The following is a 254,282-nucleotide window of genomic DNA, read 5'->3' as shown; positions in this document are numbered from 1 at the left end:
TCCATGAGACAGAAACACTGACTCCCAGATTCAAACTGAGCCTGGATTGGTCATTTGACATGACCGCATACAAGTTGCATGACTGAAGTAACGATACCCCTACACCCAAAGACACTGCTAAGGATCATACTTGGTGGCTATCGCAGAATCTTTACAACCTTTACTTTTGGAAAGTAAAGCCCTCCGACCTCATATACCTCTGTCTCCAGGTTGAGCACATCAGGCTTTTTTTAAGTGGACTGTCAGTGCGGCCTAAACTCGGGATGTTGCATTTCTTGAGGGTTAGATGTACAAAAAAGGGAGGGATATTATCTGTGGAAGGAGGGAGACCCCCCCCCCTCCCAGCACCTTTACAGGAGGCGTGGCTGTGCCATGCCCCTCTCTGGTGTTGGGGCCATCTGTTTTAAGTTCCTAAACAGGAAGTGGAATGGGTGAAAGGGGTGTGGACTGTCACTGTGGAAAGAGGGTGATGATTTACAGCTAAGCTGGCACATTATTTTGGGATGATTTGGGCTCTTTCCGCTGGCAGGGAGGGGCTTCTCACCCACTCAATCACTCCTTGACAATGGATGTTTATCTCTCAATGTGTGTGTGTGTGTGTGTGTACATTTTTGTGCTTAAGTGGGTACACTTGTCTTTGTACATGTACATCTTGTATGTTTCTGTGAATGTGTATGTACATATGTAGGAGCGCTGTGCCCTGTGAAAAGGAATCCCTTCTTGATCAACTGCGTGTGTCAAATGAAACACACACCATTAGCTGTGCCAAGTGTGTGTGTGTTTAAGTGTGTCCGTGTGTGTTTGCGTGTGTGCACCTGTCCTGTGTGTCAGAGAGCAAGAAAGCAGGTGAACGTTATAAAAACTGTGGATCTAATATTTTTATTCTCTGCTGAGAAGTATCTTTAACCTTTTATGTTTATAGCCTGCCCTGTATAATCACTAACAGTTGTACAGAAGCAGAAGCCCTTTTTATTTACAGCTGACTCAGACATCCTACTCCAAAAACACACTCCGCCATGTTGCACATCTTTATCATCGTATAGTCCGTCCTACCATTACACAAAGCCGTTTTCACTTTTTTTTTTTACAAGTATATAAATAATTTATAGATCATTAAAATTAACTCTGCAAGATATTTGTTTAACATGTGTAGATATATCCACTATGATTACACAACCTGTGTTTTTAAATGCTGCTTAAAAAGCATTGATTGACTGATTTTTGTATCTAGACAATTAAACTATTGTAGATTGTAATAGTTACGTTTGTAATATGCATTCAAAAAATACATCCACAATTATATTAAAATTCAATATTAGTATTTTTGTATTGTCTAATTTTTTGTACAAAAGAAATAGTAGCAAAGCTGTTTTTCTGCTAGATGTACTTAGCTCTAATACATGTGCTTTTAAATAAAAAGCTCATTTTGAACACAAGATGGTTTGTCCTGACTGTTATTTTTACATCATGACTTTGAAGGTTTTGATAATGTTCTTGTGCTGGTTGATTAAGGTAAGTTTTATGCACAACAAAATCTAAAAAAGTGTACAGTAAATAGAAAGCCAGCGGCGGATACTCCTGACTTCTTATAGACTGAATTCTGCAATTCAGATGAAGCAGCTACTGCAAGACAAAATAACTTCCAACTCTTAGTGCATTGTTACAATTCATGCAATTCACACAATGCTAAATCATCTGTGCAAATGGTGCTAAAATTTTGTTTCTCTCGTCATTGCGTTCAGATGATTAACAAAAATCTGACATCTGTATCTGGAGTGTCTTGTGTGTACCACAGTTTGTAACATAAGTGGATTTGAATTAAGAACCATGCAGACCCCCATATGAGGAAACGCATCTACAAAATAAGAAAATGTCTTTATTTCTGGAATATGTGTAGACGCCTATGTAGATATGTGAAGGGAAAGGCTGAACTGTTCTGAGAACTTTATTAATAAGTGAACTGCATCAAAGCAAGAGGGGGAACTATCTTCATATAAAAGGTGAGGCAGTTAAGAATCAGTCACATAAAGTATGAGTGAGTATGACTCACACTTAGCACAATACTCATAAGAGTGTGTGATTTCACACTCTGGCAGACGCCAGACCAGATGAGCTGGCGACGCTGTGTGTGCCAAAAAGCTGCCATCAGGCTTTTCAATTCTGAGCTAATCATTTAACATTTTGTGTCATTTTCTCCACCACAACATGTGACACAGAAAAAGCCTGACAGACACTCATCTTTCACTGCAGCGTTTAATCCAAAGGGATGGCAATCACACTGCAGCATGGCCACATAATAATGTGTAAAACATATCTATAAAAATCTGTGAGCAGATCTGTGACATGGCTAACAAAGACTGGATGTCTGTTTACAAAAACAAAAAAAAGAAAGGAAAGAAAAAAAAAAAAAAAAAAACTCCTTCCAGCATTGTGTACCATGCGTACATGCGAGGTGATCCTAATTCAGTGAAAATCCAATCAGTTGACTGATGGTATCATTTTAGTGGCCAGCATTTCTCCTGTCTGTGTCCTATAAAGTACAGACTTTTATTAACAATGGCAGCACAGCTGGTCTGAGGTCAGTCGAAACCAAAGTGAGATTTACTGTGCCTGCGAACAGCTGGTAGGCCTGGGGTCAGCCATGCGTGGCTGTAATCGTAGAGGGCCTGCTGCTGAGGCAGAGAGAGGCCCGTGTTGTGGTCTTGTTTGGCAGCAGCAGCAGAAAAGAGCTGGCATTGGGCAGTCACCGGGAGGCCAAAGTATTCTGTACTATTGGACTTCTCTGTCAGCATGCTGGGTGTGTGTTCTTCATCATCACACCGTGTACTCTGCATCCCTGTTTATTCTCATTTACTACCACACACTGGCTTGATCTTAGGGTTCAGACTTGTACTGTAGTTCAAATGGGGTGTTGAGAATAAAATTGTGTATGGATGATGTTGACATGTTAACACAAATTGGCCAGATTATATCCTCCTGTGACCAGAGAAATTCCTCCATCCTCACTCACTTAAATCTAATTTAAACCCTGTTGGATAAACTTAAACATGCACAACAGTCATGTTAAACAATATTCTTTTCTTGGTATTTGAGTTGTTTATGCTTTGTTGAACTACACCACACAAGGAATTAGACAAATATGACCATTGAAAATAAAACATAATTGAGCAAATGAAGGTAATTAGACTAATTAGACTAGATTTTGATGCACTGTAATGTGGAAAAAAAATGTTGTTTGACAGCTGGAACATGTCAGCAGCAACTTAACTTTATTCTGCTCCACTGGAGTTTGTTTCAGATTCCAGTGTAATTGCTATGGAAACTTTTCCTTTCTGAGAAGAGAGCTTAACAGATTGACAAGTTGCAAGAGTTGATGCTTCACAGAAAGAAAATGCCTTTCTGTGTCTGCATGGTTTCTCCCATCTGAGTTCTGCTACAGTTCAAATACGCGTATGTTAGGTTATTTATCGACTCTAATCTGTCTGCAGGCATGAGTGTGTTTGTGAGTGTTTGTCTTGATGTGTCAGCCCTGCAATGAACTGTCCAAACCTGTCCAAAGCATACCCCATCTTTGCATAATGCCAGCTGGGATTGGCGCCAACAAACCTGCACAGATAAATGATAAATATAATAGACTTGGGCAAATATCACACTGAAAAAAACAAAAGAGATTTGCTGCATGTATGCCCCTTGCATGAATCAAAATGGAAATACCACAAAAGTCATGTATGAAAGTGTGGAAAAGGGGATTATGCTTGTAAGGGTTAACTCTACACAGAAGGTCTGAATCAGCATGTGTAACAGTGGTTAGAGTAGTTGGCAATACAAAACAAGACTGACTAACAGACTCCCTCTCTTGCCATGTAGTGGGTATAGTCTAAAGGCCCTGCAAGAAATGGCCCACTGGCACACATGATATAAAAAGCAACGCTGCAAAACAAGAGTGCTACTGTAGATAGCTCTCGGGTGGCTTGCAAGTGTGTGTGTGTTTGTGTGTGTGTGTGTGTGTGTGTGTGTGTGTGTGTGTGTGTGTGTGTGGGGGGGGAGTATGGAGCTGGTCTGTGGTGTAGCTGGCACCTCCAGGAGAGCTGTCTGGAGTCTCTGAGAGACTTTTCTCTGTAGCGCAGTGAAGAAAGCAGAGTTTCAGGGAAGCATGGCCAGAGGAGAGCAGCTTTGGCCGAGCTGTGCAGTTTCTTTAAGGAGACGGAAGCAGAGACACCCAGCAGTCAACTGTTAGCAGTATGTCCGATTTGCAGTTTTTAGCAAACATGTACTGGGTAGACACAATATCACCCACCCACAGGAAGAGAAGGGAAACCTGGGAGGGAGAGATAAAAAAGAATTAAGGAAACATTGGTTTGTTTGTTTGTTTGTTTCTCGTTTTTTGCTTTTATTATTATTCGAAATATGGAAATATATGGATGAAATTAGTGTTCAAGAATAGCAGCAGCTTTTTCTCTCATGCTGCTCATACTGTGAAATTGGAGCAGCCTTGAAGTAAATGAAAGCTGCTTTAGTTATGCATCCTCCCAGTTTTTCATTAATCCACTTGATTTTATGGGTATTGGGGATTAACAGTGAGATGTTGGATGAGTAGACATGTGTAGGTGGCAGCAGGATTAATAAGAAGGGTTAGGGTTAGAATACTAGGTCTTTGCTGCACAGAGGGGATATTTTGATGCCTTTTGATATGAATTGAACCTAAATCCAGTGATTCTAAAATTTAGATATGGTTTTTCATTCTGGACTGTGACAGGCAGGAAGAATGGATTTCAGTTCAAATTGTTATATTTCTGTGTGGATTATGCAGTGGATGTAATGAAGGCAAGTACTAAAAATATGTTATATTTGGCAGACATTTAGTTATGGCTCAATATTTAAGGACTTATTTTATGCAACGAAGTGAAAATTTCTATATCCATTCATAGTTCCAAGAGGATGAATCAACCACAACAATTTACAAGCTAGCAAAAAAACAAGTAGCTGCATGAGCTAACGGTTCTGATCCATCTGCTAGTCTCTGGTTTTGGTCACAACTAGCTACATTTGAGTCTTAGTCTGTCAAACGTGGCTGAGTCTCTCTGGTGTTTCCTTGTCTAACCGTCTTGGCAGCTTCTGCTCTTTCACATTCAACAATGAGCAAGGATGTGGTGGTGGGATGATCTAGATTTCTCAATGACGATAGGACACTTGTGTTAACCAAAGTATGTCTGAAGAGACCATCTGGACTATCCAGTCCAGCCCAGCATCCATCCAAAGCAGCTGAAAACAGCAGCATGTGATAATGTATCTTTAAATTTGAAAGCATAAGAACTACTGAGCTGAGCAATCTAAAACAGATCTTTGGGATATGTAGTTTGAGAGTCATGAAATATAACTGCTTCATGAATATAAAAATGCCCACTTCACACATAAGTACAATATCACAGACATGGTGTCTGTGCATGATTGGCAGACTTGATGGAAAAAAACAAAGGGTAGAGTAAAAACTGAATGCATTTTGCAGATGTTGGTTATACATGGGGGCAACAGGTGATTATGTCATCTTTGCATAAATGGCTCTTGTGTCCACCAACGAATTTTCTCTCATCCCCAGTTTCCCCACACAAATGATTTATTTCCTCTGTGGCTTCATTCTGGAATAGGAGGAGCATTGTTTCAAACTTGTGGATAATGTTGATAATGACAAAAATGTACATGTTGTATTTCGGTACTGCTATGTACACAAGGTGCAGTAAAAGTTCATCGGGAAAAGTCAATTCCCAGTAAACTTTGCCTATTGTTGAAATCAGAACCTCTACATTTTTGCTCAAGACTAAATCCTCTTCCAGTTGTACTGATATAAAGCCCTCTTACATTACATTTCATGACTCGCTGAATGGAAAAGACATCTCCCCTCACCTTTTCTTACCCCATATGAAGCAACTGACAGGTCAGAGTGGGAGAACAGAAATTTGGCAACTCCAAATTTTTTCTACTGCACGACAGCTGCAAAAGAATCTTATTGGTTCCTCAACGTCTGCACTCACGCAGGCAAAGAGAGCACAGAGTTAGGAGTTTTCCTGGGAATCAAATGGAAATGGGATTAGATGACTGAGACTCAGGCCTCTGTAATTCTCTGGACATACTAAAACCAGTTTTGTCTCTTTATGGGCAATTGAGGAAATTCAGCTGAAGTAGTTTCAACTCTCAAAGCCCACCTGGTTGAACAACAAACACAAATTGTTCCCACATATAACAACTCACACCAATTCTCAAACAAAACTGAGTCACAGGGTGATTATTTGGAGTCAGAACTCAGCTCACTTAGATTGCCAGTGGTCCACAGCCTGCTGCCTGATTTACTAGTCAGCCCAGTGAGTGTGCATCTATGCCATTATATGAATCAGTGGGGTCATCTTGCAGGGAGCCAGCTCTGAGCTCAACACTCAGAGGCTGTGCATCGGCCTCACTGACAAGCCAAAGACCTGGTCCAGGCATTTGAAGAACATTCATTGCCCTCATTAAACAGTGATGTTTACTCCAAGGAATAGTAAGAAATAGTACAATCTCGACATTTTTGAGTTCAAATGCTGTAACTAATAATTAAACATACACAGTAAAGCAGAGGTTGTAGAACGTGAAGCACATGCTTCAGCTCTGGTAATTTGCTTCCTGCAAGCTAAGTTGTGGTTTTTATAATGAATTTTGTCACACTTTTGTGTGTCTATCTAGCTATAACAGAATAGTTTTAATAAGATTTGCAGCATGATAGACATGATAGATAAATAGATAGATATTAGGGGTGTGCCAAAAAAAGAAAATGAAAATCAATTCATATAGGAATCGCGATTCTCATTTACTATGATTCAGAATCAATTTGAAATATCCCAAAATTGATGAAAAAAAAAAAATAAAAAATCCGCAGGCTGTCTGCCTCCATTTTGTGCACGGGTCCTCCTGACGTCACCACAGAGCCGGTTCTGGAAGATACACATGCGCGGTAAGCACCAAAACAAGAAGGAAAGAAAGATTCAACTGGCCCCGTCCGCGATTATAGGATTCGTACGTTGAACGCAAAGATTTGGACAGTTTGGTTTTTACTTATTTTACTTGTTTTTTATTTACTTATTGACATAACTTATTTTATACCTAGCTCCTTAGAGTAGCAGTTGTGGTCCACCTTCATTGGAAATGGCACCTTCCTGAGAATTTAAAAGGCAGCATGTTTAACTGCACTTTTTTTTTTTTTTTTTATAAAGAGACACGTTTATTTTTGTTACTTAAGCAATATGTGATATTGCTTTAATGCAACAGTTGCAATAATTTCATCTAAGCATGGATAAATGCTTAAAACTTAATAAATGTGAAAAAGTTTAATGTCTCCATTTGTCATTCTGTCAAAGCAGACTGGAATAGATCATGAGAGCCCTTTGCACACCTATAGACTGAAGTAGAAATCATTATGAATCAAATTGTTTTGAATAAAAAAAAAAAAAAAAAAAATCAATTTGTATCGATTCATAGCCCCAATAATTGGAATCGAATCGAATCATGAAATAAACGATATACGACAGATAAAGGATTCCCACCCGTAGTAGGTAGATAGATAGATGTCTATGACGTATGTATATTTTTTGCCGGCTATGACCCAGTAACAAAAATATCTAACCACAACCGTATCATCTCTGAGTCTTTACAGGAACACTTCAGCTGCCCCTCACACACACTGTGAAAGGAAACGAGAAACCCCCCACTGAAGACTTTCACAGTCTTTTAAAGCCAAAGTGCATTCAGTACCATGAACTGTGTTTGTTGTCATTCTGAGGCCTGGAAACCAACAAGATAATGTCTCCTCAGGGAATAATAACTGTCAATGAGTGTTTTATGGCTTCTCTGAGAGATAATGGCAATAATGTCTTTACTGCTCCTGCATGCTGAAGAGTTCCATACCTGAATGAGACGTGCTTCCTAAATGATCTGTAAAGTTTAACCCCCAATGTTCAAGATGAAACTCTTTCTTCTCGTCACAAATAGAATGTTATTAATTTTTCTGTTTAAAACAGCAGACATTCATATCATCTGCCTAAGCAAGCTGCTAATCATTTGACCTGACCTGCCTGTGAAGATACTCTCTGGGTTCTCTTTAGGGACCCAGCAGCCACAAAGGGATGTTTTTCATACACATTAAAATGGTGTTCATCTTAAGTCTGACAATAAGCTTCAAAGAATGTCACCACACATTTAAAAATGAGAAAAACGCTTAGCGCTAGAAGGTCAAGGGAACTTAATCCTCTGGAGACTACTAGAACAGCATCATCAAACTTCCATCTTCAAACTGTAATACTTGTACTCATATCCCATAATGTCACGCATGATCATATTTTATGCCTTATTTCCTTGTAGGAAGGCTGACTCATCACCTTAAATTTTTCCATTCCAATGCAAACCTACTGAAATGGAAACAGAGGGGAAGGAATTCTGGACAAGAATGAGTGTTTTGTGTTACTGGATGTATCATAAGAGAGTGATAAGTTTTGAAGAACATGAAAATGAATTGTGAAATCAAACAGCACTCATACTCTCTAGTCTGGTCTGGTCTAGTCTCTCTGGGGGGGTCCAGTCTAGTCTCACCAATTAACCTATGAATGTTTTGCCACACCAGGAATCGAACCGCAACCTTCTTATTGTGCAGCAACAGCGCAAACCACCACACCACCATGCTGCTCAAGTCACCACATACATTTACATCAAGACACCAGTTCACCTAGGGAATCGAACCTGCAACCTTCTTATTTGGGGGTGGGGGGTGACACACATAACATTTTTTCATATATGGAATAAAAATATACAGCTACAGTAAGAATGAGCGATGACTCTGAAACCTTTGAATGCTATGTGAAAATAACAGTAAAACTTACTCTCCCCACACAGTTTATTTATTACATGAATAGCATATATATTTTTACTTGAATAATTCCAGTTCTCACTGATACTTACAATTAGAAAGTAAATATTGTGACAGTTAATCTAATAAATATTACTATAAATAAACAATACAATAAAATAAATAACTACTAATTGATGGGAAATGATAAAAGTGCTGCAGATGAAAGTGGGGGTGAGGGCTGTAACATGAGCAACTGGGCAAGTTGTGACCTGTACCTATTATTACGAATGATGTCCACTGATTTAAGTAGATATTCACAAAGTTTGTGTTGAATGACACGTTGCTTCATCATGCAAAACAGATTTGAGACTTAAAATTCAATGAAGCTGCTGTATTTTAGGGGGTTTAGCGAAGGCAGGTCATTTTTGACCCTGAGGACAGACTGAATGAGAGCAGGACTGATGAACAAAGGCAGACTATTATATCTTTATTCATGAACTTGGAAGAAACAATACTTCATTTAAATTAACTGCTCAGAGATAACCAGCAGCTCCGGGCAACTTTGAATGTGAAATGTTTCCCTGTGTGTTAATCAACTTAAGATTTGACAACAAAGATGTTTTTTTTTTTGTGGGGCAATCTCAGTGGTAGCGTCACCTTGAGACCAAATGAATTTCTTGAGAACAACTCAGACCACAACATTTGGTTGTATTGCCTGTCTTGAATTAAACACACTGCAGTGATGAGCTGATTATGGAAAACGGAACTGTTTCATTTCTTCACTTCTAGAGAATAGGTTATTAGTTATGGTGTGGCTCTGGAGTTATTTTGGCAAAGCAGGCTGTGGGGGAAAAAATTAAAGCGACAAAAAAAGGAAATGATTAAATAAAAAGGAAGAAGAGCTGATATACTGTAAAGGAAAGGAAAAAATATTTGAATATATATACATGTATATATCAAATGGGAAGGCAAGTTGTGAACTGTGTAGGTGTGCCCTTTTGTTTATGGAAATTAAATGTTAATGTACAGTTGGAAAATATGCAAATTTATGAAGTGTGGCATATCTCGCCCCTTAAACGTCCCTCATCTCTCTCTATCTCTCTTTAGGAAGAGATGCTTATAGTATTCAGGTCTTAAAGCAGGGCACTCAGAGGTTACATACTGTGAAATCACTCCTACCCCTAATCTACCTTCAACACAGCTCCTTAACTTGCCTACGTCTTGCTGCCTCCCACTTCTCGTCATCCCAACATCTGGTTTCAATCTTGACTGAGATTACAGATGTAAGCACAGCATCAATAACAATCCCCTCTCCTACCCTTCCCATCTGCTTGTTACGTTACGATGCTCATTTCCAGGCAATCCTGAATGACTGAATTTGTTTGGCAAGAAGGGAAAGAAACTGACTTATAATTTCTCAGAGGCATGACTTTGAACATTGAGGAAAAGTTAAAGGAACAGAACAAAGATATACTGGATGAAAGACAGCAGGATACTGACCATGACCGTCCAGAGGTCAGAGGTCAGGAAGCAGGAGGTTATGGGTTAGAGGTGAAGGGTTAACAGGTAGCACAAGAGCCTGAGGATGAAAGGTAAAAGGTTGTTTATAGCTGCTGCCACCGTAGCAGAGGAGGACACAGAAAGGACAGGGGTAATATGTCTGTCTCAGCTTCCTGCTGTGGCCCAGCTCCTCCTCTCCGGTCTCTGTCCATTGTCTGCTGTTTATCACTTTGCTTGTGTTTGTTTGTGTGTGTCTTTCTCTTTGTGCCCTCAACATGGATGGAGGGGAGCAGATGTATTTTATTGCTGGTAATCCATGTGTGTGTCTCAGATACATTTTCAGCAGCGAAAATATCATTTAGACCGAAGCAGTGGCATCTTTTAGTATATAGAATAAATACTCTCCAAATGCTGGGTTTTTTTTTTTTTTTTTTTGCTTTCAAAAGCTCCTGCATCGTTGCCAAAAACTTTGTACATCTGATCTTCCTGGTAGAGTAATTCCCCTTGTGACAAGTAAACTGATTTGCATATGTAAAATCAATGGTATAAACAGACAGCTAATTTTAGTGGATGTTGTAGCTGCGCTATTGTGGCAACTGTAATCTCCTGACAACAAATAAAGACAGTTCCACTCTGGGAATACCCACTTAATACACAGGTTTTATTAAACAGAAAAAAGAGCAGAAGTCAAGGTTCCAGTGTCAAACAAGTTACTTCTTAACTGTAACTAACAACGGACATGAAAGTAAATATTAATTTTGGTGAAAGAGAATATGATTCCTCCCTGGTAACTGATGCAACTCTGACTCATTTTAGCTACCTAGAAATAAAATGGGAAAATATATATCCTGAAAAATAGGGGGAAAAAAAAACATTTCAAAAAATGTAGATTACACAAAATTATAATTTAAGATGTCAAAATGATTGAAGTGAGACATAGAGAGTAATTTGTCCATTCTGAGTGGACTGAAAAAGATGCAGCCCTGTCACTCTAACTATGGCAGCAGGGTAGCTGTTGACATGAACTGCAAGTTACATATCCAGACTGTTTAGGTGTGTGTGTGTGTGTGTCTGTGTGAATGTTTCGGTGTAACCAGTTCCAGGACTCCAAGAGTTAAATGTTGATATTGACAAGGAAGAGGTTCAGAGTCCATGTCTAGGTTAGGGCTCAGGTCCAGCTGGGTAACATCCTGTTTCTCTCCCCACTGGCAGCAGCTGTGGTCACAAACCCACAATCCTTCATTCACACACATGCATTCAGTTTCATTATGCATAACTCAGCCAGAACTTCCATCCTTCACCTAAAATGTGAGTGGGCAGAAACAGGGGGACAGATGGAGAGACGGAGACCGGCCCACGGACCTGAGAAACATACCGCTAACACAGAGAGGCCTTGCACTCAAGTAGAATCTAGACCGAGATCCCAGAGGAATGCCTGTTTAATTTTTATATATGTAACACTGACAGTAGCACCATTTACACAGCATGACTGTGGATGAGAAATATGAATGTGATCTGTAAGCCTGTTGAGTGTTGTGACTCAGAATGATTTGTACTCTTCTCTGTGCCATGGCTTTTTTGTTATAGTTACCATAAAACAAGATGAATAGACTGAGTCTCTCAGGAATGATTGCACTGAGTGTGATGAATCTAGGTGAGTGTTAGTGAGACATGGTATAATGGAATTTGAGTACAACATGTATTGTATGGGTAGCATGGTGGCGTAGTGGTTAGCGCTGTCGCCCCCACAACAAGAAGGTTGTCGGCCTGGAGCCTTTCTATGTGGAGTTTGCATGTTCTCCCCATGCCTATGTGGGTTTCCTCCGGGTACTCCAGTTTCCTCCCACCGTCCAAAGACATCATGTTTGGGTTAACTGGTGACTCTAATTTGTGTGAGTGGTTGTATATGTCTGTGTGTTGGCCCTCTGATGGACTGGCAACCTGTCCAGGGTGACCCCGCCCTCACCCAGGGTGAGCTGGGATTGACTCCAGCACCCCCCATAACCTGTAAACTGATGAGCAGTTGAAGATGAATGAATGAATTGTTTGTTGGGACACCTGAGATTTTGCTGGAATACAGATATATATAAGTGCATATCTGCATAAACCATTGTGATTATTGGACTTCTTTTGTTATATCTATCCATCTACAATCTCATTATGTTGTTGGTATCTTTTTGTATGTGGACTTCTGAACCTGGTAGCGGTTAAAATAAACATGATCGTGAAATTTTACACATCTTGAAATGAGCAAATATTTATTATTTAGACATGTTTTTGCTCTGTCCTGGCACTGTGCAACTATTTAGTCATGAAAGACAACATAAATTAACAAGAATGCAGACCCTTTTTTAAGACTGTGGCTTGTCAACCTTGAATACTGTGCTGATCTGTGCAATCAAATCTCCAAAGCCTGACGCTATGAACCAGAGCAAAAGCTCAGCAATCAAAACATAACAATATAATAATAGAATTTTAAAAAACTATTAGCTGAATCTTGTACACTTCTGTAGTGTTTTTTGCACAGTAGATAGTGTTTTGAAAACTAAATCTTAATCTGCGTGCTATCTATAACTGACACATCAAACCACTTGGTTGTAAATGTTTCCTGTTTAAATGTTGGCTTGCAGCAGAGCAGCCAGAGAATGTGTGGACAGAAACTGAGGTTTGCTCTTAATTGGGCCTGGTAATCTCTCTGTTTATGGCCTCATTACATTACCAGGAACCGTCAGTGCACATTCCTCAAAACCGTGTGAGACTGTGTGGAGGACTGAGACTTTTTAAATCCAGTCTCGGGTGTTGTAATTAGTCCATTAAGAGGTTACTTGATGGGTTTTCGTCTATGTGAGTCCAACAAAACAAACAGAAGATGTTCTTATCTTTCACTCAGCAGGACATCACATCTCTCTGGCTTCAGATAAAACTAGCAGCCCTCTGCCCAGACCCGATCTGCCATCCCAGAGACCGCAGGTGTGCCCTCCACTCTTCTGCACAGAATATTTATGTGATTTTTCTGAGTTAAAACCCATTTGCTCTACTCTCTGTGGTTCATATTGCTCTGTCAGTGTCTGCAGGCATTTGTTTTGGTGTGTGCATGCCTGTGTGTATGACAGAGACTAGAACTTTGTTTCCTGTGGGACCAGGGGCCTGGGAAAGCTGTGTTGATGCTCATCCCATTGCGCTTTTCTGATTACACTTACTCTTTTCGTGTTATGTGAGGTTTTCACAGTAATGTCTGCACACTGCTCTCTCTCTGAGCATGCTGAAGTCTCTCTGTCAGTAAATTAGACTTGGGGCAAACATGCACTTCAAAAACTGAAACTTAGCTTAATTGACCTTTCACATAGTCAAAGAGGTAGAAGCACAATAGATGAGATGTAAAGCGGAGCGGTAAAGAGAAAGATGTGGCTCCGTAGTTTCGGAGAAATGTCTGTTGTTATTAATGATGAAACGAAAATGGGTTCCTATGAGAGCTGATGGAGGAGAAAAGGCATGGAGGGGTCATACAGATGCCAGCTATTCCCAGTTTACTGAAAGCCACCCTGGATTTGTCTTGATCACAGAAATGTAATGAGCTGTACAGGCCAAAATGACTGCATCCTAAATGAAGACCAGGCAAAAAAAGGAAAACCCAGAGATAAATTCAGAGCTGCAACAACTGCAGCTCTATTCTGGGTCTCCTTTCAATACAAGGTAATCATTGGGATGTAAAGCAAGGCCAGTAAACTGAGAGATATTTTATACAGCTTTCTGAAATAACTTTCTGGGGTTGTAAAATGTGCCCACAAAAACATAAATCCACACAAGGCCAGCTTTAGTAATTTTCTGGGCTGGGAGTTTTCCTGTCTGAAGATATCCAAAAAACCTGACGTGCTTCAACTTCTGCTCGTACACACTGTGTTTCCAGCAAATGTCATCATGCTGACATATTTTTCCCTGTAGTGTGTAAGAGCAGTTTGTCGTCACTGTGAGCTGCTTCATGCAATAAATGAGGCAGATGCAAAGAGAAGCATGCCAGACAATGAATAATTTTTTATTATTATTTATTTAATTTTTTTTTTTTTTTTTTTTTTTTTTGCTAGAGCAGAATTCCAGCTGCATGACTGGGGAATTTCAGGAGAGTCGTCACTTGTAGAGTAACGCTGCTGATGTTTTCTTCTTTACACAGTCTGAAACCACATTGTATCTGCACACTAACCAGACCACTGTTTCTTGTCTCCCACACATTCACACACAGACACACGCGCAGGAATGTCATTGACACTGCATGTTTTTTCATAGAAGGGAAACGTATAATTTAAAAGTCCTGGATGGCTGAAAATTCACACATCACTGTCCCGTGGTGTTCATCCAGGAGGAGACACATTAATGGAGTTGGAAAATAACATTGGAAAGTACATTTTCTCAAGAACTGAACTTCCCAAACTGTATAAAGTGAGACATGTCTTTTTATATATATAAATCAGTCCTACATGAAGACTCTCCAAGTATCAAAGTGCTCAATTCCACAAAGCAGCCATGTCCCACGTCCAGACCATCTGGATCCAGCATCCAGCCCTGCAATACTGTATGTTTTCCTTCACTTTATTAGTCTAAGAGCCACACATACGCGCATGAGTCACCCAATATATATTTGATTTGAAGACGTGAAAAAGATTGGATGAAATAGTCACCACATTTTTGCATTGTCAACAGTTCATCACACCCATCCGTGTACAAGTGCGATGGATGTACGTGAATGTTAAATGGGTCCAGTGGCAAGTGCTCTGTGCGGTCTATGAGCAAGATTATACATGCAAATGTTTTTCATATATTCTTACAAAACTGGAAAGTAGGATTTTAAAACATCCATGTGGATAAAAATGTCCTCATTATATGTCTTTAGTTTTGACAGTAAAGCATTATAAAGTAGTTAACAAAGGAACAATGTCTTCTACACTGTGTCCCGGTAAGTGCATGCTGACATCTACAAATGGTTTACATGTATCTTTCAGTTCCTTTTCATTTCAGTTTTGAGCTGGGTTGAGGGTATTTATGTCTCTGGCTCCTATCTCCTGCAGATCTCAGAGTCCAACTGTGCACCTGTTTCCTTTTTTCTTAGATAATCTTGTTTCCCCATGTGTGATGGTTGTGTCCACAAAATTCAAACAGATACATGGCGATACTCATCTAGTTTCATGCTGCTAACAATTACATTTTGAAAGAACACTCCATTCACAGAACAATTCTTTGCAGTCATCTTAAGATGAAAGTCACAGTCACGCAGTTAAAGGTTTGTTAGTTTGAATATCATTCGAAAGCTGTTTGATATCAAACATTTGATTGACATTGTCCTTTCAACCTCTATTAATCTGATAAAGGAAATCAATTAATTTGATTTTTAGTTAACATGTCAGTCCTCCTGCATGGTTTGGTGTCTGCTTATTTACAGATGCAAAAGAAAAACTACACATCAGGGTGCATCAGCATGGGAGAAGGTTGTTTCTTTGTGTAATATGTTAGTCCGTGCCTGCCCGCCCGTCCACATTTGTAAGCCGGATTGTCTTTGGCCCTTTGCCCTTTAAATTTCCTCCAGTATACTTGTCCTTTAGGTCCTCCCTCCTCCCCACTTGTGCTGCTAAAACCATCCCTGGCAAAGAGGCATGTAAACAAGATTTCTGGACCCCAGTCCAGAGTCCCTCTTAACTTCTGTATCATGACATTGAATAAGCCTCCCGGGTGCTTCATGTTGTCTTGACAGACTCAGGGGCCCTCTCCAGCCCTTGACTTGGTGAAAAGTATGAAAGTACCAGGAAGACTCTATGGAATTGTTCAGAGCCAAAATTTGCTGAACTGCTACATAGTGTTGTGCTAAAGTCATCTACGAGTAGCACGCAGGTATCATTTTATGGCTAACTTTTTAAAAGCAGGCTGTTTACTGATTTACATCTGGTAAGGCCTTTAAAACTCCTGGCACCCTGCTGCCACTGAGGGACAGGATGGTTTGGTGACGCTGTCCTGGATGTTTCCAGATTTGTGGAGATGTTGAAATGTATTGAAAGGATTCTGTGTTTGAGCTTTAGACTAAACCCAAGAGACATGAGTGATGCCGTCCAATTCATTTTGTGGTTTATGGTCAGCGATACTGTGAAGGGGGCACTGGGGTCGGGGGGATAAGATAACTGTTTAAGGAAAGTTGTGGTCAGCTTACTGTCAAGGCTTGTTTGTTTGTCCAGTCATTCATTATATTTTGTCCCTTTATCTGCATGACCAATCACCTCATTTCGGTCAAAGATCACAGCCAAAGGGTTACAGGAAATCACATAAGCATCATCAGTCCTCTTGTAACTTGTTTATTTTTAGACCCTCCACAGAATTGAGGTGTGCCAATAGAGATTGATGTCAATATCGCAGTGTGTGTCTGTTTTTCATCAGGACGTGTGAGAGTGAAAAGAAGAGTTAGAGTTACCTCTAAAAACTAAATTTGTCTGCATATTACAAGGAGAAATTCTAAACGTGCTCTCTAATTCCTGCTGGGACTTCATGTGCACAAACACACACTTCTCAAGCACCTGCACGCATCATTTCACTGCTCCATGTACAGGTTAAATATGTGAGGTGTGTTTTAGAGGTGAATGGTCATTTATCAGAAACACATGCTGAGCTACTCTGCTGCTCATATTTCAGTTTCATTAATTCTTTTGTCCCCTCTTTTTTATCTGCACCGCTGCCAAACTCAGCAGTCATTTTTCTTTCCTCCTCGGTCAACCCCACTCCTTTATTTTCCCGTTCTCAGTTTGGGACTGCAGGGCCTGCACAGCAAGTCATCTTCTTGCCAGTTCATCTGCTAAAACCTAAAAAGATCTACTAACTTACTGTTGTGTTTTTACCATCAGTGAAGCATTACCAGATTATTACACAATACTTGAATGCCCCTCATTAACATTCTCCTCTTGCTTATCTCACATTAAATCTCTCTTTTCCTTAAGCCCTGTCATTGTTTATCTGCCTATAAATCAAAAAACATAATTTCTCAATTTTAATTTCATTCTGGGAAGAAATGCATTTAGTAGAAAAGATTCCCAGAGGATCGCTTGGTTTCTCTTGTGTGAAAAAAAAAAAAAAAAATGTGGCTGAGAATTTGATGGCATGGGGGTGAAGGGCCATAAAAGTAGATTGTGGGTGTGATAGCTGTTGGATCAGGGAGCAAGGTCATGAGTGGAGGTGGCAGCAGAGTTGTTTTTCGCCACCTTTGGCTTCCCCGGCCTTCTCTCTGGAGCTCAGAAGGATTACACACCCTTTAGTCTGAGACACATCTCACACATTCCTGTTTGTGGGGAGGATTTGATACAGGCAGGTGGGCATCAGTGACAGGGGAGGAATGGGGGCCGGCATGCTGTACATAACACACACACACAAACACAAAGCTACAAAGCAAGCAGAATAAATTGTATATATCCATATTTAGAGCTGTATGTGTAATATGTGGGCATGTGTGTAATTTGTGAGCTGTGTCATTGTTATTGTTATTGTTACTTTAGCTGGTTAAGTTCCTTGTTGGTTCACCAATTCAAGGAAATCAGGCACAAATTAGGTCACAGATACAGGTACAAGATAAAACATCACACATATATTTAAGCACAGAATAATTGCATTTGGGAAAATCCACCTAAAACCAAAATGGGTCATTAGCTTCCTGCTGATAGATACGGGCTTTTTTGCTTCTTTGTTTTTGGTTTTTTTTGGCATAGCCGCATTGTTTCCAGCCGTTTTTTGCTAAACTAAACTGACACTTTCAGCACACTTTCAATTAACAGTAAAGTTGGTGTGAGGCCAACAAACTCAAAATCAAAATCTCCTGAAATTATGAAAGCTTTTTATGCTATCAGCACCCCCCCCCCCCTTTTTTTTAAATCTTTTTTAAATTAGCCGCAAAAGTTCAGCATGAGATGTCAAAGTTCAGCACCCTCCTTCTGTTTCATACCCATGACCATGGAGTGGGATGGAAAATTCCACTGCAGTTATTATTATTTATGAAGAAATTGCTTTTCTGTCAGAGAGGAAAATTGCCTTTGGTGCATATATACCTCCTGGAAATTAGAGCAATAATCTAGAGAAGGACGGGAGGCAAAATGAGGTGAGATGAATGATGAAGACAGGATATGAAACGGAGAAAGATATATTCTGAAGAGAAAGGTTCAGTGGTAATATCAACCTTCCTGAACAGGATGTCCAGCTGAGATCAAAAGAGTATCAGTGGGAGAGATAGTGAGAGTGCAGCTGGTCTTCAGTCATTCAGAAACTCCACTGTAGACTTCGGAGGGTGACATTATCAGAGACAAAAGAGAAAGAAGACACAGACAGACGGGAGGATACATGACATAGATGGGTCTGACCCGTCAGCTCTCCTCTCGCCCCACGCATGCATCAGACCTCACATGAAGACTCATCCCATCTTTGGAGCTTATCCTGCCGCTGCATTTCATGATCCCACTTCCACAGAAACAGAGGAGGTCAAAGCAAAAAGTTGTGGTTTTGTTCACATTTAGGGATATTTGAGGAGAAGAAATTGGAAATACTGGAAGAAAAGGAGAATTTCAGTTTTGGTAAAAGAGGAAATGAATGGGATTTAAGCAGATTATAGCAGTTTAACTCTCTGTACAGGGGTGTCAGTGTCATGGTACTGATGATCATGAGGATGTGTGGGTGGAGGTGGGAAAATGAATTGATTGCTTAAAACCAGCGATCTCATCCTGAGGGTTGGGATGCACACCATTTCCTGCACACAGCATTTCCTGATTGCTTTATTTTTTATTTTAAGACACTGGGACCTCTGTCTTCAGCAACAAACAAGGTGCTGTATTTGAATTTGGTTTGAGGAATTAGATTTTTGGGATCCAAAGCAGAATGCTCTCATTTTGTTTACAACTTCCTGTTTCTGCTGTTCTAGGAAATCAAATGAAAAAGCTGGATAGATTTATTTATTAGACACCATCTATTAGAAATGAGGTCAGAGTAGAGCTTTTCATGATAATAATACATAATGCTTCAGGCTAATAGCTGGAAAAAGCTTCACCTTTCATTCATGAACTGGCATCAGACAGGATATGAGTCCGCCATTGACTCACTGACTCACTTGACTGAAGTAACAGTCTCTGAATGCCTCCTGACTCCCAACATTTTTATAACAAAGAACAACACTTTTTAATATCGCACACCTATACTGTTGAATTCATCACACACTATCTTAAACATGCTTCAGACCTTTGGGACTTTCCTTCACTCTGAAATATGACATGCAGGAATATTAATAATAGGCTCTTAATACACACAGTTTCACTCCATTCAGTTTGAACTTTGATAAACCGGTCTCACGTGCACATAAGTAGATGCGTCCAGTAACATTTCATCTTTCCAACCAGCGATGGAAGGATATGGGAGGCGTGTTGGGCAAAATAGGAAATGAAATGATCACATATATGAAATGCAAACAGTACAATAACCACAATGGTTGTTTTGATCTGCTCCATACACATCTCATTTCCACTGTGCACTTCTTTGTACCACCAGTGAAGGTTCAATATTCCACACAAAGAGAGCGTGTCTGCCACACCGTTATTTTTTTGACAGCATTTCCTTTTTAACTGATAAAAGAAGAAGAGTCTTTCTGCTGGAGGAGCCATAAAAAGGTAAGGATGAAGACTGGTGGCCTTCACTCAATGAAAAATATGTTTATTTGTTTTCTTCATTCCTCATCCAAAGTGGCCAAAAAAAAAAAAAAAAAGTGTTGATGTAAGCTCAGGCTGAGTTAAGTTCTTTCTTGACACTTGCCTCAACTTGTTTGATTTAAATGCAACTGTTCTCATGACATCACTGTGCACCATGTTTTATGGGCCCAAAGTGAAGGAGGAGATTGATGAGGACTTCTGAGGGATGGATTCAGATTAAAGTCATCTGAAGAACACTATGTTGGAGATTAGTTTGGCTCTTCAGATTGGTCTTGGTGCCAATGGGTTCATTAGAAAAACCACTTACTGATGGAGAAAATGGGAACCGCTCTACTGCCACAAACAGAACACGGAACATACAGGCGGACACTGTGTTTCATGAATACACGTGCACACATCAGCATGCCATAGACACCCATAAAGTCCACACACATACATGCTGAGATTGACACAAGCATTCTTCGGTGTCCTTTGACAGTGGAACGTCTCTTGGTTTTTGGCAGCGTTTGGGTTCCCACAAACGCCACAGCCCGAAGCCAGCTTTGTTCCAGCCCCCATTCACATACCGGGAAAAGTCAAGAAGAGACAGACTGAAGTGCTTAAGAGTGTTTAAGATCCCTAACTCTGACCCCTAACCAGGACCTCCTGTCCAAGAAAACACAAATAACAACACCACTGGATATGAACAAATCAGAGCTGGCTTATGAGACAGGGTTCAGTTACAGTTCTCTGAGACAGACACAGAAAGACAGAGTGGGAGGGATGGGTGGGTTAGCGGAATTATAATAAATGTGGCAGTAATTTAGATTCATCATAATGTTGTCAGACGCACCACAAAACACTTCCAGCTTCAGAGAAAACGCTCTTAACATCAGTCAGACATCCTCAGTCTCAGGCGGGTCTCACAGTATCTCTCATTAATATTTATTTGTCCCATTACTTCTATTGTTTCCTCTTTTTCTGTAAAACTGAGCCTGCATCAAATACTTTGTTTGCAACTATGGCTTTCTCATACAACTTACTGGGCACAGGGCACCGAGACTGCAAGGCCACAATACCCCATCTAGTGGATACTATTATAATTACACCAAACAACAAGTGCTCCTGAGACATTGGCACTGCATGGATAAAGAAAACTAATGAGCACGAGGGCAGAGTCAGTGTTTAAGATCTAGGAAACAGCCTTAGGTTCTTCCGGTCAACTTTCTCCAAAGAACTGTGAACAAACTTAATGAAAGGCTTTTTCCTCCAGGCCGCCCATTAAGACAAATGGGAACACACAGCCTGCACTCTTCATTGAGAATCGGATAATTGAGGATTGTGTACAATATATACGTGCATTTGCGAGGGCAGAAAGAGTAATCGCTGTAGGGAGACATGTGTTGTTCCTGTAAGAGCTTTGTGTTTTGACATGCCTTAAACAGTACGCTGTAACATAATCCACGTGACCCACGCCTGGAAGCATCCTGTCGAGGATCCTCTGTTCCACACCGCTCAAATCCTCCACATTACAAACTCCACTTGGACACACTTCCGTATTCCAGCCATGGGGCAGACACCCTGTCTCTCCCAGTGCACAAATACATGGCCAGTCAATGGGGTGAAAGTGTGGCCTTCCTTTCTTGGTTGACAGGGTGGGAAACAATAGACTCATTGAGATGTTATTTATAGGGAAGGAGGATATGATGATGAGATGACCAGTAAGGCTTTCACATAGTGCCACGCACTGTGATCAGGGTTTTGGTGGCTGTGCCAGGTCTCCGGTAGCGTCCTCTTCCTCTCCTCTTTCCTGTTAATGGCACAAAACTTCCTTCACTCATCTCCTCGAGTGTTTCCCACCAAAGTGTTTTGTGAACCATATTTGTTGTTTGGCTTGGCTACATCTGTAGCTGCCACATAAAAACACTTTGGTGTCTGTGATACATTTCTTTGTCTTGATGCCAAGAATGTGTGAAGTTTTGCAGCGCACATCCTGTAATTATTTGGTATTTATATGTCTAACTAACTTAACTTAAGTGAAAGATAAAAAAAATAATAATAATACATTTTTAAATTAAATTTAAATAAAAAATTTTTTTTAAATATTTATCTTACTGGCAAAATCGATAACAAAAGCTCTTCATCAATTTTGTTTGGACCAAAAAATCCCTTAAAATATCAGTATAATGCAGTAGTATAGTGTGTACCAATTTTAATTAAAAGTCTTCAGTCTTTGCATTCACAGGAAGACAAAAAACTACATTGTACCTCCACCAGCAGCAAGCATTGTGGGTAATTTTCTCCACAATGTTTTTCTTTCTCCACTTCATGATGGTACATATTTTGGCAGAAAGGTGAAAACATCACCTGACAGGAAAGGGAGGGGGAAAGGAGTGTGGGATTAAAAAAAAAAAAAAAAAACAGAACAGGTGAGTTAACAAATGAGTGACACCTGTGAGTCGGGGGAGGGGAAGCTACTGACACAAACAGCAAGGAGGAGAACAGAGAGGAACAAAGAAAAGAGATCCGGGTTAACGCAAATCTGCCTGCTAATCAAAGAAAAAGAGTGAAAGAAATGTAAAAAAAAAAAAAAAAAAAGGAGAATGAGAGCAGCAACAAGAGGAAAAGAACCAGCTGGATTCACTGGAGGACTCTGGAAACCCATGGCCTGAGGAGCGGTGTGGCCCCCATACCTGCCTGGGCTGGAGAAAACCCCCCAACAGAGCTAAGTACTGACCATCACTCTCCAGCCGCCACCTGTGTCCCCTCAACCATTTCCCACACTGATCCACCATACACTCTAATCACTATTTTTTCCTGACTAACCTTACGCGCAAGCATTATCTTGAGAGATTTTGATTTGCAGTGTGTGTTTGGGTTACACATTACAGGTTGCTTTTTTGAAGTAACATCAATCTGATTTATGTATTAAAAACCCCTTTGGTTTATACTTAGACTTTATACTTTCTCCACATAACAGCTACCCGGGGAATTTCTACTCTTTACTCGCACGCTGAAATAATTAAATCAAATTTGACAGGATTTATATATATTTGGTAAAATTTGGGTTTTTTTAAGTTCATATAGTGGCTTATTAATGTTCTGATCAGAGAAAACTGATTGCAGGCCTTTATTCATATTCCCCCTCCCGTAACGCTGTGCCAATATGCCATGTGACACAATGCGAAGTGAGAGTGCAAACCTTTTTATCAGATTCAAAATAGCGAATCTGTGACCGGGAAAGTGAGATTTATCACCACCGAGTCAGGTGTCTTTATGGCCTGCCAGCACTGAGGCCAGACAGTTTCCATTTCTCACAGACAGACAGGGAGAAGGGAAGAGTTTTATCATCCCTGTCTGAAGGCCTAAAGGAGACTGTGTACTGGGTTACACTGTGGTCACCTGCTGTCTTTCACTCAGCGCTTACATTCTGGCAGTCTGATATATACAGTAGTATGTGTACGAGAGGCACAGAGGTCTGAGCACCAACTGCTCTGTGCCCTGACAGAGGACACTGTGTAGGTCCCCTTTGTTTATCACCAGCTCTACTTTGGATGCTTTGAATACAACCCCATCCACAGTGACTCAGATTACCCAAACCTTATTCCAGCTGGTTTCCTGTTGCTTGAAATCTGTGTGTCAGTTTATATATACACGATATTTATGCAAATATCTGTGTGTGGGTGTGTGTATACTATGGAAGTGCATTATGTACTTATCGTAATGTTGTTGACTTTGCTATTGTTCTGCAAGAATCCTCTGCAGCCACAAATCACTCGCATCACTCCTCTCTTTCATTTCTTTGTTGTAATTTTCTTTGCAGATGTCCCAAATCATTCTCTAGTTGCTTTCTGTGCTGTGGATTGTTCCTAGTGCAGATGCTGATTTGTTTTCTCTGCTGCTTTGGCTTTGCTGGGGTCTGAATCTGGGAGGCCTGGAGGCTCCTTTGAGAGTTTGGGTAATATTTCTGCTCCCCAGAGCAGGGACCATTTGGCCTATACCTGATAGAGCCATATCAGTCTTCAAGTGTTACACAAGTCTGTAGATTATAATAAATCACTGGTCAATGCTGACACGATGCAGCTTGGAGGAATTTTAGAGTCTGCTTTGGTTTAACGCTAAAATAATTTTAGAATAAAAAGGCTCTCTTTGAATCTATCAGTAATACTGACCCCTGCCTCAGACCATGAAAAAAGTTTGTTCAGCCAAAACATCCTGGATCCTCAGGGAGGATTGGCATGCTGGAACACGTGTGTTGGTTATCTGTGTGTGTGTGTGTGTGTGTGTGTGTGTGTGTGTGTATACGGGCTGCCCTGCGTTCTGTTTGTGTGGTGTCTGCTTCTGCTGGGTCCAGAGGGTTTTTACCTAGAAGTGCGGACCTCCCCAAAGGAGTCAAAGATCAAGTCCTGGGAGAGAAGAATAGAGGTGAAAGAGGTACAGAGAGGAGTTTCGAAAGGAGGACTGAGATTAAATAAACAGTGCTGGTGATGGCTGGCTGTCATAACCACCGATCTAATCTCTGAGGTATATGGAGGCAACATTGTGGTGACGTGCAGTTGATAGTGGAGCAAATTGTTGTTCCTATAGTACTATAACAATTGTACTTGAATTATGTTGTTTTTGCATTTATACTTCACCACCAGACCTTTGGATCATAATTTCATCCTCATTTCAAACATGCTGACCGGCAATAAAAATCACTTGAATCTTGTGCAGGAGGGTGGATGGGCCTGAAGTGATGGCGTGTGAGCGAAGGGGAAGGTTGAGGGAGGAGTGAAGTGCCTTGTAGCTGATTAAAGTTAATGATGCACAACATGATCACTAATGACATGCAGTTCAACAAAATGACCGTGGACATGCATGCTACATGACTTGCCTCTGAGAGACACCTTACCCGATAAACATCTTGCCTAGATTATTCACACAGTGTCAGGCGTGGATTATGAATGAGTTACAGACAAGAACGCTGCATACCTCCATTTGTGGCATGCCCTGTAAATCTGTGGAGCAAATGTGATTAGTCGGTGTGGCCTTCCTGCAGAAATTCTACAGGGAAAAGAGGAAGGGAGCATTAATAATTTCATTGTAGATAGCCATAAACTCTTGAACGGGCTGTCAACTAATATAAATTTTCCTATAAACTGTAAAAACCAAACCAAACTAACAAAAAAGAAAAAAAAGAAAAAAACGGCAAACAAAAAGAGAAACATTCATCTTCATCATCATCCAGAGTGACTGTCATGTGGAAATTCAGTGCTACTTGAGGCACAAACAGCTGGGACTGCTGCAGTTACACTGCAGTGATTCAGTGTTGCCTAAATGCTATTTTTTTTTTTTTTGATGAAACAACCAGTGATAGAAAGAGAAGAAACTTCAGTGTATATCTGTTTTGAATATTATCATTTTTCTACCGCTCTTGGTTCTGCTGTAGCTTGCTGGCTGCTCATTTCATTAACAATTTCAGGAGATGTTATATAATGCCGGTAAAACTTAAGAGTGGATTGTTTTTCCCCAGTGACCCAAGTTTAATAGAAGATTAATAGTTTTGTTCAGATGGCAGCCTGCTATTGTCTCTGTGAGAGACACACACTTCAATTCTGACACCAGGATGCAAACCTACCTGCTAACAACAATGCTGAAATGTCATCATTGTTGTTACCAACATTTTAAATGTCTTTGTTTAGATTGCTACAGTGAAGGCTCTGGTTTCAATTACCAGGATGCATGTTTGCATGTTTCCTTGTGCTCGCATGAGTTCTCTTGTGGTACTCCTGTTTCCTCCCACAGACCGAAGACATGTACATTAAGTTAACTGGTGACTAAATTGTCAATGGGCCTGAGTTTGAGGATGTTTGTCTCTAAACAGTATACTGTACCAGTCAAAAGTTTGGACACACTCTTTACTATTCATTTGAACAGGAAAGTGTGTGTGTGTACGTGTGTGTGTGTGTGTGTGTGTGTGTGTGTGTGTCCTCATTGTGTCGTGCTATGCATGTTATGATCAATTACTCTGCTTTGCATGTGCCCTTACAGTGCATACAACGAAACCAAATACTTTATGTTATTGTATTATTGGAGCACTTGGTACACATTCATACCAGTTTCACAACATTACCATTTGACAAAAAATGTGTCGTTAGAAGTGGGAAAACAGAAGAAGTAGTCGATTCCATGAGCGGTAAAATGTTAGATTGAATCTGCTGTTAAGTGGTGCCATCCACTTTCTGTCTTTGTTCTCTGGGCAACACTAACAAGAGGTAACTGTAATCAGCTGTAAAATGTAAAACTAATGTTCCACGGCTGTGTGTGTGTGTGTGTGTTTAGAAAGACATGTTACACACTTTTGGCTAGGAGCTATACATTTTTTTCAATTGTGTCGGGAAGTCTTTAATTCAAACCAGGAACTAAAACAAGCTAAAGGCACGCATGCATACACACACACATTTGGAAAGTTACAAATAACTGCATAGCAGTAGCACAACACTCTCTCATTTATCACTGACTCATCCTGTGTGATTCACAGTTCACCATTTATTTGTCACATGACTGCATCTGCTGTTGTTTAATGGACATGGAATTATTCAGATCCTGGGGAGCAGCTGAAACTAAGAGATCACTGATGCTGAAAAAGTAAAATCCTCCGATCTGCATGGGTTAAGGAGGAAGAGCACATTATCTTAAACATTACATGATCAATTGTGCATCTGGTTTTGATGTCTGTTTCTTATCTTTGAGGTAATGCTTTTGGCTTTGGTACCCACATGTTTATTTCTTTAGCTTGCATTGAAGTAATGAAAAAGCAGAGAAAAACATCCAAATAAGATCTTATTGCGCACAAAACTCCATGATGCGGTGATGCGGTTTGTGAAAGGGAACAGGATGCAAGGAGATCCAAGAGGACCCCACTGCTGACAAAAAGATGTACAAAAGCCAGACTGGAGTTTGCCAAGATTTACCTGAAACGGCCGAAATCCTTCTCACAAAATGTCTAGTGGACAAATAAGACTTAAACAGAGCTTTCTGGTGAAGAACATGATGGCATTGTTTACAGAAAACGGAACCAGACGTAAGCTAAGTCACGGTGGAGATGTGTTTGAGTCGCTTGCTGCTTCCTACACTGCATGCCTAGACCATGGTTGATGAAGTCTGATGACTGTGAGTTTGGGGCTGGGTCTCTATCTCATGTCATTGCTCTTCCAGCAGGTCAATGTCCCAAAGCATACCGAAAAAATCCTCAGAAATGGTAAAAGACGAAGCGCTGGAGAGTCCAGACCTGAATCTCCTAGAACACCTGTGAGAGACTTCGAAACAGCAGTTAGAAGAAGGCACCCTTCAAATCTGAAAGACCTGGAGTAGTTTGCAAAAGAAAAGTGGTTAATGAATCCAGTGGAGAGATTTGAGAAACTCATCCTTGGTTACAGAAAGGGATTCATCCCAGTCATGTCGCTGCATTGTGCTCTCTCTGTATTAAATTATATGGTGACTTTTGAAAATCTAACTACTTTGTTTTAGTTTTGAAAATTGTAGTCATAGTTTTCCCACACTAATTCTAAGAAAAAATGAAATGTTTGAATACATGCGCAGGCATCACGATTTCATGGATTGTGGTTTCTTACATGAGTCCTGTTAACTGGACAATGGGCTACATGGGATGCAGGGTTCCCTGTTTTAACTAAAGAATTAATAAGGATTAATCTAAATTGATCTTGAAATACAAATTCATGGGTTTATCTGCCTCTGGCTTGTGATTTCAAATTACATAATATGTAACTGACATTTTCATCGCTGAATAGAAACTAGATAAGTTGGGAAGAAAGCCAATCAGAACACTTTTTCATTTTTGTAAATAGTCAGTTATTGCTTCCCTGCGAACACTGTGGGAAGTCAACGGCAGCCATTCTCCTCAAAAATATCTTTGTGGCCATTAATTGCAAAAAATTGGTCGGAAAACAGGAGCAGGCATCTCAGGTTAAAAATAATTTTTTGTACTTGGTTTAAAGATTTGCCTAAATAAAGACTTGTTCCGAGTCATGACACCTAAACTCGTGTCTGTGGCAGTGGTGGCGTTGTGGATAAAGTGGACGCCCCATAAAAAGGAGACTGCACGGTCCACCTCAGTGACGCTGGTTCGATTGCATCTATTGTCATTTGCCGCATGCCGTATTCCAAAAGGTTAATAGGCATTTCCAATGAGCAGAGAGCCAACAATGTCTGAAATAACGTATCGCAAAAAAGCCTTTTGACTTAATCTGCCATAGATTTTATTTCATCGACTAAAACTGCACAAAAATGAAAGCATTTCAGATGACTGACGAAAACTAAATGGAATTTTCATCTAAAGGCTTAAAAACAAAAATAAATGAAAATTGCCTGTAAAAATGAGCACTGCTTGGGTCAGGAAAAGGTTCTGGATGGTGGAGAATAGAGGGGGGTGTATAAATGAGGTGAGGACACAGAGAGCAGCGTACCCCAGGCGATGTAGGCCTGCTGCCATATTGATGTAAAAGTAAAGCACAGACTGGTGGGAGTTATCAAGGTTACTGAGCCCAGTGAGGCCCAGTATATATCACAGCCAGAGGTACTGGAGCCAGACATGTTGTAGGATCCTTGTGCTAAACATATGGTGGCAATCTATACAGAAAAGGGAAGAAGGGGAGAGAATGGAAGGAAAGGAGTTGGAGTAGATGCAGAAAGAGGTTCAGGGGGGTAAAAGTATACTGGGGCTGGGGTGGAGGGGAAAACGGGTAAAAGGGCGTAAAAAGATAATTCACTTCCAAGAAAAAATCTGTTTTCCATCAAAATAGATGTTGTTTTGACTTCAACAGCAACTTTAAGATGAGCTCTATAAAACATTTTTGTGGCATAAATCATGCAAACTGAAAATCCCCCATCTGACCATCACGTCGCCTGCTCTTTATTGGGTTAGGGTAATCATGCTTTTTACCTTATTCTCAAATTAAAGTACACACTTCACCAAATCTGTGTGAATGTGGATAACAAACCTGATGCTGTCAATGACACTGTACACGTTGAATATTTGCCGTGAGGGTCTCTTGATCCTGGATTTGGATTCATGTTTAAGGGCCAGGCGACACTACCTGCCACACCAAGCAATGCTGCGTGGCTCTTATACATGAGATCAGTCATTCATTTGACAAATACTGCCACATACTGCATAGCTTAGCCCGCATTAAATAGGTGATGTAATGTACAGCTTCAGAACCTCAAGCCTAGAACCATTAAGCTCCACTTAAACCATTCAGACGGCATAACTTGATGTAATTCATCTTTCTCTATCAGGCTGTGTGAGAAAACGTCATACGGTTCCTCCAGGAGGGTTAAGTGGAAAAAGAAGCAACATGTGTGAGTTAATTGCTGAGTCACCTCTCCAGTGGCGCCTCCAGAAATTTCTCATAAGGGTGGCCAGATGGTGCCCCTGTACGTCTCGGGGCGGCACACCAAAACCAAAAGCCATAATTTCAGGAATTCAATTTTTCTGTTGTAGCATACAGGCAAATAAAAAACAATGGGAAAGATTTAAAGAATCATAATGCAGTAGAGACGTTACTATCTAGCCTGGCGTTCCATTAGATTATTTCGCACCAGCTGACGTTAGCTATGTAAACAAATTTGGTGCTTTAAAAGCAGTGTTCACACCAGCCACACATTTCCCCCCTTTGTTTTTACTTAAGTCTTCTTTCCTAACTGGCAATTGGTCGGTGATCGGTCATGCACTAAGTGTCGGGGGGCGGGGTCTAACTGTGAATGATGGGAGGTCAAGACCGGCCTGCTGTTTATGCAACGGTATAACTGGTGATAGATGCATATCACGTATATGTGACTGATGGCTCCATTTTACTTCTCCAGTTTTATCGACGAAATGGAATAAAAATCTGAGCACTGGTTTTATGTGTAAAAGCAGGTCAATCTGATTCAGCACCGTTGGACATGGAGTCGTTATGTGTTCTCACTTCTTTGGAATTTTGTGCGTAGAGAGCAGTGAAATACTCATACTGATGCACATTATACAGAGCTGCAGACTGACGCTGTGAGCTCTCTCAGGATTGTAAAAACATCAAGCAGAGTGTAGCTCTGGGTTGTGTCTTAGTCTATTTTCCTCATGAGCCGCGACAACATGGAGATCAAAGACCAACACTCCTGGGAGGATGATATGCTGCTGTTTTGTGGTTATGCTGTTCGGTTTTAATGTTGGAGGGGAAACAGGTAGTCAAAGTGTGTGTGTGTGTGTGTGTGTGTGTGTGTGTGTGTGTGGTAGAGGTGAAAAATGTAATCAAGCAAATTTAAGATGACCGGAGTTCAGAAGTTCACTTGATGCTGAAAAATCATTTTTGACTTTGCAACTATACTGTACATAAGATAATATTAAAGAATGTGGGCGCAGTCAGAAACTTTAGAACAGTTTTGGATGACCTTTAGAAATACTGATTCAAAAAGTATTTTGTATGTTATTAGCCACAGGTGAAATAGAGGAGCGTATCATCTAGGACCCCCCTCCCCCTTTCTGCTGGAAGACATAAAAAGCCCCACCACCGCACATTTGCTGCAAATTTGCCAGAGGCACTTCCATGATGGGAATCTCCTTTTCCACCACATCCCATTTTTATGTAGCGGAAAAGGAATATTGCACTGATATCTGGTAACCGCGGCGGTCTTCTCAGCACGGTTGCATTCAGCTATGAGATAAAATGAGATTTGTGGCACGGTGACATTTGAATGAGGAGACAGAGCGAAGATAATAAAATGAGGAATACTGCTCTTTTATAGGATTTAATTAAATTCTGCTTAATTCTTGGGTTTCCCCTGTTTCCCACTGCAGTAAGGTAGACAGTGAGCCAAGCTGATCTCTATGCAGCGCCAGCTTAAAACAGATACAAAAATATTGCATAGTGGTTAATACTGTTGCCCCACAACAAGAAAGTTGTCCCCAGGCCCAGGAACCAAACTCCTTTTCTCCCTATTCTCGTGTGGGTTTCCTCCCACCGTCCACAGACATCATGTTTGGGTTAATTGGTGACTGTAAATTGTCTGCATGTGAGCGGTTGTTGGTCTCTGTCTGTCTCTGTGTGTTGGCCCTGCGATGGACTGGTGGCCTGTCCAGAGTGTACCCCGCCCTCCCCCAGCGTGAGCTGGGACTGACTCTGGCACCCCCCCACGACCTGGAAGCTGATAAATGGTAGAAAATTAATGAATGAATGAAAGAAATTCTCTCTTATGTGCTGTAAGATCACAAATATCACTTTACACAAGTTGTTTGTAATGCTACAGTATTTTGTTTCAGAAAACTATATTTTGATAATTTGGGGAACTTTTTATCATGAACGTTATTTAATTCATTAAACTTTCAGCTGCAGCTGGTAGCTCTGAATACCAATCAAACACCAACTGAATACATCACCCATTTTTTACAGTTGAAGTTCTTCAAATGTATAATATTGGCTTTACCACATTGAGACATCAAAATACCACCACGAGCTGTTTTTTGAGTTGCTCTCTTAGACTATCTCAAATCTAAATTTCGAAGTCTTTGTCACATCACCATTTTTTAGCTGATACATTTTAACGAGACAAAGATTAGCCACATCTGTTATTATGCCTGTTATCATAGATACAAACTGAGCAAACAAACGTTTCCCAGAAACGATTCACCTTTTCCGACTCCTTAATACCCAATTTGAAAGGATCAAATTAATAAGGTATAAGAATAAAGTCTTTATTCACTTATCTACTAGTAGAGCCAAGCATAAGAGAACTGCTTCCTCTGAGCATGGATGTCATTTTTCACGATTAGCTACAAATGCATGTGTACATGTAAAAGGTGACCTTGACATCTCAGTCCTGCACAACAAGCTGAATCTTTTATTATGAACGTATGTGGAGTCCAGCGTAGCAGGTAGCCACATATAGCAGAGATCTAGCTCCTCTATCCACCTCAAGCTCCTGTGTAATCAAGCTTTCTGGACAGGAGGACGACTGGGGGTCCTCAGCGGGGGCACTCACCTCAACATGTCTGAGGCAAACAAGGCTGGCCCTGATTTATAAGGAGATTTCTGTGAAGGAAATTGCCTTCAGGATACAGAAAAGTTGGGGGGTGGGGGGGTTAAACTGCTACACTGGACTCTGCACACTTTTTGCTTCAGTGCAGTGCGTTCCTCTGAAAGCAAAAGTCGCTCAGCTCCTCTCTCCTTTCCCCTCACAGCCCTGACACACTCAGCAGTCCAAGCAGCAGGGTGTCCTCCCAAACACTGACTCCATCCAGGAGGAATGTGAGAGCTGGATGCTCTTACACACACACACACACACACACAGACAAAAGCACACAGAAGTGTAAATGCACACAGGCAAATTGAATAGATAAGGTCAAACACACGCACGCACATTGGCACAGCTGTCTCTGGAGGTACGATATCTGGCAGCAGCAGGTGGTTTCAGCACACTTACTGGAAGCTCAGTTGTTCCCACATTCGCAGCACTGACAAACTCAGGTCACTAATATTTGTGAATATTAGATCACCATATAAAGTTCAAATGTAACCTCTGGAGCCTTGATTCGCACGAACACTTTCAGACATTACGCTTTCAGTTCCCTGAACCTGAATTCTGGAGGAAATCAAAGCATCTGGAGGAAAGCCATGCAGATTTGTGGAGGACATACAATCTCAGCAATGAGCTATACTGGTATTCACCCGGTACTGTACCCTGTGGACCAGAGCTGTCATCTAATTCATGCCAGGATTGGCTCCAGTGCCGACCCTGAATGGGAAAAGTGGGTATTAGTGGATGGGTGGAATTGTGATGCCTGAACTGAAATCCATCCACATGATGGATTCAGATGTGGACCATTCCATGCCAGAGGAATTCAGGCAGGACTTTGCTTGGCTCTTGCGAAATTGTTGGCTTCTTTTTCCTTTCCCCTCCTGATTGAGGAAAATTGGGTCATGGACTCCTCACCTTTGAAAAGGTGAGGAGTCCATGAGGAAGGAATTAAGATAAAAATGAGCCATATCGTATGATTCGATCCAGAGATCCAAATGTTGCTATTTCTGATACGGATAAATAACCTTCATGGTGTCTGGGGGTTTAAAACATTTTGGATGCTGCAAAATCATTTTGAGCAATCTGGGTATTATATTTATGTGAATGAGTATTTTTACCTTAGAAATCCAGTTAATACAGTTTTTGTTTTTGTTTTTTTTTTTTTAAGTGGTTGCAACATCCAGATATTAATCGGTCATGTAACCTAAGAAAGCAGTACCAGGCATTTGCAGGGTTGTGGGGAGAAAAAAAATAACTCAAAACTCATAACAAACCTTCTGAGTCCAAAAAGTAGGTTCTTGCATGAATTCAGCCCCAGTCAGTGGAACAACTAGTACAAGCTAATAAACAACATAACCCAATAACTACATTTACCAGTCTGACTCAGGTTTGGACGTGCGGTTGATTCACTCAAATGTTTCCTCCTCTAACCATCTTGAACAGCAGCCAGATTCATCAATGAGGAATGTGTAGCTGTGTTTCCAGCCACACACTTAGATTTATATTTCCACTTTTATTTGGGTCATGTTGAAAAAAATATTCATCCTTCCAGAGTGAAACATTTCAGGGAAGAAACTTCACTGTCTTTATATGTCTGTCTATTATTTGTCTGATATTGACTTTTTTTTTTTTTCATTTATTGATTGATTAATTGATTGTCTCTTTTTCTTGAGTAGTCTTAAAGACATGGTTCCATGGTAGAGGTAATCTATTTTTGTGTCAGTTTTGGAGAATATTCAACAAAAAAGTGGAACTTCTATACATATACTATACTCCACCCCAGCACTAAGCATATATATATAAACACAAAATACATTGAGACATCGAGGCAAAGGACCTGCAGGCCTGCTCTCCTACATAAAGTATCTCTGACTGTGAAAATCTAAGCCTCTAAGTTTACATCTGCACCCGCTCCCCTCTGTAAAAATAGATCCTACCAAGTTTGGCCCTTTAGTGGTTACCACACTGCAACAGGCATTATCCTCTTTCAGTCAATGAGCAGAGAGACAGGTGTGTAATGACTCTGTACTGTAGCTGCTGCTTGTACCTACTAACCGTGCCGGTTGGCCGGACTCGAAGAACTCGTCGCCGTCATTTATAGCGACTCTGCTTGAGCATCAAAGCATTGCCTGCGTTATTGAACCAGGGCCCGGCAGTAACAGGAGAAGGTGTGCATGCCTGGCAGGCATAGCCATGCTATCCTGGAGCTGTAATGTATCTACTGTCAGAATCAATCCACCTGGATACAATATCACACCAACCACACTGGATTTCACCTCAGCCTATGAATACCAGCCACTGAACCGCGGATGTGCTTGTGACATGTGCAGCACAAATGTTTATAATGCATTAGGAGAAAACAGACACCGTCTGATCATTTCTTTTTTTTTCATGGGATGACTCAGAGCAATGAAGACAGTTCTGTTCATGAAGGACTGACCCTTAAGGCCCTCACCCCTCCTCTCATTCAGGCACACATTGTTGCCTTCACACTCATGACACACAGGGAGCAAATGAGGGAAATGGGTGTGTCTGACACTCTTAACTATGCATGCATGGAGCCTGGATACTCCTTACTGACAGGGGGCGGATTTGTGGTTATTGATGACCCACTATCACCCGGGTCAGAGTTGGGGTTTGGTGGTTGAGCTGAATAACAACCAAGTGGAGAGTGATCCAAGAATGACTTGCAGTAGAATGCCTTCTCAGAAACTATTTGCCTGCAAACCGCATGGACCGATGCTTCTTCTTTAGGCTTGGAGTGCAACAGCTGAGCTTGTGTGTGCATGTGTGTGTGCGTGCATGCATGTAAGCGTGTGTGTGTCTGCACCTGTCAGCGAGTCCAGGAAGCAGCATTGGGGAAATGCTGGCGAGTGCGAGTCAGTAGAGTGGCATCTGGTTTGCCTTGTGTCCTCATTCAAACTTTATAAATATGTACTAAAGAGTTATTCAGCAGATTAGTCTTGGTTATAAACATCAATGAGGCCTTTAGATTTGAAAAGAAATGAATTTGTATTGATGCCACCCATGCGCATGAATACATCATGAATCAGAAACATGAATGCATGAATGAGTCAACTACTTTTGCGTATTAGTGATGAGTGCTTTGGATACCATAATGATCTGTGACTCATTTTGCCCGCAGAAAGATTTAATCACTTTACTTAATAGTATAAACATATAGTGGTTATGGTAACATATTTTAGGTCTCTAAATCAACAAGAAAGACAAAATGACATAAATGGGAGCAATTTACAGGCACATCTGAATCTTTTTTTTGAGGTGGTGTAGAGATATTTTGTGTATATTTCTCTGACATTTGTGAGTGATCATATAAAGTAAAGGACATCTGTTATGTTGGGGAAAAACTGGCAGAGGAAAGCAATGCATCCCAACATCCACATATTCTTGGTTTTGGTCACAATAACTATGCTCAGAATTTTTCCCAGTTTCGCAATATCTCTGCTCTCTGAAGACAGTTGTGGAGCATTGTGCTGCAACACAAGCCATTGGTCAGGAAATCCATCAGTGTTGTTGCAAAACATCTCAGGTCAGTTGGCAACAGCAGCGCAGTGCAAAGAGAATGTGTAAATAAAAACCTAAGCTGGCGTGTCTCATTTGCATCCTAAGACTTTCTTGTTGAGGTTTTCTTTTATCCTATTTTTCCCGTGACTCACACAAACAAACAAAAAAAATGACAAACATTCCCTTCGATTTCCCAACACGGGCACAAAAACACTGAATATATTAACAAATGAAAGCAAGGGATGTCAAATGCTGTCTTACTACATGCCCAGTTGGTATGAGTTCTGCTCAATAGCTGCAGTTTGGTCAGCTATGTACAAGCTGTAGTTTTTGCAGAGCTGTGCATGTGCTGTTGATTAAAACAAGGGCCAAGACTGCTCATGTTAATACAATTTGCAATATGCTTTTAGATATTTAGCATGCCCAGCCACTGATTCTGACCCCTGCATTCCTTAAAATCAAATGCGTCACCATTTTCAACTGTCATATCACAAGTATTTAGGTCTGACATTGACATGCACAGTCAGAAATCATGACTGTGCTCAGCAGCTGCAGCTACTCTGAGTCAACAGCTTGGCAGCTTTTCACTTGAGGGTGTTATGGCCGGCTCACATATCGAACATAATCATGGACACAAATACCCAAAGGAAAGTTCTACAAGTTTTATTGATAGCAAATAGATGAAACTAAAAACAAGAAACAATTTACAATACCTTGCGCCACAATTGCTGCTGCAGCAGGAGAGAGATTGCCCTGAACAAGGTGGCTGGCCTACGTAAACTCAGCTCACTACTCAGACCAGGTGAGTTAGCAAAGTGAGCAGCCTGGAAGGATCAGGAACAATGTCAACAGGTAACACCAGGAAACAAAACGTGAACTGTGCACCATGTAACAGGGGGAAGCGAATGCTGTCAAAGGAGAGGCTCATGGTGCTCAAATGTGTGAACCCTCAAATACATCCCCAATCAGTTTTTCCTTGAGATCCAGCCAGAAAAATACAGTTAAACAACACTTGTAGACGTAAATAGAGCACCAGAGTCTGCTCATGCAGGAATGTCCCATCAGCTCTGGAAAGCTTCATTCTCCATCTGTTTCTCAAGGATCCAGTTGAGGACTGCAGGTGCTTTCCTGTTGAAACGCAGAGCTAAATCTGGCCTAAAACTCTTGAGTCACTTTCAACCAAATCCCCACAGACTATCCATTGAAGGTCTTGGTCTGTGGAAAACCACAACAGTCATTCATAACTAAGTCCTGCACATGAATTTGGGATTTATTGGCAGTGAGATTGAGGGTCTATGACAGTGACAAACAACAGGTTGAGTCCAGCTTAATGTGCTGTAGAAAATCAATTTTCAGAGGAAAGGGTGGGCCAAAGAGGAGCCAGGAAACAGAGAAATGTCCCACCTCTTCAATCGCTCACAAGCCAACAGGAAACAGCTCAGCCTGTGGGCGCTACAGTTCCCATGGCAACCACCCCTATCTCAAAGGTTGTGACCTCATCAACTTTGACTCCTGACCTACACGCCCTTCCATCCGTCAGATCATTGGGATTTTGATTGAATAAGAGTAGCATATGTCAACAAGCACGTGGCACCACTAAACGCGTTCAAACTGTCACATGAGTTAAATAATTTGTACATCATCAAAGATTCGATTATAGAAATGTGAGACAGTTTGCTGCCTGTCAACACTTTGGAACTTGGCAAATTTTCATACGTGCCAGGAAAAAGAGTCGTGTCTGTAACAGAGGCCCAGGAAAGTCAACCAGGCTTTTGGATGGCAGGACGGCACTGCTTCAGTACGCTTCCAGGCAATTTTTGAAAGGATGACAACAAAGATGCTGAATTGATTTTTAATTGAACACAGCTTTCGTTTAATTTCACAAAGCCTCCACTGTGCTATTGCTATCCACGCTCTCATTCTTGGAGCTCTCTTCTGGCCTATCACAGGTCCAGGCCGCCCACAAAGCCAGAGGTCAGTGGCTAATGGCTCAGTAATGTGTGGATTGTTGTTGGGGTGTGGGGCCCGAGCCAGTGGGAATGCCGTGATCACTCCCTGAGAATCTTAGAGAGCAAAATGGAGAGAGAAGGAGAAAATAATTCAGAAGACTATGCCTTTGATATTTTTATGTGCCCATGTCCTGCTCCATTGCTCCAGTTCAGCAGTGGACTGAAGATCCTGCAGAAACAGGGTTACTGAGAGCAGTTACGCAAGAAAGAGTCTGTTTTCTTACTCTGTGAGCTGAGGATTATCATCTTTCCCACTGCACAGACCTGTGAATCGGGGTGTGTCTGTATATAATCCAGACATAATAACCAGTGTAGGTCAGTCCATCTCTAATGCTCCTTCCTCCACATCAGAGGGCCATGACAAGAGTGCAGGGCTGCAGTTGGGAAGGCTGCTGAGTAAGTGGTTTCCTTTACACCCTGAAGCCATATCTCCCCTTCTGTGTTTATCCTCCAACTGCTCTCTCTTGCGTTCTTACTTTCTCTCAAACACACACATACACTCACAGACACACACATGCACAGCCAGCTGACCAACCAAAACTCTGACTTTATCCTCCAGTAGAGTAAGAATCAGCAGTGTTTAATTGTTTTTAACAGGCATCCAAGAGCAACAGGTGTCAGCAATTCTAACCTGCCGGCTGCAAGAACGCTTTGTTGTCCAAATTACTGTAATGTGTCTTTTCATAACAGGCTGCGGAGGAGTGAGGTCATTACATACTGCTGGTGCTCATCTTGTGAAGTCAGGCCATGAGAGGAATTGTTAGCACCTCTGTCTCTCTCACACGCAGACACACGCACATGCATGTACACATACACTCAACAGACAAACCAGAGTCCTGAGTGCATGAAAACGTGGGTCCTCCTCTGAAAATATTTTGCCGGGCGGTAACTCTGGTTGTAAATGCTGAAAGCCAAACAGAGCAATGGGAGGGGTAAGAGGAGGGGGTAGGGGGAACAAGGTGGATTTCCCCTAACTCCCCCTGAAAAGCAATGACACTCTGCTTCATGTGATTTTTCTACTTATAACCACGTTTGACTCACTGTAGAGAACATTCATAGCGCATTTTGGCATGCCCCATGATACACATTAACCACTAACTCTAAATCACATTTCCTAAGGTATGACTGAGCGTGGATATAACTGTTCCTCTGTGACTGTGTGACCCGGGTGGTCATGAGTTATGATTTCACTGAGCTCTGTCTTCTTCAGTGGTGGACATTATCAACACTGGTCTCAAAACAGAGCCAGTATTCTTGTCTAAATTGTTTGGAATGACAAGTGGATGACTATATAGCTATTTATCCTTAGAGACGCCGGGTTGTTTAATGCTCATGTGTGCAAGTGTGTTACTTGACTCGATGTTAGTTATATAGTTAAACTTGGCTAATTAAGGGTTAGAGTTAAAGTAATGACTAAGGCACTGAATTCAGCAAATTAACAGTTCCAGAAAATACTGGTCAAAACACGACTTATTTCAGACCTCAGAAATCAAGAAACTGTAAATTCAAGCCAAGAATGTTATTTACTCTCTCAGCACTGACACTAAGTCCAAACACATTTCCTCCAAACTTGGAGAACACAGGGAACTGAGGGGAAAACAGAGGGTGCCATGTATTGGTTCAATCTGTTGGGATAATGTAATAATCCTGTGTTAACCTGCTATGAAATAATTATTGAGGGTGTAAATGTGAAAGATGTGATTTCAAGTGCACAGAGAGACACGAGAAAGCAGATGACAATGGAAATGCATTTTATTACATTTTATATTTGGCGTGCGGACAACTGGGAGCGTTGCTGGTTATGAATTCTGACCACTAAAGGTAGGAAGAACCTGCTATAGTGTTCCTGAACGCATTTTGGGCAGAGCATCCTCTCAAGTGCTGTTGGAGTGTCGAACAGGGGGTGAGAGCCGTTCATCAATATACCACCACTTCAACTGAGTCAAGGGGGCATCCCGGGTCAGAGCAGCGGGCTCTTGATGAGTTTATTAAGTTTCTTCCTGTCCCGACCGAGATGCTGCTGCCCCAGAAATGGTCAATGCTACCACAGTGTCATAGAAGGTCTTCAGAAGTGCTCCATGCACTCCAAAAGACTTCTAAATTAATAAATGAATAAATTCTGCGCTGACTTTTCCTGTAGAGTGCAGATGTGATGTGACCAGTACAGTTGACTATTAAAGTGAATTCCCAGGTGTACGCATTGGCATGTCAGTATCTTTGGATATTCACCAGCATTGGGATTGTGCCCAACTCCAAAAATCCACCACCATCTCCTTTGGCGGTTCCCAGTCCCTGTCAGTTTTCTGTACTCTTCTGCCGTCCCCATCTGTGATGATGCCAACGATGGCAGAGTCATCAGAAAGCTTCCACAGGTGGCAGGTGGGTGAGTTACGGGAGACGTTTGCACTTTATAGGCTGAACAGGAGCAGAGCCAGGACCATTCCCTGCAGGGCCCCTGTGCTGAAGATGACTGATGACAAGAGTTAGACAGTGAGAAGAAAAAGCTTCACTGCTGTATTATAGTATCAAATAATTCAGTGTGGTCTAGTCATGTTCAGTCAAACACAGCCAAGTTTAACCAGTAGCTTTTGGCTTCCTCGTTGGGAGAACATTGTGAGAATTACAAAACTGCTATATCAGTACCTCTTCCACATTGCTCTCAGATTGAGCAAGACAGCAGCACTTGCCAGAGTAATTATGGGCATCTGAAGAATTTGCAGCTACAGTGTGCATACTGTACAGCCGGCATGGAGTCAGGGACTGTGGTGATATGGAGTCAAATGTTTGCCATTGGTTATTTCTAAGTAGGTCACATGGCTTTTTTCAGGCCATCCAGGAGACAGAGCTGGATCAGTCTAGAGTTGGAGTGGAAAATACCTGCATTCTCCACAACAAAAAGAAGCCAGTGCTCAATTTTAGACTGGCTTGAAAGTGTGTGTACACGTGTGTGTGTGTGTGTTTGTGGAGGTGAGAGAGCACCTTATATCAAGAAATACAAACACAAATGCATTAGCATTTTAAAAAACTCATGATGGATTTACCATGACCCCGTAAGCTGCGCCAGACTTTTCCCCCCAACATAAATTTCTCTGACGTGTGTCAGCATGTGTATTTCTGAATAACCACATAAGATGATGATGGAAAGAATGTGGCAAATTTTGGCCTAAATAACAATCAATGCACGTATATAGAAAAGGCAGACTTTGGTCCCAGAGCCAGAGCCCTGTCTGGGAGTGTGCGCGTGGAAGTGGAACATGGATCCCAGCACAGTCCGCCAGATCAAAGTATAATGTACGAGGCTGTGAGCTCCCCTGACAGCCAGGATGACTGGGGAAGAGGAGAGTCTGAGGCTGGTGGAACAAATGGTGATACAGCAGCTGCAGCAGGCCAGGAGGGATGAAATCCAGGAAAGAGAAGACGTCTCTCAAACTGGGAAGTTCCTCACAGTGACGTGTGCGTGTCTGTCTGTGATGCCAGTGTAATATTACTTGATAAACTGCTCTCACGTCAGAGGAGTCTGTCTTTAAGTCATTGTACCACCTGATGCTCTCACATGATGCTCAGGGGTTGCCGTGGTAACCTCTGATTACAACAACGGCGGCCTGAGACAGAGGCAGAGAGTCGAAAATGGCTCGGCAGAGCCCTCAGACCCGTGCTACTTTAGATGACCAGACAGTCATCACCACAACAAGCTCCTTTTGCTGTTTATAGAGCCTGAAACACGAACAAGACAGAGAGAAAAAACAGACGCAATTCTTCTCTTCTCCGGAGAGACTGTATTGGAGCGAAAGGGAGATATAGATGGCGAGCATGTCACCTTGAGGCTCATTGATTAAAAATTCCCTCTGTCTTTGTGTTAAAGTAGACACATTGTCTGAAACAGGACAAAAAATAGCTACTATTTTTTCCTCATCGCTGTCACCAAGTGCAAATAAATTTGACTTCATTGTGATTTCAGTGTGCTCCCCAAGTCTCTCACTCAAGTCACTTAAACAAAATACATTCCACACCAGTTAAGACATTTGGATGATTTGATAATGTTGGCCCCTTTTACCTTCTGTGGTTGGATAACAGCCTCGGAGAAGTCCCAGCTGAGTCTAAACTAGTCCCTCACGACAAGACCCGCCAAGTCCAAAGTCTATGTCTTGCAGGATTGGACAGAAAAAACGAAGACCAGATTTTGCTAAACACAGACCAGATTTATATTATTCTCTATACAGCAGCTTTCGACACTCCCTGCAGGTAAATCCGTTCAATTCAATCCAGCTCAATTATATTTGTATGTCACCAAATCATAATAGGCCCTTTAAAAGGTTGTATAAACAAATTTGTGCTTAGAAAATTGGCACGTTGAAAGTTTCACAGAACATCACACACCTGATATTTTGGCAGTACTCCTCATTAGCTGGCCATGTCCGGTCTGTGTGTCTTATTTCACACTATGTTTTGTCCAGGCAAGAATCTGACAACCGTTTTGGTCTTTTTTTCTTTTGTAATTCAGTTTCATTATTATGTATGTGCGCAGATTTTAATCTATTCTGCCATGATGTTGATTCATATTTATATAATGACCCCTTTTTTACACTTTGCTATTGAGATTTTAATTTAATTTCATGTCTCAGCATTTTCCAGTCTTCAAATTACGATACACTAAATGTAAGGCCTTGATTAATTGTGTTATGAAAGAGAAATGGTGCTGATGGGCATCTGTGCCGCTCGGTGTTGGACTGATCCTGCAATGCTCTGTGCCACTGTTGGCTCTGGGCTCGAGCTGCTCTGTGAGTGTGCAGCCCACAGGAAGTTCCCACTGCTCTGGCTATCAGGGCGGAAAATGAGTGTTTGTCACCCACTTTAGTCACAACTCTCTCTCACAAACACATACGTTAGCAGACATACACACTGACATAGCTAAACACAGACCGCGGTTCATTGCCTCACATCCCTTTTCCCACATAGCAGCAGTGGAAGACTGTAAGTGGATTTAACTGTTCAACTGAGCTTGAGGTGGCGGATTAGTGTGGTTATAGGTTTAGGAAGTGGGCTCAGATATGCAAATAACCTTGTGAGAAAGTTTTTCTTGGAGTTAGTTTGACATTGCGGTCATTTGGCTGTTGACTTTTATCTTAATGGGACTTAAATATAAAAGTGAGATTCCAAATAAATGAACCATAATGCTGTACAAATGCGGTTGCCTTGTTTGATGCACCTGCTTGTTGATGTAGCTGCAGATGAGATACGCGTTTTTCGCCGAGAGCGTAAAATTATAAAATTACATGCATTGCTCATCATTTGATTCAGAAGTGGTTGTATTTGATAGTAAATTATTGCCAAATGCAGGTAAGAGCTGATGATTGAGCTATGACTGTCTACAGTGCTGAAGAGGATCCTGCGGTTGTCCTATTTAACTTCTATTAATGTTGAATAATAGGAGCTTCTGGTATTGCAAAGAGTTTTTTGTTTAGTTTTTTTCTTTAGATGTTTTTAAGCTTTCTTTCCAAGCTAGAAAAAATTCTTCAATGTTGCTGGAAGGCTATTCCCTACCCAATTTCGGTTAAGTCTGATTCAAGGCATGAGCTGGAGAGTTACAGCACGGAAGCAGCCTCCTCTGTATCATGACTTACTAACAATATCGACTTTTGAAGGCAGCGACGCCTTAGTGCTATTCACAAGGTCATAAACCTTTGTAGCGGAGAAGTCCTGAATTGAATTTAAAAAATATCACTGAGGCAAATGATGCCTGAAGGTTCTCCTTCGATGTAGCCACAGTGTTTTCAGATATACATCTGCTGCAGCCGAATTTATTCCCAGATGCCATGTGGTCAGTTATTGTGAACTTAAAGGTTGTTAAGTACAGTAATGGGCACACAGAAGAATTTTGAGGAAATTTGACCTGCCCTGTCTGCTGTGATCTCAAAAGCACACGCACAAGGCACAGCAGGTGATTCGTTCACCACTTGACATAATTTCACATACACACACATTTTAGAAAAGAAAATAAATTTAATTCAAAGCTATACTTAAAAGTAGTTCATAAAAACGTAGTGGAGTTAAAAGTACAATATTTGCCTTTTGAATGTAGTGGAGTAAAAGTCACAAATTTTCAAAAAAAAAAAGATGTTCTTAATTCAGTACTCAAATAAATCTACTTAGACTCAATCTATCACTGGTCTTAACTTCAGTAAAAAATTTATTCCACACACTGGGCAAGCTAATGTTTAAGTTAAGCGAACATGTTTTTATAGTGTATTCAGTTTTCACAATAAATTTTGTGCGAAACCTCAAAAACTATCTGTGGTAAGACAGCTGCTCCAGTCTGTCTGCTTTCTTATTCTTATTCCTCCAGTGGATGGTGGAAAGACGCTTTAAATCACACAGAGATTAGAAATATTTCTTCTGCTGATGGTCCCCTGTGAATGTGAGAACGGTGGGAAAGACAAAAAAAACAAAAAAAAAAAAAACAGTCAAGTCACAGCTCTTGATATCTGTTCTCGTGAATCACCTTGACCAAGAGCATTGGAGACGAAGCAGAACTGGGTCTGCTGGATGCTGGATGCTTGGCAGGGCCGATCAGAACAGGAAACGGCGATCTGCGTCAGCTCATGCAGAAATGAGCTGTGTCACAGTGTGTGTGGGCACTTTGTTAGTGCTCACATTATCTGTTACACGTTTATGACGTTTTAGCTTTCAACATCTCCGTTGTTGTTTTCTTTCAAGTGAAGCATGCTTTATGTAAATTGGATTACCATACTGTCTTAAAAAACAAAGCCAATCACTTGCATGGCATTTTGAAATTGTGGCCTCATCACTGCAGGCTGCACATGGCATTTACTGCAGTTAAAAAAGACTTTTTTAAAAACATAAAATATGTAATGTCTCTTCCTTTTTGGCATTTTTGTCTTTGGTCTCTCCAGTGTTTACACAAGCGCGATTGTTTTTCCGCCGCAGGCTCATGTCATTCATGGGAGATTGACAATGGGACTTTTTCCAGAGTTATCACTGTGGGTTGGACTTTGATCAGATAAGAGTCACACAGTCTGAAGCTACAAATACTGTTAACATGACTCAGCCAGCGAAGAGGAAACACAAACCCCCACACGCGCCACAGCAACAATATATCACAAAACAGTAAACACTGTGAAACATGTACGATCATGCGAATGTGATCTCTCTAAAAAAGTTACAACTGACTTTCAGGTGATAAAACATCTGAACAGTTGTTTTAATATTACTTTTAAATCTGAAAAGCTTCATTACTCCCTGGATACTCCTTTTATGTCTTCCCTGACATTCTTTCAACGTTTGCTTTCAAGTCATGCTTGAGAAAAACTAAAGGTTTCAGTGGCCTACAGCTGCAGTGTTTGATTGCCTTAATATATTAAGGCATAATAATAATATGTTACCTCCTAGCTGAATAATTCTTTATCACTGGGGTGAGATTGTTGTGAACCTGAAGACCCTCAGTTCAGATGCATTGTTTCACCTGAAACACACTGGTACAAAACATCTGTGTTCTTGAAGGACTGGGCATGAGTGATCCGTCAAAGATAACTTCAGTTTGTTACCAGTGTTGGAGAAGCTACTTCACCTTCCTGCCAAACGGCCTACTTCGAAGTGCAGGAAGGGGAATTGCACCAAGTTACATCCGGGAGAACTCGGTTTCGTTTACTGAAGCTACAGTACGTAGAAAATCATTCAAGCTACTTTGCGAGAAATTCTCCATCCTGTAAAATCAAAAATTACCAAAAATGAACTGTACTTTGCAGTTTTACGCTGTTGGAAACAGTCCAAGCTTTGGGAAAGATTGTCACGAGCACCTTCTGAGTGAATAATGGCCAAAGGTGTTTTTCCAGAACATCATGATGTTAAAGAGAAACAGATTAATTTATGGCTAAGTCAGAGTTCGTGTATCAATTTATGCCCAAAACATCTTTTGTGAAGACGTTGACTTTAACTTTTGGCCATCAAATTCCAATGAGTACTTAGGTCAGATGTAAAGAAGTTCCCTTTGGACTTTATTTGGAGGTCACTTAACCTTGAACTTCGACCCGAGACGACCAAAATAAAATTTGTCAATTTCTGAGGTGTAAAAGGTCGCATGCCAACAAAAATAGCACTCATTTGAGTTTATTGCAAATAGCACCTCATCATTCACAGGTCACACATAAGAAAAAAGTAATAAATGAAATGCTCCACTATTCATAGGAAAGTATGGAAGTAGCCATGGTGATTTTTCCTCAGGCTGAAATTCTGATCGTTAATCCATGATGACTTTGTCACTGTGTGTGGTTTTTATAGGATGCACTACACAAACATCAAGTGTGTGGTGCTGCTGCCATCAGAACACACACAGGCAGCCAGCAGGGGCTTTGGTTATCGTCAAGAGAAGCTGTGGTGAAATAAAAAATACATTAACATTAATTTGTAGATTTAGTAGTAAATGGTGTGTAATCCAAATGCACATATAAATATACAGCATACATATAAGTATCAGGAACTACACCAAAATTTAGCTAAACCGCTAATTTAATTGCATTTCTTACTTTTCCCGACACCGTTCGTCCATAAAACAATCTAGACTGCTATATAGTCCAAGGATCTGTCAATTATGTTATTCTGTTTTGAGGCGACAGAAAGGAAATTAACGCTCCAAATCTAGTTTTCCCAACACGAAATACACTGCGCCCCACCCAAACAAATCCCTTCATCCAGACCCCAGCAAAGGCACTAAATTTCCTTTAACCTTGAACATTTCCCAAATTGACAGATTAGGAGTTCATGCACACTGCTCAAGTTTCTTACCCAACCTGAGGGGCAAAATGTGGTCCTCATTTTTTGGTTCCCTGTGGACTTGAGTTCTCTTGTTGATGTATTTTATTAGGTTTTCCTTTTTAGTAGGCGTTCCAGGGAGGATTTCTTTTTTAAACCACAATGTTTATCCCCCCAACACACACACACACACACACACACACACACACACACACACACACAGCATATACCTGTGATATTAATGGAACAGTGTTTTGGTTTGGTCAGCATTGAGTTCACCTGCTTTCTCTTTCACTACGTCTGCCTTATAACTTGAGCCTCGAGCCAGGAAAGCTACAGCGTATTGGTAAAATAGCACTTGACAATAATTTGATTTGGCCTTACAAACGGGTGGAATATGCAGCAAATAACAAAATCACAAGTTGTACTACATTCAAAGATCCACTGGAATGCATTAAGTTTCCAGTTAAATATATGTTACCGTGAGTGACCATTGGCACACGACTAAACCAGCCCTGGAACAATAAACGCCACAGATTTACACAGGTTAAAAAAAAGGCCCATTAGGGATTTGGACCGCATTTCTAGTAAGCAGTTTGGTCATGTCCAAAACGTGCAACACAATGCAGTCACACAGAGACCAGGCTTAGAGCACCACAGTAGCATTTTTTTTTTTTTTAATTGCACACACATATGCACAAAAGAAAGTAAAGCCGAGAGGTGCGAAGAGCAACAGGAGCGTACTGTCCTGTCACTGTTCAGATCGCCTCCCCCTGGTCAACACTGCACAGACATAGACAGCATCGCAAAAGTGATGAATGGAAAACCAAACAGAAAGGAATGGACAGATATATAATACGTGCAGAGACCTTGAATGAAAACTGAGCAATGACATGAAGCAACTAACAGCACTTATTCATATTCATGCTATCCAAAGATTCAGAACATCATTTTGAAATCAATTAGAACGATATTGAAGTGAAGAAGACGGCTCCTTTACACCTGATTGGATCAGTTATGATTTTGCATGCAGTGTTCGGATGTGTTTGTGGGAACAAACCTGCATATTAAGGAAAGGTGATACTTAATTCATCTTTTTGCAAGATCTGCTCGACGTTGGAGAAGCTTTAGAGTGAATATTGTCACAGGAATGGAGCTGTTGCTTTCAGGAATTGTGTTGGTGCTGTGTGTGTGTGTGTGTAGTGAGAGCAGTGGTGCTATGCTTGCCAATCTGTAAAAGTCATTGTATGCCACAGCACTCAGCAGTACTTGGAGCACCATCTGCCTTGAGAAGGAAAGGGGAACAAAAGGAGAGAGACATTTGACATATTGAAAGTACATGATACAAAGAACTCCAGCCAGTAAAAACATTATAGAAAACATGGTAGGAATATTAAAATTATGCTTTTAAATGAATATATGATCTACTCTTTTTCCACCCCACCATTCATTTGCCTTGAATTTTATAGATTCACTTCAGCCAAGCATATTAAACTTTTCAAACTATGCGCTTGCCTTTCCACACCATGCTTTTTTTTTTTCTTTTGCAAATTTTGAAAAATAGGTGACCTACAATGGACAGTGTGTTTTGGTTTAGACACAAATCATATTCAAATTATTTAGTTATGTTTAAAAACAGGTTTTGCACCTCACATCTATTATGCATGTGGTGAATTTTACCTCTACCCGGATGTCCAATGGTGCTTCAAAGGTTTAGATGTGTTGTGCTTATCTTTGTGTAGCCAAAGCCTATTGAACACCACTTGACTTGAAAGAGGGGAATGGAGGATTATGAAGTCAAACAAACAAACAAAACAAAAAAAAAAAACAGGCAAGAAGGGTATTATTAAGTGTGAGATGCGGACCCCAGGTTTTTTTCAAAAATAATGTTCGCATCGTGCCTCGGGCTTGCTGTTCAGTAACATTACAGCACCACTGGAAGGAGTAAATACAAACATTTACTTAAGGGTGAGTTATGAAATGGGCACATTTCCATATTAGCAAAGAAGCAATTTTTAATCAAGCTCATAAACATTCATATGTGAAAATTAATACTAACAATGTTTTGTTTTTAAGAAATTAGAACTGTTTCAAGATGTTGCCTAATTAAATATAAATGCCCTACTTAAAATGTAAACATATTAGGGTTCAGAACAAGGGCAGCCATTAGCTGAGAATTGTCATTATGTTCAATGAAGGGAGTGGAATATTTGGATTAATGTAATTGTGTATATCGAGAAATAGATGACACTTTCTTAGCTGTGAAATAAGAGAGGGGTCATTGTCAAGATTTTACTGTCTGATTCTCTGTGGTTGTTTGTCTGTGGGTGTGTGTGTGTGTTTTATAAATGTTACATGTTATATGTTATTCCACTGTACTTTGATATGTTGCTCAGCATTGTAATGGAAGCCACAGAATGGAAAACATTATTGGAAGATATTTGTGAGAGAAATGAGATCCATGTGGAATCTGGATTCAATCAGAATTGATTTCGAGTTTGTCTGTGTCCTAAAAGAGAACGAATCAAACCTCCACCTGACTGATTCTTAATAGACTAAGTCATCTGTTCAAACAAAGAGTGTGTGTGTGTGTGTGTGTGTGTGTTTGGTCCATGTTTATGTCAGTGCTATCTTTGTCGGGAAAAAGATTTCACAAACATAAACAAATACTCGTGTGGGGGGGACGACCACCCAGACCACTATTATTGCCAGAGCTGCGCTCTCATCCCTCTCTCTTCTTTTTTTCTTCGTTTCTTCCATCTCACTCACTTTTTCACTCACTGGCTTGCTCTCTTTCTGACTCTGGATTCAGTAATAAACGCTCACCTAATTTAAGACAGATTGAGAAATGTGACATACTTTGGATGTTCTTATTTCTTTCTTCTTTTTTTTTTTTACACTTCACTTTGTGTGTGTGTGTGTGTAAGTGTGTGTATGTTTGTATGTTTCATGGGCACCCGGGGGCTGTTTGTCTGACTTAACTCAATCATGACTCTGACCCAACATGTAATTTAATTCAAAACATTCAATCATGTCAGGACACAAATATGGCTCCAATGAAACCTAATTCTCTGGTCCCTAAGGTAACGGTACAGCTGAGCGAACTTTCAGTGCACACACACAAAAACATGGATGAAGGAGATTACGGTTGCCAGAGATTTTTCTGCTCATCATGTAGCTGTCAAAATATATCAGTCCCCACAGACTTTAATGTCAAACTTCACAGTTATGGATCCCACTGGATTTGTGGGCAGCGTTGTGAGTGCACTGCAGAGGTTAGCATCTCTGTTGCTGTGCAAATGAATCCTACTGGTTGGATTGAAAGCTTGTACAGAATGATCCAGAGGGCATATTTTGACTTCGCATTAATTTAATGGGCTCATCGTGACGCCACTCTTTCCTGGACGAGAATCAGTCAAATGTGACACAAATGTGCAGGGCAAAACTGTCCGGAAAAAAAAAAAACCCATCAGAGCCACAACGTTCATTTGATGATCATTTTCATTTCACTGACAGTCTCGCATTCAGCTACTGTATAATGTCCAAATAGAGAATTTACCCCAATCTGAGGAATGCTTAATAAGCTTAGCGTTAGTGATTATCATTATCAGTCACACATCAGTCAGCAGCCTGTGCTGTAGATCTTCTTCATGTCAGTGACAGTTATCCAAGGAATCACTTCCACTTCCAAAAAAAAAAAAAAAAAAGTGTTGTGGTTTTCTGTTGTCTTTTTAAAGCTATATTTTACTTCAAGCTATTTAAGTAAAACATCTGCTATTTTATGCACAATAGCAGACAGGAAGTCTCAGAGGTTTGGCTGCTGGCAGATATACATTTGGAGTTACCATTGGCATCCCACACTAAGGGCACTCATTACCATTATAGCACTCATTTTTTCAAGCCAGAGTCGGTGGATGAGTTGGTGAACTTCTACTGTGTGTCTTCTACTTGGCTCTCCTCACTCATAATAAAACAAAAACATTTCATTACAAGCCATGTGGCCACATTTCACTCTCCTCATTGATTGGACTTGTCAAGACATCAAACACAGGAGAAAGATCATGAAGAGGCGTACATCTATTTTTGGTCTTTATATGCTTCCTCCAATATTATCAGGAAGTGCCACAAAAGTTTTTGTTGTTACGCAGATGACACCCAGCTGTATTTATCTATGAAGCCAAATGAAAGCTAGTTGGACTTCATGTCTTGCAAACATAAAGGTCTACGTGACCAGGAACTCCTGAATTTCAAACTGAAGTCATTGCACTTGGCCCAAAGCACCTTGGACAAACTTTATCTGATCAGCTGATTCCTCTGGATGACATTACCTTTACAATTAAGCTCAAAAACCTCCCTCTATGACTAAATTTATATTGAGGGCTGGCTAAGGGACCCTGAACCCTCCTTTAGCAGGCCTGTGTTCCTGCTTAAAACCTGTATCTGCAAAAATGATTAGTTATGATTTTTACCCTCACTATTGACACTACTATTAATGCACTGTTGATATTTCCTAATGTGCTTTTAGTGCTATCAGCCATCTGGACGTTCTGCTTGTTTTTAATTGTGCTCTTTCCAATTGCTCTCATTCACTCTCTTTGTCTTTCTCAACTAAGCTGGTCAAGGCAGATGGACAAGTTTTTCCTTGCCACTGTTGCCAATTCCTTGCACACAGTGGGATTTGCTGGGTCTTTATATATCTATAAAACGTTTTGGTCTATGCATGCTCAATACGTAACGTGCTTTGAAGTAACTTTGTTATGATTTGGCACTATATAAATAAAATCTGATTTGATTTGATTCGATTAATATCAAACAACCTCCATCGATCAGTACTAAGCTAGGACAGGCTTCAAGAAAGTCTCTACTAGCAACAGTTGATATCACTCATCTGTGTCCATTTTGCAAAGCACATAAGGAGCTGTCTAGCTCAAACTTTCAAAGCAAACCTTGGAACTCAATCAGACTGATGCTCGGCCTGACCACAGATATTTCTGACCACTTCCTAAATGGCTTTGCTGTGGTTTTTCAGTCCAGATTCAAGTAGTGGTAAGCATTTGATTAAATTCAAGTTCACATTGCTGGTGTGAAAACAGGGACTATAAGAACATCTAGGGTTCCAGTTGCTCAGGCAGTAAAGTGGGTTATCCACAAACTGGCTCCTTCAGTTCAGCCCAAGTGTCCCTACGCAATATACTCTACCTGAAAACTGTGTGGGTATTCAAGCAAATAATGAGTAAAAGTTCATTTTTAATTAATGATAATAATGCGTTGTTGGTCATGCTGATACCAAATCTTCCGTCCAAGCTGCTGGACAATTGAATTTGCTGAGACCTTTCTCTCAGATCCTCAAATATGAGCTTTGTCGGAGGAAAATAGCCAAGGCTCTGGAATTCATCCTTTGAGCTATGTTTCTGTCAATCAGTATAACATTTTATCAAAACCCTTTGCATTTGAGATATTTCAGTTTGAACCGAAATAGAGGCTAGACCAACTAGATAACTGACAAATCAGGGCTTGTAAGCCATTGCCTAGAAACTAAAACAAAATAAGAGGAGTGAAAATGTTGGACAACAGTACAACAATAGTGCTGCAGTGACAGAGAAATTTCCATTGTGATGACCCACCCACTGTCTTGGAGACTGTCCTGGGCTATTTCAGAGAGATTGATGCAGTTCACCAGGGCCTTCTTGACTGTAAAAGCTGTCCCAAGTGCTCACTTGTTTCTTAGACCGCCGTTTGTTTTGGTATAATCTTTTGCTTTTGCACAAATAAAACCCCCAAAACACGCGTGCGACACATTCATGCAGTACTTTTATGGATGAACTTGTGTGTTCCCACAATCCATTGGTTGTTTCTATCAGTCTTTATTTATAAAGACTCAGTCTTTATTTATAAAGACTGATAGAAACAACTGGGAACACAGAAGTTCATCCATAACTAAATTTCCTTGGTAATTTTGTATGAATTACTTTCCTCTTACATTTGCTCACCCTCTTAGCGACAGGTGACCTTTCACCCCCTAAAGTGTGATAATGGAAATTAATTTTGCCTTTGAAATTACATTTTTTGTTCAGTTTCATGTATATGCTGTGTGCTGTGGGAGTGGGGGGGGGGGGGGCACTTTGGTAAAGCCTGTGTGAAGATGGACCACAGACACACCACAAAGTGAGAGGAAGTTCACTGCGGCCTGCATGGTGAAACAGGAGAGGTTTGAGCTGACCAGGCACCCAGCAGGCCACAAGCCCTGTGGCAGAAGATCTGTGGAGCAAGATGGATAGCGTGGGCAGTGCATATTCACATACACACTCACCCATGCAAGCAGGCACAAATCCTCAGTTCTCATCTGGCTGGCATATGTCATTTTGTTTACACACAATCAAACACAGCAACCTGTGATGATAGAAAAGTTTCTATTCCACTAAAAGGATGCAAAGTCCTTGTATGCCGGTTTGTTGGGTTTTTTTTTTTTAGTTTTTTTTTTTTTTTTTAAATTCTGTTTCTCACTAGCCCCCATGCAGATACATCCAGGATTGAGATGTTACATTGGCCAATAAGCACCTCCAAATACAGTGAAGCAAAGAGGCCCATCATTCAGGGTTTACGCAACTTTCTCTGCTCTATTAACCTCTGTCAGTGAAACATGATGTATATCTATGTGTCCTTTATTACTACACCAGCCTCAATTATCAGAGGCTTTCAGGGGAAAATGGAGGATAACAGAAAAAATAATAGAGAGCGATCATAAGGTGAGGGATAAGAGGGAAAGCAAGGAAATTAAGACACAGGCAACAGTGGCCTGTGGAGAGAAAGAGGAGGATGATGGAGAAAGGGGATTGAGAATCTGTGGGGGGTTGGGGGGGGGGGGCGCTAAATCAAAACCATATGCAGGCTGAATCTCCAGTATTGTTCCCAACTCAAACCAGCTGGCCGCTCTTGGCTTATCCATCAAAATAAACATTCTCTTGATGGCCACAAGCTACACAGGCCTGTTAGTCATTAAAAGAGCCTCTTTACACACTGCAGCCTCACTGACTCGTCCACAGCTCCCAGAAACAAATTTAGAGGTGTACAGATACGACAAATGCACACATACAATGCACACGTATAAGGTGGATTGAAGCAGTTTTGTTGTTGGGATCATATCTGTATGATGTACAGTGTGTATGTTGCACACTTGTTTGTTTGCCCTGCAAAGACTGTGGCTCTTTTATAGCTTTTCAACCTGAGTTTATTGGCTGAAGGACAAAGCATTCTGAAACAATTACTTTAGAGCCCTTCAAGATGAATCACACATTTGTTTTTCTCTATGTTGGCTTCATCTCTGCCATTAAAGTTTTCATCATTTGCAAACCACAGTGAGCACTTCAAAGGCTTCCTTCAGCTTGATATGTCTGTTTTCAGGATCCGCACTCAGTCTGGATGCCAAGTAACCTGCTAATCTCAGTACTCACTCAGGTAGCATGATCTCGGCCAAGAAATAAAGGGAGGAAAGCTAGCTATGAATTGTTGAAGTTGCTCACATGTCCTGTTGCATTAGTTTTATTCAACTCACTGAACACTTGTTAACATGTGCTGTTTGACAGCAAAGGGAAGAAGTTAAAGCTCAAAATAACTGCATATGTGCTAGTTTCAGTTTAAGGCCAAAAATAAAATTCAGTCCATGTCATAGTCACCCATCTAATGGCCGTGCATCAAATTCACATAGACGTATATAGTGTGCTATGTTGCTGCTTTGTTGAACAAAACAATATTAGACGCTATGGAGCGCCAGTTAGATAGAAGAGATGTGGTTCCTTCGATGTGTGTGGAGTAACATTGTTGAAGATCTAAAGCCAGATGAGTTATATTACTGTGTGTAATAGTATACAGTATCGAATGATCAGTTTGAGAAAATAAATACACATTGTATACAGCAGCCATATGTCTGAGTGTCTTGCTCACTGTTGAAATTTATAGTTTTGCTTGTATCCGTTGCTGCATTGATGAGTACCGGCCAAAGTAATATCCTCAGGACTCATCAGGCCCCCACGCCACCATTCTATCTACAGGCTGACAAATACAGATTGTGCAAACTAATCGATTTTGCTAATTCAGAGAAACGAATATTTCACAACGGCAATACTTCAAAGGCAGAAATAATGTCTGGATAATCAGAGAGTGCATACACAAATGTCTCTGTCAACACTTTTCATTGCCAGTACTTAAAAAGAAACTTCATATGAGAACTGTGGGATGTGAAATAAACTGTGGTTTGTCATTAGTGACTGGGATGCTTTTTCTTTCCAGTGAAGTGTTAATTATTTTGAGCAGCATAATTGAACTGGGCATATTTGTGCAGCAGCTGCTTCAGAAGGGGGATAGTAAAAGAATAGCAAGCCAAAAAAAAAAAAGAAAAAGACTGAGATCATTAAACTGAAACCAGGCAAATTACTCTGATAGAAAAATGAACACACAGCATTATACCTCCGCGTATATTGAAACCAAACAGCACCCTCAGGCCCAGGGGTGTCTTCATGTTATGTGTATACATAGTAGCGGGTCCAAATCCAAATCCAAAGAGGATTTGGATTCGTAGTACTGCTGAAATAGAAAGGATTGCAACAAATTGCCTGAGTCAGAAAGCAGAGTTTAACTGCTGTAGCATTCACCCGCACTCGCACTACAGCCCAAACACATAAACATGTGCATAAATACCATGCATATCTGAAGGCATTAATATACACACACATTCAGTGGTGGAAGTCGATGGGAAGGCAGAACGTCCCGTGAGACTCTCGCCGCTGATAGACTTCTGGCATCCACAGTTAAACTCGCAAACTAAGTTGTAGGGGCAAAGCAGAGCATGAGACAGACTGGCTGTCAAAGGAAAGAAAGTTGGAGGTTTAAAGCAAAAGATGAAACAGGCGGTTCGTGAAAGGAAGATGTGTCGCATATATAATATGTTGACGTATCAGTGAATGAATGTTGAGACAAAAAGTAGTAGCAGAAGAGTTATGGGCCAGTAATGGTAATACAGTGTGGTGGGTACTTATGGGGGCTATATGGGAGTGTCCCTCCTTTTTCCCCAAGCAAGCAGAAAGAGAGGGTTTTGTTGGCCTCTGGCCATTGTCCTAATGTCCATATGTTTCCTACCATTAAGCAGTTATCTATCAGGCAGAGCCGAGGTAAAGGGACCAGGATTAACCTCTGCCAACACACAAGGGCATACAGTCCACACAGCCTGGGTAGCCTTGTGGAGTCGCTGCGCAGTATCCTTCCGTTTCATTCTCAACAAGCACATGAGATGCTGTGTCCGATTCTATTTCAACATTTCAGAAATGAAGATGGGTTCGAAAACTCTCCTGCATGTATGTGTATGTGTGTTTGCATGTTTTGGTACCAAGGATAGGACTCTGTTTGACCACTGAGCTGCAGCATATCCCCCAGCAGGCTTTGCTGTGTTGAGTGCCAGGAAAAACAACACAGACTTTAGACCTGGAGAGGCCATATCCTGCTGCCTCAGAAGCCTGTGTGTGTGTGTGTGTGTGTGTTTGTGTGCGTCTGTCTGTTAAGGGCAGATGAGTAGATCAACATTTAATTCCATGCTTACACCTTTGTGTACATGTGTTTGTAATTAAAAGAGGCATAAATAATAGTGAGTCTGCATGTGCGCAATGGTGTCAGGGTGAAAACATTTGTGTGCACGTATCTAATGAAAGAAGTCGGCCTTCAGGCTATTTGTGAGTTTGAAAGAGTACAGTACATTCCCAGGTTCAGGCCAGGTCAACCCCAACCAGTGCAGCAGTAATGACCTCGTGATACACCACAACATCTGACAGGGTGGCCAGACCGACTGCAACATGACTAAGTAAGAAGTGAATAGTGTCGAAGTCAGTGGGATTTTCACACATATCACACATCACAGCATAGTAGACGCAACATACATGTGCACAAGCGGACTGTATGCAAACATCCGGCAGTATGAATGCGCCTCTCTGGGCGTGAAAGTCGACCCCGGTGTAACCCCCAAAAGGACTAACACAGCAGCCACTGTTTGGACCAAAGCGTACATGGAGCTCCTCATTACGTAACTGTCAACAGAGAGTTGTGTTGGGTAGGAGAGGCAAAACTCCACAGCACATGTTCTTATGGGATGCAACGATTACTATATCAGATTTGGATGAGACGCAGATTGTCTCATACAATTTAAGGAATGCAGCGTGTTGTAACGTATCATCTGTCGATACGTTAGTGTTAGTAACAGCTGTGGATGTTATTTTGATTGAACAGCTGTTTTGTGACTGAGATTATAACATTCATATTATTAGGAGATAGCTAAATTTTTGCCGCATGACAGATTAATCTCATTTACTCATTGCCCCCTTGTCTCTCTCTCTCTCTCTCTCTCTTTACCGCCTTTCTCTTTAATAGCTTGACTTAGTATAAAGTCTGAGAGCAAGTGGAAACAGGTAGCCTCTCTGGATTTTTCCTCACACAGGTAATGAAAAATCCAGCCACATGCTGCTCTACAGCTCGCTAATCATAATTATTTACCGTTTGCTTAATCAGCAAAAAAGCCAGAAAGAGAAATCCAAATGTTTTAGAGGGGCTGAACTCCAGCCAGCCATATGTAAACAACCCGGAGCGCATAAGACTAAATGAGGATAATTTCATTTATCAGTCTGTAGTCTTGTCCCGATTTAGGAAAGCACACACACACATACTCATTTTCGACAGCTTATCCATTTCCGGGTTGCAGGGGGTGCTGGAGCCAATCCCAGCCCACATTGGGTGAGGGCGGGGTACACACAGAGACAGACTGAGACGAACCCCTCACACTCACCCTATACAGTACATGCAACCAAAATAAAAATATATATATCTATATATTCATAAGCTACACGAGAATTTCACAGTTTTTGGGTGATTTAGGTTGAAAACATTATAATTGTAAATGGCAATTGATCAAAGTGCTATAGTGTCATCACCCACTACTCCAGTGTTCAGCAGTTGTGGACTTTCTCACTAAGAGGCCCCAGTGGAGGTGTCAGCTAGTCACAGGTTAGCACTGTGAGCGATGTGGGGCCTTAAGTGTGTTAATCCCACAGAAACACTGCCTTGTAATGTAAACACACCTGTGTCCGGTGATGATACCAGCTTTAGCCCTCCATATCCTCATCCCCACTAAGCACGTGCCTCCTCCTATCCTCATCTGTTTTCCCTTTTCTTTTCCCTTTCTAACATTCCTACTTTCTCCCTCTCTTCTATGATTCACTCCACTTTTGGCATAAGGAGCTTCTCTGTTTCCTTCATCTATCTCCTCGCTTTGATTGTTCTGATATATGTCCTGCACTCAGGACTAACACATGCTTACTTTGCACATTAAACACATTCTCAAGTAGTGGCAAGAGTGTGAATCATGACATGCAAAGCTCACATCTGCTGTTCATTTACTTTACACTCATCTCCCATGTATTCATCCCTCCACTGGGTGCACACATGCACATAGATCCTTGTTTTACTAAATTCATGGGTACTTAACCCTCAAAAAGCCATTCAAACTTGGCTCCCTCAAAAAGCCATGGTGTGGTGGCCAACTGATTTTCGGGCCCTAGAAATACAGCAAAACATTTCCATATAAGCACACATGTACATATGGACTCTGTAGTTCCTCCATCTCAGTAACATAACACTGTCATGTAATAATGCCTGCAGGTGACTGATAAAAGTAAAATAAAGAGAACTTAAGCATGAGATATGACCTGTCACCATAGGGAGGCCTAAGAGTAGAGTGAGGGCAGCGTGGAAACTGCTGGATGAGGTTGTGATTAGGTCAAAACAACTTGGGCCAGACACTGGCTCCAGCTGAAGGTCAAAGGTTAGTAGGTTAGTGTGTCAGGATGGTTATGTTTCTGCCTGTTTTCATATATGATGTTTCTTCTTTGTTGCACTCACACAGTATTAGTTTTTTTTTGTTTGTTTGTTTGTTTTGTTTTCGTTTTTTTGTTTGTTTTTTTTTTTTGGGGGGGGGGGCAGTCAATTACTTAAATAATTAAGTTTATCACTTAACAAATTACCCAACAGCAAAAGTAATTAGTTGCACATGTTCTGCCCACACAGGATATAGGTTGCAGTTTTCTCTGTGGAACAGCACCCACATGTTACATTTCCTATCTTCAATACACATTCAAGACATTTAGAAAGAAGAAAAGAAGGCATCTAAGAAGCAAATAAGCATACTGGAGAACAAGAAGTTCAAAGTAACTACAACAAGCAAAGGCTTGTTTTTTTTCCAAAAACTTGGTGTGTGTGGCATGTTGCCTGAAGACAAGTCAAGAGAGGGAAGATGTGATATCATCAAAATATGGGGATAACGATGCACATTTGAAGGCTGCTTGTAATGGAAGACATTTACTCATATGTGCACATGACAAGTTGCCACATATACTTGTGCCAAGAATGGAAAAGAGGGCTTGAGAAAAAATTCTGAAATGTAGCTGATTTCTCAACTCCTCATATTTAGCCAAGACAATGTTGGATCGTCGGCTTAGTTGCACTGACAGAATTAACTCTTCAAGCAATTTCACATGAAGCGATTATTTACACTCCGAATTGCTGAAAAAGGGGGGAATTCCAACCACCTAATGTGTAAATGGAACAAGAGAGCTTCAGTTTAAACTCACACTCAACAGTTTTTAAAATTTACTCTTTAGATGAGTTCTATGAAACTTGACATGATTTTCATCTATAACAGTTAACATGTAACTATACATGTAATTGAAATGCTCACACATCTGGCTATCTGTTTACATGTAGTTTGGCCTTATCTGATGTCACAGTTTCAAGGGTTAGGTTTGAACTTGGCTTACGCACACATACGGCTGTGGAAGCATATGTGGGGCCCCACGTGATTCAACACAAACAGACCCTTCATTAGAATTATAGTATCTTGAAAAATCTCTGTGCCCCAATGACCTTCTGAGCAAACCAAGTCAGTGATTGAGTTCCAGCAGAGCTGAATCATTGAAGAGACCTGAGGATTGATCCCAAAATCCTACTAAGTTGAGTTACATAAAAATTGTAATAATACACAGTAAAATAGAACGAGTGGGAGTAGGTCTAAAACAATAGCAGTTGCATAACCGAATTCAGAGATGAATGTGAAACAGTGTTTTCTTTATGAGGTCACACTGACAAGAACTGATTGACTCAGCCTAAGATGTGAAACCTGAAACACTAGGGAATGAACATGGCCCAGTCAGGCTGCAGTCAGTTTCAGCCAACAAAACAGCACTTACTGCAAATGAATGTAACAAACGAAAACCAAAAAACAAAGGCATTATCAAATAGCTATAATTAATCTGAGATATTTTAAGATTTCTGCCTGTGTGAATTCACATGTTGTCACATGTTAATTTGACTGCCAAATGCGAACCCTGATACACCTCTCAAACAGGACGTGATCAAAGCCGACATTTTAGTCACCAGTGAGGAAACACAAGGATACACAATGTACCGCAATATTTCTACGAACAAGTTCTTCTAACCCTCCCCTCAGCAGGAGATCTCTTATCAGCTGATGATAGGAAAGCGTAAGGACTAAACACATGCCAAGACTTTGCCAAATGAGGAATGTCAATCAAAAGGGCTGCGTTAGAATAACTGCTATGAGGTCGGGTGCGGGTGTTTTCTTTTAGGTATCAGCCATCCACTATCTGCGCCTGCCTCATGTATGACCTATGAAATGATCTATCTGTGACTCACCTCTGACTCCACAAATCAAAACCAGGTGTGTGTGGTGTAAGCACAGGAGGGGGGAGACGGGACTGTTTTTGCGTGCATGGAGGACCCCTGCCTATGCTGAGTGACAGCTCTGAACAGCTCCTGGTACCATGGGGGTTGGTGTTTGGATGCATAGCCAGATAGAGGGGAGTCTTTCTCTCAGCCTTCAGTTCCGTCTCACATGTCTGACCATGTGTTGCTCCTGCTGACTTCAGTGTGGATTACACTGAGAGTTACAGGAAGAAAATACATAGAAGCATAGAGGCAGTATTTGAAGTAATGTATCATCCATCAGCAACGGTGCAAGAACAAACAGGTGGTCACTGGCAGAGTGATCAATGCCAGGGGTCATCTATCTCACCCACCCCGAACACCAAACACACAGGCCACCAGGCAAACAAGCTGCTGATGGGAAATCCTGTCTGTCAACCACCAACAAGACTGTGACGTCAGACTCCTGACCCCAGAGTCAGCAACAACCCCCCTTTTCACCACACCCATCCAGTCCATCACAAAGAATGACGTTCACATTCACAAGCGCACGTGTCCTTTTACGTCTTAACCATTCATCAATTTGAAATAAACTTTTGAAGTTGATACCATAAAAAAACAGGCTAAGAATTTACAAAAAATGATTTTATCAGCCAATTAAAATCAAATCAAAAAGATGACATTTCAAATGATCAAAATGAATGTCTGTTTCATGGTAGCACTATAAAGAACCAAAAGTCCCAAGGAATGTCAGAATTTGCTTTGGCTAATCTTGTGCCAATCCACTATTGGGATGTTATCATATTTTAAACAATAAACTGAACACTGGCCTGCTGCTGCGAGAGTCAGAAATTCATCAAAAATAAATATGTCTAGATTCTTTTGCAAGTGGGAAAACCAGAGGACAGAAAATGTCTTGCTGAAGAGGTCTGTTCGTGTGCTTCTTCTTTAAACAACACATGATGACTTGCAGATCCTGGCAAGTAATATAAAAAAGTGAAAAAAGTTGTTAACGCATGTTTCTGTTGTTAAGTCATTAGTCTGTCTTTGTTGGCCAAGAATGATCAAAGCTCAGGGGCCCTGTGCATTTATGGGAGTTGGGGGTATAGTAGCCAGTTGCTTTATATATTTGTGTGTGTGTGTGTGTGTGCACACACATGGTTGTGTTTGTTATGTACAAATATGTCTTGTGACTTTTTTTTCGATGTATAGTTGGGTTCAGGCTCAGTGTTAACTCATCGCTGTTGATGGATGGACTTGACTCAAAGCTCCCACAGGATGCAGCTTTTTCCAAAGACTTGTGTTAGTGCAGCAGCACTGGTGGCCTATGATCCACAGCCAGGCACACAAACATTCACTGTGTGTGTCAATAGTGTGATGGTGCATGTGCATATCAGTATGTGAGTGCAAGGTCCTGCTTTTGAAATGTATTTAGTTTGGACCAGGGGGCGTAAAACAGCACATTTCCAAGGAATAAAACAGCTCTATCTGGCTAGAAGAGGCCAGGTGGGGGGTATCAAGTAACTGATCTGAGTTCAGTGGGTGGTAGCATATGGTTTCATAAAGAAGTCAGTTTTCTGGTTGGGGCTTCTCTGGGCTCTAACTATGAAGTTTAAATGCCAAGTGCAGTTCAACCTCAGTGATGGGTTTGATTGTCTTTATAAACACATCTTCAAACAACAAACACACAATGAAAAAGACTGTTTCCCTCACTGACACATCCCCTTCATCTGCGCTCCAAACCCTTAAGGATTCTCTTCAAAGCAGGTTGGAGTGTTATCCCTATCCACCTCACAAAGACTCCACACAGAAAAATCTTGCCCCTTCAGCTCTCCTCTCACTTCCCCTCATTTTCAGCTTCCTCCTCCTCTTCCTCTCCTACTGTCTCAGTCCCACCTCCTTCCTCTCATCCTCTATTTCTGAGCATATGGAAATTTCCCTCTCTGCAAGAGTCATCTGTGGGACCTTCTCTCAGCGTTGAGGTGGACATCCGTGTGAGAGCGCAGTCTGGTGCCTCCCTGGCTGCTGGCAGTCTCTTTGACAAAGCTATTTCAGAGCTGCGATACCGGAAAACATACTCACATGCCTGTAAATAGAGTAACGGCCTGTGATGCCCTTTAAGAAGCTGCTCCTGGGGGTTAGAGTTTCCAGATGAGATCCAAGACAGGATCCCTGTTGAGTGTACGGAAAGGACTGGCTGAAGAGGTAGAGGAAGGGTGAGAGAGGACAGGAGATGACAAAAACCATCATTCACAATATACTGAGAAGTACCACTGAATTAGCAATTCAATCATCTTTTACCACGCATGCATTTCTGGGTCGCAGGAGGTGTCGGAGCCAATCCCAGCTCACACTGGGCGAGGTCACCAGTCCATCACTGGGCCAGCACACAGAGACAGAGACCAACAACCACTCAGACCTACGGGCAAATCAAACCTGATGTCTTTGGACGGTGGGGGGGAAACCCGCAACAGCACTAACCACTATGCCACCATGCTGCCCTAAAAGTCAGCCCTAAAATTTTCTAAAAGGCAGAAAATGGTCACACATTCATGTGAAATGTAAAAAATGTGGGGGAAAAAAAAATTCCATTCCATTTTCCCTGACCAATGACCGTGACAGGATTTTTGATGGATTTTTGATGGATTACAGTAAAACCATTTGTGGGTCGATGCCTTGCTTTATGGCTATTTGGTGATGAGAAAGCCAAAACAAAACAACGAGCTGGAAGTGACTGTAAATAGAATTAAAGGCGATACAAACTCCAGCAGAAGTTCTCTGTGGGTTTGACACTACCTTTGCCTTTTTTGTCATTTAATCAACTGCTGATATAAAGATATTGATTGGTGCGGCTTGAACAATGCACATGGCAGATGAAGACTAACTCGATAAATTAGTTCAGTGTTGGGATGTATTGCACAGATTCACACAAGAGAACCTCCTCCTTTCCATCAATCAAATGGCAATGATGCGACATTGCCATTTCAAAAATGACCTAAATTCTCTACACACAATAAAGTGTTGGGAAATAGTTTGAAGAAGACAACCATAGACAGAGACTACTTTTAAAATATAAGACACATTGCGAAGGATTTCATCCGGTTGTCATTTACCTGCAGATGTTTCGATAGATGGGTCGCTTGCTTCATCGTGTGTGGTTTCAAATTCTTTACTGATGTCGCTGTTAATTCAGAGCCAAGTGTGACACTTTTTATTTGCAATCTGCACTAATTTGTCCACTGAGTAAACTAAGAGCCATCAGAAACTGTGTAGTTGTATTGGCATCACACTCAGCCCATGCTGAGTGGTGTAAAGCTTTGCATGTCACCATCAAGCACAGTTTTGTTTTGTTTTTTGTTTTTGCTTCTGGTGTTATTTGACAGTTGGCAAGCGGCTTCTCTCTTCAGTACCTCCACCTCGTCTTAGTTGCAAATCAGATTTGCTTCAGTCCATCATACATCAAAAAGATCTACTTCAGTGAACAGCACTCATCTTCATACACAACACTGATTGTTCAGGAGTTATAGATATACATACTGCTGCATACAACATAGATGAAGTCTCTTTTTTGATCCATCACTGTCGTCTTTCCTTTTAGTGCAGTCACACTTCTGGGCAGAGTCCTGTGTGTGCTGGTACTTGTCGTTTGAGGTCGTCTTATCAGCTCTTCCACCAGGGACATCCCATACCTTGGCCTCTGAATAGCCACTACAGATTCGTATTGTTGTTCAGCTACATTGGGGAAAGCTTGGAAAGTGCTGGATGTGACTAATTTACCTGGACAAAAGCCACTTTTGATTTGAAAGAAGTGCACGTGTGTTTATATGGACTTAGAGGATCTAGATATGTGAGGCCAGCTTCGAAAGCGTCAGTTCCACAGTGTTGAACAATGTTATTCCATTGTATTCTCAGTATTAAAGTATTACACAGTGTGCTGCAGCACCTCAAAATAGTCGTGGTGACCTACCAAGAGTATTGCATCATGGCTTATAATACAATTGGCAGGTCCTAAGCTGCCTCAGGACACAGCGTTTGCCCCAACACTTTTACGGTCAGGACCAGAGGTCACTCTGTACAGAGATGAATCCTGCAGCCAGGGAGGTACGTTATGTTTCAGACTTTGTATGACACTTGGAATAAAGTGTGTGCTGACATGCAGGTCCCCACCATCTGTACCTCACCACATCTAGAGTGTGTTATGAAACAGGATCCTTGACTGTATATAGGTACAGACTGGAGAGGAAAATACACACCCTTCAGCATCCTCATTTGCAGCTCAACAGTTCCTGTTTTTGGGACCAACCATATATCAGTATCACTAATGTACAAACATATGCGGATGCTCACATATACACAAAGAACACAGGGATGTTGAGAACCTTTAAACAAAAAGACATTTTTAGAAATATCCTCTTGAGCTTGAGCAAGGAAACAAAGGGGGGAAGTAACATGACGTTGCACAGGAGGGAGTCTGAGGGTCACTGGTGGCATGACGGACACGCCTATGCAGCAGTCTCACACATACACCTTCTCATTTTCACACACACACATAAGCCACGAAATAAACACAGTCAAGGTCTGTCACATTGCTCTCAGAATAGCCATTTCCTCGTCTCCGTATACTGATATTAGAATCACAAGGATGTTATGTATCCTCGTTTTTTTCCTTCTGAGGGATATCTTGATTACTCGCCCCGATACAACCAAAAGCCAGCCATAAGTTTTGTAACATTATGTAAATTCCCTCTGGGTACGCACAGTCAAATAATGTGCTGGTGTTGCAGTTTTCTCACTGGCAAATATTAACCTGGAAATTATTATAATGTCATTGGTTTGAGTCTGGTTTCTCACATGAGCCACAGATTAATTAGAGCATGATTTGATCCAAATGGAACACAGCTGTATTTTCAGGAATTGTTTACTAAACAACCAACCCTTTTCCTTAGCATTTAAACACAGCAGTGGGTAGCAATGATAGCCATAAATAGAATAGAATACAATATAAGTTATGGTAAAATCAAAATTATGAAATTTCTGCAGTATTTACAAACATAAAGCAAGCATGGTGAAGCAATGCAACAGGGCAGAATAGCTGATCAGACTCTGTCAGCTTCTTGTTTTATGTTTAATCTGGATACATTGTGCAAAGTTTAAGTCTTGCTCTTGGCAGGGATGGAAATTTGAATCTTTTACAGAGATAATGTCTCAAGTTTGCGAACCAAACTTGAGTTCTGTAGGGTTTGAGATAGGCTACCAAGCTATTGCAAAGCGAGCTGTCCAAGTTTTAGTATCTTCTTTCATGCAAAACAATTTTTTCAGAGTACGAGTGGATACCCAACTACTTTAAAACAGGCGTGAAAATCTTCTTGGGTTTGTGACACACTTGATGTGAGGCGATGATCATAGCAGCTCGTCTCTCCCTTTCTCTCATATGTGCATGCATACAGTACATACATACACACACCTCACACATCTGGTGTTGGTTAGGTCAGTTACAGAGTTTATGAATCTCAGAACCAGAGGGGGTAAAGCCATCCATCATGCCTCCCCCACTCAACATTTAGTCGCCCCTCACAGCGTTTGGGGCGACTAGGAAAACAATTTGGATGGACTGTTACAGTAAGGGCAATGCTGATGCTTTTCTTTCCTGTTCAAACTCCACATAGAACAAATAGGGACTCTGCATGCTGGTTAGCTATACACAAAAGTCTAAATCACAATAAGGCACTGTCATCGACAGCAAAATAACTTAAGTTAGTCAGGCTAAGCTGGGCCCAAGTCTGAAGAGTAAATAAGGAGATTCAGTTACATACAATTTGCAAAAGTGCTTCTGGCGACACACACACACACACACACACACAATACCAAGGACAGAGTCAATAACATTTTCTCATTGATCCAATTGTATGGCCATACTCTTTCTAACTGTTGAAAGTTCCTCTATGTAGTGGGAGACTCAGCCTTGATGGGATAATCAGGATTTGGGGGGAACAGAGGGATGATGTAAAGTGTAATAAACAGCTACACACTGCAGGAGAGAGAAAAAAATTTGTCTATCGCTGATGGACATAAGAGCATGTCCTCACATTTTGCTGATTACAAATCCATTTCTTTAACTTGTCTATCCACTGCTTGCTCACAACAGTGCTTTGGAGAGGCCTAAGGAGAGGCCTTGTGGTTGTGGGATATGTTTATCTTCTATTTTTGGACATTTAAACTTTTATTAGAAGTGGGAAAACTCTATGTGTACGCAATACACATTAACATTTTTCAGGTTGTCACTGAAGAGACCGTTGCACAAAGTGACAGACCTGAACCAGTCATTTTTTCTTTCGACTAAACAACAATCAATTTGTTCATCAGTGCCAAAACAGGTACTCACAGAAAGTTTAAGATTTTTAAGTAGCACACACTTACTTAAACACTATCCATCCTTCCATTATTTAAACAGTTCATCAGTCAAGTTTGAACACACTTTCCAAACTTTTGACTGGGACTGTATATACATATAAGAAAATTATTATTACATGCATGAAATTTGAATCCTGGCAGAAATCTATCACGATTCAAAATTACTTTACAATGCAAGAATTCTTTAATAATTAGTCAAACGATGACAATGACAGTCAAATTTGATCTTGATATTGTTTATTCATTTTTCATCGCAGTCATCTAGTATTCCCACTTCAACCGTTCTGCGTGATGTTGACTCTTCAGTTTCAAAATCATTAAAAACACATTGAGAAGACTCGGTGTGGGAGATCACAAAGGGAGACAAAAGAATCACCTGATATTTTTGGCACAATAAGACGAACCCTGCTACGACCTGAGCACACAGTTGCTGCAGCACCACCAGCTACAGACTAACACACACAGCAGAACTGGCCAGGTAGCCCAGCTGAGCCAGGTGCAGTCATGTTTATGTTCCCTGAGTAATTATGGCAAATATTATTGCAGCCTGCTGACCTTGACTCTGCTCTGCTGGTGCACTTGGCTTGGACAACTGGCCAGAGCTCATCTACACAGAGTGGAAGTAGGAGAGAGAGACCACAACAGTTACAGATTATTTGGTCCAGATCATTCAAATGCTCAAGCAATTATGTTGTAATATATGATTAAACAAAGCATCCAATTGACTTAGCTGCTCACTTGATTCAATTATTCAATCTAAAATATATATATATACATATCAAAAGCCTCTCCTCAAAGCCTAGTTTGTCGTTTGGCTTTCTCCCACCCTCACTGCTCATGTTGCCGTAAGCAGAAGGAAATAACAGCATGCTTAATTCAATGTTCTGTTGAATTTCTCTCACACAGTGCTTGCATGCACTCACGAGTAACACAAAGCAGAACATTTTCATGTCTTGTTGTTCTCTCGATTTTAGTGATACAGAGGGAAAACTTTGAATTGGTTGGACAACAAATGAAATAATAAGCAAGATGTAAAAAAAAAAAAAAAAAAAAAAAAAAGAACTATTATAATTGAGCGGAAATATAGAGGAAAAAGAGGTACCCGAAATGGAAAAACAGGGACATACCGGCGACATCATTATATTGGAATACTGAAAGGAAAATAGGTCTTGGCCAATGTGCTAATATGTAGGCAACAATAGCAAAAGCTAAATTGTTATATTGAAAAGTAATTATCAGACGATTCCATGTAGACCCAATGCTGGTATCTACCATAAGTGGCATGAAGTAGTCACACACCCCTGTTGAATGAGGAGCCCAGTTGGAAATAATCAAATGTATTGCTTTACAGAAAGTCCAGATGGATTATGGTAAGGGAATGGCAGGTAAAGTTATGATGATGTGATGATAATAGATTCCTTCCAAATTAATGTATGCCAGGGGCTAAATGAAAATGAGAAAATGCTATAAGAGCCTGGATAACAGCTGGACATATACAAATGTTGTAGCTAATAAATGGCTAAATTGGCTCAGAATAGGTCTAATTTTCTCATTGGATGATTTCATAGACAAACAAATACAGCTTTCTGACAGAAGAGGAACAGGAGAAGCAATGTGGTCGACCAGTCTATTATAGTGCTATTAAATTACCATTATCAGTAATAAGCAGCTTTTTCTGTGGTGTACAAGCAAAAGCTCGATCATAAATGTACAATGTTTACGTTTGCAAGGCATTTCTGTGGTCAGGATTTTCTGAGAACACAGCTAAGATGGTGTTAAGTTGTTTTCTGGCTCCAAATGGCTTGTCTCATTATGGGACAGCAAGGGCCCCCATACTGAGATGAGTCACCTCTGTCCTTTTATGGGTTCTGGACACTTATTACTCATTTGGATGAGCTAATGCACATCTGCTGAAAGGAAAACACCAAAACACACACACATTGTACATATCTCAGAAGCCTTTTTTAAGAAACTTCTAAATTGTGAGCTGGCAGTGAACTACTGTCATTTTATGTCAAATAAACAGGATGTGAGTTGTTAAAGAAAGCCACTGTCCCCACCATAAATCCCCTTTATTATTCAAACAGGTTTGTCTAGATGTCTCAGTCGATATAATGATGGACATGTGAAGGCTGTCTGTGTATTTTGCAGTGATATTGTTTTCCTACTTGAGCAATTCACATGGAGGGAGATAGCATTGCGCTCCAAAAAGAAGCGGAGCAATAATGCCCCTCTTCTTTTCGCTCCATTTTTGTCTCCACCAAGTAATAACTTTGAAGGTTGAAAAATGTGGCCAAAGTGTAAGAGCAAAAAAACTTCAGTTGTTCAAATGACAACTTGAGGCATGTTAAAAAGTTTAACTACAGCAGCACTAGAGCCCTCATTGCATCATTCATAACCACTGTGGAGTTATTTATAAAATTAATCATTTTAAATTTTAATCAAGCTTAAAGTCTTGAATAAGTTGTATGGCCATTTTGAAGGACAAGTGACATACATGCCCCTCCTCTTTGCTCATTTTTAGATTTGCCCAGAGTTAACTCATAATAAACAGAAAGACATTTATTACTGCAGCTTTAAAAGTATCATCTAATGCTGTGAAAAGTATATCATCAAATATGCATATGTAGCATTTAAGCTAATAACTGCATGATTTCATGCTTTAGACCTGTTTTTCAAAAATCTAAAGGAAAGTCATCCTGTGTTCAAGTGCCGGACACAGCCTTGACATCTTATTGTTATGATGGAGATTTGAAATGTTTTGTATATGAAATATCCTCCCAGCTGTGACCAGTGTCACTGGATTTAATGCACACAGATGAAAGGACGCTGATGGCCCTGGTGCCAAAGAGTCTGAGTGGGATTCTAATGGGGGGGCCTAAGAAATGCTGACTCCGGTTATATATGCTCTTAGACACATTAAACTCGAAAATCAGATTCTTCAGCGAGTCAAAATGAGATTACAAACAACATCAGGACACAGGGAGACCAAGACTAAGTTAATATCATATTTCAATCAGGACTGCACGTGATCATTCTTGGGTGTCATTGTTTCTGCCTTCCTACAGAGAAAGTATCCTCAGTCCTTGTATCATATCTTCCCCAGGAGCAGAGATGGACCTGAGACCGGAGCCAGAGTCTGTCACCTGGACTCCCGTCTCCTGTGTTCTGTTTCACATTCAAAATAACACTGGACCTATGGTTTTAGGCCACAAGTCCATCTGGTCTCATTTCACGTTTGTAATAATAGAGTGAAAGTGTGGACATGTAGCCATAATCGAAATAAATTGCTTTCATCTAGCCTTGGTTAAAGTGTTCCAAAAAAGGACTTTTGGGTTTAGGTTTCAAAGGGGTCAGATAGACTTTGTTCGTGTCTTTGCATCATCACACGTGTGCACAGTGTATGATGAAGGTGTGAGAAGCGGCGTGAAGTGAATGATTGTGGTGCCAAAAGTTGACCTTGTGTGGCGTTCATGTCCTACTTGTAGAAGGTAGTTGAAGTTTGGACTCAGTCCCTCAGTTCTCACATGTGGCTTATATTTGCACTGAAATACCTCCCAGATCTATTGGCTGCTTTGAAATGGATGTAAACACGAACGTCTTTGCCATCCATCCCAGGCCATTTGACTCTCTTTACTATGCCCTTACTTTATAGGGGCTTAGGAGGGTATTAAACATCTTAGAATGCAGTTATGGAGAACTGCGTATCCCATCAGTGCCTGTGAGTGTGAAAGTGAGTGAAACACAATAGGGATGAAGAGAGATTTCACAATACTACTAAATTTGTTGACATTGCTCAACTAAGTGAAATGCTAACTTTGAGAAAGGCTGAAAAAACAGAACAAATGTGGTTTGAAAATGACTTTTTGGGTGTCCTCGTTCGCTCTCATTCATGAACATGGGCAAGTTTTTCCCAAACTTCGTGCTTGATTGTCAGTTACACAACACTGTGGTGTGGCACAGTGCCTTGTTATTGTTAAATGGCTCAGTCTACATCTCAAGCTAATGGGTAAAACATCTCCTTTGCTACAGCTGATGATGGACATGTGTTTGATAGTTTCTCACTCACAATTCTGAGAATCTCCTGAGGTCTGTCAGACTAAATGAAATTGTGGCCTTATCGTTTGAAAATATTAAACTTAAAATAATTCCTCTGTGCAGATAAGACTACTTAGACCATTTTATCACTATTTTAAGTTGATTGCATCTATAGGGCATAATTGCAGTGCGTGCAATTCAATCACCATCATCCCAATGTAACACACATTTGAATGGGCATTCTATGGCATACAACCACATGTCTCTAATGCATTGTCTCTGCCTTTGCTGTATGTGTATACAGCAGTCCACAATGGTAAGGGGTTGAAGCGTGCAAGATCATGGTATATTTGCAGGGTGCTCATTGGCTGCAGAAGTCCCTTGCTGTTTGTGGTGTATTTCAACCCTGGGAAGTTATGGCTAGGACTCAGAAAAAAAGATTGGGAGAGAATAGAGAGGCAAATTTCTGAGAATCACCGAGACAGCCTGTTTTCTCTGTTATTGCAATTATGAGTGTAAAAATGACTTGTTTGACACTCAGCATAGTTCAGAGATCTGTACTGGACCAGTAGTTTTGAGAACCAAAACCAGCTCAGTCAAGTTCTACACGCCCTCTCTCTGATGTTCCAAAATAAGGTTAATGAGATTGGCAGACTGTTTTCTCAGTGATTAAATGAAAATGGAGCAGGTTTTTCAGGTAAATACAACTAAACCAAATACTACAAGTTTGGATTGTGGGTCCAAGTGGTTTGGACTTGGGGATTGGTAGGGTGTTGATTGCTATCTTGTGACATCACAAAGCTGCAGACTTGATCTAAATTTGTGTGTATAGGCTTTATACATTTTCTGTGGATTGAGCAATTGGATATGTTGTTTTAAAATAGATCATTCATAATAACCAGAAAAAACCCTGTTAGATCTCACTTTAAAGGTCTTTTACATCTTCCAGCAGATAAACAGAGAAAACAGGGGAAGGGGGGTGTCTTCCCTAGAAGGCCTCAGCTGGACACACATGGAAAATGAAGATAATGAAATGCAGTTGCTATCAGGTCGCAATAATTTCTTTTCACAAACGAATTAACCAGTGGAGTTCCACCTGAAGTATACCATTGATTTGGATCAGCAATCTACCTTCCCTTTCCATGCCCCTTTTGAGGCATCTGATGCAATTCAGACAGAATATAATCAGTTCCCACAGCTAAGATATACTGCTCCAGCATGAACTTATTGCAGTACTTGCCGAACTGATTAATATAAGTTTACCTGTGATTAGTATCTTACCCTCTCCTATATGCTTGACTGATTCCTCACACTCACATTCAGCTTTACAAAAACAACCCAAAATTATCTAATAGACGTGACTTTAGAGTCTGGGAGGGGAGCTGAATTAATGCCCAAGGGTCCTGGAAAGAGGTAGGGAAAGAGATGGAAGGATCACAGTGCAACAGTAAATAATGTTACAGTATGAATAATGAGCTCCCTCTGTGCTGGGGCCTCAACTGGACTAATGACAGAAACCTGCTTTAGATTAGATTTTATGCAAACACACACTCAGCAGAGGGGTCCCATCAGTTTAGATAATCTGTTGCCTGTGTCAAGAGAAACTCTGTAACATCCAATATAAAAGGAGGAAACAAAGGAGGAATAGGCCAGCACACACATCTTTAGTCACCCATTAACCTTCTTTGAATTGTCATGAATGGATTTCATCTGTTTCCCTCCATCGGTCTCACTTTGTCCGTTTCTTCTTCATCCAAGGAGGCTGAAACTAAAACCTTCTTTAGCAGGTCATGGATATATAATATACACACATCAACTGCACATTGATTCATGTGCTTAACATGATGCAGGTCTGCCATCTGCTGTTAGTAGTCACTTTGGGAAAGTCACGCAATGATGTGCACATCATGATGTATTTAAAAATCCTCCTGTTTTCAGTGTCAGAAACTCTAAACATACATCATACATCAACTCATACATCATATAAACTCAATAGCTTTAACAGAATATTGTGCTTTTGCACTGTGCACACATCAATTTCTAAAAATACAGAATTGAATTTCCTAATGTAACTCTGTGATACTATTACTAGGTCAAATTTTGCAGTTGAAGCTGACTTGCCAGATATGATCAGAGTGAGGGCAGAGACCCTATCAAAACAAAGCATGCTTCATCACATAAATTATCTTTGTATGACCCAAGTGTCATATGCTCAATAGTACAAGTACCATTTTTGTTTAGTAGTAGGTTTAGTGCAGATGAATGGGGAAATTTGGCTGAAATCAAGATTATCAGCAAAAGAACATGGATATAAAAACCATACACTCTTTTACATCTTAGCTACATGTGTGTTGCCAAAAAATTTATTCTACGGTTAAATCTAAGCCAAACACTGCAATGCTAATTCATGTGCCTTCAGCTGCTTCCTCCCTGGTTGATTCTATGTGTCAAAGTGGCTGAAACTGTTTGCTTTTTTCACTCTTAGTTCACATCCTGCCTGCATGCTCCTGGTTCAGCTGGCAGAGGTACTAAGGCAAGGCAGTCTGAAAAAAGTGAGTAGGCACCAAAATTCCCTGGCTGCCTCTTCTTTTCTTCTCATCGCTTCTCCAATTTTTTGAATCTGGCCTCTGTATAGATGAGAAAAGTCAGTTAGAGGGATAGATAAAGTCCAAATGCAGCACAATTAGGTCATCTCTGTAGACAGTAATACAACCCTAATTAGGTATGGAATTATCTGCAGCATTGCAGCACCATCTACTGGTGGACTTCTTAATGCTTTTCTAATATGAGCCAATAAATGCAGCTGGACTATTGACTATTGTAAACTCCACATACTAAATTAGATGGCCAGCACATAAAGAATGCAAACATTATACTCTAACTGTCTAGTTAAAAGACAAGACAATAGCAGTAAATATTTATGTCTTGTACTGTGGAATTTTACATTATATAGAAATGTATTTAAGTTTAGCATGACTGCCATTCAAAGCTTTACGTAAATATGATTGTAATTATATTATTTGGAAGAACAAATTATTTATTTTAAATTTATCGACTTCTTGAATCTCTTACCCAGCTTCTTGGAATATGCGTCCAGTTTATATGCAGCTTGCTCAAGTGAAGACACTTGCTCCTCAATCTGATTTATTTGGTCCAAGTAGGGCTGTAAACTGGCATCTAAAGCAAAACACAGGAAAGAAAACAAGAATAAGGTATTGACTATATAACAATGTAATTTTTCTGTGTTTTGTGCATCAGACTCACACTTGTTGTTGAGATCCTGCAGGTTACGGCTGATATTGATGCTGATGTCCTTCATTTCCATGTACTTCAGACTTGTTAGCTTGTTCATGTTCTCCAGCAGGCGGTAATCCTCACAGCTGGCTGAAACGTTTAGGAAGAAAACATGTGAGAGAAAGTGTTAACAGGGAAATGAGAGTAAAGAAGCAAGACGAGAAATTAAAAACAAGCCATACAACTTAGTTTTCTATATTGTAGCTGTGTTTGCATGGAGGAATGTGATAGGAAAAGCAGAGGTGAGTGCTGTGTGTCTGGGGAATTAAAAACATACCTGTGAGCTCTCCTTGCAGGAAGATGGCCATCTTTTCAAACATATCAGTGCACAGCTCATTGATATCAGGCTCTGCAGGCTCCACAGCCTCCTCTGCCGTCTCCACACCACCATCACCTGAAGCCAACCACATGGAGTAGGATCAATATAAAATACACACACACACACACACACACACACACACACACACACACACACACACACACACACATATATATATATATATATATATATATATATAGACTTTCAATCCAACATTAACAATCACAACTGAATGCCTCCTCCGAGAATGGCACTTGTGAACAAAGGTCAAATTTAAGAGCATTTCCAAAACTGGGGAAGTACTTTAACCCACTATTCAGAGACAGCTAGACTGATTTCCGTGTACGCTAGCATCAACACACTACGGAAACCGTAAAGAAACACGCCTCACTGTTGCCGTGGGGCTTCCTGGGAACCGCCGCTTGGCTGTCCGTTGTGTCCTCCGAGCTGTCCACGAAGCCGCCGGAGCCTGAACCCGGGATCGGAGCTGCTAAATAGGCCGCTGGTGCCCTGGAGATGCTCTCCATTGCGGTGGCGTCGTCTCCGGTAGCAGCCATTTTGTTCCTGTTTTGATTCTCCCCTGTCACATGAGCCGAGTGTTCACGTGACATTCACCCGACAGCAGAGAGTCGCGCGCATGGCCACACCCTTACATTGTAGGGAATTGGTTGTGGTTACGTTCACTTTAGCTTCTTTAAAATGAAATGAATGAAAGAATTAAGATTGGAGAAAAATGACAGAGAATAAGATGTAAAAAACATACATAATGGGCAAAGGTAAAGAGAAAAATATACAGCTCAAGTCGCCTGGCTGTCCACAATGTTTTTAAGTAGTTTTGTTTTTTAAATGTTTTACAAGCAACATGAAACTGAAACTGAAATGGGCGTTTGCCTGAATGATGGAGTTTTGAACTTATTGACCTCATTGTTTTTAGACTGCATACATTCACAATAAATCTACACTACTGCTACAGTAACCACGATCGCATTTAAGGTTAAAGGTAGAATTTGCTGTAGAAAAAAATGTAAAGTGTGAAAGCACAATGGAATTAATTTTACGGAATGATGCACATTATAATCATGTGCTCTATCTCTTAAACAGGTATTGTGTAAAATAGGGATATTTTATACAATGCTACCGGTAAAGATCGTTTGTTAACGAATTAAAAAATGTGTTAATGTTGTTAAAAGGTTTATTAATAATAATAATAATAATAACAACAACAACAATGATGTATAACAAAAAATTATATCAAGCAATGTGCACACTCGAAGGAAAAAAGGCCACAAAGAGCTAATACAGCAATATATTAGAACCCACTGTGCAACCAGTAGTTGCAGTATTAACCCATTTAAATTGGCTCAGCTAAACAACAGGAGGTGGACTGGGCTGTAACTGTGTACTGATCGTCCAATGTATCCAATGTAATCATCCAATGTAATTTATCATACTACAATCAAAGTGTTGAAGTTCCATGAATTAGACTGCAAATCTCTTTGTGCTCTTAGGTCTTTCGTATAGCTTTAATGTTGAAAGGAAAGAGAAAATGACAGTGTGAACCTTTACAGTAAAACTGCCCCCGGCTCGGCTGTGCGCGTTCCCGCAGCGAGCGTGCAGTTCCCGGCAGGCAGCAGGCGGCAGCAGGCGGCAGCAGCGCACCTGTGTCGGCGGCGCTGTTGAGGGCGAAGCCGGATCGTGACAGGCCAGTAGCAGCGGACTGTAAACATGGCGGCGTGCACAGCTACAGGGCAGTGTCGAGCACCCCGTTACTGCTAGTCCGGAGAGACAGAGACACCGCAAAAAATGGAGACCGAAGAGGAGCAGCACATCACCACGCTCCTCTGCATGGGTTTCCCGGACCCGGACGTGATAAGGAAAGCGCTCCGCTTAGCGAAGAACGACATCAACGAGGCTGTGGCGCTCCTGACGAACGAAAGCCCCGGACTCGGGTATGGATACGAGCCGATGGAGAGCGGCCCTGCCCCCGGTTTGGGCTCGAGCGGAGACGGGGAAAACAGCGGGCGGACTGGGACGGGAGGGTTTGATCCCCCACCCGCGTACCACGATGTGGTAGACAGCGAGGTAAGAGCGAGCATCGACCGGAGCGAGGGAGGAGAATATGGCTAATGTTAATTTAGTGAGGGAGAGAGGGCTCGCCCATTTAACTAGCTAAACTTAGCAGCTCCACAGCTGTATGTACCGAGCCCAACGTGAACTGTCAGAGCAGGAATTAACCCTGCAGGCCCACGGAGTAAGACATGTCACTGACCCATACTGAGGTGAAAGTTATCTACTCGAGTGATGGGAGTAATAGGCGTTTTAAAACTTGCAAGCTAACAAAGCTAGCTAGTAGCTTGCTAGCTAACGTTGGCCGAGAGTTAAACCCGCCAGTGTGGATGGACCAGGAGGAGCGGTGCAGAGGCATCAGGAGGATTGCAGCGGCACATTTTATCTGGATCTACTCTTGCGGTAGTATCGGGTTTGTAAGTTAGTCTGACCGGTTGGTTACTGACTGCTTTGCATGGGGCTAGCTAACATTAGTTGGCAGGTTGGCTGACAGCAGCGTCAACCGTGCTCACAGTTTGCCGAGATTGCAGTCCTCCCGATCAGGACTGAGAAGTGGTTTCGCAATTTCTGTCGCATACGGTTTTTTTTTCCTTTTTTTTGGGGGGGGGGGGGGGGGTTGCTTGCTTGTTTGTTTGTTTGTTTGTTTGCTTATTTATATCACACACATTTTCACTCAGAAGATTTCGGATTATTGCACCTCTGAGTGATTATTCACATTTTGTGCTTCGAGGCCAGCGCCGGCTTCTCTGACAGCCAGACTTGACAGTTGTCAATAATTTGCCTGCAGATCCTACCACTTCGTCCCAGCTCAGTCTTAGTGTGCTGTTGTAACAGCAAACTTATTTGATTACTCGTAAATGTCTGTATGGTTAAGACATGGGAGCTTTGCTTTGATTTACAACCAGAGAAGCTTATAAGGCTGCTTGCCTCATGTAACTTCACCTCACTTGTTTCTTTACTAGCCCTCATGAAGCCCCCTATAAGCTTTCTTAGAAAGGCACAAGTAATTTCATTTGCTGAAAAAGTGGTTCAGACCTTTTGGCCACTTGCTGCATCCCTCTCATGGTAAAATAGTCAGAGCTGCTGCGATCAATACTGTGAGTGTCAGCAGAATGTGTGCAAATAACCCCCCTCCCATCAACATTTTCAGAAAGATAAACAGAAAATACATGTTAGTGCAACTAATAAGCCCATTTGTGAGGACATGTTAATCATTGGGTTGTTAATTCACATTCACAAGCGAAGAAAGTTTAATTAAGAGCATTCTTTCACACCTGTCAGATGAATAATGTATGCATGTCTGAGTGTCACGTGTAATAGCTTTTACACATGTATTTTTTGAAAAATTCACCAAAGTCACAGTAACTAGTGTCACTCTCATGCAACGAAACTTCTAAGACATGCACTATATAGAAAAACTTAAGAAGATTAAAGTGCTTAATTCCCCTATTTTCTCTTCCACTATTTGTTGTATTTGTCATTAAGAGGCATGTTACAGGCCTTTGGCCCCATGTTATGCTCCTAAATATAGCCCTGTAGTCTCCCTGATACACAAACACATTGCAGTCTCCCAGTGGGTTCCAGCGAGGTTGGAGGGTGCATAGTAACAGAGTGGCGCCGAGTTACCTCATGGTCCTGCGCAACCATGCACACATGCATAGTGAGCCTTTGTGACTCAAACATTTCCCCTAAAGGCTCATGAAACATAGCATTTTACATCTTATCAGCACATTTTCATTTTTCATGGTGATTTGCAAAAGCTTGTGTTAAAACTAGAACTAGAGTGAAATGTCAGAAAAGACTCCCACCCTCTCTTTATTTCTCCCTTCTCTCTCTCTCTCTCTCTACTCTTCATCCATCGAACTGTCAAGTCTGATTTTCTTAGAAAGGGAAGGAATGAAATATGATGCTTCTCTTCCCCCCCCCCCCCCCCCACTCCCTCCTGTTCTACTTAAATGTCCAGTCCATCAATTTATATTGTCCATGTATCAATGTGCAGCTCAGTCAAACATGCACTGAACACATTGACCATTATGTATGCTAATATGTGGAGATGTATTCAAAATAGGAAGGCTTGACTCAGCTATGCTTTATTAATGTTTTTTTTCTTTGTAGTGCCTGAAGGCAAAATGGTCAGAATAATTGGAATAGCTTTGGTGATTTATAATTAAGTAAATATAGAATTTCAAACCTTTGTCATAGATCAGATAAGTTTATACAGCAGGTCCATAGACCACATTATGCATTGTTAATAGTATTCTCATAATCATTACTTTAGTTCAACTATGCTGTGCTTTTGCATGCTGTCCTATTTTGCTGCGCAGTGATATGGGACGGCATGAATATGTAAAGACTTTATAATGTGGATAATAAAAAAGTGTAATCTTAAATTTTTTATCTAGCTCTTGCTTTCACGGTGCATACTCACAGACACAACTGCCACTGGCTATTTTGTTTTCTCAGCATGAATTTGGCAGTATTTAGTATGTTAAATGAACTATTTGGGGTTTCATCACACCTGACTTTATTGCTGCGAAAATTTCAACCCTTTTGATTTAATTGTGCAGTGAAGTTCTTGAAAGCCAGCACCTGTCTGATTGTGAGAGCTGCTTGAGAGAATGAATAGGGACAAAGTGATGATGAGCTCAAGGGCAGATCATTGAGAAGAGGGCCCAGTTTCCAAACAATGGCTATTGCTGTTCTCCCAAAGGAGGGAACAAAATCCAGCATTACCCTGTCTATAATTTCTGGGGGCCATTTTGACTATCCCAAAATTTGCATAGGAAAACCATTGCAGCATCATTGTAGGCTAGTGCAACCAACTGTGTGTGGTGATAGTTAAATCATCTTCTGTATTACAGAGGAGCAATGATGAAAATGGGAACTGCTCTGGGGGAAGCATGGAGTTCCCCACCACCAACCTGTATGAGCTTGAGAGTCGAGTCTTTACTGACCATTGGTCTATACCTTACAAGAGAGAGGAGTCCCTGGGCAAGTGCCTCATTGCATCCACCTGCCTAGCCAGACATGGTAAGATCTTGTGTGTATGTGTGATTAGAAACTTTTGGGTGCCTGCATTATATAACACACTTAAATTGGCATTACTGTGTTCATAGCAAGCTTCCTTTGCAGCATTGCTGTTTGTCACATATTTATATTTTGCAATACATTTTTCTAAGTTTAGGTGTGAGTTAAATTTATGTATCCAACGTCTCCCTCTCCAACAGGTCTTGCTGATGCTGATGAGAACTGCAAGAGGTTTATGGATCGCTGCATGCCAGAGGCCTTTAAAAAGGTGGACAGTAAAGAAACATAGTCTTATGTGACTCTGTAGCAGTTTGTTGGTTAACATGTGATTTTCACTGGCTTTCCTCACATCTATCCATCTGCTCACTCAGTTACTTACTAGCAGTGCCGTGCACAAGTGGGGCACAGAGATTCACGAGGGCATCTACAACATGCTCATGTTGCTGGTGGAGCTAGTGGCAGAGAGGGTCAAGCAAGATCCTGTACCTGTAAACCTGATGGGAGTCTTAACTATGGTATGTTCTCTCTCACTCTGTCTTTCTGTAAGCCTTTGAATCCCTCATCATTTTTGATTTCTTGATGTAAGTATTTTGAACTTTAAAGAAGCTATATTGTTATTGGAAAAAAACTGAGCATCTGAGCAAATTATGTTTATTATTATTACTTATTATAACCAAATTTTAATGATTAATTATCAGTGTATTGCAAATTATATAGGTTAAAAGCCTTTGGTGTGAGGAGTCAATGTCCCTGTGTCAATTTGTTGAAGATATTGGTCTGTTTTTAACATAAAATTCACCTCATATATTCATAGACTCTCTCTCCTTTGGTAATCACGTGTATGTCATAACATTTTTGAAATTTATTTTCAGCATGTATTTTATGCTGTCTCATGCTTGTGTCCAGGCCTTCAACCCTGATAATGAGTACCATTTTAAGAATCGGATGAAGGCTTGTCAAAGGAGCTGGGGTGAAGTTTTTGGAGAAGAGGCCAACATGTTTGCGGTCTCTCCCAGCAACACCTATCAGAAAGTAAGAGACTCGTCCTCTGTACTTATGACAGGGAAATGTTGTTGGAGTGTGTACTCGTTTGACCACGTGCGCTTCTGAGTATCTAAAGCTGCGTTAGTATTATGTACATATTTGCTTATTAGCTATTGTTTATGGCTCATAGTCATTTTCAGGGGCAGATGGGTGAGTTTTTCAATCCCGTGGTTGTGTAACTGAGCCACAGGGGCTCAGTAGAACATGTGTGACTGACACACAACAGCTGTCAGAAAACTTGTGCGTGGGTGCTTGCGTGCATGCTTGCTCATGGGTTTCTGTGTGTTTTTGTGTGTGTGTTTCTGTTGGTGTGCATTTTTATATCCTGATGAGGACTTAAACCTGAGTGCACACTGAACTATTGGTAATTATGTCATCTGAGGGATAAGAATTAAGGACCCCACAGGCAAAGACAATTTCTTGGAGGTTAAGACTTGGTTTAACCATTCCTCTTCCCCAAACAGTTAGTTAGGGGAAGAGGAATGTACTATGCTAAGGAGAGCTACCCATGTGAACAGTGAAAAACTGTGATGTTTCTGTGCGTATGTGTCAGTGTTTCGGAGTTCAAACTCACTGAAGTAACAATCATCTGTTTCAGGAGCCTCATGGCTGGCTGGTTGATTTGGTGAATCGAGTAAGTACCAAGTCGTTGCCCAATTATTGCCTCCATATGCATAAGTCACAGTTATATCATTTTTGCATTATATGTCTCCTTTCCTTGTGTCTTTCTATTAAGTTTGGAGAGTTGGGAGGATTCACTGCCATCCAGACAAAACTCAACATAGAGGAAATTGAACTTGCTGTAAGACTAATCTTCCTTCCTTTCTCATTTTGGGTCCTTTAAAAATGGCTTGATGTATCTCAAAAGTGATGAAGTAGTTCACACCCTGTTGATGGATTAAGAGCAGGACTGTAAAGAGTATAAACAGGCCAAAGGTCACTACTTGTTTATCCCCAACTGCTCTCAGCTGCTGGGTGCTGAATGTCTCTCTTTCCCCTTCTCAGTAATACTCACTTACACACAAACACACTCTCATCCCCCTGCTGTGTGATGGTTGAAATGCTCTGTTGTGTTACATGTTCTGAGGCATCCTTGTACTGATGCTTCCTTCTGGGAACCTGGCCGGAACCACAGTAGTACATAGCCATTGATTCATTGTGTATGTGCACACATGCACACATGCTCCCTCTAACCATTAGCATATTAATAAGGCAGGGACTTCATTCACAGCAAGGAGACATTAACTTTTACATTGTGACTTCAAAAGGAGAAAAGAGTGGACTACGATCAGTTTAATAAAGTGATTCTGATTCTAAATTCTGGGAAAATGGGACTGCCACAAACACAGACACTGAACACTTACCCTCTGTGCACCAGAATATATCTTTTATACACTGTGTACTATGCACCTCACCTACTTCTGCTTAATCTGCATGCATACTAGTTAATTTTACATTTTCAGGACTATTTTGTAATTAATATTGTTATGGCTTTAACTTGTTCTTTGTTAAATAAAATACATTTAAAAATAAAGTAAAATAAGGAAAGGGACCAGTTGTGAGCCACTGCTGCACTCATTATTGGCAGCAGGAGTTCAGTGTGCAATCTGTGTGAGATGCTTAAAGCACAGTAGTGAGAATGACTTGAAGTGAAAGGGGAAAAAATTGATGGGAAGTGCTTTTCCCTCCTCTACTGCCTCCCAAGGGGCACTCATTCATTAGTCTGTTTTGAGCAGGAAGTGCAAAAGGAGGATTTTCTGCGTAAATAAAGAAGGAATGAGAAAGAGCTGCTATAAGTAAGCCCAAAGGCAGAAATGCAAGAACTAAGACAGGAATATGGGAGGTATTCAATAAGCTCCTCTCTTTTTAATATTTAATGGAAGTCAAAAGCCAGGCTTCAGTATGTCAAACTCACTTGCACCGCTGGTTATGCCCCATCCTTTTTTACTGAGATGCAAGAGTGAAAGCAATTGATCAGCTTAAACACAGTTTGATCTTTGAAAAGCATTTAAATCTGAGAACAATTCTTTTGTGTGGATGCTGTGTTGTTTTTCTGTAATGAGTCATAAGAATCCAAAAAACGAGTGACGCTGATTCCTGCAAAAACTATGGAATGAGCAATTCTTATGATAGTTAGACATACCACAACTGCTATTGATAATTTTGTTTCTATTTTCCATTGGTTTGTGGTGTATGTGAGTTATACTCTCTTTTTTTGTCTACACAGTGTGTGTCAGCGCTGGTCCAGCCACTTGGAGTTTGTGCAGAATACCTAAATTCCAGCCTTGTCCAGGTAAGCTCACACATACATTTAAATGTTTAGTCGTTTTATTTTGATTTGCTTTATTAGGGCCTGAGCATTTAACAATGCAAGAACACTATTGCATATGTAAGGATCATTCTTCTGCCACTTTGACAGCCTTTTTGGGGACCATGGCTGAATGGTGCCACTCCCGATTGACATAGATGAAACGAAAATGGTACACACATGTATCAGGGTGCGCAAAAAGGTTTCAGGGACCCATACCTTTACTGTAACAGGAAGTCGGCCTTTTTGAATTTCAATTTCAATTTCACCTGAATTCGCCAATTTTCAAGCCTCATACTTTAGCAAATTCCTCCTACAGTTTTAATCCATGCATTCCAAATCATCTCTAGACCTTGAAGATGAAAAATTATCAAAAGCTTTTTCATCTGTTATATCTGCTTGGCTCGCACCTAGGTATTGATTTCTTGCCATAAAACACAAGACAAGAGACACTGTCCATTTGGCCCCAAATTTGTCACACATGATCAGACTCACATAGATACACTGGATTTGGACTCAGAAAGTCAAGCTTGTATCACAAGCATCATCCAATTCACATGATATTTATATTCATTCATACACCATGACATGATTTATAATCTGAACACCACATAGTGGACACTCATAACAGGAAGTTCTTGTAGCACATACATATATTTTGGGAGCTACAAGGACTCTCTTTGCTGTTCTGATTATACTTATATAATGTATATATCCTGGTTGCTGCAGTTGAGAATTGAACCTCCCACAGCCACCAACCAAGTGTCATGATGTTTTTGTAGCCTATGCTTGATCCAGTCATCCACAAGATGATCAAATATGTACAGAACCTGGAGGAAAAGGATCTTAAAGACAAGGTAGGCTATGCATAACTATCACCTTGCTTTAATAACAGAACCCAGAAAAATGGGTTAAATTATTGGTGTACAAGTCTACTAAGTGAAATGTGCAGTGTGTTTGTGCAATCTAAGTTGATTTTGTTGGGGTTGAGGCCACTGAATGAGCTTGTCCATGTTGCTGGTGGATATGGTGAATAGGTTAGAATATAGTTGCCTCCATTGTGAAATATAATTACGTTTGATGAGACATATTATGTATGTTTATGTTTTTGCATCTTTAAGAACTTGAATTCATTGTGAAGTTCCATAATCAGTCTTTGTCTTGTTACCCAAGCGGCTCGTCAGCATCCCCGACCTGTTGTCAGCCATCAAGCTGTTGTGTATGAGGTTTCAAAGAGAACTGGTTGCTGTGGTGGACGATCTGCGGTTGGACACACTGCTACGCATGCTCAAAACTCCTCACTTCTCCACCAAGATGAACTCTCTTAAAGAGGTCAGCTCTTATAGGTTAAACTGTCAAATTATCCTTTTATTGGTTGTGTCAATCAGTCTTTGATCTAATTTAAAATCTATCTCAGGTAACAAAGTTAATAGAGGAGAGCACAGTCTCCAAGACAGTGAAAAACGCCATCGACACAGATAAACTGCTTGACTGGCTGGTAGAGAATTCAGTTCTGTCAATAGCACTGGAAGGTAAGAGTTTACATGTGAAGCATTTAACAAAACTTATTAGTTATTTATTTATAAGACAGTTTGCTATTCTCATTTTTGTTCAATAAATATTTGTTCATACAAGGTAACATTGATCAAGCTCAATACTGTGAGAGGATCAAGGGAATCATTGAACTGCTGGGGAGTAAACTGTCACTGGATGAACTCTCTAAAATCTGGAGAATACAGGTCAGGATCAGTAAACACATGAAAGTTGAATCCATATGTTGAATCGTTACATTTTCACACATTCTACAGGTTTTTCTGCATTTAGTGTGACACATTATTGATTATTGATTATTGTTTCTTGTGTGGGCATTTCAGGCGGGCCAATCATCAACTGTGATAGAAAATATTCATACAATCATTGCTGCTGCTGCTGTGAAGTTCAGCTTCGATCAACTCACCCACCTCTTTGTGCTCATACAAAAGGTGAGTGTTTCAGAGTCTCAGGGGCTGAAATCTGAAACACTTAATCAATGTAAAGTGACTGGTGGGAGTGTGTGTGCACTTCAATATTACTTTGTTTGCATATAATTTAGAGCTGGGAGGTTGAGAGTGACCGTGTGAGGCAGAAACTGCTCAGTCTGATCGGGAGGATTGGCAGAGAAGCTCGCTCTGAAACTACAACTGGAAAGGTATGGCTGTACTTCTGTCATTCTGTCAAGGCAAAGCATGTGAGAAGAGGTATTTTAGGTATCATTTTATGTGGCCTTGAATCTGCAAGTCTCTTGTGTTTGTCTGAATCTGTTCAGGTGCTTGAGGTGCTGTGGGAGTTGGCTCATCTCCCCACCCTGCCCACCAGTCTAGTTCAGCAGGCACTGGAGGAACACCTGGGGATCCTGAGCGATGCCTATGCTGTCAAGGAGACAGTGAAACGTAGTTACATCATTAAATGTATTGAGGACATTAAAAAGGTGAGACATCCACCAGACACTTGATTATCTGTGTGGTTGTGGGGTTGGGATACATTCTGGTTAGTGTTTCATTGGTCCATTACTCAAATAATACAGTATAGAAACACAGTGTCTGTTGTGTAGCTGAAAACGGCAGTTCAAGTTTAAAGCACAAGCTACACTGGACCCCAACATTTTCTGCCTGCTGTGACAGTTTTAGTTTTTTTTTTTTTGTTTTTTTTTTAATCTCTGTCCTGCACCCTTAATGTAGCATTTGGCTCATGTATTTTAGACCATGCTGTGGCTCCTGTGTCTGTAAGGAGTTAATTATGTGTTTAATTATTTTTTTATTAATTGGAAGAGAAGAAAAAATCATAATTTAATCTCTTTGCTGCCAAGACTGTGCCACTTTAATCCCTCCTCCCTTTTTACTCTTTGCTTCTCCCATCTTCCTGTTCTACAGCTTGACCTCAGTGCACAAAAATAGGATCAATGAAATCATAATACCATATGCAAGCTAAATTATAAACATCATGATTAAACAATGAACGTAGAACCTTTTACTTTGATGGATTTTATTGAATTTTCTCACAGTAATTTTTATAAAGTAAATGGCTTTTAACCAACTGTAATATTATTTTGGTAATGGTTTAAGTGTTTATTGTATTTATATTAATTTTTACTGAAAATATTAAAGGTGTGAAAAGAATTAATGTAGACCTTTATATTTATATAGTGCAAGATGTGATTGATTCTCTCCCCCTGCATATCCAACCTGCAGGTCTACAACTTTAAAGGAAGCGCTGTGTTTAAAATATCTGTACAAAGCATAATTGGAAGGAATTTCCTAAATACACTGTAATTTATGTTTTAGTTGCACTGTGCTTTTATTTGCTGACATGATGCCCAAATATCTGACTTGAAAACTGCAAGTGTGTTTGCCTGAAACCACATGTACTGACTAAAATATACTCACAATGTGTCCAACCTCAAATAAAATGTGTCTCTAGACTCACACTCAGGAGGACAGTAAAAGCAGTGACACTCAAAGCTCATTTCTCAGTGGCACTTGGGGCAAGAAGAAAGCTAACTCCATGGCTAAAGTAAGAGAAGAAGCCCAACAATTTATTATTCCACTGATCTGATCTGTATCCAGTCTTGCTGCTTCATGTCTGATGACCAATCGCAGAGGATGCTTGACCACAAAAGGGTTTTACTGGTCACAGACTGATAATTTCACACTTGATTCTAACATGAAGTAGCTCAAACTTGTGTATGTTAATCGTCTGCTTTGGCACTGACGCACAATTTACACGATGGTGTTGATCATGTGCTAGGTGGGAGCTGGATAATTTTGCTGCTGGATGAGGTTGCAGTTTTGGTGGAAGGGCTAGTTACACAGTTACTTAAGCAAAGAGGAATCTAATCAGAGCCGGGGATGCCCAGAATTTATAGGAAGGAAGTAGGTAGGATTTTGCAATTGAACTTCTGCAAATTTTGACAGACTCAGGACTGTTCACTAAATACATCCCTGGCTCTGAATTTCTTTCTCTCATTTCACAAATTCTGAGCTACAAATATGGTACAACTATGACGGCAGAGCACTGACACATAATCTGATTGAAACGACTACCATAGACCATGTTTAGTAGCATGTCCTTGTGTGCACATTCAGATGTGTGTGTGTGTTCATGTGTTTTGCAACAGGCTTCTCAGCAGAGCAGTCCTCAAGCAGTCTGGGTCGTTCCTGCCTTGCGTCAACTGCATGAGATCACCCGCTCTTTCATCAAACAGACATATCAAAAACAAGACAAGGTAACACAAGCACACACCAAAACAAATTCGCACATCATCAAATTTATCTTGTATATGATCTAGTGCAGTGTTTTTATGGCAATTTCCCTGCTTCCCTCCAGAGCATCATTCAGGACCTGAAGAAGAACTTTGAAATTGTCAAACTGATCACTGGATCCCTTGTGTGCTGCCATCGACTCGCCATCACTGCTGCCGGAAATAGTGGACTTTCTGGCTTAAGCATGGTGGATGGGCGATACACCTACCAGGAGGTTTATTTTTATTTATTTTTATTTATTTTTTTTTTATTTATTATTTTTACTGTTCTGTGTCACTGTATAGCAGTTTGTGCAAATGATTGACAATATAATTTATGAATTTTATTGAGGCAGTCTGGGTTTACACAAAGTCAAAACTGAATTTCAAACAACAATGTTATATGATGACAGTGCATGTTCAAGGGTCAAGATAACACATTTTTCTGTTTGTTTGGTTTTTTTTTTAGTATCTCGACAGCCATCTGCGCTTTCTTGCCTTCTTTCTCCAAGAGGCCAGCCTCTACCTGGTCTGGAATCGGGCCAAAGAACTCTGGGAGTGCCTGGTTTCAGGGCCAGATGTCTGCGAACTTGACCGGGAGGTATGAAACAAGTTATTCAAACAAAAGCCTTGTCCTTGCCTTTTTGTTGTCATTGCTTATCACATGCACTGGACAAAAAAAAGGCAAAACTCGGAAAACAAAAACTGTTTTCTATATTCACAGAAACATACAGTACAGGCCAAAAATTTGGACACACCTTCTCATTCAAATGAATAAGAAAGTGAACACACCTTCTCATTCAAATGAATAAGAAAGTGTTTCCAAACTTTTGGCCTGTACTGTAGATGCAAAAGCCTTTTACCAAACTATGGCGCATTATAAGGAAGCAAAAATAGATCGAAGATCAAATCATTCAGCAAGTGTAACCTAGTTGGTGTGTAATTTTTTAAAAACTTGTTTCACTGGATGTTTCCTCTGACTACATACATGTTTCATTTCTCTGGAACTGAAAGTAGTGTAGCAGCTGCTACATTCCATTAACCAATGGAATATAAGCAAATGACTCTCTGGACAGCAATAGTACAATTCAAACCAAATAATGTATCTGTACTTGATGAATGTTGAACATGGCACATTTTGATCTGTGCAGATGTGTTTCGAGTGGTTCACCAAAGGACAACATGATCTTGAGAGTGATGTTCAGCAGCAGCTCTTCAAGGAGAAGATTTTAAAGCTAGAGCCCTATGAGATCACTATGAATGGTGAGAGATACAATCAAGGAAAAACACTGCTGAATAAATAGTAGACTATGCAATACTTAAATTGTCTGCATCCCACAGGATTTAATCTGTTCAAGACCTTCTTTGAGAATGTAAACCTGTGTGATCATCGCCTGAAACGCCAAGGAACACAACTGGTCAGTCCTGACTCATATGATAATCTACATATTTATTTATGACTTAATTGCACATTTTTCGATCAGTGACAAATTAAAGTGAGTTGAAAGGTTATATACAGTAAAAGATGGTGACATTATACTCTTTGATTTCAGTGTGTGGAACGCCTTGACCTCGCAGGGATGGATTTTATCTGGCGCATTGCCATGGAAACTCCTGATGAAGAGATAGCCAATGAAGCAATCCTGCTCATTATTACTTACAGCTACACCAACCTTAATCCCAAAATGAAAAAGGTCAGTGCAAGTGTGTGCACACGTGTACCCCTGGGGCACCAATAATCACTACTGTTTGTAAAAGCCTGCTTGATACAAAGCCAGGTGGATACTGTGATTGTAATAGTAGAACCTGGAATATTAAATAATATTATGTCGTAATTAACTACAATCTTAACTTTTGATACATTGCAGGATTCTGTATCTTTGCACAAGAAGTTCATTGCTGATTGTTACAAGAGACTGGAAGTAAGTAGTTTAATATGGCACTGCTACAAGTGATTGGCACAATCACAGAAATCGGCAACTGATACCACATTCCTTTTCTTTTTTTAGGCAGCAAGTTCTGCCCTGGGTGGGCCTACATTGACACATGCTGTTACTAGGGCAACCAAGATGCTAACTGCCACTGCAATGCCGACTGTGGCCACATCTGTACAATCACCATCCAGGTACAGAGGGGGGTTTGGGTAAGAATATAATTACTAAACCTATTGAAACACATTCAGTTTGTTTTTTTTGTTTTTTTTTGTGCTAATGTGAAACTGCTTGTCAGGATAATTCCTATTAATGCTGTTCATTGTGTATTTATTTCTAGGTCCACTAAGCTGGTTATAATTGAAAGACTGCTGCTATTGGCTGAACGCTACGTTATCACAATAGAGGTAGGTCATGCATCTCCACCTACTGTTAACAGACTCAAAATTTGGATGGAAACAAAGACAAAAAAGTCTTACAGATTAAACTGTGAGAAAAATAATGAATTATTCTCGGAAACAGTGTATTAAAAATTCTGGTGTCCTTTCCTTCAGGATATGTACTCAGTTCCTCGCACTATTCTACCTCACGGGGCTTCTTTCAACGGACACCCTGTCACTCTTCATATCACTTATGAGTCAACCAAAGACACTTTCACCTTAGAGGTACTGTAAGACTTTTCTACGTACACAGTAACACATTCTGGGGTACAGTTTACCAGTCCAAAGCTCACAGTAAAATGTGGCATACAAATGTATTCATGATCTGTCCATAACACTGTTACTTTTCCTAAAGCTGTTATTGGCCAGTGGTTCAAAGGGTTGTTCTAAGTACATATATTCAGTCCTGTATTTTGGGCTTAACATTCAATAAACCAAACAGAGTTTATCTCCCATTCCTCTTAAAAGCCAGGTGCACATTCACCTTGGAACGATGGTGGCACATGCTTGTGTGTACTCGGCAAGGCTTTATGTGGCATATGTGCATAACTGGACCAGTCTAAAAACTAGTTAAGACTGTTGTTCTAACTGTGTATGTTTGTGTGTGTCCTGCAGACCCACAGTAATGAAACAATAGGAAGTATCCGTTGGAAGATAGCTGAGCACCTGAGCTGTCCAGTGGATAATGTCCAGATCTTTGCCAATGATAGTGTGGTAAGTGTCTATGGCTCAGTAAGTAACCTTTGTTATATATTTAAATTTGTGTTTCCCTCATCAAAATATTATACTCCATCAATTATAAGTTATTCCTGAACCCAGTACACAATTTGTACAAACTACAAATCAGTGCTCTGTTAATTCCTTTAGGCAGGGTGCCACATCCTCTCTGTTGACACTTTGGCATCCTGCAGTTATTGTGTGGCAGTGGAAAATCACCCTGTAGAAACCTACTTGACTGTTGTTTTTTTTCTCTCACTCCATCCCTTAACTTCTCTTCACATCTATTAGTTGACCATGAACCGGGACCAGAAGTTGCTGTCCCAACTTGGCTTCAATGATGAGCAGACCCTGACTGTAAAGAGCTCAGGCACTGGGACTCCCTCTGGCAGTTCAGAGTCCTCTGCCTCTGCCTCCAGCAGTTCCAGCTCTGCTGTCTTCAACTCTGCCTATGCCTTGGAGCAGGTACCATCTTCGATGTGACTACAGACTTGAGAACTGTGAACACACTTTGCAATTCATATTGATTCTAATGTCCATTGGCCAAACTTTTCTGTCTTCAGGAGAAGTCCCTGCCCGGTGTTGTCATGGCTTTGGTGTGTAATGTGTTTGAGATGCTTTACCAGCTGGCTAACCTAGATGAATCTAGGTAAGAGGTCATTTTCACCACAACCTACTAAAACTTGCTTAAAGTTAATGCTATTACTCTGCTGACTAAGATTCATGCTCCCATGATGTCATTCAAAATAAGTGTGTTTACAGAAATTTTCAGACATTTATAAACTGTAAACTTATTGTTAGTTTATCACACAGTAAATGCAGAAGGATTCCATGCGGCTTACTAATATGTGGTTTGTTTGTTTTGTTTTTTTTTTTTACACTCAGAATTACCCTTCGTGTGAGGAAGCTGCTGCTGTTGATCCCAACAGACCCAGAAGTGCAGGATGCTCTGGACAACTTTGTTCCCAAAGAATCCAGTGTCTGGAGCCACCAGGTACATTAGATATCTGTTATAATGATTTGACTTGTTAACGTCAAGCAGCAAATGCTATGGCATAATATTGAACCTGTGCTGTTTTCTACCAGATTGTTTTTCTCACTATTATTCTCTATATGTTTCTTCATGTGCCTCTTTTCTGTAGAAGACACTATTCACCCTTGGCCAAGGTACTAGCTCTCGGTCTCCATCTATTGCCTCCAAGCAGCAGCACCAGCCAAGTGCTGCATCTATCTTGGAATCCTTGTTCAGATCCTCAGCACCGGGCATGTCTACCTTTAGAGTGCTGTACAACCTGGAGGTGTGCACATATGTGAACATACACCAAATTAAACACAGCACATAATTTTTCTGAATGTGTTACACCTAATTTCAAACTCTAAAGTTAGATTACAAGCAACTTTTCTCTTTCCCCTGCCCTCTGTCTCTCTGGTTAGGTGTTGAGTTCAAAGCTCATGCCAACATCTGATGATGAGATGGCCAAAACCAGCAGCAAATCCTTCTGTGAGAATTTTCTGAAAGCAGGAGGTCTCAGGTAACAACACAAACAAATAGTTAGAAGAAAAGTGTCTGCGCTGTGTGGTGTTTGCTTTGTTTTCTGTTGTGCATATGCAGCTTTGTGTATATTTTCATGTCAAATGCTTTACAGTATGTTTTTATTTTTAATGCAGACAGTTTTGTTTTTGTGTTCTGTATGCAGTCTGGTGGTGAATGTTATGCAGAGGGATTCCATCCCATCAGAGGTGGACTACGAGACCAGACAAGGAGTCTACTCGATCTGTCTTCAGTTGGCCAGGTGCTGAATGCCTCCTGAACACATGCACACACGCAAACACAAGTGGATAGACCAAGTTAAACATCCCATTTGGCTGTTTTTGCAGGTTCCTTCTGGTTGGCCAGAGCATGCCTGCAGCACTGGATGATGATGTCATCAGGGATGGTGAGGCATTGTCATCCCGTCCATTCCGTAATGCTGGAAGAACTGGGCGACAGTTATCTCTTTGTGGAACTCCAGAGAAATCATCCTACAGACAGATGTCTTTGTCTGAGCGTTCATCCATAAGAGTGGAGGAGATCATACCTGCTGCCCGTGTAGCTATTCAGGTACTGAAACACAGAAACCCATGTTCCAATGGTAACTCCTCCCTCCACTCTAAACATTTATGTTGCAAGTGTACAATATTTTCAAGTACAGTGTTTGCTCTTTCTCTTCTCTAGACAATGGAGGTGGGGGATTTCACATCCACTGTGGCCTGCTTCATGCGTTTGACCTGGGCGGCTGCTGCAGGCAGATTGGATCTAGTGGGCAGTCCACAACCAATCAGAGAGACGCATAGTTCACTATTGCCACAGGGAGTACGCACCAGAGTCAGCAGTACAGGTGAGACACAAAACATTCTCTATAATGTTTCGAAAAAAATATAAGCAGATAAATTATAGTTGAATAAATCTATTTTTAAGTCTGTAGGTGTGAGGACCTAGTAAAACTTCATTCCTCATTTGTCATCTATGGCATTGTTTGCTTTGTTTGTTTTGTTTGACAAAAGCATTACCAATACTACAGACAAAGCTGATTCAAGAAATGAAAGTAAAATAAATTATCTCTGTGTTTACAGGAAGTAACTGCAGCTCCAGCAGTGAGGGTGAGACCATGCCAACTGCACTGCATGCAGGAATATGTGTCAGGCAACAGAGCGTTTCCATCAAAGATGCAATCATTGCCCGTGAGGCTTTGTCGCTGCTGGTTACCTGCCTGCAGCTACGCTGTCAGCTACTATGTAAGACCCACAAAGGACCACAAACACAATACAAGGAAAAACTCCCAGTGCTGTCATGTTTTTTTTTTTTATAATTGTTAACATTGTCGTTAGTTCTTTATGGAATGTCATAATATCATCGTTTTGATATTTTATTTGGGATACAGGTTGTTTGCAAGACCACTACAGTGACACTAAATCCTATGCTTGATTTTGCTCTCCAGGTTCATTTTATAACCTTCCTTCCGTCAATGATTTCATCATTGATATCCTGCTTGGATCTCCCAGTGGAGAGGTAAATGAGAGCATTTCCTCGATCAATAGACTACACAGAAAAATTACTGTATATCTCACATGCATGTGTGTGCGCGCTCATGCATGAAGTTTCTGTCATTTCTCTGTCAGATCCGCCGCGTGGCTTGTGATCAGCTGTATACTCTCAGCCAGTCTGACACTTCAGCCTTCCCTGAAGTTCAGAAACCAAACTTGTTCCTCCTCTCGGTCATTCTCACTGCACAGCTTCCACTTTGGAGTCCTACATCTGTTATGAGAGGCGTCAACCAGAGGTTTTGAAGCAGGAAGCAAAAGATATATACATCACTGAAATGGTTATGGTTAAGGATCTTTTGCTAATATTAAGTTTTCTCCTCAGGTTACTATCCCAGTGCACTGAGTATTTTGACCTAAGATGTCAGCTTCTGGATGACCTAACCAGTAAGCTAATACATTTCTTTTACTAGCTTCTTCCAATACCTGGATATGGAGAATTGTCTAAAATGAAAAAGCTTATAGTGGCCCAGCTCAGCAAATAAACATGAGTGTATTTTGCTTCAGCGTCAGAGATGGACGTGTTAAAAGTGAGTGCAGCCACTATGCTGGAGGATGAGATCTCTTGGCTTGACAACTTTGAGCCAAGCTGGAGCTCTGAGATGGAGACAAGCGAAGCAGACAACATTCTTCAGGCTGGACACCTTCGACTCATCAAGACCTTGCTCTCACTCTGTGGCAATGAAAAGGAGCATTTTGGTGAGCACATACAAATATTTATGCATGTTCAAAGAGTACACTCTTTATTTGCACTCTTGTGACAAATACACATGGGAAAATGTTTCTCACACTCTCACACTGTTGTATTTTTATTAATGTTTTGCAACTTTAGAATTGAACATTCTCTCAACTCAACTTAGCTTTGTTTGTATAGTATTTTAAAAATAACCACAGCTGAAACAAAGTCCCATACATAAATAGACATAAAACAATTGAAAACAATAAAACACTAAAACTAGGGGTGGGAATCTTTTACTATCTCACGATTCGATTTGATTACAATTTTTGGGGCTGCGATTTGATTCAAAATCGATTTTCAATTCAAAATGATTTTCACAATGATTTATTTTTCAATCCATAGGTGTGCAAAGGATCATCATGATCTACTCCAGTCTGCTTTGCAAGGCAGAATGGCAAATATTGCTTAAGTAACAAAAATAAAAGTGATCAAGGAATCACAGAATTACACATTAAAAACAGAATTCATTATGAACACGGAATAAGACAGAACTGGCCAACATTTTTTTTTTTTTTTTCCCCCAGAACAAAAAGGAATGTATCTGTTGGGAAAATGCTCCGAGGGGGGTTACTCATAATGCGTGCCCCCTACCCATGAATAAATAAATGAATGAATGAATGTGGTGACTTGAGCGTAGTAGGCGCGGTTTATTTCCAAGTGGGGGCACCTGAACATGTCTAGGTTAATTGGTAATTGGTGACGAGTAATGGACTGGACTACAGCAAGGAATAGAAACCTCCCCAGCTCCTAGACCGGTGATGGCACCCCTCCAGAGACCGGACCAGACCAGACTAGACCAGAGACAGGACCTCTCCAGAGACTGGATCAGACCCCTGCAGAGAGTAGAGACTAGACCAGAGACAGGACCTCTCCAGAGACTGGATCAGACCCCTGCAGAGAGTAGAGACTAGACCAGAGACAGGACCTCCCCAGAAACTAGAGACGCCCAAGTCAGCAAGTCACAAGAGGCACTAGGACCAAACACCATCTCTTCTGTTTTCTTTTCATTATATTACATTTTTCTTTTCATTCCACAGCAAAGCTTTTGGAAGTTAATTGCTTTTATTGCTTTTGTAAGTGCCTTTGTGTATAAATTATATAAAATGTGAGCATGTGTAACTTTTATCTAGGTCCATCTCTGATCCAGCAGCTGCTAGATGACTTCCTGTTTCGAGCCTCACGCATCATTATCAACAGCTCCAACCCCACGCCTTCCTCAGCTCCCAGCCACGACTTCCATCCAAAGTAAATCATGTTATTCTTCTACATGAGCTACACTTTTTCTTGTGAAATCATTAAAAGGACCAAAGGCAAAAACATTTTTTCCTGCTGGTGGATGCCAATGTGTGTGTGTTCACACTGCAAACCCTTGACAAACAACTTGACATGTTTGTTCAGGTGCAGCACCGCCAGCAGCAGACTGGCGGCCTATGAAGTTTTAGTAATGCTGGGAGACAGCTCTCTGTCAAACCTCCGACTCATCACCAGAGAGTTACTTTCCATGCACCACCAGTCTGATCCCTCTCTGTGCAAAGAGTTTGATGTAAGGCACAGATAGAAATACATTTCTTACTATTGTATTTTTTGCTTTTAATAACACTTTATACATAAAGCTAAATCCTGTCTCTCTGTCAGCATCTGCCCCCGGTAGAGAGTCGATCAGTCTCCGGTTTTGTTGGACTGAAGAATGGAGGAGCCACGTGTTACATGAATGCTGTGTTCCAGCAGCTTTACATGCAACCAGGCCTGCCAGAGGTATATATCTTTCTTTTATGCTGCCTTCTGTATTCACCCCATCATCTGCTCTTTGAATCAAAACCAGTGTCATGTTTAAGTTGATCTGATATCAGTAACTGTTTGGTTTAAGGCTTTCCTGTCCATTGAGGATGACACAGATCAGCCAGAGGAGAGTGTTTTCTACCAGGTCCAGTCATTGTTTGGACACCTGATGGAGAGCAAGCTGCAGTACTATGTCCCTGAGAACTTTTGGAAGGTAACTGGGCACTAGGCAGTAGGAGATTTTTCCAAGTGTCAATAAGATGCAAAGTAAGAATTGAGTTTTATGGTGAGCAAAAAAAGTTCCCTGATATCCGTGTTGAGCAAAGCATTAATGATCATTTTTGTCATTTGAGTTTAATTCTGAAACTTAATCCAACAGCCACTTTTATTGGTCTTCGTGTGTAGTTTTTTACTACTATTCAGTGTACGCTATTCACACAAATGCCTGCCCTTTCTTTAATGATGCCACATGTTAACATCAAAGAAATCCACGATCCTTGTAGAAATATATTTGTCTATTGCAGATCTTCAAGATGTGGAATAAAGAGCTGTACGTACGAGAACAGCAGGATGCTTATGAATTCTTTACTAGCCTGGTGGACCAGCTTGATGAACATCTCAAGGTAGAAATCAGATGCAGCGCACAAACTTAAAAACAACTTATCTATACAGTCTGTGTTAGTTATTCATTCTGTCTTTTCTAAATTTCTTTTTACCAGAAAATGGGTCGTGAACAGATCTTCAAAAACACATTTCAGGGCATCTTCTCTGACCAGAAGATTTGTAAAGACTGTCCTCACAGGTCGCCAAGAACCTTATATTCTCACTGTTATCCTTGCATTATGAAACATAGTAAAGATGATGTTTGACCTTGGATTTTTTATTGCACAGGTACGAGCGTGAAGAAACATTCATGGCGTTGAACCTCGGGGTGACTTCTTGCCAAAGTTTAGAGATCTCATTGGACCAGTTTGTTAGAGGGGAGGTGCTGGAAGGCAGCAATGCCTACTACTGTGAGAAATGCAAGGAGAAGGTGTGTACAGTGCTCAGCATGCTTTTTATCCCACTACAATAATATGTGTATTTGACGAGTGTTTCTGCACAGAGAACCACAGTGAAAAGGACATGTATCAAATCCCTTCCAAGTGTTCTCTGTATCCACCTAATGCGCTTCGGCTTCGACTGGGAAAGTGGACGTTCCATCAAATATGATGAACAGATCAAGGTAAAAAGCATATCTACATCCTCATTCACATTCTTTTATTTACTGAAATACCTCCTGAAGTTGTCATAGCATCTTAAACTCCATGATCAAAATATAATCTGTATGATTTGTTGTTGGTGCACAGTTCCCCTGGGTGTTGAACATGGAGCCTTATACTGTGTCTGGAATGGCTCGACAAGACTGCAGCGGAGAGGGCAGTGAGAGCCGAGGTGATGGGACGTCTGGAGGCTCACCCAGAAAGAAAGTCACGATTTCTGAGAATTACGAACTTGTGGGAGTTGTTGTCCACAGTGGTCAGGCACACGCTGGTCACTACTACTCCTTCATTAAAGATCGCCGGTAAGAGATGCTGTTGTCTGAATTTCTTGTTGAAATGGCAACTACCCTTTGGAGAAAAAAAAAAATATATATATATGATTGTAAAATGAAGCTACTCTGTGCCTGGTATTCTCCAGCTTCTCTTCCTGCTTTATTAAACAAGCACATTACCAGTGATTAGGTTGCATTAATCTTTTGCCTTAGTCTTGCTTGGGGTACATTAGTGCAACATCAGAGTTTGCATGGGCTCCTTTTTCATTTCATTTTTCATAAACATCTCCAGATGTCTGGGCCTGGAAGGCCTGAATGCTAAGTGGAAAGTGGAATGTAAAGAGACCACAGGAGCTAACATTTGTCTTGCTCATTGGCTCGCGATCATGCCTGCATAAGATGAGCCAATGAAGTTTGTTCAGAGGAATATTGATCTTTTTTTGGGAATTTAGACACATTCTCACAATTTCAGTTAAAATTGTCATTTAGTATTCATTGAAAAAAAATTTAAAATTATAATATTTGCGACTTCATGCAAAGGGTGAGGTGCTGATTTCTTATAACTTCCCTGTGAGAAATGTTGCCTGACTTCAAAACTCACCTTATGAACCTTGTGAAAATTGCCTGCAGTAATCTCCCTTGGCACTTGCAGCTAGTTTAAATCCATGGAGAAATATGAGTTCAGTCTACAACAGGTCAACTGAGTTAAGTGTAATTTCTTGCCAGTATTTTTTTAAAATCTACGAAATTACATTGCTCATATTTGCATTTAAGGCACAGTAGTGCAGGGAACTGAGGCACTGGATATGTGAAATTACTCATCCTGCTTCATGCAGTGTTAATATAAACTTTTCGCTCCATTTTTCCCTTTATGTTTTCATCAACGAATAACCTCGAGTTACATTTGAAAATTAAATGCTTGTAAATGAGTCATTATTTTTTAAATTTGAATTAAAGTGATTAGGTAGGTAATACGAGATTATGATATAGGCACAGGGGGGCATTGCATCCTGGTTGCAAACCTGCGCCACAGTATTTTCATCAAGTCAACTGCATGTAATCCAGAGTGGTATGCTGTACCTTCTCATCGCTTATTTCCTACTTAGTAAGACAGAAATGTCTAAAACTTGTAAGAAAAAAAAAAAAAAGATTTTTAAGTTGCTCCATAAATGTTTTTTTGTTTGTTTCATTTTGTGCTGAGTTTTCAGTTCAGAGGCAGCTAACTGTCATGAATTTGAATCTAAATCTGATGTTCTCTTTTTCTTTTTCTAATGTCCTCCTCTTAGCGGTACTGCCAGGGGACGGTGGTACAAGTTCAATGACAATGTGGTGGAGGAGTTTGATATGAATGATGAAACTCTAGAGTATGAGTGCTTCGGAGGAGAGTACCGGCCCAAAGTCTATGACCAATGTGAGTAATGTGCAGAAATTAAACAAATTTTTGTTTGCTCGACACACACACACAGCTTTCTCATGAGGGTGCAGACAGACGTATCTTGATATGTGTCTCTGTGTGTGCACACAGCCAACCCATACCCTGATGTGCGGAGGAGATACTGGAACGCCTACATGTTGTTCTATCAGAAGATCAGCGACCAGAACTCACCTGTCCTGCCCAAAAAAAGCAGGGTCAGCATCATGAGGCAGGAAGCTGAGGACCTTACACTGTGAGTCACTTCTCTATAGAATAATCACCTCATAAATGTTATTGATCATTAATCAGTCTCCATCTCCAGCAAACAGCAAGCAGTAGATTAATAGAGGTGTAGATGGTGTGTCATCTTTGTACCAATGTACTGAGGCAGAACAATTGATATGCACAACACAGTCAGGAGTCAATTTCTGCTCTCATCCAGTCTTAGTTCTCATGAATAATTTTCTACATGTCAATATAATACACTCCACCAACACTGTTGTTCTTTTTCTGTTGCCTAGATCTGCCCCATCCTCTCCAGATGTTTCCCCACAGTCCTCTCCCCGTCCCCCGAGGGCCAACAATGACCGCCTCACCCTCCTCACCCGCCTTGTGCGGAAGGGAGAGAAAAAGGGACTCTTTGTGGAGAAGATGCCTGCCAGCATCTATCAGGTAAAGTGGCATCACGCATTAATATCTATCCTGTTGTGTGCTTGAAAACTTATCAGCAGAAATGCTCACTAATTATTGGAGCTCTCCATTTGTGCTTCTACAGATAGTACGAGATGAGAATCTCAAGTTCATGAGGAACAGAGACATCTACAACAGTGACTACTTCAACTTCACCCTCTCCCTTGCCTCTGTCAATGCAGTATGTGCCTATCTGTCTGTAGCACTCCTCACTAATACTAAGATAAAAGGTAGAATGAAAGGAAAGTGATATTTTGAAGGAAAGATAAAGAACTGGTAATATTCTCAATAAACTGTAAACCTTATTTGAAAATATAGTTTTTCCATTGGTAACTTTGAAAACTGTCTAAAATGTTTTTTCTGGCCCTGTGCACAGCCACACATCACACAGCTGGTGTCCAGATGTTCTTTGCTGCCTCTCCTAACAGCCAGCACACTATGATTATGCACTGTCAGTTTTGTGACTTTAAACTAAGATGTTTTTGAAAACTGTGCGCATTTCAGACAAAACTGAAGCATCCAGACTACCAGCCTATGGCCAAAGAGAGTCTTCAGCTGGCTGTTCACTTTCTCTTCCACACTTACCTGCACACCAAGAAGAAACTCCGGTATGTACAGACATTCATTCATCCAGTTCTGGGAATAATTCCTCAGAAGCAGCACTGTTGTAATTGCCTTGCATATCTCCACTGCAGGGTGGACACAGAGGAGTGGATGGCCACGGTAGAAGTGTTACTGTCAAAGAGCAGTGAAGCATGCCAGTGGATGGTGCAGTATCTGGTCAGCCCAGAGGGCCGAGAGATCACTAGGTCAGTACTTTTTTTCCTGCTTCATTTAACTTGGTCATATGACTGTGAAATGCTGTAAGTAAACTGTTTGTGATACTGTAGACACTGAATTTTAAAAACGTTACAAATAAAAAACTTAATACAATTCCTGAAAAGTCAAGCAAGGACTAAATGCATCATTTGTTGTTGTGATTATTTATTTATTTATTTTGTGTGTGCGTGCGGTGGGGGGTTAATAGGACCTTGGCATGGGTGTAATCACTGCAGCATTTGTGTAGCTGTCCTAGTGATATGCAATACTATTTGGCTCCCTCATTCTAATCAATAGCCAGTGGAGCCTTTAGCTAGGCTGAAATAATTCCCCGGTACTGCTGCTGCAGCCTCGTGCTCCCTCAAACACATATACACTACTTGAGAATATAACAGTCTTCTTTGCTGTTGATAACATGATTTAATCACAAATGCAAATACATGCACAGCCTCTAGGACTTTTTTAAAAAATGCATCTCTCAAGCTAAAGACACTGCATATTGCCCATTCTCTGGATGCTGATTAGCTCAAAAGCAGGTAGTGTGCGGAATGTGAGCATGTAGATATAGAGGCAGAGAATAGTTTCCCAAGAATGTGTCTGTGTGCACAGCAGAAATGTGTTGTCTCACATTATCACATATGTTTAAAAAAACAAAACAAAAAAACACTTGTATTTCATGACTTCCATTCATCACTCATTAATTACACAGCATGACCTTCTCTATCCTCCATTCTCAGGGTTTGTCTGTTGGAGTGCAGTGTTAGAGAAGTGAGAGTGGTGGTCGCTTCTATCCTTGAAAAGACCCTGGAGAGCGCTCTTCACTTTGGAGACCCAGGACTGGACAGTTTGACCGACGCCTTGCTGTCCTTATTGGACAAAGATGTTCCTGAGAATGTGAAAAACTGTGCACAGTACTTCAGCCTCTTCAGTAACTTTGCTCAGAGGGTAATAATTCTCCTGCAAACATGCAGATTTAGATTTTCAATTCTCTTGCATTTCAAGTATGAGCATGAAACTCCAGCTCGTCAACTCTTGAGTGTTTTGTCTTTCGGCTCTTAGGGATGTGGTCCTTGTCGGCTGTTGTTGAAACACTCATCTTATCGCCGGATGCTCATCTTCCTGTTGGGACCCAATAGACAGAACAACCAGGTAGAACCACACGATATTAAGTGTTCATGAGTTTATCTTGATTCATTTAAGTACAATGATAATTTGGGTCACTACACTTCTTTATGTAAAAGAACCTAATTGCACTTACACAACCTGAAAATGTTTGAAATCTAAACGATGAGCTAAAATGTAATGCAGATCAATTTCAGTGCCATGGCTGTTATTGCCAATTATTTTCTATTAGTGTGTATGTGAGTATTTGTTTATTGATTTTTATTTGTTAAAGAATCGGCGGTGGAGTCCAGCTCAGGCCCGGGAGTTCCTTCACCTTCATAGCACCCTGGCCCTCATTACTCTGCACTCTGACCTCAGCCCTCAGCGAACACATGGTGAGACACCTGCTTTATGTCCTCTTCTCACCTTGGCATGAAGACGCACAAAACACAATTGGTGTTTTTCTGCCATCTGACTCTTTTTTTTTTTTTTTTTTGGTGGCCTGATGACCCCTTTGCAGCACCAGGAGGGTTTAAGCTGTGTGTCAATATTGTTCCATCCTCCACCCCACTGCTCCCACTCCACACAGACATCATGACCTCACTCTTCACTCCAGAAGGACAGCCTTACCTTCTAGAGGTAACACACAAGGCAATAGCAAACAGGATTTTAAACTTGTTTCAGATTAGGAGGCCATGACAGCAAACTAAATATGAGGAAATGGAGGAAGTATGTGCAATGATTTCAGTGTCTCCAGAGCCCTTGATATATTTAATGGGTGAGGTGAAAAGAAAGAAATTCTGATACACTAATTTTCCACCAGGTGATGTTTGCTATGCGCGAGTTGTCCGGCCCATTGTCTCCGCTGATAGAGATGGTGACTTACTGCTCCTACTGTAATGAGCCCTTCTCCCTGGGTTTGCTGCAGCTACTCAAGGTAAAATTAAGAAAACACTTCCTAGCAGTCAACCAGCACTGATCTAATATATTTTTCATTATTTTGTAAATTTTTTATTTTTATCTTATATTTTTTATCCTCTGGATACACCGTGCCTGACAGACCCAGCTAGAGACGGCTCCACCTCATGAACTGAAGAACATTTTTCAGATGCTGCAGGAAATACTTGTGAGTAATGGGTATCACAAACCCTTCACCTATTCATCTGCGTATGATCAGTGTTGTTGTTGTTGTTGTTGTTGTTCTTGCTGACGTAAGTGAAATCTTGTACCTCAGGTAGTGGAAGACCCTCTGCAATCTCAGAGACTCAAGTATGCCTTTGAGTCAGACAAAGGCCTGTTGGGTAAGTGTGTTGTTCCTTTCTTTTAACCTAATTCCCACATCTGGCACAGCTGTTGACTAAAGTAGAGTGCAACTGCCCCTTTACAGTCATCGACACTGTGAGGTTCTTTTCATTCACAATGTCAGCACTGCCACGTCACTTGGAAACATCCTAATGTTTTGTATGCATTTAATGATTTTAATAACTGAGCTCTCTCTCTCTCCCTGTCTTTTTTTCCAGCTTTAATGCACCAGAGCAACAACATGGACAGTAGACGCTGCTACCAGTGTGTGAAGTTCCTGGTTACATTAGCCCAGAAGTGAGTACATATGAGAGTCAGGGGTCAGGGAATCTTATCTCTTTGATAGACTTATCAAGCAACATAATGCTGAGCCTCTTTTTTATTTTTCTTACCAGGTGTCCTCCAGCCAAGGATTATTTTAAGGACTTGTCTGGTCATTGGAGCTGGGCTGTACAGTGGTTACAGAAAAAGGCAAGCTTCTGAAACACTCTCATGGCCTATAGCAGATAATTACACTTTGTGTCTGTGCTGTTAGTTTGCAAACTGTGTACTCTTAGATTGATTTTAATACAAATTGCATCTTTTTTTGTAAATTTTTATTGTTACAATATTTTTTCTCTATATTTGAAGTGTCTGTTAGGCACTTGTTTGCATTTGTACTGTTGCAGTGATACATAGACACAGACTACAATAGCTGTTGTCAAATTGTCTGTCATTTGTCCAACTGTTTACTTCTCCAATTACCATGTAACTATAGTTTGAATTTTTCATCATCTGATGTTTTAAAATTGATTGCCAAAACACTCGACGGTTGGGAATCACTGTCTTAGACTTCAAGAAAAGCCCAGAAGACTACAAGACATAGACTTAATTAGATTTAATTCTGGTCTTTCTCATTGTGTTTCTGATCATTTTCCCTCTGCCCTCAGATGACTGAACACTACTGGACTCCTCAGAGCAACGTCTCCAATGAGACATCCACCAACAAAACCTTTCAGCGCACTATCTCTGCACAGGTACATACACACACACACACACAGACAAGTACGCAACATATGACATGCGGTCAAACACAAACACACGCTACTGTGCTCGCAATTTAACTTGTATTAATTGTGCGCGTGTGTTTGTGTGCTTGTTTTTGTGTGCGCTCATGCATGCGTGCACCAACCCTGCAGGACACCCTGGCCTATGCCACAGCATTGTTAAATGAGAAGGAGCAGTCTGGAAGCAGTAATGGCTCTGACGGCAGCCCAGCAAACGAAAATGCCGACCGCAGCCTCCGACAGGTAGCCCACAGACACGGTCTCAATCCCAACCCAGCAGAGCGGGCTGGGCCTCCTGCATGACTCACTATCATACCAGATCACAGGCTCAGTCCAGATAGAGAAGAATGGATCAAAAATGGAACAATTCACTGGTTTCTGTCAAGAGCTGTACAGGCAGTTTGTTCCCTCCCACTGCTGCCCCATTCTTTTCTGACTCCTGCTATGCCTGTCAAGAAGCCCACGCAACATAAAATTGTCAGACTTGTTCTGACACAAGCATGAACGCTGTAAATAAAGCGTGCATTGTTTCGAAGATGTGATCCTTCTGTCTCTGCCTGTCACACAGGTGTTTCGCCTTTTGTTTTTTCAAAAGAAGAACAAACTTCCCTGTCCTCACAGAGAATTTCTCCTTTTCCCCAGGGGTCAGAGTCTCCCATGATGCTCGGCGATTCAAAGAGTGATCTGGAAGATGTTGACCCTTAGCACCTCCAACTAGCAGGATCCCTCCAAAGGAGAGGCGGCACAGCTTCGGGCAGCCAGGCGAGAAGGGCTGCATTTTGCCTCTGATTGGCTGGGACATTTAGGACTCCACAGCAAGCCAATCAGAACACTTATTCTCTCTGGTTGCCATGGCAACAAAGGAGATATGAATAAATCATAAATCACTTCCTTTCAGAGCAGCCAAGGCAATGATGGAGATGCATTATCATTAAGGGCAGCAGAGTTGATAATGATGAGCAGTGCAACAACCTTCCTCAAACACGGATGACTTCAGTTTATCCTTTTATTCATTCATTCACTCAGAATGACAGCAAGGTGGAGGATGGGTTTGGGTTGTGTTTTAACAATTTTCTGCTCATATTTGCCAATGTATCTACACAGACATATTCATATTGTAAAATTTATTCCATAGGTGTAATTTCCAGTGTAAGATAATATTTTAAAGTCTCCTGTACTCTTCTTCACATGCAAATTGCAAAGAGTCACATTTGCTGCTCTAGAGGAACTTGCAGACACACGTGCACTTGCACAGGAACAGGGGTGGAGTTCAGCATGCACTTTATTGTCCAGCCCAGGCCATTGTGACAGACAGCAGCACTGGTCAGTTCCTCTAGAAGCCTCCTCATGCTCATGTCCTCCTGTTCTTTGCTTTTAACAACGTCTGTTTTCAGTGCCACTGAAAAAAAAAAAAAAAAAAAAAAAAATGAACAAAACAAAACATGGAAGCCCTCATAGCAAGCCACTCTGCCTCTGACTTAACCTTTGACCCCTGGTGACCACAGTGTGGCCATGGGAAAGTAGTACAAGTCCGGCCCAATCCTGAAAACAAGACAGATCCAGGCCCTCAGCAAATCTTAAAACAAGCAGTGCCATGGTTAGCACTCTCCCTCTACTACGTCTTCTTGCTGACAGGCTGCCTTGTACTGAGTTTTATTCTTTTTGTTGCTGTGTTTTATTCTCTTTGCCACTTTTTTCACTCTGGACAGATTGAATATTGGAGAGGCTGTTTAGGGACTCAAGCCTTATGCAAGAAAAGCTGACCTGGAAAGAGACAGATCAGCTATGGTGGGCCATTGGTGCCAACTGAGGGGGAGCTCAGGAGCGAGTTTTATTTTTAGGTGCCAAGGTTATACATGCACACATACACACACACACACACACACACACACAAAGAATAACATACTCTCGTAGAGCGTCACTTATTCACTTTGCTCAGAAATACAAGGAACAGGTCCTCTTTGCCTCACTGTTACCTCTGCTTTATCAGGTTTGTTTGTTTTTGTTTTGTTTTGTTTTTTCAATGTTTGCTTTGCCTTTTTGCTCTTGTCTACCTTTGGACACAGACAGAGGAGCCGAACCCAAGCGTAGCTCTAGTTTTACTGAAGAACAGCAGCTGTGTATCCCATCATCCCCCATCACAGTCATCGGGAGACTTGAAGTGCCTTAACCTCCCGTTCAATCTGTCTCTCTAAATTTCTCACTCTCTCTGTCTCTCCCCCGCCTCATAGCGGTGGCATCTCTAAGGGGGTGTGTTAATGTGTGCTCCACCAGTCCTTATCATGACACCCAACTGTCTCACTGTAGGACTGCAACAGGGCTTCTTCATCCCATTAGACTCAGAGTAGTACAGGGAAAGCTTCCTCTGTGTTGTGACAAAGGACTGTAGGAATGTAACTGTTGGTTGTTGTTTCTTGTGTGTGCGTATGGGTGGGGTTAGGCTATAGGTTTCACCTTAATAAAACTGGGTTGAAGGTGACAGGGCAGGAGGGTTTTGGTGACAGTGAAATGCTGCTTTTTTTCCCCTCTGCACTCAAGCAGAGACACTTTGTAGATACTGATTTATGCTGGATAGTTTTAATGAAGCCACATTTAGCAGAATAGCTCAGCTTTAACAGTTCAATGTTTACAGTGTGAGGATCAAGTTCTGGTTTTCTGTGGGTTGCCATCGTGTGATCAATCCACTGAGGCTCCTGTGAGTCCTCAGAGCATGAGGTGAGGGGAGATGCTGTTGTAGCCCTTTTACAGAGACACAACCGCACACACGCATAACACTTCTACCCCCCCCTCCCCCCCCCCCAACTCCCATTTCTCCCTCTCTATCGCACTATATGTGAATGTCACAATGTGCCCTCCGGCATGTTTGCATGTGTGGCACTAAGTGATGGTGAAGTTTGTCTTTTCTGTGTGACAGGGAGAAAAAGAAGCCCCCCCTAAATTCCCTCTCTGTGTTTGCTGTGTGATTTGGTCGTGAGCACATGCTGTCACAAACACACTTTTCTGTGGCTGGTTTTGTGCTGTCTGAAGGAGATGCATGCAGTCTGTGCCAAGTGATACATGGCCGAAATGAATTGAGTTCAGCAACTCTAAACTCTCCTTGGTTTTCCCCCTTTCCCCACTCCTGCCCCCACCTGCTACATCACCACAACAACTTAGAAACAAGAAATAATTTTTTGTTTTAATCCAGGGGTACAGGGAGGGCTGGATAAGAGTTTGGGTAGGGACTGGCATCTATACGGGTTTTTACGTCATTAAACTTTGGAAATTCACTTCTGCCATCGCAGGATTCTGTAATGCATGTTAAAACTCAGTTTTAATTTGTACATCAGAGTTTGATTAAGGGGAAATTTGATATAAAATAAACTGGAATGCACAACCTTTTGTAAACATTGTTTTTATGGAGGCTTATAGATCATCACATTATTCACATCTCTATTTTATCATATATATATATATATATATATAAAAAATACGTGTGTTATCTATATTATTCTGCACCACAAGATTTCCATCTCATACCATCCTGCAAAGCAACAAGTTAAACTGAAAGAGGTCAAGTAAGTACCACCTGATATACTTAACCTGTTATGTCAATAGTTTTAATCATCAGGTTTACTTTTGCAGTAATATTGACCCTCCTGATCATGATATTGACCACAGCTTGACACCGCTACACTAACCTTCATCAGTACATGTGTTCTGTTTAGTCATTGTCACATGATTACACTTCAGATCTCTGGACAGAAAAGGTGTTTTCATGAAGTGGGAAGTAGCTGTTTCATCAGAAAGTTAGATGCTCAAGTTTAAAGTTCCCATATTTTATACAGAGAGTTGTTTTTTGTTTGTGTGCATGCATTTTGTTTTTGGGTTTGTTTGTTTTTTTTGTTGTTGCTGTTTTCAAGCAGTCCGACATTTTATATTGTGTTCCCTGACCCTGACCCACCAGCAGACTTCTCTATTTGAGTGTAATCATAATTGCATATTTCACGTAATCACTCATTCAGTTCAATTTAAGATCACTTAATCAGGTCTGTTAACCAGTTTATGAGAAGCAGACAGCATATCAGATCACTGGCCCATTATATAAACAACATGTTCACAACATCTCTTTTTATTAGTTTTGGCTTGTAAAAACATACAAAAATATTTGGTTACATTTAGCAAACTGTGCAACACAGCTAACAAGGTGGTACTACAAGAGGCAACATTTGTCTACACGTTTGTCTACGTCAGCTTATTCCTACAACAGGATCACATCAGGAGCTTCACAGGTTTGTTCAATGGGATGTAACTGATGAGACAAAGACAACATGGGAGCGATAAAGCTTTTCGAGACGCAGCATGTCAGAGTGGTGTTAGGTGGAATCACTGAGGAGCCGCGGCGACCTGCTGTGAGGATTTGGTGCGACAGCAGACAGCAATGACACCTGCCCCCTCAGTTCCTGAGGTGTCAGTGACATGGCAACTGTTGCCCTCAGCAGCCAGCCCCAAGAGAGCAGAGCCTTCAGAGATGGCACTGCAGTCTGTTAAAGTCCAGCCAGAGGGACAGGACACCTCAACCTGCGAGACAGCAGCCGCCATGAGGAAAGAAAGGTGAGGATGCGATCATCAGTCACTTCTCAGACTAAATGACTCACTTGGTGTTTGTCAGCTGATGTGTTCTCCAACACTTGGCACTCCATCTCTGGAGCGTAGCAGCACACGGCATGTGACGTCACCCCGCCTTTCACTACACAGCGCTTCCCATTGCCCAGATGTGGACGGGAGTTAGACAAGACCTCAGCATTGGACCAGGACGTACATCCTAGACAAGAAAGTTACTATCAGGTCATGTTATCAGTGTTGTAAAGAGTTTTTTTATTTTTTTTTTTTTAGAATTTTATACCACAGACATGAACTACATGAGGTGGTATTTATGACAGAGTGCATTCTCCTTTTAGCGATTGCCATGGTTACTGTCATACCTGACCGTGACAGTCTAAATGCAGCTACATCAGAAAGACCATTAGAATACACAAATGTGGTCTTGACTTGGCTTCAGACTTAAGAAATATTTTGCTTCATCATCTTATGAGGAACTACAAAAAGTTACTGATAGGTAGCTTTATGGATGCATCTCATTAAATTAGAAAACCATGAAAAAGTTCATTTATTTAAGTAATTCAATTTAAAAAAGTGAAACTCATAATTATAGTTTTATTACAGACCAACATATGTCAAGGGTTTCTTATTTGTAGTTTTGATGATTGCAAAATGCAAACAGAAAATTCAGTATCTCAGAAAATGAGAACATTACCTAAGTCCAGTTAAGAAGAGGATTTTTAACACAGAAATGTCGTACTACTGAAAAGTATGAAGATGTACAGAACCCTGTACTTATGTATGTTTATTCTTTGTGCTAAGCTTGGCCATGAAAACCATCCAGTTTCATATTTAGTGGCCTGAGAGTGCTATTGGCCTCGAAGAAAAGGTATTCTGTAAAATGTCTAACTATTCCTTCAGTGCTGACACATTAAATCAGCTCTCCGCCTCGACAGATGTGCTAACATCACTTACACCACTGCAGATGTGACTTACCGGTCAGGTGGTGCTGTGGGCTGACGCACTCAGCATCCTGCCCCGGCTCAGAACTTGCATGTACCAGGCACCGCAGGCCATTTACCATGCAACAATGGGCTACAGCATACATACCATTGCTCCCTGGGCCATTATAGGCAACACACTCCATCTGCCCACCATTCATCTTAAACACAGATATGGAGTCTCAGCAAGCTTCAATGTTCTTAGATGTCAAATCCATTATTTGAGTGATAACAGATAGAGATATATATATATATATGGACTCACAGTGATGGCTTCTCCCACGTGGACACCATTGGGGGCATAGCCTCTGCAGCCCATCATCTCCTCCCTACAATGACAGCGACTGATAGCCCTGTCTGTCCTCCCAAACCCTGACCTCTCCGACCACACAGAGCGACACAGAAGTTCCCCATCTGGACACATGTTTTACTAAAATAAATACACATCCATGTGTTTTGTGTCTTTCGTGCATCTCTTTGGGACTCACTGACTTGTGCTATTGTTAGGAGGCATTGCTGCAACCAGGTTTGGAGTAGTGAGACGGTGTATGTCAGACAGAGAGAGAAGGTCGATGGTGTTCCTGATGGAGTAATGTAGCATCACGTGGAGGACCTGCACTGGTAACATGTTCTGATTGGAGGAAAGGACCACTGTAGCTACACCTGTATACATACAAATCATAAATATACAGCTGACGGAATGGCTTGTTTTGAATTCCCTTTTGTCACTGTAGAGATGTGTTTACCTGCAGCATGGGCAGCAGCTTGAGAAGTTCCACTTCTTGTAGTAAAACAGGTGCTGCAGTCGCTGCTGGCACTAACAATATCATCACCCGGTGCAAACAAATCCACACAGCGGCCGAAGTTTGTGCCACCTGCTCCCTGCGACATGAGCTGGTTCGCTGCATTAACTGCCCCGACTGTGATGACCTACATATACAAAACATTGCGATAAAGCTTGTTATGCGTAGCTTGTGTTAGTGTGTAAATTGCACCATTGGGTTCTTAGAAGTGGCGTGCAACCTTGGGCTCTGAAGCAGGTGAGTAGAGGCAGGCATCATCCCTGTAATTCCCAGCAGCAGCAATGACCACAGCTCCGATGGCCACCAAGTCCCGGCAGGCTGCGTTCAGCGAGTGGCTGAAGCTGCCGGTGAAGGGCAGCAGGACGACCACTGCATCAGCTGGATGATCCAGTAAAGCTGCTCGGATGTACTCCATCCCTGAAGGGGACAGGAGGGGGCCGTTTGATAAGGAAACTCCAGACAAGTGGAAATCTTGTCTCTACAGAAGTAACAGTATCCTGATTCCATAATTACACATCATTTCATACAACAGCGGCTGCACTTCCACAAGTGAAATGACGTCCAATGCTGGAAGGTGCTGACGTAGCCGTGACACAGTATCTGTCCAGTGTAGAGGAGTTCAGGGGAAGTCCCACCTGCAAGAGCTCCTGACACCGTCCCTTTGCCCTGACAGTTGAGCACACGGACTAGGTTGACACGAGCACCCTGTGCAACACCTGAGTCCTTCCCGCTGATGACCCCAGCGATGTGTGTGCCGTGACTGTCACACTGATTGGCCTGCAGAGAAAAATGGGTTAGACAAAACTGTGACACTGTGAAAATGATTTCTGTGTGTCTAACCTGTCTATGAACTCTGACTCCATCCTCCTCTGGGATGTTGTTGAAGTCAGTGATGCGCACTCGCCCTTGAACCTCTCTGTGAGAACTCTGAACGCTGCCGTCCATCAGATACACCTCCACCATCTGTCCATCATCTGCAGAGAGAACACCGTCTGTGAAATCAGGTTGTAATGACTTCAGGTGTGTGTGTGTGTGTGTTGACGACAGTTGTGAAAACGCACTCACTGGGAGGTCTATATGATCCATTTTCAGACGTGCCTCCGTGAGGCTGCATTAACCTCTGGAGGTTCCAGGGGGCGGTCTGAGCGAAGACGGAGGAGTCCTCCTCAATGTAGTGGACATGAGGGAGCTTCAGTGCCTTCAGTGCAGAAACGCAGTTTTACTGGCTTTGAAGCAAATGCAGATGAGTCTGCATAGCAAGCTGATTGCAAAAATAATGAACCAGCGCCTCCAACCTGTGGACTCACTGTGGACTGTTCATCCAAAGACAGCTCTAGATACGTCATGCTGGTCTGGGCCGACTATACTTGGGTTACCACGTTGTGTGTCAATATCCAGAATGTTGCTGGGCTTAATAACATGAACATTCCTGCAGATCGATAGGTGCTATCATAAACGTTAAGCTTCCTGGTATTTCTGCCATTGACTGAGCCGTCATCTAATTCTAAATTTGCAAAAGTAGAGCAATTTTATTTAATCCAGGTAAAAAGATTTGAGAATCATCTATGCTTTCATGTCCTCTTGGCTATTTTATTGTCATGCACCTAATTTTGATCTCTGCAGCATGCACTCCAGACACACACCAACACCAGACGTTACACAAGCTTGTGCTCCAATCTTAGTGGCTAAAACCGATCTAAATTTGATTCAGGATTTTCAACCCTTGCATGGTCGGCTTCCTCGTCATGCATGTGGTCTGCTAACTCCCAAAGATCACTAATACATCTGCTTTTGTTCTTTGTTGCAGTCAGTGCATTGGTGTCCGTGCTGCCACTGAGCTTCAACGAATTCAAACTATAAAAGAGGACACTTTCAAAACCATCTGGAGCAAAACAAAATGTCATATAATATCAAATAGATCAAAGTGCTACTGTTCATTATTATTATTATTATTTTAACGCTGCAGCACACGTTTGGTTGCTGGTGCACAGGTGGAGCGGTTACCAGGTGAAGGACGTCACTGTTCATCTTGACCAGGAAACCGTGCAGAGCTCCAGAGAAGGTCTGCAGGATCTGCAGAGGGTTTCCCATCCTGGAAGCTTTGGCTCTCAGCCTCCTGATGCTCCTCTGGACGTGATGCTTGTATGTCCCCTGGTGCAGCATGACCAGGTACTGACCGGGGACGCGCCATGCTGCCTGGGGGACAGAGAGGAATCCGTCTCAGGTCAGCAAGTAAAAACATCACACGAACATACTGTGTCGTGGATAAATAATAAATAAATAATTTCCAGTGGGTGACAGCTTATTATTGTTCTAATGATAAATTAATAAAAAGGATTTTAGGCGTATTTCACTTTTTCTGCAAAGGTGGTTTGGTCTAATTTCATTCAACACCTCCAAGACAATTTATTTGATTTCGATTTTCTGCTTGGCTGATTAAGATTTTTATTTATTTATTTATTTATTTATTTTGGATGAAGAGCAGAATCTGCTTTTAAGAAAAGAGAGATCAAAACATAAATGCAGCTGAAACTCGAAGTAGATGCTGGTGGGAACAGGTCGACGACGCTCTGCAAGAGATGCGCTTCCATGCGCGCGCGCACGTGTGTGCTGCTTTTATTGATTTTTTTTTTTTTTTTATTATTATTTTTATTTTTATTTTTTTACCTTATTGCACCTGAAGAGATGAGCACCGGGCTCGGCTTCAGAATCCCCCTGAGTCCCGTCCCCATGGATCTGATCCAGGGTCACCTCCTGGTCCCGGGTCCGGTTTTGCGCGCTCACGGACAAAGACGCGCACAGACCGAGCAGAGTCCAGCAGATCCAGGTCCGGCTGAGACTCATCCTTCACAGCTCCTGGACCTTTTCCAGCAAGAAGGCCCCTGACGGACAGCTTTTTTTTTTTTTTTTTTTATCTCAGTCTGACCCGTCCAGATGTTTGGTGCGTCTGGCGGCCCTGCGATCCTCTCATCATCTATTCTGCTTTTATGAGGGAAAAAAATCCAGCAATTGAGTGTTATAATCGGAGGCGGGGCCTGCTGACGTCTCCGCGGCTCACGCCACCGCCTTTCTATCGAATGACTGTCCTCCGTTAAAAACACCTGTTTCTCTGGAGGAGGCAAGTTTCAGGTTTAAGCAAAAACTCACTGCTGATCTATCGATGCGCTTTCAATGTCCGTTATTTGAGTTTTCGCGCAAGATCCGCCTCTTAACTTCTTTTGGGGGCATATACTTTGTATCGTTTTCATCTTTCATTGAAACTCTGGATTTCCAGAGTCTCGGCGCTGCAGAGCTCAAAGGTACACATCTGTCAGCATGCGGGGAGGGTTTGGAAGGCAGACGGAGCGGTGAAGAGGACCCTGCTGCTGTTATCTCGGAGTGTGATGCCACCAGGTGTGCAGCATCTGAGAGTGTGAGGACGGAGCAGACGCACACAAATAGCGCCATCTCCTGGAACTACTCCCTGAAGTGCACCGTTGGCGCGTGGGGAGTGTGAAGTTTGTTCTCAGTCACCTGCTGGAGTGGAAGGTTCATCTGAGTTTACTTTACCTTTCATTTCAGTTCAAGTCATCTCCTAGTTTGGAGCCAATCACGCTCCAGTGTCCAACCAGTAAAATCATTAAATGTTTCAAATGAGACACATTTACAAATGTATGGATTCCATTTTTTTTTTTCAATTAAGTAAAAGGGAACAGTCATACTATACTTTTAAGGATCAAAAAGTTTTTGCTGAATGACCATACGAAAATACAAGATAAGAATTTTTCTGCTTTAAAAATGCCTCAAGGTAACCTTAATGCACTTCACAATAAAGAAAAGATTAAGAACAAGTCCCTTCCATTATTTGTACAAATTCTTTTAGCATGAAATGTGAGTGATGCTGTCATTCAGTGAAAGGTCATAAGGCTCAGCGTGGTTCCCGGAGAGCCTCAGACCAGATGCAGCGTGGGACAGCTGTGACACTGGCTCTTTAGGGCCTCGGGCAGAAGTCTGCTGCTGCTACTCGACTTTTGGCCACAGAAACCTGGCAGAGCCTCGGGGTGCCTAAAATTAAATCAAAAGAATTGGAGCAGGCAGAAAGACAGAAATAGAAGTCTAGTTCAAGCATTTTCTCCTTAAAAGAAAAAAAAAAGTGAGGCAGGGTTGCTGAGCATGCACGTCTTTATCAGGCTGCTGAAACTTTGTGTAATTGCAGGAGCTGCATGGTTTCTGTATGATAACTGAAGCTCAGTCTTCAAGCCAACACTTTTGTTTTATCCCACATCTCCCTTCATGAACACTCTTATCTACCTCACTCCTCTTCTGCCATTATAGTGTAATTTTCTTGTGTGATGATAAAAACACTGTTCACATTGTATTGCAGGGCCCTCCTGCTGAGGTAGAGCACAGACAGACCACAGGAGCTAAGTCTTTGTCTTTGGGCCATTAGGACACTCAGTGTGTCCGTGACAGTACCGTTCATCTTTTGCTCCAGCTGAGGTGTACTCCAGATCTTCTTGACTTTTCTCCTGAATCTGAGCAGCCAAAGTAATCTAGCAAAAAAAATAATTTGCTCTCCATCAGCAAATCCATTCTTGCATGCCAGTAATCACAAAATGATTTCCTGTCTTTCGTTTTAACACACACACACAGCTGCCTGAGTCTACCTTGGGATAGCACTGGCACAGGCTCCACATAGTCCCAACACACAGCATACTGACGCCTATAGCACAAACTGTGGCGTAGATATGCGGCCGCTCTTGGGTCATGATGAAAAGTCCAGCTGCTGCCACACACAGTCCCGCCACTATCAGCCCATAACGATACGGTTTCCCCACTGCCATCACTGCAACCGCTGCTGGCTGTAAACTTAAGACTCAAGCATTTGTGAGTACAGCGAGGAGAGATTTGATGTTGCTGTATGGGCCTGAAGGTGGGGGTGGAGAAAATGCAGTCAGAGTTCCACTCTGCTGCTTATTACAGCCTGCAGACAGCCTGGTTAGGTCAGGTATAAAGTTGCAGGTGTGTGTGTGTGTGTGTGTGTGTGTGTGTGTGTTCCTGATAGGTCACCTTGCTCTGAGCTGTTGGCAAAACGGAGACTGAGTAGCTGAGTTGTGCTCAGCTACTCCAGAGCATTTAGTTGAGCAATGGTTTATGTTTGCTTGGTTTGGACACGATTTTAAACAAGTCTGCATTTCCCTTTCGTGCCTTTCCCTCTTTAAATAAACAATTTATTATCTCTCAAGAGCAAAACCACCCAGAGAGCTCCAAAGCTATTTATTAACTCAAGTTTATAGGAACATCACAACATAAAACTTACAGTGGACATTGAGCAAACACTGGATGCAAAGCTGAAAGATGGGTAACACTGTGCTATCAACATTCTGCTGTCCCTGGTTAAGGCACTTGAAGGAAGCTGTCAATAAAATTTGTGCCAAGTTATGACAGAAAAAAGTGTGCAGATACAAAGAGCAGCCTGAAGGAGAGATAATTTCATGCTGTGCAGCCACAGTAGTAGGTCACATAAAATCACAAAGGCCAGTAAATTAACCTAATGAAGCGTCTCCAGGAGACTTGCAGCCAATCCGTTTACATCATTCTATAAAGATTAGCCTTTTAAATGTGAGGTCCCTAAATAACAAATATTTTTTGTGCAATGACTTTATTACCTCCAATGACACTGATATTTTTTGTACGACTGAAACATGGTCGAAACCAGATGAATACAGCACCCCGAACAAAGCCACACCTCCAGCATTCTCATGTGCGCAGAAACTCCGTCCATCTGGCCTCGCTGTCGTCTACAGAGACAGTTTCTTTTATAAGCCTGTTCCCTGTGGGGAATTCTCCTCCTTCGAAAGCTTAACATTTTGTATTAATAAGCATCAGCCTGTTTTATTCCTTTTAGTTTACCGCCCTCCTGAGCCCAATGGCACTTTTATCTCTGAATTCTCTGCTCGCTCTGTTTTTACCTAATTATGACCAGGTCTGCATAGCATTCATGTTTGCTGTCCTGGTGATGCTCTTGCGGGGGAATTTCTTAATCTTTGAGAATCTGTCTCAAAGCTCCCTTTTTTAGCAAAGGTCCTAGAAAAAAACTGTATTCAAACAATAACTCATCTATCAGTCAATAACTTACTCAAAAAATTCCAATCCAGCTTTCGATCACGCACTGAATCAGTTCTCCTTAAAGTTTGCAATGATCTCCTCTTAGCTGAAGATGCCGGTGAGTGCTACTTCTTAGTTCTGTTGGACCTCAGTGCCGCATTCATGATATTTTAATTGACAGGTTATAGAAGTGGCTGAGAATCACTGAGGTGACCTTGGATTGGTTCTGGTCTTACCTTTTTAACAGATACTTTTCTGTATCTTTAGCTCCAATTTCATTGTTATGCAAATGACACACTTACATATCCCAATGAAGCCCGGAGATCAATCTAATATAGCAGCCCTCCACAATTGTATCAAAGAAATAAAATACTGGATGTCAGACAATTTTCCATCCAAATCTGATGTCATGTTATCGGCCCATCCTAAAAAAGAAAATTAATTTTGGAAAGCCTTGGTGATTTAACTCCTCTTGTAAAACTCTCAGCCAGAAACTTCAGAGTTCTTTTTGACCAGGACTTGAACTTTGAACCTCATGTGAAGAAAGTCGTCCAGACATTGAAAAACATGGCCAAAGTCAGGTCTTTTATCTCAGCCACAGATTTAGAGAAACTAAATCAAATCAACATGCTTTTATTTCTTCACGCCTCGACTACTGTAATAGCTTATATGCCTGTCTCAGCCAGAAATCACTTCAGTTAGTTCAAAATGCAGCAGCTCGCCTTTTAACTGGGTCTAAAAAACATGACCACATCACCGTGGTTTTAGCATCCCTGCACTGGCTGCCTGTTCGTTTTAGGATTGATTTTAAAATTCTTTTCTTTGTTTTTAAGGCCAGGCTTGGCCTAGCCCCAGCCGTTATCTCAGTCACAAAAACCAGCTTGCAGTCTGAGATCTGCTGTTAAGGCCCTGCTAGCCCTTCCAAGAGCTAGGCTGAAAACAAAAGGCGACTCTGGAGTGACCTGCCAGAGGAAATCAGGGTTGTAGAGTCTGTTCCTCATTTTACCTCGCTCCTCCAGACACACTTTTACAGGAAGGCTTTTATGATGTAATGTTTAATTTGATGTAATGTTTGAAATGTATTTATTTCATGTTGATATCGACTCTGTGCTGATTCTTTATGCTCTAAAGCACTTTGTTATTTATATTGAAAAGTGCTATACAAATAAAGTTATTATTATTATCATTCCCTTAAGTGCCTTACATAATGCTCATCACCAGAAAGGCCATTAGTGTAGAGGGTGAAGCCGTTGCAGTGATCATTAAAGTCCTTTAAAAGTCCCATGTAGTCACCAGTAACTCTTTGACCAGCTGCAGTCTCCTGCTGCTCTTTGACTTGTGTTTGGGATCAGGCGGCGGTCCTAAGGCACACAAGATACCCTCTGCAGCAAGCTCATCAATAGCACCGACTGTTTGTTAAAAGGTTCTCGTTCAAACCGAAGACAAAAAGGCACTGACACAAAGTGAAGACGTCTACACGAGGTTAAAGCTGCTCACTGGGCTCTTGGCCTTTCATCACTGTGTCATAGGATGGAGGCGGCTCCATAGTCCAGGGAGGGGGCGTGGATGGGAGGGAGGGCTCTGGTTCTGCTCTTTCACTGACAGAGTCTGATGACATCTCCCGACGAATTCGGTCCAGCCGCCTGCGGAGAGAAAGGAAGAACATCAATGAGAAGATACTAAACATTAGGTAGAGTTTATTCCACTTTATTCCACACGTGCTGACACTTTTCTGGTAGCCAACAAATGTGGATGCACATAGACTCCAACATTACATTCCACCTCACACTTCAACTGTGTTGTGTGCTTACGCTTTTTAGTGATAACACCAGCTTCATACTTGTTATCAGTTGTTATCAATAAAGAAAATTGTTAACTTACCACAATGTTTACAAACTAAAAGTTGCTACATGAACATAGCATTCAACTGGCCAAAAACAAAGTCAGGTGATGTCAAGGCTGCCGCTCCCAGTTCACCACTGGGTGTAACAATACGACACAAGACTAACCCTAACCCTAACTCCCAATTCAAGAAATGAATGAGAACTAATCCGAGAACCATTTTCTCTGAGTTGTTATGCAAAATAAATGTGGAGACTTTTTTTGCATTTGACACTCGAGAGAAAAGTGGTCTGAAAGTGATGAGAGCGTCTAGGCCAGAGAGGAGTGTGCTTGCCACAAGTACAGCACCAGATGCAAGTGAGAAACCAATGGGAGAAAATTCCTCTCATTACAACAGTAATGCATTTCAGAAGCCACATGTACGCTGGGAAAAACAAGATGTAATGACAGAATCTCACACAACCAGCCCAGCCCAAAAAGTTTGAGTTCCTTGCAGGAGATGGATTGTATTTTACATAGCTGAACGCAGGATGCCTCAGTCCTTTGGTAATGTAAAAAAAAAAAAAAAAAACTTGAAACACCTGAGCCTGCTCCGTTTTTGTGAATTAATCAAAAGTATATCAACCTCAGCACAGGGTTGAGCTGTCCACTTGCTGTCCACTCGTGTTGGGGACGCATCTTGCCCAAACTGTGTGAATATTGTGAAGACAAAATGGCTCCTGCAGCAGCTGAAGCGCTTCTGAACTATTTTTATGCAGATGAATGTCTTTTGTCAGTGTCAGATGAACCCTGAGCTTGAGCTACGGTCAGGGACTTCACAGCCCCCCTTTGACAAAGTGAATGAGCATTAGCAGATGCTCGATCCTGTTACTCAATACACAACTGTTTTATCAAGATGGCCAGCAAATAGCATCCTGTAATCATCATCCTCAGACACATTCATCAGGAAACAGCACATGGTGGGAGAAAATTATACACTGTCCAAAATTATAGAGATATTGGATCCATGCAAAACAAATTGGAAACTAAGAATGATTATTAGGCCCCTTAAACTCCAGGTCACTTTGGTGCTGTCTCATTTTTGTCATCCTTGCTTTATGTACAACACTCTTTCTCACTCCTTCAGCCACACCCTCAATCTTAACCTTTAGCAGAGAAAACGCATTCTCCTCATTTTATATCATCATTCTAATCCCCCAAAACGGTCTTTTTAAGAAACAGTTTGGTCGTGAGATCAGGTTTAGAGATACTGATTTTTCTTCATCAGCTCAGCATGTGATGGTAGGAAAAGCCTTGATGATGGAAAGAGTGCTTCTGGCACCTCTCTACAACAGGGCTGGACAATGAACAGAGCATGTCTTGTTTAAATTCGCTGGCTATCGTAAATTGCTTCAGACAATGCCAGGGGGGAGTCTGTCAGCCACATGCATGCGTCTGCTGTTTGTTTCATGACCTACTTCTATAATCAATCCATAATCAGAAAATCTGTTGTTTTCCATTCTTGGTGTCAGGATATTTTCAACTTGCTTAAGTTCTTCGCTGCTCTTTGCCCAACTTTGCACAAGAAATGATAAAAAGTGTTTCTACGAGATCTGTTCAACTACAACATCAGCGTTGGTCAGCCATCTTCCTGGATGCCACGTTATGGCATTCGTGTTTATTTAACTTTGACAACACCGGGGGAAGCCTGAGAAGTTATTGGATTTGAATGTTTAAAAGAAGGAAGGCTTTCACTGTGCTGCCTGGGACTGTCGATCTTTTTCATCCACCTGCAAGGTTCAGTTGTAATCCCTTAATTTAATCCAGTTTTGTAATCAGATCAGAATTTTAATCCGTTCATCTTTGGTTCAGCCGGCATAAACCTGCGAGACTGAGAAAAACCACGAGGTTTCCATCCATGTCAGCTCTCCATTTTTTCTTTTTGTGAGAACTTCCAAATGCTTGCACACTAGCACTCAAAACTAAGTTGGCGAAAATGGTAAACATACCTGTACATACAGGAATATGGCTATTCGCATATAATTAGCTCATATTTCATTAAAGATTAAAGTTTAAGATCCCATTTCGCTCTGATTCCTCCTCCAACGCTGACCCCATTTTGGGAACCACTGCTCCACTATCCCACACACTTTTTTTTTTTTTTTAAACAAACTCTTTCTCCTGTTGTGTAGTGCATGTGTTCTTCCATACCTTTGGATGGCCAGGGCCTGCTGGGGGCTGAAGCGTGTGCCCGTGCGGGGGTGCAACAGAAAGTGTCCCGGCACAGCCACCTGGAGATTCTTCATGGCCATGCAGAGTCCGATGACCAGCAGGCCCATGCCCACAAGGCCCAGGAACACCCCAACCACCACCAGGGGGGCAGACTGGTAGGGCATTCCCAGACACAGGACCAGGACCACCCCAGCAGACGCCAGGAAAAGGCCCAGCCAGAGGAGCATCCCCTTGGGGGGCGGCATCACGGGGGCCTTGGGGCAATTCAGATCCACCTCCACCTCAGCAACAGCCAGCCTGCAGATGTGTTACAGCATCCAGTGTGTGTGTGAGGGGTTGACAAATGCAGAGGAGGGAGCAGAAGTAAAGGGGGACGTGACTTCAGGGGAACACAAAAAAAGAAAAATCACGCATACATGCAACAAATTTCTTTTGCGCGTTTCCGTAAACATCGATCCTCTTTCTACAGTACCTGATAGGAAGTCTCGGCGGGAAGCTGCAACGTAGATTCATGTGCCGAAAGCTTCAACCACGTCTCTCCTCGGTTTCATCAACTTTTGCTGCACTCATCATGTCCGTGCGGCTCCCTGAAAAACTCCGCTTCGGTCCGGGTGTCCTCCTCCTCCTCCTCCGCCGCCGCCGCCGCGCCGTGCCGCGCCTTTCTCATGATCCGCCGCTCGGCTCGCTCCCGCCGCGGGGGAAGCACATCCGGTCTCCGGTGTGTCGGAGGGATTGTGGCACCGGGATCCAGCAGGAGGAGGGGAAGATGTGGAGCGGCCACGGTGTGATTTCCAGCCGGCCGCAGCAGCTATAACGTGTGTGTGTGTGTGTGTGTGGGGTGAGTAAGTGTTTTTTCCTCAGGAAGCCTTTTCGGTGAGGAGGAGCGGAGGGCAGGGCGGTATGAACACTGTCACACTTACTCTGAGCCTCTGAGGTGCAGATGACAGCAGGGAGGAGGGGGATCCATTTGGCCTGTGTGGATTATGAATGAAGTGGACTGCTTCAGGCAGCTCAGGCTCTCTAGAGTTGGTCTGATCTGAGCTTAACCTGTTGAAATCTACTGCATTTGAACTGCTTCTTTAAACTGGTGCATTTAGTCCTTGAACGGTCCCTGAACTTCCTGCCGATAACTGTCTCTATTTGTGATCTGATATCTGCTTATAATGAAACATATGGATCAAATATCCATCTCCCCCACCACCTTCACCTGCATGTCGTTACTAACAATGGGCATGAAAACATCAGTGAAAATCAGATTTCCTTAGAGGAAGTTATACTAGCATAGCGCTCTGTGCCTATATACTTGGACATCCAGCACATCCCACAGATGCTGGGTTGGATTGAGATCTGGATAATTGGAGACCAATGCAACGCTTTGAACTTGTGTTCCTTAAACCTTCTAAATCATTTTTCGCAGCGTGTCAGGCCACTGCCATGAAGGAAACGTTTTCCATGATCTGCAGGTTGGTGCTATTCCCAGAAGAACACCGCCCAAAGCAGCGCACTACCTCCGCCAGCCACCACCTTGTTCCATCCAGCTCTGATTGTGCTTTTGGCAATGGACAGGCGGTCGGCACGGACACCACACCTGCAGCTCTGCAGCTGCATACACGTCAAACTGTGATGCATTAGGTGTTCTGACGCCACACATGCATCAACGAGGCTTGGCGAGACCTACGAGGCCTCTTCCTGGGTTTGTATGTGAGTCTTCCTCTCTGCTCTGACTCTTGTGCCTCCTTGCCGTTTAGACAAATCTGACAGCTTTAGCCCATTAGCTTCCACTTAACGCCAACAGCAGCCCTCTGCTTCCTGCTCTCTCTCTCGCTCTCTTGCCTATAGGAAGTCAAAATATGCTGATGATGACAGCTACTTAATACATCTAATGGAATTTCACTCAGCATTGAGTGACTTGAAAGTGACTCAAACCTATTGAAAGCCATTACATGGATGTAAATGTCAAAAATAATATATGCCTCATATTTTCTATAAATTTAGCACATATTTTTGCACTGTTGTACACATACTGCAGTACAAAGACTTTCAACAATCCCTGCATCCTAATAAGACGACAGTGTCGGATATCATATCAGTCACTACCGTTTAATTAAATCATGTTAAATACACACTCACAGAGATTGACAAGTAATTTGAATGTCACAAGATGTCTCTTTGAGCTTGCTTTGCTCAAGTTAAATCAGGTCAGTCTTAAGAACATGCATATTAAGATCTATATAAAGACACTACAGTGGCTTGTTGGTGACTGTGATTCCTGTCAGCTTTTCCGTGTGTCTGCACACACAGCTGCATCACAGCAGCATCGCAGCAGCATAACTCAGCCATCCTTGTGCTATCAGTGATCACAACAATGTGTGGTCATCAGTTCAATATAGTGCAGCTAAATATTCAATACAGCAATTATATGAGGTCTGGCCGTAACATAAACAGGCTGATGCAGATAGATTTGCACGTTGCATTGACATTGTGATGTGATTACTAATGGACATCTGGAAGAAAATAATGGCCTTTCAATATATATATATAAAAAAAAAACAAGGGAAGAAAATGACAGATGTGATTTCAGCAGACAGAACAGACAGATTCCATGATTACAATAGGTCAAGTTGTAATGCTCAGTGGCCCAGTGAGCAGTGGAAAACTTATGGTCAGATGAGTCATTCTTCCCCTGCTACAAGCTCATGAGTATGTGTGCCACACAAACTGAAAGACCTCTACAGGCCTCGGTGCTAGCTTCCCAAATTTGTCATTATGTTAATCCTCATGGGACCCCCTACAACCTGGAAACGGAAAAGTGGTAGAAGATGGATGGATGGATAATCCTCATGGGGACAACACTTTTTCAAAATGATGGTGCTTTTCCTGCAGCCTTTCAGGTCACAGACAACAGAGAAATGCCCTCTATGATCAACAAGGGAAACCCAACCCCTAATGATCTGAAATTAAAGGAAATCCTGTATTTCCAGTGTGCTTTTGTAACCATAGCAACTAATCTCTGAAACGAACCATTTAGATTTTTAGCAGATCAACCTGCTAAATGCTGTCTGCTTTTCAAGCTTCAGTGTAAATATCTTTGAAGAACTTAAAAATTTCTTAAGCTTTTGTGTACATACATGTATGTATATATATATATATATATATATATATATATAAAAGACATTACATTATTTATTTTGTCTTTTCTGTTCATTTGGCTGGATATGACCTGAGCATTAGGAATGAAAGTCTGACATGCAACACTTAGTGAAAAATATATCTTGTTTTTACACTTCAAGTTTTGTATTGATGAAAGATACGTTATTTGATGAGCTTTAGACATGATAGTTGGTTGATTTAATTACCTTTATTAACGGCTAGGCTAGCTGTTTTTCCCTGTTTCCATTTTTTTATGCTAAGCTAGCCAGGGCCATGTTTGGTAAATGTGCTGAATAGACTGAAAACTTGAAGAAACATCATCATATTTACACAGTGGACTTCTATTCGACACTTTGTGCTCACCTACACAGTAATGTAATGATGAATTCACAATCAAGTTGCTGTCATTTATATATTTCCGTTTCAGGTGTTAGGCTGCAACAATTTGGAAATAGTAACTTAAACAGGAGTAAATTGACGAGTTAACTTACAATTAATTTCAAAGCAGCTGCTCTGCTACTGCTATGATAATGATGCTATCACAAAATCACCACCAACATTTACGTTAAAGACTGTGCTGTGATTTTAGCCACAGTCATTGTAAAATTATCTCTCAGAGAATGACCGTTACCTCTGTCTGCCTCTCACCGAACAAAGCAGGGTCATCTTACTGGTGACTCTCCTCTAAATAACCAAGTTGCTAGATTAAAGCTAGATATTGCCTTTAAAAAAACACATCTCTTAATGTAGAGATGCTACATAAAGACAAATTGTAGCATCAAATAGGTTTGCAACGCATTAAGTGTGAATGCCCCCTAATAGAAACTGTTGATGTCAATTCATTTTAAAGCGCAGCTTCTAACTCCAGCTCAGTCTCATTTCTTCAACTTACCATCTGGAATACCAATTTGATGTCAGTCAAACTTGTTTTTTGTGCATAGCATGGTAGCTGTCTCCCTTTTGAAGAGTTTAAAACACTTCCACAGTGTTCATGGTGGCAGCACACCTCAGACAAAAGGGTGATTTGGTGCTTTATTTTGGTTTGATAAGGGTGCCGTTGGTCTGGTTTGTTTTTAATTTTGCCATAAATTTGAGTTTGTGTGGACACCTGAATTGTAATTACAGAATAATTATTATTCATTAATAATAGTTCATTCATTAATATAGTTCATTATACATTATTCTGTAATTAAGAATAATGCTAAGACCCAAAAGAAGAAGCATGCTTCAAGTGTTGGTTGCTGTCAAAAGACTGTAAAGTCTGAGTTAGCCCTGGTTTGATAAAGGCAGGAGAGATGGGATGTCCACATCGCCCCATCATCACACCTCAAAGCTAATCTCTCTTGACTGTCCAAACAGGGGCTCTGTCGCCAGGTGCGTGTCTGAGTATGCACGCCGCAGGTGTGTAGAGCTGCATGTGGTCTTGATGGCAACCTCATAGGGAGGCGGAGGTCCCAGCCAAGGAGGAGGGTGAGGTGCTGGACTAAAACCCCCAGAGTCCATGGGAGGGTAGTCAAATTCCTCACCACGAGCACCATGCCTGTGACATTCCATCGTTCTGCACTCGAGAAAAAAGTGGCAGTAAAAAGAAAATCAGGTTGCAGAAAAACAAATCAACATGCACAGTCCTGAAAGATTAGCGAAGGTCAAATCCTGAAAAGCAGATTGAGTCGTGTTCTGTCGGTCGTCACGTTTCCGCCCAAAAATAATTGCATTTCACAAATATGCACATCCTGGTCTATAGTTTTAATGCTGAAGCTGTGTTGTCCATCAGCCATGTGGTTTCTTTCTCATATTTTACTAGTTTAACTACCAAACATCTGAAGAGACAAGCAGGAGCTAAACAGATGAGCTCATTTGGTCCAAAAGAAAGCTGCTGTATCTGTCTCCCAACTTGCTACAAATCCTGACCCGCTCAAGAATAGTTGGGAAATATACTCTACCAGTTTTCATTATATTTAATGAAAAAGTCTGAATGCCATGTTCATGTCTATACTGCACTGGCAAAATCTATCTTATTTCCTTCATATGCAGCTACAGCCATCAGCCAGTTAGCTTAGCTTCACCTAAAAACAGGAAAATGAAGAAACATGCTATTAAAGAACAGTAATGCAATGTATCTGTTTTAAGCTTGTTAAATGTTGCATCTCATGTTTATATATATTGTTTGCTTATATTCTTCAGTTTTCAGAAGGTAAATGTCACTCAATTCACTGCAACTTAAGAAGACACACACAAAAAAAAATCTGAATACATCTTCATCATTTTTGACAACAAACTACATGTAGCACAAAACAGAGCTGGCTGGGGTCATCTGTTTTTGTTTCTCCTAGCTATATTCCCATTGTTGTCCATACTGTGACTAACCCATCCCTGTGTTATTAAATATGTTTTCTTGACTTACTTGTCTATTTTCATATCCTAATTTGAATACTTAAAAACAAAAAAAAAGTAGGTGACTTTTGTTAGCTGCAGACAGAGCCGTGCTAGCCATGGGAAGCTAGTCATGTTCAGCTACCATTAGCGAAGCTAATCAACTCCTGATTGCAGGCTACAGTTTTACGAAATAAATCAAGTAGGCATAAGTACATTTTCTAGGTATTTTCTCGACTCTTTTAACTTTCTGTCATTTTGTGTCAGTATTTAGCGTATCCATCTTTCCTGTAGATTGTGTCCATCCGTGACTTAAAATCAAAGAGTAATGAATTAGTCCTAATGTATTTTATAAAATGTGCTCTTGGCGTGGACTGTGTGCATCATCCTGGTAAAGTGATCTTTGTGCATCAATCCCAAAAGGACACTGAAAACTGATATTAGCCTTTGACGTAATCAAACAATGAAAAACAGGAAGGATGATTTGGTCACCATGGGAGAACATATAGCAACGACGATTCAGGTCGAACTGCATCATGTTTCTAATCTAATATAAGATGTTTTCCTTGTATTTAACAAATGTGTTTTCATTTCCACTGTAATTTATTAACATACAATAGTTTAATTTTCTGTCTTCAGAATAAAATAGCTCTTATTCACAATATAACTTCAACTGTGCAAAGCAGTAAAATTACCAACATTTTTCCTTCACCCACCTTGGCAGAAACACTGACTGGGACTCAGGAAAACGGCTCCCAGGATTTGGAAAGAGGGCATGGTTGCCGAAGTTGGCGTAGTCATATGGATAATGTGGGCAATCTGAGTCGAAATCCCGGGGATTGTAGTTTGGGATATTTTTGCTGTTGATTGCCCAAAAGAGCCCCAAGATGAGCATGACCACCCCCAGCACCACACAACACAGGGAAAAAGCCTGAAGGCGGCTCTGGTACGAGGCCAGGAAGGCTGTGGACCCCCCAGTTACAATGAGGAAGGCTCCGATGAAGATAGCTCCATGGTGCAATGAAGGCATCCTTCTCCAAGACTCTGATTGTTTCGAAGGTTACTGTACAGCCTCTGAGGCTGTGACCGGCGACTGATAGTGTCACTCACACACCAATAGTCCCACAGAGTGTGCTCTCCATGCGCTCTGACAGACACCAGACATCCAAAACGATTTTGTTCCAGTTACAAAAATCCTCTTATGACAAGAAAAAGCTCATTCACTTGTTTTTTCCTCTCATCTCCATGTCCCATGCTGAAACAAACTATGATCATGTGGTCCACGTGCTAGTCCTTACTCTGTAGACCTCCTGCCCCTCTCCAAAACTGTTAAAAATGATGGTTTGATGGAAAGTAATGAAAAACAAAACAGTGAAGGGATGGACGCCCATCAAGCTAATGTGGAGAAGCTGTGTGTTTATCATCAGGGCAGATGGACGAGAGGACGGCAGAGCCCATTAAGAAATCTTTACTGGTGCCCCACCCTCCCTCTGTCTAATGTGTCTGAAGGGTACCACTTTAGCCCTGTGCCTGTGTGTGTGTGTGTGTGTGTGTGTGTGTGTGTGTGTGTGTGTGTGACAGATATGGACCTTGCAATTTCTTTAAACGTAGGCCAAAATTGTCATACTGGACATGAAATAGAGCAAAATTTAAGCATATGTCACTGTCATAGCATAACGGTGTCAGGTTGCAAAAGTCAAATAATGAGTTGTTTAGTCAGCAGTTTTGTCTTAAACGACGACACTATGAAACAAGCCAATTAACCACCTCAGATCCTTGATATGTTTGAGTAGCATGGGGGTGGCTCTTTTGTCAGCCCTTGAAACATCAACCATACAGAGTTAATTAGGACAAGTTTATCCTTCAACGCTACCTAATGTTTTGATTAGTGAGCTGTAGAACTTATTAAATGCCTAATTAGTTAGAAGTCAGATATGGCGGGGGCTCTTAATGTGACTTTGACAACTATACATCAGTATCCATATAATAAACAAATAATATATGTTTATGACCAAATAGACAAAATATAGATAAGCTATAAGGTGACAATATATGAGTAAACACAATAAACAATTAAAAACTCTACAGTCTACAGGAGCTACAGTTGTTGGCCTTGTGGGGTTTCTACTTCGACACAGTGTGGTGTGAACTGACTCCACCTGCCAAGCGCGCTCACACATACTGTGCTCACTATATTAGTTTTATATGTCAGCATGTAACATTTTGTAATTAGCATTGAACACATGGTACACCTGACGCATGATGGGAATTCATTTTCCAAGAGCTGAGCCATGAAAAGCCAAATAATCTTCAAAGAGAGAAGGATTCATCCTTTTGGACCGATGAATGTCAGCATCAGATTAGATGACAGTCCAGCCAGCATCCTCAGAATAAGCCTGATATTATAAGTGTCATGTCTAGTTTAAAGCTACACAGCTCCTTCTTTCCTTCCCTCTCTGGAAGGCTGATGGGACGTCGTGCTGTCACACAACCATGAGCTCAGGCAACGTGGTGTGACAGCCGATTAGCTCCGTGATTGGTCACACATCCTCTATTCACGCGCTTACCCAGTCAGCGTGACGCTTCGGTGCTAGAGCCCGCCTCTACGGGGATTACGACCAATCAGCGCAGAGCAGGGGCGGGCCCGACCGACCGACCAGCTGGCACTGCTCACCTATCAGCGTGGAGGAGCGATCAGGAGTCGGATAATCGATACGGGCTCTGTCTGAAGGCAAGCACCGTCGGCCGTCAGTGGAAGTCGATCTGAAGACACTTTTAAGTTATAGAAGTTTGGATCTCGTGCGCATCTGATCCGATCTTCCCGCACGCGATGGGTCCGCTGCTGTATTTAGGAGGCTCGGTGCTTCTGCTGATGCTGTGGATCAAAGTCAAAGGTCTAGATTACGTGATCGTTCACCAGAGGTGGATATTTGTGTGTTTGTTTCTCCTGCCGCTCTCCGTTATATTTGATGTGTATTACTTTGTGAGGGCCTGGATCATATTCAAGATGTGCTCCGCACCGAAATTGCACGACCAGCGCGTGCGAGACATCCAGCGACAGGTGAGCGCACGGACCCTCCTCAGTGTGTATCATTTATATTGTTACCCGGCAATAATTCTCTATAATTATCTCAAGCCATGTGCACTGCTTTAAGGCATCTGGGTCTTTCTGGGAAAACATACTGCAAAGTCAAGATGCACATCAGCACCTTCTGCAGGAAGTTCAGCATGAATCCCAGAATATGACATGAAGTAAAGTTTTCAAAGTCCTGAGAGAACCTCATCTTATTCAGACTCCAAAGGAATGGTTAAGAAAGACACACAAAGGGATGAAGTAACAGAGTTTGTTAGCATTCAGTCAACGCAGCTTGGACGGTTCAAATGAGCCACCGAGGCCTTTGACCTCAGTGTATCAGTGCAGAAGGTCTTGGCAGCTGAGTCAGGTATAATCTAACACTCGTCCTTTGATCGATCACTTCTTTGTCGTTCTGTTGTGTATTGTGACATGTTTCAGGTTCGTGAATGGGGGAAGGAAGGCAGTAAGACCTACATGTGTACAGGTCGACCGGGATGGCTCACTGTGTCTCTCAGAGTGGGCAAATACAAGAAAACCCACAAAAACATAATGATCAATATGATGGACATTCTGGAGGTGGACACAAAGAGGCAGGTAGGAGAACGCACACAAGTTGTGCTACCAGATGATTTGTACATTTTTGCAATGTAAAAAAAAAAAAAAAAAGAGAAGTAGAACTTGTATATGATTACAGCATACTTTCACCTGCTTAACGTTGCAAACAATTACAATCATCTTTGCTAATTGACTTTTATCTCGATGATTAGTCATTGTAGGAAAATCTCAGGTGTAAGTAATTACATTAACTGTTACTTCATCCATGAAGTGTCCCAGTAAGTCACCGAATTCAGCTAGCATTCACACCACCCCGGTTGTTAAACTGTAAAACGTGAAAGGAATGTGGCCATCATCAGTCGATGTTATGAGACACAGGTGAATTTTTCGCAGAAAGAAGCCTCCTGCTGTTCTCCTCATGTCTTTGGGTTTTCCTCGTTGTACTCCAACTTCCTCTTGCAGTCCAAATGCATGAAGTCAGTGAGGGTGAAGTGTGTCTGGGTGTTTGTTTCTGTATGTCAGCCCTGTGATAGACCTTACCTGCACCCTGCTCTCTCTCAATGCAAGATGGAATTTGCTCCACCCACAGTGGGAAAGGGCGGGGCATATCCTGGACATGAATGCCATACAAAGACATACAGAAACATACAGAGACAACCACTATTCACACTTGCCTTCGGTTGACATAAAGATTTCTTTGGGCTGTTGAACAAAGCTGGTGTACCCGCGGGGAACTCATGGAGGCACAGAGGGAACATGTAAACTCCAAACAAAGTCTAGGGTTCGAACCTAAAGTGTACCACTGTACCACAATCCCTAATGGGATAAGTAGCATAGCTCGTGACTTAATGAATGAAACTTGGTAATGATGTCCTTGTTGGCCTCAGCTGCACCATGGTTAGTGCTCACCCGAACCCTATCCCGAAGTGCTAACAAGCATGCACTAACTTGCCAAACTAAACATGGAGTTGTAGTTTAAAGAAATGACCATTGGTGGTGTTTCAGTCCATCATTTACTTTGCTCAGGACACATACCAGCATAACCACCAGCACTTCGAAACACAGGCTGCTCATTCTACAATGTGGCAACGGAAATCGAAGGCAGAAGTGCAGACACACTAATCAACACACAGTGACATTATTTACAGGGGCAACTTTCCTCATAAATTTGCTATTCACTTATTTTTCATGGATAACATAAAAAAAAATTAATAGCCATACAAGCATCTTATTGCCAATGTTTTTGGCCCCAGTGCTCTTCTTTATTAACAAGGTTTCTTTATGGCGAGGTCTCATCATTTATCTTTTGTTTTTTAGGTGGTGAGAGTTGAGCCACTGGCCAACATGGGTCAAGTGACAGCTCTCCTCACTTCAATCGGCTGGACGCTGCCAGTGCTGCCTGAGTTGGACGATCTCACTGTGGGTACGCTTTCCATATTACAGTCAGTGTGGATAATTTCCCTGGAAGTCATCCTAGAGGGCCATCATCTGGTTTCTAGAAATAGATGTGCTGATGATTTCCACAGTTCAGTGTTTTGTGATGTAGATTCTGCATTTGTCCCATCAATCACTGTATCCTGTTGAGAGCCTCAGCGACTTCTCTAATTGTGTTAGAGGATTGATGTTGTAGCTCTAAAGATGAAACTCGGAGGAAATGGCTGCAGTGTTGGAGGCTCCCCTGGATTGGGTTTCATAATGGATTTCCTGATGTCATAAACTACTCATCAGCAATCTAATGTTTTCCCATCAGACTGTGGTACATTCATTTAGCCTGATGTCCATGCAAGCCCAGATACACACTCAGCAGGCGAATGATGCTTTTGTGTGCTTGCTGCCTCTTCGTCTCACCTGGAGAGAAACTGAATCACTAAGAGCAGATCTTTTAATGTCTCTCCCCTCTCAGGCGGCTTGGTGATGGGTACAGGCATCGAATCGTCCTCCCACATTTATGGGCTGTTTCAGCACATTTGTGTTGCATATGAGCTGGTCCTAGCTGATGGCAGTTTGGTACGCTGCACTGAGGTAAGTGTGTGGAATTGAGTGTAATGTAATGTGAGTCTGCTGGGGATCACCGTGATGATCACCATGTTTACAAACTATCTGTATCGTGCCACTCTGCCATGAAAGCAGAAAAACAACTGTGAGCTTGTGATTTAAAAAAAAAAAAAAAGGATTTATTTCTTTTTTTATAACATTAAAACTACAAGCAGACAAACACAGAACAAATTACATGGAAAAAAGAGAAAGGAAACTAAAACAAAAAACACAATTTGTCATGCTCATTCTTCTAAACAAGGTCTTCTAAACATATTCCTTTTTTTTTTTTTTTTTGTATCGTCCTTAATTGTTTCCTGCCTATTCACTATAATGTCTCTAGTCTAAAACAGGTTTTCCTTCCTTTAAAAAACTATTTAAGGCATTTGGGCATCCATTTCTTAATTCGCCAAAGATTATTGTTTTAAGGCTAACCATTTTCTCAGGGATATCAAAAACATAGCCATATGTGGACCAAAACCATAAAAAATGTAACATGTCTTTAATTTCAGTGTTCCAAAAATTAGAGCTTTGATTCTTTTGTAGCCCCTAAATTTAGTATTTTCACTGTGGACAAGATTTAATTAAGAATTTGAAGTTGAAAATATTTTTATTTAGTTTTTTTTTTTTTTTTTACAGAATTACAAGTTAGTTTGTAAACGTGTTGCCATGGTATGATATATCCCCTCCCAATAAGACTAAAATTTATCTGACCGTTTATTCAAATTATATCAGAATACTCCATTTACCTGATCAGGTTAAACTATCACATATAAAACAATTGCACACAGGCATTCAAATAAACCTCAAGTGATTCAAACTAAAAAAAGACAAAACAGATATCCATAACGCAAAATAAAATAAAATTTCTAAATATAATGATGACAGAGAGAGAGAGAGAGAGAGAGATTTGTCAGTAGCTAGAATTCATTGTTCAAAAGCATATGTTGAAGGCAAATAATTATTTTGTATTTGATTTTGTAATATGATATACTGAGATCTAGATGGTGGGTGGGTTGCTCTTGAGAACACAATCTGGAGAGAAGGAGTAATGTGTGTGTGTTGTCTCATGGTTGATGTAATTTACCTGTTCCCGCTAATCTAAAATACAAATAATAATAATTATAATAAATAAAATAACAAATAATTAAAAAATTTGGTCAGCATAAGCAAAACCACCTTACACATTGTAGATGTGTTTGCTCTTTTTCAAACAAGAGATAATTCTTTTCTTCACATAGGAGGAAAACTCAGACCTGTTCCACGCAGTCCCCTGGTCTTGTGGGACTCTAGGATTCCTGGTTGCAGCTGAGATTAAGATAGTGCCTGCTAAAGCATGGGTGAAGCTGCGCTATGAGCCAGTCAGAGGGCTAGAGAACATCTGTAAACGCTTCACTGAAGCATCAGAGAACAAGCAGAACGCATTTGTCGAGGGTCTCCAGTACGCCCGCGACATGGCTGTCATCATGACGGGGACCATGACTGACCACGCAGAGCCTGACAAGGTGAGCTGTGCGTGTTGTTAACTGTGTTGGTTCCATGTGCTTAAAATGCTAAATATTTCACATTTCTAATGAAACTTTATTTTTACCTATTTGGCATCAGATTAACAGAATAGGCCTGTATTTTAAACCCTGGTTCTTCAAACATGTGGAGAACTATCTGAAAGAAGACCACACTGGAGTGGAGTACATTCCTCTGCGGCAGTACTACCACAGACACACACGCAGCATCTTCTGGGAGCTTCAGGTAGTTTAAAAATACGGATATATGCACTTAAGCGGTCATGATTCTGCGAGCTTTAGGGTTACATTTCAGGAGCACATATACCTGCCACATTTGATCCTGTCATCATCGTACCTAGCACACGCTCACAGGTCTTTATTACACTAATGCTCTCTCACACACACACATACACACATTTTGTACCCAGATATATGCACAACATTAGCCATTAGTAAAAAGGCCTTGGCATCCTTTAGTTTCTCTAACAGTAAATGGTGGAATGAATTATGCATGGTATTGGTTTGACCTAAAGCTCTTGGGTTCCATCCGTTTTTGAAAGGGTTTTTTATTTGTTTATTTATTTATTTTCTGACAATGTAGAGGGAAGACACACAATTGGGGGCTGACTGATGCTTTGATTACATTTCTAATCCACAATTAGTTGTAGACATCACTGATTTGTTTGAGTATGTGTTCGGCAGTGGTGGGTGAGTTGTGGCTGCCCTCTGGTGGAATTTAAGAGGAGTAACCGTTGATCTGAGTTTCTCTTCCATATTATATCACATACATCACATATTATCATTTAACTGATAAATAATTTCAGGAAAAGCACACTTCATCACAGGACGCCATCCCGGCATCTTATTTTATCCTGGTTGTGTAACCTCTTTTGCGTGCATGTCTCTTTTTTCTAGGACATCATCCCATTTGGCAACAACCCAGTGTTTCGATGGCTTTTTGGATGGATGGTTCCTCCTAAGATCTCCCTGTTGAAGCTCACGCAGGGGGAAACCATCAGACGGCTTTATGAACAGCACCATGTGGTCCAGGACATGCTGATACCCATTAAGCATCTGCAGTCTGCAATAACCTGCTTTCACCAGGACATTCACGTAAGGATGTATAAACTCACTGAACACTTACTGTTCACAGCACAAATGGATTGAAGTATTCAAATGTAATTGGTTATTTCAGGTTTACCCTCTGTGGCTGTGTCCATTCCTGCTGCCTCCAGGCAGAGGAATGGTTCATCCCAAGAGTCAAGAGGAAGAGCTGTATGTGGATATTGGGGCTTATGGAGAACCCAAAGTCAAACACTTTGAAGCAAAAGCATCAACACGTCAGCTGGAGAAGTTTGTTAGAGATAAACATGGGTAAGTGTCATTGAATATAAAAAAAAAAAAAAAGTTTTTTTATGTGCAGGTGAATTGATACATCTAATATCTATTTGCCATTCTCTTTTGCAGCTTCCAGATGCTTTATGCAGATGTTTACATGGACCGAGAGGAGTTTTGGGAGATGTTTGATGGACAGCTGTATCACAGATTGAGAGGGGAACTAGGCTGTAAGGAGGCCTTCCCTGAGGTTTACGACAAAATCTGTAAATCTGCTCGACACTGACCCACATCAATGGCAACTGATCACAGGTCACAGATCGTCCAAGGCAATTTCTGCAACTCACTCCTGGTGACAGACTATAGTTTTGGGATGTTTGTAACTAAAAGACTGTCTTGCTCAAAGATACATCTAGCGAATAAATCTTCGCACACACAGAATAAGATAGAACGTCAGATCATTTTGTCAATGAAATGGTATCTTAAAAGTGCCTTCCTATTAATGTGAAACAACACTAACATCTATGCTCTGATTTCATTTTTTCAAGTTGACTGAAAACCTTGAATAATGGATGAGATGAGCACCTATTTTTCTAAATGCCTTTTTTTTTTTTGTTGACATCTTTTCTTTGTGAAACCATCCAAGTGCCACACACTCTAAAAGCATGACCTCCAGTTGGCATGCTGACATTTTAAATAAACTTGAATTTTAAATCAGGAAAAAACTCCCAAACATAGATAATTGTGACTACCCTATTTTGATTAAAATTATACAATATTGGCTGGGCTGTTTAATGGCTCAATGGATTCATTAAAAACTTTTTATTCCAATGAATCTATATATTTTTTTCTGCTTATTTTCCTTTTTTTCTTTTTAAGACATAGACTATGAAGATGATGGGTGAAAAACTCACCATGCTGCAATATAATAATAATAATAATAATAAGGGACAGCTTTCTCACACACACCTACCCAGAGCCAATTTAATATAACAATGTGTTGTCAGAATAAACCTGTTTGCTCCGAACAATAACGTCTGACATCTGACTTTCTCTTGCATGTTTGGCTGATTCATCATTAGGTTTTCAGCAAATGTATTTATACAGAACCTTTCATAAAACAGAAGGCAATTCAAAGTGCTTTGCAAAAGCATTTTAATGTATTTTCTGTCCTTAACAGTGACAGATCCTTCTTTGACTCGGCTGCAACAACAAACACAATCCAATTCAACAAAAATGATAAAATGCACAGTATATTATTCTGAAATTATGCCTTAAATTATAGATATTATCTTATTACGTGTAACAGAGTATTTTGACAATGATAGCGCCTCTCCTCTCTCCTGAGCTCACCCTCCATGTCCCACCATGGTTAAAAACAGCCGCTGTCAGGAGGAACCAAAGTTGCGGGGAGGGGGGGACGTTTTTCTCGGGAGCACGTCGATCCGCCGGACTCTCCGCCTCCTCGTGTCCCTGTTTCTGTCTGACACACGGAGCGGACAGCTAAAGAGGCTACAGGCGGAAGGTGAGGAAGCCCAAGCTGTCACATATCTAACAACCCGACCGGACCGTGTGCCGACTCAGGTACGTTCTTTCCAGGCTCTCGGTGTTTGGATTACAGCTCTGTGCTGTCGCTTTCCGCGGAGAAGATGGCTGTAGACAGGAAGGACGGCGACGTGAAAACCCGGAATACTTCTCTGGGCGACGTTAACTTTGGTGACAGGTTACACTCGGCCTTAGTTTACTTGTGAGAAGTAGCTGGATCAGGATCAGGTTCGGGGTCGGGGTCGGGGTCAGGGTCAGGGTCAGGGGAGTTTGTGGGCTCCGGAGTCGTCCAGCACTGTTGTGTTTCCAGCCCACACACCGTGACTTTTAGCTGAACTGTTTCCAAGACAACAGTTTTCTGGAAGGTTCCTGTGTGTGTGTTGCACCTCAAAGCAGCTCCATTATCGCTAAATCCACAGATATCCGTGACCGCAACACTGACAGAAACATCCTTGCATTTATTTTTTTACTGTGACGTATCAAAAAAAAAAAAAAAAATCAATCTGGAGTGATCTTGAATTTTAGTTTTTAAAGCTGCTAACTCCGTCCACTCGCTTTCCATTAAAGGTGTCATCTGCTTCTAGAACACGTGATAAACTTTATCATTATCAAAATGCTAAGTTCTTTATTCACAAACAGAAGTTTTGCTAATTCGAGTCTTTAAACTCGAACTTTAACTTAATCATTGTACTGTCATTTTATGCTTGCTGTGCTATTTCAAATTATTCAAATTATTCAAATTATTGTGTACCTTGTTGGTCCTGCACATATAAATAAAGTTGTTTTTGTTTTTTGTTTTTTTTTAAAAAGCTTTTTCTCGGACAGATATCAAATTTAAATACATTTGGGTGATTGACCAGCTTACTCATAAAGGAATGAGGGGAAAAAAAAAAAAAAACACCGTCCTGCTGTGAGTTATGACAGGAGTCTGCAGATTGTGTGGACATTTAGTCAAATAACAATAACAAACAGCTATTGGTGTTATTTCAAGGTGTGCATCAGAAATCTGCACCTGCTGTGATTGTGTCTAACAGATCTGAAATAGTTGCACTTTTACACGGTTCTTTTGAATGATGTTAAATCTGGCCATACTCTTATTGTTGTATGTGTTTGATTACAGAAACTGCGAAGTTAAGAAGCTTCAGCTGCCCTTCAGATAAAAAAAAGACAGGATCCAAGAGTACAATACCCAAAGCATTCCTGGAAGAGGAAAAACATGGCCACAGAGCAGGAGCCCACCTTCACGGTCAAGCTGCTGCAGCTGCTGCTGCTCTCCACCTACTGGGGAATGCAAATTTGGGTCACCTTCATTTCAAGTTGGTACCATGCACACACTAGATAAAAGTAAACAGGAAAGTTGGTAACACAAATGAGGGTTGACAGAAAGCGAGATAGAGAGTGGCTGCCACAGAATGCATGTAGGAGTTTTGTTGGAATGCTGTATGCACAACTCATGCCCAAAATTTGTCCTTCAGCACTTGTCCAATGATAACTAAATCATACAGAATGTGAGTAGAACCATATTGAGGTGCCTTTGTATCAGCTGTAACCCCCCCCCCCCCTTTTTTTTTCATGCCCATCTCTACACCCACAACCTGATGGGCTTTTAATATGGCTCATTAAATAATCATTAAATAATCCAAGGTGTGCCTACGGGTTGTTTACAGAGCAAAGCCGTTCATATTCTTGACAACATGCTTTGCAGAAGTTATAAAAATTCTCCCTTAACCTCTAGTACATTGTAACATCTCAGCATCCTGCCAGTATTCATCAACAAACCTTGAGTTTCTTTCAGGTTTGTACTGATGTGCACCATGGCTGTAACTATGCAAACACACTTGTGGGAAATTAGTCTGTCTACAATTGTAGCGGGACGACACAAGATATGGCATGTTCATAGGAGCTATATTTTTGTGTACTCCAAAGGGGAATGCTTTTGTTTGAGGATACTTATATAGGTCTGACCTGAGACTGAATTCTGAGATCTAATTTAAAAAAAGAAAAAAGCTACCATTTAAGTGTTTTTTTTTTTTTTTTTTCCACTGTATTTTAGTAACTTACTGTTTCCCCACTCTCCCGATGGGTTATTCTTATTTCTGCACAGGCTTTGTGATGGACAACCACCTGAATAGACATACTTATGGGTTTATTCAGAGTCGTCTTGTCCCATTCTACCTCCACCTTGGTTCAGCTTGTGCCTTTTTTAACCTCACCATCTATGCTGTGTACCATCCCAGTGACATGCTGAATGACCGGGAAGCCTTTCAGGTGGAATGCCTTTTCCCATATCATCATATCGCATAAACCTTGCTGTGGAGTATTACCTCACACTCAGCCTCTGCTTCCCCCACCAGATCTTCATTTTCTTTGTGTCGGTGACAGTTGCAGCGGTCAACGCACAGTGGTTTGGCCAAATGACATCGGAGATCATGGCAGATATGCACCTCATTGAACAGGCATGTGGACTGGGCCAGGATATCGGCCTTTCATCTAACCGTGAGGCTTACGCCAAGTTGTGTGAGACAGATGTCAAATACAGACACCTTAGCAGTCGCTTGTGGTTGTACAGACTACTGTCCGCTCTCTGCAATCTCTGCTGTATAGGCTGCAATTTTTACAGTCTCTGTTATATGGCTGAGAACCTTGTCACGCTGTAAAATTTACACAAAAGTTGGGATGTAAAATTGATGAAGCATAGTACTTACAACTCTCGCAATGTTTTGTATGAAAGCAGTAAGTTATATATTTAATAGAAAATGTCTTTCTGTCTCTGCCTTAATTATGAATTAGATAATCCCTGATGTCGTTTTGTTTTGGGAAAGATGAAAGCATGGGCATATATTTCAGCTTCTGGTTTAGCATTTGAAGTTTAATTGAACTTATTGCTGGAGGGATACAAATCAGTGAGCGCTGCCTCACCTTTCACCCAGTGTGCTAAAGGCTGGAGGCTGCTTTGTGTTGAGTTGTGTTGTGTTGTGTTGAGATTTCTCTTTACTATTACCTATTACAACATTGTGCCTTAAAGAATGTAAAGTAAATCAGAAAGTGACTTAATGCACTGCACTGCTTTTCTATACAGATGCAGTCGAAAGTTTGGACACACCTTCCCACTTAAAGGAACAGAAGTGTCAAATCTTTTGACTGATACTGTATAACTCATAATAAGGGAAGTGCATCGTTGTTGCTCTGTCGTGTGCTTCATGTTTGGGTGGTGTTTGAACACCTATTTGACAATGTGGTGCTACATGTTTGTCTGGATTCATTTAGGTCATCTTAAAAGCACCTATGGGACTGTGCTCCACTTCCATTCATTGTGATTGGTTGTGTTATCTTTGTCTCTCCCTGCTGTCACTGGGGTGAAAAAGCAGCATTCAAACACTTTCACTAAATGACACACAATCAGTTCTGCCACTTTGGCAGCGATGATTTCATTGTATTGTTAGAAACCAAATGCATTAGTGTTTTTAAACAGTTCCGGTGTACTAATATGTAAATGAGCACGTTATGAAATGTTGTCACTCAGCAGGTTGGTTTGGTTTTGGCAGGCCTCCAACAGACAAATCTGTATTCAGCAGGTGAACGTTGACCTGTATTAGGGACAGGGATCAAAAATACTGGTTTTGCTAAAAAGGTGTCACAGTTCCAATAATGAATGGGAATCTTACAAGTTTTTTGGGATGGTAGAAAGCATTGTTAAGATATATTGACATTTTAACTACTTTTGTCTTACCCCACAATAACCTTTGCACTATGATTCAACACTTTGCAGTTTAGCTCCAGTAACACATTGATAGTAACTGTAGTTACATGACGTGACATGTACATGACTAATGCTAGATGTGGCTCTATCATCACCTGTCACTGGACTCCCATCTCCTAATACGACAGCCAAGAAAGCATCATGATACTTCATCGTAACCACGACTAGCATTACATTAACTGCCAAAGCTGTAGCCATCGCAGTTATAAGCACAGCCACAGGGAAAGAGACTTTGGGTTGAACCTGGTCAGTATTGAAAACAGCCTTCCCATATGTGCTGTGGCCATGAGCAATATAGCTGCAACATACATACATAAATATCAGTAGAAACTCTTACTGTATGCTGTTGTCATAGCTCAGACTTTCTCTATGGGCAGGAGGGAATGCAATACCAGATTAGATTTTTCACTTAACATCCCAGAATTTTCACCATATGTTGCCAGTTCTAACTGTGCAGCTCACTACAATCTAAGCAGATCTTATTTGTATTGGTGAGGGATTATAAAAACATTATCAGGCCTGTAGCTGGAGTTATGTGTTTTTATGTGCAGCTTTATAAATCCTGTATCTCTGAATGTGTTGAAACCTCTTCACGTGTGAAAATTATGATCTGGCTGCAGGCAACAAGACAGTCACAAGTAGCATTAAAGTACATGTATATTTCAGTTGTGAATGTTTTGTGCCTATAGTATGTTGTGGGATATATTGTGTTTTTGCTAACCAATGTTAATTAACCAATGCCTGCTATGGCACTGTTTGTTTCCTGTTTCTATGTCTTGGCATGCAATATGACACCAAAGGTGGCTGGGTGAAGTATCACTAATAACTCAGATGATCTGAGCAGTGACAACAGTATACAGAGCCTGAAATTCAGCTTTTTGTTTATTTTTGTCCTTATTGTGGATGGATGAAGTTGCTTCTTATAAATTTAGTTTTGTTGGCAAAAACAATGCAATATTACTTGGTGGTTATTTTCAGTTCTACAGTTTTTCTATGATGTTACCTCTCAGGCTAGCCAGTTTTCACTTGTGTCAAACTAACTTGCAAGTATTTGACAACTTTGTGTTTTAACATAAAGGCTGCATTATCATCATATTCCCCGAAGAACTGTCATGAGCTGGTAATGGTGGTGGGTCAATATGAAAATCTATACATGTTTTGAAGAATATGGTCTATTTTTGAATAAAAGCATGCATTTACATTCTGTAATTTATCTTCGGTCTTTTTTATTAAAATATGATCACTGGAGTACTGGAGTGAGACTGGTAGACTTGTCTGTAAATCTGTAAGTGTAAATATTAGAAATGAACATTGTTTGGACTCCTATAATGATTGCGCTCAGGGTGTATGCCTGCCTGTATAGAGTCAGTAAGGAATATTGGCATCCTTTATACATGTGGTGTGATTTGTAAGTTGGTTTTACATAAAGTGGATAAAAGATTTAAGGTATAAAACGATCTATGTAGACTTGATCATTGGTACGGGTAGGATAAAATTCTGAAAAGGAAGGAATGATACATTGCTATACTGGCATGGATAATGAATGGATGTAATGTTTTTCTAGTCACAACAGAAGAGCTCAGCCTTTCTCTACAAATAATAATCTGTGTTTGAACATTATGATCTGGCTGTAGAAGAGATGTATGCTCATGATTCGCACTAAAACTAATGTCCACAGATAGAACAATACCAAAACATTCATAGTATGACTTATGCGCTAGCTTTTGATATTATGGAGAATCGAAGACAGATACAAGGTGAATAGATTCATTTTGTTTTTTGACCAACAAATGTGGATTAATCCACGAAGTCACCAGAATGTTTTAATGTAAAAATACATTGTATTTCAGCTACAAAACAATGATAACTGTTTAGGGTGAGATCGGCGTGAACATTTTATGACATACTCCATCTACAAAATGTATATTAGTCTTAAAAAGTAATAAATATAAAATTATGTGGATTAAAAAAAAAAAAAAAAAAAAAAAAGGCAAAACACAGACCTGACTATTAAAAGTTTAGGTAACCAGGTTTCTCCTGAATACTTAAAAAAAAGAAAAAAAGGAAAAAAAAGTGTAAAATATGCTTCAAGAAGGTTACAATAATCCCACTCAACACATGAAAGTAACAGACAATCTTGTTTCACCCTTTTGTGTGACCAACCTCAGTTCAAAGTGTGATAAGATGTGGGGAAAAAAGGACTAGGTCCCCTTGTTTGTTAATTCTGCATAGAGAGAACCAGCTACAGCTCTGACATCCTAAGCAGACATTTGATAATAATGAAGCGTAATGTAAACGTTATTTTGAAATCATCTTTCAAAAGGAGGCAGTAACATAATTTAAAGCCACAATCCTTGTTGGCAATCAACAGCTCACTGCCCATCCACTTTGGTTATTTAAAGGATGTGGTTAGATCATGACTATACCTCTGTAATACATGTACAACAGTGTATTCGCAAAAATCAACAGATATGTACTAAAAAGTGAACCAGATGACGACAATGTCAGTGCATCTCATTGTGCTTAGAAGGCATCTAAAGTTACATTCCTTGTAAACAGCAAAACAGAAAAGGCAATAAAAAAAAATAAGGATTGTGCCTTTAAGATTAACCATGACATTGTATTCCCATGATTTGTCAAGACACACCCACACATAAAACTGCCCCTGCCTTTCACTCCTGTCTTCAGGAAACATGATGTCATCCTAACTTAATATTTAATTTGTTCAAATGTCAGGAAACTGCTGTAATATAAATAACACTGCTTCAATGTTTCCCTTCCACTCAATACTCTGAAGTACAATATCAAAATACAAATGTTTAAAAAGAAAACAATATCAACCCCCAATTGCCCTGGAGGGTTTTGTAACCATGGCAGCAACAAGAGAGTCATGGCTGCTTTTGTCATAAATTCACCAGCTTTGCTACAAAAAGACTCCATAAATAAAAGTTGTACTAAAAATAGAGTTTTCCCATTCATCATCATAAAAACGATTAAATCCAGTGTTACTGTCATACAACCACCTTGCCCTTGATGTCCAGTTTGTTGTTTTCACTTGTTTTGCTGGACTGCTCCTCTGTGAAAGTGATGTAGGAGTACACCAGGCTGCCTGCAATACTGCAACAAGACAACATCAGCAGAATGTGACAGATGTGAAAGACAATCTCTAATCTGATGAGCCAGCAGTAAGACAGAATAATGAAACCAGCCTTTAACATCAGGTAACACTAAACTTGTCTGTCACATCAGTGTTGAGCTGAACATGCTGCAACACATCAAACTGCCTACATTTATCAACCAGTTTCAGCATGTTCATCTGAATTCCTGCAGATGTGTAACACATGAATGTCAGCTCTGTGTTACCATTCATTTTTTCCTTTTCTCAACAGAAATAAATGAGATGGTAGGCCAGCAGGAGATGACAACACCGCTGTATGTCAATGTGGTCCTTCTAGCTCTCTCTTTTCTTCATATTTACAAAACTGTACGGGTTTCCTCCCAAAAGACATCATATTTGAATTAACTGATGACTCTAAATCGTCCGTAGGTATGAATGTGAGTGAGTGGTTGTCTGTCACTGTGTGTTAGCCCTGTCCAGGTTGCCCCCCGCCCTTGCCCAGTGTGAGCTGAGATTGGTTCCAGCAACCCCACAACCCGGAAACAGATAAAGATGAATGAATGAATGAATATCCAATGCTAAATTTAAATGATGGAAAGCCAGACAAGTGAAGAGTTGGGGGAGATATCTGCTTTGCAACTGAAAACAGTCTGACATTTGAGATGACCCAGGAAAAAAACTGAAGTATTTCCTACCTGATATTCAAACCGATGAAGTTAGTCCATGAGAAAATGTAGTCCCCACTGAACACCATCCCAATATACGTCACCAGGACATTCTGCAAAACAAAGAAAATATTAATTAAGTTTGTGAGTTTTGTTTAAAATCGACTTCACACATATATACGGCTCACCTTGATGCAGCCCACAATGGTAGTTGTTAAAGCAGAGTTGTACTGTGTGCAAAGCACAGTAGAATACATCAGAACAAACCTGCAGAAGAAAAAGTCATTATTTTACTCATACCCTAATACTTGTTCAAGGATGAAATCAGATTTCACAATGTTAATGCAATATTTTAGACATGTTCAGTAAACCACTGGCCAACTAGACTAGCCTATACTGTAGTCACAATGCTACAAAACTTCATTATAATCCAGATGTTCAACGCTGGTTCAAAACACACTTGCACAAAAGCATGCATGTCACACATTAACTTTGGTCTCTGTCTTACCCCATGATACATGAGAGGATGAACTGGCTGAGGAAAAACACATCAGACCAACCATCATATTCCGCTGCCTGAAAAGAGAGAAACATGAGAAACAGGAAATTTCTTTTGAAAACCACACACAAACAAATATAAAGCATCAATCAACAAGAAAAACTAGATACATTTTAAATTCAAGTCAATGCTTATTAAAGTATTAGATCTAACATTAGGTGGAGGAAGAAGACTAAAGGCTGACGTAGTGGAGTTCACTGTTGTGTAACACTTACAGACCATGAATGGGAATACGATAACACTCTTATACCCTGGTACACAGCACACAAAAATTCAATGCTGAGTTTCCAATAGCTTTAAAAGGGAGTAGTCTGTATCTCCACTGCGGTTACTCAGTGGATGGGAATTGTAGGCACTGCTGTAATAACTCTACTAGGTGCATAATAGCAGCTTTGTGCTGTTCTGGCTGCTGGGCCCCAGCTGGGCAAACCAGAAGGTCTCTGCCAAAACTGGCCAACAAACAGACAGCTTATATTAACAGCATACGCCCATGCCTTCACATATGTGCACTCAGTTCAAGTTCGGATTAAACCTTGCAAAAACTGATCGGTAATAGGCAATAACTGCGCTAAATTGACTTCAATCCATAGTTTAACCACTGTTCAAAACAAGACTTTACAAGTCTGTTTGTATAAACTGCCATGGAAAATAGTTTCAGTGTTTTAATGTCAACTAACTCATGAAAGACAGCTGAAACAGTAGAAATCTTACCTTTTGCAAATCTCCTGTCATGTGAGCCAGCAGTAGTGTGGGAAGTACCATAAATAATGCATTATAATACAATAATCCATATTTCCCCAACTCCTGTAAAAGAGAATATAGAAACAGATAATTATGGAGCAACACAGCAGAGTGTTATGTAAGTTTTTCAATGCATTCCTCACTAAGTAGCATACAGATGTCGTGCATGGCCGGCCCACTGCACAACACAGAACCTCCTGTTAGCATCCATCTGATTCCATTTCACATGTCTCAATTGTCCACTACCTCACAATATTAGTCACACACTCCTCTGTCTAGCTCAGCGGTAGAAGATGGTGCTCAAAACAGATCACAGGCTAAATACGGACCTAGTTCTGCTGCTGTAATGTGAGAACCAAGCTGTCTTCTCATGTGACATAAAAAGCCAGACTACGACAACTTACAAGCCTTTTTCTGACTGGACAATAAAACAGTTACTAATTAGACTTTTAAAAATAAGGCAACACATTCTTTATGTACATTAATGCAACAGAGGAGCAGGTTTAAATATGGATTATCGAATCCACTTAATGGGGAGTGAATGGAACCCACTCAACATGTGTTCCTTTGGCCCAGACACTGAAGGACAGTGCGTTCTCTAAATTCACCAACATCAGCTCAAGGCCAAAAACTGTTCCAAGCCAACAATGGCAACTATTCATCAGCTGGTGCCGCCTCATACCTTTGCATCTAATTTTTGTTTCACGTAGGCTCCATTGGCTGCAGTTAGTACATCATTCAGGAGAATGAACACGTAGCCTTGCAGGTCAAAGGACAAATCAGCGCTACAGAGAAAAGAGAAAACAAAGGAAAGTTTTCTGTCACTAAGAATTTCACTGCAGGCATTCTCTGCTTCAGCAGAACTCCTTTACCTGCAGATATACAACATGTGCCTAATGACCCTGAAGACAGCATCATTTAAATGGTCACATATATCAGGAACACCCTTTGTAGTAAAGGTAATTCTGCTTTGCTTAAAAGCTGAGACACCTGGATGTAAGGGAACTTACCTTGCAGCTATAAACGCCCCAAGGATCATTGTAAATACCGTCAGCTGGACTGGCCTGGAGAATTTCTTCCTGCCAAAGGTCAAGAAATAGAAGAGCAATGAAATTCAACCCAAATGCTTTGAGCTGCAAATAAAAGCCACTGACACAGTACAAAGGGAAAGGCTTGGTTTTCTTTTACTAAAGTCAGTCTCCAATAAATTCAAGGACCAGCAAGAAAGCCAAAAAAAGATGGGTTACTTTGATACGTGATGCGTGATCTGTCATGTGCAATCTTACTTGAGCAGAAATCCCTCAGCAAACATTGTGAATAAAATGGAGAACCTTCTGAGGACAGTAAACATTGGCAGACTGAAAAAAAGAGAACATAAATTGCAATAATTAATAGTTAGGGATTAAACTTGAACTTGGCATGCCCAATGAGCTCATGATGCTGAATGAACTTCCCTTCAACAATCATTCAACTATGACAGCTTGGCAGCAGATACTTACTTAAGTCTTTTGGTTCCAAACAGACCAGTAATTTGATTTCCCACATAAAGAAGAGGTAGAGGAAATGTCTAGAAAAACAATACATTCAGGCATTGTGGTTAAAAGCAATGCGTTAGAAATTACTTCACAGTTGAGGCAGCTGATGGACACAAAACGTACAGCAAAAATGTCAGCAATGGCTCCACTGTTTCAAAAACTTACAAGTTGTGTATCATCGCTATCTTAAATGACTGGCCTTCATCAAACTGGACATATGTGAGCTTTGGGCTATTTTTCAAGCCAAACAACACAGGGGAACCAGGGAGTCCGGAAGCCAACGACGGCCATTTTCATTCAAAAACAGGGGGGATAGGAGTCTCACCTTACGAGGTATGGTCTCATCACAGTCCGGGAAGCTGATCACCCTGGCTGCCTTGCCCACCCACAGCACAAGCACAGTGGCCAACATCTGCACACACACACACGAAATTAAATCACTTCTAGCTGTATGCCCCCTGGGTGCTGTTTGCTAACATTAAATACGTAAAGATGACACGAAACTTACTTGACCAATTCCCACACATATTGAAGAAGGGAACCTAAAAAAAACAGAAGATTTGTGCTCTCGTTACTCCCAGTGAACCTGAACACAGGCAGGTACAAACAGATACACGTCTGTGAAGTCTCCCTAAACTGCTAAATTAGCTGAGGCTCTTCTGTCTGAAGTCCTAAAGCCTCGCCGGCCAAAAGTTGCTATTAGCTAATGAGCCCCGCTGCGTCTGTCTCCGCTAACCGACTTCCAGTAGCACGGTTAGCTAACACGGTAGCTCTCCTACCAGAGCCGTTACCTGTAGTTGGTCAGGATGCTTTTATTCACCACGACGATGAGAAACGAGCTCAGCCCGTAAAAGCCGGCGGCGAACAGTCTGACGAGCAGCGGCAGAGGTTTGTCCGCCATCCCCAACAAGTTCTCATTCCTGTGCGGGTATCTGTGCCATGGCTGTACTCTCCTCTGTCTGTCTGTCTGTCTGTCTGTCTGTCTGTCTCTCTCTCTCTCTCTCTCTCTCTCTCTCTCTCTCTCTCTCTCTCTCTCTCTCTCTCTCTGTGTCTGTGTGTGTCTCTCTGTCTCTCTGTCTGTCTGTCTGTCTCTCTCTCTCTCTCTCTCTCTGTCTCTCTGTCTGTCTCTCTCTCTCCCTCTCTGTCTGTCTCTCTCTCTCTCTCTCTCTCTCTCTCTCTCTCTCTCTCTCTCTCTCTCTCTCTCTCTCTCTCTCTCTCTCTCTCTCGCTCACTCACTCACTCACTCACTCACTCACTCACTCGCTCACTCACTCACTCACTCGCGCGAGTGCGCGCGCACGCGGCCCGAGATGTCACAGCACAACTTCGGTCCCGGAGCATCACAGAGCATTAAACCTGTTCGGTTGATCTGCTGTCAGTAATTACCGGCACACAGCTAACCGGTTCGTGGCATCCCGGTCCTCAGCTCTAACTGCTCCTTTAACGCAGCTTGGACATTCACAGTTGGAGCTGAATGGAGCTTTTGTCTTTCCTGCATCTGTAGTTTAGCCGCACATTTTCGTCCATGTTGGATTGACAGACAGCTGCTCGGTTACACTTCCTGGTGTCTGTGCATGTGATCAATTTAGCCCAATCACAAGTGGACTTCACAAGCGGACTCTATATTTCAGCTTTAAAATGTTCTGTTGTTTCAGTTTGGATGTACGCAGTTGAGGAGGTCATGCAGACTTGGTTTGAAGTCATCAAAGCTATTTTTTTTCAACCTTTCTGCAGATTTTATACGGTCATCCATACTGTGCATGATTTTAAAATTGATTGTTTCACTTTTAATTTCCTTCATCACAATACCAGTGGGGCATATATTTACATGACCTTGATTGTACCCTGAAAGTATTAAAGGAATTGACTTTGGAGACTTCTGAGCTTGGTGGACTGGATTCCTGTGGAGGTTTTTTAAGGCCCATCTTCACACAAAGTACCTCTTTGATTGATCACCATGGAAAAATAAATAACAGAACTAAAATTTAGCCCTGATCCTAAGATGGGCAATTCTCATTAGGATAAAATGAACTTTAAAAGTATTTGGTTGGTGATAGTGGCAAAACACTTACAAATAATGGCAATGACATCACATCCAATTTTTATAAAACAGATTATTATCAGGCTTGGTATGAAGGTGATATGTCACTTGGTTTTCATGCTGGAAATGTGTCAATCGCACAAATCAGGTTTCAGGGAGTGTTTTTTCTTACTGTAATTACATTGTAGGTCAGCTCATCGCAAGTTTTGTTTTGGTGATTGACTGACTGTAAATATTTATTGGCATGCTCATGGGAATAGACCACAGAAAAAGTGTTTCCTTTAACATTTTTTTTTTTTGCAATATTGTATTCTCAATTTAAATTGGCCAATCAATCTCATTTCAATAATCAATGACAGTGTGAAAAAAAAGTCTACATTTTTCTTTTTTTGCTAAAATCACAAACAAAATGAAAACCAAACTATCTTAGAGTCTACCTCTAGTTTTGTGCAGTTAATCCCACTCTTTCTGGTTAAGCCTCTCTAGATCTTTGTTACTTGTTCCTCATAATTTAGTTTTTGTTTTCATACTATAATAGGTTCCCCATATGCAGCAGTGTAATGGCTGCACACTCAGCCACACATGAATATTAGAAAGTTAGTAAACCAAAACAAAAACCGCTCAGTTTCTTTGTAACATTTTAGGTTCATTTTGTCCTCATTTAATTAGTTTTCATAAAACACCACATACACATCACATGCACATAACAGAGGACCAATACTGGCATGACACATAGGTTCATACTTTAGCAAACACACACATTTTGTTCACTTGTATACAGTCAATACTTCTTGTTTGATCTGTTCTAATTATCATTTGTCAGTTTACCAGTGCTGGGGCTGCTGATTCTTTGCTTCCATTCTGGAGCATATCTTGGCTGGCTGGAGCAGAAGATGTGCCCAGGGAACGGAGGGCTAAATTACAGGAAGCAGTTAATTGGTTCCTACCAGCTGCCACCTGGGGGAACTGGTCAGTGTTTTCATTTGGTGGGTCAGTTTGTTATGTGCATGTCTCTTAAGCTTCTTTAGTCAGAAACTGGGTATAGTTGTTTTTATGGGCCAAGACACATCTGATACACTGATGAACATTGCTATGTTGTTGTTCTTCATAGTTGTTTATGAAGATGTTGATCTTGGAATGTTGTAAAATTTTAAGTGTGTTTGGGATAATTTCCTTTGTTAACAAATAAAATCTTTCTGGTCACTTTTGACCTAGAACAGAACAGATGTTACTTTACATGATTGTATACAAATGTTATATGGTTTCAAAACAAATGTGCTTGGCAACTTCTACCCAAAGTGGTCTGTGATAAACATGATATTATGCTTAGTCTGATTATTTCTTATAGTCAAAATATTCAAAATTGTCAAAATTAGAACTCAAGATGTTTAAGCTCAGATTAATGAGGCATACAGGCCATACATAACAAATAGAAGTTCAAAACTTGTAATGTTCACAAGAACTTGACAAGTTTCTAAAAAAAAAAAAAAAAAAAAATCATACACAACGGGTTGTGTATTACTAGTTTACTAGTCTTATTTGAATGGTCAGGAAGACAAAATTGTTAAACGTGACAGGCACACAAGGGTTAAGCTAGAAGCATTTTCACAGATCTTAGGTCTAATTATAAATAATCAGTGAATGAAGGCCGGCTACCTGACCTGTCCTTGCACGGACCCATGTGTATTTTGGCAGGTGGTTGTGTGATAATAACCTGACATGTCCCTGATAAGAAATGTATCCCTGCATGTGCCACGTTGTCAAACAGTAGGTTGTTGAGTGAAACCAATACTTCTCTCCTTTCTAAAAAACGGCAGCAGTGGACATCTGATGTGAGCCATGTCTGGACTAAATGCGTCTCTTGGATACTTCCTGGCTGTTGTTATTTTTGCTGCCTCAGTTCAAATATTTGCAAAAAAATGGCCACGTTTTAGCTTCATTTGCGAATTTGCCTCCTCTTTCATGCTGGTGGCATGTTGGCTGGAGGTGCAGACCATTGTGGAGGTGGGTGAGTGGGCTGGAGGCCTGGGTCCTGATGTGACCGTGACCATGCTGTTCATGGTGCTGCTGACCCACGGCGTGATCTGTGGGAAGGCGTCTGGGAATCCCACCCTGGTCGTGCAGAAGTTCCTGCTGCTGGAGACCACCACCTTGCCCACTTTGCTTGCTGTTTTAGCCCAGTTCCTCGGGGCCCATATAGCCTGCCTTGCTGCTCTGTACTACTGGGACCTGGAGCTGACAGATATGCATATGATTAAAAATCTAATGGCAAGAGAGTGCAGCACATCTCTGCTGGTATCTTTGCGTCAGGGGTTTTTCACGGAGTGTGTTTGTGCGCTGATCTTTCACTTGGTCCATTTAAACCTGCAAGCAAGGTCTGCTCTGATCCGGGTTCCTCTGATTGCGCTTCTGTTCACATTCCTGTCACATACAGGTAAGTCTGAACTGAAGTTGGACCTACTTTTTTCATCCATTCATTAAATCAATTCATAATTCTCCTTTACAACAAAAACATTTTTATTTTATGGGGAGAGGATTGAAGGAATTGATTTTTTACAACATTTGAAAACAAAACATGAAATTATGGGAACTAGCTGGGAAATCAGTTACAGATGCTCTCCTCCCTCTGCTATGCCAGAACATGTTAAAATTAGGCAGAACTTTTTCTTTTTAGCAAATTGCAGTTTTTCTCAGTTCACCAGTTGCAGCCTATGCTGACGTTCTCATGTCCTCAAACTTACTATCCCTGGCTTTCCTTAAGTGAAAAATGTAAAACTCATTAAAACAGAAATACCACACAAAATGTTTTCAAACACCACTGTTTATGCTATGATCCCCTCCTTCCCAGATCCCAGGAAGGATCTCATAATTTCAAGAATTCTTAAAATATGGCCGGTTTTCTTCGTGTTATGCCAAGAGTTTCTCTTTGATCATTTTGTTTTTGTGGTTTTGTAACAGGACAACATGCTGTGTTTTTAGTCTTTAATGGAAAAGGAAGTAGACACTAAAGACTTCTTTGACCACTAAAACGGTGCAGCTGCCATAAAAATATTTTCCTGTTCCAATTTCCAGCCAGAAGATTCACCTCAGCTTACATGAATCCCTCTTTAGCCTATGGCCTCACCTTCCAGTGTCCCGGATTCACCTTCACAGAGTATGCATTGGTCTACTGGCTGGGTTCTCTCACAGGTAAATTATTAAATAAATCAATTGCGATATTAATTCATCAGCTTTCGGGTCTTTCAAAGTGAACCCACTGCTCACAGTGTTTTGTCTGTTTTCTAGGCATGACTCTGGCTCTTCTCTTGTACATGGGTCATATTCCAAGGATTTTTGCCAAGAATCTACTGTATTTCCAGAAAACACGATTCAAAGTGCCAAAAGCAGACAAAGGAGAAAAGAAGAAACACTGAATCAAACTTCCTTTAGCAGAGTACTTGAATGTAAACTGTCAAGAAATGTTTACTGCAACTTAACAAGCCTGTGTAGACAACTTGAATTAATAGCAATTAAAGAGAAAAAGAATTTTCCATTGATGTCTGATGTTTTCAATTAAATTTAATCAATTATGGATTTAGCCTTTCCTTTATAACAACCCCATTTTCACCAACACAAGTTGGGAATCTACTCATTAGCAGTATCATTAATGCCACCCAAAAAACAAAAACATGATCTCACCGAGGCCAACAATGCTAGATATGCTAGACAATACTTACATCATCTACAGTCTGACAACACAGAAGCACATATCTAACCCCCCCCCCAAAAAAAACTGAAATAAAATAAAAATCAATCATCAACATTTAATGGCAAAAAGATGGAACTGCTGCTACGTGCTGGCAGAACTCTGGACAACCTTGGATGAAGAAGATGTTGATTTATCAGGTTCTGGGTCTTTTTTCTTTTTCCCTTTAGGTTGATTTTTAGCTGAGCAATCTGGATCTGTTGACAGGAAGGCAGAAAACAAAGCTCAGTACCAAGTGTTAGCCTTCAAGTCTTGTGTAATTTTGGATATGTGGTTTCTGACATGTGGTGTAGACAGTTTACCACACATCTCCCATTGTATTCAAATGTTAAACTGCAAAAAGATATCACACCAAATACTTCATCTAAATACAAATCATTAGTCTAGCATACTTTGAGATTTGTCACCCGGTTGCTTTTGTTGCTCCAGCTGTGCTTCAGGTCGATCTACCCATAAACAATAATCTGGATTATTCAGCAGAGTCTTGCTCTGGCCACAGCTGAGACACCTTACCACAGTGAAACGGGTCTTCTTCTTCTTTCCTGAAAAGACATGGCAAAAAACTGTTTAACACTTAGTATGTTGAGCAAGGTAACATGGGAAATATAAACAGCAGTAATTAAGCAGTGCTTTTCACTGACACACTTACTCCGTTGTCTTATTGTAGCAGTTACACCAGGGATGAGTAATGCACAGCATTTCTTGCATAATGTTCTCTTCACTGATGGGTCTCTGCAATAAGATTAATCATTACTGACATTGAAAACTCTATATATTATTGTATGGAAACAACTTCATTCAAGAAAAAAGTATTTGAAGATGTCAACACCATCAATATACAAGTCCATCTCTCTGAGCCACACGATCTTTATCCCCAAACCCAACTGGTTCCAAAAAAAAAGGAAAAAATTTAATTACTTAAAATACGATTTCAGAATGCTAAAAAAAATTCTAACAAATACAACTTTCCAAAATAAAGAAGCTAGAGTTATTTGTGAGCATTACACGAGAATGAGTTTATTGCAATATATTTACTATAGTGACATATGATCCACCTTCAAAATAAAACTAACAAACCATCGTCTCTGGAGGATGGACTTAACTTACTGCCTGAGGACTAAACGTCTCGCAATGGTCCTCTGTGTGAAGCAGTAGAAACGAGCCAGCTCCACATTGTCCGGGTTTTGAGATAACACCGTGTGTGCAGCCTGCCGACGAATTAAAACCGGAGAGGAAAAGCAAATCATGACTTAGGCTACATGCTAGCTAGTTAGCCAAGCAATCAGCGATAAGGCCCATATTTGCTGTTCATTCCTCACCTGGTACAGATAGTTCAGTCGCTGATAAGCTTCTTTGTCTTTGACGTGCTGCGCCATTATATATAAAGGTCACATACAGACAGAGGAACAATTTTATCTTCTTGCTTTAGCAGCCTGAACGCCACCCGGAAGGACTACCGTCAGACTTCCGGGTTACGTCTCCGGATTTAAAGCCTCTACAAACTTGTCTGGTTAAAAAAAAAAAAAAAAAAAAAAGAAAGATTGTTAGTACTTCAAAATAAACACATCATACAAAGTACCCTGGTGAAGACAACCCAGCTTTTCTGGTCACAGAGTTGGTTGTAGTTTAAGAAAATGGCGATACGAACAGCACACCAATCATTTTCACGACCAATTCACAAAAGCAGAAACAGTTGCATTTATTTCGAGACAATGTTGTTAGTTGTTAAGAAGAGAAAAAGAAAAGTCAAGAACTATTTTTATCATCCTTGAAGAGCTGGCCAGTATGATATGGCCATGTTTTTTTTCCTCCAACCAATCATTAAGTACATAAGGGAAAACACATTTGTTCAGTCCAGAAGAACACAAGAAGGGACAGATTTCAACATACAATACTCATTTTTAATAACAACAATAGAGAAGAACGTATAAACCCTGTCAAGCTAACATTTTAATTTGACTGTAAGGTGCACCTCTGTTATCCAAAGTCTAATGATAAAGGGGAGGAACTGGTACAGTAGGTCTGTCAAATGTGGCATATGAAGAACTACACAATCACAGCACGTGCTCATGATGATGAATGCACTGAAATGTTTCCTATAAAAATCGATGAGAGAAAATGTCCATAAAACATGAGTCATCAAGGAAATAGAAAGTGTTCATTGAATGAGACCCATTACATAACGAGAAAGGGAACAAATATGAAATTCAAGTATCAAAATAACTAAGACACTGACAAGCTGATAAGGTAAATTACTAAGGTAGTAAAAATCATGGGAAGAGAGACTGACACAATCAACAATACATTAGGCAACATTTTGCATTTGTTTAAGGCAGTTGATTAAAAAAACTAAACAGAGCAAGGCATCTTCTTCATTCCAAGTTAAATACAAGCCTAGCCCTAACGTGTCACCAGGAAATTTGTTGTACAAAACAACTACAACGGACTCTGAAACTAAGCACTTTAGTTTGACTTGTCTTCTGACATCTGAGTGAGAATAGAGTTCATATGGACAGCGGTGGGGTTGTGCTCTATATTTTTGGTCTTCTTCACAGTGAGGTTTGTCAGGGCTTATAAGGCTGGTGCATCAAGAGTGGTATGTCACTCTCAGCCTATTGTCTGGCACGAAATCTAAATGGTTGGCACATATTTGTGCACAGCATGGGAAGGCAGGGTAGCGAATTTCATCAGCTAACGATTTCCCTTCATTGCTTCCTTGGCTGCCAGGATGAGAGGTGTGAGGCTGGAGAGTGGCTTCGCCAGCTTCAGGAACGGATGCTGCCAGCCGTTATAAATATCAACAAAGAGAAGGGAGCAAAGGAAAGAGATGGAATTGCAGAATCAGTTAATGAGTTCTTTTGATTAAAACACATAAGAGTGTAATGAAAAATAAATGTAAAGTTATTAACCTGCAGCAGCTCTTTCCCTGCAAATCTTTTCTCTACATCCATTTCCAGACAACGGTTGAGAAAATCTCTGAAAACTGGCGACAGCTTCTCAGGATTCTGAAGTTCGGGTGTGCCGTTTGTAGCAATCAGGTATAATGCCTATCGCGGGGAAGAGAAGAGAGAAAGGGAACAAAAAGACTGGTGAAATCAAGTACAAGGTAATAACACAATTGGCAAGAAACCAGAGTTTAGTCTGTTTTTAATCCATGTTATCCAAGAACAGCCTAAAATATTACACGGTAAATCTATATCATGTTCTCAATTACTAATAAAAACGACAACAACATATTGCAACTGTCTCAAAATGCTACCAACAATTTTTTTAGATACACTCACATTGAAGAGGCAAAGTTTGTGATATGCAGCATAAACTGTGTCTGGAGAGTTCACCATGTTAAATTACCACCTGCCTGGCCAGGACAACAAGCTTCCTGATTGTTAGTTGCTATTACTGTTTGCTACAGGTCTAATGTTTACTGAATGGGATGCCATGAAAATGGATTAAAGAGCCTCCTTGATGCACAAATCACAGTTACACACACCACTTTGTTAGTCTCAGACCTGTATCTGCTGTAAGAAGTTAAGTTATAACAGGTACATCTCTGATTATATTATATAATAATATAATTGCTTGCATAATTATAAAATTGCTGAAGCATAACATTTATATATTCTAGATTCATTACACTTGGTGTGAAATATTTCAAGCCTTTTTTACATTTCTGTGTATAGTCAGTGTTGTGTTGTTGAAAGCATTTAACAATCTAAGACTGTAATTTACATGTAAGACATTTTAGTATAATCTTTTTGAGTACTTTTTGAAGGAAACTGACACAAGCACAAGGGAATTACTGATCACATTAGGCACTGATTATCATCTTCTTGGCATCAAATTCAAAAGTACAGCAATTACACACACTACACTGACCTTCTGAGTGGTCTTAATTGCAGTGTTGATAACAAAGTACTGAAAGAAAACAGAATCTGGCTGCCACATCTTTCTACATCAAGAGAAGTAAAAATGCTTTCAACTCACTCGTAGTGGGTTCTCATTCAGGTAAGGAGGTTCTCCTTCAACCATCTCAATGGCCATAATACCCAGTGACCAAATGTCTACTTTAGGCCCATAAGCCTTCCTGGTCACCACCTCAGGAGCCATCCAGTAAGGCGTGCCTACCATGGTGCTACGTTTGCTCTGTTCTGGAGTGATCTGGGCACAGAAGCCAAAATCAGCTGTTGGAGAAATGGAGAGGCATATAAATATCAAAAGGTAAACAATACAGTTATCTATGTTCATCAGGCTAAGTGAACAGTTGTGAAAGGACTTACTTAGCTTCACAGAGCCATCCATCCCAAGTAAGACATTGTCACTTTTTATGTCTCTGTGGATGACTTGGTTTGCATGTAGGAAATCCAATGCTTGTAAACACTACAAATAAAGGGATTGAAGGGAAGAGACAAGGAAAAGTTGTTGAGCATCAAGTTTTTGAAAGGTTTCATTGTCGTCATATGACCATAGCTGTAAAGAGTTTACCTCTCGGCAGACAGCAGCAATCTGGGCCTCATCCATGCAGGTCTCTGTGACCACATCTGTCAGTGAACCACCGGCCAGATACTCCATCACCACAAACAGCTCCTCCCCCATCAGAAAACTGTCACACAGAGAAACACTCAATCTTAAATACTGAAGAAACAGAATGACCTTAAACATTAAAGCCAACTATGATTTTCTGTTTAAACATATACAATTGTCATTAGGGGCTCCAAGCTAATATGTTAATAAAGAAGTCAGGCAGTAGGCCTACTTTCATTTGAGGGAATAATGGATATGTTTTAATCAGGGCCAACACCAATATAGATTATTAATAGTCAACAAGACCGATAACTGATGGTCTATTTTACTTAAATGGGACAATAACTCAAATGAGCATGTGTTGAAGACTTGAAACTGGAGACCAAGACTATGAACCCACAAGAAAAGCATTTACTGAGGTAAGAAATCAAGTGAAAAGTGGGACCATTTTCTCAGACTTCTATATAATCTAAACAATGGAGTCGCCCCCCGATGGTCATTAGACATAATGCAAGTTAAAGGTACTTCATTGGCTTGACTGCTCAAACCCAGTCTATGCCCACTTTTACATACAGCCTACAATGTATATTTCATATTACCAACAGTATTTTCAAATCCTAATCTGAAATATAACACTCAGATCAACTAGTTTTTCTATTTCAGCAGTTTGCAGTTAACACTAATCCAGACATTTTATTTTAGCTCAATACTTATAGCTGTTCTAGTTTCTGCCTGTCTGTGTACACAGAAACCTTGTTGCCTGATGTGTAAGCAGATGTAATGAGATTTGTTCTGTGGGCAGGACATTGCTCCAGACCACAGCGTGGTGACTACAGATCCGAACAGGGAACTGCATATGATCTTAAGTTCTGCATGTTCAAATGAATTTATCTTATCTGAAATCAATACAGATCATCTGAAAATGACTCATTTCGAGCCTGATCATCACCCAGGTTGATAATCCTAACTATTAATCCCTAGTTCATTCCCACCTGTCTAAAAAGTTGACAATGTTGGGGTTTTTCAACTCCTTCATTACTAGAATCTCATTGATGATCAGCTCCTTCTTTGGCTGCTTTTGTAGGTTGATCTGTTTAATAGCAACCTGTAGAGAGGAAGATTAAGACAACATATTACACAACACATTCTTGCATATCAAATACCTACTACTACGCTGGGTACCATACATTGCAAAGTTTTAAATTTAGTTTGTCAAACCTTCTGTGTGCACACTTTTCACATCTCCAGCCACTGCCTGACACAGTAAAGCTCCTCTATGGTATTGCTCACGTAAATGTCAAATTAAATTTTCTTATAGTTGATAGCAATCAACTGACAGACTGCAGTGCAGATTGTTTTTGAGCTGATTATATCGCTTGCACCATTTTTTCTCCAAACCAGTTGCTGTAACATCAATCTGACATTGAACTAAAAGCAATTATGCAGTGTTGGTGTCAACTTAAAACTTTCCTGAAATGACAATGTGTGTCAAAACTCGCGCTCAATGTTAATGTTTTGCAGCCCTTTTATAGAAAAATTTGTAGGTATAAATGTTTGTTTGGTAAGTGAATGAACTTGCTAGAACGGGAATGACTCAAATTGCACTGAAAAGCAACTTGAATGTTGAGAGAAAGACACACAAATGCCAGGAGTTGGACTAAGCCGTTAGTGGCTAAAAAGCCTATCAAAGTAGATGTTGTCAGAGCCTCTATGTCAGACACTTGGGCTGGTGATTGTTTTTTCCTCCAAGAAAAGCAAAGGGACAAAAAGCAGTGTGTTCACCCAGAGTTTGGTTAAATGTCAATGACCTTGTAATACAAAAGGGCACCTACTTGTAATAGATGTGCACCCTTGTTTATTACAAGGGCACTGACGTGTACTCAAACCCTGGCAAACTCCACCTTCGATTAGATTTTTTTTAATGAAAGGACCAAAGAGCCCCATCTTTTCAACCATCACTCACCTCCTGTCCTGTGGCAACATCAATGGCTGTGAATACTGTTCCTGATGCCCTGGAAGAATAATGAGATGACTAGTTTACTTCAAAGCATATTTAAAAGAACAGTTCAGTAGAAACTGTTGATGTTCTGACCCATGAATGAATGAAAGAATGAATGAATTCTACTTTATACCTTATTCAGAAATCACAAATATCTTTTTTCCTCATAGTTGTCACATGTAATATTTCCTCTGCATTACAAATAGTTTTTTAATACCCATTTGTTGTTATTTACACCCAAGTTCAAATACCCTGGAGTTCAAATGAACTGAACTGAATTGGTCAACAAGAATTGTTTATTAGCGTCAAGATGAAAGGGTTAAACCCCTAACCCTATTTCAAAGTTTCGATCCTCAACAGGAATAAATGTCTGTGAATGGGGAAGATGCAATTTTGTCGCTGCACTCCCTATGAGCAGGCTTCAAGCGAAGATGATGCTTTAAAAAACACCACCACCACCACCCACACCCACACACACACAATGATCCTTGATATGAAGAGAAGCTCAGAAAACTAGCTAATACTCAAACAAATCAGTAAAAATTGGCATTTCTCTTCAGATCACAGTGCACGTTTCAGTCAACAAGGATGCTCATCATGATGGAAGCAACTGTTGTCCAAAAACCAGAAATAAAAAAGGCTCCTTGACACGATTAGGAAGAATGCGCAGGAAAACATTATCACAAAGGTGAAGCAGGGTGGAGGGATTGTTGTGATTAGGGGCTCTGTTGACGCTGTGACATGACAGCCCCACACAATTGAGGGGAAAATTAATAATTAAAACAATACTTAAAGGCATATTCCAAGATAATATTAGAGTGGCTATCGGCATGTTGAAGCAACTGTGATCTCTGAACATGCAGGATATGTTCGATCTTATTGCTGCTAAAGGAGGTTTGACCAGTTATTAAATCCAGTCAGTCACACAATTTTTCCACCACTAATGTGAATATTTCATAGCTGTGGTCAATAACATAACAAAGGTTACAATTGTTGTCTATAATTCTGTCTTCATCAAGAGATGAGATCACTCCCATTCTATCATTAATCAAAGCGAAAAACATAACCATTCCAAAGGACTTAAAGATTTTTCATTATTATTTTTTCTCACCAGTGATTTGCATTCATTTGATCAACTAAATTTATTTCCCAATCGATTAAACAAAAACTTTGTGGGGTCAAAGTCAGTGTGATGGACTTGGCAAGGCTTAACTTAGGTTTCACATAAAGTTTCTAGCAATGTTATGATGAATCTATAAAAAATTAGTGGATATATACTTACCCCTGACCGATCTTTTCATATCTGGTGTATTTCTTCTTGGGATCACCGATGCTGACTATGGTTCCTGCAAACCAAAACGGGGGAGGAAATAGATTATAAATAGAAGAAGGCATTCATAATGTAATTGATGATGTAATTTTTCTTAAGAAAGTTAATGAGGTTTACTCAGTTTGTCCATGATCTCCTCATCTGACATCTTGCCCTTCTTTTTCTGTCTGTCTGCAGCCTTAGAGGCAACATCTCCATCTGTACACGCACTTGGAGCAGGGATGGGGTCAATAACAGAGCGAGTATACACCTGTGGATCATAGCAAAACCAATCATGTTGATGCTAACAAAGAATGATCAATAAAGTGGAATTTCCACTTTTTACAATGAATCCTAGGCATAATCACAAAGAGGCCAACTTATTTCAGATTACTGACACTTTTTGTATGTTCTGGTCGTGGCGCCACAACAGGAGGAGGAGTTTCATCGTCGTCATCATCATCAATGTCTTTGATGTTTGGAGATGAAGGTTCAGTTCCTTTTTTGGCAGGCTAATTAGAAATGGATTAAAATGTTAACACCCCCATTAAGACAAAAGTGTGAGTAAAACTTTTTAGAATTCTTGAAATACTTACAGACTGAGGCCCTGGAGTGAATGCATCTTTTTCTGTTAGTAAAAGAGGAAGACTGTGTTTAAAGCAATATTTCTCAAACTTAGCCAAAAAATGAAACTCATGGGCCACATAACTTCTAAGCATCCCCAAAACCAACAGAGCTACCACATTCATAGCATTGTGGTGAGCTCGCATGGAAAACTATTGTGGATTTTTTTTGTGTGTGTGGAATGGAAGGGGGGGTTATTTAGATGTCTCTACTGAATAAGTCAGTGACAAAACAGGAAACACAACATTAGAAAAGTAAAGCAGCCAAGACCAAGTTCTATAAACAATTAGGGAAGCACCTGATCTACGTGGACAAACCATTTACCAGTGCAATGTGTAGGGGTTGTGCTTCACAAAAGACAACAAGGGGTGCTCATTCATGCATCTGAAAACAGTTGGACAGTTGTCACTTGACAGAGACACCACAATATCAGTCTTTGTCATGGTGACAACTTAATGATAAAATTTTGCACTTGCTTGTTGGGTCTGTTGCGTTGAAGATTTCAACTGAATATCTTTTAATTGACCCAGTCTTATAACACAGGCCAATGACCTTGTCTGTTATTTGTGTCTGATAGTTAATAGGCTGTTGATAACTGGTGAACTTGAACACAGCCACAGAACAGGCTGACAGATTTCCTCTCAAATGTCATGCTGATCAGTGACATGTATCATTAAATTGGAACTGTAGACCGATGGAGCTATGTGAGTAGACAGCATTGCAAATCAATCACCACCTTACACTGAAGTCCAAGCATCAATTCACATTACAATGTAGCTAACTGGGTGGTGGTTTGGTTTGGTTGGATAGATGGATGTAGGCAACCAAATGGAACTTAAATCAATTATCTCACTTGTTGTCTCACCAGAGGATGAAAAGCTGAGGTACTTCTGACGACCATTGCCCGTAGAGTCATAGAATTTAAGCACATCAAGCACAGCCTGTGGGTTTTTCTTCTGCTCTGACTTGGTGATGTTTGAAGTCTGAAGTAGTCGAGCCCACTGCTCTGGCATACCCTGTATACAGCATATATCCGTGACTCAAACCGTACTGTTCTGAAGAAAACGACAGATGGGTAAAAACTACACATGTGAGAATGACCAGCCAATGAGAACTCACAGTGAACTCTCCTGTGACAGCATCAAATCCAACATGTATGGTGTGTTCAAAATCTGAAGGTGGTGAGATCTCTGGCCGTTCTTTATCTCTGTCTTTCTTTCTGCCACCTGCAGGTAAATAAATCCTTATTTAAATTACATGACACATATGACTTTGACTGATAACAATTTTGAAATTGATTATTTTGCTCTTTGTGGTGTCTTCATCTTACCCTTTTCAGCCCCAGAGAAGATTGAAATTATTTTATTACGTGGTTTCCTCTCTTCGGGCACAGAAGGGAGCGGTTTAGAGCTGTGGTTGGCTGAGAGTGAGTCTTTGCCAGAGCTGGTGCTGAAGATGGTACTGCTCATTCTGACCGGAGGAGCAGGGGGTTTATCCTCAGGGTCTCCGTTATCACACATTGCCTTGCAAGGCTTGAGCGAAACTCACAGAGCTAACAGGACACAGGGGAACACAACGGGCAACGATGAAGAGGGTGGAAAACAGAGAGGGAGCGAGGAGGCGCTCACATCAGCATGAGGCACAGGTAGACTCATGCACTACAGGAGGATGTGGCCAGGATGACAGAAGACACAGGTGGGGCTGTACCTGGATTAAAACCAGAACTCGGTTAGAACATAAACATGATACAAACAGGACACAAATACAGTGACAGTGAAGTCAGAACTACTGCCTACCTAAAAACAACGTTGACTGGCTGCACTCAATCTAAAGCGTGTCCATCTTTGACAGATGGAAATTAACATTCAGAAATGTGTATCAGTCACTGAGCCATAGAAACTGTACCAACAAATAATGCTAATATCTGACAGATAATGAGGCCGACAGAGCAGACACCACGTCGACGTAAGTTAAAGGGCAGAGCCAATCTTGTCCCCTCCGATATTCATGTGGGTGAATGGTATTTTTAGCGACCTGGCTCATTTTGAATCAAGTCTGAAGAAAGGGAATCCCAGATCACATACAAGAATGACACAAGTCACTTTTCTCCCGGTGCACTTGAGTGTGGGGAGACGCAGACGCTTCACTGCTTCTTGCTAAGTTAAACAGGTCCCCTGATAGACGTCAAGCCCGTTGTTTTTCCACATTAAGCCATTTCTACTGTTATGCTTGCTCTCAAGTGCCCTTCAGATAACAACAGGGGCGGCTAGCAAGCTAACGTTAGCATACATTACTTAGCCAACAAGTGTGCTAGCTATATATGCTAACGTTAGCATGATGAGCTATACTTTGCATTTGCAATCCTTCCAGATAAACGTTAGGCGCTCTGCTAACGCTAGCTAGCCCGGCGATCAAAAGTTGTGGGTTTCCCCGTTAAAGAAAATGAACATCGCCGACATGCGACCCGGGGGAGATTAGAAAGGGTGCAGAGTATCAAACCAGTCAGTGCAGATGTGCTTTATTTGCAGGCTAACGGCGATGCAGGAGCGGCGGAGCTCACCGGAGAGTCCGCAGCAGTTAAACTTGAATAGAACTTGACTCCCGGACGGTCCTCGACGATCCGAGAAAAAAATGTCCGCGACTGCCCGTTAAAAGTACTCCCTCTGTAACATCGGGCCTCAACGGCACACACCGCATACGAACAACCCTGTAAAAATGTCACTACAACTATTTACAATTGAACTTTTCTTCTATCTTCTCAGCCCCTGGATAATTCCGCTATGGCGAAGGGGAAGCGGAACTACCGACCCAGCCCTGCCTGTTCACTGAACGTTTCAAATGAATGGTTAGTGAAGTTTGTCTGCAGTCTGGAGTAAAAAAATTACAGTCCGTGCGTCAAACACTTTCATTTATAATAATAACACCCTTGTATTACAGGGGATTAAAAAAAACAATAATAAAACACTAACACTTTGAACAAACTGGAAGGTAGAGGTCGAAAACATTTATAGTCAGCGACAGAGAGCCTGAATATTATATATTTATGATATTAAAGACTCTTTGAGCCATTTCTGCGATTCAAACAGCAAAATGTTTTAATGCAATCTTGTCTTCCGACATGGCGATGCGTTTTTAAGATTGTGAGTTCAAATACGCATTCATTCTGCTTAAATAATAAAGATATGATCTCTGAAATAGCGACTGCGGGCGACTTATCATGAAGATAGGAAATTTGCAACACACCAAAATGCAACTTAACATGATGTTAACATGACTTCCTCATATACATATAGTACATAAATACTTAATTGGGTCTAAGAATAAGGATATATATTTAACTGTATAGGTCTAAAAAGTCATTTATAATATATATTTTACACATCCGTAGCTCACATCAAGGATTTGAGATTAGAAACATTTCGGAATTAGTCTGAATATACACAATGAATGCATATATTTGTTGCTATAGAGGAATTTCACATACGTGGGATAAATAAAGTCCTCTTATGTCGTATGTCTTAAATGGCAATACTAACTTACAATACGGCATTTACATGAGAAAAACTGGTAGAAGACAATAGAACAAAACTCAGTTGCTAACTTTGTACAGTTTGCACAGGTAGTAGGCTTGTGGCTATGTTCCTTGTTCTGAGCCAAGATTGCAACAGGAGGAAATGTCTCAAAACCGCTTCTGTTTGGGTGACTGATCATAAATGTTTTTCAGTGCATTTCTTATTTCAAACTATAGCAATACAATTCACTTTTTTTTTTTATACCAATGTCTATTAGTGTCTGTGTGGGATTATTTTTTTGTCTCTCTGATGTTTATATATATATATAATACTTTTTATCAAAATCATAGATATAATATCAGATAACAACTGTTAAATGTTTGTGAATTGTTTAGCTCAAGGTATGATGACAATCACAGAGAAATTCTGTGTTTCCATGTATATTTTGACAGTAACACACAGCAGATGATTGTGACCAGAAGAGTTCCACTGCATACAGGTATCACCAAAGACCCATCACCAACTGGAAGTTGGAAACTCACGGGGCCATGCTCCTAGAGGATACAAATATTTTTGATTGGGGAAAAAGGAAAAGGAACAGTCAATGATTAGTATAATAAAGAAAAAAAAAACTTTTTTCCACTCAGTATTTTGAGACAATTTGAGAAAACACCTGCTGAAACTGGACTTTAACCCACGGACACATGCTTGAATTGTGGACAGTGCAGGGGGCATCCACAATAGCGTGAGGCTCGAAGCTGTTGAGTTGCATACCTAAAGAAAAGATAGACTTTTAAGTTTCCGACAACCAATAAAAAGGGCCCTTAATGTCCAGGTATTAAGTAAGTCTTAATCAGAACGATTATCATGGTATTCCAACTTCACTGTCATGTTATTAAAATCTGGCCCCATAACTTCAAAAATCCTTGCTTTCACAAACATCATAGCTCATGTGAAGTAGCCAAAATATATTATTTCCAGTAGGACACTAAAGTAATAAGATAAACATTTTGGTTACTTGTTTCTGAGAAGAAGACACAGAACCACAACATAAATTTGAATTACTTACATTTTTCAGTCTGCAGCAGCAACTCTGGTGGTTGCATATCAACAGATGTAAAGGTTTTCTGAGATGAGGGCTCATGGTAGCGACCATGCATTGGAATTACTACTTTTAGCTCCCTAGGAGGGGGATCACCATGGTTGGGATACACATAGGTCACAAATCCCAATGTCTTGTGAGCAGGCACCTCAAGATCAATGGAGGAATCCAGTAATATCTTACAATGGTAAATATGTAAATAATTAGACACATACATATTTTGTGAAATTAATGTCATATTTGCAGGGTAACAACAAAGTATGTTTCTGTTCAGTCATATAATATTAATTAACCTGCCAATCACTTTGATCTCTCAGGGATGCAAGTTGGTATGGATCCACGTAGACACCGCTGGGCCATCGATAAACCAGCAAAACTCTGATACCTCTGGGCACATCCGGGCTAAGGTCAATATTTGTTATAAGATCCCTTAAAAAAAATGACCCCAAAAAGACAAAAATAAATAAAAATCAGTTACTCCTGTCTGTCACAATTGGAAGATTGTTCCACTTGTGGTACAGTGAGGATATTGCTCAGTTAATACCTGTGGAAACCCTTTTTACTAATATCCACAGACACTGACACTGATGTGGATTCAAGCCACTGCTTCAGCTGACCACAATGGTTCTCATCCTCATCTGTAAAAAATAAAAAGGCTGCGTTGATCAAGAGGCCAGGACTAGATAGCGCAGACTGTTTATGGCATTAAACGGATTACTTTTACATTGTATAAGCCTTGACAAACATTCAGTAAGGAAGAGTAGACAAAAAACTAACATTTTAACATTTGAATAAATGTTGAATGCCCAGCTAGTCATTACCAGAAGTCCAACGGAAGAACAAATTGGTTTTGAATGTAAAACAAATCCACACTTATTATTGATTATTAGTTTTTCAGGTTTATTAAAAGTGTTTTTCAATTTTAAACGTAATCCTGTTTCGAGTTTTTTCCTCAACGCTCAACGAAGAAACTGTCCGACTTATCCTTCCAGAAGTTTTGACTGAATATAAGTTTAACTGCTAAATATAATCATATACTTTACCCATTCTGTTCAAACAATGGCATGTTGCCAAACAGGTCAAAACAGCGACTAGTACAAAATACATCAAAATTATAAAGGCGAACTTTAACGATCTCTTTACAGTCTGTTTATTTAGCTAAACTACAATGGCCAGTGGTATGCTCGTATAACCTGTTTACGGAAAAGGACCACGAAGGACCCTAGATTTAGAGAAGCTGCATTTCTGCCTGATTTTAAATATGTAAAAAAAAAAAACTGTCGTGAAAATACACTATGGCAGTCGTTATGCATGAATCATGCTGTTCAGAAAATCCTCAACAACTGATGGAATAACAGCTATTTAAAAAGCAATAAATAAAATACTTATTGTAAATGTAGTCAGGCTTCGATGAAGACTGTCAGGTTTTACATCAACTAACATTACACGACCGAACATGTAAACATCGCGGATACCGTTCATTTGGGATTATTTCTCACTTTAGATTGAAACCACCAATCCAAATAGCACTGGTTGATTATTGTTATTGTTGTTATTGTTTTTAGAGGTCAAATCTGGACCTTGAGCTCAGGCAGAAACCAACTGAAACTGTCATTGAAAGAAGATGCGTTTGGAGGCAAAGCGATGTGGAGTGCAGTTCTCCCCTCCGTCCATAATTTTAATTTATCAGAACACTGAAACTAAAAAGGTGCGGAAAAGAATAATACCTGTGCGGAATTTCTCTAAGTATTCAGGTAAACAAATATAAGTATTTAGCACATCACACACCACACAATCGAAACCACAGACAATCGTAGTCCCATGCAAAAATACTGTTTTTGTTCCTTGGAAAAACAATACATAGAAATTGTAGAGGGAGCTGTTAGTATGGCATATAATAGTACTGATCACTGAGTTAAAGAAACAGTGAGCAGAGACCCCATTAACAAGCTGCACAGTCCCTTTCTTTCCTATTTATCGTTTTTTTATTTGCCCTCCAGACTGCAGCATGGCAGCAGAAAGGCTGAAGAGCCATTCTCGACACAGGGACTACCTGGAGGGAGTGTCTCAGAGCCAGCTAGAGAAGCTTCTCATCATCCTGCGTGATCACCTGCAGGGCTTCAGCCTGGAGCACAGCCTTGCCTCCTTCCACCTGGACCCTGACGAAGACCTGAATAAACTGGATGATGAAAATCTGGCTCGCAAGAAAGGCCAAATGGATGAACTGTTTGAAAGAAACCGCAGACACAAAGACGATCCCGACTTTGTTTATGACCTTGAGGTGGACTTCAGCAAACACACCCAAGCAAAGTGCAGTTGGGATGAAGAGTCTGATGAGTTTTAAAACTGTTGTCCAATGTATTGTTTATATGTCAGTTCATTCATTTAAAAGAAAATATTTTTTTCTATTTACGGCTTGTGATAGTTTCTTCATTTTTAAAGACCACAACAGTATAATTGAACAGCTGGCACTGAAACCTCATTGTGTTTGAATCAGAATAGTGTCATGTGGCTTAATATTAACTGCATACTTCAGGGTCAATTGCTTTAATTGACAAATATTTTTAGTAACTTTTTTTTAGAAACAAAACTAAGCAAAATCAGCAAGGTCTGATTACTAGGAAAGTATCTAGTTTATCCATTTGTATGTATTGGGTTTTGGAGAAACAAATGTTAAAAATCTTTGACATTTGTTAATGCATTAGGTGACAAATAGTGGCACATGTATCATGCTCCATTTCAAATAGTAATGACAGAAGTAGTGCAATATCGAATGTTTATTTGGTATAAAATACTGAATTTTACAAAATACAAAGACTTTGGCTCTTTTATTTGTGGCTTACATCTAAATGAGTAATATTCACAGTTGAATATGAAAGAAGATGCTATAATCCTATTAAATAAAATTTGAGTCTTCACCAATAAGGAAGCATTACAACAAATATATCTTTGGAGAAAAAGAACTGTCCACAAAATATTATTTCGTATCATACAAAAAAAAAAAAAAAATTATATATATATATATATATATATATATATGGTTTGAAGCAACATACAATGGCCGAGTTTTAAATGAGATAAACTATATTATAAAAACCAAGCCTGCAGTATCAAACCTCTTCAGGGGAAAATTTCATTCAAAGTGCTTAAATACCTCATTCAGTTGATAAGTTGACACTGACTGACTGACCATTAGTACCATAATACATTCAAAGATGTCACTTTTGTTTCCTTTCTGTTTTTAAGTCAGTAAAGAATTCTACATTGCTTTTCTTGTTTGGTTTAAGCTAATCGATATACCATTTGTTACATTGGTATCAATTGCAGTCATTGATGCAGTGCTAATGTATTAAGGAGGTAGTAACTGAAAATCTGACATTATTTCTTTTACCACCATTACTTGGGTGGATTTAGGTGATTAAAACTGTATTCTCAGCAGGCTGTTAAATTTGTTAAAAAATATTTCTTTATAAAATTTATATTTCAAGTATACTGAAGCCACAATCCAGGATGTTAGTTATGACAATATACACAAATGTGAGGAAACAGACTTTCTGATTGGCAATGATTTGTGCAATTCAAACTACACTACCCAGGCTATTTTACCCAGAGTGCACAAATAACAATACAGGTGAAAAAAATTACTTAAAAGCTAACGGAAAAGAGTGATCTTAACATCCAACTGCACAACAAGTAAAGGCAGTAGATTCTGGATAACGTTGCCTAGAGTGTAGTTTTACTCAAATCCAGATCAGGCCGTTGACAAAAAGCTGTATGACCCACCCTTTTTATGGAGAGTGACAGGAACTAAAATACATATATATTAGACAATTAGACTACACCATAAATTCGTACATTATTTCTTCAGCATTTATGTAACTGAAGAGTCTCACTTTTTTTTCCTGTCTTGGGTGCATCTTGGACAAAACCTAATAGATTTCAGAGAGACAGGAGGGAAAGAGGTGAAAACAAAAAGGACAATCGGGTAAAAACACTTCAATTCAACTCCCTATCGTGCATGAAAAACTACCAGTTAAATGTACCACACAAAGTGCTTAAAATGGTTCTCACCATTTTCCTTTGGGTTTTGTGGCAAGATCAACACAAGCAAAGTGAAACCACTCAATGGGACACTAAAAACAAAGATGATAATTTATGTCAGTAAAAATAGGGAATCAAACAGGTTTCATCAGGAAAAAAGGAAGACGTTTCATTTTAAGACTTACATCTGGGTTATCACATCCAATCATCTCCCCATATGAAACCTGATGGCACAGGCAGTACGTAGGCTCATTGGGATCAACTGGCATGTCCAAAACATCTGATGGCTGCATGGGCAGTAGAGCATCACTCAAATCTGGGCTGAAAGACCAGCATAACACACGGATCTTGGTTTAAACCAGCACCAACAAGCTACAGTTGGCAATTGTCAGTAATTTGCACCCTGAATAAACAGAACACTCGGTTTTCATGTTTGGTAAAATGTGAGGTGCAAATACTTTATCAAATACATCCTTGGCCTGACTGAGCCACCAGTGCCATGTTACCTATTTTTCATCTTTTTCTTTCTGGGGGAATCTTCATCAGAGCCTTTTCTTCCTCTTCCTCTGGATCCACGCTTCTCTCTCAGGCCCCGGGAATCACTTTCTATGAGGAATATTTCCATGTGAATATGTGCATACATCCCCTTTGCTTGTGAGGAAAACATTTCTACTTACTTTTCAGCCCTCTTCCGTCTGTACTTTCATAGCCGCTCACTTCTAGTTTCTCCTTTAACTCATTCTCAAATCGTGCCAGATCTGCATCCAGTCTGCGAATGTGTTTGTCAACCTATGGTAAAAGAATTCCATATTGAGTGCAACATCATTGTGTGAATCATTTTATTTATAAAACTGTTACAACACAGTATATCTAACTCGAAAGATTTGTATTTGCCATAGAAAAGATATAAAACACTGTGACAAAATTCCAGTATGAATGTTTCAAACTGACCATTTCATATGTCTGCATTGCAAGTTGGACTTTGTCATCACTGAATTCTTTGCACTTGCTGTAGGCATCTTGGATCTTCTGCAGATGTTCTACCCTCTGTTCTGATGCCAAGCTCTTCACATTTGCTATGTACTCTTCAGCCAGTTTGTCAATTTCTCCTTTCTTTTCTGCACGACAAGAAGGACATTACAGTGTTGAGGAAGACAGTGATGATGGAAAAACACTTGCAAGAGAGGTTATTAAAACTGAAATGTCTAAACTAACTTAACTAAAAAAATATACAACACAAAAATGCTCTACTTAAAAAAAAAACAAACAAAAAAAACAAAACAGCAAGAGCAGCATTTGAACAGATGTTACTTTTCTTACACATCTGCTATGAAATAACCAAACTTGAAAAACAGCAAATTCATAAAGATATCATGATGCCAAACCCAAGTCCCATGCATACCTCTCACTTCTACTCAGGCAAAATAACTTAAAATACCTGTGCAGGTAGAATACCATGCAAATCTTTAAATGCTCCAAACCAATATAGCATTTAAATAAGAATTACACAATGTAATCACCTTCTGTCCTATTGTCGAGATCTCGCATTAAAGTAAAATTCCTCTGTAGCTCACATGGCAGGTTTTCAATACCTAGGGAAGAAATAGAAGTTAGGATGAGGACAAAATAGAAAATCCACACTGCTAATATTTTCAATAGAAGCATATTGTTTTATTTACAATACTATATCTGCTCTGACTGAATAATATAGAAGAGAAAAGAAAATAAGAGCGAGTGAATACCGTGACATGCATTTATTTATTTTATTTTTTTTAAGCTGCACTAGCTGCTGTAATGCCATACCATGTGTCCGCAGAGTAGCTGTCAATATATCGGGTTAGGTTAGGTTAACCCCACGATGTGATGAATTAAATAAGCAACAGACGGCTCTGAGCTCAGACAGAAAACGCGCTCCAGTCCTCAGCTGCCACACATTTCACATGTGACGCACTTCACGCTCCCCGCCCCGGCGCGAATCGCGGTTACCAACCAACAGGTTGCATTTGTGTGATGTCTGCTGTCCAAAGACAAACATAAAAATGGACTAAAACGCCGAGGCAGTTTGTGCAAGTGACCATGACATTAACGTGTTAGCGGGGGAAAAATCGTATAAATCCTCTGCTAGTTGCGTCGCCGCTAGCCATATTAATGTAGCAGAAAGCACGAAAAGGACACAGTCCAGCTAAGTACATATACTTGACTCCGTTAATTCGCCATACTAGTCCGGTTAGTTGTTACACTGTTCTTTGGTTAGATGTAATGCTTTACACGCAGTTTGCCTCACTTCATAAAAACGTATCTATGCATGGCGCTAATTAGTTAGCCAGCAAGCTAACGTTGGTGAACTATTTGCTAACGCACTACACTGCTGTCAATCATCCGCCCAACGAAAAAGTCTTCGATACGGCCAAACTAAAGAAACCCCCAACAGGAATAAAACCTGCGCGGAAACGTGGGGACTACACTATACGTCCGGATACTCACTGTCAAGATAATGCTCCAGGTATATTGCCGTCGCCATTTCAAGTTAGCTATTTTAGCTTCTGCGTTTATCTGGTTAGCTGAAGAGTTGTCGGGCTTGATTTGTTAGCCGGGAGCGCCCGTCGGTCAGTGGCTTTAGGGGTCTTGATTTTTCTAGCAGAGGCAGGCTTCTCCGGGCGGGATTCAAACGTCACCGACTTCTACACAGGGGCAAGATCAGTTTCCCTTCAGCACACACATCCAGTTGGAGTCCGCACAGGATACAACTTCTCTGCTGGTGACTCGCATGCGCAGCGACAGCAGCGTCTCCAACTGTCGCGCGCGAGTGTCATCTCGCATGAATCAACCCAACTTTTCTCAGACGCTTCTCGTCCACAGCACGCCATATGCAGCGCATTCACTTCATTTACTATATACGCAAATCTGGAGAGAAACATCAACGTCACTAGCAATATTTAATCATTTAGTGGCTCGGGATTTTCAATGAACCAAACAGTTCCTTCGTCTGTCGGTATGAATCCCGGTGATCGAGATGACACTGGGTGCATCCACCACGTGAGGGCAAATAATTCAAATAAACTTCCACGCTGCTTTTGCAATCACTTTCCGATGCAGGCAGCTGATGACTCACGTCACTCGAAACAAACGCCCCCTTTGTACAGAGACCGAGCAGTGACAAAGGGAATCGGCGATGCTATTAAACCGATTATTTACTCTGATTACAGAAGAGCTGTGGTCAAAAGTCAAAACTTGCCAACCCTTACTGTTTTAAAAATGTATTTTTTGACTTTTTTTCTCCAACACTGAGACAAATTTCACTTTAAAAATTATTGCTATTAACCTTTTTTTAAATGCCCTCTAGCTTGTTTCAGCAATGTTCGTTGTGTTTTGGTACAGTTGGTTATAACTACAGACCGGTAAATTTGCTCCTCTGTGAGATTGTGTATTTTGTTATTTCAATAAAGTTTATCTGAAAAGAAAAAAAAGTGCTCGGTGGGCGGAGCTACGGCCGCATCAGGCTCCAGTCCAACGGTTCATCGTCCAGGCTCAGCGCTCAAAGGACGACATCGGCTTTTGTTTACATTTAACTTCCGTGGTTTTGCTATCCTCACAGGACATTTCGGCGTTTTTCGAAGCCTCATATTATTGCGTAAGTAGAGCAAGCATCGGAAAAGTGTTTATCGAAGCCAGTGGGCCAGTTTCGGTGTTTTAGGAAACACTGAAGCAGCTGCTCGGCTCACTGCTGCTACTCTCTTATAAATAACGCAACTCCGTGTTTTAAGCTACCAGCAAAGAAAGAAGAGACAAACCAAGCATTTCTTCAAGCTCTTGATCAATCTTCTTATATTATCGGTTATTCAACGTTGTTACTCTTTGTTCACTTTGTCTTGATAAGAAAGGAGTTACCCGGCCTAGCATTACTACTGACATATATCCGTTACGATCAGGAGAGCAAGCGGTCATGAGACCCAAAGTAACAGTTCCACTGACCGATCAGTGTAAATCAAATGTGAAGCAAAGTGAGTCTGCCACTGATTATTTCCCCTTTTCGAGGATAGCTTGAACAGATGTTGTGATTAACCATATTGCGTTAACGTTTCTGTACATTAGCCGACATTAAGTGTCAAAACAAACCTCTCACACACTTACACTGATAAGTGTATTTTATCCGGAAATGCACGTGTTTCCCAATTGGGCTAGCAGTCACGAGGTTGTGACTCAGCCACGCCCAGTCATCGGCTTTATTATCAGTTTTATTATTAAACAGAAATGTTTTTCTCATAGGTGTCTTTGCCGAGATGGCCATGGTGAAGAGTGGTTGGCTCCATAGACAAAGTGAGTAGTCACACATAGTAAGCTGCAACAATTTTAACATTTAACGAATAGTGGTTGAGCCAGATGGTAAAGATGCTGTGACATTTGGTTAGAAATGCAGCATAAATATATGAAGTGAACTTGACTCCAACGTTTTTACTTTGAAGGCACCATACTGCGTCGGTGGAAAAGAAACTGGTTCGACTTGTGGGCTGATGGACGGCTTGTTTTTTACAATGATCAACAACGCTGCGACATGGAGGATGACATTCACATGAGGGTTGACTGCATTAACATCCGCAGCTCTTCTGCATGTCAAGGTACTTATCATCAGTTGCATGCTCTGATGCTGACACTTGCACTATAGACCAATTTTTGGTCGTGTTTCAAAACCTGCACCCCTTCTGTTCCTCCTGCACTTCTTAGAGCTCAACCCACCAGACGGGAAGAAGCGTGATGCCCTGCTCCAGATAGTGTGCAGAGATGGACGGGTCATCAGCCTGTGTGCAGACAGTGCCGATGATGCGCTGTAAGACATTACATGTAGTACATGTTGACTCCGTATATTCATAGTACACAATATTATATTATATGTGATATATTTTGCTTTAGCACAGACTGAATAAATTTAATGCCAATATGACATTGTTTATCACTTTTATGGCAGGGCATGGACCATGGCACTTCAGGATGCGAGAGTCAATGCAGTGAGTTTATCCTTAATTTTAAATTACTTGTTGGTGTTTAGATTATTTCCAAAAAGAAATATAGGGCTTTGCCTTCAATTATCCATACTTAAAATCGTCTTTGACCTGAATATTATTTCTGTGATCAAAGAGACACTGATGGAAATCAGGACTTAAGAGACCTTTTTTTTCCACTTGTTTCTAGCTGTATAATATAACCCTCAACCCTTCTTTTTACTTTTGTACATATACCTGCTATGGTAACTTTAATGCACTAGTAACCTGTTTCCACAAGGTTTTTTCATAATTATCTATGGTTTCCTTTTACCTTCATACCTTGTTGCGGTCTTCTTGGTGTTCATACATAACAAACAGGGGAGGTGGCCTTATTTGTGTATTTATATTTTTAGGTGGTTGCTGCTCCTCAGATCAGCTTTGCACAGGAAGTGACAGCATCTGCTCCACCACCCTACTCAGAATATGCTCCCCCACCTCAGGTAAAAAAAACATAACCTGCTGGTAGAATGGAGGGGTCCATGCATCCCAATCAGTTAGTCCAGCTCCTCTATGATGGTTCACCCATACACGTGTTTGCAAGCACATTTGCTGTGTTTCCCTGCATATTTATCATTTATGCCATTGACTTGCCCTCACGTACTGCTGACCTATATCCAAATTGAGCACCTACAGAATGTTATGTATCAGTGCATCTGATGCTGCCAAGTACAGCCACAGACTGTTGAGACGATTATTTATACTCTGATCTACCTCTGGTGGGAGATCCCCCAGGACACTGTCCACTGATACATCAGGTGCATGTCCCAATGTTGATGGGAGTGCATACAGGGACACTGGGGTCGTACACACTAGTGTTTTGCCTTGATGAAATTCATGCAAATTAGTCCAGTCTGCAATTGCACCGATTCTTGGATTTTTAACATCACAGTGAATCCTGCTCAAAGTGGGTTGATAAGTTTGTTTGCCATTAATGTCATTCATACCATTTTATTCATTAAAAAAATATATACAATGCGAATTAGAAGAGATTTTCAACTTGAATAATATTTTCATCATGGCCTAATGTGTTTTAATGGTTCCCTTAATTTTTATGAGCAGTATATTTCACAGGAAAATTTTGTTTTTAAATTTCAGACAATATTTACATATTTAATAAGAGAATTAATGGCTTAACATATTCTACCTCATACCTTTGCTAAGTTAGACATGATGCTTCTTAAGGGAAAATCAAACTGGAAGGTGGTAAAATCTGAAAGTTAAGGACAAACACTACTTAACAGCAAACACTGTTGTAACTTACTGCCATCTACTGATAATGAAATGGAAGTGCTTCAAAATATCACTGAGACGATCATCAGGAATTTTCTTTCCTGTCACTTCTCATCAGGCTTACGCCCCAGGCCCATATGGAGACTATGCTTACCCTCCCCCACATGCTACCCAGACTGTATACGCTGCTAATGGTCAGCCTTACACGGTTGCCTATCCCTATCAGTACCAAGGTAAGTATTTTTCAGTATACGTGCAGAAGAAAGCAATTACACTGAACATAGAGTGGAGCTTGTAATAGGCAAAAAAAAATTCTTTTTATACGTTTTGTTGCCTGTACTAAACATTATAGTTTTTCTTCAGAATGTTGCAGTTCCGTGTGAGCATTTATTTATCTAATTTATAACTGTTAAAAGTTGTACAGAAAATCTTTGGAGAATAATTATGATTATCGTCTCCCAGGTGGGTACCCCGCTCATGGAGTGAACCATGTCATTATTCAGGAGCGCCGGCGAGATGATGGAGGAGATGTAGCTATGGGCATGCTCGCTGGAGCGGCCACTGGTTTGGCACTCGGCTCCCTCTTCTCAGTCTTTTAGCTTCAAGATTAATGTACAAGCAGTAGCACACTCCCCACAGCTTCTTCTTTGCCCCATTACATGAGATGGAATGAAATTTGTTTTTTGGGCTACTTCCATTAATGAAGCATGATTGTGATGGGCAAGCAAACTACTCCCTTTGTGTCTTAAAATGAAGTAAATACTGTTAGCACTTTCTCATATGCCTTGTGTGGCGATTTCTCACCCCTTTTGTGTTGTCTAAATATGAATTTTCATAACCAAAAAATTGAAGTTATTCACTTTTAAGAGTTATTTAAATGACAGGAAAGTTAGTACTCCTCTTCAGGTCCTCTCATTTATTGCTTCAGTCTGTTTTGTTTGTGTCATTGACCACATTTGTCATTTATATTTGCAGAGGTAGCATACTGTCATGTTTTCATTTGTTTACTCTACATCATTTGATTTTGTTTTACTTAGTTGTTTTTGTTGTGTACATGGAGGTTATTTTTGTTGGTACAGACTCAAAATAGAGTTGCATAAATGCTAATTTGTGCAGCAGAGGAATCATCATCTCCGTTGTAGCATTTGAGGGTACCCATTTGGTGAAATTTAATTATGATGGATATCTAATGTCGTCCTCACAGAAATTAGCCATTTATGTATGATGAAATGGCAGCATTGCCATAATTTGCTCTGATCTGAAAAGGGACATCAATCCTGTTGACTGACGCATATTTACCTTTATATTTGCATGCATAATGTATGGTCATTTTTCCACTGGCAGCTGTTCAATCATACTTTTCAGTGCATTTGAATTGCGTTTCACTTGTGTGAAACACAACATTGTCATTTTCATTTTAGGATGCACAAGAGAGATTTAGCTACATTTCAATTAGCCATGACTGAGTTTTCATTCCAAACAATCTGAATGTTTTCATTATTGTCATTCATCTAAATTATTATTGCATTGGTTCACTTTAAAGTACCAACCTCTAATAAATGGGGAAAAACAACCCTCTCAAACATAGATATTACTGACACTGTAATGGATGAATCGATAATGACATAATTTGACATATATCTCAGATTTGAAAATTATCTGATTGTCTTAGCAGTTAAACACTGATGTTATTTTTCTCCAGTTCTTGAAGTTTCACTCATATTGTACTCATTAAACTTTAACCATCTTAAAATGAGATCACATCAGCCACAACAGCTGGCAACATGAGTGTTTTGTAATTCTTGCTACAATAATAGTTCCCTGTAGTCAGTGGTCAGACCACACCCTTCTTTTACCTCTGCCTTCACCTGTGAGGCTTTGTAAGTGCATCATGCCATTTGTGATGCTGGCAAGGTGATGAAATCAGTCTACACACAGACAAGATATTCAAACACCTGCAGTGGTTGGTACTGCTACAGTGGATGGTACTTACTCATATACGTACTGTTGCAGCAGGTAATTATGATTTACCCTCCATTTACCTTCCAAAATTACACGTAACTAAGAAATGTATTTTAACAATTAAATGTTGTATATTCACAAAGATAATAACGACTTGGGTTTTTTGTTTTTTTTATTTTACCCTGAGCCCTTAGTGCACAGATCATGCCATAGGATACAATAAAAGTGCAAAAGTCTCCCTTATGTTTTACTCTTCTAAATTCAGCAAATACCAGAAGCCACTCTTCAACAAAGGCAACACAGTTTTAGTTCACTGACAGGATCTATATATAAATCATAACACATCTGATTGTCTAAATCTGAAAGTTAAAAGTAGACGAGTAGAAAATATGTTGCTGGTAATGATAACTTTGTGTGGAATACACTTTCTTCTTCATTTACGCTGCTTTTTAAATATTCTTGTACATAAACAGTGATTCTGCCTACAATTGCAACTGCAACTTCAAAATAACCAGTTAAAGTGAACTTACATTCGTTTAAGACCGATAGCGTTCAAACTATAATGGTACAACTTCCCATTTACTTAAATCCAACCCTAAAGCATTCTGTCAAGTGCAAAAATATCTCCCTCACACAATAAGAAGAGGTATGTAGTGTTGGAGACTTGCAATTACCCATTGACTGTAGCAAAGTACATTTAGAGACTGAAATAAAAATAAAGACCATTGTAACTTTGGTTTTAAATATGCTAAATAAAAACAAGTGAATAAAAGAAATATGAAACCTCAAAATGTGTAGATGTATGTCATACGAACCTAAGCAATTTTAGAGATACATAGATCTTAAAACTGTCTATTAATTGATTAGTAGTTTAAAAAAAAGTCACTGATTAATCATATTGAAAACTAACTCAGAAACTCCGAAACCCATTGACATTTTCTTGGCTTTCTGTTTTCTACTTTTGGTATTTTTGATGACCATATTAAAAAACAGTCAGCTCCTGTTATAGATCAAAAGAATAATCGATCAATCAAAATCATAACTGACAGTTGCAGTCGTACTCATGAGTGTGAACATTGTTACCCTTCTTGACCAAAATCTTCAGTAAACTTATTCAAATTGTCCAGGTCCTGCTCGTTCACTGTGGGCTTGGTTTTTGACAGTGACATCAGCATGTCAGCCTGTATGGAGGAAGACATCACTGGTTATCTGTCTATTAATAACAAAACACTAAATTTGAAAAAAGATTAGCATATTTTCCTTCCCGATTTTCTTATTACCATGGACACAACTGGCTCCAGAAGTTTGTCTCCTGGAACATCCATCCACGTCATCTCCACGGCATTGGGATCTCCTGGTGAGCATGGCGTCAACAGGTCTTCCACCACGACGCCTGGATTGTTCCATGTTGAACCTCGAACCTAAATTATTGTGTATCCACAGTAAAAAAAGAAAGCGTATTGTTACTAGATAGTTTGTGTTGGCCCTGTGATGGACTGGTGACCTGTCCAGGGTGTACCCTGTTCTCGGCCAGGGTGAGCTGGGATTGGCTCCAGCACCCGTGACCCGGAAAAGGATAAACGGATAAGGATAAGATGTATGAATGAAAAACAACAATGAACCTGTTACTAAATAGTTGTTTGATTACAATGTGCTGAGATTGTACCAAAACAGTAAAGATGTAGGATCATAAAGTAAACTACTGTATATAATTGCAGATTAACTAGTCTGAGGAGAGTGGGACATCAGAATGAGAGTGGCAACCTCAACACGTAAGGAGGACTCTTTTTTTGGAATTAGTTATTCAGCTGGATATTCCCTAGAGTTTATGAAATTGGAAAAGGATAACAAGTCCAGGTGAACTGTCAGAATCTGAACAGGGACTATCAAACCCCACAGGAAATTTTGTAAAAATAATGAGGGGGGGAAAAAAAAAAAAAAACTCCTCCACACCATCTTAAGAGAGGGCACAACTTACAAAAGTTATTTAAAAAGTATACATAGAAAGAAAGAAAGAAAGAGAAAGAAAGAGCAGACAGGAAGAGCTGCCACAGGCTGCATGGACAGCCACACATGCATACCTTTAACTTTAACTGTCCTTGATGGTTCTCACCTTCTTGAAGTGAGTTGCTGACTGAACCCTTCTGACGGGCTGCATGAGGGCGTCCCTGACAACAATACTGATATCAGCCCCGGAGTAGCCCTCTGTCTTTGTACCCAAAGTCACAAAGTCTGCCTCTGTCAGGTTGTTAGGGGTTGATCCTAGGTGCAATTTGAACATGAAGGAGCGGGCGTGCTCCTCAGGCAGAGGGATGTAGATTCTCTTTTCAAATCTAAGGCACAAACAAAGACTTCAATTTCTTTCTTCACTTTTGATTGTTTTGGGGGTGTTACTTGCCTGCAGTACAGAGGCATACATCCAGTTTGCAGATCTTATCTGGATGTCTGGTCTTGGCAGAGGCCTTGAATCACAACTATTATAATTTGTTACTATTGTACTAACCTTCTCCTAATAGCGGAGTCCAGTGTCCATGGTATATTTGTGGCTCCCAGGACCAGGATTCCTTCATTGTCATTACCAACACCTGAGAAAAAAAATACTACATTTACAAAGCACTGCTTTTCAAACCTTTGTTCAGATTGTCAGATATTTTTTGGTTCTCACCTTGCATCTGAACAAGGAACTCTGTTTTGATCCTGCGTGCTGCCTCGCTCTCATTCTCGCTCCTGGAGCCACAGAGGGAGTCAATCTCATCGATGAAAATGATGGATGGCTTGTGTTCTCGAGCTAAACTGAACAGGTTCTTCACCAACCTTGAGAAAGACAGAGATACTTGAGCAATAAATGTTTGGTGCGTTACATATTTCTATCATGGTATCATCAGGTAAGGGCCCAGCCTTTACTTTTCACTTTCCCCCAACCACTTGGACACAAGGTCAGAAGAGGAAATGGAGAAGAAGGTGGAGTTGTTGGCTTCTGTTGCCACAGCTTTGGCCAGGTAGGACTTCCCTGTTCCTGGAGGGCCAAACAGGAGGATCCCCCGCCAAGGAGTTCGCTTTCCTACACAAATCGTTCAATTAAGAATAATTAGTACAATGAAACAAGCTCACAAATCACCGTAGTCATATGGTTTAAAATTGTAGGTATACAGACCTGTGAACAGATGAGGGAATTTGATTGGCAGGATGACAGCTTCCTTTAAGGCTTCTTTGGCCCCTTCGAGCCCAGCGACATCATCCCATTTAATGTTTGGCTTCTCCATGACAATGGCACCTATAAGGGATGAATGAGGAATCATTTACAGATATGGAATTTGGTCCAACCGAACTGTGAAACCATGTTTAAAGCTCTGTCATTCACCAGAGAGCTGGTTTTGAAACTTCTTCTTCTCCTTGTCTTCCTCTTCATCACTCTCACTCCTGAAATTAAATCAAATTAGACTACATCACGATTCACTACCACCTTATCAATGATTCACATTTATACCTTATTAGACATTCTGTACTTTCTTAAACATTTCCTAAAAAAGAACTGTGCAGTGTAAATTTTAAAGATGGCTCTCAGAAATGACATTAGTTATAAGGAAAACGAAGGCAGTATTCCACATTCACTGAAATAATTCCTACTTACTAGAACATCAACAAATGTGTATAATATCAAATGTTTCATATTAAGTGACTACTGGTGATGTTTTTAAATGCACCTCAGTAAATTATACCAAACACTGAATATAAATATGTTCTCCTGATAAAGAAAGTTCAAGTTCCAACTCAAGCAAACATCAGAGATCCTGGCTCATCGTCTTGGATCTTACTGATCAGTCTCACCCTTTGTCATCAGACTGGGACTCTTTGACAGGTTTGGCTGGAGGACTCTTCTCCTTCTTCTTCAGATATTCCTTCAGCTGCTCGGCTCGGTCCAGGTAGTCATTACACTTATCTCTGATGCTCTTTTTGGATCTTTCACCCTGGGCCTCATCTGCATCAACAACATCACACCAGAAACCCTACATTAGATTTAATGTGTGACTGTATGGGCATCTGGTTGCATTCCTGCCACAGTGGCCCATAAGGGTGTAGCAACACATCTCTGGATCGATTTGAACATATGAAAGAGCGTGGTGATTAATAAATTCACTCTTAGTCCATCACATCACTGGCTTTGTCACTCTGAGACAACATCAGCACAACCAAGACAAAGAAACTCCCCCGGGAGCTCATGCTGTTGTGTGTGGATGGTAGAGCAGTATGACAACACATTGCACTTAGTTCATAAGGCCAAATAGATCTGATGATATTTTGGTTTTCTTTCTTTCTTTTTTTTTCATATTATAAATGGTCATAAAAACGTGACAGTATCTGCACTTCAAGAATAAAACATGAATTCATACTTTAATGTTTTATGTATACTGTTGTTTCTGAAGGCAAGAAAGAGCAGGCATCGTGAGCCACTGTAACTTAACATCATCTTACTCAGTTACAGGAAACAGTCTGATGTCTGTTGTATTGAATGGGGTTACACTGCAACAGCCTGCATATTGATTGGTATACAAGGTGGACTCTGATGCTTTCAGATTCTTTGGATTTACTGAGGATCTTGTCACACAGTATAAAGTAGCTGTGGACAACAGAGGCTGCAGTAAATAGATAGATAAATGTGGACTGACTTACTATCGCTTCTGCTTTAAACATTATTTGTTAGAAATGTTTTGTTCAAATTACTCTTAAGCCAGTATTTATTTACATTTTAAACATAAATGTTATATTACTGCTGTACTTTGCTGCCACTATAGTTAACATACTTTGCCTTTGGAGATGTGATTCTGGGACATTTATTCTCAGTGCAAATTATAAAACACTTTTCCATCAAAGTACCAACAACTTGCTTTTCCCCCTGCTCTGAGCATAAAGCAAAAATAAAGTCAACTGTTTTTTGTGTCATCATGACATGAGAGCTTTAATATGCTTAGATCATAGAGTCTTGAGAAAAAGCAATTAAGATTAAAAATGTAAAATCAAACAAATGCTGTTGAAACCAAACACTGATAGAAGTCAAAAGTCAGATTCCTCACACTTGACAACGTGAAGAAAGTACTGCACCGCATGCTGATAACATCTGAGGGCCTCCTCGTAGTTTTTAGCTTTGTCCTCTTCTGCAGCTTTGTTGGCCAGATCAATAGCTTTCTGTGAACACCAGACAACAAGGCAGAAAAGAATTTTTCCTGATAAATGGAACTCAATGGTGTTAATATATATACACGCATTATTGTTAAACGCTTACAATTCAAACAATGTTTAGGCTTGTCATGGCATGAAAACTTTTTCTAGTATAGTAAATTTTTATCATTGAGGAAGTGTTCCTATCATATACTGAACTAAAACATGTACAACACAGTAAAAATATCACAAGTAAAAGTTGGAACAATCAGCAGACGATGGCTCTAGATTACTAATGATAATATAATTGTGGTATGTATCAGTAGCATATTACCAATCCTGATAATCTTATGTACAGTTCAATTAGTCGGATGACTTCCCTCCAAGAAGCATTGAGCCTCATCCAAAAGGTCAGAAGATACATCTGAGGGGTCAAGAGATTAACGAATGGCACTGGGACAAGATACAAACTTCAGACTTCTCTCCAATCAAACTATTGACCGCTTTGGGGGATTTGAGGAGTTAATTCCTATCTAACCAATCTGAGTAGCTTGGTGGTGTAAAACTCTCCCTGATGGAAAAGCGTATTATAATAGTAAAATACAACTCTAACTCTAAAATACAACGCCGCGGTGTGACCATTTAAAGAGAGGGAAATGTGCAGTCTGATTAACAGCACTCACCTGTAGGTTACCTCCAGCCATTAGTCCTTTTAATGCCGGCCCGACTTCTGTCTCCCGCACAAAATCAACCTATGAAAACCAGCCTGTCGTCTTTTCCTGTCTTCTGTTACTTAAACTTCATTTTTAACAACTCCGACCATAAACATCGAGGTTTGTTTCTCTTCCGCTTCGGCCAAAACTTTATCACTTCCGCAATAGTCACGTGACAATGTTATTGTCTTCTTGGACGCGTCCAAGGTTTTTTTTTTTTATATATTTTTTTATGGTTTTCACTGGTAGTTATGTCGTGCTTTTGCAGACAGTTATTTATGAGCAGTACACGTAAAAAGGTTTAATAATTAATTTTACTTTGAAGAGAGAAATTGAAATGGATTGAAAAATAGTGAGCACAAGTGAGTATCAGTGTGTCTGTCACGTCTGTTTTGCTGTTGCGTCTGCTTGATATCTTGCTGCAAAGTTTAACACTTATTAAACTCTATAGCTCGATTAAATAAATAAATAAACTGCAACTCCTGAGTTAATTAACAAATTTACACTTTATTACATTTATTAAAAAGGCAAATAAATAGTGTGCAAAATATCTAGAAATCTTACAACACCTGGGGGGGACAAACAAAAATAAATCCATACTGTTGACCACCAGTGTAAAGGAGATGATGCATATGAAGGACAGATGCAGTTTAGTTGCAAATTATGTTAGTCAGTATACCGTCCAGGTTTATTCAACACATGACAGCAATTGAAAGCAAGCACTGGATACAGTACGTGTTGTGGTTGAGTAGATCTGACAGTGTGCTGAGGGTTAGTTTTCCCATCGCATTAGTGCAGTACAGGCAGGTAGGAAGACAGGAGTCTGGGTTGTCAACAGCTGTCTCCATTTAAGAGTTTTGGACGTAAAACTTTAAGGATGCGATCGCTCTTTGTCAGATCTGCAGGGAGTTCATTACTCTGTAAAAGACACATGTGAAAAAGGTTATTAAGCTGAAGTTTCTCACCCTTTGCCAGTTTATCAGCTCATCTGTCAAATGTCAATATGCCGTACCATGTTGGGTATTGTGGGGTCTGCATTAGCCCCAAGCAACAGCAGAACAGTTTGCAAATCTCCACCCATTACAGCAGCATGAAGGGCAGTGGAGCCATTCTGGAGACGACAGATAAACACATGTATTCACTCCACAGTGTGTATTATAGCGGTGCTATGTTCCCTCCTCACGAACAAATCTGTTCTTTATCCAACATTGTAAAGTAAGTATCGAGGGAAAGAGTTGCAAAAACACAAGACCGTTATTTTAATAGAAAAGATGGAAAGAGCTGGAAACAGCTAGTCTGCCTCCATCCAAAGGGCACATTGAAATAATGAGATTTAGAGTTATTAAATATCAGAAGGGGTGAATAGATTTTGTCATTAGCCAAGTTGTTTCTCCATTTTCAGTCATTCAGCTAAGCTCAGGTAACATGCTGTTAATGGAAACTCACTATTTAGTGTGTAGACATAAGAGTGGAATCCCTTTCAATTTAGTCAGAAAACAAATAGGTGTTTGTGCAGAGGGCCCAAACATTATTTGAGAAAAGCTCATCTGAGTAAGTATTCTTTACCTTGAGAAGTCCAAGTGATGGAGAAAACTTGAGAAGCTCTTCTATGACATTGTTGTGCCCCTTTAAAGCTGCTTTGAACAACGCTGTTGATCCATCCTCAAGGGTTAGGAGTTGAAAGTTTAAAAAAATAAAATAAAATAAAATAAATCACACATGAAACCATTTTAATCTTAGGTTAGCTTACTTTATAGCTTTTTCTACTGTCCTGGGAAGCCAACATCAAGTCCTTGAATTTGCATTACCTGATTTTTTTCTACTTAAATTATTCAGGAAACATCTGGGTCTTAAACTGCTGAATTTTCAGTAGGTTACCCATCCTAGCAGTCATTTGGCTCTTTGGTTATAGTGAGTTTATGAGTGTTGAGAATTTACAGATAAAATTGAATATCTTAATTTTTTTAAAGTTTTGTTTTTAGCCATTCTATGCATTTATTAATTAATAGAGCAAATACAGATAGTAAACAAGGCCTAGATAAGTGGTCTAGCATTGACAGTGAAGATTATAAAGCGATAAGTAACGAACGAAACTCCACATCAAATAACATAAACTATCTCGTAGAAGGGTTATTGTGTCAACCGCTGCTACTAGGATTAAGGCGGTTGAGCTCAGCATACGTAGGTTTAGTGCTTACTGTCATATTGGCAGTTCAGGAGTCTCATTCGAGTTGTGATGACTAGATGAATAAATAAATATGCAGTTTGTTGTTTTTATAGACTTTAATTGAACAACATACTTGTCTGTCAGCATCCCGATCTGCACCCCGTAAGAGCAGCACCTTCACCACCTCACTGTGACCCATCTGGGCTGCCATCCATAGGGGGGCAGTGCCATCCTGGAGAACACATGGATGAGAAGGGGTGGGGGGGTACAGTGACAATGGACATAAAAGAGGAGGAAGTGAATGAAAAATGTTAAGGTTGATACAGGCATATGATGAAGAAACAGATGATGTGGAAAAAAAGAGCTTTACGCTCTAGAGGGAGAGACTTCGTGACTATGATGTTCAAATCGGTCAAAATGTAAAATAAACTCAGATATTACCTCCCTCGCTTGGTTAACCTTAGCACCAGATGCAAGGAGCTGACGTATCACAGTCACATGACCTCCCTGGGCAGCAAGGAACAGAGGAGTGGCCCCATCCTGAAACACGAAACACTGATATCATACACAGGATGTGCAGGGCTGGTCTTCTGTACCTGGCTTGCTGAAAACCTGAATCTCCTGAAGCTTGTCACTTTAAAAGTGGATTTATAACATATTGGTACTATTTCATGAATATACATTTTAACTGACAGATTGTTTCCCACAGCCTACAGAGAGGCACTAATCCTGCCAAATGTCTGCTGTGTCTGACTCAGCTGTCTGCAGAAACCTGAGAGGCTGGATTCCAGGGACATTGTGTGCATGTAACCATCAGACAAGGAGGCAGAACACAGGGCTGAGGCGAGGAGGGCTGACAGAGAGAGGACACGTGTCTAAAGAGAGACTCACATTCAGCTCGTCATGAACATTGGCACCGTTCTTTAACAGGGTGTCCACCACCTTAGAGTGTCCATACTGAGAGGCGACAGTGAGAGCTGTGCCACCGTCCTGCCACCAAAACACGTGGGGAAAACACAACAAACGCACGCATGTTACGTAGGCGTGTTGAGAAGCAGAAAGAGAACAGACAGCACTGCGACCCGCAAGTGCCTTAGATAAACATCAGCCTGCCCTGTGCTGCAGCATACCTTTGTCTGGAATTCAGTGGACGCACCGAATTCAAAGAGAAGCTTCACTACGTCATGGTATCCCTGCTGGGAGGCGAAGAAAAGGGCAGTAGAACCAGTCTGAAGAGGAGAGAAAAGACTTTGCTGATGTCATCTTACCTGAACATTAGCTCTATGTTTAAGACAACCACCGACAACTAACATCACTTATCTTTTATTTAGCTTTACTGTCAAATTCACAACCAGATTATCAACAAACTACTTTTAAACATAAAAAAACCCATTGCAGACACTTTATTTGAAGGAGGTTTAGGACAAGTGCTTCTTGCCACAACTTTGATAAAAGGACTGATGGCATTTATAGACCTTAGATTAAAGAAGCTGACTGAAGAAACTGCCTCCCTCAAACACACATTTGCAGACTTTCACCACGCACTACAGTTTACGGATGTTCCGTGAATGCCTCGCGTGAATACAGTCCGACTGCACACATGATTGGGGAAGCAGCAGCAGCTTTGTGTAGTATCTGTGTAAGAGATTTAAGGAAATTTATTTTTACTAGCACAAAATGTGCCAATATGCCTCAAACACCATTTTCAAGACAATTCATTGAACATTTAGCAGCAGGAAGTTAGCAAAGAAAAACAGCACGTGTTTGTTTAATCATTAAAATGATTATTTTATGGTTCTAATTTGCTGGGGGTTATGTGTTGGACTGTTATTAGCTCTCACTGTTTGTTGTTTTGTTAGTTGATCTTCTCTACTACCAGACAGTAGTTGGTAACTTCAGCTTTGCTTATCTTAGCTGACAGACTGGTGGTTCTGTCTGAAAGTTAAAAAAAAAAAAAAAACTAAACACAACATATCAAATGCCTACCAGCAACTCCAAAGCTCATTACTGATCACATAAAATCTTTGCAGAAGCCATTAATGTGTGAGAATCACATAATATTGTGGTTAGTGTGGTGTGATGTGACATTTGTGGTTTCATGTGCTTCACCTTTCTGGCTGTGAGCAATGACTTTCTGTGATGGTGCACTTGTTATAAAGCAACTTTGACAATTCTGAGTCAGGGCTCAGGTTCTAGTTCAAAGTCTTACATTAATTCTGTGGGCTTGCCACTTATTTTCCCACCATACCTCTCTCTGGTAGTTTATATCAGCTCCTTGCATGATGAGTTCTTTGACACAGTCATAATGGCCGCTGTATGATGCCACCATCAGCGCCGTTGTTCCGTACTGAAAAGAAAACATGCCCATAACAGATGAAATTTTTTAGGGCGACTTGCTGTAACCTGCTTTAAATGTGGGGAAGCAACTAAGGATTGGTGCAGCTTTTCCAACACAACAAATAACACATGGTGGAAAATGACAGAGGAGTAACACAAGACCCTCACTTTTTACTATGATGGCATAAATGTGAAACTGTGACGCGCGCGTGCACACACACACACACAGACGCACACATGCACCACACCTTTGTCTCCCTACCACAGCTGGGTTATGGTTAAAGCATGCAGCTGAGCAGCCGGGACATGCAGCGTTCGTACATTGTCTCTGCAGTCTGCGTCCACTCGTCCGCTGTTAAGTAGCAGCTGAAGAAGAGCCAAGTTCCCCTTCCTGGCTGCCCAAAACACAGCATTAGCCAGGGGTGTTTCCTTCTGGAAAGTAAATACACACAACAACCGCTGACCCTAAACCATCATTATGGCATTACACACACTGACAGTGGAGTACAGACGATGCAAACAGCAGAGTGCAGATTTTTAAAGTGTCTGCTATTGAATGTCATTAATTAGGTGCATCAGTTCATAATCAAACTAACACACACAAACACATTCATTCACTCCTCACAGAGAGAGACTCAGATGGAGCTGCCTCCATCAGTGAGTGCATTCAATAATACACATCTGCACAGTTATAGGTGATAGATATAATGTGGAATTGTAACAGGAGCACAGCCCAAATGAGATCATACAGACTGTGTGACTGCATTCAAATCAGTGAACAAACACTTCAAACCCAGAGGCTTTCCAGCAAGTGTTCAAATAATCCCCAGAAATGACCAAATCATCAGTCTGACAGGAAGCAGATCAGAGGTTTTCTCATCTCCAGGCCTCTGACTGCCTGCTGAGCATGACGGATGGAGGGATAAAAAAAAAAAAAAAACCGGTTTACCTTAAAAGACATGGCGCAGACCTCATTCGTGACTCATGGTTCTTCCCGTGCAGTCGTTCATTAGAGCCGATGCTGAGCTGAGCGCCTCCCGCCTGTTTGGCCTGTTTGGCCTGTTTTGTCGCACTGTGTCTGGGTGTTGGCGGCGGCCGTCCCCGGACATAATAACAGGCAGCCGGTCAGCTGAGCTCAGCCTCTGCAGTCAGTCTCCGCCGGCCGGGGGCGCTGCTCCGCGGCGTGAGGGAGGGAGGGAGCCGCTGTCCGGCCGGACGCATCTAACTAAGGGCTCTGTTCAGATGGCACCTTCAGCTCCTTATGCTCATTAAATATGAAAATATTTTTCTATTTCATTCATTTGAAAGCCAGATCCCAGCGTACTGATTCATAAAAAAAAACAAACATTTACTGCAATTCTAAAATACACTGGATTTATGATGAAATCAGGTGTTCCCCCATATGTAAATAACGTTTATACCATATATCAAATACTATGGGCATGTATATATATATCTATTAAATCCACGATCTATGAAATATTAATCAACACACAATGTTGATATATTTCAACAATGTATTTTATGCTGTATTATACATTATTTGAGCAAAAACATTGAAGAACAAAATGGATAACTTATGTGTCAGACGTTATTATTACAGCACAATGCTTATTTTTATTTGTTTTCTTATTATTTTAGTGTTACTGTATGGAAAGAAGTTAAAAACAAGTAAACCAACCAACACATTTCATGATAATCCCTGTGCACCTTTATCTAAGCAGTATTGTGAATGAAGAAGTTACAGTGGAAAAATTTTCCATGAATGTTGTCTGCCGGTATTTTCATTGTTGAAATTGATCTGTGTACTTTTTGCACTGCTGGTTTTGGAAAGTTATATGTCAGTTGTTATGCTCAGTTATAAACCAGCATTTGAAAGATTTACAAAATTGCAGCTTTTGCTCTTGCTAAATGATAATGAGGCATTACAGCAGAGGAGCAAGGAAAGCATCTTATTTTTGTTGACTAATATCCTTCTCAGGTCTCAAGTGTTGATTTGGGGATTCGGTAAAGGTATAGTGGAAACATATACTTATTGCAAAACTATATAAGGAAGGCTGACTGTGAGTCCAAAGCTGCATCACAGTCCAGAGTTACTCTCAGACCATGGAGCCAAAACATACTCACATGCGTGCAGGTAAGAGGGCCGGGTTTTTGTTTGCTTGTTTATTTCATGTGGAATGTCTGTCCTTTCACAGACACATATTTCATTGAATCTCATAAGGTTTGATGCAAAGTTGTTTTTTTAGGTCAGTCTCATTGTAGGTGTCAGAACAAATAACCAGTAAAAGTTACCTCTTTGAGTAAATGTAATGTCATTGGAACATGTGGGAGCATCAGTATTACATCAGTCTGTTAAAACAGCTCAGAAACAAATATGTTTTAGCATATAATGTCAAGAGAAACCACTTTTTTTCCCATTACAAGAAAATACATTCATTCATCTTCAACTGCTTGTCCTATTCCGGGTCACTGGGACAAGAAAATGCTCACTTAAAAAAATGATAACTTTAAATTCTAAAAAGTGAAAAGCACTTGTAAGAAACTGAAAATATAGCAGTCATGCTTTAGGTCAAACTTTTGGTGTACAACGATTTTAGACATGTGCCATAATAATCATTCCACTCAGTTAATTGTAAATGCCATACCAAATTAAAAACTGATACGAAATGTGTTGTTCTGCTCCTCGTAGCTCAGCAGGCTGGGTTCTTGCTCAGAGCAGCTCTACTCTTGGGCCTGCTGTGCGGCCCGTGGGACGTAGCGTCGGACTCAGACGAGGTGGTACTGACTGAGTGGGAGATCTGGAAGAGCAGCCATGGCATTTCTTATGACGACATGGTGAATGACTCCACCGCTTACCCTTTACTTCACCAACAGTAACATGCACACGTACACCGGTTGAGCTTTCCTTTAAGTGTTTTATTATGTTACCATGTAGGACGACATGCAAAGGAGGGTGATCTGGGAAGACAACATGGAGATGATTAAAGAAAACAATCAAGGTTTTTTTATGGGGATGAGGCGATTCACGATGGCCATGAACAAATATGGGGACTTGGTAAGCACCGGTATTTGTTTCTTTATGCTAAAAGCATCTCAGCCGATAATTACAGGGTGAAGTAAAAATAGAAAATGCTAACTGAAGCCTACTATTTAATCAGTCCTGGCAGAGGAATAGCCTTTCCATGCTTGATGTTTCATTAAGCTGCTGGCAGTTGCTTAGCTGATTAACTGATTAGTAAGATTATTTTCCGTACCATAAATTGCTGTAAAATTATCTTCTGTTCTGTTTTATGTACATAGACAAAACAAGAATTCAGAGTTTTGCAAGGCGCCTTGATAAATCCACGGTATGCGAAAAGAGGAAAGACTGTCTCGGCCCGGCGGCTGCGTGACAATGCTAGGCAGTTTGATGCTTGGTTTGTCGACTACAGAAATATGGGCTACGTCACTGAGGTGAAAGATCAGGTAAAATAATCTTTATCTGAATTTATATGAGTATTCTGCCCAGACTGAATCATTACTGCCTTCACACTAATTTGAATGTTCCTCACAGGGTTACTGTGGCTCATGCTGGGCCTTCAGCACTACAGGGGCCATTGAGGGACAATTATACAAGAGGACAGGTCAGCTTGTATCTTTAAGTGAGCAAAACCTGGTAGACTGCTCCAGATCGTATGGTACCTATGGCTGCAGTGGAGCCTGGATGGCCAATGCCTACGACTACGTAGTGAGCAATGGGCTCCAGGCGACAAACACCTACCCTTACACATCAGTGGTGAGGCCGCCGGCTCTCTCTCAGATCAGTCAACAACACAAGTTTGTCTTTCCAGCATACGTTTACCATTTTGTTCTGATTTTCTGTTAAAAGGACAGCCAGCCCTGTTATTATGACAGCAGACTTGCAGTTGCCCATATTAAGGACTACAGGTTCATACCCAAAGGGGATGAGCAGGCTCTGGCTGACGCTGTGGCAACCATTGGTCCAATCACGGTAGCCATTGACGCAGATCATTCGAGTTTCCTGTTCTACAGCTCAGGTTAACGGCCTTAAAATATTCCCTTAATACAGCCAAGATTGTCAGTGATGAAATATAAACAATGCATCCACGATGACAACGGATCAATAAGAATAAATAGACTAACATCTGTGTAAAAAATGTTACTAATAATGACGAAATAGATAATCATCATCCAGCAATACAAGCTCTCTTCTGGCATCTTTTCACTGTGCTTTGATTCATATTTCTCTCAGGAATAGGCAGAGACCAAACCACCATTAAAAACAACTCCAAATGAAAGACGTGTTTTTCTGATTGCCGGATGTGTCAATAAACAACAGTTGTCTCTAAAGAGTGCTTCTACTCAGACATCTAAGCTTCAGATTTCATTCACAGGTATATATGATGAACCACAATGCAATCCCAACAATCTGAGTCATGCAGTGCTGCTGGTTGGCTACGGCTCCGAAGGAGGGCAGGATTACTGGATCATCAAAAACAGGTCTCTTGCACATAGACAGTATTGGAGGGGGGGGGACAAAAAAAAACAAACTACAATTTCTGTCATGCATAATGTGTCTTGTCATGTCTTGTTAATTGTTTGAAACTTTTGTTTGTGTGTTTACAGTTGGGGTTCCAGTTGGGGTGAGGGTGGCTACATGCGAATGATCCGGGACGGCAGAAACACTTGTGGCATTGCCAGCTATGCCTTATACCCTATTCTATGATTATGATAAGATGCATTGAGCGTTAAACTACTCAAATGGTCTGTCAGAGAAGTTTCTGAATACTTTCAATCATTTTTCATACACCTAGCATCGCCTTTAAAGTCCTGTCATCTATATTTTCTGAACTGTCTGCTGAACCTTTCTGATACTGAAGATATGTGGAAAGACCACATCGGCCTTTTACAGTGAGCACATTGCTTCTCTCAGGGACAAAATACACACACAAGATTCATTTAGCCTTTTAAATGTTTGTGATTTATAAATAAAGTACATTTCACAAAAATACAGTATGGGATTGTGCAACTAGAACATTTATTGGTCCAGTATGGTTAGTGAATGTTAACGTACTTACAGTACTGGATAACTCACATTACTGTGTGAGCCCACAGAGTTTATATCAGCTGTCCTACTGTCTCGGTAGCTTACTATTTTAGCTAATTGACAAACAATTATCTTGAAAATATAGCTTTAGTCCACAAAGATCTGGTGAAATTATCATTAGAAAGTGAAATCAATCAATTTCAGTGAAACAGCAGCACTTTGTGGATTTTCATGAAGGGCCAGCTTTTGTCTAAAGAAACTAGTTTGTTGGATTTAGGAGCAGTCATTAGAAATTGGCAATGTTAATCACCCACACCTAATTTTTTTTTTAAGCGTGAAGGAAACCTTAAAGTGGTTTACAGATAGCAGAAAAATGCAAAGGGCCCTTTCTTGTGCCAGTGTTACATTTGTCCGTTGTGGGCTACTGTTGAATGTGGAACAGTGCAAGATAGCGTCTCATACCTACTTGTCACGATAAAAGACTCATTCCAGACAAAAACACAGTGATTCCTTTGTTTCAGGTAATTGTACAGAGGTATTAAAAACACAATTATCAATGTTATATTTCCGTCAATAGATCGAAGTTGAGTTATACTCAAACTGTCATTTAAGTCGGAGAGTAAGGGAGATGAAAAAAAAAAAAAAAATACAGTAACCTCCAGTCTTAATTTATCTCCTCTAACTTATATTAACAACAAATCTCCTCAATCAAATTGTTTGCAGAGTGAAATTCCAAACAGAATGCCACTGGGGAGTAAAAAGTACAGCAAAGGGAAAATAACCGGAATATATCTGTTGTCATTGAGAAATGTTGCTGTAGTCTGACCCTAACCCTAGTCTGAACTGTTATCTGAGCAGGTACGCAAGTTCACTGAGCTTCTGCAACCAAATATTTTGTGATAACACGGATTCACTTCGTTGAGACACATTTTGGTGTCACTTGCTGCTGCTTTTCTGCAGGTTACACACTTATTCAGTGCAATTATTTAATTGATTTAAGAGCCTGTACCAAATAAAGTCAGGCTCTTTCTTGTAAATGTCAAAAATCCCTTACTGTTAGACCCAATGTTAGCAATGTTAGCTTCTGCTTGTTCTAAACTTTCACATTATATTTTCAGACTGCAACATAAACTGGAATGCTTTAACTGACTGAATAAACAGAACTAATTTTCTCCAACTTATTTTTGTGGTACTTTACCAGTAAACCACACATAGTTCACTTATTTTACTTAAAAGCTAAGCTCCATATGAACAGCTATAATGTCTTCAAGTGCCACCACGCCTTATTGAACTTTGGACATGCCTGTGTGAAAACCTACTTTCTTTTACATTGGTTGTTTCTCTCAGTCCAGCTTTCCTTCATGGATCTCACATAAGAAGGTCAAAGGTTCACCTGAAGTAGAGACAAGGACATGCAGGGATACCCTGTTACTGCTATGGGTCACTGAATAGCTTATAATGCTCGGGAAAAGGTCTTTGTTTTTTTTGTGTCGTGTTGTTGGCTTTGCTTTGTGTTACCGAGGTCTGTCCCTTTGCTCAAACACATCCAAAGTGTTGGCATGAGAGACGAGCTCAGATCGGCGAAAAGGCACAGAGCAGAAAAAGGTTCTGTGATCCCTCCTTCAGAAACCAAACAGGAGGGGCCCAGGTAATTAATTATTTTTCCATTTTAAAGTGTACTGTGGTGAATAACAAGGCTAAGGAACGATTCACATAAAATGTTTTATTCTTACAGAATATTATATAATCTGTAGAGGTGTGGAGTCACTAATGTGCATACATTTTATAAACAAAACCATCCAACCTTACAAACCCTCTTCAGGGTACATAATGCCCCTGTACCGTTTCAGACACATGCATTGTCAGGTGTAGATATCACGTTGCTTATTTTTGTCTCTGGGCTTCACCTTGATAACTTTGTCATGACAGATATCTCACTTGAAGACTGTTGGCGTGTTTGTACTTGCTGTCTCACAGTCACAGTTCTGTGTGTCCGCACAGCAGTGTGACTCTGGGTTCTACAGAGAGTGGACCGGGCCACACGGGGGCCAGTGTGACACACACACACTTTATAGGTTCTATTAGTTGCATTGTCACCCATGTTGTTCAGGTTGTGTTTCATTTAACTAACCTCCAGAAGTGCCGGTTCAACACAACTGGTTACTATGGAAACGCAGCCTCCAGGACCTGCCGTGCCTGTCCCAGTCCCTTCATATGGAATAAGTCAGTTGTTTTTTTTTTTTTTTTTGCCTAATTCAAATAAACACAACTAACGTTTTGTGGATAAGTTTGAAGATCTCATTTATTGTTTTACAGTTTTGCTTTGGCCTGTATGAAATTGGCCTCAGGAGAGTTTGACTGTTTGTGCAAACGTTGTTACACTGGAGCCAGATGTGAGAGGTTTGGCCTTCGCTCAAGATGTGTCTCACACCTACACTACTAATCACAGCCATCATTTAAAATTCAATATTGTGATCATCTGTGCATGTGGTTTCTGTGGCAACCCAATGGTGCTGGGGAGCAGCTGTAAGCCCTGCAACTGGGGTGGTGGCATCTTGAACATCTGTGATTCTCTAATTGGAGGTGAATGTGCACATAAATAGAATAATAGTCATTATGAGTTCAATGAGTAAGCCATCACTCATATGGCTCTAACTGGAGTTACAAACCACTGGAAAGCATGCAACCACAAGTTCAGCATCAAGCATCAGCTCTATTTTTGGAATATCTTGGTCAAACAAATCCAAAATATAGCCTCTAAATCACAAATATTTGATTACAAAAAAAAAAAAAAAAAAAAAAAAAAATTCATGTGGATTCTGAAAGACACCAGAATCCCAACTGAGAAAATTAGGAAATAATACTCACCTTGATGGAATTCAGTGAAGGAGAATAAGTTTGGAGAGAAGGGAAAAAAAAGCTCCCTAACTTGGAATTGTTTGTTCAAGGGATCATCAGCTGCTAAGAAGGGGATATAAATTTGCAGTTTATGGATCGAGCTCCAGGAAACACTAAATCCTATAATTCCTATAACGTAATCTTTGTCAGCCTGGTGTTTAGACATTCCGTCTCCTTGTATTTGGTGACAGATGATCACAGATGTACAAAAGCTTTATTGGTGGACTTGGAGAAGAGACAATAGCCTCATTTGGCCTAAGCAGCAGCTGCACAACATCAGTCTTCAGTCTGATTCACATACTCTTCTGAATAACGTCATGGCCAACATCTCTGAAACCAAGGTACATGTCACCCCATTCACACTGCAACTGCTGACTTTTTTCCCCCCTTCAACCAGCTTCACCAATAGCACACTCAATCACAACTGGCAGCATCATTGTTAAGGCAGGCCGTGAGGCCAAAGCCTCTAGGACCCATCAGGCAAACACAAAACTCTGGAGTGTTCAAGGCAAATGAAGTTTTAACAGCATAAAAATGTAACCCCAACAGGGTAAAATCTAAGTCTCTGCACGGGGCAGGGGCAAGAGAAAGTAACAAACAAAAAAGCACTGCAAAGCAGGGAGAAACAGGGATGAGCAATTTCCAAAAGTCCAAGAGTCCAACTACAAAGAGAACAAACCAAAACCCACTGCGAGGCAGGGAAAAGACAAGGATACCAAAAGTATCGACAGAAAGTCACTGCAAGCAGGAAACCAACTAGGGGCACAAGTAACACAGAGGGGGTATATACACTCACACAGGGAGGTGAGAAGACGAGGGACAGGTGCAGGGCATGAGGAAAACAAGGAGGTGATTACACAGCAGGTAAAACACAGGTGTTGGTGAAAAAAGAGACAAGAGAGGAAGTGCTACAAAATAAAACAGGAAACACCGTCAGAAAACGGAGGGAAAATAAAGCAAAGGAGGGATCCAAACAATCACAGAGAAATAATTCTGATCCTACCGGTGAGTGAAAACCCCACGGGGAGAAAAAAAAAACAAAAAACAAAAAAAAAACAAAAAACAAAATGATTTTGCATTTAAAAGTAAAAACATTAAAATATCGATTTTGTTGGTGTCACATTTACTCTTATTCTGTGTATGAATGTTTTGAATTATCATGTAACCGTTTGCCAAAAGTAAGTACTATAAATGATTAAAATGAATTATAAGCTGTATATATTATGTTCATGTCACATTATAATGTTTCATGCTTGCTCATTTCCCCGGTTTCCAGGCCCTGGTTCAGAACTGAGGAACCTGGACCCAACTGTCAAACAGCTGGAAACAGATGTGAATATTGCCAAAGATGACTTGAGTCATCTGACCGATGAGGTACCAGGAGTGAATAGTCAGTTTATCAGAGGCCTAGGAGTATAGTCTAATGCCTAAATAAATATTTTGGTGAATAAAAAATGAATTGAAATTGAATACTGCTGACATACAGTTGCATGTCGGAAAGACTTCATGATGAATGGAACAATAAAACTCACAGTACATGATGCTCTCAACCCACCAACACGCCCTGTCTAAACTGCCGTGTGTAATCAGTGAACAGAAACATATTTAGAAACGCATGAGAAAGCTTGAGTTTTTTTTTTTTATTTCCAGAGTTTTCAAATGGAATCTGATCTGGCGAGAGTTTCGCAGAATGGGAAGGAGGAGGCCCAGCACATTGTGCAGGAAATGACAGACAGAAGCTGGATTACTCACAGAGGCAATGCTGCCATTGAGCTGGAGGAAGCACAAAAATGTGAGAAGTTCCTTCCTGTAATATCCAAATTCACTTCACAATGATATGAAGCAGAGTGGTCAGCCCAGTCACAACGATTACATTCCCTAACTTTTAGAACCAATACACTGAAGCAGCCTCTACCAGTTTAGAAATGGACGACACCGAAAAGCTCACATCCAAAAATTATTGTAAAGGTTATTTGTCTTGTATTTAACAGCAACATAAAATCAAGGCAAAAGAATCCAGAGTCAAAACAAACTATTAGCTCTTAAGGTTTTTTTCTCAGTATATGAAAGAACCCAACTTACAAATGGGGAAAATTGTTCCTACAGCTGAAATATGGCCAAATTCTGGTCTTCTGTTCAGCGTTAACTTTAGTCAGGGCGAAACTGGCAGTTCCCACCATCCAGGCTGTCCTAAGACAGACTGCAGACTCTGTGATGGTCTCACAGTCCACTCTGAGAGAACTGGCTGTGATGCTGTCAGAAGCAGAGGACAGACTCAACAGGACACAAGGCCTCAACCTGAAGCGTCTGACGATACTACAGCATCTGCTGGTGAAGTGAAACTGTGAAACAGCTATCAGGTTGACTTATCGTTCACCTTCAGCGTTTAGTGCAACAATTTGTAGCATCTTCATTCATCTGTCCATCATTCTGCAGAATATTCAAACTGAGGCGGAGAAAGAAAAAAAAAAAAGCATCTTTCAAAAAGATTCAAAATTTAAATTCTGTAAATTGCAGGAATTTGAGAATCATACAGCTCCACTAGATGGTGCCAGACGGGAACGCTTCAAGAAGTTTAAAAACATCTTCCACGCCGTGGCCAAGACGGATATTGTAACTAAGAGTGAGGATCGCACAGAGCAGCTTAGCAGAGCTGCAGAGGGGTTTGAACAGTGAGTGGAAAAGATAGGAAACTAAGACTCTGCATAGATTACATTTTGGGTGACACTGGCACACCATTATTATTATTATTATTATTATTATTCCAGACAACTGCATAATGTTACCAACAATACTGAGCTGCTCAATGTGCATCATAAATGTCGTGGAAGAAGCTGAGAGAGCAACAAATCGGTCCAAAGGGGCAGCTGATCAAGTCTTAAAGGTATATGTGATGTAGCTGTAATGTAAATACAGTGTAAAATGTATCATGTAGTGTAATGTAATGTAAAGGTCCATTCCCGGTGTGGGCACCTGAACATGTCTACGGAGTTAATTGGTTACGAGTAATGGACTGGGCCAATGCAGATATGGCGCCCCCCCCAGGACCGAGGCCGAACCAGACCAGACGGGTGACGGCACCCCCTCCAGGAACGGACCGAGACCAGACCGGAGACAGGACGCGTCCACAGACTAGACCAGTAAAAGAGCCACTGAGATGATTTGTTTATGGAGGGGGAAAGACGGACACGCTTTTTAAAGCTCAGTTTAGAATGATGATTGTATTGTATTCCGCATAAATAAAGATGGAGGAAAAAAAGCTAATTACAACATTAATACAGGTCCAGGCAGGCGGCAGATTGACACGGAGCAAGTAGGTGAGGCAAGGGATGTTTCACCGATGTGATTTCTCAGTCTTTGGCACTTACAGTATAATTTATATCCCCTTGCTCCTCACAGTTTGACTAAAGATTCATGAGACACTTTTATTGAAGATCCGTCCACCTGGTCTGCTGCTGTTCTTGTGGATCCTGGCCAAAGTCTCTGGTAAGTTACTGTTACTGAGGTTGAGCCGTATGTGAATAAGTGTTTACTCTGGGACACAGACTCAGGCTGCATAATGGTGGGAGGAAAGCGGAGTACCCGGACGAAACATGCAGACTCCACAGAAAGGCTCCAGGCCGGAACCGAACCCGAAACCTTCTTATTGTGTGGCGACAGCGCGAACCACGATGCCCCCATGCTTTATTTTTATCTTTATTCATTTTTTTATTGTTTTTTTTCCCCTCCATCTTTATTTGTTCGCAATACAATACAATACAATAACCATTCTAAACTGAGCTTTTTGTTTTAATTTTATTTTTATTTTTTTTTATTGTGTGGCGACAGCGCGAACCACGATGCCGCCATGCTTTATTTTTATCTTTATTCATTTTTTTCCCCTCCATCTTTATTTATTCGCAATACAATACAATACAACGCAATACAATACAATACAATCCAATAACCGTTCTAAACTGAGCTTTAAAAAGCTCAGCCAGGCGCCTGGTCCGGTTCGCAACACACCCAGATTCTTCCAAATACAGGGCCGCCGACGCACTCCTCCCTGTACTTGTTCTTCTGGGGGGCTTTTCAGGACGAGCCTCAGATCGTCCAAGTTGATACAGAGGCCCCCACAACAGCGCCCCTTACCTAAAGGCGCTGTCAGTGGCTCTCAGGCCGGAGCCTGAGCGTCCCCCAGAGTCTCAGGACGTTCACCTCCAACCCTGAGGGCAGATGTGAAGAGGGGAGAGCTCACAGCTGCTATTTATACTCCTCCAGGGAGGCAGGTAGACCTCATTGGGGCTTTGATCGAAAACACTGGAACTCGTACCTGATTGGTTACTGCCTTATGTCTACCGAATCTTAAAAACCCGGAGCTGTCAGGGAGATGGGAAATATGCCGTGTGTGACGTCATGTGTCATGGTATTGTGGGTAATCGCTAGAGTTGGGCACGTCATTATCTGTAGCTACTGGTTGTGGGTATGTCTTCACAGCAAAGTGAGCATTACACACAAGGTGATGGCAGCAGCAGTTACAGGCAGGTTGGGAGCCTATTGTAACATCTGGCCAGGCAGTACCGAATTAACGGTAACTTAGCACCTACGCACGACTCAGCAGTAAATCGGCGTAAAGAGGAACAGGAACTTGGGGGGAACCAAATCAGTTAACACGCCGGTCTCTGCTGGTTTTGCTGTGTTTTCACCTTGATTAATGTGCTCCATGTCTAGTTCTTCCCCTGCCTCCTTTTATGATAGTACTTCTTGTCGTAGATGCAGGATTACTTTAGCTAGCTCAGCTAGCTATGCTAGTGTAGCTAGCTCTAAAGCTAAGTCTCGTTTCACCTCAGCTCGGCTCGTGGACGCCGGTGTGTCAACCGATTTGGTTCCCCCCAAATTCTTGTTCCCCTTTACGCCGATTTACTGCTGAGTCGTGCGTAGTTGCTAAGTTACCGTGCGTACTTCAGGAAGAAACACAAATAGAAACACAGCTGGGTGTACGGAAAGCGACATGGAAAAGCCAATGTGTAGGTTACTGGTATGGTGTTTATTATATAACAAAATAAATTGAGAATGCATTTGTTCGGCCATTCTTTGTCAATCTTTGTGTAAACGGATACCAGCTAGCATATCTGTGCGAGAGTAGCCTACGTTAAGTAAACCTCACTGCCAGATCACTTACACTAGTTAGTCGCTTCGAAATGGACTACTAGCTAACTGGTTAGCTAACTGGTTAGCATGCTCGACTGACGAACTGATGACATTATTTTTGACGTGTAACGTTACTATAGCTTACCGTTCATTTGGAAACGGGCAGAGCGCCTGCGAATGACATATTTCTGCTCCTCGGAAACACCCACCGGATAGTGTCCGTATTTTTCATAATTCACGAACTCGTTGAACACAAGTTTACCATTTTAAGAACATACACTCATACAACATACACAACACAGTCCAACCCCTCATCACAGAATACAGGTCTGTCTGTCTGCCTGCACGCACACACACACACAAAACATTAACAACGAGTAATGTCCCGGTCCTTGTGTGTGTTGTTGTGCCTGAGTGGAGTACTTCTTCTACATTTGCGGTCAATAGCTTTGTGCAGAAATAAAGCCAACATGTTAAATAAATTCCTCTGCCCCCCACGTCACTTTCTCTGTTACCTGACTGCAGCTGGAGCCCTCTCCTCTCTGTCTCTTCCTTTCTGATGGAGCTACCAAACTCAGCTGTTTCTGTCAAAGATAAGTTTTGTGTCGGGCTTTAATACAAGCTAGGCTAATGGACGTTAGCATTAGACCTGTCCAGTTAGCTTACGTTACAAGCTAACGACCCCGTTTCTTACCTTACTCTACGTTTCTCGTCCCAAATTCACCGTCACAACCTTTTTAAAAAACATTTGTATAGAAAATTTCTCAACCCTTTATTTTCTTATTCTTCTTTATTTTCCTTTCTGATCACTGGACTGATGCTGACTGGACAACAGGCTAGCATAGCAACAGTAACCAATGGGGGCGGGGCTTAGGTAATTATGAAGAAAACAAGTTAATATATTGAAATGTTCCATAAAAAAAAATAGTTCATCTTAGCGGGTTTTACTGGTCTAGTCTGTGGACGCGTCCTGTCTCCGGTCTGGTCTCGGTCCGTTCCTGGAGGGGTGCCGTCACCCGTCTGGTCTGGTTCGGCCTAGGTCCTGGGGGGGGCGCCGTATCTGCATTGGCCCAGTCCATTACTCGTAACCAACTAACTCCGTAGACACGTTCAGGTGCCCACACCGGGAATGGACCTTTACATACATACACATTACATTCATATACAACATTACATACATATTCAACATTACAGTAAGTCATACAATCACCGATACATTTACACCATTAACATTATCATCAGTACATCATTACATCATTACAGTATACGTTCCCTCCCTAGCCGGGAATCGAACCCCAGCCCACCTAGGTGCGGGGCGGCAGCATTACCGCTGCGCCACAGCGCTGCTCGAGTTGCAGCACACATTTGCGCTACTTCACCAATTCACATTTACGTCACCTGACCTAACTGTCACCCAGAGTGAGCTGCGATTGGCTCCAGCACCCCACGTGACCTCTTCTTTTTAGCTCCGAGTCCACGCCTGTTGACTTGTTGATAATTTTTATGAGTAAATAAATACCATGCTTTGTTGCTGAATTGTTCTTGTGTATATGCTACAGTTTAACTGGTTGATCGATCAATGATAATTATGTAGACCTATAGCCTATTTTATGGGCATGTCGTGCAAGAGATAACAGATAATGTGTAAAAATATTTGAAGTGTTCAGTGAATGGATCATTGACTTTCGTATAAATCATGCCCTTACTTGGAACCAACCCAGGGCATAAACTAATTCCCAACCCAGTTGGGATGAGCGGCCAGGATGAGCGTTTTTCATGTGAGTATGTTCTTAAAATGGTAAACTTGTGTTCAACGAGTTCGTGAATTATGAAAAATACGGACACTATCCGGTGGGTGTTTCCGAGGAGCAGAAATATGTCATTCTCAGGCGCTCTGCCCGTTTCCAAATGAACGGTAAGCTATAGTAACGTTATACGTCAAAAATAATGTCATCAGTTCGTCAGTCGAGCATGCTAACCAGTTAGCTAACCAGTTAGCTAGCAGTCCATTTCGAAGCGACTAACTAGTGTAAGTGATCTGGCAGTGAGGTTTACTTAACGCAGGCTACTCTCGCCTTCAGGAAATATGCTGCAGATATGGCGCCCCCCCAGGACCGAGGCCGAACCAGACCAGACCGGTGACGGCACCCCTCCAGGAACGGACCAAACTAGACGACCAGACACAGACGCGTCCACAGACTAGACCAGTAAAAGAGCCACTGAGATGATTTGTTTATGGAGGGGGAAAGACGGACACGCTTTTTAAAGCTCAGTTTAGAATGATGATTGTATTGTATTCCGCATAAATAAAGATGGAGGAAAAAAAGCTAATTACAACATTAATACAGGTCCAGGCAGGCGGCAGATTGACACGGAGCAAGTAGGTGAGGCAAGGGATGTTTCACCGATGTGATTTCTCAGTCTTTGGCACTTACAGTATAATTTATATCCCCTTGCTCCTCACAGTTTGACTAAAGATTCATGAGACACTTTTATTTAAGATCCGTCCACCTGGTCTGCTGCTGTTCTTGTGGATCCTGGCCAAAGTCTCTGGTAAGTTACTGTTACTGAGGTTGAGCTGTATGTGAATAAGTGTTTACTCTGGGACACAGACTCAGGCTGCATAATGGTGGGAGGAAAGCGGAGTACCCGGACGAAACATGCAGACTCCACAGAAAGGCTCCAGGCCGGAACCGAACCCGAAACCTTCTTATTGTGTGGCGACAGCGCGAACCACGATGCCGCCATGCTTTATTTTTATCTTTATTCATTTTTTTTATTGTTTTTTTCCCTCCATCTTTATTTGTTCGCAATACAATACAATACAATACAATACAATAACCATTCTAAACTGAGCTTTTTGTTTTTATTTTATTTTTTATTTTTTTTTATTGTGTGGCGACAGCGCGAACCACGATGCCGCCATGCTTTATTTTTTATCTTTATTCATTTTTTTTATTGTTTTTTTCCCCTCCATCTTTATTTATTCGCAATACAATACAATACAATACAACGCAATACAATACAATAACCATTCTAAACTGAGCTTTTTGTTTTTATTTTATTTTATTTTTTATCTTTATTCTTTTTTTCCCTCCATCTTTATTTATTCGCAATACAATACAATACAACGCAATACAATACAATACAATCCAATAACCGTTCTAAACTGAGCTTTAAAAAGCTCAGCCAGGCGCCTGGTCCGGTTCGCAACACACCCAGATTCTTCCAAATACAGGGCCGCCGACGCACTCCTCCCTGTACTTGTTCTTCTGGGGGGCTTTTCAGGACGAGCCTCAGATCGTCCAAGTTGATACAGAGGCCCCCACAACAGCGCCCCTTACCTAAAGGCGCTGTCAGTGGCTCTCAGGCCGGAGCCTGAGCGTCCCCCAGAGTCTCAGGACGTTCACCTCCAACCCTGAGGGCAGATGTGAAGAGGGGAGAGCTCACAGCTGCTATTTATACTCCTCCAGGGAGGCAGGTAGACCTCATTGGGGCTTTGATCGAAAACACTGGAACTCGTACCTGATTGGTTACTGCCTTATGTCTACCGAATCTTAAAAACCCGGAGCTGTCAGGGAGATGGGAAATATGCCGTGTGTGACGTCATGTGTCATGGTATTGTGGGTAATCGCTAGAGTTGGGCACGTCATTATCTGTAGCTACTGGTTGTGGGTATGTCTTCACAGCAAAGTGAGCATTACACACAAGGTGATGGCAGCAGCAGTTACAGGCAGGTTGGGAGCCTATTGTAACATCTGGCCAGCGACAGCAAATGGAAACTGGCCTTCTGGCTATCTTGTGCATATTTACTGAACAGTTCATTAATATGTACTGTTACTGATGAAATAAGAATTCGAATAAAGAATTAAAAATGATTGTAGTAAATACCTGGTAAATATACGAGCCATATTGATGGTAGTTGTTAAAAAAAAATAATAATAAAGCACGGCGGAACAGTGGTTCGCTGTCGTGCCGAGAAGTGAGGGAGTTGTACGTCATTGGGACTTTAGAGACTTTAGCTAGCTCAGCTTATGCTAGTGTAGCTAGCTCTAAAGCTAAGTCTCCAGGAACGGACCGAGACAGGACGCGTCCACAGACTAGACCAGTAAAAGAGCCACTGAGATTATTTGTTTATGGAGGGGGAAAGACGGACACGCTTTTTAAAGCTCAGTTTAGAATGATGATTGTATTGTATTACGCATAAATAAAGATGGAGGGGGAAAAAAGCTAATTACAACATTAATACAGGTCCAGGCAGGCGGCAGATTGACACGGAGCAAGTAGGTGAGGTTACCGGGGCAGAAGGCAGGTTAGGTACCAGGCCATCCGTCCAGAAAAGAGTGCTGCAGAGTAGTTGATGAAGCAACGACAATCTGACAGAGAGTGAGTGTGGAGGAGCTGGTTAAGAGCCGGCTGGGTGTCGGCACCCAGGTGGCAGGTGAGTCTAATGATACTGATTGGGAGAGGAAGGCGGAGTAGTTGAACACATGGACCGGTGTGTCAACGATTCGGTTCCCCCCAAGTTCCGGTTTCTCCTGATTTACTGCTGAATCGTGCGTAGGTGATCGGCCCAGTCCATTGCTCTTAACCAATTCACTCCGTAGACATGTTCAGGTGCCCACACCGGGAATGGACCTTTACATTACATATCATACATTACAATCATACATACATCAACCTCATGTATACATTTGTATTTCATGTAGATATTTACAGTCATTACATGAGTCCACGCCTGTTGATTTGTTAATAATTTTTATGAGTAAATAAATACCATGCTTTGTTGCTGAATTTCTGTTGTGTATATGCTACAGTTTAACTGGTTGATCGATCAATGATAATTATGTAGACCTATAGCCTATTTTATGGGCATGTCGTGCAAGAGATAACAGATAATGTGTAAAAATATTTGAAGTGTTCAGTGAATGGATCATTGACTTTCGTATGAATCACGCCCTTACTTGGAACTAACCCAGGACATAATCTAATTCCCAACCCAGTTTCCCAAAGGGCGGCCAGGATGAGCGTTTGTCATGTGAGTGTATGTTTTTTAAACTTGTGTTCAACTAGTTCGTGAATTATGAAAAACATGGACACTATCCGGTGGGCATTTCCAAGGAGCACAGATATGCTAGCTGGCATCCATTTACACAAAGATTGACAAAGAATGGCAGAACAAATGCATTCTCAATTTATTTTGTTATATAATAAATACCATACCAGTAACCTACACATTGGCTTTTTCCATTTCGCTTTCCGTACACCCAGCTGTGTTTCTATTTGCGTTTCTTCTTTAACTACGCACGACTCAGCAGTAAATCGGCGTAAAGGGGAACAGGAACTTGGGGGGAACCGAATCGGTTGACACAGCTGACAGCTGTGGCGTTTAACCAGGGGTAGCTCGGGAACAGCTGCACCTTGACCTCATGGCTGTCCTGACTTTCTCAGGCTGGAGCTCAGCATTGATAATGTGGATCAGGGGTCATCACACCGTGCCAGCCCAGCACCAAAATTCACAAGCAGAGAAGTTCAAAGGCTGCATGACTCACCTTTATTCGAGGAGGTTTGGAAATCTTATTAGTATTGTGTGCAATAGCACAACTTCAGTATTATTTTTTTCGGAATATTAACATCAATAATTTAATCTCACACAGACCTGAGCATCACTTGATACCTGCCGATCTAAGTTCATTCTCTTCCTGGCTCGTGCAACCTCCACAGCGAAGCACAAGCTATTCCTTTCCCCTCACCTACACCCAAAGACCAAAAGACGCACAAAACTGCGAGCACAAGTCAATGTTTCTGTAGCACAATAATACCCCTGTTGTTTTTAGCCTCAGGTACTGATACAGGTAACTGACTTTGTGCATGATTCAGGCTCCTGCAGGCAGTCAGTGCAGAAATCGAGCAGCACACCATAGAGAGTACCGGCTCTATGATGAACACAGCTGGCTCAGTTACTCTGCGCCACAGCAGGACCTGAATTACAGGTGATGGTACACAGGCCGTAACAAAGGCTTTTGAATGCGTTCATTATTTCACACATCCAATCACCTATCAATCTCTGCTTGCATCTCAGGCCTCACTTCTCCCTTGATGTCAAGGCCAAGTTATCCAGAGGGCTGATCCTCCATCTGGCAGGGAGAGGAGTGCCAGCAGTGCTGGCCCTTTACATCGCCAATGGCAAGATCAAGTTGTCACTGGGGCAAAACAGGACCATCCATCACAAGCAGAAGAACAATGACGGGAAATGGCACAGAGTAACTCACAACGTACAAGCAGTTCACAATGAATCAATCCTGGCCCTTTAATATAGGTTTTTGTCAGCAGTAGCTATCTTATAAACTCATGCCAACTTTAACTCAACAACTGGTAGTTGGTTGGCTTTGTTGTGAAAATGAGCTTTAAGGTTAAAAATGAATAAAATAATGATTGAGAATTGACCGCCTATGATGTTAAAGTTAACAGTTTCTCATGGTCGCTCATGGAGAAGTACAGTAACTAAGCTGACCAATCAGCAAAATTTTCTTGCCTGACATCTTCATGTTGGTATCTTGTTACCTGTGTGACAGATTGTTTGCATGTGTGTGTAGGTTGAGTTCGGTGTTGAGAAAAGCACTTGCTGGTTGATGGATTCTGTGTGACTGATGGTGACTGAAGGATACTCTTTAGATCTGCTGAACCCCGTGTACCTGAGTGGAAGTCCCAGAATCACAACTATCAAGGTGCGTCTAATCTCCAAAAAACCTTAAAGAATGACCTTTTTACCTTGATTGAGGGCAAACTTAAATTGTGTGAAGGTAACTTCCTTAACCTAAATGTTGCAAAAACCAAACAACTCTTTATTGGTTAATGTTTAGCTGCTTTTTTTCGTAGATTGTGCTTATTTGTTGTGTATTTTCTCACATTTTCCTGCTCTCTGCTTCTGTTGGCTTCAGACTCTTTCTCCCTTTTTTTCATGTCATGCTTCCTCTGACACTTAGACTATGTCATGTTGTGTGAGTGGTTGGTGAGTGAAATTGGTGAACTGTTTGAAATGAATTGCCCTTCAGGGACAAATAAAGTTTTTCCATATCTGTATCTGTAAATCTCAGTCACTGACATTTTTTGATATGATCAAATATTGCAGTTTCATGCCGTTTATCAAATTTTTCATTACACAGTTTTTTTTTTTTTTGGTTGTTTTGGTTGTTTTTTTGTCTGCCCTGCTGTACTGCAACAGGGCAGACAAAAACAACTCTCTGCTTTGTATCCTGAAATATGCAAAACAATACATGGAAAAATAAAAGTAATTGCAATATTTGACAATATTATATATGTGATATTTTGAATGAGCCACAGGACCCACAGGACGTTGCCCAGCTCCAATGTGCTCACAGAGAGCGGGACATAATTTGGTGGTGGCCACATCGTCTTGGGTTTGATGTTCGGCTTTATAGATCCTCATCTTATGTCAATTACAAAACTAGCTCAAATCTAGTGAAGAATGTTTTGGTATAGATAGGTACTCCGCTTCTGGTTCCCACTTCGTGTTGTCCTTCAAGGTGCATCCTCAGTACTTGACAGGTGTTCTCTTCCATGTTCGAAGTGTTCGAAGGCCAGGCTTAATATCTTCTCAATGGAAAACCAGGTAAAACCTTTCACTCTTAGATTGAGTGATGACAGCTGATCTGGCAGCAGTTCATGTTGACTGACTACAGTCTTTTACTAGGTTGGTGCTAAAGTAGATGACAGCAGCAATGCTGTCATTATTTTTGTGACTCCTCCTGAAAGCCTCTGTGATGGAAAGTTTCACCTAATTACAGGTACGATCTCCCGTCTGACACCATTACACATGTGAGTGGCTCCAGAATTTAAAATTCATCTCTTATTGTCAATTAGTGACTGTACAACATGAGAGTATTGAACTAGCGGTGGACTCCGTGTCCAAGCTGAAAGCTTCCCCCCTCACCTCCTTCTCACACCCAACAACACTGGATTCACTTTCAAATACAGTCTCGCACATTTCACTGAAAGTCTTTTGATAAATTTCATTAACTAATCTTGAGCAGAATCCTCTTTCTGATTTTTGTTTTCTTCTTTCAGGGACACAGAACTACAGCCAGGTCCCCGTGTCCTCACCCTTCGTGGGCTGCTTGCGAAACATTAAGGTTAATGAGAGGCCTGTTGAATTTAACATACAATCCAAGGTGGTTTATCCTGTCAGCATCAACAGATGCCCTAAAAACTAATGTGTTATTCAACTTGGAAAATTTGGTGGTGCTGTGATGCTCATAGTGCAACAGCACTAGCTACCATTTCACTGTGCTATGGAAGTGTCCATGACACAGAAATAAAAATCCTTAAAACACAGTTTCGAACTAGATGGAAGGAATACATACATATTCCGATTTCAAACATTGGATTTATATTTTCAGACAAGTTTCATACTATTTATCAAGGTTTTAAGTGAAAAGTAGGTAATGTGAAGTAAAAACGGAAGCATTGTGTTTAGTGTTAAGTTCTGTTGAAAGTTGTTGTGGATTTATTACCTTGACTCACATGAATTTAAGTGACATCCCATTCTTAATCCACAGGGTTTAATATGACACCGGTCCACCCTTTGCAGCTGCAACAAGTCTTTCCACAAGGTTTAGGAGTTTATAGGAATTTCTGACCATTCTTCTAGAAGTGCATTTATGAGGTCACACACTGTTGGACGAGGGTTGGGGTTACACTACTAAACCTTGTGGAAAGCCTTCCCAGAAGAGTTGAAGCTGCAAAAATAAAATTATTAAAATACATCTTGTCACAAAATCATTAAGATCACTTTATTTCCAGATTCCTCTGAAATTTGTCCACATTCCTCCACACATAACACAACTGGTAAAAACATACATAAATGCACTGGAATGATTTAGTTATGCTAAAATATAACAGTGGCGAGATGCCATAAGATTAAACAGCATGTTACCTAAACATCCACCAACCCACTGCATTTCATGTTTAAACAAAAATGATAATCCTCTTTACAGGACTCAAGCTCATGTGTATTTAATGAAGTGTAGACTATAACAATAAAACCAATCAAAAACAGTTGCAGTCAGTTTACATGCATAATAGTGATACAGAAAACATGAACCTTGAGCCTTATAAGGCAAAAGAAATGCTTTTGCAAGTTTAACCTCAGTCACAAGTAGGGGAATGTGATTGACATGAAGTCAGGGGAGGTTGGATATATGTAGGTATATACATAGAGTTAAAACCCTATGGTGAATAAGACATGACATTAAAATGCTGTGTTAAAAATCCAATATCTCTTTATATCTCTCATCATAAACAAATACTTCATTTCAAGACAACTTTACATTTCAGTCTTTTTAAAAACTGGCTTTTTATGCACAATTTTACCTCTGTACAATATAAGGCCACACAGTTGAAGTAGATTTGCATATTGCTTGTAGTTACTGTAGCAGTCCCATCAAAAGAAAACTATTATTGCTGCTCTGCACAGATGACACTTAACAGAAAGTGTCCATTAGTAGATGTCCGGCAGCTGGCTGTATTTCCGGTCCCAGTATCCACCAGAGAAGAGCCAGTCCTGGGAGCAGTTGTGGGGGTTTTGTCCCTGTTGAAACCACCTGAAATCATAGCCAAAAAAATAAATAAATGTTTGAGGACATCAAGGGGGGCGGACACAGACACATTAACTTCAACTGATGTAGCATTATTATATCTTTGGTGGAAAAAAGGGAGAAAATTAAAGGAAGGATCGTGTGGTTTGTGAAATTTTATCTAGTCCCACTAGGGTGAGCTCTCATGCTAATAGAAAGAACAGCAGATTAACCAGGTCCAAATCTAAAACTTTGGCGAGTCAAATGTGGAGGAAATATTAACTCATTGGCAGTACAAGGATACAAGATCACATCACAGAAACGGCATGCAGCTCTGACCTTGGACCAAGAGCAGGACTCCTTCACAAAGTGAGGATGCAAAAGACAAGTGAAGAGAAAAGAGATTTGGTCAAATGTACAGTAAAGAAATGATCAAATTACCGTCAAGAGAAAAGATGCTAAATGCTATATCAGGTACCTCATGAGGGTTTTTATTCATATAAACACACATATGAAGCAGGTCAAAGCGTTATATTAATACAATTAAGTTTTCAAAAAAAAACTCTGCACACAGTCTCTATCCAGAAACTGACCGTTAACATGAGCAATCGTGACTCATAACTTTGTGAGTGTTCACATCAGTGCAGTCACTGCTGAGTAATGTTCCATGTCCAGCCAACCTGGTCCCCATCCAACTCTGCAGGATTTGGGTTCTGAGTCTGGTATATTTTGATTTCACCACTCATAAAAACACCCATTGAAGGAGATGTTTGAGAAAATATAAAACTATCTTAAGATGGTATTTGGTCTGTTGCTCAGGATTGGACAAAGACTAATTGCCTGTCACAATGAGCATTTACACACTTCATGATTACATAACAGCTTGTTGATTAAACCGGAGAGAGCAGTTTCTCGAGAAACCTCACCTCGTCTTCCACTCCTCATCAGATTTGGAGCGGTTCTTGCGAGCAGCTCTCTGTTTTTCCTCAAGTCTCTTCTTCTCCTCACTTGCGAGATCTATTTGATTGCAATAACGAGAAAAGACAGCAGTGAGCATTATTTATTTGTATCTCCAATAGGTTGCATAGTACTACTAGAAGCACCGCTATTCTTTCAAAAAATTGTATCCATTTTACCGATGTCACCATTTTCCATGGCTCGTATATCTGGCCTCAGCCTGCAGTCTGTCTGAGGAATGACTCCCTCCATCTCTTTGTGCAGCTCATTTAGCTGCATTGCAAATGACGTAAAGTTGTACATCTGGATTAAAAGAACATTTTGCATATGTCAAACATAAGCGCACTGGTGAATGCTCTTACTCCATATTGATCAGTCAGACCTGGGCAGAGTTGGCTGGTCTGGGCGCGATTCTCCACAGCAGCTGGCTGCCAGGAATCACCTGGACAGTGTCTTTGGCTGGTGAAGGAACTTCTTGGTTGTCATGGCAACCCTGCAAAAAATAAAAAAATAAGTAAAAATTCACGATGCACTTACCAGGCTCTCTGCAAGATGCACGATTATACTGTATGACTGTGTTTATTGATAGAACAGCGTTACATGACTGGTATTTCCCATAAGTTGTAAAACAGCCTTATTCACAATAACTCAATCTGTTCAGGACAAAACACTTCATACCGCTTTGTTGCCTTTTCTCTCTTCTGCTCCTTTCTTGTCATTTTTCTTATGTGCTTCAAAGGCAGCAGGATCGATGACATACAGGGACTCTGTCCATTTCCCATAGAGAGCACAGAGCTTCTTCTTGCTGTGGAAAAACCATGCGCATAAACATTCGACCAGGTGGAAATCAGGAGTATTTCCACCAATTTTTGCTGGAAATAAATAAAATGAAAGAAATTTAAAAGCTCTTTCATGTGTGGCTTTACACTGGTAGTTTTTTTTTTGTGGGTGGGGGAATGTCAGCCAAATGAATTCAAGTTTAAAAAGATGCCAATTTGTTAATTGTTAATCTTCCTGTGTGGCTTTGTTTCTCAGGATGTCTGTCAACCTGAGCAACCCACTTTGTAGATCTTAAAAGAAATTAAAAGATTATTTTTTATTTCTAAAATATGGACATATGGAGAAGTCACTTTTGATAAATATCAGTTATCAAAAGTAAATGACTATTTGCCGGGATGCCAGTCAGTGCAGCTACTTTATCTAGATCATATGGTATGGTGCAACATGTGAAAGACTGATGAGGTGACTGCATCATGCACCAATGTAAGCTGTACCTTTTGTCCAGGATATACCCTTCGACCTTATGCAGTTCATTGCCAAAAAGGCCACATGGTTTGAAATTCAGGTAGCACCTTTCTCCAGTTCTGGGTGAAACGTGAACAACATGTTACCATCTCGCCGCAATATTGTTAGGCCACAAAGGCCATCAAGCAATGTGAGCTCTACAAATAAAATACGCTTATGCAGTATGTTAACATGTATCAAACTGTACTTATACACATCTAAAAAACAAACATGCTCAAGTGTAAAACTTTCATTTACCATTTTGTCAGCAAAATTCACATATTCAAAAATTCATTTGAGGAACTGTAGCTTCATTGGCTGGATTTCAGCCCTGGAGGATTCATCAAGTCATCCTTATTGATCAGACTTCCTTAAGATGTTGACATAAGCCTTACCTGTGGTTTATCACCTCTACATTTCCATACTGCTCAATCCACAGCTGGCCCACAATGATGTTGTGAACACAACACGTAGGATTTGTCCACGTGTAGGCTTCATTGTACCTGCACATAAAGATGTTTACAAAAGCTTAACTTTGACATTATTTAAAATCCTTTAAAATTCAGGTCTGGGTTCTTACTTGGGCAGCTCTAGTGTGATGATGCCTTTTGGCTCAGCCTCCACACTCTTGCCCCAGAATTTGAGTTTGGGGTATATGGAGCCATGGAACACAAAGTCTTGCTTCAGGCCCTCAGCGTGGAAGGCACTGACGGGTGGGTGGTGGCTCACCTGCTCCGATATGAGTCGGAAGCCAAGATCCTCTCTGGGAGACAGAAGAGACAGAGGCTCACAGTTAGGTTGTAACTCTTGGTTTTGACTGCTGCATCTTAAAATGTCATCAGTCTTTAACATGAGTTGTGTAATTCCACCCACCTTAGCAGTTCAAAAGTTTCTCCCAGCAGGGGGTTGAAGGGTTTTCCTGTCCGCTCCCACTGAGAGGCCACAGCTGACACCGCGAATGCAGCCACACACTACGCACAATCACATAAACTGTACTCCCAAACTTAAAGCACAATACGGCTAAAACCTAGTTTATTTGATGCAATGCGAGTCCCACCTTCATTCTTTCAATGGAGTCTGATGAGGCATTGGCCTGGTGTATGAGGTACGTGTGCTCCATATACTCTGTGAGACGCTGCAGGAAGCTAAGTGGCTCGTTGAAAATAACCGGCATTGTAATTTTAGAGAGTTCCTGAAAGCCACAAAAGGATGAACTGGTCAACAATGTTCCACAACAGTATCTTCAGTCAAAAATTCACAGTTTTTAAATCCATGTGTTTGTCAATTCAGTTTTCAGATATAAGATGAATGAGCATAACAGGTTTGTGATACTCCTATGATGATTACTGGGCTTTAACTTTTGCTAGTCTACAACATGGCAGCCATATTTTCTTAGAATATGTCTACAGCCATCTCAGTAGATGTGCAAAGTTCTATTTCAGACAGTGGGGGGAAAGTTAAATAAATTATTGACTTGGGGGCAAACTCATGGCTAAATGAGTCGAATTTATACCACATTCAAGTCTATAGTTAGATCCCCCAAATGGCCGGACCCCTTGATGCATGCATGTTGATGAGCTATGCAACTCGTAAAGCAAAAACAAGACGTGATCTTTGTTTCTTACCATCCCAATGCAGTTCCTCAGGATACTCCAAATACTGAAGTCATTTCTTGAAAACATTGGTGCAGGTAAACTGGTCCTAAAACAACACACAGGTGTTTCACATCAATAAAATGCACATGACAAATTAGTTTGAGTAAATGTCTTCATCGTAGAATGGCTCCGACTTCTTTAAGCAGGTGAAGAATAAGGGCCCTCAATGTATTTTGTGACACAATAAAACAAAGCCTAGAGAATGCTTATTGGAGGTTAATGGTTGCATGTCTGTTTTTTTTTTTTTTTTTTTTGGACCAATGTAGCATGAGACAGAACCATATCGAGGACATTTAATGAAAAAAGTCAAAACGTTAACAAAAAATAAATAATCAGTTTCAGCAAACAAGCTCCAATTAGCAAACACCTGGCAGCGGCGGCAAAAGACAGGCTAGCTCCAACAGATCAACACATGACAGAACAATCTGTCTTACAGAACTGTGGAGTCTGAGCCAGTCTTATGTATGGTGATGGTGAGATGAGATGATCTCCAACAGGTGTGCATCAGGGGCACACCAGGAAGGAATGAAGGTGAAGTCCGCCTCTTGCCACACCCCCAAAGGGAGGGAACACAGGAGAGAAAAGTAAAACTCTACCAAACCCAGACCACGGCATTAATCATGCATCAGCAGCAGTGAATAATAATAATAACAATATACGTTATTTGTAGTGCATTTTACATCCAACACAATCTCAAAGTTTTACGCTGTAACAAAAGAAGGCAATAGGAAAAAAAACAACCAGTCAAATATAGTCCAAGGTCAAAGCAATCACACAGCAATCAAAGTTCACTGAAAAGCATTAGTGCCTTCTAAAAAGGAAAGTCTCAAGAGTTTGTGGAGCCCCCACATGGTCAAGGAGGGCTTTCCATAAATGGGGGGCTGCACAAAAAGCCTGACCCCCGAGGTGCAGGACCTACCATGGGGAGATGGAGGTGGTAGGTGTTGGTAGGGTGGACAGATTGTGTTTCCATGGATGCACTGGTGCGTGAATAGGGTGTGTGTGATGTGTTCATATTTGTGCACTATTATGAGGAATCTAGCAGTGCTGTTCTGGACATATTTAAGTCTTTAGACATTCTTCTAGGGAGACCCGATAAGCAGTTCTTTGCATTAGTCCAGTCTGGACGTTCGTCCAGACAGGCAGTAAGTGTAATAGTGGTGGTGTCAAAAGCTGCAGACAGGTCCAGGAGAATGAGAAGGGCAGGACGAGCCCGCATCAGCTGCCATCAGCAGCTCGTTTGTGACCCGAATCCTGGTGGCTCCGGTACTGTGAGCGGAGTAAAAGTCCGACTGAAACCTTTAGAGGTTGTTGTGTTTGAGGTGATCCTAAAGATGCGCTACAAGTACCTTTTCCAGAACCTTGGAGAGAAAAGGCAGGTGGGAAATGGGCCTGTAAATTGCCACATTTTGCTGAAAATGTCCGAGTCAAAGCTTTGTTCATCAATATTTGGTCTGATTTTGGCATTATTATTATGATGATCAATGGACTAACGGCAGCAACATTCATTTTTATGTGAGCTGTAGGAAAGGGGTGAAGGGCACAGTTGGGCGGTTTCATTTACTTGATGAGATCCTTAAGCTCCTGCTGGGAGACCTCAGGGAAGAAACGAAGAGGCCAGGAAGTCCCAAACTGAAGTTCAATAACTGGAGAAGAACAAACAGTGTCAATTTAGCTTTCAAAGAAGGCCATAAAGTTGTTGCAGAGCTCCTCTGGAGTTTCTGTGACTGGGGGAGTTGGAGGTTGGAGAAACTGATACGTGGTGGAGAACAGCTACTTATAGTTGCTGGGGGTTGATTTGGGTGACATTTGAAAAAAACATAGATCGTCCCTTTTTAAGGGACTTAGAATAGACCTTTCAGGGTTTCAGATAACCTACTTTGTGAACAACCAACCTAGAGGCTCTGTTCTGCGTTCATGAAGCAGGGGGCTGAGTGGGTGAGGCATGTCAATTCACAATGCTGCTCAAAGTCTTACTGTAAAAAATCCGCTTAGTCACTGGCTGGTGAGATATTTGAAGAGATTAGGTGCTGGAGGTCCATCAGCAGGGTATCTGGCATCATATTTTCACAGTTCCTGAAGCTGAATTGACATTTGGGCTGAATGTAGGGGGTGAGAAATGTCAGGTCTGAGAATCTGAATCTGAATCACAAATAGTTTTGTTGCCAGGTATGTGTAAACATACTAGGAATTTCACTCCGGTGTTTCAATCTTGGACAAGGGAAAAACAAAAAGAAAGATAACATTAAAAAAGGAAATATATACATTGAAATTAGAAATATTTGTAGCGGGATATGATACAATAGCGCAGTAATGTGTAATGTCTAAGGAGATGATCATGTGATCTGACACTTTAAGGCTGCACACCAAGACACACTCAGTGATGACCAGATCACTCCCCTGGAGTGTGTGGGAACATCTGCATGTTGTGTGAATCTGAAACAATCCAATAGTTGCAGGAATCCAGCAGCAAAGGGGCAGGATGAAAGAGGGGCTCAGTTTGGGTGGTTGACAGATAAGAAGAACCGTCATGAGGGAAGGAGACTTAAAAATAAGCATTAAAAAGAGGACACCTTGGGTATGGGCCGGGTGACAAACCCTGATGACAGCCAAGCCACCACCATGACCGGAGCCAGACTTCTCTCTTTTTTTCTCCCTTTTTTAGTTTATTTTATTTATATAGCACTTTTCAAATCTGCGTTACAAAATGCTTTACATGGGATAAAACACGTGTAACATATATAGAGGATGAGCAAGAAAAATTTTTTGCAAGGGCTTGAATGAAATACCAGAACTAAAATACGACATGAACAATGAAAGATTAACACAATGGATTGAGACAACGTCTAAATTCAAAATGCCCTCAAAAACTGCTCGAGGGATTAGTGAACATGATCATACTGCAGGCTGATTATTGTCACTGTGACCTTATCAATATTTAACAACTCCAACACGGAGCTCCGCTCTGTTGATACAACTCTTTTTGCTGCCTTCACCAGCCTGGCGCTGACTCTAAATTATTCACAGGAGGAAGGAAAACCCTCAGCAAAGACGCAAAACTGAAATAAAAAAAAAAATAATAATAATTCTGCTTTCCAAGGGGTTTGGGAGATAAAACAGGCTGACGCAGATTTATTCCAGCAAGAAAATCACCATATGATATGAACCCCCGCAGTCCATAGGAGCACGGAGCAACACACAACACCACTGACCTATGCGCTGTGAACCCATTGGGCTGAGTCTTGTCCTTGTCGCCATGGTGATCGCCAGGCAACATGCTCGTGGGGCTACTGCAAGGGCTGTGTAACATGACTGAGCCTTCGTCCTCCTCCTCGTCCTCCTCAAAGGAATGGCTGGCCACCGTCTCAAAGCCGCTCAAGGAATGTTCGGAATCTGATTCTGTTGGAGATAAATCATCACAGTGAGATGATTTTGTGCAGCAACAACACTTCCAAATAATAATAAAAAAAAAAATCTTCACATCTAATAATTTCTGAATAAATACAGTTCTCTGGATAAAATGACCTGATGAACAAAGGCTTAGAGAGGAGTATAAAGAAGTGAACTTAATGCAGTAATTGTGGATATTTTTCATAGTTTTAAATTAAAACCAGTGCCAACACGTGTATCATAGCAATTATAGACAGATCTAAGTGCTTTTAATTTCTTGCACAAATATATGAATATTTGTGTACATTACATTAACAGATCAGATTTTCTTTTTGAATGGAGTGTAACAGTGTAACACGTGCTTACAAAGAGTCTCTCAGTTAGTCTGCTCAGAGAGGGAATAAATTCATGACAGCTTAAAATACGTTCATTACGTCTCCTGATTTCTCTTATATATGAAAGAGAAGAAACTCTTTCCTGTACAATGAGCTCAAAGAGATGGAAAATGAAAATAAGTGTCAGAGAAACTTTCCAAATAGGATTATAAAAGTGTTTCCTATCCCTAAATATACCTCCTGCCTCTTTCCAGGAGATAAATCTCATTCTTGCTTTCTCTTCCTTGGTCATATCATTGCATTATAGACCATTATAGACCAGTCTACATTACGATGCCACAGTTGACTTTTGACCTTTTAGTTATAGCATGTCATCACTTGATCTTATTTTAATTTGGTAATATTAACATTGGGATACTTGAGTTCCGAGTGATATATCGCATTCACAGCAAGTGGAAAGATATTATGGTCACAGAGGCCCTGGCCTTTGACCACACACACAAAAAAATTATAAGTTAAATAAAGAAATAAACAAACAAACAAACACATATATATAAACTAGAAGTGTTGGTGCATGTGTTTATGGAAAAAAAAAAGATCTAAACAGACCTATAGCATAATATCTATCACAAATATCCAGAGCTGATTGGGCTCCAAATCAAATAGATCATTAAATCACTTTAATTAAAACATGTACATACAATATATTATACATTTGTGCATCTTTTTCTTTTCTTTCTTTTGATGAATACAACTTGATATCATTGTGGGATACTATGCAAAAAAGCAAATGACAGATTGACAATTGACAAATTATTAGCCACAAAAAAACAATATTACACATTCAGCAGCAATCAATGCAGATCTCTCAGGTACAATTTAAATTAGGATTTTATTTTTCACCACGTCAACTTGTTTTTTTCAGCATCCATTAGGCCCATTTTTGATGAAGTCAGCATGCAGGCTTTTCAAAACAAGCTCTCGTGTGATTTTTTCCTCTTTCTTTTACAAAAACAGGCAACTCTCACTCACACATGAAAAAACAAACACTGACCCTCAGGAAAAAGTACTCCAGGCTCCTAAAGGTGAGTGACAGTGCAGTGAACACAGAGTTACCTGCGTCTCCCAAGTGTATTTTGATAACTTGTCAACTCACCAGACACGGCGTCGTGGAACTCATCATCACTGAGGACGCTCTGTGGTGAAGATCCCTTGACGAAGGATTGCTCAAGTTCGTGGTGCTCTGTGGCCAGAGTCTGCAGCGCTTCAGAGAGGATCTTATTCTTCTCCACCTCCTGCTCCAATTTCACACTGCGCATCTGAGCTCACCGCACACAGACACACATGCACACAAACACACACACACACACACACAAAAACAAACACAAACAATAAATACTTGTGGAAACATGAACCAACATGATATCTTCCACATTTGATACATTAATATTCTCATGGGTGCTGAATTTTCATTCCAGCTACTGCTATAAACAGAAGACAAATTTGGGTGACCAGATGGGCTGTGATGGCAGCGCGTCTGCAAATAAGCAGCGTGATGACCGAGTGAGCCTCCCTGCTGCACTGTCCTCTCCTTACCAGACCGGTGGAGACAGACAGAGATGGATGTAAGCGGGATCAGCCATGTTTACCTGCCATCTCAAATGGCCTATCAGAGAACCTGAGTCGAGTTGAAGAGAGGAGATCAAATGACGAGTAATGGACTAACATATCAACCATCAACCAAACCTCCCTTTTACACAAGACATTAGTGTTCATAATAATTAAGATACAGTTGCACCTTTTTGAAAATTATAGTAATTGCAGCGTTAAAGAGAGTGTTTTACTTTGGACTGTCAAGGAAAGAACATTTCTGGAGGCCAGGTGAATTGGGGACAAAAACCTATATAATAAAGACTACAGATCAACTACCACTGTTGCATTACACACAGAGATTTAAACATAAAATTCCTGCTGCGTCATTTAGAATGTGTACCATGTTGTACAAACGGAGTTATGAGAGTGTATGAGCCCTTTAATCAGTCGGCCTCTACAGATCACAAGGCCAAAAGGCGCACAGCTGAGGAATCGAAGTCTGGCCAGGGTGCCAACACTGAAAGCCCTGAACTGGCTGTTAAGGTGAGAACTTTTAAATGATTTTTGGAAGCCTCTCTGTGCGTCTGCAGCACCGTCTCCTCCAAAGACTGACAAACTCATCTGCCGGTTGTTGGAAGAGAACACAAAACATTTCATTTCCATTGTCATGAAATTTCCAACAAACAATGTGTGCAGCAGTTTAGTCAGTGTCTTAGTTATGTTAACATGAAAAGATCATGTTTTAGATGCAGAAAACGACAAGATGTCAGATAGACAGAAAGGCATGCAAATGAGCTTTTATTCTCTCTTTTATCATGTGAAGGTGAAGATACTTTGATTTACATATTTAACAACTCTCAATGAGAATTCAGTACCAGCCAATGGACTGGTGCTTCAAAAGAAGCGGCCGCACTGCTTTACAGCAATCAGTGACTAATTCTCACTCTGATGTGACAGATACAATTCTGAAAAAGACACTCTCAGTGTCAGAGCTTCAGCGTTGAACTGATAAGGCAGATTAGGATCATGATGAAAAAGTTCCTCTTTGATACACTCTGTACTTTTCATGCAGCATCAGCGCACATTACTTTAAGCTTGGGCTTATACAGGAAATCATAGATTCATACATTCATACACGTACGCAAATTCATCCCACAGTCAGCAGTGCTCATATTGTGATAGCTACATAATAATATAACATGTGAACAGGCTTGATTAGAGCAGTGATTGAGCAGGATAGTCATAATTTAACTGACCAATTTGGTCGAGTGCATAGCCATGACAGTATCAGTCAGTCTGATGGGCACTGTGGGGACTAAAATACCTCAGTGATACAGTAGATGAATGACCTCAGCTGGGCTGATTGGTGCTGACACCTCCATCGTCTCCTGTATTACTGGTCACCTGACAGGCAGACCACCGTTTGTCCCTCTGGGCATTCTGTCTGATGTGTACAGGAGTTCCACAGGGGGACTGCGCTGTCTCCTTTCCTTTTTACCTTTTACACCACTGACTTCATTGGAGTCATGTCACCTACAGAGATTTTCTGATGACTCAGCTGTTGTACACAGCTAATTAACTGTCCATATCTTTACTTTGTACCTGTGAATTGAAGAGTTTCAACTTTCCAATTTTTATTTGTCTGTCTGACTATCTATCAATCTTCTGCAGTATATGCTTGAATGATCTATTCATTCAAATGAATGAATGAAGTTATTGTTTGGAACCATCAAGATCAGACGATTAACCGTTGTTAGGTTTGGAATATTCAATTTCAGAAACAATGTTCTGCTTCTTTATGCCATATATGTTGCTGAAATCCTTTTCATCTCCATTTTTCCGGTTTAGTCAGCAAAGGTGTAGCTGGATATCCCCAAATATACGCACAAAAAATCAAAATGAAAAAAAAAAAAAAAATCATAATACTGAACAAAAATGGAAAAGTAGACCAATTCCTGGCAGACTTCTCAGATACAACTGAGAAGGTGACACACTTACCCCTTCCTGTCTGGAAAAGAGGCTGAGACAGATGCTGAGACTGGAGCTGGTCTTACTGGACAACTCACAGATTTCTTGCATCTTCTGCACGATGGCAGATGGGAAGCCTGAGGGGAACAAACACACTGGTGAGGGACCACTGGCACAAAGTCGTGTGCTGAAATGAAACTGTAAACTTATGTGTGTCTGTGTGTTTAAAAAAAAAAAAAAAAACCACAATGAAAATGCTTTACTTTCTGCCAGACTATCATTTTTCAGTATGGACAGGAAAGCTGCCACCTCCTTCTCGAGCTTTTTCTGGCTGGCCTCTGCTGCCTGGTTTTAGAGAGACCAGAGGACATTTATACATCACTGCGCTGTGCGATCATTAGCTGTGCTATGTTACTGAGCCGCTCTTTTTTCTTTTTGTTCGGAGCCACCTGTAGCGAATCGGCTAACTCCCCAAGTGACGTGGCCTCCTCCTCTTCCTCCTCGCTGCCCTGCTCCTGGGAGCAATAGTGTGTGCTGTAAGCTGTGTGCTCCTCCAGGGCCTCCAGCCATGCCTGCAGGACAAATACAGATTCGGTTTTGTGTTTATATTAATAATTTGCCAGATTTTAACTCTGGTCACGCAAGGAGTGGTTTTCAGATAATTAGATGTGTATGCACCCTTGATGTTATCCACATACAGAAGCACAAATCACAGTGTTTTCCCACCTACACTAACTTTCTACAGTTCCATAATGACCTGAAAATGTATTTACACCTCACACAATATGTGCCCCATCTGTGCACTTCGGATTGTTAAAATGAAAGCCCTTTACTTTAGTTGTTTCTGTGGGCCATCAATGCATTCCAGTAAAAACTAAATGCTGATAGTTTCCCAGAGCAATCAGTTTTCTGCCAGAGGAGTAAAATGAAACTTACTTTTCTTGTTACCTGCGGGTCATTTTTTGGTGATACCTTGAAGTGATGCACACTATCATCAAAGCACTTGAGGGTGAAAAGGCAGCAATCTTTGGCTCTGATCTAAAACATGAAAAACGATGCCTTGTGAAAAGGTTTGACACAAAATTCAAAGCACTATTTTAAAGGAAGTAGCACCATTCATAAATACTGGCTTACCGAGCAGTGGGCATTTGTCAGGGACTTACAGCCTTGACGTCTGACATTAGAAGCTGCATCGGACCTTAATAAGAGAGAGGGTGATCTTTGTTGCTGTAGAGATTTTTTTTTTTTTTTTTAAGGAATGAATTTTCCAAGTATGGAAGATAGAAACCTTTTATTTCCAAAACTAATTCTGTCACCTCCAGCACCTCGCTCAACAAAAAGGCTTCTGTTCTAGATATTTATTTTGAAGATGAGTTGGTGAGAGATGACACCTACTGTTTTGAATACCAGGATAAAACCCCATCCTGAAGGATGACCCAGTACGATCGCCAGCCAAAAAATCTTGAGCTCTGCAGGACGACACAGGGGAGGAATCAGCGCTTTGATTTTCACTCTATTTTCAATGCTCTTATTCGAAGGTGGTCTAGAGTGAGGGTAGCAACATCACATTCCTTCATGAATACTTTCATGAATTTGACAATACTCTGCATTTACACATTTTTTACTGCATACTAGAAACAAGGAGAGCTGAGTAGCTGAAAATGTGAAAATGAAGTCATTTTTTCAGGGTTTCTGAATTCTGCGTAATTACTAGTCAGACAATTCTCTGAGAGGAATTAATCAGCATTTGCTCTCATCACTCTCACTAATCTTTGAAATTTGACTGTGAAATATGCTTTATAGATAATAAGGCAAAATTTTTAGGGTTTGGGGGCTATAGTTGCAATAGATGACATACATCTCAATATTCTAAAATCTCCTCTGATGTACACAAAATGCACAATCTGAGGCACAAAATCACACAAAAAAAGATTGTAGTCAAAGCGACATTGGTCTACAATACAACATTCTGGATTGCTGTCAATTCATTAGTGGTTTATATTAAAAGGGGGGATTTACAACCAAGTTATATCTGAACATTAAGATTTACAAAAACAGCTTAGTACTGCAAAAAAGTGCATCCACAAGAATCCCTAAGTCCTTCAATCAAAAACTGTTTTCTCCATCTTCAGTTGCGTTTCAGAATACACATAAATGCACTTTGCGGCTTAATTTCTCTGCACTGGAGCCAAAAAAATAGACATTTTAGACATGACACAGGAGAGCTTTTTTTTGAATAGGCAAGGAAAGATGTTGTGACGTGTCTGTGAGTTACACATTATTTACAATACCCACCCCCTATGTTACCAACATGGACAATACCTTCCACAGCAGTCCTTCGTACTTCTTGATATGATGGGTCATACCCTGCAACACACAGGGGGGAGAGATGAAGAAAGTAAAAAATAAATTAAGGACTGGATGAAAGAAGAGTCGACTCTGCGCACTCACTCGATGAACATTGCCTTCAAGGACCTGCTTCATTGCTGTATCGCTGGCCAGGTCAAACGCTGTCTGGCCTGAGAGTTTTGAGAAACACACAACACACAGCATGACAAAACACTGAGGAGGAAATACTGCTTGGGTAGTGAAAACTGTTCAAAAAGTTATTCACATCTTGTGCTTCTTATGGAACTACTGTCTTCCCTTTTTTTTTCGTTCCGCAGGTTCAAGTGACAGAAATAATAGCTTTGTTTTTTCAGTTAGAGTCTTTTGTTAAAAAAATGTAGACAAACCTTTTGACATTAGTTCAGTTTCGCGCAAGATCTAACAGTGTGGAAATGTTTGGTTTAGAAATCTGGGCTGTGTGTGTTCATGGTAGTGAAAGAAAAGGTAGAGTGTGAATCACTGATGGACTAATAGTCATTCAAAACAAAGAGGCTCTGTGATAGCTAAGGATCAGATGTGGCTACTCCTGTTTGGACAGTCAATTGGTTGTTGGTTTTGGTCTATTCATGGGTAAAATGTGAGATCTGCTCAGTCTTGCCCTTTAAAGATGGGAGCGGTTGATGAATGTCACCTCTGACTGATGGTTTTTACCATTCTTGTTCTTGATGTTGGAGACGGCGCCACTCTTCAGCAGTTTCAGGGCACACAGCCTCTGGCCCCGATAGGCTGCACAGTGCAGGGGAGTGTTACCCAGCAGGTCGGTGCAGTTGATGTCTGGAGGCTTCTTCTTGCTGAGCTACAGGGAAAACAGTACAGAAACAAAATGGTTTGTCTGGGTTCTGCATTTTTCCTCATGCAATTAACAAGTTAAGCAGAATTCTTCGCACTGTGACCACCAGTTGGAATAATCAGGCCTGCAGATGGCTTTTTTTCTTAAATAGGTTGCTGTCACCAGTTTTATAGTCGTCAACTCTAGACTTGTTGAGACTTGAAAACATGCAAAGGCAGTTGAGATTATAACTGTCATTTCAGATAGCACTCCCAACAACCCCGTTTCCGCACTGAATTACCAACAGAAATGACCTCAGGTGAACTCAACACATTTGATATAATTTTTTGTCAAAATAGGAGATTTAAGTAACAATAACTTCATAACTTTGGGAGTTGTACTTCACTACACAGATCAGTGTGTGACTAACCAGCTGAGAAAGAGTTGGAAGGTCTCCTTCACATACAGCTTCCAAAAGTTTCCCCTCAAGTTTCCTCTCCTCCGTTCTTTCAGCCGCTGGTGCCAGTCCAAGGATAAGATGTACACACACAAAAAAAAGTGTGATTTCAGAGACTTTACACTACATGCACTCTTTGTATGATTAGAAATCAAACTATTCAACATGGATATATCTAACACTGACAAGAACTTTTCATGAAACTTTACTGACGTATCTCTCTCACCTTCCAACATGCTTCTGATCTCTGCATTTTGAGTGACATCTTTGGGAATCTGTGCTGTCCCATTGATGACAGTAGCGCATGCATCATAGTGCAGCAGCAGCATGACAACCTCCTGATCGATATGTAATCGAATGATTGATTGATAAACTGAATTGACTGATAAAGGCATGCACATAATCATACTATAAATGAACAAATGGAATCTGAAAGGAGAATTGGCCAGACAGAGCGTTACCTTTCTCCCAGTGAAGGCGGCTTTGTGCAGTGCTGTGTCCCCAATGTTATTGGGTAAGTTGGCATTTGCCCCTGCCTGCAGAGTGTAACAACATTCTTGTTACCCATGCACTTTTGTAACACCCACAGAATAGTGTAACAGGATTTGAAATATCCACTTTACCTTAAGTAATTCCTCCACTACATCTTTGTGTCCAAAGTAACAAGCCAAGTGAAGAGGGGTCCACCCCAGGTTAGACTTACTCTTCCCTGAGAAAACATTACACTTTACGTTATAACAAGAGACTACGATTGAGATTTTATTTCCATATAATCATCAGGCACCTTTGCAGTTAATGTTGAGCTGCGTCTCTTCCTTGATCTTGGACATGAGGAGCCTCTTAATCCCGGGCAAATCTCCATTCCGGGCACAGTGCAGGAACTGCTCCTCTTGCTCCATTTCCGGGGACCCTGCAGAGGAAATCGTATAAAAAGATGTGCATTGTCATTTCTGTGACTCCATAATAATTAAAAATGATCTCCCAGAAGGGCACGAGTCTTTGACAAAAATCCAGTAAACACATAAAAAGTAAGGCTTTTGGCCAACAAAATGAAAAACAGCCTGATCCTTCATTTCCCACAATGCAACTCAATAGCATCTTTCATCACTGATAGGTAAACAATTTGCTTGCTTGTTTTTTGTTTTTTTTAACTCCACACCCAGTATTTCTAACACAGGCTTTCTACAGAGGCCAAGACCTTGTTGAACTGGTCAATGTGTGTAAACTGTTGTGAAACTACTCTAAGTATGTTATGGCAGCGTGTCATTTTTTCATTCAGTCATTCAAACTGTTTCATTTACATAAATTATGCAAATATTCTTTTGTAACAAGAGCAAGATCTCTGAATAAGCTACCACAAGTACAGCTATGGTCTCCTGGCAGATACTGGGTCCTACACAGCAAAATCAAAAATGCTAAATTTCCAGTGTTGTTCCAGTGGTGTGTTAAAATACAGCGTCAAATCAACAATTGTTTTTTTTTTGTTTTTTTTTAGAGTAAACACAAGAAACTTGTGCGACAAACAAAATAAATAAATAAATAAATAAATAAATATATATATATATATATATATATATATATATATATACTACTAACTAATGATGAAAAATTAGCTGATTTTATTTACATTTAATTCAGTTTTGTTACGTGAGCCATGGGAGGGACCTGAAATTATATATATATATATATAATTTAGCTCCATGATAGTTATTCCTCAAAAAGTCTGTATTATTTTGGGGAGTTAAATCCAATCAACTCTGCTCACTTTCGATTTCAACACTGAAATGATTGATTTTAAAATCAACACTGGAAAGTGTTAAGTTCAAACATATGTGTGTCCAAATATTTGCACCTAGAGCAGGGAGAGTAAGAGTGGGGAGACCACACAAATACTTTCCTTTCGCTTCCTTCAATTGCAACGGGCATTCTTGTTTAAGTAAGTCAAATACACATGCATATCTAACAACATTTTCTACAGAGTGATATTTTATTCGTGCAGATAATTAACAGTGAAATAAGCATTCGATTGGTTTGTCGACCATTATGCTTCACACAAAGTTGCTCAGCTAATGGAAATGAATAAGCCTAAGTAAAGATAACAGGCGTTACACATACAGTGGTTGCACGAAATATGTAATAAGAATAAGCACTATATTGGTCTGTTAACAATACGATGTTAGATTTATCTAGAGCAAGGGCAACATGGTGAATTAACACAATTTCGATGGAAGCAACTCACTTCTCTTTACGATGGTGTTTTGGGCTTTTGCAGTGCCTTTTCAGCCACTGGACAAATGTAGGCTGGTGAAACGCTTATAGAAACATTTTGGTCCAATTCATTTTGAAAGAGCACTATCCAATGGGGATTGTCCAACTAAGTCATGTGGCACTTGGCTGACCAATATGGGAAATATTATCACTCTGTCACTCAGCCCCACTGTTGCTGTTCAGATGAATGTGGGTATGTTTCCGAAGCCAAGCAGAAATACCCATGATGATAAGATCACTGTGAAATTATTAAGTTAATTTTCTTAGATGTTTTTAGTGCTCACTGTGATCACAGACCAAAATCTCATGTGTATGATAAGTGGGCTTCAAAGGTCTCTAAAAACACCTTTTAAAGATTTCTTGCAGTTACATTCTACAGCGGCTGACTCAGTTCAAATTGCTTAACATCCTACATTATCCGGGACACATGGACAATGCAAGAAAAAGTCATAAGACACGCTTTTGTCAGGTGCTAAGGACAAAGAAAAAAGGCAATCCAAGTAATTACAAAGGGTGTCAGTCAAGAGAGGAACCTTAAACAGGAAGGAAACAAGTCCTCCCTCCCTCTCCCCTTTATACCGCATGAGTTGACATGACCCTTCTTGGTAATGACAGAACAAAAAGAGACTGTCTTATTCAATGTTATGGATAATCAGATGGCTGTGAGGAAGTTTAAAAAAAAGAAACAACAAACACACAAACAAAAGACAACCACTTCAACACTGTTATTGTGACATCTCCAGGGCACAGAAAGAAAAATATAAGCTGACGCGTAAACTGGTTTGCCTGAGACTGTAAAAACAGTTACTGAGCCTGTCTTTCCACTGTCTGCTTCATTTTCAGTAGCAGATGCTTAAACACTCTCACATTGTAATTGCATGGGCAGGATACATTTTAAAAGTTTAGTTTAACATTACCTTTGACTCTTGTTTGAGTCCTGGCAGTTTCAACTGCAAAATGTCCGAATTCTTCAAGAACTAAATTTCCATAACAAATGCTTTTTGATGTCTTGTGCCCACTAAAAACAAATACCGAAGCATCACAAAGAAAAGGTAAGACTAGGGAAAAATACTACTAACTAATGATGAAAAATTAGCTGATTTTATTTAAATTTAATTCAGATTTGTTACGTGAGCCATGGGAGGGACCTGAAACCTGATTGGGAATCAGTGGAATAACAACCCAGGCATAACAAACCTGCGTAAAATGGTACTTTAACCTTGTTACATTAGTATTAACAATTATTTATGAGGTGATATAATAATATTAGCAAGGGGTCTATTTTCTTGCAACATTTGTTCTTGAGCTTTTACAGTAATAGGATATTGAATGCAGATTAGTATTATCACTTGTAATAGCGTATAGGAACTAAGAATCCATCTCTGTTTCACCAGCGCTTTCTTTCTTTACAATACAATTTGTAAGATTATTTGTAACTAGGATAAACGAATGGGCCTGTGATTACATAAATACATTATATGTTTAAAAATAACCCTTTGGCTGGTGCAAATCCTTCCAGCTGTGGGGCAAAGCTGAAATGAAGCCAGGTGTTTGGCTGCGGCTGTGAGCTGGTGATTGTGTCAACAGAAGCAAACAGAGGAACAGCGGTCAGACAGACACTTACAGCTTCTGTCGGTCCGGTCCTGGTCAGAGTCCTGAGTCGGGACCCCCGGGGCCGCTGCATGTGATGCTTTAAGCTCCTCTGAGCCGTCTCCGCTGATCTACCGCTGCAACCGATGCATCGCACCGACACACACACAAAGACACACAAGCTCACACACACGCTTGTCAGGCACAGTGTGCAGTCGGTGGTGAGCTCTCCGATGGCGAAATACTGTTTTCCATTTCACATTCACACACACACGCTTATTTTTTGTTTACCCTGACGTCAGCTGACCACGGCTGAGCGGAACTGGCCGATAACACGCGTCTTTCAAAATAAAAGCTCCTGTAGCTATTTCAGACGCAAAATAGCACAAAATTAAATTTCAAATGATGCGAACTGTTACACGTTACTAACAAGTAACGGAAATACAGTAAACATCTAACTAGCTGCTAACTGCTTTGTTGGTCGCATTGCAACATCTGTCCAAATGCTTTGTGCTTTGTCAGATGAAAGTACGGCAGAACCCGGAAGACAGAACGACCGGAAGTAGTTACCCATTTCCAAGCACACACACACACACACACACACAGCCGCAAGTTGAACTTCTACATGAGACTCTTGTGCTTTAAGTTTTATCTGAGCTCCTTTTTTCACGTTTTAACAGCTGACACTTGACGATGAGACGAACAAATGGCCGACGTCGTAAATCCGGAGAATGAAGATCTTCAGTCCCAAGTAAGCTGTCAGTGGTCTGACTGGGACACTTGGTGTGTCCTGCCATGTCCTCCCGGAGCGGCCCTGCTGTTTACCACCGACCCAACATCAGCCCGATGAATAATAATCGCTGACGACAAATCCAGGCTGGCGGCTATGAAATTAATAGCACACAGAAATCATTTCAGTATTTGTCAGAGAATCACAATGGTGGTATAATTAAATAGCACACGCATGAGCGACTGTGCACAGGCAGCACAATACAGAGGCTTTTAGATAAACACACACACACACACACTGCAAGTTGCTCTCATAGTGTTTGGATTTGTGAAGCTTAGTGGCAGCAGCACGTCACACATTATCATGTAAGCAAAACAGAGTTTAAAAGGCAAACAAACAGATAAATCCCATCATGAGCAAAGATAAATATACCTGCTGCTTTGTATGTCACAACTTAATTGTGCGCATATCACACTAGCATTACATTTACAGCATTAAAGCTGCCATGTTGTGTGCTCCAGCTGTGACTGTGCCTTAGAATTTGGTGGAATTATTGAAGAATACGTTATTCTGTTCTAAATGCTGAAATTGCTTTGTGAAATTATTCATACTTGAAATGATTGACACATTGATTCATTTTCCTGTCATGGTTTCCTCTCTTTCAGATTGAAGAGGTCGAGGCTTTGTCTTCCATATACGGTGATGAGTGGTGTGTTGTAGATGAGGCATCCAGAATATTTTGCATCAAAATATCCAGCAACTTAGAGGAGCCAAAATTGACAGCATGTCTACAGGTATAGGAAAAAAATCTTGGGCGTCAGTCTTAAATATCTGTCCTTGCTGTTTGTAATCTGGTAAAAAAAAAAAAAAAAATTCCTTGTTGATCAGATAATTCTCCCACCTGACTATCCCAGCACAGCCCCGCCCATCTACCAGATCAAGTAAGTCAATTTGCCTTTGAAATATAATCTTAAGGTGATCTGCCAAAGTGATAACAAAAACATGGAACCCAAACCCCACAGCTAGTCATAATTAATAACCCTCCTTATTGTTTTCTGACTTTGTAGTGCAGCGTGGTTGCGTGGCCCTGAGAGGGCCAAGTTGGCAAACAGCCTTGAAGACCTCTATGTGTGAGTGCCTCTTATAATTTCTGACTTCACAAGTAGGTAGACTGTAGAGTGACAACAAAGGCCTTTCACAATAATTTCACCATAATATATTTTAAATTTGTTAAAAAAAAAATTACAGGGAGAACATGGGTGAGAGCATCCTCTTCTTATGGGTGGAGAAAATTAGAGAATTCTTGGTGGAGAAATCCCAGACTTCAGAATCAGGTGAGGTGTGATTAATGAAATTTTTGGTTGAGTCATACCAGAATAGTCCATCATAATAGCAATCCAACAAAGTGAATGCATGCCTGGCTTTTAAAGAGAATAGGAAAGGGTACTCTGATATGTTATGTTTTGCCTAAAACATTTCTGTGATTATTTAAGAATATGTTGAAAAATGTGACTGAACCATGCACATAACGGGAGAAACAGTTATTTCCATCATTACAATCGTAGAAGTGAAATGGACACACCCGAAATTATTTTGAAATAATGTTTCGGCCAACACATTATTTATGTTTGCTAAAGACTTTGGAAAATTAGATGGTTTCCAAACTCTTTCAATGCAGACCATCCTGACAGACTTGCTGTATCCAGTAATGGTTGGCCATGTTAATTCTATGCCTTGCAACAAGCTCAGAGATGTGAAAGGTTTCATATATCTTTATTGTGAAGTGTCTATAAACCCTAAAAACAAATTAGGATAAATGTAATGCTTCATAGCAAATGTATCACAGCTGAAAAGAGTCTGTCCATCAGCCAGTCAATTATTGAATAATTTGTCCTACTAAGTCCTGCTCAGATGCATCAGTGATGTAACTACCTGATGTGATGTGAAGCCATGGGTAGCTGCACACGATGGCCTTTAGGGGCTTTAAGAAAACCTTCTGTCTTACTGAATTTAAATCAATATCTGTGTAATTACTGTTACCACAGGCACAAATAAAGTGTAAAAGATATGTGTTAAGTGTCAGCAAAAATCATATTTTCTATTGTTGGGCTTGTGTAACTTGGTTATTTATAGCCGAGAATAGTATTGTCCATTATTGAGGCAACTGGTCAGCTTTGAGGGTTAGGGTTAGGGTTAGCCTTAAAACTATATAGCTATCTTCCCCATTACTAGGGAACACAAATTCTTCTCTGCAATCCATGTATTCATGAGTGTGACTGTTTGGAGCATTTACGCACAGTGGTGCAGGAATGACAGCTTGTCCTTATTCAAATTAAACTGAGGAGAGAGAGGAAAACGGAGCAGTCTGGGGGGGTTGATAAGGCACAAGATGCAGCTTTCACAGAAAAGGAAATGAAAAGAGAGTAAATACAATGGCTAAGAAAGAAAGGTAAAGGTAAATAATGGGTCTGATGAAAAAGGTTGCTTTAATTAGGCCAGAATCAGAGCAAAGGATGATGGAAAAAACATCAAAGAAAATATTTGATCACATAAATACAAAGGCCCATGTTTTTTGAGTGAGTTGAGGCACCTTGTGCTTATACTTTATTGTGTATACATGCAAATAATGAACAGTGTAGATGCTACTTGACTTAGATTTGTAGTCAGAGCAACATGCCCTGTTTTTATTATGGTCCTCTTTAGAAGGTGCATTAAAAAAAAAAATTAACCATCTCTTCATTGAAGAATATTAACACAAAGGTCAGGCGGTATTCTATATTTTTACTTATTATCAAAAATAATTAAAAAAAATAATGAATTGAAAATGGAAAAGTATTTTCTATCCAGTTTGAGCTTTGTTGCTACATTTCTCCTGAATAACTTTTAGTTGCCTTTTTATTACCATAGAAGTAAATGGTCACCGTGCTTGAATCTGTCTTACAAAAAGCGCTGTGGTTTAGTGTCTAGAGTCGATGTTGAAAATCAGCTGTAAACAGAAATGCAGGGGGAAAAAAAAAGCAGTGTCTTCATGTATACCTTTTTAGCCTGAGCTCTTACCCTGCCACCTGAGAGGTAGGCTTCATGGCAGAAATTACCTCTGCAAAGCTTCCATCTCATGGCCTTGAGTGCAAGATAATAACTGAAGTCAGCTCCGATGAGTGTATGGGCACTTTGATGACCTCACCTGGACCGTGGTGGTCGGGTGGTAGCAGAGCAATATTCAGAGAGGTAATGTGGAGTGGGAACAAGGCGTGACCCAGTTCTCAGTGGAAATTATGTACTTGATGCTTGAATGATGAACATGAGCTCTGCAGCTTATTTTCACGTACTCGTCCCGTCCTGCTACCAGGAATACTTAACACAACACTTTGACGGATCTGAATCATTATTGAAAATAAAATTACAGCTGTGTCTGAACTATCATTCCCCAATGAGTGGACAGTGTACTGTGTACTCACTGGTCACGATTAGCTACGCCTTGCTAATACTGGGTTGGAGCCCCATTTGCCTTCAAAACTAATGCTTTGCGGAATAGATTCAAGACGGTGCTAGACATCTCCTGAAGATTTTGGTCCTTATTGCCATGACGCAGTTGTTGCATATTTTTCAACTGTACATTGCAAATCTCTAGTTCCTCCACACTCCAGAGGTACTCCCTGGATAGAGATCTGGTGACTGTGGAGGCCATGTTATCCTGCTGACAGTAGCCATCAGAGAATGGGTACCGTTTGGTCATAAATGGATAGATGATGGATTTTGGTTAGATCCAGCAGCAGGCGATGCTGCATTCTAACAACGTAGGAAAAATGAGCTCTAAGATGTCCGACTCGGGAATTACTGCTTCCAAAATAAACAAAAATGGCTGCTGCACATATTTTAGCGTCCAGCAAACGATGGCAATGTGCCAAACTCATTTTTTGAACGCTATGATATTGGATATCAGAAATTTGAGTTGTAATATAGAATTCTCGGTTCTGAGTTTTTGTGCATTCAGCATTCAGGCCGGCGTTTTTTTCATCGAAATCACTGATTGAGATGATGGAGAGTTAGTTTATGAAGCCAGAGGAAGACATCCTATCAACAGACAAAGGACTTCAAATAAGTGGAAAGAAGAGAGGGGCAGAGACAACAAGCCCTTTGGTTATTTATTTCCTATTTTGTATTTAGAATAATAATTAAATAGTTTACTTTTGCAACCACCCAGAAGAAAATTCAGGCTCGGGATTTTTTCTTACTTTAAGCCCTGATTAAATGATGGAAAATAAATGTCAAATTGTCTTTAGAAAAAAAAAAGACGATGTGCAGAAAAGTAATTCAGATTTGCAGAAGTTAACCTGCCCTTCAGGTTGTGGGTGTTTCAGGTTAAGACAAACTAAAGAATGGGTTTCTTTCAACTGACAGTCTTGTCCATAAAAGAAAAAGGTTGTCCAACTCATATGAATTTTTGCTGCGTTTGAATTTCTGGAGCTCCTGGCTTCTTATGTTTGAGGTGCCCATAATATAATACTTCAGCTAACAGTTTGTATTTAACCCGTCTCGTTGGTGCTTTTCTGTTAAATGTTTTCTTCAAAAAATATTTTCCTCAGCAGATCAACCAGAGAAGGTTAACATAACGACTGAGGAGAAAGTGGACGGTGATGAAGACATACCTGACTTCAGCACTCTCAGACTGAACACAGAAAATTTACATCTCTTCATGGAAAATGCAAATGGTAGTACTTGTACAGTGGATTCGGAGAAAGCCTTTAAACACACAACTCATAGGTGTGATTTCTAATATTTCATTATGCAGATGAAGAGGTGCCTCCAATCAAACATGGAAATCCCATCACAGATCGACGCAGCACTTTCCAGCCTCACTTGGCACCAGTGGTGACTCCCAGACAGGTAAAGGGCTTAAAATACTTGAAATACTTGTGTGTGGGGAAAAAAATGGCCAATTATAAAGATAAATCAAGAAATGAGAAATCAATATAAACAAAAATTTGAAATATAATGAAATTATAAAGATAAATAAAGAAGATAGAGCTATGACTGATTGTATGAAATCCTGGAGCCAAATCTGATCTAATCAAGAGTATCCATCTTTACTGTTACGTTAGTTGCCATGATTTTTTTTTTCTCATATGGATGAAAGGAAGGAATTCAGTGGTGTTTTCATCGACTTGTTGGAAGCTTTCAGTATAACTGACAATATAATAGTTAGGATAAGACAATATGCAATATTGGGTTTGATTCTCTTTCAGAATTACTTTCCTTATGGATTTTAGTGTGTCAAAGCTAGAAATATCCAATTAGACCTTTTGCCAGTGACAAAAGCCAGAGATATTTATTTCTACAATTTACACACATCCACACTTGACAGTTGCAAAATTGAAAGAACAATTTAATATCAAGGAATTGGACTTAATGAATCATTGAGATTTAAACATTATATTAAACTTCTCATGATCATCCTGGCACAGAAGCAATGTCAGTTTATCATTCTGTCCTCAGATTCATTCCTGATGAATGGGACTCACGCAGGTTGGCAGCTCTCTGATGCAGAGACGTGATAAACTCTTTTTGACAATTTTGCCTTCACAGGCACAGTGAGAGAGATAGAGGAAGGCGAGGGCATTGAATGCAGCAAAGGGCCACGAGTCACGTGGCAGTTAGCTCTTAGCCTTTGTTGTACATACTGTTAGTGCTACACATGTGGGCCTTATTTTTAGGGTTCAGTAGAAATTCCTTGATGAGGCTTTTAGAAAGACAGGATTATTCTCCAACTCGAACATCATCAAGCTCATTTGTGCGTTATCTTCTCAGTCGTGATGTCCGCTAACAGTCCAACTCATTTTAAAAGCTTGCACCTGCTGTGAAGTGCTGTTTCAACTACAATTTTTACAGATGCAGCTGAATAAATGGAGCCTTGACAGGATTTTCTTATTGTCTTAATAATAACCTGAAAGTGTTCCGCTGTTGAGGATATAATGGAAAAGAACAAACAAACAAACACACCTGAAATGCTATCTTCACAGATCTTCGAGGAACTATTAGAAACACAAACAATGGGACACGCATACATGGAAATGTGTGAAATTCAGGATAAGGATAATCATTTTTCAAGGAGTCAAAAACTGAGTCAGTGAAAAGAAAACCACAAAGTTGCAATCGTCATTTACTTTTAAAATGTATTTTTAGTCTTTCAATCTGAAATGTATTTGCATGAAACAGTTGACTAATGCTTTTCAATGCATGAGTCAGACAGCACACTGAAGTCATCTGCACATATGCGTCATTTTCAAAGTCACTTGAATTTGGCTTTGACGTCCCTCTATTTCCCCAAATCGCACTTTCTAAAGCAGCTGTTGAGTCTGATACAGCACATAACAAATGAAAATAACATTAACACAAGCTATAATATTTAAAATGACATGATCATGATAACATAAATGGACCTCGGGTTTAGTATAAACGAGGTTTGTATTTAAACCTTTTCTGAAGGAAAAATTTTCCGTCCGTAGTAACAATACAGCAGGGTGCCAGTGAAGTGAGGAGTGGGTCATCATGCTCAGTGACTTACATGTTGTGTGTTGCAGGTGAAAATGGTCCTGGAGAAGCTGTGTGAAAACAAAAAGATTGCAAGCGCCACTCACAATATTTACGCATACAGGTCAGCAATGTCAAATATTTATACTGCGGGGTCAAAAATCTCAGACCACCTTCTTTTCATTTCAGTGGGGAATATCTGTATCAGTGTATCTTCCATGGATTCATAATGTAATCAATACTGACACCTTTAGGTTAGTTTCACAATGTGCCTCATTAGAGAAACCAAGAAGGAAGAACCTCAGCCCTAACCATTTTCTCTAATGCAATTAAAGGTCAACAACTGCACCACAGTTTTCTGAAAGCATCTTCTTTATGCATGCCTTCCTGGCTGCTTTTATGTTTTGTTTCTTTTTTTTTTTATGGAGTTGGTGTCATGCTTCTGGTGCTCTTTCTGGGTGGTCATTACTCACAGAGAAGAGATGTTGACATTTAGACTATCAAAAAAAGAAGAGGCTCTGGGTGTTACAGTGTTATTCTCTGACTGAATAGTTAAAGGCTAATGCCAAGTTTTTGCAATTCTGTCTTTTGTAGGATTTACTGTGAGGACAAGCACAGTTTCCTGCAGGACTGTGAAGATGATGGAGAGACAGCTGCAGGGGGGAGACTGCTGCACTTACTGCAGGTTGTTATTGATTAAGAGAACATCCAACAGCTGACTCTGTTGGATGCATGCCACTCTATGTTGCATCTGTTTAAAAAAAAAAAGGAAATAAACGTTCAAAGAGCTGATGAATCACTGTAGCAGGCACAATGAATTTTATTTGGCCCGAATTAATCAAAGAACCGTTGTTACATTCACTAGATCCAACTTTTATTATTTTGGCTTTTACAGCCTTAATTGGTGGCTTTTCCAAGCTGCTTTGCTCATCTGCATAATTAGATGTCTGCTGTGACTTTTTAAATTATTGTGAGTAAGAAGCTTTCCACTAACGCTGACTCTTCCCTCTAACCTAATGTTTTGTTTGGTAAAGTTGATCTAATATCCTCGTGTGGAGCTAAAACTTAAGGGCATGCCTTTTTTGGCAGTTTGAATGGCTGAGCTGTACAAAGATCCACCCCAGAGCAGTTTGCATGAAGGAGGAATGTATGGTGGAGGAATGCTGAATGCTATAGAGATCAAAACAGACTTTTGATCTCACTCACTTTTTGAACCACCCTCAAGTGGTCATTTTAGGAACTGTGGTATTTTTGTTTAACATGTTAGCATGCTAGCAATTGACAGTGCAAGAAGCACTGAAGTGCACCTGAGGTTGAGGTCAAAATGGTATTTATTCATGGCGCTAAATAACATCCGCCAATACTTCCATCCCTAAAGACTTGCTGCTAGTTGGAATTGGCAATTTTGAAATTTCTGATGTCCCACCAGTAGCCCAAAACCCAAATTCATTCATTTGATCTAAAAGCAGATCAAGATTCTGTAGCCAAAATCCTTTTATTTGAAAAATTGGATTCATTTGTTGCTAAGTGGACTGAGGAAAAATCAAAAGAGATGCAATTTGTTATCGTACCTTGAAAAAATTACCAGGAAGCAATCCAACGAGCAAAAATCAAACATTAGATTTCATCATGATCAGTCATTCTTGATTCATTTTATATTAGCACATCATTATCTTAGTCACTTCTGAAGTCAGAATCAATCTTCATGGTAGAGCCAAGCCTTCATTTATGTATCTGTGTTTCTTGAGAACTTTTTAGGGCACACTGCAAAAGCACACAATACATACAAACAAAATGGGTTTTTTTTTCCCACTTTGATCCTTCCAGAGAAATTTAATTAAAGCATAACTTCACAGTTATCAATCCTAACCATGAATCACTCACACGCATGCATTCACTGAGACGCACACATATACGCAGATACTCACAAAAAATATTTTTGCAGAACAGAAAGTCGTAATCAGAGCTGAATATTCTCTTCCAAAACAGTCAGTCACTAACACTCCAGCTGTCTGAATAATAATAATAATAATAGTAATCACCACCATCATCATAATCATTTTGCCAATATATCAGGAGGCCCATGGGTTTTGATCATGGGTCTTTTGAGTTTTTGTTCGTTGTCACTTCTGCTGCTTTGGCACAATTTGAGTTATTACAATTCACATTTGACTGCAGTAGTTTTTGCTCCTCCAGTTCGTGTGAACTTTCATTAACCGATGTGTATGTATTTATATCCGTTGTTTGATTAGGATTGGAGTTCTTTGATTGCAATGATTTTACGGATGAATAAATTGAACCTTGACGTTTCTCTTCTAATACAAGATAAACATGCCCTGGGGCTTATTACATATTGAAGGTAGATCTATGAAACTGAAATAGATTTTCTCATCACGCTCTGTAAAACATGGTGTCGAGCCAACCGGTTTAGACTGGCAGCGGAACCAGGTACATGTAATGAAGAACTCTCCGTTGTATGGCAGCGCGTGTGAAATATTTTTGCTGTTTAAAAGATGGCTGCCTGAAAATGGTGTGAACATTTGAATGTGTTTGTCCCTTTCCTGGCTCTGTCAAATTCACACCCATTTCACATATATCACATTTGTCTCTCACCACAGATTCTGGATGTGCGTAATGTCATGGTGGTGGTGTCTCGATGGTATGGAGGTATTTTGTTGGGTCCTGACCGCTTCAAACACATCAACAACTGTGCGAGAAACATCCTTGTGGAGGAGGGATACACTTCTTCCTCAGTGAGACTCTCTCTCTGTGTCTGTTATTGCTGTATAATCTTCCCCTCATACGTCATGAGTCAAATTTGACTTTGCTGAGAGTTTTCTGATGCTAAAACGACCAGTTAACTGAAGCAAAGATTTCTCTCTGTAACCCAAAACAGGGAGAAAGTTGGTTATTCCAACAGTGTCAGTTCAAACAAACTTACTGGTTACAGTGACTTCTGTGGTTGCATTAATTTCTCAGCAGCTGCCAAGTTAGGAACATTGGCTCATTAGATCTGTCTAATTGCTACTTGTTTTGGCAATCAAACATTTGCGCCTTGCTTTTCACCAGCCTGACGTTCGGTCCGGCCTGCTTTGAAGCTGTCTTTGTGTTCTGCAAAGTAATTCTACTGATCACATTGTTCACCTTCAAGCAGCTGCTACAGAGAGATTAAAGGCACAGCGAAGCATATCTTACTACAAAACCCCGGCAAAAATTCACATTTTCTTTCATTCCCATCCTCGCAACAGAGGTTCTATTCAACCTTCATTCTGTGACAGCATGTTTGAGGTCACTTCCAATCCAGGGAGGGACTCTATAACCCCAGCAGAATGGCTTTTTCTTCAAGCCATTAAAAAGGATTACAAAACAAACAGGTTGAGTGTGTAATTAATGATTACATCATTCAGCGAACTTGATCTCTCGGAAGTGCTCCTAAGTAGATGAAAGGGTTCAAAAGACACTGATCCAGTGTTACCATGGGTCAATCTTAACTCCTCGCCACCTGGGTGCCCTTACTCATCACCAGACGATCGTAATTTTTTAGTATGAAGAATGGACCGACAGGTTGACATTACCACGTCTGCAGTAATGCTGCTCGCAAAGCAAAGCTTTCACAGACTCTTAGTCTTCTTAGTAGAAAAACTTGCCAATTGAAACTATCTACTGGCAAAGTTGGTTCTTTCAGTAAGAGTAAACTTTATTGATTCCTAGGGGAAATTTGTCTCAGGCGAAGTATTCCACTTCATGGCTTCACAAAAAACACACACAGGAAAATCTTGCAAACAAATGAAAAAAAAAAAGGAAACAAAAAGACAGACTATAGCTTACATTGACAACACAGACATATAACGAGGCTGGGTATTTTAAAGTGCAAGAAAAGTGCTAAGTGCTTCAGTGCCTGTGCATTATTTTCACCTTGCTCTCTTGCACTATTGACATAGTTCAACAGCGCCATGGAGGCTGCAACAAATGATAATTTGAGGTGGTCTGTTTTATACTTTGGCATTTGAAATCTTCTTCCTGGTGGGAGAAGTTTGCACTCAGACACCAGAGGCTGTGTAGAGTCTGCAGAGATTTTTGTTGTTTGTTTCATGACTGACTGCTTCTATCGACTCTCTATGGGCTCATACTTTTTTCATCACTGTTTTGTGCATGCTAACCAAACAGATTTTCAGTTATATGGTTAACTTATCAAACCAGGCCGTCACTCCGTATCGGATAATGCCTTCTATGATCGCACCTTAGAAAATTGTCATGATCTGCACCAACTAACTGGTAAACACCTGTGTTGGAACCTCCCAGTGATTTCTAAAGGAAATATATGAATATTAAAATATTAACATTTAAATATTTTTCATCCTGCTGTATGCTGCAGAATTATCTATTGTGTTTGTGCCTTTTCCCCCCAAAATTATTGGAATATATTCAAACCCCAATCCCCAATCACTACATTTAAAATTACACATTTGCATAAGACGGCAAAACACAACAGGAGTTCAGACAATGGATGTATTTTAAAAATCAGGTCAGGAGCTGTAAAACATCCCTTAAACATTAAGCATTGAATATGCTTTCCCGCCAGCACAGTGCCCCTGGGCTTAATGGTGTGACTTGTAATGCATGAAAATCACAAGTCTTTATGTTGTCTGATCCTTTTTTTCTTGGCTCACAGGATGAAGCTACCAGATCAGGAGGGAAGACCAAAAGGCCAAAATGCAAGAAGACAAAATGACTTTTAAAAAGATTTTTGCCATTCAACTGAGTGAAAAAAAATTGTTTTTTTTTTTAAATCTAATTTACATACATTAGTAGCTACCAGAGACGAGCAGTGTTTTTTATGCACTTAGGGATAAATTATTCAAAATAATTAAAGTATCTCAGAGCAATTTTGCCTGGATTATGATATGACCCTCGCTCATTTAAGTGCCCGTTAAGCTCACGGCTGAATCTGGATCAAAGAAATTCAGACCCAGTATATCTTGGCATGGCCAAGAAATATGATCAGACACTGTAACTCAACAAAATTAAGTTCTGCTGAATCCTGCCCTCTCACACACTCATTAGCATAATTATTAGCAGAGATGCTCGTGTCTGCAAATGCATTTAAAATCCACGCAAGAATTAACATTCTTGTGTGTCTTCTTGCAGCATTTGCCTAGCACCGGCTCCTGTGGGGCTTGCCTCATCTTTTCTTCTGGTCTCACTTGATCCCTGGAAACAAACGTTGTACAAATGAGCCAGATCTGTGCTGGGTTCAGGCAGCAGAGGATCGCTTTCTTAATATATCCATGTTTCAGCCGTGCACTTGGCATTTGCTTTCCCACCACCACAACCCACATCTGAGATAAATTTTTGTGTTCAGTATCTAAAGAGAATAAAACTCAAAGTACGATCCAAGCTGTGCATTTCTTTTAAATGATAACAAACTATTTCTGAAAGTCATATCTGAGTACAATGCCGCCTGCTCATTTCAGCTGTTGATAACGGCTCCTTCATTCAGTAGAGAGCTGTTTCTCCTTAGCAAGGTGTCAACACACTGAACCTATCATCTCGTCAATTAGTCATATTTTTAATTCTCATACAGTTAAATTCACATCCAAACAGTTGTTGTCACTGTTGGTTGTGATGTAACAAACCTTGTGAGAACTTGAAATTATTAGCAGAAAAGCACTAATAGAAGGCCATTCCCAGCAACACTTTGCAAATAAAACAGTTGGCAGTATGTGATTTAACTCATGGATTTATTAAATTAATGAATTAAATTAATAAACTGTCGACAGGGAAAGCAACGTAATATAAAGATGTAGTTTAAAAAAAAAAAACAAACAAACCCATTTGAGTTCTACCAGAAATTATGAAATAGTACTTTTTTGTAGGATTTGTTAATTCTTTTAAAATGTAAATTTTTTAAATTCTTTTTCTTCTTCTACTCTTTATTTTATATGTTTATATTCAGATTATATCAGATTTATTTTTTTATTTTTTGCTGTCTTGATTTTTAAGTTTCTTTCATCATCAAAACACTTAGTGGGTGAAATCATCAGGCTCAAGAGGCTGATAGACTCTTTATTAGATGCAGCTTCTCTGAAATGAAACTGACCTCAATGAGAGGTTTTGATGCCTTTCTTGGTCAACCTTACTCTTAAAGTTAATGATAAATAACAATAAAATACAAAGGAAGAAGTAAATCCCTCCTGCTCTTCATTTTGTGTCCTAATCAGGAATATGGGCCTAACCCTGAATCCGTGCTCAGTATGAATGTCTGCAGATCATACCTTCGTGGCAGGATGGCACTGCTTGTTCCCAGTGTTGAACAGCAGCCTCTCCTTCAGCGCCGCTGGGTGGGGAACAATTCCTCAGTTCCATCCTGAACCAGATCACTGGGTGGTGCAGTGATGCATTGAGGGGAGTACCAGGTGTTTGGGATACGAGTCCACCACCTCTTCCAGTGGCTTGCTTCCTGCGCTGGTGTCAGGGTTTGGTTTGGTGTGGCTGTATTGCCAGCTCTGTACAATGTGTCGCCTCAGGGCCAGGTTGATAATGGTTGTGTGTGCACAGCATGGCCTTGGTTATGAAGAAGGATGGCTCATTACAGTCTGCTGTTTTCATGCACAATGTTCAGTTGCATCTAAAATGTCAATCTGTTGGGTCTCTGACTGTTTTTGACAGTCAGTAAGCGTCATCCCTCGTGACGCATCCCCAGGTTTCCATTCATCGGTACTGGCTATATGTGTGAGTTTGTTTTTAATCCGTTCAATTCTAATTTGCTGTCCTAAATTCCATGTGTTATGCACATCACAGTGCTGTGGTGGTTCACTGTCTGAACTGGGCCTCTGAGCTCTATCAGCTATTGCTACTGTTGCTTTGTCTGCTAGAGAAACTAAACCTCTCTGTGCATCTGTATCTGTGAGTGTGTGTGTGTGTGTGTGTGTGTGTGTGTGTGTCTATTGTTATCTATCCATAATCAGCAGTTATTGGTTATTATTGTAGATACTTTTGTATTTTTCCCCTCCTCTTGTACTTCTGGCTTGTCGGGTGTGGGTTAGGTTTGTGATAGTATAGCTGTCACGTCAGTAAGTGTTTTTGAACCTGTGACCTTTCTGTGGGTATTCAGGTGGTGGTACTTGTCAGACACGTAAAAGAAAAACTACTTTAAAGTAGCCTGCTGCTACAGAAACCTTGATGAGTGTCTGATTAAGACCGGAAGTCGATCAGACTCTGTAGCTACTCTCACAACATTTTTAGTGGGTGAGCTCAACGTAACGTACTGTTACATTTTCTGTTTGCGTCTGTAACTGAACACATTTGAACGCGCAAATGCCTTCTTGAATGAACAGGCCGTTTCAAAAAGCAAATCGCTTTTCGAAAGCCACTTGGGCTTATTTTGAAAATATGGCCGGATATAAAGCTCCTTGTATGCACTCTGTAAAACTTGACGAAGAACAAAATCCGCTGTGAGCCGGTCGGGTCCGCACATCCAGCAGTCAGTGCTGGAGGGTCCCCGACGGACCCGGAGGGCATCCAAAGGGAACACACTGATTAGTCATTATTAAAAAAAAAAAAGGTCCTGACCTGTATGAGCTATTGTCTCTCCGCATCACAGACTCAAAATAAGAAAAAAACAATGGGAAATGTGGGGAAAGTGTCTCCGCTGAGTCCCGGGCGCCCCGTCCTGCAGGACCCCCAGGTGAAGCGCATCGGGCGGTCTGGACGTGCAGCCGGCACTTGGTGCGTGTTCCTGCGCGTGCGATGAAAGCCGCTCCGCACTTCAAACTATGGGCGCTCACAACGGGGAGTTCAACTCCAGCGGAAACTTGACTCCCGCCGTGTCCGAGGCTGGGACCGTCCTCCCGGGTTACCTGCTGGTGATCCTGTCCGTGCTGATGGTGACTCTGGTGGTCGTGGTGGTGGCGGGAAACGCGCTGGTCATCATGGCTTTCATTGTGGATAAAACCCTGAGGAACCAGAACAACTTCTTCTTCCTCAACCTCGCTATATCTGATTTTCTCGTGGGTGAGCTGATGCGTCTTTTGTCTCCTGTGTCTCTCAAATTGGCCTCCTGCTCCCTTCAGTCAGAATGAAGCCCCACTTTCTGTCATTTCCCTGCAGTGTCATTATTCCCCGTCTACATTGTTCGGGCCACCTTATCCTCCTTTGTGATTCGTTATTGTGCTCCTCTGCAGAATCCCTCTTTCACTTCTGACAGGCTCGATCCCCCGCTTAGATAAGACAGACAACCGCAGCAGGAGGCTTTTGTTTCTTACGTCTTTCACTCTGCGCAGAGGGTTTGTGTTAATATTGCAGTGATCGGGTCTTTTTCTTTTGCCACATCTAATAGTTGTGTCATTCAGACTGTACGGAGAGTTCATGTATTGTATTTGTGATGGGATTGGACATTTGGGCGCTGAAGTGTGTGTGATTTGTCCATCTGATTCAGGTGCTTTCTGCATCCCTGTGTACATCCCGTACAACCTGACGGGCCGGTGGATGCTGGGTAAGGGTCTCTGCAAGGTGTGGCTGGTCATGGATTACCTGCTCTGCACCGCCTCAGTTTTCAACATCGTCCTCATTAGTTACGACCGCTTCCTGTCAGTCACAAGGGCTGTAAGTACATGTTGGTAGACCCGCATCCACAAAAAAACACACACACTGCTCATTGATAATCAGTGGATTCTTAAAGGTCTCGCTTTCAGGGTCAATTTGCTCTGCAGAGGGAAGCCATTCACTGCTTTATTTCTTTTCACTGTCAGAAGATTATAGTTTATTTAAATGGCCACTCACCGTTTTGACACTTGAATTTTACTCAGGGAGTTGCCACGCAAGCTGTGTCTGAAAATCTGAAAATGTTCACGATGCAGGGTACCATTCACTGTCTGCTGTTTAATTTAACAGTCCAAACTCGAAGCATACATCCACTACAGATGGGTCCAAATTCAGGGGGCCACATGCTTTCCCAGCCTCCCGGCCTTTGCATCCCAGCAGCCCCTCTTCAAATGTAGCTGAGGGAGACAGTATTTTTCTCAAGATTCACGGTACACTAGTAATGACAGCAAACAACCCCATGAGGCAGCCTGAGGATTACACATTTAAATGTAAGTATTGTGTTTCAGCTCAGTCCAGCTGCTAATGGATGAGTTAAGGTTGCTATGGTGACAGGGGCCACTGTAAGACCAGCTAAACTGGTGGCAAAGTGAACACCCTCCATCATACCAGACTGTTTTTGCCATCTGTGTTCCATGGATGCTGCCAATATGTATACATGTCACATATGGCATGGATACATTTTATCGTCTCCGTCTTCTTTATTTTTTTATCAGAGTTTTGCAGTCGCGTCTCATTTGTTTTCTTTTAATCGATTTGTTTAAATTCAATATTGTTAGAAAATCTTGTTTATCAGAAAGTCATTTTTACAGGCTCTCTGTTTTACGATAAAAGATGGAAATGCTTTTCCTTTGTAATTTACTCTGTAGTAAATACGCTTTCTGACTCATTTAGTACCTGAATGAGTCAGAAAGTGGATTTCTTCTTTAGCCATAATCACATTGTGATTGCCACTGATATAACCTGCTGTTGTAAACACAGGCAGACATTTAATAGTGTTAAACAAAGAAAAGATGGGAAAACCTCCAACAAGCAAAATGAGACTGGTTAAAAGAGAAGCCGTGCTAAATGACAGGGGTCAGAATGAGAAAAGATGAAATAAAAATGAAGCAGGGGAGAGGAGAATAAGTGATGGGTGATTAAGAGGGATGACTGGATTTGGAGGAACCATATATCACTTTCACACTTAATTTGGCTTTTGTCCTTAACACACGCATATGGCACATCACAAATTAGTACATCCCAACCACTTTTGCAGAAAAACACCCACCACCTTTTAGAATTAATATTTTAAATTCATTATACTTTATGAAGTAAATACTTGTGGGGAGGACTGGAAAGACAACTTCAGCTTTATTCTTCAGATGCAAAATTCATTCTCCAAGAATTGAAAGAGATACAGTAGATGAGACATTGTCGCCCACTTGATCATTTAAATTCTAGAAAAGCTGGTGCTGTTCTTAAAAAACCAAGAAGGCCAACACAGTTTTAGGTTAAGCTGAATTGGGTGTAGGATGTAATCATTTTTGCATGCCATTTGAACAGAATGTTGTTGTTGTTGTTTTTTCCTATCCTAAAGATGTTAGGTGGCCACGCCTTTTTATTAATAAAATAAATCTTGAAATAAAACTCTTTTGTAAAAAATCAAAAAGCAAATTGTTTTCATATTTACAGAGAAATCAATAGACGTCCTCATTTTCAAATATTGTCTACTCCTTTATGATAAATACTGTATATATCCATTTGTTATTTACACCACTTGCTCATGCAGCTTTACAGGGGCTGGAGCCAGTGGCCACCTATCCAACACAGAGGTACAAAAACAAACCACCATTACCGCTCACATGCCTCCACACAGGGAGGCTCGCGACTCGGGGCTTAAACCCAGAACATGGCTGAGTTAGTACAATATGCAACAACACACTCAGAGCAGAGGCAAGTGCACCTCATGGCCTGCTATTATTGTGTTTGAGAAACTGTAGCTGACGCTTGGTGTTATTAAGCAGCGGAGTTTGACGTTCAATGTGCGTCACTGTGAGCCGTTCTTCTGCCTCTCTTTTGGTACAGGTTAAATACAGAGCACAGAGAAACAGGACGCACCAGGCTGTATTCAAGATGGTGTTGGTATGGGTGTTGGCCTTCCTCCTCTATGGCCCCGCCATCATCTTCTGGGAGGCAATTGTTGGCCAGAGTATCATCCCGGCCCACGAGTGCTACGCAGAGTTTTACTTCACCTGGTATTTCCTGCTAAGCGCCTCCACTTTTGAGTTCTTTACACCGTTTGTGTCGGTGGCCTTCTTCAACCTCAGCATTTACTTGAATATCCACCAAAGGAACAAGAGCAGCGGAACCTATGCAGAGGAGGACACCAAGACTCAGAGGAGCAGCAGGTGGAACAGAGACGGAGGAGTCTGGTCAGTGCTTTTTATCAAAACACGGAAGGTGTCGTCCAGTGAGCCCACTGCTATCTCTCCTGTTATCGAGGACGATGACGTTCTGTCCCCGTCCTCCATCGGGAGCCAAAATGCCACACAGATATTCATACAGAGGGAGAAGTTCTTGCCTGAAAAAAACCACTCTAGACTGTTTCAGCATACAGCTTCCTGCATGGCGCCTCGCCGTACGACACATGCACTGCGCCTTTCCCGAGACAAAAAGATTGCCAAATCTTTGGCCATTATGGTCTGCATTTTTGGGATTTGCTGGGCACCTTACACTCTACTAATGATTATCCGCGCTGCGTGCAGCGGCGAATGTGTGCCAGACCCTTGGTACGAGATCACATTTTGGCTCCTGTGGCTGAACTCTGCCATCAACCCGTTCCTATACCCCCTGTGCCACAGCAGCTTTCGAAGGGCCTTCTCAAAGATTCTGTGTCCTAAGAGACCATCAGTACAGCCTCAAATTGAGGCTCAGTCTTGTTAGATGCACTCTGTTGCACTGACATGCCTTATAAATGCAGTAGGCCGAACACTAAAAATCCATTTACTGTTCTTCCATCCTTTATCATCCATACTGCTGATCCAGCAGGGTCATCGGGGTGCTGACATTGTGCAATAGTGGGGTCTACCCTCAGCAGGTCTCTGGTCTACGGCCAGGTTGACATACAGAGAAACACCCGTTCAAAGTGATGCACATTAACCGTGGGCATCACTTTGAAAGGGTGTTTCTTAACCTAACCTGTCTGGACTGTTGGGAAAACCCACGCAGGCACCAGGAGAACATTTGTAATTTTGTGAAGTTCTGATGGTGCCACACAATGAATAGGAAGAAGATGCTAGCTTCTAACTAAGGCCCAGGAAATAAACCCAGAACTTTCCTGCTGTGAGCCAACAGTCCTAGCCACCACTCCACCGTGCCAGTATGATACACCCAGTATGATAGCACAATGTATTCCTGAATGTAATCAGAAAAAGTGAGACAAACAGAAGTTGATGCCTTTTAGTGTCAGATTTCGTCAAATGTACAGCATCAGAGAAAATTTGAAACTTCCTTTCAGACAGGAAGTGGTAATGGGGTTTGGGCTTTCTGACCACTGAGTTCTCTATGTGCTGAGGGACATAACATGATGCTTTACACAGCCTGACTGATAGAATCCAACTCATGGCTCATTTGGAAATCTCAAAATTATTAGTGCCATGAAGAAATTCCAAATCGTGGGCTGACAAACTATTTGCATAACAATCCAGATTTGCACATTTGATGACGAAATGTATGTCAGCCTACATGCCCTATCTTTGTGGCTACATCCCATGAGCCAGGAAGTATTGGTCTAAGATATTCTATGAGAACTGCAGCACACCAAGATAGATTTAACATAGGTCTGCCTGAGTTGCTCCACTTATATTTAGATCAAATTATGCTCATGTTATGTGTTTCATGGTTTTATAACGTTTAATAATCATTTCATTGTTAATTTCTTCTTTTTTCTGCCTTTTAAAACACCAAAAAATGCAAAAGGTAAGAAATATCTATTCATTTTTATCTTAGGTAATTTTCAAGTAAGGGACACAAAAAGTAAAACTTCAGTGCAAAATACTTTTGAGTAAATGCTACATCAATAGAGTTTTCAATCCATTGCTGTTTCTTTGTTCTGTTTTTTAGAAGAGGTCCTTTGCTCATATTTTCAGAAACATAATTTGCAAATATTTCATTGTGTGACAACGGTGAGACGTCACACAATGACAAATGTTCAGTCACTAAACTTCAGAGCACTTGAAAAACAAACAAACAAACAAACCAACAAAAAAACTCAAAAAACCTCAAAAACTGGCATTGGTTGACTGAACACAGCCAGCAGTTCATTGCCACCACTAAATCAACGCTTAATTTCAACAACAGTATTCTTCTTCATAATCAAAATGCAAGATTTTAAATGAGAGCAAAATGTTTTCTACCTTAATATCTGTGCCAAGATGGCTGTGTTCTTTAAGTGCAGTATTTATTGAAAGACTCTGTATCGTGGCTGTGGATGTGTTTTAGTGTAAGCAGCCAACAAAAATACAATAAAAAGAAGAATGACTAATAAGATGTCTTGCATACATTATTGGTCAATTTTGGTATTTGACTTGTATTTGCACTTACTTGATTTCTTACAGAATGTTAGATGGTAAAATATCTGTTTGCTAAAAAAAGGTTCAAGAATAAGATGCTGCAACTTTGACGGAGCTTAGCAAACAGACTGGCTCAATTGGAACATTACAAAATCTGCAAAGCTCCTATAATGTTTTAAATTTCAGGTGTGTCGTGACACCAAAAGGAGCAAATGGTAAGAAGGGAATATATTAAAAGTCGAGCAGAAATTTGTGCTTATCCAGAGACTATTAAGTATCTCATAATGTTATCAACAACAACAACAACAAAAACAAAACACCTTCAAATGAAGCCAGAATGTACAAATTGAATGCACAAATTCAAAGAAACTCCAGCTAGTGTTGCACCACCATGAACGGACGGAGCAGCGACAGCTGCTTCTCCGTTTCCAGTATTAATGCTAAGTTAACAGGGGGCTGCTGTATGTCAACTAAGGCTGTGAACTGAGTTATCCACTAGTTGGAAGGTTTGATTCCTAGCCCCCGCACATTTTGAAGTCTCCTGGAGCGCGTGTGATGATTCGTTTCATCTAACTCACTGCAAAAAAAAAACAAAAAAAAAACCCAAAAAAACAACAAATACATCTAAGCTCATTTACCAAAATATCCAAGGACAGCTCTGTGTGTTCTGCCTCTGGCTGACATCCATTCCCATGACCATCACAGCCCTTAACAATCAGAGGATAAACTATCAAACTGCAGATTTTCCCTCCAGGGATTAAAAGTGTTTCTGGTTCTGATTTGCAGGTTCGAGTGAGATGAGTGAGATGAGTGGGCAGAGATGAAAATTTTAGCTGTGAGCGTCGTACTCAGTTGTTGTCTTATTATGAAACATAGCTCACAAATTGCTTTCTATTGGAATGGGAGAAAATGAAAATTTCAGGATGTTGTTGCTGCTTTAAAAAAAAAAGAAGCTAAAAATATCAGCTCTTACAAAGTAGGAGTGAATAAGTAGTTGAAGAAAAATACTGTCAAAGTTTTATTATCTGATGACCTTTGGTAAATATTTCCAGCACAAATGAATAGAATCAAAATAAGTCCGGAAAAACATCCTCTGGGGTTTGGGACTGCCAGGAGACAAGACTGTTGCTCTGTGCTGTGGGAGTAAAGTGGGACATCATAGTTAAACACAAACCCTCAGAGACTGCTTAACCCCGAGGACACACAGTCCAGGAACCAATTCACCGTGCTGAGAAAAATCATTGCAACAGGATGGATATAGCTTTAAATTCTGCAAGTCCAGATATTAATCGTGACTTAACATCCATGTATAATATTGGACACTGTACAGAGGCAGCAATACAATGGGTAAGTTGTTTGGATGACAAGTTCAAACATTCAGCAGTGTGCTATTTTTAACGCAGAAGATCAGTACCTTTCCATGAATTTTGCAGTTTCTGTGAACAACAGCTTAAAATTTGGCAGGGCTCCCACCAGCGGATTTTCCATCTCTGCTTAAAGTGGGCTTTGTTTTAACTTTTCTTTTAGTTTATTAACACCATCCAGACGAAAATATGGACTTTGTTTTAGCGCTCTTTTTTGTCTCTAAGAGCTCTTGGGAATGAATTGATTTCTCAGTTACTGTTCCTCCACTGATCCCCTTTCATGATAAAGATTTAGATGTCCAGGTCTCTGTCACAGCTGAAAAAATAAAGTGCCTCTCCTACACATCCAAAAGGCACCAAAGACATTCAGACATCTCAGCATATATTCATTAGAATAGAAGCATACAAAGCATGGAGGAAGCGGCAATAAAGTCTATTTGGAGGCATTTCTTATTTCTTAAAATGTCAGCTGATGTGAGATGAATATCTTGTGGTTTGGGAGACATGTATAGAGATGGATTTGCAAGTTAATAAAAAAAAAAAAAAAAAGACCTGAGTAAGTACCCAGGTTTTGTGCACCATTGGAGAGAACCAAATATCCTCAGCCTTTCAAATAAATAAATGCAAGTGGTTCATATTTGGATTGCTCTGAAATACAAATCATATTATTGTCACTGGATGAAATAAGCGGTGAACTCGGTGATATAAAACCCTGATGAGACGCTTGAAACCTTGACTGTGAAAACACAGACATCTGGATCGTCATTGTTTTTGAAGCGATGATTGTTGGAGAACATGCGGAGAAAATCTTTCGAACTTCGTCAGCATCACGACTAATCTGACCTAAAAATCTGTGTTTGCATGTTCAATAGTAGTTAAAGTGATAACAGCTGTTGCATCCAGTCTTCTGTACTCAGTCGTGATTTGGAAAAGATCACCATTTTCATTTAAATTAGTACATTTATTAGTCTATCTTCACTTTGTTGAATAGTCATGGAAGACCCACAAACCACAGAAAAACCACATTCTTCTTCTGGCCTATCTTGAACTAACAGCAGTGAAATTGTAGCTCAGGGCTTTGAGAGAAAATGTTTCATGTCTTATGACACAGGCTGTGTTGTGCTCTGCTGTTGGTGAAGGGGTGTCAGTGAAAGGCTGTGGAATGGCACCAACAACAAACACCCACTTATCTTTCCTACGACACTGATGCACACAGGAACTACTTTTACTTTTTTGTATGACCACTGGCAGAAGATAACGATTTATGCTCCCTTTTTACGTTTTTATCTCAAAACAAAAACCACGCTGCATCTCCTGCTTGCTTTGAAGGACATTTACTGTGAATTTTGGCCCTGTGTACTACTTCATCCTGCTGTAGTCATTTTTGGCACAGACTAACAGCTGTTTTCAGGAAACCCACCAGTCTCCATTTAAACGTCACCTCTTTTATGATTTAAGTGACTGGTTTAAATCGAATGTGAATTACTGTGCAATTTGCCATTCACCAAACAGCTTAAACCAGAGTGAATTTTATTTGTTGCCAAACACTCAGTAAAGAGGAGGTGAATATGTAAGAACCAAAAAATACCATAAAAGAAAAATAATAATGAATAGGCCATAGAGCTAGAAGAATGTACAAATAAAAATATAGCCAAAACAAAGCAAAGCAAAACAGATCTTCACCTCAGAGTCACACTGAAGGCAAAAGTACAAAATAAAAAAACACTAAGTGTGACGTGCAAAGGTAAACTGAAAGAACACTGGCTGAACCAAAACACCATTTCCACCAGGAGCCATCCGTTATGGAGGAGAGCATTGACATCATCCTCCCACTCGTGGCCCCATCCAGGGGATCCACCTCCACCTCAGCAGGACCGATCCGAGATCAGTTGGTGTCTGCTGCCCTCAGGCTTCTCTTGATAAGGCTGTTTACTAAATGAACAAATCTCAGAATTATGGCGTCGCAAAATGTCAGGTATTCGTGCCCTCTCTGTCTTGAAGATATGATTTAAACATTTCCAGGAAGATGACCTTTCCTTTAATTTAAAGCGTTTTGTTGGAGTAGACAATCACTGTCAATGGCAGGAGCCATTTTTCTGACCCCCTCCTCCCCCCGTACCACAGCACAAGAAGTATGAGCAGTTCCTGGCATGAAATCTTTTTAATAAATTGTTTGAACTGAAGAATCAATATGAAGAATTACAGCAGATATTACAAACCAATCATACTGAAAAACAAAACAGAAAGAAATGTTCAGTTATTCAAACTGCTATTAAATGTTTTGAAAACGGTTAAAGAGCGGCGAATAGACTTCAGAGGAAAGTATCCGTCAGAGTACCTAGAGAATCCCACCTCTGGGGACATAACTAGGCTCGACAAGGTCCTCGATGGTTTTTCCACTAGAGTTTACCATCTCCTGGGACTTTGCACTTCATTAAAAGTAATTTTTGATCATTTTTATTTGAGAGCTAAAGCAAGCTGATCCTCAAATGTAAGAGTCCAAATGCGATCAGAGATGCTGTTCCCAAATTTAGACTGCACTGCCAACTCCACGGATTCGAGGAAAATAAAATTATTAGACCTATCAAGTTGCTAGCCAGTGGTTTGGCAAACAGGGATTTATGCTGATGTGTGAGGAATTAATATTTCTTTTTATGTAGCCTATCACACTATGCTATGCTACTGATTTGCCTAGGTGTGAGTGATGGGGTCTTTTGAGTGTTCCTTTTGAACACCGCCTGAGCCAAAAATCTGCTGCTCTCTGCTGTGCCATTATTCACAATCAATATTTTAAAAGCCCCATGTTTTTGAGTGTTTCATTTCAGGTTGATATCCATGAGAACATGCATGTAGTTTTCACATTCAAACATCATCTTAGTGTAGATTTCCATCTTTCTCAATCAGCTTCCCAAGAAAGGCTCTGAAGGTCACTTCTGTGTGATAGCATCAAAAAAAACCAAACCCCAAAACACAATTATGTTTGTATGTCTTTACTGTAGGTTATACGAGACCTCTCAAATACAGCATTTGTATGCTTTATAATAATTGTGTGTGTCCTCCACAGTTCTTTGTGTTTCCCTTTGTTTGGAACAATTTATCACTGTCATTTGTACGATGTTTTTGGAATGCTACAATATAGTCTTTATTATCAACATGACAGGAAAATGATTGGTAAACATTTTCAGCAAATCACTAAACATTCGACGTTTTGCTGCCAGTGTCAAGTAGCATGTCATGAATTTTCAGGTGCCATTTAATGCGATGGCATACCTTCCCCAAATCTGGCCTCTGTCCTTGGATTGCTGAGGTGCAGGATATCAGCTTTGACTGTGAAAAATTAGGCGATCCAATGGTAATGATAAATGTTCATATTAAATATGATGGAATTAATTAAAGAAATACACATTATATTTACTATGCATGTATATAGTGACGGGCTAGTGAACACAGCACACACACTTCTTCAGACATTACAGGGAGATCAGAATTTAGTTTAAAAGAGTCACCTTATTTATTTAACACAAACATGAGTGGCACTATTGCTGCATACCAGCTGGATGTGTGTATCACCAACTGTGTGTTAACGTATTGCTAACACTAAATCCAGTTTTGTGTTTGCAGCTTGTTTCTCTTGCCCCTGAACGTTCTGCTCATTACTC

General features: G+C 40.7%; 19 protein-coding genes across 38 annotated transcripts; 9 read left to right on the top strand and 10 right to left on the bottom strand.

Moving 5' to 3' along the window:
- The first annotated feature begins 22,556 nt into the window (after positions 1–22,556).
- usp24 (ubiquitin specific peptidase 24) lies at positions 22,557–104,984 on the top strand. Of its 5 annotated transcripts, none has more exons than XM_029499351.1 (67): positions 22,557–22,784; positions 79,152–79,320; positions 79,518–79,585; positions 79,689–79,832; positions 80,224–80,349; positions 80,960–80,995; positions 81,098–81,163; positions 82,589–82,654; positions 83,452–83,526; positions 83,843–84,001; positions 84,087–84,201; positions 84,305–84,408; positions 84,544–84,651; positions 84,762–84,857; positions 84,975–85,136; positions 86,126–86,218; positions 86,823–86,930; positions 87,032–87,181; positions 87,415–87,546; positions 88,097–88,208; positions 88,287–88,363; positions 88,499–88,639; positions 88,814–88,867; positions 88,955–89,088; positions 89,217–89,283; positions 89,431–89,541; positions 89,932–90,030; positions 90,325–90,498; positions 90,597–90,682; positions 90,919–91,027; positions 91,176–91,331; positions 91,468–91,565; positions 91,731–91,826; positions 91,912–92,134; positions 92,249–92,411; positions 92,647–92,808; positions 93,012–93,082; positions 93,193–93,353; positions 93,440–93,501; positions 93,622–93,813; positions 94,984–95,098; positions 95,252–95,396; positions 95,489–95,608; positions 95,721–95,846; positions 96,157–96,255; positions 96,352–96,434; positions 96,524–96,665; positions 96,738–96,857; positions 96,982–97,196; positions 98,453–98,577; positions 98,692–98,833; positions 99,102–99,252; positions 99,356–99,451; positions 99,775–99,878; positions 99,966–100,079; positions 100,827–101,034; positions 101,149–101,238; positions 101,486–101,588; positions 101,714–101,832; positions 102,017–102,130; positions 102,254–102,319; positions 102,428–102,494; positions 102,714–102,792; positions 102,891–102,966; positions 103,425–103,511; positions 103,674–103,784; positions 104,184–104,984. In XM_029499351.1, the coding sequence occupies exons 2-67, from the start codon at positions 79,191–79,193 to the stop codon at positions 104,244–104,246; spliced, it is 7,566 nt and encodes a 2,521-aa protein (XP_029355211.1). In that variant the 5' UTR covers positions 22,557–22,784; positions 79,152–79,190; the 3' UTR covers positions 104,247–104,984. The 5 variants fall into 5 exon arrangements, with proteins under 5 accessions (XP_029355211.1, XP_029355209.1, XP_029355208.1 ...); XM_029499349.1 differs by lacking the exon at positions 22,557–22,784 and adding an exon at positions 75,834–76,305 and having other exon boundaries at positions 88,955–89,070; positions 90,919–91,012; XM_029499348.1 differs by lacking the exon at positions 22,557–22,784 and adding an exon at positions 75,834–76,305 and having other exon boundaries at positions 88,955–89,070.
- Positions 72,505–74,828, bottom strand: bloc1s2 (biogenesis of lysosomal organelles complex-1, subunit 2). Of its 2 annotated transcripts, none has more exons than XM_029499353.1 (5): positions 74,615–74,828; positions 74,178–74,298; positions 73,875–73,990; positions 73,683–73,787; positions 72,505–73,237 (listed from the first exon to the last, which is right to left on the bottom strand). In XM_029499353.1, exons 1-5 carry the CDS (start codon positions 74,778–74,780, stop codon positions 73,206–73,208), a joined length of 540 nt encoding a protein of 179 aa, XP_029355213.1. In that variant the 5' UTR covers positions 74,781–74,828; the 3' UTR covers positions 72,505–73,205. The 2 variants fall into 2 exon arrangements, with proteins under 2 accessions (XP_029355213.1, XP_029355212.1); XM_029499352.1 differs by having other exon boundaries at positions 73,875–73,994; positions 74,182–74,298; positions 74,615–74,825.
- Positions 104,985–107,877: 2,893 nt separating the features above from the next.
- Positions 107,878–112,770, bottom strand: pcsk9 (proprotein convertase subtilisin/kexin type 9). The gene is made up of 12 exons (XM_029500133.1): positions 112,594–112,770; positions 111,931–112,122; positions 110,992–111,124; positions 110,767–110,900; positions 110,562–110,703; positions 110,147–110,343; positions 109,870–110,053; positions 109,616–109,786; positions 109,389–109,537; positions 109,119–109,284; positions 108,179–108,345; positions 107,878–108,101 (listed from the first exon to the last, which is right to left on the bottom strand). The coding sequence occupies exons 1-12, from the start codon at positions 112,768–112,770 to the stop codon at positions 107,907–107,909; spliced, it is 2,007 nt and encodes a 668-aa protein (XP_029355993.1). The 3' UTR covers positions 107,878–107,906.
- A 15,504-nt stretch (positions 112,771–128,274) lies between these two features.
- On the top strand, positions 128,275–135,113 carry dhcr24 (24-dehydrocholesterol reductase). The gene is made up of 9 exons (XM_029500663.1): positions 128,275–128,650; positions 129,104–129,259; positions 130,538–130,643; positions 131,124–131,242; positions 132,496–132,759; positions 132,860–133,003; positions 133,675–133,872; positions 133,955–134,133; positions 134,227–135,113. The coding sequence occupies exons 1-9, from the start codon at positions 128,420–128,422 to the stop codon at positions 134,378–134,380; spliced, it is 1,551 nt and encodes a 516-aa protein (XP_029356523.1). The 5' UTR covers positions 128,275–128,419; the 3' UTR covers positions 134,381–135,113.
- Positions 135,114–135,527: 414 nt separating this feature from the next.
- LOC115042034 (transmembrane protein 205) lies at positions 135,528–140,655 on the top strand. Of its 2 annotated transcripts, none has more exons than XM_029500034.1 (4): positions 135,528–135,619; positions 136,760–136,955; positions 137,744–137,907; positions 137,994–140,655. In XM_029500034.1, the coding sequence occupies exons 2-4, from the start codon at positions 136,856–136,858 to the stop codon at positions 138,294–138,296; spliced, it is 567 nt and encodes a 188-aa protein (XP_029355894.1). In that variant the 5' UTR covers positions 135,528–135,619; positions 136,760–136,855; the 3' UTR covers positions 138,297–140,655. The 2 variants fall into 2 exon arrangements, with proteins under 2 accessions (XP_029355894.1, XP_029355893.1); XM_029500033.1 differs by having other exon boundaries at positions 135,539–135,678.
- A 736-nt stretch (positions 140,656–141,391) lies between these two features.
- Positions 141,392–147,539, bottom strand: slc35d1a (solute carrier family 35 member D1a). 2 transcript variants are annotated; one of them, XM_029499736.1, is made up of 12 exons: positions 147,404–147,539; positions 146,526–146,559; positions 146,343–146,429; positions 145,982–146,049; positions 145,769–145,840; positions 145,493–145,561; positions 145,165–145,267; positions 144,453–144,545; positions 143,691–143,758; positions 143,371–143,449; positions 143,213–143,295; positions 141,392–142,516 (listed from the first exon to the last, which is right to left on the bottom strand). In XM_029499736.1, the coding sequence occupies exons 3-12, from the start codon at positions 146,427–146,429 to the stop codon at positions 142,411–142,413; spliced, it is 828 nt and encodes a 275-aa protein (XP_029355596.1). In that variant the 5' UTR covers positions 146,526–146,559; positions 147,404–147,539; the 3' UTR covers positions 141,392–142,410. The 2 variants fall into 2 exon arrangements, with proteins under 2 accessions (XP_029355596.1, XP_029355597.1); XM_029499737.1 differs by lacking the exon at positions 147,404–147,539 and adding an exon at positions 146,809–147,086.
- Positions 147,540–149,897: 2,358 nt separating this feature from the next.
- On the top strand, positions 149,898–151,544 carry aqp12 (aquaporin 12). The gene is made up of 3 exons (XM_029500256.1): positions 149,898–150,492; positions 151,131–151,247; positions 151,344–151,544. The coding sequence occupies exons 1-3, from the start codon at positions 149,898–149,900 to the stop codon at positions 151,469–151,471; spliced, it is 840 nt and encodes a 279-aa protein (XP_029356116.1). The 3' UTR covers positions 151,472–151,544.
- On the bottom strand, positions 150,595–153,266 carry rpp21 (ribonuclease P subunit p21). Its single transcript, XM_029500257.1, has 5 exons — positions 153,123–153,266; positions 152,911–153,011; positions 152,453–152,535; positions 152,196–152,345; positions 150,595–152,000 (listed from the first exon to the last, which is right to left on the bottom strand). Exons 1-5 carry the CDS (start codon positions 153,177–153,179, stop codon positions 151,888–151,890), a joined length of 504 nt encoding a protein of 167 aa, XP_029356117.1. The 5' UTR covers positions 153,180–153,266; the 3' UTR covers positions 150,595–151,887.
- A 219-nt stretch (positions 153,267–153,485) lies between these two features.
- Positions 153,486–163,057, bottom strand: pak2b (p21 protein (Cdc42/Rac)-activated kinase 2b). Of its 2 annotated transcripts, none has more exons than XM_029499472.1 (15): positions 162,817–163,057; positions 161,587–161,963; positions 161,376–161,482; positions 161,110–161,272; positions 160,229–160,260; positions 160,031–160,144; positions 159,771–159,903; positions 159,606–159,669; positions 158,288–158,336; positions 157,317–157,429; positions 156,286–156,403; positions 156,081–156,180; positions 155,788–155,984; positions 154,713–154,850; positions 153,486–154,581 (listed from the first exon to the last, which is right to left on the bottom strand). In XM_029499472.1, exons 2-15 carry the CDS (start codon positions 161,774–161,776, stop codon positions 154,495–154,497), a joined length of 1,605 nt encoding a protein of 534 aa, XP_029355332.1. In that variant the 5' UTR covers positions 161,777–161,963; positions 162,817–163,057; the 3' UTR covers positions 153,486–154,494. The 2 variants fall into 2 exon arrangements, with proteins under 2 accessions (XP_029355332.1, XP_029355333.1); XM_029499473.1 differs by having other exon boundaries at positions 161,122–161,272.
- A 146-nt stretch (positions 163,058–163,203) lies between these two features.
- On the bottom strand, positions 163,204–166,059 carry pigx (phosphatidylinositol glycan anchor biosynthesis, class X). Its single transcript, XM_029500600.1, has 6 exons — positions 165,914–166,059; positions 165,415–165,508; positions 165,164–165,299; positions 164,838–165,048; positions 164,442–164,542; positions 163,204–164,322 (listed from the first exon to the last, which is right to left on the bottom strand). Exons 1-6 carry the CDS (start codon positions 165,975–165,977, stop codon positions 164,182–164,184), a joined length of 747 nt encoding a protein of 248 aa, XP_029356460.1. The 5' UTR covers positions 165,978–166,059; the 3' UTR covers positions 163,204–164,181.
- Positions 166,060–166,322: 263 nt separating this feature from the next.
- Positions 166,323–167,675, top strand: cep19 (centrosomal protein 19). The gene is made up of 2 exons (XM_029499780.1): positions 166,323–166,624; positions 166,871–167,675. The coding sequence occupies exons 1-2, from the start codon at positions 166,495–166,497 to the stop codon at positions 167,212–167,214; spliced, it is 474 nt and encodes a 157-aa protein (XP_029355640.1). The 5' UTR covers positions 166,323–166,494; the 3' UTR covers positions 167,215–167,675.
- ing5a (inhibitor of growth family, member 5a) lies at positions 167,633–171,943 on the bottom strand. Of its 5 annotated transcripts, XM_029499775.1 has the most exons (9): positions 171,396–171,935; positions 170,432–170,503; positions 169,863–170,029; positions 169,589–169,700; positions 169,418–169,517; positions 169,097–169,232; positions 168,942–169,003; positions 168,764–168,799; positions 167,633–168,677 (listed from the first exon to the last, which is right to left on the bottom strand). In XM_029499775.1, the coding sequence occupies exons 1-9, from the start codon at positions 171,430–171,432 to the stop codon at positions 168,659–168,661; spliced, it is 741 nt and encodes a 246-aa protein (XP_029355635.1). In that variant the 5' UTR covers positions 171,433–171,935; the 3' UTR covers positions 167,633–168,658. The 5 variants fall into 5 exon arrangements, with proteins under 5 accessions (XP_029355635.1, XP_029355638.1, XP_029355637.1 ...); XM_029499778.1 differs by having other exon boundaries at positions 167,633–168,799; positions 169,418–169,495; positions 169,585–169,700; positions 171,396–171,943; XM_029499777.1 differs by having other exon boundaries at positions 167,633–168,799; positions 169,097–169,220; positions 171,396–171,942.
- Positions 171,944–172,412: 469 nt separating this feature from the next.
- On the top strand, positions 172,413–177,341 carry plekhb2 (pleckstrin homology domain containing, family B (evectins) member 2). The gene is made up of 8 exons (XM_029500381.1): positions 172,413–172,542; positions 173,178–173,228; positions 173,375–173,527; positions 173,634–173,736; positions 173,875–173,914; positions 174,304–174,390; positions 175,299–175,413; positions 175,643–177,341. Exons 2-8 carry the CDS (start codon positions 173,192–173,194, stop codon positions 175,777–175,779), a joined length of 672 nt encoding a protein of 223 aa, XP_029356241.1. The 5' UTR covers positions 172,413–172,542; positions 173,178–173,191; the 3' UTR covers positions 175,780–177,341.
- LOC115042271 (vacuolar protein sorting-associated protein 4B-like) lies at positions 177,288–183,161 on the bottom strand. Its single transcript, XM_029500380.1, has 11 exons — positions 182,983–183,161; positions 182,215–182,326; positions 180,971–181,121; positions 180,504–180,562; positions 180,297–180,416; positions 180,047–180,203; positions 179,808–179,956; positions 179,646–179,727; positions 179,256–179,475; positions 178,423–178,563; positions 177,288–178,323 (listed from the first exon to the last, which is right to left on the bottom strand). Exons 1-11 carry the CDS (start codon positions 183,001–183,003, stop codon positions 178,222–178,224), a joined length of 1,314 nt encoding a protein of 437 aa, XP_029356240.1. The 5' UTR covers positions 183,004–183,161; the 3' UTR covers positions 177,288–178,221.
- A 371-nt stretch (positions 183,162–183,532) lies between these two features.
- Positions 183,533–188,586, bottom strand: ankrd29 (ankyrin repeat domain 29). 3 transcript variants are annotated; one of them, XM_029500412.1, is made up of 10 exons: positions 188,466–188,586; positions 187,838–187,948; positions 187,428–187,526; positions 186,310–186,408; positions 186,071–186,169; positions 185,621–185,719; positions 185,313–185,411; positions 184,579–184,674; positions 184,025–184,123; positions 183,533–183,930 (listed from the first exon to the last, which is right to left on the bottom strand). In XM_029500412.1, exons 1-10 carry the CDS (start codon positions 188,475–188,477, stop codon positions 183,844–183,846), a joined length of 900 nt encoding a protein of 299 aa, XP_029356272.1. In that variant the 5' UTR covers positions 188,478–188,586; the 3' UTR covers positions 183,533–183,843. The 3 variants fall into 3 exon arrangements, with proteins under 3 accessions (XP_029356272.1, XP_029356273.1, XP_029356274.1); XM_029500413.1 differs by having other exon boundaries at positions 187,838–187,945; positions 188,466–188,557; XM_029500414.1 differs by having other exon boundaries at positions 187,765–187,948; positions 188,466–188,496.
- Positions 188,587–189,602: 1,016 nt separating this feature from the next.
- Positions 189,603–193,261, top strand: cts12 (cathepsin 12). 2 transcript variants are annotated; one of them, XM_029499790.1, is made up of 8 exons: positions 189,603–189,653; positions 190,209–190,354; positions 190,455–190,574; positions 190,820–190,984; positions 191,073–191,294; positions 191,388–191,556; positions 191,914–192,019; positions 192,146–193,261. In XM_029499790.1, the coding sequence occupies exons 1-8, from the start codon at positions 189,623–189,625 to the stop codon at positions 192,243–192,245; spliced, it is 1,059 nt and encodes a 352-aa protein (XP_029355650.1). In that variant the 5' UTR covers positions 189,603–189,622; the 3' UTR covers positions 192,246–193,261. The 2 variants fall into 2 exon arrangements, with proteins under 2 accessions (XP_029355650.1, XP_029355651.1); XM_029499791.1 differs by having other exon boundaries at positions 190,455–190,584; positions 190,830–190,984.
- A 16,132-nt stretch (positions 193,262–209,393) lies between these two features.
- osbpl1a (oxysterol binding protein-like 1A) lies at positions 209,394–229,262 on the bottom strand. Of its 2 annotated transcripts, XM_029501043.1 has the most exons (29): positions 228,879–229,262; positions 225,771–225,896; positions 225,610–225,695; positions 225,448–225,522; positions 225,213–225,324; positions 224,960–225,045; positions 224,412–224,556; positions 223,824–223,891; positions 223,695–223,739; positions 222,768–222,841; positions 222,507–222,570; positions 222,309–222,410; positions 221,822–221,944; positions 221,636–221,717; positions 221,403–221,509; positions 218,968–219,130; positions 217,299–217,485; positions 214,057–214,132; positions 213,489–213,623; positions 213,305–213,402; positions 213,012–213,194; positions 212,827–212,934; positions 212,422–212,511; positions 211,826–211,952; positions 211,530–211,640; positions 211,327–211,450; positions 211,117–211,207; positions 210,530–210,550; positions 209,394–210,217 (listed from the first exon to the last, which is right to left on the bottom strand). In XM_029501043.1, exons 2-29 carry the CDS (start codon positions 225,883–225,885, stop codon positions 210,115–210,117), a joined length of 2,901 nt encoding a protein of 966 aa, XP_029356903.1. In that variant the 5' UTR covers positions 225,886–225,896; positions 228,879–229,262; the 3' UTR covers positions 209,394–210,114. The 2 variants fall into 2 exon arrangements, with proteins under 2 accessions (XP_029356903.1, XP_029356904.1); XM_029501044.1 differs by lacking the exon at positions 210,530–210,550 and having other exon boundaries at positions 228,879–229,261.
- On the top strand, positions 229,068–241,497 carry impact (impact RWD domain protein). 3 transcript variants are annotated; one of them, XM_029501047.1, is made up of 11 exons: positions 229,086–229,595; positions 230,240–230,368; positions 230,463–230,515; positions 230,642–230,704; positions 230,823–230,908; positions 234,161–234,286; positions 234,367–234,461; positions 236,156–236,229; positions 236,700–236,790; positions 238,724–238,858; positions 240,778–241,497. In XM_029501047.1, the coding sequence occupies exons 1-11, from the start codon at positions 229,551–229,553 to the stop codon at positions 240,835–240,837; spliced, it is 957 nt and encodes a 318-aa protein (XP_029356907.1). In that variant the 5' UTR covers positions 229,086–229,550; the 3' UTR covers positions 240,838–241,497. The 3 variants fall into 3 exon arrangements, with proteins under 3 accessions (XP_029356909.1, XP_029356907.1, XP_029356908.1); XM_029501048.1 differs by having other exon boundaries at positions 229,088–229,595; positions 234,164–234,286; XM_029501049.1 differs by lacking the exon at positions 238,724–238,858 and having other exon boundaries at positions 229,068–229,595.
- A 2,140-nt stretch (positions 241,498–243,637) lies between these two features.
- On the top strand, positions 243,638–249,165 carry LOC115042639 (histamine H3 receptor). Of its 2 annotated transcripts, XM_029501046.1 has the most exons (4): positions 243,638–244,118; positions 244,543–244,709; positions 246,774–246,943; positions 247,040–249,165. In XM_029501046.1, exons 1-4 carry the CDS (start codon positions 243,881–243,883, stop codon positions 247,629–247,631), a joined length of 1,167 nt encoding a protein of 388 aa, XP_029356906.1. In that variant the 5' UTR covers positions 243,638–243,880; the 3' UTR covers positions 247,632–249,165. The 2 variants fall into 2 exon arrangements, with proteins under 2 accessions (XP_029356906.1, XP_029356905.1); XM_029501045.1 differs by having other exon boundaries at positions 246,774–249,165.
- The last annotated feature ends 5,117 nt before the right edge of the window (positions 249,166–254,282 follow it).

This window comes from Echeneis naucrates, chromosome 4, assembly GCF_900963305.1.
Source record: "Echeneis naucrates chromosome 4, fEcheNa1.1, whole genome shotgun sequence".
Lineage (NCBI taxonomy): Eukaryota > Metazoa > Chordata > Actinopteri > Carangiformes > Echeneidae > Echeneis > Echeneis naucrates.
This window is presented reverse-complemented; position numbering and strand designations above follow the sequence as displayed.

Bases quoted from the DNA above. Each gene is read 5' to 3' on its own strand.
- pak2b (XM_029499472.1), bottom strand. From the start codon at position 161,776: ATGTGTGATAACGGAGACCCTGAGGATAAACCCCCTGCTCCTCCGGTC. The intron at 160,261-161,109 runs GTGAGATAATTG...TTTTACTAACAG, and splicing joins ATCCTCTGGTGAGACAACAA to AAAAAGATGCATTCACTCCA. The intron at 156,404-157,316 runs GTGGGAATGAAC...TCTGTGTGACAG, and splicing joins ATTGTCAACTTTTTAGACAG to TTTTCTGATGGGGGAGGAGC.
- bloc1s2 (XM_029499353.1), bottom strand. From the start codon at position 74,780: ATGGCTGCTACCGGAGACGACGCCACCGCAATGGAGAGCATCTCCAGG. The intron at 73,991-74,177 runs GTTTTTAATTCC...CGTTTCAGCCAG, and splicing joins CAAGGAGAGCTCACAGGTAT to CTGTGAGGATTACCGCCTGC. The intron at 73,788-73,874 runs GTGAGTCTGATG...GTTTTGCTTTAG, and splicing joins GCAGGATCTCAACAACAAGT to ATGCCAGTTTACAGCCCTAC.
- rpp21 (XM_029500257.1), bottom strand. From the start codon at position 153,179: ATGGCGCAGCACGTCAAAGACAAAGAAGCTTATCAGCGACTGAACTAT. The intron at 153,012-153,122 runs GTGAGGAATGAA...ATTCGTCGGCAG, and splicing joins GACTGAACTATCTGTACCAG to GCTGCACACACGGTGTTATC. The intron at 152,001-152,195 runs GTATGCTAGACT...TCCTGTCAACAG, and splicing joins ACCGGGTGACAAATCTCAAA to ATCCAGATTGCTCAGCTAAA.
- impact (XM_029501047.1), top strand. From the start codon at position 229,551: ATGGCCGACGTCGTAAATCCGGAGAATGAAGATCTTCAGTCCCAA. The intron at 230,705-230,822 runs GTGAGTGCCTCT...AAAAAATTACAG, and splicing joins AGCCTTGAAGACCTCTATGT to GGAGAACATGGGTGAGAGCA. The intron at 234,287-234,366 runs GTAGTACTTGTA...TTCATTATGCAG, and splicing joins CTTCATGGAAAATGCAAATG to ATGAAGAGGTGCCTCCAATC.
- pcsk9 (XM_029500133.1), bottom strand. From the start codon at position 112,770: ATGAGTCTCAGCCGGACCTGGATCTGCTGGACTCTGCTCGGTCTGTGC. The intron at 110,704-110,766 runs GTTAGACACACA...TTTTCTCTGCAG, and splicing joins GAGTCAGAGTTCATAGACAG to GCCAATCAGTGTGACAGTCA. The intron at 109,285-109,388 runs GTGAGTCCATAT...TCTGTGTTTAAG, and splicing joins ACGTGGGAGAAGCCATCACT to ATGAATGGTGGGCAGATGGA.
- dhcr24 (XM_029500663.1), top strand. From the start codon at position 128,420: ATGGGTCCGCTGCTGTATTTAGGAGGCTCGGTGCTTCTGCTGATGCTG. The intron at 131,243-132,495 runs GTAAGTGTGTGG...TTCTTCACATAG, and splicing joins GTTTGGTACGCTGCACTGAG to GAGGAAAACTCAGACCTGTT. The intron at 132,760-132,859 runs GTGAGCTGTGCG...ATTTGGCATCAG, and splicing joins ACCACGCAGAGCCTGACAAG to ATTAACAGAATAGGCCTGTA.
- LOC115042271 (XM_029500380.1), bottom strand. From the start codon at position 183,003: ATGGCTGGAGGTAACCTACAG. The intron at 180,417-180,503 runs GTGAATGACAGA...CATCCCTTATAG, and splicing joins GTTTCAAAACCAGCTCTCTG to GTGCCATTGTCATGGAGAAG. The intron at 180,204-180,296 runs GTCTGTATACCT...CGATTTGTGTAG, and splicing joins ATTCCCTCATCTGTTCACAG to GAAAGCGAACTCCTTGGCGG.
- usp24 (XM_029499347.1), top strand. From the start codon at position 76,027: ATGGAGACCGAAGAGGAGCAGCACATCACCACGCTCCTCTGCATGGGT. The intron at 96,666-96,737 runs GTGTGTACAGTG...GTTTCTGCACAG, and splicing joins GTGAGAAATGCAAGGAGAAG to AGAACCACAGTGAAAAGGAC. The intron at 99,452-99,774 runs GTATGTGCCTAT...TGCGCATTTCAG, and splicing joins CCCTTGCCTCTGTCAATGCA to ACAAAACTGAAGCATCCAGA.
- LOC115042639 (XM_029501045.1), top strand. From the start codon at position 243,881: ATGGGCGCTCACAACGGGGAGTTCAACTCCAGCGGAAACTTGACTCCC. The intron at 244,119-244,542 runs GTGAGCTGATGC...CATCTGATTCAG, and splicing joins TATATCTGATTTTCTCGTGG to GTGCTTTCTGCATCCCTGTG. The intron at 244,710-246,773 runs GTAAGTACATGT...CTTTTGGTACAG, and splicing joins TCCTGTCAGTCACAAGGGCT to GTTAAATACAGAGCACAGAG.
- slc35d1a (XM_029499737.1), bottom strand. From the start codon at position 146,918: ATGGCGGACAAACCTCTGCCGCTGCTCGTCAGACTGTTCGCCGCCGGC. The intron at 145,268-145,492 runs GTAAGTTCCCTT...TTTTCTCTGTAG, and splicing joins GGGGCGTTTATAGCTGCAAG to CGCTGATTTGTCCTTTGACC. The intron at 143,450-143,690 runs GTAAGACAGAGA...TTTCTTCTGCAG, and splicing joins ATCCTCTCATGTATCATGGG to GTTTGTTCTGATGTATTCTA.
- aqp12 (XM_029500256.1), top strand. From the start codon at position 149,898: ATGTCTGGACTAAATGCGTCTCTTGGATACTTCCTGGCTGTTGTTATT. The intron at 150,493-151,130 runs GTAAGTCTGAAC...TCCAATTTCCAG, and splicing joins CACATTCCTGTCACATACAG to CCAGAAGATTCACCTCAGCT. The intron at 151,248-151,343 runs GTAAATTATTAA...TCTGTTTTCTAG, and splicing joins CTGGCTGGGTTCTCTCACAG to GCATGACTCTGGCTCTTCTC.
- plekhb2 (XM_029500381.1), top strand. From the start codon at position 173,192: ATGGCCATGGTGAAGAGTGGTTGGCTCCATAGACAAA. The intron at 173,528-173,633 runs GTACTTATCATC...TGCACTTCTTAG, and splicing joins CAGCTCTTCTGCATGTCAAG to AGCTCAACCCACCAGACGGG. The intron at 173,737-173,874 runs GTAAGACATTAC...CTTTTATGGCAG, and splicing joins GACAGTGCCGATGATGCGCT to GGCATGGACCATGGCACTTC.
- cts12 (XM_029499790.1), top strand. From the start codon at position 189,623: ATGGAGCCAAAACATACTCACATGCGTGCAG. The intron at 189,654-190,208 runs GTAAGAGGGCCG...TGCTCCTCGTAG, and splicing joins ACATACTCACATGCGTGCAG to CTCAGCAGGCTGGGTTCTTG. The intron at 192,020-192,145 runs GTCTCTTGCACA...GTGTGTTTACAG, and splicing joins TACTGGATCATCAAAAACAG to TTGGGGTTCCAGTTGGGGTG.
- pigx (XM_029500600.1), bottom strand. From the start codon at position 165,977: ATGTATTTTGTACTAGTCGCTGTTTTGACCTGTTTGGCAACATGCCAT. The intron at 165,300-165,414 runs GTATTAACTGAG...ATTTTTTTTAAG, and splicing joins AGTAAAAAGGGTTTCCACAG to GGATCTTATAACAAATATTG. The intron at 164,323-164,441 runs GTGTTTTCTCAA...TGTATCCTCTAG, and splicing joins TTAAAGTCCAGTTTCAGCAG to GAGCATGGCCCCGTGAGTTT.
- ankrd29 (XM_029500412.1), bottom strand. The intron at 187,527-187,837 runs GTACGAACGCTG...TTTTCTTTTCAG, and splicing joins ACGCAGACTGCAGAGACAAT to TACGGAACAACGGCGCTGAT. The intron at 186,170-186,309 runs GTATGCTGCAGC...TTTTGGTGGCAG, and splicing joins CCACTGAATTCCAGACAAAG to GACGGTGGCACAGCTCTCAC.
- osbpl1a (XM_029501043.1), bottom strand. From the start codon at position 225,885: ATGGAGCAAGAGGAGCAGTTCCTGCACTGTGCCCGGAATGGAGATTTG. The intron at 223,740-223,823 runs GTGAGTGCGCAG...TGTGTGTTGCAG, and splicing joins TTGAAGGCAATGTTCATCGA to GGTATGACCCATCATATCAA. The intron at 222,411-222,506 runs GTAAGCCAGTAT...TTCATGTTTTAG, and splicing joins TGACAAATGCCCACTGCTCG to ATCAGAGCCAAAGATTGCTG.
- cep19 (XM_029499780.1), top strand. From the start codon at position 166,495: ATGCGTTTGGAGGCAAAGCGATGTGGAGTGCAGTTCTCCCCTCCGTCC. The intron at 166,625-166,870 runs GTAAACAAATAT...TTTGCCCTCCAG, and splicing joins GAATTTCTCTAAGTATTCAG to ACTGCAGCATGGCAGCAGAA.
- ing5a (XM_029499775.1), bottom strand. From the start codon at position 171,432: ATGGCGACGGCAATATACCTGGAGCATTATCTTGACA. The intron at 169,701-169,862 runs GTCAGTTTGAAA...CTTTTACCATAG, and splicing joins CAATGCAGACATATGAAATG to GTTGACAAACACATTCGCAG. The intron at 169,004-169,096 runs GTAAGTCTTAAA...CTTTGTTTTTAG, and splicing joins TTGGATGTGATAACCCAGAT to TGTCCCATTGAGTGGTTTCA.
- LOC115042034 (XM_029500034.1), top strand. From the start codon at position 136,856: ATGGCCACAGAGCAGGAGCCCACCTTCACGGTCAAGCTGCTGCAGCTG. The intron at 136,956-137,743 runs GTTGGTACCATG...ATTTCTGCACAG, and splicing joins TTGGGTCACCTTCATTTCAA to GCTTTGTGATGGACAACCAC. The intron at 137,908-137,993 runs GTGGAATGCCTT...TTCCCCCACCAG, and splicing joins ATGACCGGGAAGCCTTTCAG to ATCTTCATTTTCTTTGTGTC.